The sequence below is a fragment of the Pseudophryne corroboree genome, chromosome 6 (assembly GCF_028390025.1).
Source record: "Pseudophryne corroboree isolate aPseCor3 chromosome 6, aPseCor3.hap2, whole genome shotgun sequence".
In the NCBI taxonomy this organism is placed as follows: Eukaryota; Metazoa; Chordata; class Amphibia; order Anura; family Myobatrachidae; genus Pseudophryne; species Pseudophryne corroboree.
Window position 1 is genome coordinate 321,053,123 of NC_086449.1, and position 288,358 is coordinate 321,341,480.

The 288,358-nt window shown below is 43.4% G+C and overlaps 3 protein-coding genes, 1 non-coding gene and 1 pseudogene across 8 annotated transcripts; all 5 read left to right on the forward strand.

Moving 5' to 3' along the window:
- The first annotated feature begins 2,061 nt into the window (after positions 1–2,061).
- LOC134932152 (proto-oncogene Mas-like) lies at positions 2,062–243,023 on the forward strand. Of its 5 annotated transcripts, none has more exons than XM_063926292.1 (6): positions 2,062–2,219; positions 3,988–4,348; positions 161,442–161,666; positions 168,687–168,911; positions 227,000–227,163; positions 241,541–243,023. In XM_063926292.1, the coding sequence occupies exon 6, from the start codon at positions 241,840–241,842 to the stop codon at positions 242,851–242,853; it is 1,014 nt and encodes a 337-aa protein (XP_063782362.1). In that variant the 5' UTR covers positions 2,062–2,219; positions 3,988–4,348; positions 161,442–161,666; positions 168,687–168,911; positions 227,000–227,163; positions 241,541–241,839; the 3' UTR covers positions 242,854–243,023. The 5 variants fall into 5 exon arrangements, with proteins under 5 accessions (XP_063782362.1, XP_063782361.1, XP_063782360.1 ...); XM_063926291.1 differs by lacking the exons at positions 2,062–2,219; positions 3,988–4,348 and adding exons at positions 153,469–153,612; positions 219,964–220,162; XM_063926290.1 differs by lacking the exons at positions 2,062–2,219; positions 3,988–4,348 and adding an exon at positions 153,469–153,612.
- LOC134934555 (olfactory receptor 5I1-like) lies at positions 93,135–93,985 on the forward strand (annotated as a pseudogene).
- LOC134934556 (olfactory receptor 5AR1-like) lies at positions 126,541–127,485 on the forward strand. The gene has a single exon (XM_063929973.1). It carries the CDS (start codon positions 126,541–126,543, stop codon positions 127,483–127,485), a length of 945 nt encoding a protein of 314 aa, XP_063786043.1.
- LOC134934558 (olfactory receptor 5AR1-like) lies at positions 175,021–175,965 on the forward strand. Its single transcript, XM_063929974.1, has one exon. The coding sequence runs from the start codon at positions 175,021–175,023 to the stop codon at positions 175,963–175,965; it is 945 nt and encodes a 314-aa protein (XP_063786044.1).
- Positions 243,024–258,374: 15,351 nt separating the features above from the next.
- Positions 258,375–258,479, forward strand: LOC134938811 (U6 spliceosomal RNA). The gene has a single exon (XR_010181274.1). It is a non-coding gene; the product is annotated as a U6 spliceosomal RNA (small nuclear RNA).
- Positions 258,480–288,358: the final 29,879 nt, after the last annotated feature.

Genomic DNA, 288,358 nt, shown 5'->3' on the forward strand with positions numbered 1-288,358 from the left:
AGCATTCGTGTATCTGGCACTGTGGGGCATCGTGTATCTGGCACTGTGGGGCAACGTGTATCTGGCACTGTGGGGGTCATATATGTATCTGCTCCTCCCCCATATGTGTATCACGCCCACATTTTCATTGACCACGCCCCATATGGTATTTGGCCACACCCACTTTTTGGCGCGCGCGCCTTCGGCGTGCTCACAGTACCTGTAAGACATTTTTTCTACTTGCACCACTGCACAAGGGTGAAGTGAAATAGGAATAGTGTGGGATTAGAGCTGAAGACTTATTTGTATGCAGTGTTTTGTTGATGTACTATAGGCATACTGGACTGAGACATATTACTGTTTAAGGAAATTTGCTGCTAAAAGTGTGTTCTGTCCAATCTTGTCTACGGCAGCAGGTGACACAGCTGTATGACTTTTGAGTAATTTATTTTTCCAGGTACCATACTGTCTGTGACAACAGGTGATGAAGCTGTAGGGGCTTTGATTGATGTGACCACCACTTTGGAAAACAGTTGGAACCAATCATGTGCATTCTTATTCAAGGTAACTTCCTTAATAACATGGAACATGCTCATTTTGTTCTGGATTTGATATATTACCAAAGTCATCAGCTCCAACTAAGTGCACTGGGGCTAAGGGAACACTATATATGCATTATCTTTGTAGAGTGTGTTTGATATTTGTCATGTATACTGTAATTTATGCAGAGTGGCTCTAGAATCTAGATACTGTAGTTATGTAATTTAGAAATACAATGAAGCCTGTGTGTGTGTGTGTGTGTGTGTGTGTGTGTGTGTTTCAGGAACATATAGCTATCATTCTATTGATTAGTGTTTACAGAAATGAAAGTCTGTTATTGTTCCTATGTGCTATTGTGTGTTGCACTCCTTATCTTTACCTGCAGCAAGTCATATTCCAATTATATGAAAATGATTAAAACAGCTGCAAAGGGAGGGTTTCAGCCTCCAAGCCCAAACATATAACAATCAAGGAAGACAATCAAGGAAAACAGCTTTAAGAAGTATTTGGTAAAACTGTATGAATAAACATAAAATAATGCATATAGCTTGCTTCACACATGCACATTTGCTGCTAAGAAGTTGAGGGGCAATAACTCAGCAAAACGCGTCAATGGATTCCTGGCTATTTGTGATGCTATTACTGCTACCTTCATTCATATTTTGGACCATTCCCATTTCTTCATTCATATTTTGGACAACTTGCAAACAGTTGTAAGGAGAGGTCTTCTTGCTAAAGGACTGAGTGGACACTTGTCACCACCAAATGGTAATATACCTTTATCCCTGACTGCAATATCTAGATTGACTTTTCAGCTCACTTCTATACTCAAAGCCGACACACCTGAGACTTTAATTTCAACTTTATAATGGCTCAACCCTCTTATTAGGGACAATATATTTGGTTGCGATCCAGGCAGTCCAGCTGCATAAACCAAGTGCACACTGTATGTTTATTCTCCATTTTTTATGATTGCTGATTTATATTGTTATTAATTAAGTATATGTGATCAGTTGTATCCACAAGCCATATGCATTATTTAACGTTTATTTGTAGATTTATACCAAATACATATTAGCACTGTTTTTATTGTTTGTAGATTCCATCTCTTTATTTACTGTTTGAGCAAGTCATCCCATCTCTGTAATAAATGTACCATTGTGGCTTCTGCTGCAGCTTTGTGTGATCTACAGTAATCTGTTACAATTTTTTGCTCAAATAGTAGTAGTGCAAGAGGCTCCTTTCATGGCAAAATTTGGGTGGTAGCACCAAAATCACGTGAGAAGATGAGAACCTTTTCACATCTCCACATTTGTTTACCAAAGATGTGCATTCAGGGGAGGCAGAGAATCTTCCATCATAGGGGGACATTTACTAAGCAGTCATAAGAGCCAGTGGAGAAGTGCCCATGGCAACCAATCAGCACTGAAGTCAGTGGCGCACGCAGGGGGGGGGGGGGGATTCTGAGTACCTGGAAACCCCCCGTGATGAATTTTTTTTTTTTTTTGAGACGGAGACAGCAGTGTCTCCGTCTCAGTAAAAGGCGCGACCGCTTACTGAAGCTGCTGCAGCAGCATAGAGCAGAGAACCATGAGTGTCCGGGGGAAAGCTGCTGGCTGTACATGCTATGCCACAGCCGCTCCCTCCGTCCTCACACACACTGCCGTCCATCTGCTCCTGCTTCCTAGTCCCAGCCTCTGGTATGTATAAAATATACAGTACTGTATGTACTGTATATGAAATTTGTGTGTGTGTGTGTGTGTGTGTGTGTGTGTGTGTCTGTGTGTGTCTGTGTTTGTGTGTATGTGTGTCTGTGTTTGTGTGTATGTGTGTTTGTATGTATAAATTAATATGTGTGCTCTATGTAAGTATATATACCCATTAGATATATATATATATATATATATATATATATTGTATATATATACATACATACATACACTGTACATATATATAGTAGATTGCAATCGCAGCGGCACTCACAGTCATAAAAGAAACATAATTTTAAATGCTAAATTTACATATTGTCACATACATTCACATTTACGGTAAAACCTTTTTATTGTTTGGATTCCTGAAGATAGTTTTTTAATAAAACCAAAACGTAGAAGCATTTAATATCACGTTTCCTGTATGACCTTGAGTGCCATCGTCGTTGCAATCTACTTTAAATTTACCACAGAAGGCAACGGGCAATTTAATATATATATATGTATGTGTGTGTGTGTATATATATATATATGTTATATGCACACACTACACGTGGAAACCCCCCTTACTAAATCCTGCGTTTGCCCCTGGAAGTAACATCTATAATTTGCACACTATACAATTATACAGAGCTGCTGATTGGTTGATGGGGCAACTTCTCCACTGGCTCATTTCTCTGCTCTTATCACTGTTTAGTAAATGTCCCCCATACTCCAGTATGGGGGACAGAAGTAGTCTTCACTATAAAAATTATTAGAATACTACGAATAAGCTATTTCTGACTTATAAATATCATGTAGGTATAATTCTAATCATCTTTATAGTCAAATCTCCCCAAACTTGCAGTGCTCCGCTGGACAAACAGGACTGTTAGGGAAAGGCCAGAGGTGAGGCAGCTCAGATACTAGCCAGTGCCTCCCCAGCCATTGACCTCACCGCATGTCTCTGTTGTTTATACACCATCATCCGCAAGACCCAGATAAACTAGCTTTACATTTCCACTCCGGTTCACTTGTTAATCTACACAGCAATCTTATTAGTCTGAGTAATTACAATAAACAGCAATAACATAATGTGAAATCTGTTTGGAGAAAAAACCCTTTGAATAAGATGAAAAGACCAGTTTTACACAAATATCGGTAACCAACTTATAGATAGTATAAATGCTTAATACTGTATGTTATATATTTAGAGAGATTTCTTGGAAGAAAGTTGCAAAATTCCATTTAAATACAAGCATAAAAGCTGTTTAAGTGCAGATCACCAGTTCTTCTTTTCTCTAAAAGCTGTGTTGACCTAAAGAATAAAAATACTCCCCAGAGACCATTAAAATGTAAGGGCTTTAATAACATTAGCTGCTGATGAGGAGCAGATGAGCTTGATGTGTATCAGCACTGATTCACACATAACAAAAAGGGGAAAAAATATATTAAAATGATCAAAAACTGCATGAACTGATGATCTGTAGAAAAACAGGTAAGCCTAAAGAATACTGTATGCTTCTAAAGTCTGTCTATAAGAAGTAGTAATATTCAGTTTATATACAGACTTTCCTATCCCCACACGTTACTCACTATGATGAAAATAAGCTTCTCTGCATTAATGACAACAAGTAGTTAACTTTCGCATTCTGTCTTCAATTTTAGCTCAGTGTACTGTACAGTATGCATGTTTTTTCTGCTTGTCTCATTGGAGTAGCTGCTGATTTTGATGAATTTCAGTCTACAGAACGATAATATTTATCTCTCTTTTTCTCAGTGTTTACATGTACACATTACACACCGTAAACCATTTCTGTATATGAGAACTAGATCATTTCTTTTTCCCTATTTAACAAGACTGGGACATCAGCAGACAAGGAATGTTTTATTTTCTGCATGGCTTTTTCTCACTGATAACATATTCAGAAGCGCATCAAAGAACATTCGCTCTCCTTACATTTTTTGCTGCTGTGTGAAGACTTTAAAAAAAATTATTTTGATTGAGGAAATCTGTAACCAAATAATGCAACTGTTTATACAGAAGGTGATGAGACTTGCTCCTGATGTATGATGCAACAAAAGATAGCATAGTCTACAAAGGGCTGGAGAGCATATTGCTGGCTACACAGATAAACAAGGTAAGTGCCTGTTTGCACTGATGTATTGATACTATGATGATGATTAAGTAGTGGTGCTGACAATAATAGCTAGCTTATGTCACTTTTGTGTTCCTGCTTACAGCAAATAATAGCTTACAGATAATATGAGCATCATAAACCATTCACAGAACCTCTCATCATTTGCCACTGTTATATGTCTTTAAACTCAACTATAGTGCTTCAAAAGACATTATGCAAGACGCTTCCGAATACACATACAGTATGCATCATTGCAAATTATTGATTTATTGCGTTATCATAGTTAGTATGTTGACAATATACTTTACCAGTATATTAGTAAATACTATCTCTTAAAGTAGAACTTTCTATTTTAATGCTTTAAAGTATAGGCAAGTGTATTTTGTTAGTATTTTAATGATTAAATTGCAATCTAACATTTTTCTCCCTGTTTTATTGATTTGGAATGATTACTCTACTTGTGTACTGTATTAGGTATATGCTATTTGTTGCTCCATTAGTTCATGTAATTGGATTCAGGCAATCTAGTTTATAGCTCAAGTGCCCTTATGCCAAATTTCAAGTATATACATTTAATCCAATTTATGTGTTACTTGAATATACTGTGATTAAAATTAGCTATTTTAACTAAATGTACCAATATTAATTCCTTATACTATGAGTCTTTTCTTTCGGGTCTGGTAACCTGTTAGCAATCCCCCAAAAGTCTGAATTGAACACATTTGAAATGGATTGATTTTATTTATTTATTCTTTTTTTTTTTTGTGTGTGTGGGTAGGGGGGGGGGGGATTGTCCAATTAATTCTTTCATTTATTTATTTATGACATTTACAATTTCAGAACATTTACATTTCATTTTCTAGTTATACTCTATGCTGTAAATTGAAGCAAAAGTGTGTTTATAGTCATGAGTAGAATTAAAAACATATAATTGATAAAAAAAGAAAAAGAAAAATCCTTTTAAGTTTACCGAGTGCATTTTAAAAATTACTAATTAAAATAGAAGAGACTGTAATTGCAAATAAACCGGTGTTAATGGCCAATTAAATAAACATAGAGTTTTCAGTTTCACAGTGGCCGATGGAAAGTCAGAACTAAGTAAACCACATGAACTGTTCCTGAAATGTGCGACCTAACGAAAAATATGACAATTAGTAACTCATAGAAATGATTCTGAATGTTTCCAAAGGTATTTTGGTACAAAGCATCACAAACTTGTATAACTATATTATACATTATTTTTAGAAAAGCATGGATTATAAATTTGTAACAGGATATTCTATTGCTTTATGTTTTATGGGCACCATGATGGCACAATATGCAATTGATTGTTGCAACAGGGAGCGTCCATTGTTTTTTGCGCTGAACGCATCCAAAAGTACTGGGTTTAGCCCAGAAAAATGGTTAGACCTGACTAAAGTATTGGACGGGACAGGGAAACTGTACAAAAATCAGGTCTTTTCACATTTCTGCTCACCCCCCAGAAGGAGCAAGCAGATAAAATGGCACCTGTGGTATGCGTTTCCAAATGTAGCAACAATTGAATTGCTCCATCAGGTGCAGGGCACCGTTAAAACATTTTAATTCCCACCAACTTATCTGCTCTAGCACAGAAAGCAAACATTTTTATTGATGTCAGTTAAAGTGGGACAGACCTGGAGAAAACATTTTTGTCCCTTTCTATCCTGTTAGCAACTGTGTATGCTACAGCTGATTAATAACAGCCAGTATCACAAGAAAAACAAGTTACTATCATAAGTTTTTATAATCACTATATATAAGTATTTGCACAAAGTGAATGGAGTACTATGGGGGTCATTCCAAGTTGATCCTCGCTGTGCTAAATTTAGCACAGCTACGATCATCTTCCCTGACATGCGGGGGGACGCCCAGCACAGGGCTAGTCCGCCCCGCATGTCAGTCCGCCCCCCCCCCCCACGCACAAATACAAAAGCATCGCACAGCTGCGATGCCTTTGTATTTGAGGAGTAACTCCCGGCCAGCGCAGCTCCTGTGGCAGGCTGGGAGTTAATTGTCACTGCCGCTGGCCGCAGCGGCTGCATGAGACAATGGTGCGGCCACGCCTGCGTTGGCCGGACCGCTCCCCCTAAATGGCGGCTTAAGCCGCCATTCAGCCCCATCCCGCCCAGCAACCGCCTCTGTCTCAGAGGCGATCGCTAGGCAATGAAAGCTGCCATGTGCCGATGCACTGTGGCGCCGGCACATGCGCAGTTCCGACCCAATCGCTGCGCTGCGACAAACTGACCCCCTATGTACAGAACAAAATACATCCTTGCATTTCTAGGAGCAGTTTGCGCAATAGAAAAGCAGGGTCAAAAACACAAAGGTAACAGGTAATAAGGAAAGTGCCACTGTCCACTCACCCTCTTGATTAACTTATGCCACAGTTTAGAATAAATGGCCCTGTATTTTAGTAAACAAATGGTTTAGTTTAAGACAAGGACTGGTTCTAAAGTAGCAAAATGGTGCACTTTAATGTGGCATTTGTACAATGTATCTATTTATATTTACATACCACCCTTAAAACAGAGCCGGATTAAGCCTTTGGGGGGCCCGGGGCATTTAAAACAGGGGGGGCCCTAAAGTCTTCCCCACAAACTAATCATACACACGTGTGAACATACATAATTGAATCACTGTGTCATGTCTCTGGGAATAAAGTGGGATAGAGGTCAGACAGAGAATGGAGGCTGGACAGAAGATGGGATGGTGGAGGCAGCGCCGTCCCTACCGGTGGGTGAGCCGTACGATCGCATGGGGCGACTGCCGTGACACCTGCTGGCTGCTATTACCTGCTCTCCCTCCTCCTGCCCATAGTACTCCGCTCAGTGGGTGGAGTTTCGCAAAATGACACTGTTGCATTGCGACATCACAACGCAACCATGTAATTTCGGGAAACTCCACCCAGCGAGCTGTGTACTATGGGCGGGAGGAGCCGGAGCAGGTAATAGCAGTGCTGTCGCCAATGAGCATTACACCCTTGGCATGGAACCCCTGGCAACAAGCAGGTAACTTACTCTGTATACTCTGAAGATGGAATTAAAGGTTCCGAAATGTTAGTACTGCATACATGGTGGGTGCAGTGTCTTAATATCATTTAGTAGTCTGCTGAGTGCAGCCTCCATTTGCAAGTTGTCTCACTGCTATGAAAGGGACCGGGGCATTTATGTGAAATATCTGAGTGGCGGGTCCCACAGATGTTGCATATATATATATATATATATATATATATATATATATTAGAGAGAAGCAGATGCAGTGTCCAGAGTGCCTGTGTGTGTGTGTGTGTGTGTGTGTGTGTGTATATATATATATATATATATACATACACGCATATTATATATATATATACACACACACAAATATATATATATATATATATATATATATGTAATTGATGACAAAAATGCTGGCTTACTTTTCTAGGTCGAAGTTACTGGCTCCATACACTGCACTGACTGCAGCATGCTCCTCCACACACAATCACATATGCCGGTTCAATCACGTGTGGCTCGGGCTCGGCTGCCCGCCGTCTCCTCTCCTCCCCCTGGCCGGCTCCTTCCTGCAAGCCGCGCGGAAGGTCAGAGAGCCGGCGCAAGCTTGAAATCCGGGCGGTTACGGAAAGCACAGCACATAGCAGGTGCGGCGCTGTCAGTGTGACGGCTGCTAGCGCCTGCTGTTGAGGCACTGCAGATCGGTGTTTAAGGTCCGATCTGTGGTGCGCGATGGGGGGCCCTTTTAGATGGGGGGCCCGGGGTACTTACCCCCTGTGACCCCCCCTTAATCCGGCTCTGCCTTAAAACCTAGGTGCATTTCTACTGTAAGCAATCACCATGAAATGCTCTTTGGAAATCACCTAGCTGCATCAGTGCAAACCCAAATGTGATCCAATGTGCATCCAGTTCACTTCATAAGTGAGATCCAGTGACCTCAGTAGGAACACTGGATAGTCATATCTGTGTGTATAACAAAATCACCAAGTAGATACAATCATTTCATTTGCCTTTTCAACTAAGTTTCTAGGTCCAGTAAGAGATCCCATATCTTTTTAGTAAAGTTCCAATAACTTTGAGAGAGCTCTCCATGGCTTCAACAAAAGCTTAGTTTGTAACCCAGTATACAGAATAGTGACAGTATACAGAATATTGACAATGTAACACATTGGCCTACCTGGACTAGAGGAGGATGGAAAATTTCACAGTTATGGTTAGAATCAACATTTCGCAAATGCAGGGTCTCCATCTAAGTTATGTATCTTTTTGGGGTTACAGATCTTGGCAAATTCTAGCAGGTATTGACTTGGAAAACCCCAGCACAAATGTGATTGTACAATAATGCAATTTGGTTGCAGAGGATTAACTGAAGAATAATACCGCTTTCACATTGCAAAACCAGGTCACAACCGGGACTTGTACACAGGTTCTTCCTGGGTACAACCCAGTTGAGACCCATTTTAGACTGGCAGCAACAACCCAGCAAATTGCTGGGTCGGTCACGTCAGCGGTGACGTGTGAGGAGGTGGCGCCTGGAGATCAGGTCATCTCCAAGCACCGCCTGTCCCTCTAATGCCGCCTCTCCCTGTACTGTGAATGGGCCCCGGGTCGCATCAGTCTGGCAAAACATTTACACTGCACCTGACCCGGTAATAACCCAGGAATAACCCTGCTTTATTTCCGGGTTGTAATACTGGGTCAGGTGACTCAGGAATTCAGGACTTACCCCATCACACGGCACATCGACCTGCGTCGACCCAACAATATACCGGGTTATTTGTGTGGTGTGAAAGGGGTACAGCACAATAATATAACCTTTAGTCACGGCATTCAGTATAGTCAATTGGTCAACACATTTGATAGAAGAACCAGAAAAACAATACTCAAAATGTCTTAAAATCAGCAGTGAAAGTGATAACCAATTAGATCACATTGCATGGTCATTAGAAGCAGCTGTATCGTATGAAGTGGGTGATTGGGGGGGGGCTCTTTATATTTTCACTCTATAGATATTTACATATGATGCTTGGTTATTGCTGTTTATTTCACTATTCACTATTTGTTAGTCCAATTCTCACTTCAGGTCATGCTGCAAAACAACTACAATAAGAACACACAGTGTTCATCTTTATTACAAAAAAAAAGTGTTTATTTTACCTTATAAACTAGAAACATGAGCAGAGAAGTTTTAGGGAGAAGTTTCCCACAAATACTGTACCTCACCCTAAAGCAGACACATGTGAAAGGTACATATGCTGTTTCAGGTTATTTCTGGGCTTTTTGTATAGTGCATGTGTGACTTCCAGGGATGGTGCTACCTGCTGTGCATGACATGATGGTACGGGTGTGGTAAGCGCTGACCGCCAGTCAGCATACCAACGCCGAGATCCTGGCAGCAGAATTCCGGCGGGGTGAGTGCAGCAAGCCTACGCCACAGGTTCTGTTCCCACTCTATGGGTGTCATGGACACCCAAGTGTGGGAAAGGTCCCTGTTGGTCAGCATGCTGACGGTCTATATTGTGAGGGGATGGGATGTAGGGGGAGGTTATGTGACTGTCGATCTCCTGACCGCCGGTCACATGACTACATCCTGCTGGTACAGTAGGTTAATTGGCTTTTTTTTTTATTAACCCCAGTCCTAGTGTGTATGTGTAGGGAATATAGACTGCACTGGGGCATGGACTGATGTGAGCAACTGAAATAATCTTCATATTTAAAGTGCTTCATAATATGGGTATGCTAGAAAAAGAAATGAATTACCAGGGATTTCTTAGAAATATTTGGTATAAATCTTGCAGCCAGGAATATGCAATGCTGATGTTCATGTAGCGGAACAATTATTTTCTATTGCTCATGTGCAATTTTTTTTAGAAAAACACCTATGACGCATGCGTTACCATGAGGGTATGAAAAAACCCACTGTTGAATATGTCTGGGCAGCTATGAGAACTGGAAAGGCAAAGTGATGGCATTCCTGGGCAGTGACTGGGAAGTGGTCTGACGTGAAAACAGTCCCTGGGCATGATATGTGAGTGTCATGGGTGTGTCAGTGAAAGCTGCTGAGCTCTAAGATGCACATTCACAGCCATAGAACGCCATACTTAGATGGAGACACTGTACCAATGGGCAGGTGCAAGTATCGATGGTGCGCCGATGGTGGCATCTAAAAAATCATCATCAGTGTTACAGTGTGCAAAGATGCCATAATTTGCCTAATACTTAATGTTTTTTCCTAAATATGTTATACTAGGTGATTCATCGCGCCCTACGGGCGCTCTTCACACCGTCGTAAGGGGCTACGCCCCCTTAACCCTTGCACACCCTTGTGGCGTGCAATATTTTTATTATATGGAGTATTACATCCAATCAAAATTGTGTGAGTGAATAAATATTGCACGGACAAAGGGCGTGCAATGGTTAAGGGGTCGAAGCCCCTTGCAACGGCATGATCAGTGCACGCAGAGCCTGATGAATCACCTAGTAGGTGCTTTGGTTGGGGGAGTGGCGGGTGCGGGGAAGATGCAGATGGGACCCTGGGGTGCCGCGGGAGGAGTGGTTTCGGTGGTGCTGCAGGTGGGGGAGGGGCTGGTGCGGTTGTGCCACAGGTGGTAGAGGGTGCGTGAGTGCCACGGGTGGTGGTCCGGAGCCACTGCGGGTGGAGGAGGAGCAGTTGCGGGGGTGCCCCGGGTGGGGGAGGGGTGGATGCGGTGATGCGGCGGAAGGGGCGGGTGTGGGGTTGCTGCGGGTGGGGGAGGGGTCCGGAGCTACCGCAGGTGCTGGAGGGGATGTGTGGGGGTGCCACGGATGGGGCCCGGAGGTACTGTGAGTGGGGGAGGGGTGAGTAATGCTTATCCTGCTTCTCCTCCTGTCGGCAGCTAAGCTGCTTTCCTCCCTTTGGCAGTGGCTCTCCCGGAGACTCGCACAGCAGCCAGTCACTATTCTTAGCGCCGGTGTCCCAACGCGCCGCATTACAGGGAAGAAGATGCACTCAATAAACTACAGCTCCCAGCAGCCCTAAGGGCCGGAATGCTTCGGGGCTAAGAGCTGCTGGGAGCTGTAGTTTATTTAGTGTGTCTACTTCCCTGTAATATGGCACGTTGGGACACTGGTGCTAACAATAGTGACTGGCTGGCAGAACTGAATGACTGACTGAATCAATGTAAAAGGTGAGAGTGCTGTGCAGTGTCAGTGACACTGCACACAGGCCCGGTGCTAGCCGCTCAGCAAAGGGATGCAGTGCAGGGAGGCACCAGGAAGAAGAGACATTCTCCCTGCTCTGCATCCCTGTGCTGAGCTTCTGCTGCTATCCCTGCTGCTGCCGGCTGCTGTCACACATGCAGTGGCGCCGGCAGCACAAAGCCTCCTCTCCCCCTCAGCGCCGGCAGCACAAAACCTCCTCTCCCCCCTCCCCTCCCCTGTGTGACATTCAGTGGCCGGGAAGGAGCCAAAGGGGGTGGGGCTAGATGGGAGTAAGGGGCGGAGCTACACGGGACCATGCTGCAGCAGGAGGATGAGCTGCTACAGCTTCGGCTAGCCAGACTTCATTAGATAAGTGTCTGGAAAGGACGTGAATGTGTGTGTGTATATACAGTGTCTGTGTATATTGTATATATATGTGTGACTGTGTATGTGTGTAATGTATGTACAGGATGTATGTGTGTGTGTTTGTATATATATATGTGTCTGTTGTGTGTGTATGTGTGACTGCTGCATAATGTGTGTAAGCGTCACTGGTACAGGGGGCGTTACGTGTGTAAGCGGCATTGGTACAGGGGGGCGTTACATGTGTAAGCGTTACGTGTGTAAGCCTTACTGCTACAGGGGGCGTTACGTGTGTAAGTGGCACTGGTACAGGGGGCGTTACGTGTGTAAGCAGTACTGGTAGAGGGGGCATTATGTCTGTAAGCGTCACTGGTACAGGGGGGTTACGTGTGTAAGCGGCATTGGTACAGGGGGGCGTTACATGTGTAAGCGTCACTGGTACAGGGGGCGTTACACGTGTAAGCGGCACTGGTACACGGGGACGTTACATGTGTAAGCGTCACTGGTACAGGGGGGCATTACGTGTGTAAGCGTCACTGGTACGGGGTGCGTTACGTGTGTAAGCATCACTGGTACAGGGGGCGTTACGTGTGTAAGCGTCACTGGTACAGGAGGCATTACGTGTGTAAGCGTCACTGCTACAGGGGGTGTTACGTGTGTAAGCGTCACCGGTACAGGAGGCGTTACGTGTGTAAGCGTCACTGCTACAGGGGGTGTTACTTGTGTAAGTGTCACTGGTACAGGGGGTGTGTGACATGTGTAAGCGTAACTGGTACAGGGGGCATTACATGTGTAAGTGTCTCTACTACAGGGGTCATTATGTGCGCTGTGCCTTTGTAAAGTATGCAAGGGTGCAAATTTATAGTTTGCAGGGGGGCGCCGAACACTCTAGCAACAGCCCTGAGTGCACACCCACTGCACTGCACAGCACTGTCACCTTTACATTGATTCAGCATCCATACATTACCCTCCGCGTTATCACCCTCTCTATCCGCTACATTAGCCATCTCGGGGCTTCCAGGCTGGCAGGCCAGGTGCTGTGTTGCGGAGTCAGGGCCTCTGGGGATCTAGGCACGGCTGTGGCGGGGAGGCACTTCTGTGACATCACACGCAGAGCAGGCTCCGGGGCTCAGAGAGTATGTGGCGCAGGGAGGGCTATGAAAGCCTTCCGCTGTGTCGCTTTCATACACATCTATGCCGGTGGCCGCAGCAGCTTTTGTTCCACCTGCGGCGCGGCTAGGGAGTTGGGATTGTTGATGCCGGAGGGGGCAGGTGGACTGGCAGCAAGACATTGGTGGTCATTCCGAGTTGATCGCTCGCTAGCAGTTTTTAGCAGCCATGCAAACGTTATGCCGCCGGCCACTGGGAGTGTATTTTAGCTTAGCAGAAGTGCGAACGAAGGGATCGCAGAGCGGGTACAAAAAAATGTTGTGCAGTTTCAGAGTAGCTTCAGACCTACTCAGCGCTTGCGATCACTTCAGACCATTCAGTTCCTGATTTGACGCCAGGAACACGCCCTGCGTTCGCCCAACCACGCCTGCGTTTTTCCGAACACTCCCTGAAAACGGTCAGTTGACACCCAGAAACGCCCACTTCCTATCAATCACTCTGCGGATGCCTGTGCGACTGAAAAGCATCGGTAGACCCTGTGTAAAACTACATCATTCATTGTAATAGTACGCCGCACGTGCGCATTGCGCTGCATACGCATGCGCAGAAGTGCCGAGTTTTTGCCTGATTGCTGCACAGCGAGCGAATGCAGCTAGCGATCAACTTGGAATGACCCCCATAGGGCGCTGCAGTAAAAGGATGTTTTTTCCCCTATCTTCAGCGCAGAGACTTACTGCAGATGCAGTGGCATACCCTCCAGCTGCACCTTTTTGGCAGGTGCAGTACCTTTTTTTTATGGTCTGTACCGTTTTTTGACTATCCAAGCTTCCATTGAAAGTATAGGAAAAGGGGCGTGGCCACGCTGCTGTACCCGTGGCCACGCCCCCTTTTCGAATTTGTATCAATGTTTATGTGTACATTGTTGGAGAGTATGTTGCTGTAGATGCAGGGGGCCTATTTTGGGGTGTGGGGCTGGAGCTGTAGCTCCATCAGTCCCATTGCTAGTCGTGCTCTGTGAAAACACAGCAGCCAAAGGGCAGAGCCTCCCACTGGATGTAACCTGTGTGGGAGGGTGTTTCTCGCCCAATCAGCTGTGGATTGGGTGTGAAGACCTGCTACTAACCCAATGAGAGCTCCTAGCCACGCCCAGCGTTAGAGGCCCAGGCACAGAGTCACAGGGCTATTATATAGGAGATTGGTTTCTATTACAAACGTCAGTATCAGCTGCTTGTCTTGTTTCACTACCTACTGTTGGCAAGCTGGTGATATGGGTGGAAGGGGAGAAGGTGCTTTTGATAAGAAAATGTTCTCATTTATAGAGTATAAAACTCACTTTCTGGATGCATTAACCAAAAAACAGCTTATAATCAGGGTGCTTAAACATTACTTTTTCTTCTCAATGAGCACCACCAGTGTGCTGGGGAACCAGAGTTAGACACAGTCATCTGTCATTCCTTAGTAGTTTGGTTGATTCCCTCAGGTAGGGCTCCCCAATAACTGTATAGTTCAGCTTTAACAACACTTCATGACCAAAATTTTGCCCTTCAATATTAAAATGAGACCAGTGAATTGCCTGAAAAAATCCTAGTGTGCAAACTAAGGGCCTACTGTAATTCAGATCTGATCGCAGCAGCAAATTTGTTAGCTAATGGGCAAAACCATGTGCACTGCAGGGGGGGCAGATATAACATGTGCAGAGAGAGTTACATTTGGGTGGGTTATTTTGTTTCTGTGCAGGGTAAATACTGGCTGCTTTATTTTTACACTGCAATTTAGATTTCAGTTTGAACACACTCCACCCAAATCTAACTCTCTCTGCACATGTTATATCTGCCCCCCCTGCAGTACACATGGTTTTGCCCATTAGCTAACAAATTTGCTGCTGCGATCAGATCTGAATTAGGCCCTAAATGCAACTGAGATCACCTTCCCCCTCCTGCACACATATAATAGATCTGTCTGCCAGCATATTCAGTTTGGCCATCCCAATGTACAGAGGGGGTCATTCCGAGTTGATCGTAGCTGTGCTAAATTTAGCACAGCTATGATCATCTTCCCTGACATGCGGGGGGACGCCCAGCACAGGGCTAGTCCGCCCCGCATATCAGTCCGGCCCCCCCCTCCCCTCACAAATACAAAAGCATTGCACAGCGGCGATGCCTTTGTATTTGAGGAGTAACTCCCGGGCAGCACAGCTCCTGCGGCTGGCCTGGAGTGGTTTGTCGCTGCCACTGGCCGCAGCGGCTGCGTGACGTCTCACCCCCAGCGGTCCGGCCACGCCTGCGTTGGCCGGACCGCGCCTCCTAAACCAAGCCCCCTCCTGCCCAGCGACCACCTCTGTCTCAGAGGCAATCGCTAGGCAGCGACGACTGCCATGCGCCGGCGCACTGCGGCGCTGGCGCATGCGCGGTTCTGACCAGATCGCTGCGCTGCAACAAACTGCAGCAAGCGATCGGGTTGGAATGACTCCCAATATACAGTGTGTTCCACAGTCAAAATCCTCAAGCCCTGGAGCCCTGCCACTTTGGTTTTGAGTTCTGTGCTTGGCTACATGTACTGAGCTGATTATGTATGTTTCTCCCATGCGCATTCACCTTCCGAGATGTCTGCACGCCTGCTAATTCTAAGCAAAATGCCTAAAATCATTCAAATGCTTAAATCTTCTGTGGAGTTTAGGCGTCCTCCATACTCCTGGCCATTAACTTCAGATTTAAATTCCACAACTGTATATGTGTGTACACATTGTTATTCCTCAATGTTGTCTGTTTTTCCTTGTTCTTGCGTTTTCCTAATTTGTTTGCTTTATCAGTGTTTGTTTACTTGAATTCCTATAAAATAATTGAGAATTTTAAGGAACAGTTTTCAAAGGGCACCATTTTTTTTTTATTTGCCCTTGGCTCCATCAACCCTAGTTATGCCTCTGATAGTAAGGGAAAGTACCTATGTCACGGCATTCTTGCTAATACTGAGAAGGGAGGTTGGCTAAGTGGAGTGTAAGAGCAGAATGGTGATCACTGAAAGGTTAATGAGAGCTTTACTGTATGTGATGGTACAAGACTCAGCGAGAGCAACTGTCTGTCCCATGTCAGACTACTAAAGCTTTATGAGACTTCAGAAACCAGGCTCCTAGGCAACCACAGCTCATCCTGTACTGACATGATCTATGGAGGAGCGGGAATAATAAGTGTGAGCAATCCATCTAAAGTTTCATAACTTACTAAACACCATATCAGATGTTACACGCATGCATGCTATAAATATATATTAATATACTGAAGATTAATGTGCTTCTAAGTTGCTGGTGAAATTAAAAGAAAAGGGATGTTTTCAATATTTAAACAATCTACAATACCTCAAGGGGGGGCCCAGACATATTTTTGCACCTGGGTATAGCTCTTGCTAATTCCGCCACTGGCCTCAGCCAAGGGGACCTAGTCAGGCACAGATCAAAGCACTGTAAAAGTAGTGATGAGCACCGGAAATTTTTCGGGTTTTGTGTTTTGGTTTTGGGTTCGGTTCCGCGGCCGTGTTTTGGGTTCGAACGCGTTTTGGCAAAACCTCACCGAATTTTTTTTGTCGGATTCGGGTGTGTTTTGGATTCGGGTGTTTTTTTCAAAAAACCCTAAAAAACAGCTTAAATCATAGAATTTGGGGGTCATTTTGATCCCAAAGTATTATTAACCTCAATAACCATAATTTCCACTCATTTTCAGTCTATTCTGAACACCTCACACCTCACAATATTATTTTTAGTCCTAAAATTTGCACCGAGGTCGCTGGATGGCTAAGCTAAGCGACCCAAGTGGCCGACACAAACACCTGGCCCATCTAGGAGTGGCACTGCAGTGTCACGCAGGATGGCCCTTCCAAAAAACACTCCCCAAACAGCACATGACGCAAAGAAAAAAAGAGGCGCAATGAGGTAGCTGTGTGAGTAAGCTAAGCGACCCTAGTGGCCGACACAAACACCTGGCCCATCTAGGAGTGGCACTGCAGTGTCACGCAGGATGGCCCTTCCAAAAAACACTCCCGAAACAGCACATGACGCAAAGAAAAAAAGAGGCGCAATGAGGTAGCTGTGTGAGTAAGCTAAGCGACCCTAGTGGCCGACACAAACACCTGGCCCATCTAGGAGTGGCACTGCAGTGTCACGCAGGATGGCCCTTCCAAAAAACACTCCCCAAACAGCACATGACGCAAAGAAAAAAAGAGGCGCAATGAGGTAGCTGTGTGAGTAAGCTAAGCGACCCTAGTGGCCGACACAAACACCTGGCCCATCTAGGAGTGTCACTGCAGTGTCACGCAGGATGGCCCTTCCAAAAAACACTCCCCAAACAGCACATGACGCAAAGAAAAAAAGAGGCGCAATGAGGTAGCTGTGTGAGTAAGCTAAGCGACCCTAGTGGCCGACACAAACACCTGGCCCATCTAGGAGTGGCACTGCAGTGTCACGCAGGATGGCCCTTCCAAAAAACACCCCCCAAACAGCACATGACGCAAAGAAAAATGAAAGAAAAAAGAGGTGCAAGATGGAATTTTCCTTGGGCCCTCCCACCCACCCTTATGTTGTATAAACAGGACATGCACACTTTAACCAACCCATCATTTCAGTGACAGGGTCTGCCACACGACTGTGACTGAAATGACGGGTTGGTTTGGACCCCCACCAAAAAAGAAGCAATTAATCTCTCCTTGCACAAACTGGCTCTACAGAGGCAAGATGTCCACCTCATCATCATCCTCTGATATATCACCGTGTACATCCCCCTCCTCACAGATTATCAATTCGTCCCCACTGGAATCCACCATCTCAGCTCCCTGTGTACTTTGTGGAGGCAATTGCTGCTGGTCAATGTCTCCACGGAGGAATTGATTATAATTCATTTTAATGAACATCATCTTCTCCACATTTTCTGGATGTAACCTCGTACGCCGATTGCTGACAAGGTGAGCGGCGGCACTAAACACTCTTTCGGAGTACACACTTGTGGGAGGGCAACTTAGGTAGAATAAAGCCAGTTTGTGCAAGGGCCTCCAAATTGCCTCTTTTTCCTGCCAGTATAAGTACGGACTGTCTGACGTGCCTACTTGGATGCGGTCACTCATATAATCCTCCACCATTCTTTCAATGGGGAGAGAATCATATGCAGTGACAGTAGACGACATGTCCGTAATCGTTGTCAGGTCCTTCAGTCCGGACCAGATGTCAGCATCAGCAGTCGCTCCAGACTGCCCTGCATCACCGCCAGCGGGTGGGCTCGGAATTCTGAGCCTTTTCCTCGCACCCCCAGTTGCGGGAGAATGTGAAGGAGGAGATGTTGACAGGTCGCGTTCCGCTTGACTTGACAATTTTGTCACCAGCAGTTCTTTGAACCCCAGCAGACTTGTGTCTGCCGGAAAGAGAGATCCAAGGTAGGTTTTAAATCTAGGATCGAGCACGGTGGCCAAAATGTAGTGCTCTGATTTCAACAGATTGACCACCCGTGAATCCTTGTTAAGCGAATTAAGGGCTCCATCCACAAGTCCCACATGCCTAGCGGAATCGCTCTGTGTTAGCTCCTCCTTCAATGTCTCCAGCTTCTTCTGCAAAAGCCTGATGAGGGGAATGACCTGACTCAGGCTGGCAATGTCTGAACTGACTTCACGTGTGGCAAGTTCAAAAGGTTGCAGAACCTTGCACAACGTTGAAATCATTCTCCACTGCGCTTGAGACAGGTGCATTCCACCTCCTATATCGTGCTCAGTTGTATAGGCTTGAATGGCCTTTTGCTGCTCCTCCAACCTCTGAAGCATATAGAGGGTTGAATTCCACCTCGTTACCACTTCTTGCTTCAGATGATGGCAGGGCAGGTTCAGGCTTTTTTGGTGGTGCTACAGTCTTCTGTACGTGGTGCCTGTACGCCGAAAGTGTCCCGCAATTCTTCTGGCCACCGACAGCATCTCTTGCACGCCCCTCTCGTTTTTTAAATAATTCTGCACCACCAAATTCAAGGTATGTGCAAAACATGGGACGTGCTGGAATTTGCCCAGATTTAATGCACACACAATATTGCTGGCGTTGTCCGATGCCACAAATCCACAGGAGAGTTCAATTGGGGTAAGCCATTCTGCGATGATCTTCCTCAGTTGCCGTAAGAGGTTTTTAGCTGTGTGCGTATTCTGGAAAGCGGTGATACAAAGCGTAGCCTGCCTAGGAAAGAGTTGGCGTTTGCGAGATGCTGCTACTGGTGCTGCCGCTGCTGTTCTTGCGGCGGGAGTCCATACATCTACCCAGTGGGCTGTCACAGTCATATAGTCTTGAGCCTGCCCTGCTCCACTTGTCCACATGTCCGTGGTTAAGTGGACATTGGGTACAACTGCATTTTTTAGGACACTGGTGAGTCTTTTTCTGAGGTCTGTGTACATTTTCGGTATCGCCTGCCTAGAGAAATGGAACCTAGATGGTATTTGGTACCGGGGACACAGTACCTCCAACAAGTCTCTAGTTGCCTCTGCAGTAATGATGGATACCGGAACCATGTTTCTCACCGCCCAGGTTGCCAAGGCCTCAGTTATCCGCTTTGCAGCAGGATGACTGCTGTGATATTTCATCTTCCTCGCAAAGGACTGTTGGACAGTCAATTGCTTGGTGGAAGTAGTAAAAGTGGTCTTACGAGTACGACTTCCCCTCTGGGATGACCATCGACTCCCAGCAGCAACAACAGCAGCGCCAGCAGCAGTAGGCGTTACACGCAAGGATGCATCGGAGGAATCCCAGGCAGGAGAGGACTCGTCAGAATTGCCAGTGACATGGCCTGCAGGACTATTGGCATTCCTGGGGAAGGAGGAAATTGACACTGAGGGAGTTGGTGGGGTGGTTTGCGTGAGCTTGGTTACAAGAGGAAGGGATTTACTGGTCAGTGGACTGCTTCCGCTGTCGCCCAAAGTTTTTGAACTTGTCACTGACTTATGATGAATGCGCTGCAGGTGACGTATAAGGGAGGATGTTCCGAGGTGGTTAACGTCCTTACCCCTACTTATTACAGCTTGACAAAGGCAACACACGGCTTGACAAATGTTGTCCGCATTTCTGTTGAAATACTTCCACACCGAAGAGCTGATTTTTTTGGTATTTTCACCAGGCATGTCAATGGCCCTATTCCTCCCACGGACAACAGGTGTCTCCCCGGGTGCCTGACTTAAACAAACCACCTCACCATCAGAATCCTCCTGGTCAATTTCCTCCCCAGCGCCAGCAACACCCATATCCTCCTCATCCTGGTGTACTTCAACACTGACATCTTCAATCTGACTATCAGGAACTGGACTGCGGGTGCTCCTTCCAGCACTTGCAGGGGGCGTGCAAATGGTGGAAGGCGCATGCTCTTCACGTCCAGTGTTGGGAAGGTCAGGCATCGCAAACGACACAATTGGACTCTCCTTGTGGATTTGTGATTTCGAAGAACGCACAGTTCTTTGCTGTGCTTTTGCCAGCTTGAGTCTTTTCATTTTTCTAGCGAGAGGCTGAGTACTTCCATCCTCATGTGAAGCTGAACCACTAGCCATGAACATAGACCAGGGCCTCAGCCGTTCCTTGCCACTCCGTGTGGTAAATGGCATATTGGCAAGTTTACGCTTCTCCTCTGACAATTTTATTTTAGATTTTTGAGTCCTTTTTTTACTGATATTTGGTGTTTTGGATTTTACATGCTCTGTACTATGACATTGGGCATCGGCCTTGGCAGACGACGTTGCTGGCATTTCATCATCTCGGCCATGACTAGTGGCAGCAGCTTCAGCACGAGGTGGAAGTCGATCTTGATCTTTCCCTATTTTTGGAACCTCAACATTTTTGTTCTCCATATTTTAATAGGCACAACTAAAAGGCACCTCAGGTAAACAATGGAGATGGATGGATACTAGTATACTTATGGATGGACGAGCGACTGCCGACACAGAGGTAGCTACAGCCGTGGACTACCGTACTGCGTCTGCTGCTAATATAGACTGGATGATAATGATATAAAAAATATATATATATCACTACTGCAGCCGGACAGGTATATATTATATAATGACGGACCTGCTGGACACTGTCAGCACTGCAGACTCCTAAAGTAAGCTACTAGTATCAAGAAGATAGAAAAAAAAAAACACCACAGGTAGGTGGTATACAATTATGGATGGACGAGCGACTGCCGACACAGAGGTAGCTACAGCCGTGGACTACCGTACTGCGTCTGCTGCTAATATAGACTGGATGATAATGATATAAAAAATATATATATATATCACTACTGCAGCCGGACAGGTATATATTATATAATGACGGACCTGCTGGACACTGTCAGCTCAGCACTGCAGACTCCTAAAGTAAGCTACTAGTATCAAGAAGATAGAAAAAAAAAAAACACCACGGGTAGGTGGTATACAATTATGGATGGACGAGCGACTGCCGACACAGAGGTAGCTACAGCCATGGACTACCGTACTGCGTCTGCTGCTAATATAGACTGGATGATAATGAGATATAAAATATATATATATCACTACTGCAGCCGGACAGGTATATATTATATAATGACGGACCTGCTGGACACTGTCAGCTCAGCACTGCAGACTCCTAAAGTAAGCTACTAGTAGTATCAAGAAGATAGAAGAAAAAAAAAACACCACAGGTAGGTGGTATACAATTATGGATGGACGAGCGACTGCCGACACAGAGGTAGCTACAGCCGTGGACTACCGTACTGCGTCTGCTGCTAATATAGACTGGATGATAATGATATAAAAAATATATATATATCACTACTGCAGCCGGACAGGTATATATTATATAATGACGGACCTGCTGGACACTGTCAGCTCAGCACTGCAGACTCCTAAAGTAAGCTACTAGTATCAAGAAGATAGAAAAAAAAAACACCACGGGTAGGTGGTATACAATTATGGATGGACGAGCGACTGCCGACACAGAGGTAGCTACAGCCGTGGACTACCGTACTGCGTCTGCTGCTAATATAGACTGGATGATAATGAGATATAAAATATATATATATATCACTACTGCAGCCGGACAGGTATATATTATATAATGACGGACCTGCTGGACACTGTCAGCTCAGCACTGCAGACTCCTAAAGTAAGCTACTAGTATCAAGAAGATAAAAAAAAAAAAAAAAACACCACGGGTAGGTGGTATACAATTATGGATGGACGAGCGACTGCCGACACAGAGGTAGCTACAGCCGTGGACTACCGTACTGCGTCTGCTGCAGTGCTAATATAGACTGGATGATAATGATATAAAAAATATATATATATCACTACTGCAGCCGGACAGGTATATATTATATAATGACGGACCTGCTGGACACTGTCAGCAGAATGCGTTTATAGAATAAAAACACCACACGACGAGTGTTTAACTTTTTCAGGCAGACAATCACAATATACTGGTGGTCAGTGGTCACTGGTCAATCACACTGGCAGTGGCACTCTGGCAGCAAAAGTGTGCACTGTTAAAATATGTACTCCTGCTATAACTGCTCCCCAGTCTCCCCCACAATTAAGCTGTGTGAGCAGTGAGCACTCAGCACAGTCAGATATACAGTATTACATAGATGATGCAGCACACTGAGGCTGAGCACAGATATGGTATGTGACTGTGTCACACTGTGTATCGTTTTTTTTCAGGCAGAGAACGGATTAATTAAACTGGTGGTCACTGGTCACACTATCAGCAAGTAGTACTCCTAATATGCTCCCCAAAATTAGTAAATCAAGTGTCTCTACTACTCTCTAGTCTACTCTAAACGGAGAGGACGCCAGCCACGTCCTCTCCCTATCAATCTCAATGCACGTGTGAAAATGGCGGCGACGCGCGGCTCCTTATATAGAATCCGAGTCTCGCGATAGAATCCGAGCCTCGCGAGAATCCGACAGCGGGATGATGACGTTCGGGCGCGCTCGGGTTAACCGAGCAAGGCGGGAAGATCCGAGTCTGCCTCGGACCCGTGTAAAAAGCGTGAAGTTCGGGGGGGTTCGGTTTCCGAGAAACCGAACCCGCTCATCACTATGTAAAAGCTTAACATTATTCCTAGGAAAACTACAAAATCACAGATATGATCCATTTTCAGATTAGCCACATGTACACAGATGGAGCCTTGCTCATCGAGGCTTCTCTGCTGTGCCTAGGTGCACCAAGGCTTATTAGCATAAGCCTTTCCTCTATTGTTCTCAGCTGCAATACAATATAGAGAGAACAATACAGCAGGGTATTAAGTCTGACTGCCCTGGCTCAGTTAATCCTATTAAAGGGATAGATGAGGGGGGCTCCATCTGTATATACAGTAATTGTAATCAGCAAAGTGTTCCACACATTATACAGTAGATCCATTTAAACTGTCTATTATTGAAAAAAGCCAGATGATGACTTATTACTCATATTAAGGCGCCCATTTATCAACGAGTGATAAAACTAGTTGTGAATGATAAAACCCGTTGCAGATAATAAATGGTGCTCCATCCAACCAGCTCTAAAGGCCCGTACACACTGGTCGATATATCGGCCGTTCTCCTGAATGGCCGATATATCGCGGGACCGTCGGCCAGTGTGTACGGCCGATATGTCTGTGAACTCCGTCGTTCACAGACGTATCGCGTCGGCCGCGCAGCACAGCCGACGGCCAATATATCTACCGATATATTGGTGCGTCGCTGTGTGTGTACGGGGCGGTCGGCCGACCGCCCGTACACATGCTGCGGCGGCCGGCGGTGATTGACAGCTGAACTGGGCGGGCGTGTGTACACGCCCGCCCAGTTCATGACGTCAGTCCCCGACGGATCGAGCAGTGTGTATTAGAGATGAGCGGGTTCGGTTTCTCTGAATCCGAACCCGCACGAACTTCATGTTTTTTTTCACGGGTCCGAGCGACTCGGATCTTCCCGCCTTGCTCGGTTAACCCGAGCGCGCCCGAACGTCATCATGACGCTGTCAGATTCTCGCGAGGCTCGGATTCTATCGCGAGACTCGGATTCTATATAAGGAGCCGCGCGTCGCCGCCATTTTCACACGTGCATTGAGATTGATAGGGAGAGGACGTGGCTGGCGTCCTCTCCGTTTAGAATAGATTAGAGAGACACTTGATTTACTAATTTTGGGGAGCATTAGGAGTACTCAGTACAGTGCAGAGTTTTGCTGATAGTGACCACCAGTTTTATTTATAATCCGTTCTCTGCCTGAAAAAAGCGATACACAGCACACAGTGACTCAGTCACATACCATATCTGTGTGCACTGCTCAGGCTCAGGCCAGTGTGCTGCATCATCTATTATCTATATATAATATTATATATATCTGTCTGACTGCTCAGCTCACACAGCTTATAATTGTGGGGGAGACTGGGGAGCACTACTGCAGTGCCAGTTATAGGTTATAGCAGGAGCCAGGAGTACATAATATATTATATAGTGAGTGACCACCAGACACACAGTGCAGTTTATTTAATATATCCGTTCTCTGCCTGAAAAAAGCGATACACACAGTGACTCAGTCAGTCACATACCATATCTGTGTGCACTGCTCAGGCTCAGGCCAGTGTGCTGCATCATCTATATATATTATATATCTGTCTGACTGCTCAGCTCACACAGCTTATAATTGTGGGGGAGACTGGGGAGCACTACTGCAGTGCCAGTTATAGGTTATAGCAGGAGCCAGGAGTACATAATATTATATTAAAACAGTGCACACTTTTGCTGCAGGAGTGCCACTGCCAGTGTGACTAGTGACCAGTGACCTGACCACCAGTATATATAATATTAGTAGTATACTATCTCTTTATCAACCAGTCTATATTAGCAGCAGACACAGTACAGTGCGGTAGTTCACGGCTGTGGCTACCTCTGTGTCGGCACTCGGCAGCCCGTCCATAATTGTATATACCACCTAACCGTGGTTTTTTTTTTCTTTCTTTATACATACATACTAGTTACGAGTATACTATCTCTTTATCAACCAGTCTATATATTAGCAGCAGACACAGTACAGTGCGGTAGTTCACGGCTGTGGCTACCTCTGTGTCGGCACTCGGCAGCCCGTCCATAATTGTATACTAGTATCCAATCCATCCATCTCCATTGTTTACCTGAGGTGCCTTTTAGTTGTGCCTATTAAAATATGGAGAACAAAAATGTTGAGGTTCCAAAATTAGGGAAAGATCAAGATCCACTTCCACCTCGTGCTGAAGCTGCTGCCACTAGTCATGGCCGAGACGATGAAATGCCAGCAACGTCGTCTGCCAAGGCCGATGCCCAATGTCATAGTACAGAGCATGTCAAATCCAAAACACCAAATATCAGTAAAAAGCCTCTTTTTTTCTTTGCGTCATGTGCTGTTTGGGGAGGGTTTTTTGGAAGGGACATCCTGCGTGACACTGCAGTGCCACTCCTAGATGGGCCCGGTGTTTGTGTCGGCCACTAGGGTCGCTAATCTTACTCACACAGCTACCTCATTGCGCCTCTTTTTTTCTTTGCGTCATGTGCTGTTTGGGGAGGGTTTTTTGGAAGGGCCATCCTGCGTGACACTGCAGTGCCACTCCTAGATGGGCCCGGTGTTTGTGTCGGCCACTAGGGTCGCTAATCTTACTCACACAGCTACCTCATTGCGCCTCTTTTTTTCTTTGCGTCATGTGCTGTTTGGGGAGGGTTTTTTGGAAGGGACATCCTGCGTGACACTGCAGTGCCACTCCTAGATGGGCCCGGTGTTTGTGTCGGCCACTAGGGTCGCTTATCTTACTCACACAGCGACCTCGGTGCAAATTTTAGGACTAAAAATAATATTGTGAGGTGTGAGGTATTCAGAATAGACTGAAAATGAGTGTAAATTATGGTTTTTGAGGTTAATAATACTTTGGGATCAAAATGACCCCCAAATTCTATGATTTAAGCTGTTTTTTAGTGTTTTTTGAAAAAAACACCCGAATCCAAAACACACCCGAATCCGACAAAAAAAATTCGGTGAGGTTTTGCCAAAACGCGTTCGAACCCAAAACACGGCCGCGGAACCGAACCCAAAACCAAAACACAAAACCCGAAAAATTTCAGGCGCTCATCTCTAGTGTGTATGCTGAACACACTGCTCGATCCGTCCATAGATATATCTGCAGATCAATTGATCTGCAGATATATCTGTTAGTGTGTACCCACCTTAACTGTCATTTTTCAAACAGATGACATGAGCTAAACACATGGTAGTTAGGAGCTGATTGGCTGGAGTACCATGTATCATTCGCATTGAGTTTTTTCACTTGTGGATAAATGAGCACCTAAATATCAGAAGTGTGTGATATATATAGAATGGTAAATTGATGCCAATTCAAGATTATTATTATTATTATTATTATTATTATTATTATGATTATCATGATTTTTATTATTATGTTTCAGCGAGACTCAGATCCAGAGACATGTAATATAAAATTAGTTTTCTCCTTTTTATTTTAAACTGTAGTATCACAACTTATTACATATCACATTGTAACATATTTTTGTAAATGAAATCATATATGTGATAAGTCATGTTCTTATACTCTAATGAATTAATTAGCGTTTGAATGAAAAAATTGGTTGTTTGGCCATGTTAACTATTCAATATAAGATTGCAGAGTAGTTAGCCCATTGAGTGTTAGCATGCAAATTAACACTTTTATTTACATAGTGTACTGAGTGTGCGAATTAATGAGAACACAAACTTATTTCTGACCTTGATAATAGTAATTGGTGGCAATCAGGGCCAGTCTGCCCATCTGGCACATATGACAAATGCCAGGATGATCTGGTCTGGCCACGCAGAGAGACTGGGGCTGGTCTAGTACTCTGCTCAGCTCACATAGACAGGACCTGGCAGCTCTTCCTCTCGGTGCTATGCACAGCCACCCAAGAAACAGAGACACTGCAGCCTGCCATGAGACCAGGCCAGTGTCGGACTGGGGTTTGAAGGGCCCACCGGGGGAATGCAGTGGTAGGGGCCCATGTTTAGGAGCGCGGCCAGTCTCTAGTTGGGGTGCATGGTGGGGCCTCATGATAAATATATATTGTAAATACTGCTAGTGCATGCAGGATAATGTAGCAGATTAAGTTTAGAAATCCACTGTAGAAAATATACCATAGCCCTCTGCAGTATAAGGTAACATATGTATAAAGTATAATTCAAGTGCAATTCAACTACACAGTCTGGAACCTGATCCCTAAAGGAGGAGCTGGGCCCCCAGGCATTAGGGCCCATCGGTGGCTGCCCCTGTACCCTTGTGGGTCAGTCCGACCCTGGACCAGGCCCCAGTCACTCGCAGCCTGTCCCTGTGAGTCATGACCATGCCCCCATTTTGCGTAGGCACAAGTGCACAGTAAAGTGCCTGGGCTGTTAGACAGCTCCAGTCCATCCCTTACGGCAGTTACTGTGACTTCCAAGCTTTGCAGATGTCATATGCTGCTTTGGAGAGTGAATAAGCTAATCAGTAATCTATGGATAGGTTTATGCGAGACTGAGTGTGATTACTTGCAGTATCATTACCATAGCATCCCACATCAGGTGCTATGTGCTCACAGTGGTGAGACAGAATAGCTTCTTATAACCATCCATGATAGTAGTCGTGCTGTGCTTTTACATTTATGCGGGACAGTTATGTATAAGAGAAGATGCTGTGCACTCTGCCATCATGTATACGATAGAAACATGCCATTAGAGTTACAGCACTATGGGCCTGACTCAGATGTATGCAAAAGCCTTCACAGCTGTCATCCCATACGCAGAGGATGTGGGAGAATATGCAAATGCTGCCGCCATTGTGATTTGTACTGAGGAGCTCACTGGAGGCGTCTGATATCCGGCGCTTGTATTCGAAGACACAACCATCGTATGCACATCGGTGATCATCGATTTAAGTAGCCCTATGGTCTGGCAGCATGGCAGTTGGAAGTAAGACGCCGGAGCCATGGTAACTGCGTATGGGATTGCATTCTCTCCTGAGATGGTCCCGGCACACCTGCATTTGGTGCACCACTCCTGTGTTACCATACCGAAATGCTCCCTTACTGTCAGGAGATGATGGGGAATATGTTACAGGGGTCGGTGAGCAGAAGAGGTAAGAGTGACATTGGAAATAAATAGGTGAGAGAGAATGTGGTCATACAGATGTAATGAATGTACTATGGAGCTGATTCAGCACGCAACACAGGTCTGATTCAGTCATAATTATCTGATGTGTTCGAGACTGCGCACGTGCTTGAGCCACATTGTGCATGACCTCTGATGGTGCTGTGGCTTCAGTCACAGTACCCTGTTAGCTGCAACCTGATTAGCAGGCTACAGGCATTTAGGGCCAGTGACATAAAGCGTTCCAGAAAACTGGGGCATGTTGACCACATGTTCTGGGCATACTGAAGCAAGTGGCTGCATCCTCGAACACAGTGTCACTGGCCCTGGCAGCGTAGGTTGACCAGACATCCCGAGTAATCTGAGGTTACTCAGAGGTCTTATGCTGCAATTGCTGGTTCTGATGTTGATTTGATGTTGTGTCTTCGGACAAAAGCAGCTGATCACAGAAGAAAGCAGTGCCTCCTGTGGCTTTTGCATATTTTTGCACAGCTGCTAAGTACAAATACAGCAGCACCAACATTTGTGTCCACCTATGAATCAGGCCCTGTATTACTACATAGGCAATTGCTGAATATGTTACACCTAAACTGAATGGTTTTACCTTGTTTCTAGAGGTGAGAGGAAATGTGTTACTACAGAGGTGAGGGGAAATGTGTTACTACAGAGGTGAGGGGAAATGTGTTACTACAAAGGTGAGGGGAAATGTGTTACTACAATGGTGAGAGGGGGGATGTGTTACTACAGAGGTGAGGGGAAATGTGTTACTGCAATGGTGAGAGGGGGGATGTGTTGCTACAGAGGTGAGAGGAAATGTGTTACTACAGAGGTGAGGGGAAATGTGTTACTACAGAGGTGAGGGGAAATGTGTTACTACAAAGGTGAGGGGAAATGTGTTACTACAGAGGTGAGAGGGGGGATGTGTTACTACAGAAGTGAGAGGAAATGTGTTAATACAAGAGATGAGCGAGTTCGGTTCTCAGAGAACCAAACACTACCGGACTTTGCATTCCGAGTTCTATTCCGAGCCCGGCTCGGGTTTTCCCGCCTGACTCGGAAACCCGAACGTGGCAAAACGTCATCATCCCACTGTCGGATTCTCGCGGGATTTGGATTCCATATAAGGAGCCGCACGTCGCGGCCATTTTCACTCCATTCTCGGAGAGTGTATTGAGAGGACGTGTCCTCAGTGTTCAGTGTCTGTGTGGGGGCGGGAAAGTGGGGTGGCGAGTCTTGTGCTGTGTTGTGCTGCTCAGTCCAGTCCAGTGTAGTCAGTGTATTGTGCTGCATCAGTCCAGCCAGTCACAGTGTTGGTGTCCTCTGCTGCCATATATCCAGTGTAGCTGTATAAAGTGGTGCTGTGTTGTGCTGTCCAGTCCAGTGTAGTCAGTGTATTGTGCTGCATCAGTCCAGCCAGTCACAGTGTTGGTGTTCTCTGCTGCCATATATCCAGTGTAGCTGTATAAAGTGTTGTTGTGTTGTGCTGCATCAGACTAGTGGTAGTGTCCTGTTCATCAGTAATTCCAGTGACGATATACGCTGCTGCTATATGTCCACTGCTGCCGTAAAAAAATAATAATAACAACAACCACGAGTCCTTTACAGTGTTGTTGTGTTGTGCTGCATCAGACCACTGGTAGTGTCCTGTTCATCAGTCATTCCAGTGATGATATACGCTGCTGCTATATGTCCACTGCTGCCGTATAATAATTATAACAACAACCACAAGTCCCTTACAGTGTTGTTGTGTTGTGCTGCATCAGACCAGTGGTAGTGTCCACTGTCCTGTTCATCAGTCATTCCAGTGACGATATACGCTGCTGCTATATGTCCACTGCTGCCGTATAATAATTATAACAACAACCACAAGTCCCTTACAGTGTTGTTGTGTTGTGCTGCATCAGACCACTGGTAGTGTCCTGTTCATCAGTCATTCCAGTGACGATATACGCTGCTGCTATATGTCCACTGCTGCCGTATAATAATTATAACAACAACCACAAGTCCCTTACAGTGTTGTTGTGTTGTGCAGCATCAGACCAGTGGTAGTGTCCTGTCTCATCAGTCATTCCAGTGACGATATACGCTGCTGCTATATGTCCACTGCTGCCGTGTAATAATAATAACAACCACAAGTCCCTTACAGTGTTGTTGTGTTGTGCTGCATCAGACCAGTGGTAGTGTCCTGTCCATCAGTCATTCCTGTGCCACATATTGTTGGTCATTCCGAGTTGTTCGCTCTGTAATTTTCTTCGCATCGCAGCGATTTTCCGCTAATTGCGCATGCGCAATGTTCGCACTGCGACTGCGCAAAGTAAATTTGCTAAGAAGTTTGGTATTTTACTCATGGCATTACAAGGTTTTTTTCTTCGTTCTGGTGATTGTAATGTGATTGACAGGTAGTGGGTGTTTCTGGGCGGAAACTGGCCGTTTTATGGGTGTGTGTGAAAAAACGCTACCGTTTCTGGGAAAAACGCGGGAGTGGCTGGAGAAACGGAGGAGTGTCTGGGCGAACGCTGGGTGTGTTTGTGACGTCAAACCAGGAACGAAACTGACTGAACTGATCGCAGTGGCAGAGTAAGTCCCGAGCTACTCAGAAACTGCAAAGAAATTTCTATTCGCAATTTTGAGAACCTTTCGTTCGCAATTTTGCTAAGCTAAGATTCACTCCCAGTAGGCGGCGGCTTAGTGTGTGAAATGCTGCTAAAAGCAGCTTGCGAGCGAACAACTCGGAATGAGGGCCATTGTTTCATATAACTCCCAAAAAATAATGGAGAACAAAAATTTTGAGGCTAAAATAGAAAAAGATCAAGAAGAACCACTTCCTTCTAGTGCTGAAACTGCTGCCACTAGCCTCGACATAGACAATGAAATGCCATCAACGTTGTCTGACAAGGCCGATGCCCAATGTGATAGTAGAGGGCTTGTAAAATCCAAAAAGCCAAAGTTCAGTAAAAAGAACCAAAAAAAGACATTTAAATCGTCTGAGGAGATACGTAAACTTGCCAATGTGCCATTTACGACACGGAGTGGCAAGGAACGGCTGAGGCCCTGGCCTATGTTCATGGCTAGTGGTTCAGCTTCACATGACGATGGAAGCACTCATCCTCCCGCTAGAAAAATTAAAAGAGTTAAGCTGGAGAGAGCACAAAAAAGAACTGTGCGTTCTGAGATGGTATCACAAATCCCCAAGGAGAGTCCAAGTAAGTCGGCAGTTGCGATGCCTGACCTTCCCAACACTGGATGGGAAGAGGTAGCTCCTTCCACCATTTGCACGCCCCCTGCAAGTGCTTGAAGGAGCACCCGCAGTCCAGTTCCTGATATTCAAATTGAAGATGTCACTGTTGAAGTACACCAGGATGAGGATATAGGTGTTGCTGGCGCTGAGGAGGAAGTTGACAATGAGGATTCTGATGGTGATGTGGTTTGTTTAAGTCAGGCACCGGGGGAGACACCTGTTGTCCGTGGGATGAAGAAGCCCATTGTGATGCCTGGGCAAACTACCAAAAAAGCCAACTCTTCGGTGTGTAATTATTTCTCCACAAATCCGGACAACAGGTGTCAAGCCATCTGTTGCCTCTGTCAATCTGTAATAAGTAGGGGTAAGGATGTTAACCAGCTGGGAACTTCCTTATACGTCACCTGCTGTGCATTCATCAGAAGTCAGTGTCAAGTTGTGAAACTTTGGGTAAGAGCGTAAGCAGTCCACTGACACCTAAATCCCTTCTTCCTCCTGTACCCAAGCTCCTGCAAGCCACACCACCAACTCCCTGAACGTCAACTTCCTCCTCAGTCAGGAACATCAGTTGTCCTTAGTCCTTTGTGAGGAAGATGAAATATGACAGCAGTCTTCCTTTTGCAAAGCGGATAACTGAGGCCTTGACAGCTATGTTGGTGTTAGACGTGCGTCCGGTATCCGCCATTAGTTCAGTGGGACTTAGAGAATTGTTTGAGGTACTGTGTCGCCGGTATAAAATCACATCTAGGTTCCACTTCACTAGGCAGGCAATACCAAGAATGTACAGAGACATCAGCAAAAGTGTACTCAGTGTCCTAAAAAATGCAGTTGTACCCACTATCCACTTAACCATGGACATGTGGACAAGTGAAACAGGGCAGACTAAGGACTATATGACTGTGACAGCCCACTGGGTAGATGTATGGCCTTCCGCAGCAACAACAGCAGTGGCACCAGTAGCAGCATCTCGCAAACGCCAACTTGCTCCTAGGCAGGCTACGCTATGTATCACCACTTTCCGTAAGAGGCACACCGCTGACAACCTCTTACGGAAACTGAGGGACATCATTGCACAATGGCTTAACCTAATTAGACTCTCCTGGGCAAATTCCAGCACATCCCATGTTTTGCACACACAATTAATTTGGTGGTACAGAATTTTTAAAAAAATGACAGGGGCGTGCAGGAGATGCTGTCGGTGGCCCGAAAAATTGTGGGCCACTTTTGGCATTTAGCCACTGCGTGCCAAAGACTGGAGCGCCAGCAAACACTCCTGAACCTGCCCTGCCATCACTTGAAGCAAGAGGTGGTATCGAGATGAAATTCAACACTCTATATGCTTCAGAGGATGGAGGAGCCGCAAAAGGCCATTCAAGCCTATACATCCACCTACGATATAGGCAAAAGAGGGGGAATGCACCTGACTCCAGCGCAGTGGAGAATGGTTTCCATCTTGTGCAAGATTCTCTATCCCTTCAAACTTGCCACACGTGAAGTCAGGTCAGACACTGCCAGCTTGAGTCTGGTCATTCCCCTCATCAGGCTTTTGCAGAAGCAGCTGGAGAAATTGAAGGAGGAGCTAAGACGGAGCAATTCCGCAAAGTATGTGGGACTTGTGGATGGAGCCCTTCATTGGCTTTGCCAGGATTCAAGGGTGGTCAATCTGTTGAAATCAGAGCACTACATTTTGGCCACTGTGCTCGATCCTAAGTTTAAAGCATACGTTATATCACTGTTTCCAGCAGACACAAGTCTGCAGAGGTTCAAAGACTTGCTGGTGAGAAAATTGTCAACTCAAGCGGAACGTGACTTGTCAACAGCTCCTCCTTCATTATCTCCCGCAACTTTGGCTACGAGGAAAAGGATAAGATTTCCTAGCTAACCCGCTACCAGTGAACAAGCCCATTAAGTGGTGAAACGGTCTATTTGGTCAGTGTGGGTATCAGGCATTGCACAGCCCTTACCCACTGAGGGGAAACCCGGGTCAGGTAAGCGCCCACCTGGGCTTAAATTTTTCTCATACTGTGTTCATTTTTTACACTGTCATTTTGTATGCAGGCATTTGTCATATTATTAACACTTCGGTAATTGATTTCCCCTTAGGGCTTAGAATTTTTGTATACTGTGTTCATCTTTATAATATTATTCTGCATGCAGGCAATTTTCATATTATTGGTACTTAGGTAATGGATTAATACTTAAAATCTGAGGTCAGTATTTTTGCTTTAAACTCTACCTATATCGTTTATTGGTTGAACCCAGAAAAGGGACTACTTGTATTAAATGCTTTGGTAAATTGGAGCTACTATATAGGAGGATTGCATTAAGGTACCCCTTTTATCATTGCATCCCTGATAGGGATATCATTCTTTATACGCATTGTGTTACTGGATGCCCTTGCATAGCAATCGGCACTCATATACAGTAATTTCTTTTTTCAATAATTACCATTTGTTACTAATACCATATATATGTAACAACTATGGGGTATATGCAATTGCAGTCGAATTCCCTGAAAATGTTGAAAAACGGGACATTTTCGCCCCCCAAAAAAATTCGACAATGCAATTAAGTACTTTCCGTAAAAAAAAACGGACTTTCCAAATTCGACTTTTTGAAATTCGACATTTGTCAAATTCGACATTTCTGCAATGGTACAAATGCGGCAATTCGCCAAAAGTATATTCAATTGAAGTTTGGAAATTCGACAACAGTGCTTTTAGACAGTAAATTCGTCATTTTCAATCCGCCACACTTTGGTGGCGGAATCTAATAATTTTTTTTAAAAACATGTATTTTTTGGTGTTTTTTTTATTGGTCATAGCATATCTATTTATATTAGAAGGGATTAGGTACTTGGTTTGTCTATTTTGGAGGCACAAGTATTATTTATATATTTTTAAAAATATATATATTTTTTTATTATTATTTTTTAAATGGAATGGTAAAAATCAGAAAAAAAATTGCGTGGGGTCCCCCCTCCTAAGCATAACCAGCCTCGGGCTCTTCGAGCCGGTCCTGGTTCTAAAAATCTGGGGGGAAATGACAGGGGATCCCCCGTATTTTTAAAACCAGCACCGGGCTCTGCGCCTGGTGCTGGTGCAAAAAATACGGGGGACAAAAAGAGTAGGGGTCCCCCTGTATTTTTTACACCAGCATCGGGCTCCACTAGCTGGACAAATAATGCCACAGCCGGGGGTCACTTTTATACAGCGCCCTGCGGCCGTGGCATTAAATATCCAACTAGTCAACCCTGGCCGGGGTACCCTGGGGGAGTGGGGACCCCTTCAATCAAGGGGTCCCAGCCACCCAAGGGCCAGGGGTGAAGCCCGAGGCTGTCCCCCCATCCAAGGGCTGCGGATGGGGGGCTGATAGCCTTGAGAAAATTGAAAGAATATTGTTTTTTCCAGTAGTACTACAAGTCCCAGCAAGCCTCCCCTGCAAGCTGGTACTTGGAGAACCACAAGTACCAGCATGCGGGAGAAAAACGGGCCCGCTGGTACCTGTAGTTCTACTGGAAAAAAAATACCAAAATAAAAACAGGACACGCACACCGTGAGAGTAAAACTTTATTTCACACATGTCGACACACACACATACTTACCTATGTTCACACGCCGACCTCTGTCCACTTGTCCAAGTAGAATCCACGTGTACCTGTGAGTAAAATTATACTCACCTGATCCAGTGTCCAGATTATAATCCACGTACTTGGCAAAAAAAAAAAACGAACACCCGGACCAAACAGACTGAAAGGGGTCCCATATTTACACATGGGACCCCTTTCCCCGAATGCAGACACCCCCCCGTGACTGCTGTCACAGAAAGGTCTCTTCAGCCAATCAGCGAGCGCAATGTCCTGGCACTCTGCTGATTGGCTATGCGCGTCTGAGCTGTCAGACAGCGCATCACAAAGCCTCTCCATTATATTCAATGGTGGGAAGTTTGCGGTCAGCGGTGAGGTCACCCGCGGTCAGCGGCTGACCGCGGGTAACCCCACCGCTGACCGCAAAGTTCCCACCATTGAAACTAATGGAGGGAGCTGTGCGATGCGCTGTCTGCCAGCAGACGCACATTAAGCCAATCAGGAGAGTGCCACGAAGTAGCGCTTCCTGATTGGCTTAAGAGACCTTTCTGTGACAGCAGTCACGGGGGGGTCTCTGCATTCGGGGAAAGGGGTCCCATGTGTAAACATGGGACTCCTTTCAGTCCGTTTGGTCCGGGTGTTCGTTTTGTTGTTTTGCCAAGTACGAGGATTATTTTAAAAGATCCGGACACTGGATTGAGGTGAGTATAATTTTATTCACAGGTACACCGTGGATTCTACTTGGACAAGTGGACCGAACGTCGTGTCAACATAGGTAAGTATGTGTGTGTGTCGACATATATGTAATAAAGTTGTACTTTCAAGGTGTGCGTGTCCTGTTTTTATTTGGGTATTTTTTCCCAGTAGAACTACAGGTACCAGCGGGCCCGTTTTTCTCCTGCATGCTGGTACTTGTGGTTCTCCAAGTACCAGCTTGTGGGGGAGGCTTGCTGGGACTTGTAGTACTACTGGAAAAAACAATATTCTTTCAATTTTCTCAAGGCTATCAGCCCCCCATCCGCAGCCCTTGGATGGGGGGGACAGTCTCGGGCTTCACCCCTGGCCCTTGGGTGGCTGGGGGGGACACCCCTTGATTGAAGGGGCCCCCACTCCCCCAGGGTACCCCGACCAGGGGTGACTAGTTGGATATTTAATGCCACAGCCACAGGGCGCTGTATAAAAGTGACCCCCAGCTGTGGCATTATCTGTCCAGCTAGTGGAGCCCGATGCTGGTGTAAAAGATACGGGGGACCCCTACTCTTTTTGTCCCCCGTATTTTTTGCACCAGCACCAGGTGCAGAGCCCGGTGCTGGTTTTAAAAATACGGGGGATCCCCTGTCATTTTCCCCCCGGATTTTTAGAACCAGGACCGGCTCGAAGAGCCCGAGGCTGGTTATGCTTTGGAGGGGGGACCCCACGCAATTTTTTTCCGGGTTTTTTACCGTTTTTTCTGGGGGGTTTTAAATCGGATCAAAATCCGTCAAATCGGCCGTTTTTCGACAGCGGGACTGTCGAATCCATTTTTTATTGAATATGTTGAATTCCGGCACCCACTTGCCGGAATTCGACGGTCGAATTGTGTCGAATTAAAAAACGGCCGAAAAATTGCCGCGATTCGCCGGTCATTGCATATACCCCTATATCCTTTGTTTAGAGGTGTAAACATCTATGAACATCTCTGCCTGGCGTTGAGATACAACAGCTAATTTGACTCACCAGTTAATTCACTTCTGCAGACTCTACTGCACATTCACCTATCCTTTTTACTTTTTCACAACTGTGCTTAAACCCTTTCTTATCTATTGATGTGCTCTCTCATCCAGATCTAGTTCCTATGGAACTAAAGACTTTAAATTTAATTATCTTCCCTGGACAGCAGAAGCACATTTTCCTTTCCCAGATACCAGTACTCTCTCATTCAGCAGATTACTGCCATACTCCATAGGGTACGCCCAATCCCGTCTTATCTTGGAAGCAATTCAGTGGTAGGCCTGGTTAGTAATTGTTTGGGAGACTATCAATGAATACCAGGTGCAGCAAACATAGGAGCTGAAAAGCAGAAGGAAGTTATCTCTTTATTACTGATTATTTACCTACTTTTTTCCTGTTATAACAAAAAAAAATTCTCTGACAACAAATTTCTGTATCTTATACTACTAATACTCCCTCCCTGTGGTCTGGCCATAACTGAGTCATCACAGGTCTGCTAAATTAAGTATATAATAACTAAAATAAGCTTTAAACAAAATACTATTAGATAGCTGTGAATTCTGTCTTCTTTTTATGTTTTATCAGCCAAAGCAAAATGCCTTATGGTAACACCATTGCCTGTCACTATAGCAGAGGGTGTTTTAACCCATATAGGCAACAATTTAACTATTTACTATCCTCCTGCTCAAATATAGATAGTAAATATGATACACAGTATTAAGGACTTTCAATAGGGCACCCCCTGGGGTGATTATAACCAGTCAGACAATATATTTATGACAGACAGGTTTTTCACACACTATATTGAACCATTGATTATATTTTCACCAAGGCTTCAAGCAACTGATTTTCTATGCATCATAATAAAAATATATGTACGTATTGACAAATAATTACAGTTGCTTCATTGTAGTTTTTTAAGTCACATTAATTTTATTAATCTATTAAACGTTAAGTTTTATTGTCTACTAATTTTCAGATAAGAGTGCCCCAACACAGAGTCTTTCTTTTTTCTCTCTTTTACAAGTGATGTAGGGCAGTCAGGAGCGAGTGCTGACATCTGGTCCGGACTGAAGAACCAGCCAACTATTACTGACATGTCTACTCTCACAGCTTATGATTCTGTCACCATTGAAAGAATGGTGGACGATTATATGAGTGACAGCATCCAAGTAGGCATGTCAGACAGTCCGTACATATACTGGCAGGAAAAAGTGGCAATTTGGATGCCCGTGCACAAACTGGCTTTATTTTACCAAAGTTGCCCCCCCCCCTCCATTGTGTACTCCGAAAAAGTGTTTAGTGCAGCCGATAAACTTGTCAGTGATCGGCATAGGAGGTTACTTCCACTAAATGTGGAGAAGGTCCACATCTTGCCTCTGAAGAGCCAGTTTGTGCAAGGAGAGATTGATTGGGACCCCATCAAAAAAGAAGCAAACAAACCAATCGTTATAGCCACAGTCGTGTGGCAGACCCTTGTGCTGAAATGGGTTTGTTAAAGTGTGCATGTCCGGTTTATACAACATAAGGGTGGGTGGGAGGGCCCAAGGACAATTCCATCTTGCACCTCTTTTTCTTATTTGCATCATGTGCTGTTTGGGGCTTAGTTTTTTTAAAGTGCCATCCTGTCTGCCACTGCAGTGGCACTCCTAGAATGGGCTAGGTGTTTGTGCCGCACACTTGTGTCGCTTAGCTTAGTCATACAGCTACCTCATTGCATCTCTTTTACTTCTTTGCATCATGTGCTGTTTGGGTCCTAGTTTTTTTAAGTGCCATCCTGTCTGCCATTGCAGTGCCACTCCTAAATGGGCCAGGTGTTTGTGCCGCACACTTGTGTCACTTAGCTTAGCCATCCAGCTACCTCATTGCACCTCTTTTTCTTCTCTGCATCATGTGCTGTTTGGGCCCTATTTTTTTAAATCTGCCATCCTGTCTGCCACTGCCGTGCCACTCCTAGATGGGCCAGGTGTTTTTGCCGCACACTTGTGTCGCTTAGCTTAGTCATACAGCCACCTTGATGCAACCTTTTGGGCTAAAAACAATATTTTGGCCTTTTGGCCTGAAAACAATATTGTTCAGAATAGACTGGAAATGAGTGGAAATGAATGTTATTGAGGTTAATAATATAGTAGGATCAAAATTTCCCCCAAATTCTGTGATTTGAGCTGTTTTTATGTTTTTTTCAAAAATCATCCAGATCCAAAACCAAAGCACGAAAGGGTGGTTTTTGCAAAACCAATCCAAAACCAAAACACGAGCGGGGAATTAGAACAAGAACCAAAACCAAAACACGAAAAGTGTCCGCCGCACATCTCTACATCCATTGTTTATTTCTTTACAAATGGGATGGAAATCATCTTTCCTGCAGTAGTCTTTATGGAAATTAGATTTTACAAGTAATGTGAATGACATCGCAGCTGCTGATTAATTCATTGGTCTATATAGCCATAATGCTACTGAATTAAGCAATCTCTAAGTGTATTAGGCATGAGGTCAAACTTCAAACAGCCATTCACCAGAAGCAGCTGCAGTCATCTTCATCATTGCCTATATTCTCACCAGCCCTCCAGCAGCCACAAATGACAAATTGATCTCCCAAAAATACTACCATTACTATGGAGGTTACCCCACCATTTTGGATGCCAAAAATCTGCTGGCAGACAAATTTTGAACTTTTAAATATATTTTAAATGCTATGTGCGCCTCATTCCAAGGCCAATAGAACAATGTAGTTCTTCAGCCCAAATTTAAATTACATGACAGCTTCCATTAAAACTACACACAGAATTGTTCTAACACTGCTATTATTATTATTATTATTATTATTATTATTATTATTATGTTATATTGGGTCGCAGTACATTACATGGTACATAAACAGAAGCAGCATAAACAAAACAAAAACCATACAGTACAAAACAATGCAGAACATGGTCTAGGTTTATAAACATTGTTGCTGGAACAGTTATAATACCCAAATGAAAAGTGGGGCGACCTATCCCAAATGTTTGGTGTTGTTTGCAGTGGAAAGGAGATGAGGTACACGTGAGGGAAGGGAGGAAAGCACCAGAGTAGAATTGGACAATTCTGTGCACACTGCACCTATGTACAGTACTCATGGCCAGTAAAATTAAGCTAAATTATTATTATATTACATTGTTGCACATATAGGAAGCCAAAATGTTATTTCCTATATACTATTCTTTCCAAACAATTATACCTGTCTTAACCATACACATAACTGAAAAACAATTACAGGATAGTGATTGAAGGTTTGTATTTTTGAGATAAAACAAACATCTTATCAGTTATGGATTGTTTGTCTCTGTTCTCTGAATATTTAAGTTCCTGTTACCGAGGACCATGTTTCTATAATGACAGTAAGTTGCAGATAAACAAATTGTGATATAATGACAATTGAAAGAAAATGCAGTGTAAAGATTGGAAGGAAAGACACATATCGTGTATTCTAATGCTATTACTGGTAGGATATGCATTTAAAAAATACTTCTAATATTTATAATGTGCATGATCATCGGACTTTGAGCCTTATTCAGACCTGATCGCTGCTATGCGTTTTTGCACAGCAGCCATCAGGTCTGAACTGCGCATGCACCGGCGCTGCAGTGCACTGGCGTATGCCAGACAGCTGACGGCCGTCTCAGCCCGCAGAGGCGGTCACTGGGCAGGAGGGGGCGAGCCGGTGGTGTCTGGCCGCTGTTTTAGGGGCGCGGTCCGTGCAGTGCCCGGACCGTGTGGGGGGGAGGAGCAGGGAGGGGGAGGAGGGAGGTGCAGCAGCGCTATGTAATTGATAGCAGCACCGCTGCAGCTTTCCCTTTCCTTCCACATAGGCTGGCCGCTGCTGCTCTGAATGCTGGGATGCGCTTCCTTCATCCAAGCATTCACAGCGGCGGCGTCCAGCCAATGCGGAAGGAGAGGGACAGCTGCAGCGGCGCCGCTACCAATTACAGTGCATTGCTGTGGCTCCCGAGTCCCCCTCCCTCCTCCTTCTCCCCTGCCTTCGGAGCTGCCAGCATCGAGGAGCCTGACTGCCTGAGCCAGCGGAGAGATGGTATCATCTATTCTATCTATCTATCTATCTATCTATCTATCTATCTATCTATCTATCCATCCTGTCTATCTAATGTGTAAAAGGGGAACTGGCTGCCGTAATGTGTAATAAAGGGATGCTGTCTGCCGTAATGTGTAAAAAGGGGATGCTGTCTGCCGTAATGTGTAAAAAGGGGGGCGCTGTCTGCCGTAATGTGTAAACAGAGGACGCTGTCTGCCGTAATGTGTAAAAAGAGGACGCTGTCTGCCGTAATGTGTAAAATGGGGATGCTGTCTGCCGTAATGTGTAAAAAGGAGATGCTGTCTGCCGTAATGTGTAAAAAGGGGACTCTGACATAATGTGTAAAAAGGGGACTCTCTCTGCCGTAATGTGTAATAAAGGGATGCTGTCTGCCGTAATGTGTAAAAAGGGGGATGCTGTCTGCCGTAATGTGTAAAAAGGGGGATGCTGTCTGCCATAATGTGTAAAAAGGGGACGCTGTCTACCGTACTGTCTAAAAAGGGGGACGCTGTCTGCCGTAATGTGTAAAAGGGGGACGCTGTAGGCCGTAATGTGTAAAAAGGGACTCTGTCTGCCATAATGTGTAAGAAGGGAACACTGTCTGCCATAATGTATAAAAAGGAACACTGTCTGCCGTAATGTGTAAAAAGGGGACACTGTCTACCGTAATGTCTAAAAAGGGGGACGCTGTCTGCCGTAATGTGTAAAAGGGGGACGCTGTATGCCGTAATGTGTAAAACGGGGACGCTGTAGGCCGTAATGTGTAAAAGGGGGACGCTGTCTGCCGTAATGTTTAAAAAGTGGACTCTGTCTGCCATAATGTGTAAAAAGGGAACACTGTCTGCCGTAATGTGTAAAAAGGAGAATCTGTCCGCCTTAATGTGTACAAGGGGCTCTACATGGTGTAGTGGCGCTACTGTGTGGTGTCATTTGAATAATGGAGACTGCTGTGCACCGTAATATGAATAGGTATTATTTTGTGGCCACAACCCTTCCCCATGAATCCACACCCCTATATTGTTTCTGCACGCCTAGTGCGTGCACTGCCCTTATATTACATAGGGGGGGGTGTTGATGCCGTTTTTTGCACACAACGCTAAAATGTCTAGTTACGGCACTGGCAGCTGCTATGGGGCCCATAGTGGAGAGGGGCCCACCTTCCCTGTCACAGTTACATGTGTTATATACATTTTCCACCATTGGGTGATGCAAAGGGACCCTTATAAGCTTTTTCTTTAGGGCCTGCAAAATTTCTAGGTATGCCCCTGGACCTGCTCATTGCAATGTGGTATAAAATGAAATGATGGGTATTATAATGTTACATAATACTTGGGCAGTGTGATGTGTCAGAATATGAGGAGACACTGTACCGTAGGTCATAAATCATAATGTGAATATGGGGTACTCTGTGGCATAATGTGTACTTGCAGCACTACAATGTGACATAATGTGAACTAGGGCACAACTATGATTCATAAAATGAACTAGGGCACTACTATGGGGCATAACATTAAATAAGGCTCTACTGTGGTTCAGGAGTTGAGACATTAAATTATCACAATTACTCCTATACTTATCAACCATTAATATGCAGTTCTTTGTTGCCCTTGCTAAGGAACGCTTTGTGCCTAGCTCACAAAACAATTCTTTTGGCACCAAAAACTCAAAAGTGCATGTGTATAAAGTTCCAGGCCTCTTCTCATTGTTTCTGTACCAGAGTGTATTAGGTGGAGCACACATTAATAGAGCTCTGTATTGCCTTAGGGGGTCATTCAGACCTGATCGCTCGCTAGGGTTTTTTTGCACTGCTGCGAGCAGATAGTCACCGCCCATAGGGTACTGTATTTTTGCTTTGCAAGTGTGCAAACACATGTGCAGCCAACCAGTACAAAAAAGTTTTATGCAGTTTCTGAGTAGCCCGTTACTCAGCCGCTGCGATCACTTCAGCCTGTCCGGGACCGGAATTGATGTCAGACACCCGTCCTGCAAACACATGGACACGACTGCATTTTTCCTGCCACTCCCAGAAAATGGTCAGAAACGCCTTCTTCCTGTCAATCTCCTTGCGATCGGCTGTGCGAATGGATTCTTCGTACAATCCATCACCCAGCAACGATCCGCTTTGTAGTTGTACAACGCACCTGCGCATTGTGGTGCATCCGCATGCGTAGTTCTGACCTGATCGCAGCGCAGCAAAAAATCCTACCGTGCAATCAGGTCTGAATGACCCCCTTAGTGCCTTCAGCATAAGCTCTAAACTGAAAACGTTATGCCTACAATGCTGACCATGTCTGTGTTTCACCAAAATAAAATAGGCTCTAAAGTAGACCAAACACGAGTGGCAATGTATGGTTATGTTTACTACAATCTTACATAGGGACTTCTATAATGTTTCCTATTTTGATATTATTCTGGACTAATGTTTTTATCTTTGGAAATCAGACTTTACAATACTTTAGTTTTTAAACAGTGGTATCTCCATAACTAACGACAAGAGATTCACCCCATGTTTTATAATTTTTTCTCCAATGCCATTCTTGCATTTTAGCAGAAACCATTTTGTTGTTTTTTTTCCCCTTTTTGGTATCATTTTTTTTGTGTTTTGTTTTTTTAACTCTAGGGGTGCACCACCGGCACAGGCGTGCGCAGAGACTGACTGGCGGGTGCCGCTCCGGACTTCCCCCCCCCCTCCACGGCATTACAGTGTTCTCTCACCTCCCCTGTCCTGGATATAGACTGCTCACCTGGTCCGCTCACCTGGGCCGCCCAGGTGAGCAGTTTATATCCAGGACAGGGGAGGTGAGAGAACACTATAATGCCGTGGAGGGGGGGAAGTCCGGAGCGGCACCCGCCAGTCAGTCTCTGCGCACGCCTGTGACCACCGGTAGCTTGTTTCTAAACAGCAGAACTGTCACTTTCCTACATTACTGGGCATATTTATTTTTCATGCAACCTGTGCAGAATCTGCCCCAAGATGATAATAAAAATCTTTGAAAATCATATGATCTTGAGCTGTTTTGAATCCTTTGTTAGCATTATATATACATACCCTCCAACATGACCCGCCCCACTAGGTACAAATTTGCTCTGTTTCTGGACTTCCCTCTTAATTTATTATTGCCATCACCTGTGAAGAAACAGCTTTCTTATCATTTAACTAGTTCAACACAGGTGATGGAAATCCTAAATTAAGAGGGAAGTCCAGAAACAGCATTTTGTACCTAGTGGGGCGAGTCATGTTGGAGGGTCTGTATATAGTTTACATTTCATTGCACTAATTTACAGTCTGTCTTATAATGAGCACCTAGCAATTAAAAACATTGGAGCTCATACTGAGTTGAACATAGTTAACTAAAAAAAGAAACGAGAAAACCCCCCTGAAAGCTGAACATAAAATAAGGTATTTATAATCATAGAGTCAGAGGCATCTTACAGCCAATCAGTACTTTTCCAGCTGCATATGTGTCTGATTTATGTCAGGTGTACTAATGCCAAGATACAATAACACCTAACCAGGTCATAAGCACACGCCATTTGTTATCATCTATTTTAATATCGGAAGAATTATCTGTTGTAATGTTTGCTTTAAATAGAAAAAAATATCAAAAAATGTCTCAATTTCATATACTGATGCTCCTCACTTGACGACCAAGTTCCCTTCCTACGATTAGGTGTTAAACAAATTGGTTGTTAAGTGAGGAGCCGCATACTTAATACAGATAATCGTTTTTATTTACATTGAATAAAGGAAAGATCTACAGCGGTGTTTGAAAGTTTGTGAACCCTTCAGAATTTTCTATATTTCTGCTGACATTTACCATAAAACTACTTCAGATTTTCACTCAAGTCCTAAAAGTAGATAAAGAGAACCACATCAAATCAAATAAATGACGTGCTAATTTTTTTATTGAGGAAAATGTCCAATACCACATATTTGTGAGTGCAAAAGTATGTGATCCTTTAGGCTTAGCAGATATTTTGAAGGTGAATTTAGAGTCAGGTATTTTAAATTTGTGTGATGACAATCAGGTGTGCGTGGACAACCTGTCTTTTTTTTATCACTTTTTATTGTATTTCCAAATAAGAAGACATTTGAGATACATTAAATGGGAATTACTCCCTATACAGAGGTCGAAGCTTTCAGAGAAAAAATACAAGACAAAGAACAAGCATAAGAAAGAGAGCAGTTCAATACAGTACAATGCAATACGATACAAGACAATACAAGACACAGGATACAAACAGAGGGTGAAGAAGTGAGGTATGGATTAAGCAAAGAGTAGGTGGAGGGGGGGAGGAGCGAGAAAGAAGCAAGAGATAGGATACCAGAGCACAATATAAGTCGGCATATATATAATATAATAGTAGACAATGCTTAATGGTAGAGATATAAGGGTATCTAAGTTTCACAAAGAAGTATGGCAAACATGTAAAGGTCAATGAATACAGGAATTACCAGCAAACTCTCTTCATTCAATAGGGTGAGCAACAATATGTAAGCATCAGGTTTAATCAAGTAACTGGGTCTATATTAGCGACATGACACAAGGTGTGAAATTACAGTTCCAGATAGGTCTGTGCTCTAATCCAGTCTTGGTTTCCAAAGTATAGGGAAAATGCTTGTCTTGATTTTTCATCCAGGGATCGTATGAAAAGGCTCCATTTATTGTTGAAAGAGGTATCGGATTGAGACTCACTGAGAAGTAAAGAGCGCATGTCGAAATACAAAAATTGCAGAAGTCTATACTTTAACTCTTGAAGTGTAGGTGCTGTTTTCCTGTTCCAGTGAATTAATATCAACTTTTTTGGCCAATGTTAGGATTATGACAAGGAAGGGTAGACGAGTAGAAGGATGTGGCCTTAGATCCCAATTGCTAAACCAAAGTAGTAAACATGCTTCAGGTGTAGGGGACAGCGATACATTAAGAACCCTGTTTACATAACATATCAATTTACACCAAAACCTAAGAATTTTAGAGCATTCCCAATAACAATGAAAAAACTTGGCATTAAACATTTCGTACAATTACCTGATTCATTAATGGACATGTATTTTCTCTGGGCGGGAGTTATGTAGGCCCTATGAATGAACCTAAGGTGAGATTCCTGAAGGTAGGCTGATTGGAAATGTTTAGAGTATTTACAGTACCGAAATAGCACAAGGTCCAGGTGAGAAGTAAGAGAGGGGATATCTGACACCCAATTGGTAAGTAATTTCTGACAGAAAAGGGTAAGATTGGACTTGGCTTCTATTAGGTGAGGATATAGATGTTGAAGTCTATAAACTTTAGTGGACCTAGATTGCAAAATTTTAAGAATGATATGTGTATCAGGTGTTAAGGATGTAGGGCGAGGAAGCGTCTGCACATAATGTCGGACCTGAAGAAATGATTATTGGGGAGTGTGAAGTGTTGCTGTAAGTCAGCAAAGGAGAGTAAATTACCACCTGGATCAAAAACCTTGTTCACAAGAGCTACACTCTTCTGTCTCCAGACCCGAAAAGATGGGTTGCTTAGAGAAGGAGAAAAATCAGGATCTCCCCAATAGGGAAGGTAATGGGGAAAATCAAAAGTCCCTCTTCAATTTTTTATGTAGGCTTATCCAGTAAATGTATGTATCGTGGAAAATGATATTAGAATACACTGAATGTGGGATGGCGGAGGATTTGAGATGTAATAGAGCAGAAGGGGGGTAGGGAGAAAAGATAGCGTTATCAAGTGCAATATCTGTATAGGTAGATTTGTCTAGTAACCAATCCCCAGCGTAACGGAAAAATACAGATATGTTGTATGATTTGAAATCTGGGATTCCCAGACCTCCCAAATTTTTAGGGAGCATTATTTTCGAGAGAGCAATCCTAGGGCATTTCCCACTCCACAGGAAAGAGGAGATAGATGAGTTAATGGTTAAAATATCGCTATTGGTAAGAGTAACAGGTAGCATTTGAACAGTATAGAATACCGTATATACTCGAGTATAAGCCGAGTTTTTCAGCACATTTTTTGTGCTGAAAAAGTCCCCCCTCGGCTTATACTCGAGTGATGCTCCAGGACCACAATGAAAAGTACCTGCTTGAGGTGGCCGGCAGCAGCAGTGTGAGGTATCCCCGGGGTACGCTGCCCTGTCTGATTCCACTGCGCTGGTGACCTGCTCAGCTCTGTATGCTACCGGGTGAGCGGCGCCCGCAAACCCCCGCCCACCCCTGTGGAGACATTTGCTCTGTCTGCTTATGGGTGAGCTAGGTGAGCGCGCCCGCAACCCCCCCCCCCCCCCCCCCCCGTGACCCGTGCACCAGAGCAGTTAGCGGCGAGGGGTGCTGATGAGAAGCCGAGATGCCCTCACTAGTTGCAATGCGCACATCCTGACAGTGGGGTCACTGTTATCAGAGCAGCATAACTGCTGGGTACTGCTGCTTCTAATGAATGTGCTTGGGTCCCAGCTAAATGTATAAAAGTAAAGTAGAGTAAAAAAAAAAAAAGAAGATGAACATAATAAAGTGCATAAAATACTAGATGTAAATAACCCTCAGCTGCAGTAGCTCCATTACATACAGTGTTTGCAGAGTAAAGGTCCATACACACTGGGCGATTATGCCCAGCATGTATGGACAGCATTTCCCACCCTAGGCTTATACTCGAGTCAATAAGTTTTCCCTGGTTTTTGTGGTAAAATTAGGTGCCTCGGCTTATATTCGGGTCGACTTATACTCGAGTATATACGGTACTTTCGGGAAAATCACTGTCTTTACAGCTGCTGCCCTACCCAGTAAGGATAAGGAAAGAGAGTTCCAGGACAACATTAATGTAGATACCTTTTGAACAATGGGGGTAATTCCAAGTTGATCGCAGCAGGAATTTTATTAGCAGTTGGGCAAAACCATGTGCACTGCAGGGGAGGCAGATATAACATGTGCAGAAAGAGTTAGATTTGGGTGGGTTATTTTGTTTCTGTGCATGGTAAATACTGGCTGCTTTATTTTTACACTGCAAATTATTGATTGCAGATTGAACACACCATTTTTACACTGCAAATTATTGATTGCAGATTGAACACACCACACCCAAATCTAACTCTCTCTGCACATGTTAAATCTGCCTCCCCTGCAGTGCACATGGTTTTGCCCAACTGCTAGCAAAATTCCTGCTGCGATCAACTTGGAATTACCCCCAATATTCGGGAAAATCACTGTCTTTACAGCTGCTGCCCTGCCCAGTAAGGATAAGGGAAGAGAGATCCAGGAGTTCCAGGACAACATTAATGTAGATACCTTTTGACCAATGGGGGTAATTCCAAGTTGATCGCAGCAGGAATTTTGTTAGCAGTTGGGCAAAACCATGTGCACTGCAGGGGAGGCAGATATAACATGTGCAGAAAGAGTTAGATTTGGGTGGGTTATTTTGTTTCTGTGCATGGTAAATACTGGCTGCTTTATTTTTACACTGCAAATTAGATTGCAGATTGAACACACCACACCCAAATCTAACTCTCTCTGCACATGTTAAATCTGCCTCCCCTGCAGTGCACATGGGGGGTCATTCCGAGTTGTTCGCTCGCAAGCTGCTTTTAGCAACTTTGCACACGCTAAGCCGCCGCCTACTGGGAGTGAATCTTAGCTTATCAAAATTGCGAACGAAAGATTAGCAAAATAGCGAATAGACACTTCTTAGCAGTTTCTGAGTAGCTCCACACTTACTCGGCATCTGCGATCAGTTCAGTGCTTGTCATTCCTGGTTTGACGTCACAAACACACCCAGCGTTCGCCCAGACACTCCTCCGTTTCTCCAGCCACTCCCGCGTTTTCCCCAGAAACGGTAGCATTTTTTCGCACACACCCATGAAGCGGCCTGTTTCCGCCCAGAAACACCCACTTCCTGTCAATCACATTACGATCACCAGAACGAAGAAAAAACCTCGTAATGCCGTGAGTAAAATACCTAACTGCATAGCAAAATTACTTGGCGCAGTCGCACTGCGGACATTGCGCATGCGCATTAGCGACTAATCGCTCCGTTGCGAGAAAAAAATAACGAGCGAACAACTCGGAATGACCCCCATGGTTTTGCCCAACTGCTAGCAAAATTCCTGCTGCGATCAACTTGGAATAACCCCCATATTCGGGAAAATCACTGTCTTTACAGCTGCTGCCCTACCCAGTAAGGATAAGGGAAGAGAGTTCCAGGACAACATTAATGTAGATACCTTTTGAACAATGGGGGTAATTCCAAGTTGATCGCAGCAGGAATTTTGTTAGCAGTTGGGCAAAACCATTTGCACTGCAGGGGAGGCAGATATAGCATGTGCAGAAAGAGTAAGATTTGGGTGGGTTATTTTGTTTCTGTGCATGGTAAATACTGGCTGCTTTATTTTTACACTGCAAATTAGATTGCAGATTGAACACACCACACCCAAATCTAACTCTCTCTGCACATGTTAAATCTGCCTCCCCTGCAGTGCACATGGGCCCTCATTCCGAGTTGTTCGCTCGCAAGCTGCTTTTAGCAGCTTTGCACACGCTAAGCCGCCGCCTACTGGGAGTGAATCTTAGCATCTTAAAATTGCGAACGAAAGATTCGCAATATTGCGATAAGACATCTCTGTGCAGTTTCTGAGTAACTCGAGACTTACTCGGCATCTGCGATCAGTTCAGTGCTTGTCGTTCCTGGTTTGACGTCACAAACACACCCAGCGTTCGCCCAGACACTCCTCCGTTTCTCCGGCCACTCCCGCGTTTTTCCCAGAAACGGTAGCGTTTTTTCACACACTCCCATAAAACGGTCAGTTTCAGCCCAGAAACACCCACTTCCTGTCAATCACATTACGATCACCAGAACGATGAAAAAGCCGTGAGTAAAATTCCTAACTGCATAGCAAATTTACTTGGCGCAGTCGCAGTGCGAACATTGCGCATGCGCACTAAGCGGAAAAACGCTGCGATGCGAAGAAATTTACCGAGCGAACAACTCGGAATGACCCCCATAGTTTTGCCCAACTGCTAGCAAAATTCCTGCTGCGATCAACTTGGAATTACCCCCAATATGGGAGAAGTTCACCTTATATAGTTTTTCTACCTTGTTGGTGATGTATACCCCAAGGTATTTTATCTGGGAGGTATTAATTTTTGAAACGTGAGAAAATTGGGGAAGAGGCCAGATCCATAGAGTAAGAGCCAACTGGTAGTATTTCTGATTTTTCTACATTGACTTTGTATCCCGATTCCTTGCCAAAGGCTTCAATCAATGACATAATATTGAGAATGGAGGTCAATGGATCGGTGACAAAAAGCAGCATATCGTCTGCAAATAGGGAAACTTTTAACTCATGCGTGGAGATTTTTATTCCTTTAAATCCTGGCAAGTCATGAAGTAAAATTGCAAGGGGCTCTATGGCAATGGCAAAAAAAGGGGCAAAAGTGGGCAGCCCTGACGTGTACCTCTATAAAGTGGAAAATAGTCAGAGATTTGGCCATTGCAGATTATCTGTGAAATAGGATTAGTGTATTGCAGTTTAATATATGATATAAAAACTGGAGGGAATCCAAAACGAGTCATAGTAATGTATAAATGAGGCCATAGCACAAGGTCAAAGGCCTTTTCTGCGTCTAGTGACATAATGACACCTGAGGGGGAGAAGTCGGAGGTGTGTTGAAGGCGTTGGATAGCTGATATGACCTTTCTCACGTTCAGGACTGAATGTCTACCGGAAATAAATCCGGTTTGATCCAGGTGAATAATTGAGGGCAGAACCTTTTTGAGTTTTCAGACAATATCTTTGCTAGGATCTTATAATCCAAATTCAACAATGATATCAGTTTATAAGAACCGGGCAAAGTCAAATCACGACCTGGTTTAGGCAAAACCTTAATATAAGCTGCATTGAAGTAAAGAGGATCATGTCCAGATTGTAGCATGTGATCAAAGACATGAACCAGAATGTAAGGAAGCATCAGTTTGTAAAAGCTGCTACCGAACCCATCAGGGCCTGGGGCCTTGCCATGTCTTAGGGATTTAATAACACTTGAAACTTCAGTAGGGGTGATAGGAGCAACCAACTCTCTCTCCATTTCAGGGTTTAGTTTGGGGAAGGCAGCAGAAGACCCAAAAAATGGTTGAGTGGGAGTGGTTGAAGTGATGTTGTCTAAGTCAGAAGGAATCGGGGAGTAGAGAACCTCATAAAAGTCTTTCAAGACAGATACAATCTGTGTATTCGAAGAGATGAGAGAACCATCTGGGCCTTTGAGGGGGTGAACAAGCGATGAGGACCTAGTGCCATTTAACATATTAGTCAGTAGTTTGCCTGTTTTGTTCCCAAAGCGGTGATATCAGTAGTTTACAGCGTATAAAGATTTATTCCCTCTGCTACTTAAGTATTCATTGAAAGGAGTTCTAGCTGTGAGATAATCCTGCTTATTAATCATATTTGGGTTTTGGCAGTAAGCTGAATAGGCAGTAGAAAGAGCATGCTGCAATTTAATGTAAGAGGTAGCATAGGATTTATTGAGCTGCGCCACATATGACAAAATATTGCCTCGTAACACCGATTTAGCTGTCTGCCAAAACAAAGGAGGGTCACTGTCAGCATGAAATTTATTATTGATATAAAAATCCACTCAGCTAGTTTGTGACAATTTTTTAAATCCAGGGGAAACCAAAAGGTGAGATGGGAAACGCCATATGATTTTATTAGGGGGTTCGTCAGAGACATGCAAAGTGAACCACTGCAAATAGTGATCTAAAACAGATATCTGTTCAATCTCAACGGCAGAAACTCTTGTGAATAAGGTTAGTGGGAGCAGTAGGTAGACTATTCGAGATAGGTTATGGTAGGCGGCAGATAGACAGGTATATACTTTGACAGTGAGATTAGTGACTCTCCAAATATCCACTAGGGACAATTGTAAAGCAAAGTGGGGAATTCTGAATTTAGGTAGGGAGAAGGATTTTTTTTTTGGGGGGGAGAGGATCTATCTAAGTATTTATCAGAAATAAGATTGAAGTCCCCACAGACCATTAAAGCCCCATCCATATAAGGCGTCAGTTCAGTAATCAACTTCATAAAGAAGCATTTCTTATACACTGTCGATGCATATACATTACATAAGGTGTACTGTTTTGAGTGCAATATAACTTGTGCAATAACAAATCTACCTTCAATATCAGGAATTACTTTGATGAGTTCACATGGGATCTTACATTTGATTAAAATGGCAACTCCATGTGCTTTGGAGTTATAGGATGCACTGGCCAGTAATTTCCACCCCAGCATTTGAAGTTTTAGTATTTCTGAGGGAACTAAGTGAGCTTCCTGGATAAAGACAATGTCTAAATGTAACCTATTACAGTATACCAGTACTTTCCTTCTTTTTGCAGGGGAATTGAAGCCCCCTACATTAAAGGATCCAATTTTGATCTCTGCCATGTTGCAAACCAGTGGATACGAACATAAGCGCCGTGGTAACCATTAAACAATAGTAAACAGAAGAGAAAGATTGTAATAGAGGGGGAGGAGAGAACAAAAAGGGTGAGGCGGGAGGGGGGGGGGACGGACGGACACAAAGACAAAAAATAAGACATGAAATAACATGCTCAGCATGTTTAGAGATGATAGTACAAATTCACATAACTTCCAGAAGCCAGCAAAAAACAGGAGTACCAAAAGGTACTGAAACCAGAAAACCATGAACCCGGAGTATAACTCCTTCCATGTCTGGCAAACGGAAAAGCACAATCCTCTTATCAAAGTTGAAGGATAAGTAGTGAATTAAAGGTACTGTTAGGGTCTCCTGCTCTGTGCTGCCACGTCGTCATGGCAACCGGGAGACAAGTGCTAGCGGAGTAACCTGAGCGTAGCTGATACTCCGGTTCGGGTCTTTTGCTGTGCAGTGGTTACAGGCTCTGTGCACGGCAGGGGATCCGGTGCTGGTTTTTGTGCTCACAGTCTGTGAGGTCTGAGTGGGGCGTGGACAGCACCTGCTATATAAACCCTCTTCTCAGGTTAGGCAGATGCTGCTGAATCTTTGTTGGTTAGTCAGTTCCTGAAAGCTAGCTAGTACTGTGTAAACTTTGTATTTGTTTGTTGCTTACTGCAAATAGGCCTTGGGATTTGGTATTACACTCTGCCAATCCAGACCTAGCAGTAAGACTGGAGTCAGTCGTTTAACCTGCTGGGGTTCTTTTGCTACTCTGTGAACCTAGCAAGTTTGCGGCTGTATTCTCAGACTTGCCTGCCAAAATCCTTTCTCACTGTGCAAGGTGTTCAGGTGTCAGTTTAGTGGCAGTAAGCTGAACCAGTGCACTGCAAGTGAGGACTATGATTGTGGAGACTCTCCTTGTGTCTATTATTCCATCTCTGACCAAGGAGTTTACTGCCACACCCGTTGGTAACCCTTTAGGGTTTTGCTGTTGCCCTTAGCAACAGCATTTCGGGTTCTCTACGTATTAAATCACAACATCTCACTTCTTTCCATCTGAGCATTCCTAATACTAGGGAGACACCCAGTTTCTTAGCCTTTGGGCTTCTCTGTTTACTTTGTGTTTATTTTGTTACCCTATCACCTTCTATGTATGTAATGTCATATTCCCCAGTCTGTCTGTGAGTTCATTTGTTTTGCATCCCTCTCCGTTCAGACACCAGTACATTCCTGCTGGCACTGGTGTGCATAACATATTCAGCAGCCTAATACTCCTGTTGAAATTTTGTGGGAATATGGAGCATACCCCTCAAAATACTTTGCAACAGGTGGTCGATCAGGTGCAGGTCCTGACTCGACAATTTAATGATTTGTCCATTAAAATGCACACCTCGCAGGCCGCTGGCGGAGCTCCCGCAGCAGCAGTGCCTTCAGGGGTTAAGGAGCCGAAAGTAAATCTACCGGATCATTTTTTTGGGAGATCGCTCGCAGTTCTTTTGTTTCAAGGAGAGCTGCAAGCTATATTTCCAGCTTAGGCCTCAGTCTTCTAGGTCGGAGATTCAGCGGGTGGGCATAGTGATTTCCTTGCTACAAGGAGACCCACAGGTCTGGGCATATGGGTTGCAGCCTGACTGTCCGTCGCTTAAAAGTGTTGATGCTTTTTTTACGGCACTGGGCATGTTGTATGATGACCCTGACAAGACGGCCTCAGCCGAGGCTCAGATTTCGATTCTTAAGCAAGGGCGAAGGCCAGTTGAGGTTTATTGTACGGAGTTTCGGAGGTTGGCCCATGATACCCAGTGGAATGACCCAGCCCTGAGACACCAGTACCGAAGAGGTCTTTTTAACCAGTTAAAAGACCAACTGGTACAATATCCCTTGCCTGATAGCTTGGATCAGCTCATGCAGTTATCCATTCGGGTGGATAGACGGCTGAGAGAGCGCAGGCTTGAAAGGGAGACCGAGGTTTCCTTCTTTCCCAAGGGAACCTCAGACTCTGAGGAATTTTCCGAGGAGCCTATGCAGATTGGGGCTACCCGCCTCTCCTCGCGTGAGAAGACGCGGAGGAGACAGCAGGGGTTATGTTTGTACTGTGGGAATAAAGGTCATGTGGTAGTATCATGCCCAGAAAAGCCAGAAAACTTCAGGGCCTGAGGGTGATGGGAAATATCCTGTCAGGCCAGAAGTCAGAATTTCCCAAGAAGACTTTTATCATTCCGGTGACCTTGAAGATCCTCGGTCAAACTGTCAAGACTGAGGCCTTTGTGGACAGTGGGGCCGACGGGGTTTTTATGGACCGCCAATTCACCCTGAAACACTCTGTTCCCTTAGTAACCTTGGCATCGGAAATTGAGATTTGTGGGTTAAACGGGGAACCATTATCCCAGGGTAAAATTACCTCTTGCACTAGCCAGATTTCTTTGTTTATTGGAGCCACACACTCTGAAAAATTGTCCTTTTATGTGACTGTCTGTACTTTTGCCCCATTGGTGTTGGGGTTACCCTGGTTAAGGGCCCACAATCCTCAATTTGACTGGGTCTCTGGGGAGATTCTTAGTTGGGGTACTGATTGTTTCAGGAGTTGCTTGAGCCTTCCAGTCAGGCTTTCGCAGCTAAGTTTGCCAGGATTACCAGGATGTTATGCAGATTTTGCGGACGTGTTCTCCAAAAGAGTTGCAGAGGTACTACCTCCCCATCGCCCCTATGACTGTGCCATTGATTTGTTGCCGATTGCTAAGCTTCCCAAGAGCAGGTTGTACTCCCTGTCACGTCCTGAGACTCAGGCTATGGCAGAGTACATTCAGGAGAACTTGGCTAAGGGATTTATCAGACCTTCACAGTCTCCAGTTGGGTCGGGGTTCTTCTTCGTGGGTAAAAAGGACGGTTCGTTGCGACCCTGCATCGACTTCAGGGAATTGAACCGTATCACGATTAAAAACTCATACCCACTGCCAGGGCCGGTGCTAGGGTGTTCGGCGCCCCCCTGCAAACTATAAAATTGCGCCCTCCCATATTCCGTTGGCGTGCGCCGGGAAAAGGGGTGTGGTCTCACAAGTAAGGGGCATGGCCACACAATAGTACCCCCATTTAAAATTACGCCACAATGTAGCACAATCTTATTAATCTTATACGTAATGCCCCACCCGTAGTAGTAGCGTCCTTATATGTAATGCACCCCAGTAGTAGTAGCATCCTTATACATAATGCACTCACAGTAGTAGTAGCATCCTTATACATAATGCCCCCCAGTAGTAGTAGCATCCTTATACGTAGTGCCCCCCCAGTAGTAGTAGCATCCTTATACGTAATGCCCCCCCAGTAGTAGTAGCATCCTTATACATAATGCACCCAGAGTAGTAGTAGCATCCTTATACGTAGTGCACCCCCAGTAGTAGACGCGTCCTTATATACGTAATGCCCCCCCCCAGTAGTAGAAGCGTCCTTATACGTAGTGCACCCCCAGTAGTAGACGCGTCCTTATATACGTAATGCCCCCCCCAGTAGTAGAAGCGTCCTTATACGTAGTGCACCCCCAGTAGTAGAAGCGTCCTTGTACGTAATTCCCCCCTAGTAGTAGTAGCGTCCTTATACGTAATGCCCCCCCCACAGTACTAGTAGCGTCCTTATACGTAATGGCCCCCCCAGTAGTAGCATCTTTACATGTAATGCCCCCCCCCCCTGTAGTAGTAGCGTCCTTATGCATAATGCCCCCCCAGTAGTAGCATCCTTATACGTAATGCCCCTCTAGTAGTGGTAGCATTGTTATACGTAATGCTCCCCGAGTAATAGTAGCGTCCTTATATATAATGCCCCCAAGTAGTAGTAGTAGCGTTCTTATACGTAATGCTCCCCCCAGCAGTAGTAGCGTCCTTATACGTAGTGCACCCCCAGTAGTAAAAGCGTCCTTATACGTAATTCCCCATAATAGTAGTATCGTCCATATACGTAATGCCCCACAGTAGTAGTAGCGTCCTTATACATAATGCACCCCCAGTAGAAGCCTCCTTATATGCAATTCCCCCGTAGTACTAGTAGCGTCCTTATAAGTAATGCCCCCCCCAGCAGTAGTAGCGTTGTTACGCGTAATGCCCCCCCTGTAGTAGCGTCCTTATACGTAATGCACCCTCCCAGTAGTAGTAGCGTCCTTGCATGTAATGGCCTCCCCCAGTAGTAGCGTCATTATACGTAATGCCCCCCCCAGTACTAGCGTCCATAAAGTGCGCGTACGCAGACATACCTCACACACACAATTCACACATATATACACACACATACACACCCACCCACCATATGCACACACACACACACACACACACACACACACACACACGCACCACTTACCTAAGCCAGTCTCCCTCTGTACAGCAGCCTGGTCAGTGTAGCTCCGCCCCTTCTGTCCCATTTAGCCCCGCCCCCTTTCGGCCCGTTTAGCTCCGCCCCCTTCTGTCCCGTACTCAGCCGCTGTCACACGGGGAGGGGAGGCAGGAAGTTTTTGATTCTGCAGGCGCTGCTGCCAGTGACTGTCATACAGTGACAGACACAGCAGCAGCAGGGGGGACAGGACGGCGCAGCAGTGAAGGGATTCAGAGCAGGGAAAGCGCCTCTCTGTCCCAGCGCCTCCCTGCACTGCATCCCTTCGCTGAGCGGGTAGCGCCGGGCCTGCCACTGCCTCTCATTTCGGTCTTGTTTGACCAGCTTCGTACTGCCACCATTTTTTCTAAGATTGACCTACGCGGTGCGTACAATCTAATCCGAATAAGAGAGGGGGATGAATGGAAGACTGCCTTTAATACCCACTCAGGGCATTATGAATATTTGGTGATGCCTTTTGGGCTCTGTAATGCCCCGGCAGTCTTCCATGACTTCATGAACGATGTGCTCAGGGAATATTTGGATAGATTCTTAGTTGTATACTTAGATGACATCCTAATCTTCTCCCATTCCCTGGAGGAACATCGGAAGCATGTACGCTTAGTCCTCCAGAAACTCAGAGACCACCGGCTTGGGGCGAAGCTGGAGAAGTGCGAATTTGAAGTTCAGCAAATCGCATTTTTAGGATATATTATCTCCCCAGAAGGTTTCCAAATGGAGGGTTCCAAGGTACAGGCAGTCCTGGATTGGGTGCAGCCCACTAGTTTGAAGGCGCTTCAGCGTTTTCTGGGCTTTGCGAATTTTTATAGACGATTTATCGCTGGATTTTCGTCTATAGTGGCGCCCTTGGTGGCACTCACTAAGAAAGGGGCTGATGTTGCTCACTGGTCTTGTGAGGCCAAAGCGGCTTTTGCCCGTCTCAAAAGGGCATTTGTCTCGGCCAAGGTGCTGCGACACCCAGATCCAGAGCGTCCTTTTGTGGTTGAGGTGGATGCCTCTGAGATGGGTATTGGGGCAGTGCTCTCTCAGATGGGGGTGTCTGATAATCGCCTTCATCCCTGTGCTTACTTTTCCCGTAAATTTTCGCCTGCCGAGATGAATTATGACGTGGGTAACCGGGAATTGTTGGCTATTAAGGATGCACTCGAGGAGTGGAGACACTGGCTTGAGGGGGCTAAGTTTGTGGTCTCAATTCTCACCGACCATAATAATTTGGCATATTTAGAGTCAGCGAAGCACCTCAATGCCAGGCAGGCACGATGGGCTTTGTTTTTTGCTCGCTTTAATTTTTTGATAACATATCGCCCTGGGTCAAAAAACATCAAGGCTGATGCGCTCTCGCGGAGTTTTGCTCCAATCCAGGAGACCACCGAGGAGCCATTGCCCATTGTGTCCCCATCATGTATTAAAGTGGGCATTACCCAGGACCTCTTGTCATTAGTCCTTAGAGCATAGGAGCAGGCTCCTCCAGACCTTCCGGTAGGTCTTTTGTTTGTGCCTCCTAGGTTAAGACAGCGAGTGTTCCTGGAATTCCATGCCAAGAAGTCGGCAGGTCACCCGGGTATTGCCAGAACTCGGGAGTTGCTATCTAGGGCGGTGTGGTGGCCCTCGGTGGCTAGGGATGTGGATCAGTGGGTTCGGGCATGTGACATCTGTGCCCGAAATAAGACTCCTAGAGGGGTTCCTGTTGGCCCATTACATCCACTCTCTATTCCATCTAAGCCATGGACCCACATTTCAATGGATTTTGTGGTGGACTTGCCCAAATCCTCGGGGATGACAGCCATCTGGGTTGTCGTTGACAGGTTCTCGAAGATGGCGCACTTCGTTCCATTGATTGGGCTGCCATCGGCCAGACGCCTGTCTGAATTATTTATGCTGCATGTTGTGCGCCTCCACGGGTTGCCACTTGATGTGGTCTCTGACCGCGGATCCCAGTTTGTGGCCAAATTCTGGAGGGCATTTTGTTCCGATCTCCAGATTTCTGTCAGCTTGTCGTCAGGCTACCATCCGCAGTCTAATGGGCAGACTGAAAGGGTGAACCAGTCCTTGGAGCAGTTCCTCAGGTGTTATGTCTCCAAGTGTCAGACTGACTGGGTTGCTCATCTGTCCATGGCGGAGTTTGCCTATAACAACGCGGCTCACTCTGCTACAGGGATCTCTCCCTTCCTTTGTGTGTATGGGCATCATCCTAAGGCCAATTCTTTTGACCCCAGGACTCCATGCCTGGTGGTTCCTCTGTGGTTTCGGTCCTTAGAGGTATTTGGAGGAAAGTGAAGAAAGCCCTTGTGTCTGTGTCATTAGTGACCAAAAGGGTTTTTGATAAGCGGAAAAGACCCTGCAGCTTCAAATTAGGTGACTTCGTCTGGTTGTCTACCAAGAATTTGAAGTTGAGACAGCCATCTCATAAGTTAGGCCCCCGGTTCATCTGTCCTTATAAGATCACTAGGGTTATCAATCCGGTGGCATTTCAGTTAGATCTACCCCGTTCTTTGGGTATCAATAAAACATTTCATTGTTCCCTTTTAAAACGGGCGATTAGTAATCCTTCTTCCAGTGGAAGACCTTCCCCTCTTCTGATACGTGGCCAGAGGGAGTTTGTTGTTGAAAGGATTCTTGACTCCAAGATGGTTCGGGGTCGGCTGTCATTTTTGGTGCACTGGAAGGGGTATGGCCCGGAGGAGCGGTCGTGGGTGCGCAGTTGTGATCTTCATGCCCCCAGACTGTTACGCTCTTTCTTCTCGCAGTTCCCTGATAAACCCGGTGGTAGGGGTTCTTTGACCCCTCGTCAGAGGGGGGGTACTGTTAGGGTCTCCTGCTCTGTGCTGCCACGTCGTCATGGCAACCGGGAGACAAGTGCTAGCGGAGTAACCTGAGCGTAGCTGATACTCCGGTTCGGGTCTTTTGCTGTGCAGTGGTTACAGGCTCTGTGCACGGCAGGGGATCCGGTGCTGGTTTTTGTGCTCACAGTCTGTGAGGTCTGAGTGGGGCGTGGACAGCACCTGCTATATAAACCCTCTTCTCAGGTTAGGCAGATGCTGCTGAATCTTTGTTGGTTAGTCAGTTCCTGAAAGCTAGCTAGTACTGTGTAAGCTTTGTATTTGTTTGTTGCTTACTGCAAATAGGCCTTGGGATTTGGTATTACACTCTGCCAATCCAGACCTAGCAGTAAGACTGGAGTCAGTCGTTTAACCTGCTGGGGTTCTTTTGCTACTCTGTGAACCTAGCAAGTTTGCGGCTGTATTCTCAGACTTGCCTGCCAAAATCCTTTCTCACTGTGCAAGGTGTTCAGGTGTCAGTTTAGTGGCAGTAAGCTGAACCAGTGCACTGCAAGTGAGGACTAGGATTGTGGAGACTCTCCTTGTGTCTATTATTCCATCTCTGACCAAGGAGTTTACTGCCACACCCGTTGGTAACCCTGTAGGGTTTTGCTGTTGCCCTTAGCAACAGCATTTCGGGTTCTCTACGTATTAAATCACAACATCTCGCTTCTTTCCATCTGAGCATTCCTAATACTAGGGAGACACCCAGTTTCTTAGCCTTTGGGCTTCTCTGTTTACTTTGTGTTTATTTTGTTACCCTATCACCTTCTATGTATGTAATGTCATATTCCCCAGTCTGTCTGTGAGTTCATTTGTTTTGCATCCCTCTCCGTTCAGACACCAGTACATTCCTGCTGGCACTGGTGTGCATAACAGGTACATCTTGATAACATGAAAAACCTCCAAGACGACGTGAACGAGTAAAAGTAGTGTAACATTAAAGCATGCAAACAGTCAACAATAATTCTGTGCTGGTAGAGAAAAGGAGTAGAGCAGGCAATATCAGTTAGGATCTGAAATATCTGTTTCAGAACGTGGAAATCCTTCACGTAAAATTCAGCGGCATCATCCAGGGAAACTAAGTCATAGTGCCTATCCTTATTGAAAATATGCAGCTTGGCGGGGTAAATGAATGCAAATTTCCGCTTTTCAGTAATCAGGCGTGTGCAGATAGGGGAAAATGCCCTACAGGCTTTTGTCAATTCAGCTGAAAAGTTTTGAAAAAGTCTCAAATTCTTGCCCTCCCAATTAAAGACATGCTGCTTTCTGGAGGCTCGCCATATCTCTAGCTAATGTGTATAGCTCAGACATTTGAAGATGGTCACTCTTGGGCGGGAGTCGTTAGGGCGAGGAGGCGGCCCAATATCGTGAACTCTTTCTATGACCATGTCTTTACAAAGGTCTTGAATGCCGAGTAGGTTGGGCAGAGTGTGATTAACAAAATATTCCAAAGAGGGCCCTTTCAAGGACTCAGGCAGCCCCACTATCCTAATATTGTTACGTCTGGAGTGATTTTAGATTTCCTCCAGTTTATTAATAATAACATAATTGTCTTTTTCAAGACGCTTAATTTCACACTTCACAACTGCTAGATAATAGGCTAAAGAGCCGATCCTGTTCTCAGCCGTGGAGACGCATGCGTTTAGCTGCTGCAGCTGCATAGTAATGTCACTCACCGCCTTGGTCAGCAGCAGGCCCATAGTGGAGGTAATGGCATCCACTAAATCCCCGTATAGAAGCGGGCTGTCACGATGCCTGGGGAGGAGGTAGATTCAGAGTTTTGTGTGTCCGCCACAGACTTCTTGGATGCCAGAGTAACAGTGAGTGTATGCCCGTCCGGCGCCATGACAGGGTCCGCACCTCTCTTCACTTGCCGCAGCGCCTGCTGCTGGGAACGCGGCGGCTGCGTGGAGGTCGCAAATTTTTCCATTACGGATGATCGTGACTGGGGAGAGCAAGGATGGGGAGGAATGGAGGCTGATATAGCCGTGTAAAATATCACTGCAGCCAGGCACGGAGCGGAGCGTGAGACAGAGCTGCTCACTCCATGCACCCAGAACCGGAAGTGGACAACCTGTCTTTATAAAAGAACAGAGATCTATCAAAGTCCAATGTTCACAACATATTTGTGCCATGAGTGTAGGAGATTTCTGAGGACCTCAGAAAAGTTGTTTACTTTCATCAGGCTGAAAAAAATTACAAAACCATCTCTAAAAAGTTTGGACTTCACCAATCAACAGTCAGACAGATTGTTTACAAATGGAGGAAATTCCAGATCATTATTACGCTCCCTAGGAGTGGTCGACCAACAAAGATCACACCAAGAGCACAGCGTCTAATAGTTCCCAAGGTCACAAAGGTACCCAAGGTAACCTCTAAGCAACTGAAGGGCTTTTTCACATTAGCTAATGTTAATGTTCATGAGTCCACCATCAGGAAGACACTGAACAACAATGGTGTGCATGGCAGGATTGCAAGGAGAAAGCTGCTGCTCTCCAAAAAGAACATTTCTGCCAATCTGCAATTTGCTAAAACTTACCTGGACAAACCAGAAGAAGGCTATTGGAACAATCGTTTTGTGGACAAATGAATCCAAAATAAGGCTTTTTGATGTAAATGAGAAGCGTTATGTTTGGAGAAAGGAGAACACTACATTCCAGAATAAATAAAAACCTCATACCATCTGTGAACCATGGTGGTGGGATCATGGTTTTGGCCTGTTTTGCTGCATCTGGTCCAGGACGACTGCCATCATTGATGGGACAATTAATTTTAAATTATACCAGAGTATTGTAATGGAAAATATCAGGACATCTGTTCATGAGCTGCAACTCAAGAAAACGTAGATCACGCAGCAAGACAATGACCCAAAGCACACAAGTCATTCGACCAAAGAATGGTTAAAGAAGAATAAATGTAAAGTTTTGGAATGACCAAGTCAAAGTCCTGACCTTAATCCAATTAAAATGTTGAAGCGAGCAGCTCATGGGAAGAAACCTACCAACATAACAGAGTTGAAGCTATTTTGTATGGAGGAATTAGGGTAAAATTCCTCCAAGCACAAGGAGGCCATACTAGATACTGAAAGCAAAGGTTCACATACTTTTGCCACTTACAGATATGTGATATTGGATCATTTTCCTCAATAAAAAAAAATGATCACATCTATGGTATTTGTCTAATTTTTTTGATTCTTTTTATCTACTTTTTGAGTTTGTGTGAAAATCTGATGTAGTTTTAGGGCAAATTTCAGCAGAAATATAGAACATTCTGAAGTGTTCACAAACTTTCAAGCATCACACATAGGCCCTCATTCCGAGTTGATCGGTCGCAAGGCGAATTTAGCAGAGTTACACACGCTAAGCCGCCGCCTACTGGGAGTGAATCTTAGCTTCTTAAAATTGCGACCGATGTATTCGCAATATTGCGATTACTAACTACTTAGCAGTTTCAGAGTAGCTTCAGACTTACTCTGCCTGTGCGATCAGTTCAGTGCTTGTCGTTCCTGGTTGACGTCACAAACACACCCAGCGTTCGCCCAGGCACTCCCACCGTTTCTCCGGCCACTCCTGCGTTTTTTCCGGAAACGGTAGCGTTTTCAGCCACACGCCCCTGAAACGCCGTGTTTCCGCCCAGTAACACCCATTTCCTGTCAATCACATTACGATCGCCGGAGCGATGAAAAAGCCGTGAGTAAAATTACTTTCTACATAGCAAAGTTACTTGGCGCAGTCGCAGTGCGAACATTGCGCATGCGTACTAAGCGGATTTTCATTGCATAACTATCACATACTGTACAGTATTACAGAACATACGTAAAAATACAATGAGCGAAAATATATATATAAAAATGATGTACCAAAAAATTAAAAAAGTCATTTCCAGCTGGTTGTAAGTCCGGGCGGTTGTTAAGCAGATAGGTCATTAAGTGAGGAGCATCTGTGCTGTAATGAGCACTGAAAAAAGCTTGAACGGCGACTCTGTAACCAGTCATTCAGAAGCAGACAGCCAGTGCTAGTGTACATTTTTACAGCCCTCAGGCACTCAATTTGTACAGCTATAGAAACATAATGTAGCTGAGTCTCCATGCAGATCTATCTCACATTCAACCATGAAAATACCCAAATAACGTAACCAATGGCAACTCCAGAGGTAGGGCTGCAGAACAGTCCAAAATTTAAATAGGGGAGCTACACCAACTGCCACCCAAAACGCCAGACTTCTCTAGCCGGAACTCACTGGCAGTTGGTGTGACTCAAAAAGAAAAACAGGGTGAGGGTTTAGCCCAGGAATGCCCTTTGGTTGGTGTGACTCCCCTATTTTAATTTTGGACTGTGCTGCAGCCCTACCTCTGGAGCTGCCACCGAATGCAACTGTGATCAGTCTACTTTTAAACTCTTCTTCTCTAAACTGTTCCATCTCTCCAAGTGTAATGAAGCACAAGTCTACGCTACTGTTTGTGTATTTTTCACTAAGCAATAGGTCAAATTCACAGATCAATGGGAGCCATGTTTGAAGGATCCAGTTAGTTGGCAATCTGAACATGTTGTATAATCTGAATATTACATTGATTCATAGTATGTTAATGGAAAAACAAGTCTGTGCTTAGCATTACACATATTTGACACATGTTATTATTTGCTTTTGTTTTTTTTAATCGTCCAAATATCAGTAGTTGGGGAACTTAAAGTCAGGAAATGATGACTGCACAGGAGTGCAAGAGACTTCCAGAAGGATCCCAGATGGAGTCACAGGAACACCTGAACAAAGTCATACCAGGTGCCAGAGATATGCTGGCCAAGCAGGTTATATGAAGTCCCTGTAATGGGGAAGTGTATTACAGCAGTTTAAATAGCCCTCCTAAAGAGGGATAAGATAGGATTGACTGACAGCACTCAAAGGGGCAATAGATTCAGGGACACAAAACAGCCACTGGCAAATGATGGCAGGAGAGATGTCAGCATGGCAGACAAGATGGTAACAGACCAATGAGACCTGCTAAGCAGGAGGCATAGTCCAGCAGTTTGTGACAGTAACCCCCTTTTAAAGGTGGCCTTAGGACACCTTTCTTGTGTTTAATGAAGACACTGCAGATGGAATTTCTCGGTTAGAGCAGAAGCATGTATGTTTTAGCTTCCACCCAAGTCCTTTCTTTTGGGCTATTTCTTGTCCAGTCAAATTAATTACTGAAGGCCCCTCCTTGAAAAATCTGGAATCCAGGATTTTCTTCACTAAAAGTCCTCCTCAAATTGAGATTGTATCTCTGCAGGTCTTGAATCCAGAGTGGAAAATCTGTTAATGACCAATGGTTTGAGAAGAGAGATGTGGAAGAAGTTGGGTAATTGGCGAAATGGAGGTAACTTGCATTTGTGGGAGACTAGAATGATTTATCCAGGAGGCGTGGCTTGGTGCCTGGAGAGGACAGTCGCATTCCCACCGAAGTCTGGCTTTGGAGCTGCTAGTACCATCCATAGCAGCGGCGCCTACCTCCACACCTGCCCGGAAAATACATTAGCAACCACCAAGAACGCAGTGACCCATTCAGAGGTGATCACTGACTTTGCGGGCTCTCCCCTGCACACCGTCCACAGCTGTGGCCTAGACGCCATCCTCCGGGCCTCCCTGCAGTGCCCACTTACACCTGGGAGATGCGGATTCACCGCCTGTAGAGGGAGTGGGACTCCAGGATGGGGCTTGGCGTCAGTCTACATTACAGACCTCTCCCCATTGCAGCAGGCGGAGATACAGCTCCAAAACGCAGCTCACAACCTCACATACAGCCGGATCACTGGAGCTACGTGACTGCATGTAACAGCACACTGCTGCCACAGAGATCAGCACTAACAGGTTTGGCTGTCTTTGGGCTCCCCTGCCCTTTGGTTTCAGGATTATAGCTGCCTCCTATACTACAGTCAATTATTACCAATTAGGGGGTCCAGAGGCAGATCCCAATAATTGCCACACAAATTTGCACTAGATCTCTCAACATCTCTATCTCTGGAGGAACTCACTGCATTGTTTACTTAATGCTAGGGCCTCCTGCCCTATTAAGACTTTTTTTTACTCCCCTTTGTGCCTTTTTCTTCCAATTTCTACACAGAAATGGGATCAGCAATGATCACTTTTAACCTGTACCTTTGGCAGGGGGGCACTCCATCCTCTAACGCAACACTATAGTCTTGTATAGCACCATGCACACTGACATTGGCATGGGACCTGCCAATTTATTATCTTGCTTATTTTTTTCTATTTTTTCATACTCATAAGGAAGTTCTATATTTACGGGTGACTTACATTAATCGACAACTGGGGTTTTTCTTACTGTCCATACTATCATTATTGCTCTGCTGCTGCCACCTAGTGTCTGAGTAAATCTCCTAAAATCCTCACTCCAGCTTCTTTTACATGCTCCCATTCAGGGAAACAGGGGAAACCATGGTACTCAAAAACACTCTGGTACATCCTTGTTGTCTATTTCTGTTTGCCCATCATCCTCTCATGGCCTAATACCCGGCTCAACTATGGCACTTACTTATGAGGATGTATTTTGCGCTGTAAAGGATAGTGTCACCCCTATTGTGGAAGCTCATGCCAATAAATTCTCCCAGCTATCAAAGAACTGAAAGAACAACTGGATTCTACCAAGTTGCAAGTGGGTGATAAACCAAACAAAAACTGAGACGCATGATCAGGCCTTTTATGACTTACATCAGGAATTGAATCAAGTGCGAAATACTAATTATCAACTTCTTAACAAGGTCGATGATTTGGAAAATCGCTCGAGATGTAATATCTTGCGCATCATGGGTCTCCCGAAACACCTTAAAGCCCGGAATTGTACGACTTTATTGGCAAAGACTTTTTACAACTCTTGGATTTATCCTCAGATCTACAGAACTTTGTAGCAGAAAGGGCGTACAGGCTTGGTCCCCTCCATGATTCTCGAAAACCATGCAGTTATATTCCGATGCATCAATTCAGCTCGTAAATTGTGCATTTGGTTGGCAGCTCGTAAGAAAAGCAATACTGTATGGCAACAGCATTGTTTTCTAGTATTTTAGGACTATTCTGCGGAAGATTCAAGGGCTCAAAAGGAGATGACACCTGTTTGTTCTCTTAGTGATTAAGATACAGTATATGATATACAATATACATGATACGTTCACTGTACTTGGAACTCAAGAGGCTGAGTGGATAAGCCCCAAGCACAGGAATGTGATGCTGTAGTTGGCACGAAGTTCGGCAGCAACCCCTACGGAACCCTGATTCCGTTGTCTCACCCACGTGGTCAGTCTACGCCTGCAAGACTATGTTTGCTTGGGCCCACGGCAGCCGCGTTTGAAGGGCGGATTAGGTCTGCCCAACTCCGATGCCCCCCGGTCTTAGTTGGAGACAAGGCGTAAACTGAGACGGGGTGAGAACAAGGGGAACATCTAACTAAAAACAGAAACACAGAGTTAGGGGCTACTACAGAACTCTAACAAAAAGTATGTGCGGCGCGGCCGCCAATACAAATTGCAACAAAAGCGACGCTGTCCACACGCCAACATGACACCGTCGTATTCTGGCAAGGACAGCTAAAGCGGAGACCTCCGCAGAAAACACCAAAGCAAAAATAAAGAGAATGATACGGCCAAGGCCGTAAGGTGCGGCAAAGCCGCTACTCACAACACCGTTGTAGATACACGCAGGTGAACAGGGACCTCGGGGCCGCAGGCACAGGCTCACAGGACTGGAAGCTGGAAAGATTCCAATAACAGGCTCCGGACACCAGGACTCAGGACTACTGGATCAAGGGTTGACAGGATGAGAGGATCACAGAACAGGAACGCTCCAGGGCAGGAAGCAGCACACAAGAAGCTATCACCGGTGTCTGTGTCAGGCACTGAAGGAGAATATAACAGGGATCTCCCACAATCCCTGCAGAGAACATAATTGGTGATGTCTTGCAGCTGCCCTGCTGCACGACCCAGAACTGCCAGGTGGATTAGAGATTGCATGGCAACAGGGAACGCTGTCCGCCTCTGGCGTCCCAATTGCCAAAGACCCGGCGGCTCTCTGAGCGCAGCGTCCTCCCGTTGCCAGGCGCTGTGCAGGGACCAGCAGGAGGCGTGGCGGACGTGACGTGCCGGCCCCGTTGCCTAGCAACGGCTGGGCACCGGCGAGACCCGCTGCGCCTACCAGTACACCCCCCTTGAGGAGGGGTTAAGGAACCCCTACACCCGGGTTTATGGGGAAATTCCTGAAAGATCAACTTCTTTAGTCTAGGGGCATGCAAATCCTTGTCCCGGACCCAAGATCTCTCCTCTGGGCCATACCCCTTCCAATGGACCAGAAAATACAGCAGACCATGAGAAAATTTAGAATCCAACACCTTCTCCACTAGGAATTCTTGTTGGCCCTGAACATCCATCGGAGGTCTACCCCGGAAAATGTACCGAGGAAATTTCCTGGAAAGAACATATGGCTTAAACAGAGAACAATGAAAGGTGCTGGAGATTTTAAGTGATTTTGGCAACTGTAGCCAAAAAGCCACTGGATTGATCTTTTCGATAATAAGAAATGGTTTGATAAATCTAGGTCCCAATCTAGCCGAAGGTTGTCGGAGCTTGATGTTGCGGGTTGACAACGACACCTTATCTCCTACCTTACAGGTGCATGGGCGTCGGAACCTATTCGAAAAAAAATTCTCCCAGAAGGCAGCTTTCTTAAGAGCAAGGTGTACCTTCTTTCAAATAGCTCTGAGACGGGAGGTTAAGGCCAAGGAAGAAGATGGATAATTAGGAGTAAAGGAATTGGATCTAGGATGAAAGCCCAGATCCGAATAGAACGGAGACACCTTGGTGGATGAATGACAGGCGTTCTTGTAAGCAAACTCGGCCAGGGGAAGATAATCTGACCAATCGTTCTGAAGCTTGGCAGTATAAAGACATAGATATTGCTTCAGTGATTTATTCACACGCACGGTCTGCCCGTTGGACTGTGGATGGTCTCCTGAGGTTAAACTGAGTTTCATGTTTAACGAGGCACAAAAAAGCTTCCAAAAACGGGCAATAAACTGCGGTCCCCGGTCTGAGACAATATCCACGGGTAATCCATGAAGCTTGAAAACATGGAGGAGGAACAAGACTGCCAAAACTTGAGCAGACGGTAATCGGGGTAAAGCAATGAAGTGAGCCATCTTGCTAAAACGGTCCACGACTACCCAGATCACCTGAAACCCAGATGTAAGAGGAAGATCCACCACGAAATCCATGGAAATGTGTGACCATGGCCTGAGTGGAATAGCTAGAGGCATGAGCTGCCCGACGGGCAGGGACCGGGAAACTTTGTGCCTAGCACAATCTTGACAGGAGAGAACAAATTCTCTAACATCCTTAGAAAGATTAGGCCACCACACCGAGCGAGAGATTAACTCCAAGGTTTTAGCAACACCAGGATGGCCAACAACCTTATTATCATGAAACTCTGTGAGGACACTGCCTCTCAAGAACTCAGGATCAAAGAGACGACCAACAGGCGTATTACTGGGAGCCTGCTGCTGAACCTGGACTAGCTGGGTGAGCAAATCCTGTGCGAGGCCAGCCTGGATAAAGGATGTTGGAATAATGGGAGTTGTGGAAAAGTGGTTATTGTGAGCAGGAACAAAACAGCGGGACAGGGCATCGGCCTTGGTGTTCTTAGAACCGGGCCTGTAGGTGATGATGAACTTGAACCGTGTAAATAACAGCGTCCAGCGCGCCTGCCGGGAATTAAGCCATTTTGCTGACTGAATATACTGTAAATTCTTGTGGTCAGTGAATACTGTAATGGTATGCTTAGCTCCCTCAAGCCAGTGCCTCCACTCCTCAAAGGCCCATTTGACTGCCAACAATTCCCGATTACCAACATCATAGTTGGATTCTGCAGAAGAGAATTTCTTGGACATGAAAGCACAAGGGTGTAGCACCAGAGACTTGGGGTCTTCTTGAGAAAGGATGGCTCCCACTCCAACCTCAGAGGTGTCTACCTCAATGATAAAAGGAAGATCAGGGTTGGGGTGTCTGAGGACAGGAGCCGAGACAAAGGCCTGTTTCATAGCCTGGAAGGCAGACTTGGCTTGAGGCGACCAGTTAGAAGGATCAGCACCATTTCTTGTTAATGCCACAATAGGAGTAACAAATTCGGAAAAGGCATGAATAAATAGTCTATAATAATTCGCAAAACCCAAAAATCTCTGAATAGCCTTCAAGTTAGTGGATTGAGCCCAACTTAAGATACCCTGGAGCTTCTTAGGTTCCATAAAAAACCCGTCTGGAGAAATAACATATCCTAAAAAGGGACACTTCAGTAATGTTGAAATCACATTTCTCCAATTTGGCGAACAAATGGTTCTCCCATAACTTTTGAAGCACTTGCCGCACATGGACAACATGCTGTTCCGGAGACTCAGAATAAATTAAAATGTCATCCAAATAAACAACCACAAACTTTCCTAGAAAGTCGCGGAGGACATCGTTTATTAGATCCTGAAACACAGCAGGAGCGTTAGATAGACCGAACGGCATCACAAGATACTCGTAATGTCCGGACTGAGTTTTAAAAGCCGTCTTCCACTCATCCCCAGATCTAATTCGGATGAGGTTATACACTCCTCTAAGATCGATCTTAGAAAAAATGACCGCGGTACGGAGTTGATCAAACAATACCAAAATTAAAGGTAAAGGGTAAATGTTTTTAATAGAAATTTTATTCAGGGCCCGGTAGTCTATGCACGGCCTAAGTGATCCGTCTTTCTTTTCAACAAAAAAGAACCCTGCACTCAAAGGGGATTTCGAGGGCCTAATAAACCCCTTTTTTAGGCTTTCCTGCACAAAATCATCCATGGCCTTAGTCTCGGGGCCAGATAGTGCATAAAGTCTCCCTTTTGGCAGAGTGGCACCAGGAACGAGGTCAATGGTGCAGTCATAAGACCGGTGGGGTGGAAGGCTATCAGCATTACCCTTGGAGAACACATCTGCTTAGTCCTGGTATACCGAAGGTATGAGTTCCGAAGTGGCGGCCGCGACTCGGACCGGACGAGAAATACATCCCATAGCACAGTTGGAACCCCACCGTAAAATTTCCCCAGTCTGCCAATCTATGGTTGGGTTATGGAGGGCGAGCCAGGGGTGACCTAAGACTACAGGCACGGCCGGACAACGGGTAAGAAGGAATTCAATCCTCTCGGAATGTAACGCCCCCACTGTCAATTGTACTGGAGGGGTCTGATGGGTAATTACCCCATTAGAGAGTGGGCCACCATCTAGTCTGCACATAGTAATCGGTCTATCAAGATGAAGCTGCGGAACTCCCAGAGCCTGAGCCCAAGCAAGATCCATAAAATTCCCGGCAGCTCCGCTATCAATAAATGCTAAAACAATAGAACTCCGAGTACCTGAAGAAATCTCGGCGGGAATTAACAAAGAATCATGTGAGGAGACTAACTGCAGACCATAGTGAACCCCCTCACAATTCACTTGGTCAGCGCGTTTGCCTGTTTATTTGGGCAGCTGCGCGCAACATGTCCCTTGCCGCTACAGTATAAGCAGAGTTCTAAATTTAGCCTTCTGGTTCTCTCCTCAGGGGACAGCCAGAAAAGACCCACTTGCATGGGCTCCTCGATGTCCTCAGAGAAGGCATACACACACGAATTAGGCCTGAAACTAACCCCTCTTTCAGTCCTCCTCTCTCGGAGATCGATCTTGATAGCAAGCTCCATGAGCTTGTCCAAAGTCTCCAGAGCCGGATACTGAATGAGACTATCCTTGATTACTTCTGACAGACCAAGGCGAAACTGACTGCGCAGGGCAGGATCATTCCAGCCACAGTCATTCGACCAACGGCGAAACTCAGTATAATACGCCTAAGCGGAATTTTTACCCTGTTTTAGTGCACATAAATGGCTGTCAGCAGATGCTTCCCTGCCAGGATCGTCATACAAAAGACCTAATGACTTAAAAAAGGCATCCACAGTGAGTAAGGCTGCGTCATCGAGTTTTAGCCCAAAGGCCCAAGTTTGTGGATCCCCTTGAAGTAAGGACATCACTATACCCACCCGCTGGGACTCTGTACCTGAAGACCGGGGCCTTAAACGAAAATAAAGTTTACAGCCCTCCGAATGTTAAAGACATTTTTTTGGTTAAAGCGAAAAGCGATCAGGAAGGTTCATCTTAGGTTCTGTGGTCACGTTCGGGGAGGCTCGTAAAATTTCCTCCTGAGACCTCACCCGGAGGTTAAGGTCCTGCACCATCTGAGTGAGTTCCTGGATCTGATTGGCCAATACCTGGATAGGATTTTGTCCTAGTACTGACGGATTCATCAGGACAGAATTTCAAGGCCATCATGGTTGTAATATCTGTTTTTTTTTGGCCGGTGATAATGTTACGTTCACTGTACTTGGAACTCAAGAGGCTGAGTGGATAAGCCCCAAGCACAGGAATGTGACGCTGTAGTTGGCACGAAGCTCAGCAGCAACCCCTATAGAACCCTGACTCCGATGTCTCACCCACGTGGTCAGTCTACGCCTGCGAGACTATGTTTGCTTGGGCCCATGGCAGCCGCGTTTGAAGGGCAGATTAGGTCTGCCCAACTCCGATGCCCCCGGTCTTAGTTGGAGACAAGGCATAAACTGAGACGGGGTGAGAACAAGGGGAACCTCTAACTAAAAACAGAAACACTGAGTTAGGGGCTACTACAGAACTCTAACAAAAAGTATGTGTGGTGCGACCGCCAAGACAAATTGCAACAAAAACGACGCTGTCCACATGCCAACACGACGCCGTCGTATTCCGGCAAGGACAGCTAAAGCGGAGACCTCCGCAGAAAACACCAAAGCAAAAATAAAGAGAATGATACGGCCAAGGCCGTAAGGTGCAGCAAAGCCGCTACTCACAACACCGGTGTAGATACACGCAGGTGAACAGGGACCTCGAGGCCGCAGGTACAGGCTCATAGGACTGGAAGCTGGAAAGATACCAATAACAGGCTCCGGACACCAGGACTCAGGACTACTGGATCAAGGGTTGACAGGTTGACAGGATCACAGAACAGGAATGCTCCAGGGCAGGAAGCAGCTCACAAGAAGCTATCACTGGCGTCTGTGTCAGGCACTGAAGGAGAATATAACAGGGATCTCCCCCAATCCCTGCAGAGAAGAGGAGATTCCGCACAATATAGCGTAAAGGCTTTTTTACGGTAAGGACGATACGTTTTTGGAATTCCCTGCCTGAGGGAGTTGTAATGGCTGACTCAGTCAACACCTTTAAGAATGGGTTAGATAAATTCCTAATGGATAATGATATCCAGGGTTATGGGGCATAGTCACGCACTATGGTTATTAGAAAAAAGGGGTAAAACATAACGGCAGTCATCAACATCAGTCAAAATTTTATACAAAATAATCCTGCATAGGAGACCACAAATAGGTTGAACTCGATGGACAATTGTCTCTATTCAACCTTAGATACTATGTTACTATGAGAACATTATTGGTGATGTCGTGCAGCTGCCCTGCTGCACGACCCAGAACTGCCAGGTGGATTAGAGATTGCATCCTCTGGCGTCCCCGTTGCCAAGGACCCGGCGGCTCTCTGAGCGCAGCGTCCTCCCATTGCCATTTTTGAAGCATTAATTTTATAGCAAGCAAAGGAATTAAATAATGTGATCAATTGTAAAATTGTCAAAATCGAATCACTGAGTTGCGAGATAAATAGCAGTAAATCATCCGCAAACAAGGAGAGCTTAAGTTCTATAGGGTCTATATGAATGCCATGAAAATGAGGATGCGCGCACACAAGGCTATCGCCAATGGTTCCAATACTAGCGCAAAAAGGAGGGGAAACAGAGGGCAACCCTTTCTGGTTTCCCGTTGGACCAATATTTTGTAAGAAGAAGTGGAATTAAGGGTACGTATGAGTTCTATAAACTAGTGGGGGACATCAAATATATGGAGCGTCTCATACAGTTGATCCCATACCACAAGATCGAACGCCTTTTCAGCGTCAAGTGAAATGAGATGAAGGTAATCCCTATGCACCTCACCTGAATGTTGCAAAAGCACTAAGACCTTGCGAATACTGGAGACAGCACTATGTCCCCAGATAAACCCTGTTTGATCCTCATGGACCACTAATGGTAGAATGTGTTTCATTCTATTCGCCATCATTTTGTAAACATTTTATAGTCCACATTTAATAATGAAATTGTATGATAAGAGGAAGGTAATAGAAGATCTTTGACCAGTTTTGGGAGAAGTTTTATAATAGCATAATTAAAATAAGGCAGCAGGGATCACCTGTAAGAAGCGAATAAAAAAAAGAGGTAAGTGTAGGAACTATTGTGACTTGAAGGCATTTGTAAAACTTCCTGTTAAATCCATCTGGGCCAGGTGATTTTTCAGGCTTAAGACCCTTAAGCACTGTAAGAACTTCCAATTGTGAAATAAGGACTAATAGCGCAGATGTGTGAGTCTCCAATAAGTGAGGATGTGTAAGTGTTTCCCCGAATTCCTGTTTGTGGGTTAAGTTGATGGGTTCCTGTGTGTAGAGGTTAGTATAAAAGGAATGCAAAATATCCATTTTCTCATGACCTGAGATGTGTGGGGTGCCTGAATCATCCTTCAAAGCCAGGATGGTGGAACTAGACCTATCTCAAAAGGTAAAAAAGTAATTTGCTGTTCTTATTACCATGAATATGGAATTGGTGCTTATTGTTATTTATGTACCTGTCTCCAGATTGTTGGACCTATCTCAAAAGGTTAAACAACAGGTACTAAAGAGGGGTCCAGGGACTGAGATAAGGAATTCACTTTGAGGTTTCTTGATCTTGTATACTATGCCAATAGCTATCAATATTGATCTTCCCCTCAATTGATACTACTTTTGTGCATGCTCAGCTTTGGAATTGGGAAAATTGTGCATGTGCAGTTAAAAAAGAAATAGTTAAAAGCCAACACAAATGTGCAGTCAAGTAGCAGACACCAGTGATGTTGGGAAAAGGGTGCGAATATTGCTGCTGCAGTATATAGTATTGTGATTTTTGGATCAATTCTATTAATACATTTCTAGAATTGATCTGAAAATCATGATGTAAGAGAAAGGGATCAATCTTTTCCAAAGATTGGCTATCGATCCCTAGTTCCTTCTAACATCTAGCAGTATAGGTGGTAGCTTCTGTAAAGATCAAAAAGACAGTGAAAATAGGCACCAACTAGGTTAAAATCAAAAGGAAAACTCATTGATTCCACAGTTTATGCACATTTCTGCACATTAACGTCTGATTTTTGGCACAGGGAAAAGGCTTTTTAATTGAATAGCCTTTCCTTGCACAACATGGTAAATAGCCATGGTTAATTGAATATGCCCCTAAGTATCTAATAAAGTAAAGTGAATTAAGTTGGACTTTATCTACTGTTTCTAATGATGTAATGTTAAATAAGCTAGCTACAGTATACTGATTGTAACTATAATGTACTGTGTCTATTTACTGTAATTGTGACTCCAGGCACAACATAACAACCAAAATTGGCCCCTAAGAAATTATTCATTAGAATTAATCCTTATGGGGCTGTAGTAATACAACATTTTAAAGCTCAAAAGACTGTAGAAAGGATTGCTATATAAAGGCGCATTGATAGAGATTATTCTTTTACAGCAGCCTGGCATCAATACAAATAAGGTAATCATGTATATATAATTTTTTAGTCTTGTCTTAATTTACAGTAGGTACCATACAATACATTAAAAAGATGGGTTATTAAGATATATGGTGCTGTTATCTGCATTGAAGATGAAGATCAATGCTTTTTGAGCTCAACTGTGGGGTGTATTCAATTGTTGCCGGTATTTTTGACAGTCGTAATTACCGGCACTTTTCGACAGTAATAGGTCCAATTTGCATTCGACCTATTCAATGCAAGTGCCGTTTTTCCGACTGTCGGAAAAACCGACACTTGTCGAAAACCACGTGGATCAGTGAGTTACTCGACGATCCACGTGTTTCTGTCGGAAGCACGGCTGTTTCCGACAGTTTAAGGGTAATGTAGATTCGACTTGTTAACAAGTCGAATCTGCATTGTCGGAATGCTGCCCGTTTCCGTCCAGCATTGGTTACTGAACTGTTGGAACCTCCAATTGAATACAGCCCTATGACTACAATATTTTATTATACATTTTGGACCCAAATGAAATTATTCAAATCAGATTTCAATGCATGCATCAAGTCAACTTATTAAATATAGTGTAATGCTTATGCCTAAAAAGAATATAGACCTATGCATAGAACCAGTGGCATAATCAGATCACTGTGGGCCCAATAACAACATTTTGAAGGGGACCCTGTGCCAGTGTTTTTAGAGAGACACCTCCCTGCAACAATTGTTCATTGTATGCCCCATAATAGTGTCCTAGTTTATTTAATGAACCATAGTTCATTAAATAAACCCCAATTCACATGATGTCACACTGTAGAGCTGCCAGTACACATTATGCAACACAATACCCCAATTCACATTATGACATACATTGTCTCCAGTTCATATTGTTCCACATTACAGTGCACCCAGTTCATATATTGCCAAACTACAGTGCCTTCACTCAGGGCCGTAACTACGTGTGTGCCAAGTGGGCTTGGCACACAGCGCAGTTGCCCTGAGGGCGCACGGCCAGCGGCATGTAATGAGTCAAATTGACTCATTACATGCCGCCTCTGCTGTGTGCGCCGTGCGCCGCGCTGGAGGGAGAAGAGACCAGCGCCGGGCAGCGGAGGAGGAGGGAGGGGGAGCAGGGAGCCGCAGCAGCGCTATTTCATTGGTAGTAAGCGCCGCTGCAGCATCCCCCTCTCCTTCTGTATTGGCTGCCCGGCGCTGCTATGGATGCTGGGATGCGGTTCCTTCATCCCAGCATCCACAGCAGCGCCAGGCAGCCAACACGGAAGAAGAGGGGGATGCTGCAGCGGCGCTTACTACCAATGAAATAGCGCTGCTGCGGCTCCCTGCTCCCCCTCCCTCCTCCTCCTTCTCACCTCACTGCCTGCACCGAGAGGGAGATGCCAGCACGAGGAGCCTGTCAGCGGGGAGAAGGTAAGTATATCCCTCTCTCTCTTTCTCTCTCTCTCTCTCTCTCTCTCTCTCTCAGGGGGACACCGTCTGCCGCAATGTGTAAAAAGGGGGCCTGGCTGCCGCAATGTGTAAAAAGGGGTCCTGGCTGCCGCAATGTTTAAAAAGGGGTCCTGGCTGCCGCAATGTGTAAAAAGGGGTCCTGGCTGCCGCAATGTGTAAAAAGGGGGACTGGCTGCCGCAATGTGTAAAAAAAAAAAAGGGGTCCTGTCTGCCGCAATGTGTAAAAAGGGGGCCTGGCTGCCGCAATGTGTAAAAAGGGGTCCTGGCTGCCGCAATGTGTAAAAAGGGGTCCTGGCTGCCGCAATGTGTAAAAAGGGGTCCTGGCTGTCGCAATGTGTAAAAAAGGGGACTGGCTGCCGCAATGTGTAAAAAAAAAAAAAAAGGGGTCCTGGCTGCCGCAATGGGGTAAATTTACTAAGAATCGTATTTTCCCGTTTGAGGTCAAAGTTCAATCACGAATGACATCGAAAGTGTAAATATGCAACTTTTTGAATTGATTACGACTAATTTACTAAGCTGCCGTATTCTGCATTTTCGGTTTTTCCGATGTCGATGTCATTCGTTTTTTTAGGCAGTGTTTTACGTGAGTGACTTGTAAAACACTGCCGACTTTAATACAATGGGGTATATTTACTAAGGTCCCGATTTTGACCGAGATGCCGTTTTTTCTTCAAAGTGTCATCTCGGTAATTTACTAAGCAAAAATCACAGCAGTGATGAGTACATTCGTATTTTTTTGGAAGTTCAAGTTTAAAAATACGAATGAATACACCATCGGTCAAAACGCAGCTGTTTAGATATGAATCTCGGTCATTTACTAACCATTCGTATTTGTAATGTCTACCGTGAAAATGCATTTGAGGCCGTGAAAAAATACATTTCATAAAAAAGTCCTAAAAAAAACAGACCTGCTTTTGAGAAGCGTGTTTACATGTGTAGTCAATTATCCATTACTCACACCTGAATGTTTGGCCCTATAAAAGGTTCCCAGGCACATTTTGAATATCTCTCACTCTGAAATGGCTGCTGTGGTGTGTGCAACAGATTTTTTGTTTGCTGGGGGATACCTGAGAGTGCTCCATGACTCTTCAAGAAATCTGGCCCAGGTAAGTGTACATGGTCAGCAGGTTGAACAGGTTCCGCGGAGGCTGCGCCAGCCACGTTTGTTTAGGGGACGTTTAAACTTAAATGCATTGTCTGATGATAGGGTCATACAGATGTTTCCCCTAAAAACATCCAACATTTGCCGTCTGTATGACCTTGTCAAGCTGGAACTATATCCTGAGACAGCACGCTCACGCTCTGTCTCAGGCTTGCACAAACTCCTGGCTGTGTAGCACTTCATGGCTACTGGCAGCTTCCAGGCTGTGACAGGCAACGTCATTGTTATTTCCCAGCCAACCTTTTCAAAATTTTTGAAACAGGTGTGTTGAAAAATACATACACGTCTATGTCTAAGTGTTGCGTCTGGTAGGTCTTAGAACACAGTATTGTTTGTTCTTTATACTGTTGTGTAATTTTGTATTTTAATTTTGTATTAAAACATTGACACTCATTACCCCATTAAACCATACACACATAGCGTGTTTAACAATGTTTGACACGGACACAGGATTTTTGGTGAAGACAATATTTAAATTTTTATTGTGTTACACAAATGTCATGTCAGATTTATTTATTTTTCTTTTGTGTGCTGGGTGCCGAGGTTTGAGCAGGGTCGCTGGCCCGTGTTCTGGATGATCGTCGAATAGGGGAGGTAACTGGGGTCTGGCTAGGGGTAGTCGTTCCTGAGCTGGAGCTGAGATGTTGTGCTGACATCAGAGTGATGCTTTGGCTCAAGTTATGTATACTGGCATTCAGTTGATTATTACTGGCAGTGTGGCTGGCCACAATCCTAGACAAAGTCTCATTTACTACCTGATTGTGTTGGATCACTTGTATCAGGGCTTGTTGATGCCGCTGTTGCTCATCGATGATGCGCGTCAAATTTGCCAGCATTTGCGTGTTGTCCGCCCTGATTTGTTCCATCGATGTCGCAATTCTGCCTACCTGAACAATCAGTCTGCCCGAGTTCCGACTAATGCGCGGAAGATGATGGGGCAGGCTGGCAAGGTGTTGTGTGTGTGTGTTCAGGCAGGCAGTGTTTTGGGTCTGTTGCGTTGCCCAACTGGACCAAAAGTCAGCGGACATTTGTTGCTGGGGTGGAGGTGGTATCAATTGTGGACTTAAGGAGGCTTGGGGCATATCCTGCGGCTGGGTTGGCTGGGTAGGATCAACGGCCGTAAGTTGCAGTGTATAGGTTGCCTGCTGGTCTGGTTCCTGCTGGTCATCGTCTCCCATGAAGGTTGGTTCTGTATGGGGTGGCCAACAGGCACTGTTTAGTTATAATTAAATTTCTTTGCTTGTCCTAAACATTCCATACTTATTATTTTTAATTTAAATTTTTATTTTGAGGGTTTTTTTTTAAAACTAGGAATCTTTCCTTTACAAACACATATGTGCCATAACAGGCGTGCGCAGAGACTGACTGGCGGCTTCCGCACCGAACTTCCCCCCCTCCACAGCATTATAGTGTTCTCTCACCTCCCCTGTCCTGGATATAGACTTCTCACCTGGACGGACCAGAGGAGCGCATCAGGTAAGCAGTCTACATCCCGGACAGGGGAGGTGTGAGAAGACTATAATGCTGTGGAAGGGGGGGGGGGGGGGTTAAGTCCGGTGAGAAACCCGCTATTCATTTTCTGTGCACGTCTGTGGCCTCAATTTAGTAAGGTGGGTGTTCTATTTAAAATGTGATGTGGCCCATAGCAACCAATAAGACTTTAATTCACATTCCTCTATCGTCCTAGTGGATGCTGGGGTTCCTGAAAGGACCATGGGGAATAGCGGCTCCGCAGGAGACAGGGCACAAAAAGTAAAGCTTTTCCAGATCAGGTGGTGTGCACTGGCTCCTCCCCCTATGACCCTCCTCCAGACTCCAGTTAGATTTTTGTGCCCGGCCGAGAAGGGTGCAATTCTAGGTGGCTCTCATAAAGAGCTGCTTAGAGAAAGTTTAGCTTAGGTTTTTTATTTTACAGTGATTCCTGCTGGCAACAGGAACACTGCAACGAGGGACAGAGGGGAGAAGAAGTGAACTCACCTGCGTGCAGGATGGATTGGCTTCTTGGCTACTGGACATCAGCTCCAGAGGGACGATCACAGGTACAGCCTGGATGGTCACCGGAGCCGCGCCGCCGGCCCCCTTGCAGATGCTGAAGTAAGAAGAGGTCCAGAATCGGCGGCTGAAGACTCCTGCAGTCTTCTAAAGGTAGCGCACAGCACTGCAGCTGTGCGCCATTTTCCTCTCAGCACACTTCACACGCAGTCACTGAGGGTGCAGGGCGCTGGGGGGGGGGCGCCCTGGGAGGCAAATGTAAACCTATATAAAGGCTAAAAATACCTCACATATAGCCCCAGAGGCTATATGGAGATATTTAACCCCTGCCTGTATTCACAAAATAGCGGGAGACGAGCCCGCTGAAAAAGGGGCGGGGCCTATCTCCTCAGCACACGGCGCCATTTCCTCTCACAGCTCCGCTGGTCAGGACGGCTCCCAGGTCTCTCCCCTGCACTGCACTACAGAAACAGGGTAAAACAGAGAGGGGGGGCAAATTTAATGGCAATATCTTGATATATATAAAGCAGCTATAAGGGAGCACTTATTATAAGGCTATCCCTGTCATATATAGCGCTTTTTGGTGTGTGCTGGCAGACTCTCCCTCTGTCTCCCCAAAGGGCTAGTGGGTCCTGTCTTCGTTTAGAGCATTCCCTGTGTGTCTGCTGTGTGTCGGTACGTGTGTGTCGACATGTATGAGGACGATATTGGTGTGGAGGCGGAGCAATTGCCAAATATGGGGATGTCACCTCCTAGGGGGTCGACACCAGAATGGATGCCTTTATTTATGGAATTACGGGATAGTGTCAACACGCTAAAGCAGTCGTTTGACGACATGAGGCGGCCGGACAATCAATTAGTGCCTGTCCAGGCGCCTCAAACACCGTCAGGGGCTGTAAAACGCCCTTTGCCTCAGTCGGTCGACACAGACCCAGACACAGGCACTGATTCCAGTGGTGACGGTGACGAATCAACCGTATTTTCCAGTAGGGCCACACGTTATATGATTTTGGCAATGAAGGAGGCGTTACATTTAGCTGATACTACAGGTACCACTAAACAGGGTATTATGTGGGGTGTGAAAAAACTACCTATAGTTTTTCCTGAATCAGAAGAATTAAATGACGTGTGTGATGAAGCGTGGGTTGCCCCTGATAAAAAGCTGATAATTTCAAAGAAATTATTGGCATTATACCCTTTCCCGCCAGAGGTTAGGGAGCGCTGGGAAACACCTCCTAGGGTGGACAAGGCGCTAACACGCTTATCAAAACAAGTGGCGTTACCTTCTCCTGAGACGGCCGCACTTAAAGATCCATCAGATAGGAGGATGGAAAATATCCAAAAAAGTATATACACACATGCAGGTGTTATACTACGACCAGCTATAGCGACTGCCTGGATGTGCAGTGCTGGGGTAGTTTGGTCAGAGTCCCTGATTGAAAATATTGATACCCTGGACAGGGACAATATTTTACTGTCGTTAGAACAAATAAAGGATGCATTTCTTTATATGCGTGATGCACAGAGGGATATCTGCACACTGGCATCACGGGTAAGTGCTATGTCCATTTCGGCCAGAAGAGCTTTATGGACGCGACAGTGGACAGGCGATGCGGATTCAAAACGGCATATGAAAGTTTTGCCGTATAAAGGGGAGGAGTTATTTGGAGTCGGTCTATCAGATTTGGTGGCCACGGCTACAGCCGGGAAATCCACCTTTCTACCTCAAGTCACTCCCCAACAGAAAAAGGCACCGACTTTTCAACCGCAGCCCTTTCGTTCCTTTAAAAATAAGAGAGCAAAGGGCTATTCATATCTGCCACGAGGCAGAGGTCGAGGGAAGAAACAGCAACAGGCAGCTCCTTCCCAGGAACAGAAGCCCTCCCCGGCTTCTACAAAAGCCTCAGCATGACGCTGGGGCTTCTCAAGCGGACTCGGGGACGGTGGGAGGTCGTCTCAAAAATTACAGCGCGCAGTGGGCTCACTCGCAGGTAGATCCCTGGATCCTGCAGATAATATCTCAGGGGTACAGGTTGGAATTAGAGACAGATCCACCTCGCCGTTTCCTGAAGTCGGCTTTACCAACGTCCCCTTCCGAAAGGGAGACGGTTTTGGAAGCCATTCACAAGCTGTACTCTCAGCAGGTGATAGTCAAGGTACCTCTTCTACAACAAGGGAAGGGGTATTATTCCACTCTATTTGTGGTACCGAAGCCGGATGGCTCGGTAAGGCCTATTCTAAATCTGAAGTCCTTGAACCTGTACATAAAGAAGTTCAAGTTCAAGATGGAGTCACTCAGAGCAGTGATAGCGAACCTGGAAGAAGGGGACTTTATGGTATCCTTGGACATCAAGGATGCGTATCTCCACGTTCCAATTTACCCCTCACACCAGGGGTACCTCAGGTTCGTTGTACAAAACTGTCACTATCAGTTTCAGACGCTGCCGTTTGGTTTGTCCACGGCACCTCGGGTCTTTACAAAGGTAATGGCCGAGATGATGATTCTTCTTCGAAGAAAAGGCGTATTAATTATCCCATACTTGGACGATCTCCTAATAAGGGCAAGGTCCAGAGAACAGCTAGAGATGGGATTAGCAATATCTCAAGAGGTGCTAAAGCAGCACGGATGGATTCTGAATATTCCAAAATCCCAATTAATGCCGACAACTCGTCTGCTGTTCCTAGGGATGATTCTGGACACGGTTCAGAAAAAGGTTTTTCTTCCCGAGGAAAAAGCCAAGGAGTTATCCGACCTGGTCAGGAATCTCCTAAAACCAGGAAAGGTGTCTGTACATCAATGCACGCATCTTCAGATGCACCTGCGGATAACCCTGTCTCCAAGGACAAGGGTATCTCTTCTGTGGTGGTTGCAGAGGGCTCATCTATTGGAGGGCCGCAGATTCGGCATACAGGATTGGATCCTGGTGACCACGGACGCCAGCCTGAGAGGCTGGGGAGCAGTCACACAAGGAAGAAACTTCCAGGGAGTGTGGTCGAGCCTGGAAAAGTCTCTTCACATAAACATTCTGGAACTAAGAGCAATCTACAATGCTCTAAGCCAGGCGGAACCTCTGCTTCAAGAAAGACCGGTGTTGATCCAGTCGGACAACATCACGGCAGTCGCCCATGTAAACAGACAGGGCGGCACAAGAAGCAGGAGTGCAATGGCAGAAGCTGCCAGGATCCTTCGCTGGGCGGAGAATCACGTGATAGCACTGTCAGCAGTGTTCATCCCGGGAGTGGACAACTGGGAAGCAGACTTCCTCAGCAGACACGATCTTCACCCGGGAGAGTGGGGACTTCATCCAGAAGTTTTCCACATGCTAATAAACCGTTGGGAAAGACCAATGGTGGACATGATGGCGTCTCGCCTCAACAAAAAACTGGACAGGTATTGCGCCAGGTCAAGAGATCCGCAGGCAATAGCTGTGGACGCGCTGGTAACACCTTGGGTGTACCAGTCGGTGTATGTGTTTCCTCCTCTGCCTCTCATACCAAAGGTATTGAGAATCATACGGCAAAGCGGAGTAAGAACGATACTAGTGGCTCCGGATTGGCCAAGAAGGTCTTGGTACCCGGAACTTCAAGAGATGGTCACGGACGATCCGTGGCCTCTACCTCTAAGACAGGACCTGCTTCAGCAGGGACCGTGTCTATTCCAAGACTTACCGCGGCTGCGTTTGACGGCATGGCGGTTGAACGCCAGATCCTAAAAGGAAAAGGCATTCCAGAAGAAGTCATACCTACCTTGATTAAGGCAAGAAAGGAAGTCACCGCGAAGCATTATCACCGCATTTGGCGGAAATATGTTGCGTGGTGCGAGGATCGGAGTGCTCCGACGGAGGAATTTCAACTGGGTCGTTTCCTACATTTCCTGCAATCAGGATTGTCTATGGGTCTCAAATTGGGATCTATTAAGGTTCAAATTTCGGCCCTGTCAATATTCTTCCAAAAAGAATTGGCCTCAGTTCCTGAGGTCCAGACTTTTGTCAAAGGAGTACTGCATATACAGCCTCCTGTGGTGCCTCCGGTGGCACCGTGGGATCTAAATGTAGTTTTAGATTTCCTCAAATCCCATTGTTTTGAACCACTAAAAAATGTGGATTTGAAATATCTCACATGGAAAGTGACTATGTTACTGGCCCTGGCGTCCGCCAGGAGAGTATCTGAACTGGCGGCTTTATCTTATAAAAGCCCTTATTTAATTTTCCATTCGGATAGGGCAGAGCTGCGGACGCGTCCGCATTTTCTCCCTAAGGTGGTATCAGCGTTTCACCTGAACCAGCCTATTGTAGTGCCTGCGGCTACAAGCGACTTGGAGGACTCCAAGTTGTTGGACGTTGTCAGAGCTTTAAAAATATACATTTCAAGGACGGCTGGAGTCAGAAAATCTGACTCGCTGTTTATACTGTATGCACCCAACAAGTTGGGTGCGCCTGCTTCTAAGCAGTCGATTGCTCGTTGGATTTGTAACACAATTCAACTTGCACATTCTGTGGCAGGCCTGCCACAGCCTAAATCTGTTAAGGCCCATTCCACAAGGAAGGTGGGCTCATCTTGGGCGGCTGCCCGAGGGGTCTCGGCATTACAACTCTGCCGAGCAGCTACGTGGTCAGGGGAGAACACGTTTGTAAAATTCTACAAATTTGATACCCTGGCAAAGGAGGACCTGGAGTTCTCTCATTCGGTGCTGCAGAGTCATCCGCACTCTCCCGCCCGTTTGGGAGCTTTGGTATAATCCCCATGGTCCTTTCAGGAACCCCAGCATCCACTAGGACGATAGAGAAAATAAGAATTTACTTACCGATAATTCTATTTCTCGGAGTCCGTAGTGGATGCTGGGCGCCCATCCCAAGTGCGGATTATCTGCAATACTTGTACATAGTTATTGTTAACTAATTCGGGTTATTGTTTAGGGAGCCATCTTTCAGAGGCTCCTCTGTTATCATACTGTTAACTGGGTTTAGATCACAAGTTGTACGGTGTGATTGGTGTGGCTAGTATGAGTCTTACCCGGGATTCAAAATCCTCCCTTATTGTGTACGCTCGTCCGGGCACAGTACCTAACTGGAGTCTGGAGGAGGGTCATAGGGGGAGGAGCCAGTGCACACCACCTGATCTGGAAAAGCTTTACTTTTTGTGCCCTGTCTCCTGCGGAGCCGCTATTCCCCATGGTCCTTTCAGGAACCCCAGCATCCACTACGGACTCCGAGAAATAGAATTATCGGTAAGTAAATTCTTATTTTATTTGGCACCTTCAAGAAGATAATACCTGGAATCTGAATGGTTGCTACGGGAAACATGCCATCTCACATTGAGCTCACATCATAGTAAATGTACTGTGTCAAAATGTTTGAATGTATTTCTTTTAAATTTTTACTCACCAGACAGCTGTGGTGATCGTGGCTCATCACTTTGGGGACTAGCCAAAATTGCCTGTGGTGGCTGGGGCAAGACTGCCGAGATGCGCCGCCTGGGTGGTGAAGAAGGAGGCGCAGATTCCGACTCCACACGCCGCGTCTTAGTGGGCCTCCTAGTTAAAGTCACAGAGCCCTGTGATGGCCGCCTTAGAGGAGGGCGGCTTGCAGAAGAAGAACCTATGTGAAAATAGCAACATTAATATTTTGTGGTTCTATGTGTTTGCAGAATATGTGACTACACTGATTTCTTACCTGCATTCCCTGCAGCTTCATCAGTTGGCTGTGGCCTGTCTGTGGCGCGTCTCTGGCGTACTGTTGAAAAATTACACAAAACATTATGACCATACTTTTAAAACTCATTGTTATCTGAAAATCATTATTGTAATGTAAACATCTCGCACCTAATGTTAAGTTAACTATTTTATGTTTAAGCTATTCTGGATTAATTAATTGGGTGTGTATTCTTAAATTAAGATGATGTTGCACTAAATAATCCAGAAACATAGTTTAATTCGACACAATATATTGCAGATAATTTTAATATAAAATTTCACACAAACAACATAAAAACCATAATAAAAAATCCAACAATTTATTGAAAAAGTAAAAAAAAAAAAAAAGGCCATTTGAAAACACAGATAGGGACAAGCAAAATCTAGGATTATGTATTATAACTACACATACCAGCATGCACTGCAACAGATTTCACATTCAATAATAGCAAAACTCTGGCAATGCATGATGGGCCTTGTAGTTTTGAAACACATTTACAGCTACAGGTTGCACAGGCCTGCACGACATTACCAACACAATGTTTGCATATTTACAAACACCGTAACAATTAGCAGCATTATCATTGTAAAAATAACAAGAGCCAAAAATATTTAAAATACAACTCACCATCCTGCCTTGGACGGTCCGAATCCCGGACATGAGTCGCTGACACCACTTCTGCAGGAATAAGTGACCGCACAGGCTCCTCCCAATCACGAAAAGTGGCACGGAAAGGGTGTCCACCCCCGGTTTGGCGGGCTGATTTGGCCTCCTTGGCCATCTTGGCCTTGACACGGCGCTTGATATCATAAAACCTTTTTCTACACGTGTCCTCAGTCCGCCTCACCACACCCTCACTATTGACTGCAGCAATAACTTTTCCCCACAGGACCGACTTCCTACGTGAGGACACCTTGGCAGCATCCTGCCCAAACAATTGGCGATGATGCCTCATCAGCTCCCGCACCAAAGCCATGTTTTCAGCATAGCTGAACTTCACATTGCGCCCAGTCTTGGTAGTGGTGCGTGGCTGCGGAGCCACAGCACCATCACTATCACTGGAGAACGCTGCAACAGGCACCCCCTCCTCCTCCTCCTCACTAACCTCCTCCCTCTCACTAACCTCCTCCACCTCACTCACCTCCTCCCTCTCACTAACCTCCTCCACCACACTGACCTCTGACTGAGACATAATCCCCACAAACTACACAAAACACTGAGAAAAAAAAACAGAAAACACACTCCTCCACTACCACTACACACCACACACACAACACACACACACACACTCACTCACAAACAATGACAATAGACTTGAAAAAAAAAACAATGACAAAAAAGTAGACAAACTTCGAAAAAACTACACAAGTATGACAAGACTACTTACACACACAGTACAGCACTCAACAATCGCAAAACTCCGCTCCAAATCCCCCAAAAACTCCTCCAAACTCACCAACTCCTAATACACCTTCCTCTCTCCTCTCCACTAGCTAAACCCACGAGGTGCGGACGGTTTGGGGCGTTTTTATAGTAATGTGCACAGACACTCCTCCATCACGAATACAACCAATCACGGACGAGTGACAAAAACAAAACTTAGTAAAAAAACGCGGCCGGAAACGGAAAAACACTGCCGTAACAGACATGTGACGCAGTCGTAAAAAAACACTAAGAACACGGCCGCAAAACAACAAAATCGGCCGCATTACACATCAAAAAAACACGAATGACATCGACATCGGACAACACTAAAAATACAATTACGACAGCTTAGTAAATTAGTCGTAATCAATTCAAAAAGTTGCAGTTTTACACTTTCGATGCCATTCGTGATGATTCGCTCTCCAAATCGGTAACAATACGAATCTTAGTAAATTTACCCCAATGAATCTCGGCCGGATCTGAGAGATCCGTGCTGGGCTTCATTGTGCACCTTGGAAAAAAAAAAAAAATGTTTAAACTTAAAAAAAAAATGCGTGGGGTCCCCCCTCCTAAACCAAACCAGCCTCGGGCTCTTTGAACTGGCCCTGGTTGCAAAAATATGGGGAAAAAATTTGCACTTTTTAGTAAATTCCCGATTTCTACCAAATTGCAGGCGTATTTGACTGATGGTGTATTGATTCGTGATTTTTTACGAGGACTTCCAAAATATTACGAATGCCCTCATCACTGCCATGATTTTTGCTTAGTAAATTACCGAGATGACACTTTGAAGAAAAAACGGCATCTCGGTCAAAATCGGGACCTTAGTAAATATACCCCAATGTGTAAAAAGGGGGACTGGCTGCAGCAATGTGTAAAAAGGGGTCTTGGCTACCGCAATGGGTAAACAGGGGTCCTGGCTGCCGCAATGTGTAAAAAGGGGTCCTGGCTGCCGCAATGTGTAAACAGGGGGACTGGCTGCCATATGTGTAAAAAGGGGGACTGGCTGCCGCAATGTGTAAAAAGGGGGCCTGGCTGCCGCAATGTGTAAAAAGGGGGACTGTCTGCTGTAATGTGTAAAAAGGGGGACGCTGTCTGCTGTAATGTATAAAAGGGGCTCTACCTGGTGTAGTGGCACTACTGTGCAGCGTAATTTGAATAATGTAGACTACTGTGCACCGTAGTATGAATTGCTATTATTTTGTGGCCACGCCCCTTCCCCGTGAAGCCACGCCCCTATAAATTTTTTCGCGCCTACGGCGCGCACTGCCCCTATCTTACATGGGGGGGGGGGGCGCCACTGTCGTTTCTTGCACACAGTGCTAAAATGCCTAGTTACGGCACTGCCTTCACTATACTGTATACTGTGACACAGTACAGTGCATACTTCCTATTATGTAACAGTATAGTGCCTTCATGTTCATATAATGCCAAACTATAGTGCCTTCACTTTATACTGTGCCACATTACAGTGCCCAATTTCATATTACGTATGTAACACTATAGTGCCCTCCTGTTCATTTTATATTCACATAAAAATCCCACCTCCACCAGTTATGACATCTGCTTTTATTATAATTATTTTAATGCAGGTAAAATCATTATTTATTTAGTAACTGTAGACTAATATCTATTATAAGCACAGATATGCCCATTAAAAAAAATGTTACTTGATACTGATATTTACTAACCTACACATGGCTCATAACAGTGGGCCTAATTCTGAGTTGATCACAGCATCAAATTTGTTAGCAGTTGGGCAAAACCATGTGCACTGCAGGGGGGGCAGATATAACATGTGCAGAGAGAGTTAGATTTGGGTGTGGCGTGTTCAAACTGAAATCTAAATTGCAGTGTAAAAATAAAGCAGCCAGTATTTACCCTGCACAGAAACAAAATAACCCACCCAAATCTAACTCTCTCTGCAAATGTTACATCTGCCCCCCCCTGCAGTGCACATGGTTTTGCCCAATTGCTAACAAACTTGCTGCTGCGATCAACTCAGAATTACCCTCTGTATCCCAAACATATATAGTGTTCAGCTAGGTATACACCTATACAATCGTACAATTCCCAAACCATTCATGAGATATCTTAAGAGTGTGTATGCATACATGATCATGTTTTTTTCAGACGAAAACTGATTGCCTCTAAAGATCTGGTTTTATGGGCATTCCTGATATTTATAAGATGTCATAGTACAATGTCGGACAAACCAGAAGTATGTATGCATTAAAGAACATTTTGCCCAGTACATCTGCTGCTGCTCCTGCAGTCATGACCTAATCAGCAGATGGTTTCAAGAGATGAGTAACACAGATCTCATGGTAGATTGCAATAGCGTGTACGCATCAATCTGCCTATGCATCTGGACTTTTAATCGGAAGTGTTATTGTAAAAAGAATTGCATCTCAAGTATGGCTGTATAAGTGTGTACCTAGCATTAGCTGCTTGGTGAGTACTGTTGAAAGGTACAACATTTTCATCCATCTTTTGTCCTTGTTCATTTTAGGTATTGAATAGGTGTCTGTCACCGCCAGCTGGTTGCTTATACTATATATGATCTGCTTTGGAGACATGATTTAACATTTGAGGGGCATTAATATACTGTATACTCTCGTAGTACTTTAAAAGTGACTTTCTTCAGCAGTATATAGCATGTGGCGTTCCACAGGGATGCCTCTTGTTGCCATTACTATTTATTTAGCAATTAAACCTTTGTCTTGGCAATTAGATGGAGCCAAAAGTTTTTCAGTAGCATCTTCTGAGATGCAGAATATAGTACTTCAAAGATCTGGCCCTCACTTTTTTTATTTGTTTCTGTAACATATCAGGCCTGAAAGGTGATTAGCCAATTGCCAATGTTCCGGATGGATCCAGTATGTATTACAGATGGGATGCCGGCTGTCAGTATACGGACAGCGGTATCCCATCTGTCAAAATACCAGCAGCGATTCTCCTTGCAGGCTCGCTGCACTTGCCATGTGGAGAGCTTTGCTCACCATAGATTTTACTCCCACTCGGTTGGTGGTGTGGACCAAGTGGGAATTATGGGCGGGTGTCGGTATTCCACCCATTGGTAAAATGCCAGCTGTCAGGATTCTGGCGTCAGTCTCCTGAACACCGGAATCCTGACAGCTGGAATTTTGACTGCATCCCTTCTGGATATCTATCTTCCTCTGGGATTGTTTACTCTACTTTTCCTTTTGGCTTAAAAAATAGAGCGCTTTGCTACTTAGAAATGCAAATATCTGCTACTTAGCTAGTCTTATATCAGACATTATATATTGCCCAAAGTTTTTGAATCTTGATCAACATTATTGTAAGAAAAGTCCTACTTACTCATGCATTGTGTTTCTTCAGTCTGGCCTGATAGGATAAAAAAAAAAGACATAAATAGGATTCAGTGTCTAGTTTTACAGTTCATTAGGTGGGGATGCGGTCGGGATGCCGGTAGTAAAAATCCCGGCATTGGAATCCAGACATGTGGACACAAGACCGGCGTTGGAATCCAGACATCTGTTTGAAATGTCGACACTGGAATCCCAACAGCCAGCATTCCGATCATAAGTATGTTGGGGACCATTATGGTTAGGTCGCACGGGGGTGTGTGTGTGTCAGCTTTAGACACTATGGGGATTAGGGTTAGGCTGCGGGGAGTGGGGGGGGGTTAGGGTTAGGCTACAGGGAGGGAGGGTTGGTGGGAAGGGTAAGTATACTTAATGAACCCATTGGGATTCTCACCATTGGGATGCCGCTGTCGGTCTTCTGACCACCAGCATCTGGAACGCCGGTCTCGTGTATGTATTCCATTAGGGAGCATCACTCACATAACATTAACAAAGTCACATTTTGCAATACACAGAATTAATTCAATCAATATGGACACATTAAGAGATCCCAATTATCAAAGTAACAATGTCGCTATTCCTCTTGGTAGATCCTTGCCAGAGAGGACCTTCAAATAAACAAAACTACACCAAGAGAGCGCTGATAGTGTGGTATTTTGTACTAAATGAAGTAAATATCACACACTACAGTAAATCTGCTTATTGAAGAAGGCTTTAGAATTTGCTTATCTGATAAACCTTGGCACGTCTGTCAGAAATCATCACTGGGAACGCTCTCCTCCGGGGGTGCATTGCAAACTGAAATTACACCATCTATTTCTGTTTTCGATTAACAACCCAGACAGAGGCCAACATGTAATGGACTCCAATTTGCTGGTCCTGGCACAATTGCAGCAATTTAGCTGCTAGATTTAATGAGGCAATTATACAATAAAGACATTAAAGTCTTCTGGCGCCTTCTCTTGTTATCACACTATTATTTTTTCCTTATGTGCATGTAAAGAGAGGAGGGAATGTAATATAACATAGTAACTTCAATGAAAAAATGAAGCACCATTAGTGACTGCACACAGAGATCCTTTAGAAGTGGGAGCTATGACCTCCTCCAATATGAAAGGATATACAATAAGTTCCCAAATTCCCAACAGAATCAGAGAAAAAAAATGTGACTTCTTATTTTTCTGCATTGGTAATATCCATGCATGTGCACAGGAGACTGGTATTGTATTACATTGTATTAAATTATAAGATTTTTACAGAGTAATCTCCACCTCTATGCTGATCAAATTGGTGATTTTCTAATATTGTTGCGGTCTGTAGGTTTTTTTACAGACCGCAACACCATGTTGAGACATGATAGCTTTCATCCCCCAGCAACAGTTAAAGGCCTCCCTTATTCCCAGTTCCTACGCGTATGTAGAGTAAATAGTGATAGGAACGAGATGTTAATACAGTTGGATGAGATGGAACAGAGATTCCTCCAGAGAGGATATCCCTTGAGATTGTTGAGAGCAGCCAGAGCGAAAGCTGTAGACAAAAATAGAGAGGACCTATTACAACTAGCCAAGGTAAGGGACATGTCCAAAGTTATTCCATGGGTCAATGAGGTTTCAACAAGAAGTGAGGGCATTAAACAGAAGGTGAGAAAATTATGGCCAATGGTCACTTCTGACCCGGATTTAAAAATTTTCCAGGACAAAAGACTAAAAGACTAAAGGCGCTGGCGGGGAGACCGAAAGGAGGAGGGGGGTAAGTGTGTATTTAAGTTTCACTGTTGCACTGTGTATTTGTCCTGAAGATGGGGAGGTGGTCCCCGAAACGTTGACCTCACGAATATAAGTTTTTCACTGATTTCAAAGCCTCTGAGTGCCGCCTTTCATTTTTTCAAGTTGTGTGTGTATATATATATATATATATATATATATATATTTATATATTTTTTTGTTTGCTGTCAAATTACTCTCTGTGACTGCAGATACTTGAGGACCCCCATAAAAGGGGATTTATATCAAATTGTCTCTGTGATTTCTGACCCAGAAATACAGATGTGTCCTCTTACATCTTTGCTCTGTGCGCTACAAATCACATTACATATAACGCATGAGTGCCGTGTGACTTGGTACCGTCGAACGTATTTTGGCATTTTTTTCTGTGAAAATGCATCTTAGGGGTATATTCAATTGAAGTCGGATCCTCTCCCACGGAATTATTCAATGCCGGCCGTTTCCAACCAGCATTCCGACAATGCAGATTCGACTTACAAGTTGAATCTGTATCAGCGGCAACCTGTTGAAAACAGCCACGTTTTCAGCAAAAACACGTGGATCGGCGAGTAACTCACCGATCCACTTGTTTTCAACAGTCAAAAATGTCACTTTCATTGAATAGGTCGGATGCATATTCAACCTAAAAACTGTTGAAAAGTGACATTTTTCTGACTGTCGAATAAAACCCGCACCAATTGAATACCCCTCTTAGATGCAAAGTAATGTACTAGGACACACAAGCTGCTTCTGCTGATTAAAATTATAGGCAGCATGCCTATATTGTGTGACTGCAACTGTATTTGCATACAAAATGCTATGCTACAATGCTTTCATGGAAAACACTGTAATATGGCATTTCAGATGCAGATAGAGCCAATCTGTCTCCACTCATAGTTCACATCTTGTATTTTACTTCTTCCTTTTTCATCTTTATGGATACTGCTGCCAAGATGCAGAAAAATAGACCTATTTGTTGACTAACAGAATCAGGATATAATATCACTATTCTTTTATCTTCAGTCTGCAGTTTGGTGGATGTTGAAGATGACAAAATTTTCATTGGACATTGTATCAAACGTTGTGCAGGATATGTTTACCATATTGTATATGCTCGTTGTTGCAAGAATGATCATGAGTAAATGATAATCTTCATTAAAATTTGGTGGTCAAATGATACATTATATATATATATATATATATATATATATATATATATATATATATATATATAGTTTCCTGCCACTGAACATCACACAATGAAGCCTAGGGACACAACACTTGTAACAGAATTTGTTCTTTCTGGTCGTTCCTCTGACCCAAACCTTAAGCTTCCTCTCTTTCTCCTCTGTTTATCAGTGTACTTGGTAACATTGTTGGGTAATCTTATGATCATTGTGATAATCAGAGTGACTCCAGGCCTGCAAACACCAATGTACTTTTTCCTCATGAATTTATCCTTTGTAGACATATTCTATTCATCAACTATTACACCCAACATTATGGCCAACATTCTCTCTGTAAACAAGACAATTTCCATCACTGACTGCTTGTGCAACACAAATGTTTTTTTTTCATTGACTTGGCAAGCTCCGAAGGGATATTACTTGCTGTGATGGCCTGTGACCGATACACAGCCATATGTAAGCCTTTGTATTATACAACACTTATCAGCAAAGCAAGATGTTTTCAACTCGTTTGCTCAGTTTACACTGCAGGATTTCTCAACTCATTAATACATACATATTTTGCATTTACCTTACCATTCTGTGGGTCAAATCATATAAATCATTTCTATATTTCCCCATCTTAAAGCTGTCCTGCAAAGATACATTCCTTAATGAGCTTTTCGCATTTGTTTTTGCTGGCTCTATTTTAGTGGGCTCTTTCTTATGTATACTGATATCATATGCCCATATTTTATTACCATTAGTTAGGATTGGCTCTTCTAGAGGTTGGCACAAATCTCTTTCCACCTGTAGCTCTCACTTTACTTGTGTAGCCTTGCTATACAGTGATCACACCAATGTTGAATCCCATGATCTTCAGCCTGAGAAACCAAGATGTAAAACAAGCTGTGTCAAAGCTGAGATTCACTAGTATTTGTTGATTTTTAAATGCATTTTTATTTAGTTTGTCACAAAAAATAAGCACTAAAAAAGTTAAAAAAAAAAAGTAAATGTAGTCAAGCCACAAACAGGTGAAGCCATCAATTACAATTATTGTATGGAAGAGACTCATCTGAAAAATTTCTACTTAGATTACAGTGAAAGCTCTACCTGTAGAAAGATGTGAGATGGAGAAGTGGGAGGGGAAGGAATGGAGTTGTCACAACAGGCAGGCCAATTTCACAGATACAATAACTAAATCTGAAAATTGCCACCAGTGACTTATGGTTACCTCAGCACGTGTGGTTAATGAAAACCCGGTTACTGCCATCAGCAGAGGAACCCCAAAACATCAATGTATGGACACCAGACAGTCCTCTGCAGCTTTCTGCATCCAAAAATGTTAATGGCAAACTCACTTAAGGTATGTAGCTTGGGCTGCACAGGCTCACAGATTCATCAAGAGACACAGATAATATGTTAGAATAAATTACATTTTAATTTGAACAAAATCATCCAAGGTATGGTTATAAAATGACAAATATGGAGAGACATAAAGTTCATAAATCTCTGAAAAATAATAGGAGATATTAATTCAGAAGCCTAACGCACTTGAACTTAGGATCCTGATGTTGGGAATTGCACAGTTTATCTTATCGATTCACCTTCAGCCGCAGCTTAACCCCATGAGAATGAACACTGACCCTTGAGTGAGAAGAGTCTATAAACTTTCAAAGCTGTCCTCCTCCCACCACCTTTGTGTGTTTTAATCAGCTCAATGCTGGACACTGGACATGTCAGGGATCATGGGCTTTCTCAATATAGCTGTCTTGCAATAGATTGGGGAGGGCGGGACAGAAATGACATTCTCCTTATGGTGAAATTGTATTATTTTATTACTACTTCTAGCTCTTGTGACCTGGCCTGGTTTGTGGAGGAAGGATGCACTTTCGCACCCCCAAACATTTATGACTGGTACATTTCTCCTCCCATTTTATTGCTGGGGACTGGATAAGAGACCCTTTATCTAATTTGCTGGCTCCAAGAGCCATCAATTCTTTTCCCAGGTTTGTGCATACCTAAGGTCATTTATAGGACACATGCTATTGATTAATCTAGGTGAAATTAAACCATTTCTTTACATGTTCTGATACAAGATACAATTCTCATATTGCTGCCTGCATGTAAATGTCACATCTCAGTCACAGAAGTGTTAGTTTATGATAGAGAAATAGGTGAAAGGAAACTGCTAGTGTCAAGTGTAAGAAAATTATTTAATTCTCCTACAGGTTTAGCATGAGGCCTCATTCTGTGAAATTAAGGGAGAGCAAACTATATGTTGAAAAAATTGTTGTGGCATTCATGAAGACTACAGGTGATGTACTCAAAGTGATACATTATGTCTGCCAAATAAAATTACTCAGAATGGTGGACAAGGGAGGTTCTGGGAAAATCTGAAGTAATGTATTGACATTTACAGAACATCTCTAATATTTAATTTCAGCAACTTTTGAAATTGTTCAATGAAAAAAAAATAAACTAATATGTCACATAAGGATGCACTAAGATGTCTAAATATTCATGTTAATATTATCACTTGCTCAATATCAGTATTTTTGGTCATGCACTAATATGTACAGTAGCAAACAATTACAGTAAATAAATTGCTAACATTTCTGTAAACCGAGAGGAATGTATTAGATGTTCATAGTAATGACAATATGTGTTTTTAGTAAAAATGTTATTGCACCTCTAAGAAGGTAATGAACGAAAGTGTTCACAGACAACTATGGAAATGGTCAAGGATATTATGGAAAATCAGTTTATAAGTTGCCTAAAACTGAATTTACCAATTATATTTTTTCTAGTTTCAAATATTTTATTGAAACAATATTGTTTACACTGTGTTATATAGAAAGTAAAATAGCAGAAACATAGTATTAATATTGTGCAAAAACTCGACTTGAGCAAATGGTTAGCACCAATGGCAGCTGCAAGGTAGGGCTACAGCCCAGTCCAAAACTAAAACAGGGGAATCAGACAATACAACATTCCCGAAAACTGCCCAACATCGATGGGAGTAAGCCAGGTGCTCCACAGTCATGGCTCACCTCTTTTAGTTTTGAACTGTGCTGCAGCCAAACCATTGCAACTGCCAGTGGTTAGCACACACTTTCTTTAACAAAGTGCAGCCCCCCCCCTCGCCCGTAAAATCTGTCACACCTTATATGTCTCCTAGTTGGAGACTGTGGTGTACATACAGTAAGTAGTTTCTCATGGTAGGCACTATCTCTGCTAATCAGACACAGGTCAGGATGTCCCAGGGGCTGGTGCTTCTGCACCCAGCTACTGCCAACTGGGCCACAGTTAACAGAGAGAGTTCTTTCAGTGGAAAGTCACTCCTTTATCTTGCCATCTACCTCCGGCTTCTCTGGCCTGCAGCTCAGGGCCGCCATCAGGGGGATACTGGGGGCACAGTTGTCTCGGGCCCAGCTCTCTGACAGAGGGTGGAGGGCCTGGGCTGCTCATGCCACTATCCACCTGCCTCCTTACCCCTGCCACTGTTTGTCCCTGTCGGTACACGTCGGTCCCCATCCGCCAGCAGCAATCTATTGAAAATGTCCCTCCCAGAATGGTCGCCACCTCAGAGGAGATAGTTATTAAAGATACTAGAGGAGGCCTGCTATAGTATCATTGATAACTGTCTCCTCTGAGGTGGTGCCCATTTTGGGAGGGATTTTTTTAATAGTCTAGAGCAGGCAGGGGTGAACAGTGGCCCCCGCCGGAATGGAAGAACCACTCGGTGGTGGCAGCAGTGATCTGGGGGTGGACCCCTTACAACAAACAGAACCCCCGACAAAAAGCAGGTACTGGGTTTATATGTGTGTGCATACTATGGTGAAAAGGGCATTACTGTGCGGTGCATAACTGTGGGGGCATAATAGGGTGTTAGGTGCATTACTGGGGGACTTAATCTGGTGTTGCTCCATATGTGCATTTTAAAAAAAATATATATTTATTTTTATTTCATTATATATATATATATATATATATATATATATAGAAGTAATTCCAGTTTCCTGGGGGGCACTCTCCTTTAAACATCATCACATGAAGCTTCTTTAATCCATAAAGGCTTTATTTGGTCACATAATTGGCTTTATTCAGTCGACGTTTCGGCTCTACAAGTGGAGCCTTTCTCAAGACAAGCCTTATAAATAATTCTATGTTGAAAATAGTCACAACTAGAGTAAATATAACTCAAAAAAATAGCAACAATATAGCACTGAGGATGGATCCGTGGTTACTCCAATATAGTTAACTTCACACAATAGAAATATCCTGGATGACTATCCAAATAGTGGCACTTTGCACAGTGGAGCCTCCCTAAGGATCACGAATCAACATCCAGTCAGTATGGCTGCCTCATGTTGCTATTTTTTTGAGTTATATTTACTCTAGTTGTGACTATTTTCAACATAGAATTATTTATAAGGCTTGTCTTGAGAAAGGCTCCACTTGTAGAGCCGAAACGTCGACTGAATAAAGCCAATTATGTGACCAAATAAAGCCTTTATGGATTAAAGAAGCTTCATGTGATGATGTTTAAAGGAGAGTGCCCCCCAGGAAACTGGAATTACTTCTATATACGTTGATCTACCAAGATTGTGTGGATTCTACTGGGTGCACCCCACAGCTGATTATTTACGGACGCGAGTGCAGGACCTCCATGGATATATATATATATATATATATATATATATATACAGGTCGAGTCTCCCTTATCCAAAATGCTTGGGACCAGAGGTATTTTGGATATCGGATTTTTCCTAAATCTAAGCACAGAATGCATTTATGTTTCATATACACCTTATACACACAGCCTGAAGCTCATTTTAGCCAATATTTTTTATAACTTTGTACATTAAACAAAGTGTGTCTACATTCACACAATTCATTTATGTTTCATATACACCTTATAAACACAGCCTGAAGGTCATTTAATACAATATTTTTAATAACTTTGTGTATTAAACAAAGTTTGTGTACATTAAGTCATCAAAAAACAAAGGTTTCACTATCTCACTCTCACTCAAAAAAGTCTGTATTTCGGAATATTCCGTATTTCGGAATATTTGGATATGGGATACTCAACCTGTATATATATATTTATTTATATAGTTTTTTTTTAAATATTTATTTGTTTGTTTGTTTGTTTGAGGGGGGCTGCCTATTTTTTCAGTCCCAGGCCCCACAATTTCTGATGGCAGCCCTGGTACAGCTGATGTAGTCTTTAGAAGCAGATGTTTATGCACATGCACACGTCTTTTCATCTTTATGCACATGTGCTGGTCCCAGTGCCTAGCATATCCATTTCTCATGCGCAGTGGATCTGGCAGGTACTGCAGCACAGGCACCTCCATCAGTACTGCACCACCAGCAGCGCTATTGACCATCTGATTGGCAGCACATACAGCCCCCTCATTAAAAAGGTAAGAAGTTACCACTGTTTGTTACTGTCTTAGTAACATCTATAATTGCACTATAGTATTTAAAAATAATAATAGTAATAATAATAATAATAAAATTATATATGTAAGGTAATGTTTATTAAACAGATCACAAAGTAAAAACATCTGAACTACAAAATGTAAGCACATGCAGACACTACTAATAAACAAATATTAACAAGAGAAGTGTTCCAATTTTGTAAGAAGAAAATTAAACAGTATGACAACACTCTCAATAGCAACAACAATACTAACCATCTGAGAAGAAAAAAAGGGAGAAAAGACCAAAATAATGTAGAACTGAGGGGAAGGACCTCAGGTAGTGATAACAACAATAGGGCCAATTCAGGGAGTCAGCTGTGAAACGGGGTTAAAGCATTCTGGGTGGACAGCCAGGGGCCCCAAATTTTACTGAATGACTTAGAGGAATTATTAATTATACCAGACATTTATTCCATTTTGTGGATGTACCATATCCATGATAGGGTAGACAGCATAGGTGATGGTGTAGGCTTTTTAGTCGACAGTGATCTGGCACGTCATGGCTGAGCCAACATGCCGTAACAGCTTATTTTAGTATCTAGAAAGGGTGGGAAGGTTTAGAGGAAAAAGGAAAAATTTAGGATCACAAGGGATGGCCACATAGAATAGGTACGAGAGAAGGATGGTAACTCTGACATAATGCCGAGATCTGTGGGCAAGTCCAACATATATGTAAGGTACCTTCCTCAGAGCATCATCTCCAACACCTATCCGAAGTGTCAGGAAACATGGTTTTTAACTGAGAAGGTACCTAATACCAATGGTATAGAAGTGTACATACATTTTCTTTAATTTTGACACAAATCAAGCTAGAAACAACATTGTCCCAGATTTCTGACCACTCCTCAGGGTCAAAACTGAATCCCAAGTCTGATTCCCATGCTAGCTTATGGGAACCCCGTGTTTGGGTTGTTTCCTCAAGCAGCATATATCCAATTATAAATGTGAAAGCCCTCACTCACTGACTAACTGACTGACTCATCACTAATATTATCTTACTTACCAATATGTTAGGAAGCAGAAATGTAACATAGGCATTCTTCAGGTGGGAAATAGGAAAAGTACATATTCGAATTTTAATAAACCTCCCCTAAGGGGATGAAAAGGGAATTTAAATAATTATGTTATTACCAATGTGTGGCTTGCGGTGCATGAACGATAACACCCAAATGGACAATCGGATCAAAACTTGGATTGCACCTCCAGTGGGTAGAATTTCATAAACTACAAAAATGGTCCTGTCACTTTTTACTACATCTGCTATGGGTGCTCCTCTGGTAATGCCAAGAACCATGGATTAAGTTTTACTTTGATTAAGATATCTGAAATTTTTAACACTAATTTATATTTACAATCGTGACAATCAGAAACTCCTGTGCCAAGAACGGGTAGAACAGATAGTATCCTATAAATTAAGCCTCGGGTTGAGGTTCATCTACAACAAATATATTCAAAGGAAGATAAAGGCTGCCCTATTAATACAGGTTTGATCCTGTAGGGAAGGTGCTGAATTTGCAAAAAACAAAAAAATTCTATTGGTGGGATTGCTCTTTCTCCTGATTGTCCAAAAATTGGAGGAAATTAACATCGGCAGTGATATCATTTAAATACAAAATATTCCCTGCCCTCCAAGTATTGAAAAATTATTTACACATACCCCACAATGTAATGCAATAGGACGCACAAGCAGCTTCTGTTGATTAAAATAATATGCAGCATCCCTATATTCTGTGTGTGAATATGAATGTATTTGTATACAAAATGCTATGCAACATTTCATTTCGGATGTAGATAGAGCCGCTATTACACATATAATATAGGCATGCTGCATATAATTTTAATCAGCAGAGGCTACTAATGCGTCCTGTTGCATTACATTGCATCTATGATGCATTTTTGCGGCAAAAGATACAAAAAAAGATGCTTTGTGCTACTGAGTCCCACCACAGCATGGCGTGACTTGAATGGCTGTTTAGTGTGACTGCAGCTAGGATATAAGAGGACACATCTGTATGTGAAAGATTGAGAAAGTAATAATCCAACCCCACCTCCTTTACAGTTACCAGGCCTTGAGGTGTGTCTGAAGTTGAGACCACCATGTGACAGTGTGTAGGGGAGGCCGTGTCCAATTGTGTGAGCCATGTTTCTGTTATAGTCAGCAGATTGACGTTGTTAGATATGAAGAGGTCATGTATGGATGTTAATTTATTACAAACAGCGTGCATTCCATAAGGCACATTTTAATGTTTTGGAGAGTACTGAGAGACATGTGATGTTTAAGAGGTTGGATGGATTTCTTTATTGCTGCAAATCAGGTGGATGTGAGTGGGGTAAGTGGTTGGGCCCCGGATTTGGTGAAATGTCACCAGCTACTTGTAACCCTGGGTCACTTTCACTTAACTGTGATTCTTCCTAGGCCAGGGGGATATCCTGATAGTATTGGTATCCTAGCAATTGTGCTTCCACCCAAGCCTCAGATGAATGTGGACTCACTGAAGTGAACTTTAGAACACTTCACAAGATGAATGTCAACTTTAATTACTTATACCACCTTTTCCTAATATGGTATTCTGATCTTCTAACTTTCCAGTTCACATTTATTCAGCATATTGAATATACAGTATAGTCAACAATTGAAACAAAGGATCATATTTTTATTAGGCTGGAACTCAGCTTTTCCTCAGATCCTGGAATTACCTTTCTCACAGAAAGAGGGCGACAGTGTTTCCAGATGTTACTTACACAACTTTACGTTTCACACCAAGAAGGTTACTAATTTTTAATAACTGAGATATTGATCTTTAAAACAGTGACAATGTTGCGAACTTGCCATAGGGAATGCTTTTTTAAAAGAAGAGGAAATGTGACTATTTAGCAAATAAACCCTTTAAAGTATACTCCTTACAAGTATCACAGGAACCTATTAAGGTCTGCCTTAATAATCAGGACCCACCTTAGTATCCTTCTCTAAAGTAGGTGATTATTCCATAATATTATATATTTATTCCATTATTATACCAACTTAGATCACACACCACTACTTCAAATTTAACATAAATATACTTGTGTACTATGTAAAATGTTCCTTAAACAGTACAGATACTGATAAGATACATTTTACCTCACAACTATGATGACAATGGAGGTAACATACTGTATATAACCATTAGTCAGGTTGAGTGCACTCAAATGACAATTACAAGCCCGGGCTTGGTTCTATTGCTTTCAATAGATAATAAATGATTGCAGTTCCGGTGTCCAATATACTTTAACTATTAAAGTTTACTGCAACTAAAGATGGCAGAGGAAGAGTAGTATGACTAAGAAATTGATGGTAGAAGGATCCAGTTGTGGTTAGAGTTACTGATATCCTGCTGACATTGAATCAGTTATCTGTTACTGTCCCAAATAAATCTATAATTACTCCACTGGTGAATTAGAAAATATTACAGGTGGTGTGCTTATTGCAATTATCACAGATGTTATGTGCAGACTATGCTTCAGGGCTATTATAGGTGCTAAAAGTCGAATAGTGGTCTTCCAGTTAGTAGTTGAGGAACTACACTGTTTCAGGGTGGTGCAGGGGTTCCTCAGGAATGAAAAGAATAAAGCTCACTGGCACCTCTGTCCTGTATAGTCTTTTTCCCCTCTTTCAATATAGGTCTATAAGATATGGTTGGGGTAGCTGTGCAGCTGGGTATTGAAATGCTGCAGGTATGTGCTCTATGTGGGTCATTCAGATCTGATTGCTGGGCTGCATTTTTTGCTGTCTTGTATTCAGATAGTCACTGCCTACAGGGTGAGTGTATTTTCGCTTTGCGAGTGTGTGATCGCATGTGTAGCTGAGCTGCTACAAATCAGTTTGTGCAGTCTCTGCGCAGCCCAGGACTTACTCTTCCAGTGCGATTGAATCCTGCTGATCGGGGCCAGAGCGGACATCAGACACCCTGCCTGAAAACACTTGAGCTCGCCTGTGTTGTTTTCCGGACACTATCTGAAAATGGTCATTTGCCACCCATAAATGGCCTCTTCCTGTTAATCGCCTTGCGTACGCCCATGCAAATTGATCCTTCGCACCATCCCGTCGCTCACCGTCGATGCCTGTTGTAGCTGTCCGACGCGCCTGCGCATTGTGGTGCATATGCATGTGCAGTTATTATCTGATCACCCGCTGTGTGAAAACACATAGCAGCGATCAGATCTGAATGACCCCCTATATCTCCTCTGATAGCTCTCCCTGGTTTGCAGCTTTAACTCAAGGGATAATGCCGTTACTACTGTGACACACTGTGGGTGCTTCAGGCATGATGCCCTGTCACAATGGTCAGTACCTGCTTTCCTTAGCGAGTCCCTCCTGGCTCCCCCAACTCTGGGCATCTGTCAGATGCCGCATACCTCCTCTATGATGACCTCTGTCCTCTCACACATATCTCTCTCACCAAACCTGTGGATGCTCCTTCACCTCAGGTCATTACCTCAGGAGCTGCCCCCCCCCTTTCCCCTCAAAAGATGTAGGGGAGCCAGCAGGACTCTGCTAGTCCAGTCAGTTATCTCACACTCCACTGTTCCTGTCCATGACTCAGTGCTATGTATATGGAATTCCTCAGATCACCCCAAAGTCAGCTGCAGAATAGACACATGATCCTTTCACTGATCATTAAGACTGCATTAACTCTAAATACATCTTTACACACACAATTATTATTTACAAAATTAAAATCTATTTTACAGAAACCAACGATAATTACTGCCAAAAGGGCGTTACAAAATAGAGGCAGGAGAGAGATAAATACAGTTGTTGGAGGCTTGTGAATGTTTTTTTTTATGGTAACCGGTTGTGGATGTTATTGTCAAAGTAGACAGATAAGTAAAAATCTCATGAGTGTTAATAAGATATATATATATATCAGAAGGGTCTGGAATAAATCTAAAAGTATGTTCGTCAACAATAAGTTTATTCTACCTAGCCGAGGTATAAAGTGACCTGACCACTCATGAAGGTTTTAATTTGGTCCAGGATGCTGGGGAAGTTGGCTTGAAATAATTGATGGTGCTAATGAGTTATGCTGCACCCGGAGAGTATTCACAGCGCTTCACTTTTTCCACATTTTATTAAGTTACAGCGTTATTCCAAAATGGAATAAATACATTTTTCCCCTCGCAATTATATACACACTGGGGGTCATTCCGAGTTGATCGCTAGCTGCCGTTGTTCGCAGCGTAGCAATCAGGCTAAAAATCGGCATTTTTGCGCATGCGTATGGGCCGCAGTGCGCACGTGCAACATACTTTCACAAAAAACTATGCAGTTTCACACAAGGTCTAGCGACGGTTTTCAGTCGCACTGCTGATCGTTGAATGATTGACAGGAAGTGGGTGTTTCTGGATGGTAACTGGCCGTTTTCCGGGAGTGTGCTAAAAAACGCAAGCGTATCAGGTAAAAATGCAGGCGTGCCTGGGGAAACAGGGGAGTGGCTGGTCGAACGCAGGGCGTGTTTGTGACGTCAAAGCAGGAATTAAACAGACTGAAGTGATCGCAAGGAAGGAGTAGGTCTGCATTACTTTGAAACTGCTTGAAAAATATCAGCACTAATCTGCTAACCTTTCGTTCGCACTTCTGCTAAGCTACACTCCCAGAGGGCGGCGGTTTAGCGTTTGCACTGCTGCTAAAAGCAGCTAGCGAGCGATCAACTCGGAATGAGGGCCAATATCTCATAATGACAACGTGAAAATTTTTTTTTGTGATTTTTGCAATTTTTTTAAAAATAAATAACTAAGAAATCACATAAGTACATAAGTATTCACAGCCTGTGCCATGAATCTCAAAAATGAGCTCAGGTGCATCCTGTTTCCACTGATCATACTTGAGATGTTCCTACAGCTTAATTGAAGTCCACCTATGGTAAATTCAGTTGATTGGACATATGTCTATATAAGGTCCCACACTTGACAGTGTATGTCTAAGCATAAACCAAGCATGAAGTCAAAGGAATTGTCTATAGACCTCCGAGACAGGATTGTCTGGAGGCACAAATCTGGGGAAGGGTACAGAAAAATATCTGCAGCTTTGAAGGTCCCAATGAGCACAGTGGCCTCTAACATCCCTAAATGGAAGAAGTTCAGAACCAGCAGGACTCTTCCTAGAGCTGGCCGGCAATATTAACTGAGTGATCAGGGGAGAAGGGCCCTGGTCAGGGAGATGACCATGTACCCGATGGTCACTCTGTCAGAGCTACATCATTGCTCTGTGGAGAGAGGAGAATCTTCCAGAAGGACAACCATCTTTGCAGCTATCCACCAATCAGGCTTGTATGGTAGAGTAGCCAGACGGAAGCCACTCCTTAGTAAAAAACACATGGCAGCCCGTCTGGATTTTGCCAAAATGCACCTGAAGGACTCTCAGACCATGAGAAACAAAATAATCTGGTCTGATTAGACAAAGATAGAACTCTTTGGCGTGAATGCCAGGCATCATGTTTGGAGGAAACCAGGCACCGCTCATCACCAGGCCAATACCATCCCTACAGTGAAGCATGGTGGTGGCAGGAATATGCTGTGGGGATGATTTTCAGTGGAAGTAACTGGGAGACTAATCAGGATAGAGGGAAAGATGAATGCAGCAATGTATAGAGACATCCTTGATGAAAACCTGCTCCAAAGCACTCTTGACCCTAGACTGGAGCAACAGTTCATCTCTCAGCAGGACAACGACCCCACTCTTGTTCCATTTCTATACTTTTGTTCTGCTCTTAGTGTTCCCACTTTTTTTGCTAATCTTCTACTCTTTCCGTTTGTGCATTTTTGCAAAGGCAGGTTGTCGTTATATATGTGGGGGACTATTTATGTAATGTAGCAGCAAGAAGGAATGATTAATTTAATATTTAGTCTGTTTTAATTAAAGGTGAGAGCTAATAATGTAATGTGGACCTGATAGGGACTATTGAAAATTTTTTGCTGCTCATAATGTAAAATGGGTCTGTATTTAATGTGGAGGTAATTTAATGGCATGTCAAATTGGGGGAAAGGAAACAAATATGAGTGCTATTGCTTTTATGTCTGCCGGGCCTGGTTGTGGATAGGAATTCCTATAATGTTAACTCCATCACTGCAAAGGACGAATGGAGCTCATCCTCCAGATATACAGCTAGACTGAGAGATTAGCCCCACTCACCCTTTATAGCTAAAGGGGCTAAATGTAAAAATAAAAACTTTTTTCCGTTGCCCAACTGGTAGCCGTGTGGTGGGGTTTTTGGAAGCTGCCAGCCTGAATATTCAGAGGTATCAGCGCATGTATACACACCAATGTCACTTTTCTAACAGAAAGAAAAATGAGTGAATGAAAAATATGGGCAGAGGGATTCTATGTCCCTCTTTCTCCCCAACCCCACCACTCCTTGTATAAAAAAGGAGAGTCCACTCTTTCAAACTATGTACCCCCATGGAGATTATTGCCTATGGAGATATCATTAGTCCAGGGATGGGTGCAGGTCTCCCCACAACTAGTATCAATAAAATTAGGGGCACCCATTTCAGAAAGAGAAGGGGGTTCTTTGAAATCATGGATCCCCTTAGTACTTTTTGACTGGTGATCACCTATAACAATGTTACCATGGATTAATGAAAATGTATGTGTTCTGTTTGTGTGCCCTCTCATCTAATAGTGACACTGGCAATTTTGTGATTACTCATATTTGAAAGAGGTGACTCCCCTATTTCATATTATGTAGGCTGCTTAGCTGCGTTTGATGGTGATCACCAGACACTATAGCCCAGCACTACAGAAAAAAAGCGTTTTCATAGATGGGGAAGGGCACATTTTTACCTGTCTCCCCATACACTTGCTCACACACAGTGTGCCGCGAGATGGGGGAGCGGGTGCTCTTTACCCGGCCAGGGCATGTTGGAGGTGCCTGCTGTGTGCAGTGCTGGGGAGAGAGGCAGCAGTCAGCCAGTCCTCTCTCCCCTTATGTTATTGCACTTGGCGCCGCCGATTCCTCCTCCGCCACTGCCGCCCACCATTCACTGCCCACCGCATAGGAGACTGCTCCCCCCCCCCACAAAATGAGGGCGATTCCCCCCCCCCCCACAGTCTCACTGCTTGCCTTCCACAGATGGGGGGGGGGGGGGGGATCGCCCTCATTTTGTGTCAAATAAAACAATTGTCTCTTATAAGGGCCTGATTCATTAAGCATTGCAAAATGCAAAGTTGCTCATAGTAGCTTTGCAGTTGCAGTCCTTAGCATTCCACATGCAGAAGGAGGTGCATACTACCTTCTGCTTTCTCAGCCTTGCTGAGACAGTGCGGCTTCCCAGGCCAAGGTAACTGCATCTTGCGATGCAGGTCATGGTCTCGCCACTCCCGGAAATGCAGTAAGGATCGCATTAGCGATCCTTTCTAAATTAGCACCTTCATGCAGTATGGTAAACTTTGTTGGGGTACTATATTCTTCTTGCACATAGAAAGCCTTTAAATGAAAACCGCAAAAAAGGAATAAAAAAAAATAATTTCATTTTATTTTCATTTTATTTCAAGTGCAGATATTTTGATCAAAGCCTACACATAGGGGCAAATTTAGTAAGGTGGGAGATTTTTAGAGCTGGTGATGTGTCTCGTAGCAACCAGATTCTATTATCTTCTAGAAGCATCTAGATAACTGTTATGCTGAATATGATTGATTGCCATGGCAACATCCCCAGTTCTAAAAAAAACTCCCACCTCAGTAAATTTACCCGATAGAATCCTGCTTTTTATTATTTTGGAAAGGAGTATAGTTGTTGAAACAAGAATCACAAAGTACATTATTTCTGGTGTTTATAAGACAAAATAAATTATGTTTGCTTTTGATTCCCTTTCTTTACATTTCAATAAAAAAACTTGTGTGGCCATTTGGGTTCATTATCTATTTGACATGTTAGAATTAGTAAAAGACTCAAAATACAAAGGGGTTATCATATTAGCCGCAAAAACTTTGGAACATGAAAAATGTTTTTTTGTTTTGTTTTGTTTTCTACAGATAGTTTTTGCCGATTTATTAGGGGGATAGCCAAATAAACCCTATTTTTTCCATCTTAAAAATTGTTTTTTTTTTCCAAAAACTCAAATTATATACGAAAAGTTGCTGACCTTTCCGCAATCGGGGGGGAAAAGGGCTTCTTATAGTGGAAACAAAATCCCCAATAAGTGCCAGCATCGGGGCTAATAGGATAGCCACCGGCAAGGTAATTAGCTACAGTAATTTAACATGGCTAATAGGATACCACCCAAAGTCTTCTGAAAAAAAACATGGTATAATTTGTGTGGGTACCACATATAATAAAATCTTTAATATTGATGCTGAAATGTAATGAGAGCTAATGGCTGAAATGGCCTCCGCACAATGGTGAGAAAACATTCACCAGCAAAGGGATTAAATCATTACTTGGCTTTATAGTAGCACTAGAAGAATACCTATTTATTTTCCATAAAGGGCTTTCACATTACAGAACAGTTTTTAACACCAGCAGCAGCCAATAGTGAAAATTAACAGATAATACAAAGAAGTCAACTGCACTGGTTCTTGTGGAACAATCACGATTTTGGAGACCTACCCCTCAAAGCAGGTTATTTTCTGGACTGCAGAAATAGTCAGGAGATATTTTCTGCTTCAAACTAAACTCCCAATCCACCCTTTGGGTCAGATGTAATGGCTTGCGAGATGGCCAGAGCTCTGAGACTTCAACCGAACTCGTATGTTTCTTTAAAGCAGCAAATGTCTATAAGGCAAAACTAACCAGGTTTTGCCTTGTAAACGTTTGCTGCTTTAAAAAAAATTATGAGTTCGGCTAAAGCAGGGCCGAAACTAGGATTTTTGACACCCGGGGCAAGACAGTAATTTGGACACACACACACACGCACGCACGCACGCACGCACGCACGCACACACACACACACACACACACACACACACACACTTTGGAACCATGTCAAAAACACAGGAATCAACAGTTGTCAAAGTGACAACCAGCATCGTCAGGGTGCATCCAGTACACATTCTCTAGGAAAATGGATAGGAACACAAGAAAACTAACATGCACCTCAGATACAGTATTATGGGGGACTCTGACTGTCCAGCTGCTGTAGGACTACAAAGCCCAGTATGCCAGTAATGACCTACAACCAATTAGAGAGGAGAAGTACCAACCTTCTGGGGAGGAACACACACAATGTGGGTTATTCTGGCTGCAGAGAGGAGTCCCTAGGACGGGCTGTGTTATATACCTGATATAAGCCATGCAGTCACTGTATTACACACCCTGGGGGGGGGGTGACTATAACTGCTGTAGGACTACAAAGCCCTGCATGCAGGTTGGGACCTAGGACCACACTTTGGGAGGCAGCAGCTGTCCTGGCGTATAGAGACCTCACTTCAGTGCCCAGACTAATTGTTGGCTGCTACTGCTTCCTCTCGCCATGTCCCCCTCTGGTGGAGCTGCCATGCAGCAAAGGGTGCAGACACAGTTTACAGAAGTACAGGAGTGTGTGTATTGCCAACCCCACCCCATTCATAATTGTTCTAGTTGACGGGTGTCTGGGGGGGGGGTTGGTTTCCCAGGAGTCCACATTGGTGGTATTGGGGAGTGGGGACCTGCAGTGAGGGTACTAGGACCCTGCAGTAAATAGTTTCTTAGGACCCTGTCCTCCTCTGCTGGAAGAGGGAGGAGCTGGGGAACAGGCCTGGGGGAAGACATCACTTATACAGGCACATGAGTGTGTGAGCGGCCATGGACCAGCACTTGGGAAATGAGAGGGGATTGGAGAGTCCTTGGTCACCACCCCTGCCTCATTCATTAGCGTTCTACTTGCAGGAAAGGGGGCGTTTCGTTGGTGGTGCTGGGGAGCGGGTAACTACAGTGAGAGTTCTTGGACCCGGCAGAAGGTAGCCCCTTAGGGCTGAGAGGAAGGAGTGGAGGCAGAGTACCCTACTCTGCACCCTTTCAGATTCTGCACCCGGGGCGCATGCCCCCTTAGCCCCTCCCTAGTTGCGGCCATGGCTAGAGTCTCAGAGCTCCGGCTGTCAATCCATTGCAAGCCATTACATCCGGCCCTTAGTGTCTGATAGAGGAGTCAGAACATACTGTAGTTGCCTACCCTCCTTGATCCTGCATTTGAGTCCCATTTGAAACTCTTATCTCCTGCTGCACTGCAGTATAAATCAAATTTCCCAATTCTTTGCTGCAGCCAAGGGCATACTACCATAGGTGCTGGCAGTGCAGCTGCTATAGGGCCCAAGGCTGAGAGGGGCCCACCCTCCCTGTCAAAGTTACGTTTGTTATATACATTTTTCACTATTGGGTGGTACATAGGGGTCCTTTCAAACTTTTTCCTTGGGGCTTGCAATATATCTAGGTATGCCCCCGGACCTGCTGATTGTAGTGTGGTATAAAATGAACTGGAGGGCACTTTAATGTTCTATACTATGAACCAGGGCACTGTAATGAGGCACAATATGAACAGGGAATACTATATATCATAATATGAATTGGGGGTACAGTGCGGCATGATGTGTACTGGCAGCTCTGAAATGTGACATAGGGTGAACTTAAGCCCTACTGAGATTCATAAAATAAACTAGGGCACTACTTTGGGGCATAACATTAAATAAGGCTCTACTAGGCTTCAGAAAAGGAACTAGGGCACTATTATAGAGCATTAAATTAGCAACTGCTGCAGAGAAGTGTCTCTCTAGAAACATTGCGACGGGGGCCTCTTCAAAATGTTTCTATGTGGCCCACAAAGTTCTGGCTATGCCCCTGACTGCAGCCCAGGTTCCACTAAATTAATATCTGGACAATGATAGTGATTTGCTGCAGTCACTAGCCTGACTTCTGTCCAGGCTCATCAGACTCTGCTGTCTGACTCTCTCTAATCTTTGTCTTCTTATCTCAGGGTCTGCTGCTGCTAGTGTGTGCGTGAGTTGCGGAATGTTTTATTAGTCACAGACAGAAAAATCTGGCACTTATAAGTATAATTTCTATCAGAACCTATACAAATGAGTGACATAGTCTCCCAAATATAAAATGTATGAGATAAATAGCAGCATTAGAATCTAGAGAGAACAAAATGTATCACCTACTCACTCACTTGGTAACAGTTTTAACAATTTATTAAATAATGTAACTGGTGAAAACCACATTAGTCAGGAAAATAATGATATATAATTGCAGTCCTCTCCTTCAGTGAAAAGAATTAAGAGCTGCAATAGTTTATATGCCGATAGTAAATGTATAATACCTCAGAATTGAAAACACAGTTGATAGTCAGCAGGAGACTCAGATTTTACCTTCATGGAGAAGGGGTATGCTCCTGAATAGATGGAATGTACTTGAACAGCAGCAATAGAATCTCAGAAATGAAACATTTGGAAGTCAGCAGGAAACCCAGATTGCACCTTGATGGAGAAAAGGTATGTTCTGAATGAATGTAATGTTCCTGAATAGATGGAATGAATGTATGTTCCGTTATGCCTCCAGCAATTGTTAAGTACAGGAGCCATGCTATTATTTGCCTGACAAATTTGCTGCTTAAAGAGAATACAACGTATGTTTTTAATTTGGTTTTCACCAGTTACATTGTTTAAAAAATTGTTGCACATTTTACCAAGCGAGTAAATGATACATTTTGTTCTCTCTAGATTCTATTGCTACTATTTATTCTGAAAGTTTTATTAGTGATTTTTAGTTAAACACACAAAAAGGACAATACAAAAAAAGTTTTAAAATTAGTTGTTTTTTAACCAAAGGATGATCAATAAAGTAAGAATTCACTCAAGGCCAAATGAAATTTGACATTTATTTCATAGGCATCACATTTATCATGTATATTGTGCTGTGTGAGAAGAAAATAATATCATAGCGAATAGATGCAAATGAGAATCCATAATTGCAGGCAGCAACGTTAGTATCAATAATTGCAGAATTTCTCAAAATATATTGCCACTGATATTATGCAGAAATATTTAGCAACAAACATTTAAGCTTAGGCATGTCCATGTGTGGAGCTACAGTTCATACGACATTTGAGTGGAGCATGACAAGCCCCTTCAATGGCATTCCATGCTTTATGCACCACATTCTACTACAGACTATAATCTCCCTGAAACTAGTTTTCAAAAGTAGGCAAGTATGAGTCATAATGTGACACAACAGCAGCTTGCATTGCTCTCTATGATGTGAGTGGTCTGATTAGATCATCAGTGGGAGTCACTCACACTTAACACAAAGTTTCTTCCAGAGGCAGCCAATCAGAAGTACTGTATTATTCTTTTATAAAAGTTTCTTCCAGATAAAGCCAATCAGAAGTACTGTATTATTCTTTTATATTGATACAGAATCGCCATGTCTGCATTTAATAATGAAAATAATTAATATCGATCTTCCCTGAGATAGATATTAGTTTTTGCACATGCTCATCTAAGGAGCTTGAGAAAATTGTGCATGTGCAGTTAAAAAAAGAAAATAGTTAAAAGCCAACAAATGATTCAATTTAGTCTTCACATGTCATGTATGTGGGTAGGTATTCTTCCCTTGTCATGTATGTTGGTGCCTCATCACTATTTTTACATACAGACCCTCTACGTAAGTGTCCTTTTGTATACAACAACACTGTGGATTATTAATGATGATGTAAATATGATTTCTATACAGAGTTTGGGGGAGATGTATAAAAGCTTGCAGATATATAAAGTGGAGAGAGAGATAGAGGCAGAGCCGGCCTTAGCTATAGGCAGGCTAGGCATTTGCCTAGGGCATTCAAGCATGTCTAGGGGCATCCAAGCATGTCCCTGCAGCATCTCATGCTGAGAGGGACAGTCCGCAAACTAACTGTTACTTTCCAAATGTATTCAATCAGTACTTGTATACACTGCTGTTTACATTTGTCAAAAAAAATGCACACTGTGCCTTAAACTTCCTCTGACATGCTTGAATGCCCCTGACTTGTGAGACCTCAGACAGACAGCAGAAGCCCAGTAAATGCAATTCCTGGACCTGTGACATTTTTACTGACTATATAAGGTTATTACTGGATGGCTTCTTATGATAACACATGTGTATTTTGGAAGACTGCTTCACAGAAACCTGACATCACCTATACTGCTTGTGCACATGGGGGAGGGGGACCCTGCCATCCTGTGTGTGTCCCTTATCCCTGTGCAAACCCCAGGTGTCTGCAGGGACATAACATGGGCAGTGTTCTCCCCACACTTTATTTCCTAGTCAGTCCATACCGTAAAATTCTCCTGCCATCTAGCACTGTAACGTGGTCAGTAAGTTGCGTTGTGCTTTTTCTATATGAAACATCAGTGCAGCGTGACTTTTGGACACATCAGACTGGAGGGCAGAGCATTTAGCTCCCACAGTATAAAGTAAAGTGCATGCAGTTAACGGGAGTAACAGACACCAGCAAACACACTGAATAGTGAAGAGAATGGACAGTTTCTACATGTTTGATACTGATCTTTTTGTATAACCAGCAAGTGTGGCAGTATATGTGTATTATGGGCATTACTAATGTGGGGCATATGTGTAAGGTGCATTACTGTGTGGCATTATGTGTATTATGGGCATTACTAATGTGGGGCATACGTGTAAGGTTCCTTTACTGTGTGGAATTATATGTATTATGGTCATTACTGTGTGGCATTGTGCAGAGTTGAACTGGCCCACAGGGTAACCCCCCGGTGGACCCCACTACCTGAGCGTTGCAGGTACAGATGCAGATCTAGCGGCGGAGCTAGGGGGCACCAGACAAAATTTTGCCTAGGGCATCAAATTGGCTAGGGCCGGCTCTGGATAGAGGGACATGTACTAAGCAGTGATAAAAGTGGAGAAGTGAGCAAGTGGAAAAGTTCCCCATGGCAGCCAATCAGCTGTTCTGTATACTTTAATAGTATGCAAATTATTAATGTTATGTCAATGCTGATTGGTTGCCATGGGCAACTTCTCTACTGGCTCACTTCTCCATTTTTATCACTGCTTAGTACAAGTCTCCCAAAGTACCAGCCAATCTGCTTCTAACTGTCATGTTTCAGGTGCTATTTATAAAATGACAGGTAAGAGCTTACTGGGTGGTTGGTACATTGTCCACTTTATCTCTCTCCAAGGCTTAATACAGTACATCCGGAAGTATTCACATCGCTTAACTTTTTCCACATTTTGTTATGTTACAACTTTATTCCAAAATGCAATAAATTCATTTTCTCCCTCACAATTCTACACACAATACCCCATAATGACAATGTGAAAAAAGTTTTTTAAAGATTTTTGCTAATTTATTAAAAATAAAAAACTAAGAAATCACATGTACATAAGTATGCACAGCCTTTGCCATGAAGCTCAAAATTGAGCTCAGGTGCATCCTGTTTCCACTAATCATCCTTGAGATGTTCCTACAGCTTAATTGGAGTCCACCTGTGGTAAATTCAGTTGATTGGACATGATGTGGAAAGGCACACACCTGTCTATATAAGGTCCCACACTTGACAGTGCATGTCTGAGCACAAACCAAGCATGAAGTCAAAGGAATTGTCTGTAGACCTCCGAGAAAGTGAAACACTGTGAATACTTTCCGGATGCACTGTACATCTGCCCATGTTGGTTGGTACTTCTTCTCCCTCCAAGTTATCTCTCTCTGAGGTTTAACAGGTCATATATACATACACAGATGTGTCCACATAAACCTAACCTCAATACACCATGCACCTGGAGATGCCTGGAGTAGGGTGAGCCTGCAGCTTCTGGGCAAAAGGGGCAGTCTGCTACAAATGAACCAGGTGTAAGTCCAGGGAAGTCATGCATTTGAAGGATACAATGCATGTTTTACCTGCTTATTGATTTCCATGTGTCTCTCCCTGCAGCCTGGCAACCTGACTGATCAAATCAGAACACCTGTAAAGAGCTTCCTTTTAAAGGCAAGGTGGGAGTGTAGTTTGCCTGTCAGTCTGTGAGGGGGAGGAGTAATCTAGGGTATATAAGGCCTTGACAAAAATCCCTAGAGGATCGAAACGCATAGGTGGGGGTACCTGTGCCACAGAAGGGACATCATCTGGCGAGGAGAGGACTCTGGGATTGCTTAAATGGGGCCCCGTTCTTTGCATTTACCATCAAATCCCTGGACAAATCTCCAATCTGGGTATGCTCCCTTGAGTTTTTAAGAAATTACTGTTGTTTTAAAATAAAGTGTTTTTATACTTTACAAAACCGGTATATTATTTCACTTTACTTCGAGGATTTATCCTAAGAGTTGAATGTGGATTCTTAAAGAAGAGTAAAGACCCACCTACTCTGCATTATACACAAGGTTCAGTTTGTGAGTGTCTTTTTGAAGGGGGCATCCCCTGTTTATTTTTCTCATTTGATGGAGCTATGAGACTGAATTACTCTATATGCCTGCATGCAAGTTCTAACTTGTGAGTTTATTATTGAAGGGGGCATCCCCTGAAATTTATGGTGACGGCACCTTTATTGATGGATTATTAATGCTACTTTCCTTATTCACTATTGTGAGTGGTTGGATTTAGGGGTTAAAACCCCAATATAATTCACATATCACTATCAGTGTGGTGACATAACTCTATTTTGAATGTGCAATTATACTTAAACAGTATTACACGAGGATCTCTGTGTTTTGTGCTTTCCTTTATGTTTAAACATCATTCTCAAAGACAAGTGGAACTTCAAAGAGAATTGTATTAAACCAGGGGAGTACATTCATTCCTTTATCACCTGCTACAAGTTTTATTTTAATATCTGGGCGCACATATGAGCTAGAGATAAATTGTTGTTTTGTGTATCATTGTTGGGGGTCATCGGTGTGATCCCATATCTTCTAGTTCATTAGAGCTGTCCATTTGTGCGCACGGAAAACAGTACCATTACAAATTTGCTTCTATATAAGGCCTGTTCGGATGACCAATGCCAGTTAGTGGCCAGTGACTAGGGAGTAGGTATTTGTTAGTAAATGACAGGGGTGTGATTGTTTACTCTTTTGAAAGTTACTGGTTTGCGATCATCCTGACTAAACAAAACAGTGGTGAAGATGTTTAGAGTCAGTGTGTGCCTCCACTACACAGCAACTTTATCACAAGTGGTGTCAGCATGTGGGATGCTAAAGGAAAGTAGTTTCTGCTTCCCATCCCACAAAGAAGCCAAAATGGGGGAAATACTGAAACTGTTTGTGAGCAGACATCAACAGAGTTCAACAGCAGCAGCAGAAATTTCAGCAGCAGCTGATGCTGATGTAACAGCAGTAAGAATTGCAGTATGAACAGCTGCTGCTGCAATGGCAACCATAACAGTTGGGTCCTAAGGAAGAGCCCAAGTTTCAGAAAATGCCAGCTGATGATTACATAGAAGCTTACCTCGCCACTTTAGAAAGAATGGCGAATAGTGCAAAATGGCCTTGGGAAGTCTGGGTGGAGAAGCTAGTGCCATACTTGTCTGGTGAGGCCCAGTGAGTTTATATGGACCTCGATTAGAGTGTGGCATTGGTGCACTTGACCTTAAAGACTGAGCTACTGTCTCATGTCTGCATTACCAGACCAGGTCAAGCTCAGCGCTTCCATGAGTGGCGTTTCTCCAAGCAAATTCCAGTCATAACTCAGCTGGCCACTTTAATCAAAATATTGAAGAAGTGGATGACTGGAAGAAAACTCACCCCATCAGATGGTGGAACTGCTGGCAATTGACCACTGTGTCTAGACTTTAGACCGGGGTCTGCAAAAGTGGGTGATGAAGGCAGAAACCCAAACCCTTGGAAAACTCACCATGCGGGTGGAGAGATTTGGGGAATTGCAGCAAATGGCCAAGACTCTTGGCTTTGTACCAAAACCTATGCCAAGACAAAAACAAACTGGGGTTGGCTAGGAACTGCACAGGCACAATGAAGAAAACCTGTGGATAGAAATGTAAACCCGAGGTTGGCTAAGCTAACATGATTTTGAATGCGGAGAAACCGGACACACTTGGATGGAGTGCCTATCACTGCAGGAGTCTATGGAGTTCTCCTTAGCCCACTAGGCGAGGCCAATGTACTCGAGCCAATAAAACCTAAGAACGAGTCTCTCCCAGGTCTTGTCCGCACCTAGCTGAGGACAATACCTGGGAGAGAGTCCTGCTTAGGTTTTATTGGCTGGAGGTGCATATGCCCTTGAAAAAGTATTGCCAGGCTTGCTCCATTTGCCAGAGAACCTGCCTTAAACCTTCATATGTGGCCCCACTTGTTCCAGTACCACTGATACAGATCCCTTTTGAACAAATTATTATGAATTTGGGTGGGCACTTAGATAAGTCGGATTTAGGCCATCAGTATGTATTGGTGGGGCTAGATTGGTGGTGCTAGACTATGCAACATGCTATCTGGAGGCAATAACTTTAAAAAGTCTAGCACAATAGCTATGAAGCAGGTTCACTTGCATGCCTGATTGGAAATCCCTAAGGAAATTCTAACCAATCAGGATATGCCATACATGTCCAGGATAACGAGGCATATGTGTCAGTTGCTTGGGGTGAAAACCCTTTGCACCCTTTGCACTTCTGTTTACCATCCACAAATGGATGGACTAGTGGAGAGGTTTAACCCTGAAGCATATGATCAGAAAAGCAGTGCAGGAAAAGAAGGATTGGGAAACCTTTCTTTTTACCTGCTGTTCACTGTCAGAGAGGTACTACAAGCCTGTATGTATGTATGTATGTATGTATGTATGTATGTATGTATGTATGTATGTATGAGAGATTAGGGAAGATAATCCTTTTGGTGCACCAACATGTAGAAGATGCACAAGGTCAATAGAAGAAAAATTATGATATTACTGAGATAACCCGGTTCCTCTGTCCTGGGGATAAGGTCTTGGTTCTTGTTCCAAGCCAAGAGAGTAAGCTCTTCACTGATTGCCAGGGGCCAATGTAGTGTCCTAGCGGCTAGGAGTTGGAAGGAAGAACAGATAATTAATGTAAAATTATTGAAACTGTGACATGATGAGGATTTGGTGCCAGGGATGTCGAGTACAGTAATGGAAAAGTCCTTGATTACCATAGAACTTACCATGTCAGCAGAGCAAAAGCATCAGGTACAGAAGAGGGCACAATGGAACAAGGCTGTATTCTCTTCCCTACCATGGCTCCCGGGGTAGTAGTGAAACAAAAGCCTTACCAGATCTCTGAGACTAGGTGAAGCGCAGGTAGAAAGGATTGTGCTGGTTACAAAACCCAATGGCAGCTTGCGGTTCTGTATGGACTTAAGAAAGTTAAACAGTGTGTCCCAGTTTGATGCCTACCCTATTGCCTACCCCATGGCACGGGTGGACAAACTGTTGGAATGTCTGGCTAGCAACAAATTTTTAACTACTCACAAAGGGCTATTGTCAGATCTCTCTTATGCCTGTGGCCAAGGAAAAGACAGCTTTTTCTACCCCTGGATTCCTTTTCTAGTACAAGGTCCTACCCTTTGGTTTGCATGGAGCAACAGCAACTTTTCAAAGGATGGTGAACAATGTATTGAAGCCCCATACTGTCTATGCAGCCACCTATCTAGATGACATTGTTATACACTCTAGTGACAGTGTCCGTGAACTAGTCTGTTGGGTGAAACACGTGTAGGACCAGGACACCCACTGTGTGCACACAGTGATTTCCCTATTACACAGCCATTGCATTTGAGCATCAGGTATCTTTTGCAGTACCAATCATTTCCCTTTCTTCACTACTCTCTTTTCTACAGGTAGTGAGGCAGTGTCTCACCATGGGAATCCTTACCCTATACCTGTCAGTGAACTGAGTAGCTTTCAAAGTCTCCAAGTATTGTATTTAGGGGGTAATTCTGAGTTGATCGCAGCAGCAAGTTTGTTAGCAGTTGGGCAAAACCATGTGCACTGCAGGTGCGGCAGATATAACATTTGCAGAGAGAGTTAGATTTGGGTGGGTTATTTTGTTTCTGTGCAGGGTAAATACTGGCTGCTTTATTTTTACACTGCAATTTAGATTTCAGTTTGAATACACCCCACCCAAATCTAACTCTCTCTGCACATGTTATATCTGTCCTCCTGCAGTGCACATGGTTTTGCCCAACTGCTAACAAATTTGCTGCTGCGATCAACTCAGAATTAGGCCCTTAGTGATTAATGTGAGGCATTTGATGCATTCTGGCACATGCTCTATATATTTTATTTATTGTATAAGAAAGAATACTCTTCAATATTCGTACACTACTTTACTTACATAATTTAAGATACCTACCTAGACTATATCTTACATGGCTATGTCATATGTATATGTATATATACACTCTCTTTATAAACTACGAAAAGAGTGGCCACACTCACAGTGCATTCAAATCAAATAAACATATACAGGAGTCAAACCCGATCTCTGGGATATTTTAATTTGAATGTGCGATGAGTGCCGCGACTCTGTTTATAGTTTACAAGTTCTTTTGAATGGCACCCAGCATTATGTTCTTTAGAAAGAAGAGGGCTGAATAACTTTCTTGTGATATATATGAAGTTTTTACATAATCAGGACTACATCCATTTATTATTATCTTAAATATTTGTCACCCAGACACTGTGGCTTTATAGACACATAACATGTTGTTCATGCAATTGCAAGGCATAATGTAAATATATATGTTCCCTAAACCTTATGTCCAGACCATCTGTACTTTCTGTACTCTCATTGGCTTCTACTTTCTGGAGCCAACAGCAGATACGGAAATCTATCTAACACAGGCATTTAGCCCAAAACTCTCATTGGTCATTCACTGCCGATGGGCACATGATCAAAAGTAGATTTTTTATTACATGCAAGTGCTTTTCTAATCTCAGAAGAACACAGAAATATCACAAGGAAGTGCATATATGAATTAAATTTTATCTAACATTAAAAAAATTTTTATTCAATTAATTAATTATACACTGCTCAAAAAAATAAAGGGAACACTAAAGAACAAAGTATTTAATAAGAATATTTCATTCATTCAGATCTAGGATGTGTTATTTTAGTGTTCCCTTTATTTTTTTGAGCAGTGTATAATAATGCACAGCACAATATATTCTAAAAACTTTAAAACACACCAATATCAATACTGCACACTGGGAACGTTTTTAGATACTTTTGATACATTCCTCTGGCTTATGGATACAAAGTAACAACGTGATTAATCACAAATTAACCAGTCCTATACCGGGAGTTATAAAAATAGCACTATGTGTGCTTAAAGAACATCCTTAAGTGGAGCTCCAGCGGTACATGTATATCTTTGGACGGTAATCGCAATAATTTTGTCTACTGGACTTTTATACTGCAGTATTGATATTGGTGTGTTTTAAAGTTTTTAGCATATATTGTGCCGTGCATTATTATATAATTAATTAATTGAATAACTTTTTTTTTAATGTTAGATAAAATTTAATTCATATATGCGCTTCCTTGTGATATTTCTGTGTTCTTGTTGTATATAACCATTGAGTATTGTAGAATACTCTATTGGGAGCTGCATAATATACATATTTGTTAGGTTCCAATCTGTGGAAATTTGGTCTGAGTGCGCTTGATATTGACACAGGTTTGACAGTTGAAACCGGTAGAGATTTAATAGTTAAAACTGTGTGAATTTTGTTGTTTGCTTTTCTAATCTCTACTATACTCTACTCCTGGTAACAAGCATATATTCAAGATCAAAAGATTATATACTGTACATGCACTACAAAACTGCTATACCTTATGCACAATTCTCAGATGAACATTGTTGATGGTGGGAGGTAATTACCATCCAGTCTGGTTTCTTGTCTTAGCTTTGATATATGGCAAATGTATGGTGTTATATGAGTAAAACATACTACATGTTATCTCTTACTGTATTCCTGTTGATTTATGACCAACACAGCAGTTACAGTCTGCCATGAATTTATATTGCATATCAAAAATGACAGTGAAAAAAAAAACAACTCAAATGGTTTTGGTAATTTCATATGATATATGTATTTGATGTAAATAACCTAGGTGTTTTTTGAAACAATACTGCTCAAATAGGCAGCTATCTTTTGCTTTTCCAAGTCACAGTTGAGAACCTTTGTGGACTTGGTAGGTTACTATAGGTGGTTTATCAGGCACTTTGTGACCAAAGCAGCTCTATTGACAGACTTGCTTAAAAAATATTTACTGATCGCCTGGAGTAACATAGAAACATAGAAACATAGAATTTGACGGCAGATAAGAACCACTTGGCCCATCTAGTCTGCCCCCCTTTTTTTATCCTTAAGGTAATCTCAACCCTTTTTGAACCTTAATCCTTTGTAAGGATACTAGAGTAGACTAGTCTTGGTGAGGCAACATGGGCAGATTTTTGGCTGGCCCTGTGTACCTCTCCAGTATTGCATGCACCTGATTTTACCCGCAGGTGTTTCCTACAGAAAGATGCTTCTGATGTTTTAGGTGCAGTCCTGTCCCAGGAAACTGAAGGGGTAGAGCATCCTGTATTGTACTTGAGCAGGAAGTTGTTGCTGAGGGAACAAAAATACACTATGGTACAGAAGCATATAAAGTAAGCCATGGAGGCAATTTGCTACTATATTCTGGGGAGATAGTTCTCCTTAATCATGGACCATGCTCCATTACTATTGATGTAGAGAAACCAAGTGGTGAACTTCAAGTTAACCAGGTCGTTCCTGTAACTACAGCCTTTTCGGTTTACAGTGGAGTATAGGCCTGGGGTCTCACACAAAAATGTAGATACCCTGTCCAAGAAATGTTCATTCCTTGTGAGATACATGTCGCCAAACTTGTCAACGCTAGTGGAGGCATATGTGGCAATAGGAGCAGTGTGCTACAAAGGAATCAAGGGTATTTAGCTAGGAAGCCCAGGGAAGTCATGCATTTGAAGGATAAAATGTGAATTTTACCTGCTTGTTGATTTCCAAGTGTCTCTCCCTGCAGCCTTACTGATCAAATCAGAACACCTGTGAAGAGCTTACTCTTAAAGCAAGGTGGGAGTATGGTTTGCCTATAAGACTGGGAGGGGAGGAGGAATCGAAGGGAATATAAGGCCTGTTTAGGTCATTTGTCTGGATGACCAAGAGGGGCATAGAGAGATATGGTGAGCCCAGGTACTTTGGTGGGGCATGGCCTAATTGTGGGAGGTGTGGCAACACACCAGTTTAAAAAAAATAAAAAAAGTTACGCTAAGCACAGAACAGGAAGACGCCATTGTGCCTCTCAGCCAGTGGCGTCATCTTTTTTAATTGTAGCTGATGTCTAATGCACACCCCAAAAACAGCCTTGTGTCGAAGTCGGAAAATATTACAAACCTGCACTACACATACAGACACCATTCAGAGTGGCTTCTGTGCGGTTGCGTATTAGCCGTGCGTGCGCAGACCCGGACACTGCATACATTGGCTCGTGAAGCCCTGCGTATTAGCGTGGGGTATGGGTAAATACGGTGACATACGCAAACGCATAGAAAGGCCCCCAAAGCCATGTTCCATATTCTATCCTTATAGTACAGAATTTGTACAGACTGTGTAATCTTCAAGGGCAAGTTACTGTTCACACACAAGCTAATCAAACCACACATACACATTCTTCTAAAACAATGTCTTGAATATATCAAGACATGTCTTGTTTACGCAAAGGTTTGTGATCATGAAACAGGCACCCTGATCTGTGAGGAAAGTAAATATCTCTAGTTATCCTTATTGTTTCAGAGTGTATACTGAAGACAACCAAAACCAGACTGTCATTGTTTAATAGAAACCAGGACAATAGGAGACAAATATACTATACAAAGAACACAAGCCTTGCTGATACAAATCACTAACAGCTGACAACTTACATTTATATAGATCAGAGGTATAACATTTATAGTCAAAACTCTTGGAATTATATATATATATATATATTTGTGTGTATCTTGAGAATGGTTGGTCATTTCATGTGTAGGATCATGTTGCCTGGAGATAACATAACAAAGTAACCTAATGAACATGGAAATATCTGTCACACATTACATATTTCCCAAACTTAGTACACACATTACACATAGTCTCCCCTTTCCCCTCATGCAACTTTTACTTATTTACAAGGCACAACAAGGGAATTATACACCTTTACAGTATGCGAGGGGACAGTAAATTATCAGAGCATCATGCAAGGTATCTACGTGTTCGGATAATTATGAGTAATAATCCGGTGTTGGTTTGGAGAAGATCGCATGTCGTTGCGAATAGTTATTCACAAAGGCAGATTAAAGGTGTATTTGTGTTTATTATGTACTTGGTATGCGGTGGGAATCCAGAGCTGACCAGCAGTACACACCCCTGGATCAAGGTATCGCCCATCTCTTCAAATCGACCAATGACCTCTCCTGTACTGTAAACGACCATCCCTCCAACCAATCGGTGGAGAGCATACAACCCCATTGTATTGTATTTTGGGCAAGGGTATATAAACCTTGCACCTGGGCCGGTCACTCTCTCTCCCTTGCTCTAAGGTCATCTTGCCAGATCGACTAGAGGACCGGATCCGGGTTGCGCAGGCGAACAAACGTACGTATCATTGGGTGTGACTCTCTCTCTGTGATTGAATTGTATTGTGTTATACCATTTATATTTTAACTTATTGTAATCCCCTTTTACAAATATATTATTACTTGTTGCTGCTTTGGACCACAACATACAATCAAATACTGGTGTCGCATTCAGTTTCTGTTGAGCGTTTGTATAGTGTGATTGCCGCACCTAGAGCTGCGTCGTGCTCTCAGCGTGTCGGTCTGTGTGTATGCACTGAGTGTAAGCTGCACGGCTATTCCGGCGTGTGTACCAGGGACGTGCGGTGAGCTAAATGGCTGAGGAGGCACTGACTAGCACCAGAGCCAGATTTAAACGCAGTATATAAGCTAAAGGGTACATCTGGGCATTATACACAGGTGCAGCTGTATAAACTCCTGGAAATTTGGTGAGTTTTGATCTGAGAAGTGCAGAAAAGGTCAGCAGGTGAGGCACTGCCTCACCTGCCATAGACTTTTTACTCCAGAGTTTTGGCTATAAAAATGATTAGACTAATGCAAAGAAGATATTTCAAACCTATTCTTTGTATTTTTCATATACTTTATACAATCAAAACTCTGGTACAAACGTTCGTATGACAGGAAAGGCAATGCCTCACCTGCCTCACCCCACCACACGTCACTGGTGTGTACGCAAAGTGCGTGCACAGTACGGGACTGTGTACGTTAACTGGGGACAGAGTACGTAGGTAAAGGATTTATTACAGCGGCCGCAGCGGCTTCAGTTACAGTGTGCAATAGGGGTTAGTGGCTGCTTTCCAAGAAGTCTATCAAACTTCTCACTTGACATGCCTGTGTTTTTCCATCCACTACCCACAAATGCCATGTAACCTCACACAAATGATCATTTTTTGTCAATCGCTAAGTGGTCGGACTTTGCTGGTCATTTTGTCCTTCATGCATACGCGATGCAGATGCAGCAAATGCGCAGTTGTATGCTATTTGGCAAAATTGTGAATTTGCAATTTTGCAACTGAAGCTGAATAAGGCTCTATGTCTTTTAACTGTAATTGTTACAACACAGAACACAATAACCATAATTGGTCCCTTAGAAATTATTAATTAGAATTAATCCTCATGGGGCTGCAGTATTACATTGTGTGTAGAAAATTGCCATATAAAGGCGCAGTGATCAGTTGGAGGTAATTTATTTACAGCAGCCTGGTATCAATGCAAATAAGGTAATCATGTATGTCTTAATTTTCATTATTGCCTTCCTTTAGGTAACATACAGTACACTAAAAATGTAAGTAATTCTGATACAGTATATTGTGCTATTATCCTTATCACGCCAAAATCAATATTTATTTAGTAACTACTGTATATATCCATATGTATTATACATACAGAAATGCCTAAAAAAAATAAAAATGATACTTGTCACTGAATTTTATTAATCTACATATGGCTAATAACGGTATCCCAGACATCTGTAGTGTTAGGTGTTTGGTGAGTATTGTACATAGAGACAACATTGTAGTCCATTCTTCATCAGCAATATATAGCCTGATGGGACACCACTGGGGTGCCTCTTGTCATTATTATTTAATTTAGCTATGGAACCTTTTGTCTTGGAAATTAGATGGAGACAAAATGTTTCCAATTTTTTTTAGAAGGGTCTTCTGAGATGTTGAACACTGGCCTTTACTAACTTGTTTTCTTTGTTTGTTGTTTCTGTAACATATCAGGCCTGAAAAAAAAATTGCCAATTGCCAATGTTGTGGATATTTGTCTTCCTGTAGAATCACTTTCTCAACTACTTTTCATTTTATCTTAAAAACTATAGTTACTTGCTACTTAGGTATGAAAATATCTGCCACTTATCCAGTCGTATATCAGAAAATGACCCAATCTTATTTTGTACATTGTCCAGTCTTTGCATCTTGAGCAGAGCATTCTATATTTTGGCTTGGTCATATAGCAGCATTCAGAATAGTCCTATTTACTTATCCATTGAGTCTGGCCTGATAGGATTCCAAATAAAGACATAAATAGGATTCAGTGTCTGTTCTTACAGTTTATTAGTGGGCATCACTCACATAACGATAACAAAGTCACATTTTGCAATACACAGACTTAATTGACAGAATATGGACACATTAAAAAGATTCCAATTAGCAAAGTAACAATGTCGCTGTTCCTCTTGGTAGATCCTTGCCAGAGTGGACCTACAAATAAACAAATACAGAAATACACCAAGAGAGCGCTGATAGTGTGGTATTTTCTACTAAATAGAGTAAAGATCACACACTACAGTAAATCTGCTTATTTAAAAAGACTTTAGGATGTACTTATCTTATAAACCTTGGTACTTGAATGTCTCAAAAATCCTCACTGGGAATTCTTTCTTCCAGGGGTGCACTGCACACTAAAATTACACCTTCTATTTCCAATTAGCAACCCAGAAACAGGGGTGGATTAAAGGGTCAGGGCGCCCCTAGGCACAACAATAACGGCTGCCCCTCTGCCTAATTTTGTACTTCCATTAATTAGTTTTAATTCCTCATTTGATAATTGCCAATTTAAAAGAAATAAAGCCATGAACAATGACATTTAGTTTTCCTTTCAAATATGTATACATGTTTACTAGGTAGGACAGTTTACAGGGGTAGTTTGTGCATGTCCTACCCATTTACACTCAACTCATAATGGCGTATGGTACAATTTGCAGTTACTGGTAAATGTTAGGCAGTAACAGCACAAGCATCCAAGTGCCACCTCCATAACGTAATAGGCTCCAATTTGCTGGTCCTTGTACAATTGCAGCAATTTATCTGCAAGATTTAAAGTGGCAATACATTTTAGGGCAAAAACAACTTGTTTTTGCCTTAACACCAATTGCTACTTTAAATCTAGTAGCTATATTGCTGGAATCACTCTGGTTGTATTTGGCCAGAATGAGATTTTGTAGATAAGGAACTGTCTGATATGTACTGTACATGGATGTGCTGAGGATATTTGCCTGTGAGCTGTTTATTGTAAAGGGTAAAGGAAAGTCTCCATTCACAGTCCACATCTTGTAATTGTCTTCTTCCTTTTTCCTCATAGATTGTAAGCATTCAACAGCAGGGCCTCTTTATAACTGCTACTGACAAAGATGCAGAAACATAGACACTACTTGTTGACCAACAGAATCAGGAAATAAAATGTCACTATTCTTCCATTTTCAGTCTGCATGTTGTTCAATGTTGGAGTTGGCAAATCTACTGTGTCAGTGGACATTGCATCATATATTAAGCAGAATATTTTTTTCATATTGTATATGCTATTTGCTGCAAGAATCATTAAATGAAAATTATAATGTTCATTACAAGTGGGTAGTCAAATTACTGTATATATAAATGTTAAATAAATTGCAATATATATTTACATATGGTTTCCTGCAAAATATGCCATTGGACATCACACAATGAAGCCAAAGGACACAACACTTGTAACAGAATTTGTTCTCTCTGGTCTTTCCCCTGACCCAAACCTTCAGCTTCCTCTCTTTCTCCTCTGCTTATCAGTGTACCTGGTAACATTATTGGGTAATCTTATGATCATTGTGATAATTAAAGTGACTCCAGGCCTGCAAACACCAATGTACTTTTTCCTCATGAATTTATCCTTTATAGACATGTTCTATTCATCAACTATTACACCCAACATTATGGCCAACATTCTCTCTGTAAACAAGACAATTTCCATCACTGCTTGTGCTACACAAATGTTTCTCTTCATTGACTTAGTTGGCTCTGAAGGGATATTACTTGCTATAATGGCCTATGACCGATACGCAGCCATATGTAAGCCTTTGTATTATACCACACTTATCAGCAATGCAAGATGTTTTCAACTTGTTTGCTCAGCATATACTGCAGGATTTCTTACCTCATTAATACACACATATTTTGCATTTATCTTACCATTCTGTGGGGCAAATCATATAAATCATTTCTACTGCGATATCAACCCCATCTTAAAGCTGTCATGCAAAGATACATTACTTAATGAGATTTTCTTATATATTTTTGCTGGTTCTATTGAAGTGGGAGCTTTCTTATTTATACTAATATCATATGCCCATATTTTATTGCCATTAGTTAGGATTGGCTCTTCTAGAGGTTGGCACAAATCTCTTTCCACCTGTAGCTCTCACTTTACTTGCGTAGCCTTGTTCTATTGCCCAGCTCTCTTCATGTATTTACGTCCAACTTCTGCATTTGCAGTGGACCAGGACTGGGTGCTGTCTCTGTTCTATACAGTGATCATACCAATGTTGAATCCCATCATCTACAGCCTGAGAAACCAAGATGTAAAACAAGCTGTGTCAAAGCTGAGATTCACCAGTATTTTGTTGAATTTTAAATAATTTTTGTTGAGTTTTTTTTTACAAACAACAAAAATAACGGCAAAAAGGAGTAGATCAAGACGTCATCTATGACAACAATTGTATGCAAGAGATTCAACTGAAATGTGTTTACTTATTCTAGGGTCAACGCTGTACTTGTAGAGGCAGGGAGATGAAGAAGGGGGGAAGGAGAAGGAAGGGGGTATATGTTTAGTGTGAAGAAATAGGGGTGAGGAAACTGCGGCTGTCCAAGGTGACAAATTATTTAATTTTCCTACAGGTTTAGCCTGAAACCTCATTGTGTGAAATCTATGGAGATTATAGTGCGTGTTGCAAAATAGGCTGGGGCATTCATGGAGAATACTGGTGATGTATTCAAAGTGGTGTGTCTGCCAAATGGTGTTGCACAGGATGGTGGACATAGAAGATTCTGGTAAAATCCACAGTCGTGGATTAACTCTTGCTGAACATCGATAGGATTTCTTGCAGTCATTTTGTCACATAAAGATAAACTAATTATGCAATAAGATTTCCAACTATTTGTGGTAGTATTAACACTTATTCAATATCATTATTTTTGTTGTCATGCATTAATACCTGTAAGTGAGGTAGAACCATTGGTACACGTGCCCACAAGTATGCCCAGTAGAGGACCAGTCAGACACCAAAGTAAGTAGGGAAGCCCAAGCTCAGCTGACTGCATGCTTGCTGTATACAACTCAAAACTGTCATTCATACAAATTGGTTAAATCCGTGATTTTACAAATTTGTCTGAATGACAGGTTTTGCCCATTTTCCTGTGCTTGGCAGGAAATGGTCATTGTCATTTACTCTCATATATTACCAGATTTTCATTCCAACCAGCCAGATCTGAGAGATGATCTTCCAGATAATTGTATATAGTGTATGACCAGCTTTAGTACAGCAGAGACACAAAGGACAGCTGTTAAGTCTGCTGTGCTAGTGAGCTATCCACAGCAGCACCTAGCTCCAGCACATTGGACTGGCTACTAAGAAAGTTTTAAGCATTTATTCTATACATGCTGCAGCATATTGAACAAGCGTGCACTGATTTATTGGTTGCTAAGAAAGTTAGGAGTATAAACATGTTTTTTTATGCCATTTTTTATTTTTATTTTACACTAGCTGTTCTACTCATTCTTCTCACGGGAGTTTCTGATTTTCACGGTTGTAAATATAAATGAGTGTTTAAAATTTGGTAAATCTATAGAAATGTAAATCTCAGACGTCTTAATGTAAGTAAATATTAAACCATGGTTCTTGTCGTTACTCAAGGAGCATCCGTAGCAGATATGGTAAAAAGTGACAGGACCATTTTTGTAGTTTATGAAATACTACACACTGGAGGTGCCATCCAAATTTTGATCCAATTGTCCATTTTGGCGTTATCGTTCATGCAACGCAAGCCACGTATCAGTAATGACGTCATTATATCAATCCCTTGTTCATCCCCTTAGGGGAGGTTTATTAAAATCCTAATTACAGTATGTAGTTTTCCTATTTCCCACCTGAAGAATGCCTATGTTAAATTTCAGCTTCCTAACATATGTTGAAGTAAGAGAATTAGTGATGAGTCAGTGAGTGAGTGAGTGAGTGAGTGAGTGAGGCCTTTTGCATTTATATATATAGATAAATTTATTAAAGCTCAAAGGGTGGGATGTACTAAAAAAACATTGCCGCCCATCGTCGCGATGCTAATCACATATGTACTTACATATGTGATTAGCATTGCGTAGGACAGCTCTTTCCGATAAGAGCTATCCTTCGCGAACTCTGGCGGCTACCTGACTTCTTGGTTTTGGTCCCAGGAGTCATTCTGTGCATGCAGAATGCAAGTGACAAGGGCGGCCGCGGAGCATGCGATCCGATCGGATCCCTCACACCAGCGCTGTGGAGAGAAGCCCATAGACTTCTATGGGACATCACCAGCAAAAGCTGTCAATCCCCTCCGCGGCACTGTCCTGGCTTCCGGGGATTAGTGCATTTGGAAAATGTGGTAAACGGGGGTTTACTGCATTTTCTGTTTAGTACATCCTGGCCAAAGAGAGATTAAATTGTGTGAAATAAAGTACTAGCTAATCAGCTTCTGCCGTATGTTTTACAGGCTGTATTTAACAAATAACAGTTAGGAGTTGACTGGTTGGTACTGTCCCACATTGCAGACTGTTAACTAAACTTGAAAGCATGGGATTGGATTCTAAGATGGTTGAATATATAAGATCTTGGTTGCAGGACAGAAAACAGAGAGTTGTAGTAAATGGAGGAAGTTGTTACAAGTGGAGTACCCCAAGGATATGTACTTGGATCAGTGATTTTTAATATCTTTATTTGTGACATTACAAATGATATTGAAGGGAAAGTACTGTATGCCTTTTTGCAAATGATACAAAGATATGCAATAGGGTAGACACACCAGGAGGGGTAAAACAAATGATTGAGGCTCTAGGTAGACTATGGGAATGGTCAAGAGTGTGGCAATTACAGTTTAATGCCAAAGAATACAAGTCATGCACTTTGTTTAAAAAAACCCAAAGGCTAAATATAGTTTGGCACAATATTGGAAACGTCTGAGGAAGAAAGGGATCTAGGAGTCACTATTTCAGGTGACTTAAAGGCAGGTAAGCAATGTAACAAAGCAATGAGGACAGCAAGTCAGATGCTTGGTTGCATAGGGAGAGTAATCAGCAGCAGAAAGAAAGAATAAAAAATGCCACTGTATAGGTCATTGGTACAGCCTCATCTAGAATACTGTATCTAGTTCTGGAGGCCTTATCTTCAGAAAGAGTTTGGAGCAGAGAAGAGAAAGGGCAGGGACATGATAGAAACTTTCAGAGATATCAAGGGTTTAAAATAAGTGACAGGAGGGAGACATTTTTTCAATGGAAGAGAAGTATTAGAACACAAGGACATACAATGAAACTAGAGGGAGATCGGTTCAGGGGAGATGTAAGGAATAATGACTTCACAGAAAGGGTAGTGGACAAGTGGAATAGCCTCCAATCAGAGGTGGTAGAGGCTAAAGGTGTGTACACACAGTGAGATAAATCTGTAAGATTTTGATTATATAGTCAAAATGTTATGGAAAGTTAGTGCATATCTCAAGGTGTTAGGCAGCTTGCGATACAGATTCGATCCCGATGGGATCGGTATCATAAGGCTAGATAGACTGTGCAGGCAAGTCAATCTTGACTATCTAATGTACTATCTAGTACAAAGTAGAGATGAGCAGTTTTGGTTTTACTCGGATTTACTCGGTTCACAAAACGGCATCTTATTGGCTCACGGATGTCACGTGTTTTGGATAGCCAATAGAAAAAATCCGGATAAAACCGAACTGGCGTTAATTCTGGCGTTACATCCGAACCCGCTCATCTCTAGTACAAAGTATAGTCAGAATTGGCACTTAGTCAAAATCGTACATAGACAAAATCTCATGTATAGATAGTAAAAATCTGTACTATCTGTGCTATCTGGGCTCTGGGGGAGTTCAAGGGAAATCGCATAGTTAAAATCGGCCATAGCAAGGATCTCACTGTATGTACACACCTTTAGACAGTAGAGCAATTTAAACATGGATGGGCTGGGCATAAGGATAGTTACAAAGAAATAAGGATCAAATAGGGTTTGAGGTAACAATATGGTTAAAAAAGGGGCAGACTAGTTGGGCCAAGTCATTCTAATCTGCCGTCAAATGCTATGTTTCTGTTACTTTATCTCTCAAAATGTTATCACTCTCCAAGCTTTGATAAATACCCCCCTTAGCAACCACTATGCATGCATAGGACTCTACTATTCTATATATGTTATACCAATTTAAAAATAAAAAAAATCTCTGATCCTAATTCATACATATTTATACTGATAATTAAAACTTTGTGCACCAAGGAATACAAATTCTAACAATTCTAAACAGCTAGGCAGATAATGTGCTCTCTGCCATTGGGCCTAATTCAGACCTGATCGCTAGAGTGCATTTTTTGCATCCCTGCGATCAGGTAGTCGCCGCCCACAGGGGGAGGGGGAAATCGCTGTGCAGGGGTGCGATCGCATGTGCAGAGAGCTGCACAACCAAAGTGTGTGCAGTCTCTGCACAGCCCAGGACTTACTCAGCCTCTGCGATGATTGGTGCCGGAGCTGACGTCGGGAATCCTCCCTCCAAACGCCTGGATCCTCCTGCGTTTTTCCAGACACTCCTCTAAAATGGCCAGTTGCCACCCACAAATGGCCTCTTCCTGTCAGTCACCTTGCGATCGCCCATTCGATCACTTTGTTCGCACCATCCCGATGCTGCCCGGCGCTCCCCGTCACTGCGGACCGACGTGCCTACGCATTGCGGTGCATACGTATGTGCAATTCAGACCCGATCGCCCGCTGTGCGAAAACGCACAGCATCGAACGGGTCTTAATTAGGCCCATTATCCGTAGATGCAGCAAAGCAGTTAGTACATTACATACAGGAGAAGCACAGGTATTTACACGTTAAATTAATTGTAAAATATGGCAATCATTTATGTTAATTAATAGGCACTTTGAAAGCTTAGTTCGCTGAAATGCATTGGAAGTTGATAGTAATGACAAGTGCTTTTAGTAAAATATTTATTGCACCTTTTTGGACGTTAAGAACATACTGTAATTGTTCACAGACTACTATGAAAATGGCCAGGGACTAACATTATGCAAAACAAGTGCATGAGTTGCCAAACACTGCATTTACCAATTATTTATTTTCTAGCTTAAAATATTTTATTGAAACAATATTGTTTTTGCAGTGTTATAGAAATAAAAATAGCAAAAAAATAGTATTAATACAAAAACTCTGGTAAATGGAGCAACTGGTTAGTACAAACTTTATTTAATAAACTGATTTCCCAGCCCCTTCAAATTCATGTCAACAAAGGTCTACTGTATAAACACCACTTTATAGCTGTTTATAACTTGTCTTTAATCTCTTTGATGGCATCTTGAAGAATCCAGTGACATGGTTGATGAAAGTGTTAGGGTTCTTCAGTTAGCTCATGAAAGATGCTATTGCATGACGACCCAGCATCATTTTCAACAAATTGGTATACTTTTTTTTAACTGTTATTATGAATTCTTTCTCAGTACATCAACACTGGGTGTGTGTGTGTGTGTGTGTGTGTGTGTGTGTGTGTGTGTGTGTGTGTGTGTGTGTGTGTGTGTGTGTGTGTGGCTGTGTGTTTGGGTGTTATTTAATAACCAGCAGTGTCCATATGCAATGTTCGGCAAAGCACATTTCTAGGAATTATGGTGCAGCAACAGTGTACATACAGTAGGGCCTTATTCAGCTTCAATTGCAGTTTTGCTAATTTAGCAAAACTGCAACTGCTGACAATCGCATGCTGGGGGCTGCCCAGAAGAGGCATGCTAATGGCCACCAGCGATGCAATCACAATTCAATTGCGATCGCATTGCTGTACCTGCAAAATAAGTGATGCCCCATGCCCGAGCAGCCTGGCTGCAAAGGCAGGCACAGCACGGCCATCTTACCTTTTTGCGCCGGCTGCGTGTGATGTAACATGGCCGCCCTGAAAATGGTCCAGACATGCCTCTGTTCCCATCACCACACCCCCAGAATGATGCATCACCGCCCACGGCCTCCTCGCAAACGCCTCTGCCTGTCAATCAGGCAGAGGCATTCGCATCAGTGCGATGCAATCACATTGGTCGGCCCGTGCACGTGCAAAATGGGCCCTGTGTGTGCACACTGGGCAAAAAAATCAGCCACATGCTATCGCATCACTAAAGCGATGCAAGCTGCGTAAGGCCTTTATTCCTTTGCACTTGCATAGGGTTTAAGGAAAAATTTGTAACGTTGGAGTTTGAAAGATTCCAAAATTCCGGACATGGGCGCGAATAGAAGTGTTCATGAAGAGCTCGTAATAAACCAATAACTGTAGATTTTTCAGTGCACAGAATACCACTTCTTAGGGTGAATAACCTTATATTGATAGAATTATGGGGGTAATTCCAAGTTGATCGCAGCAGGATTTTTGATAGCAATTGGGCAAAACCATGTGCACTGCAGGGGAGGCAGATATAACATGTGCAGAAAGAGTTAGATTTGGGTGGGTTATTTTATTTCTGTGCAGGGTAAATACTGGCTGCTTTATTTTTACACTGCAAATTAGATTGCAGATTTAACACACCACACCCAAATCTAACTCTCTCTGCACATGTTATATCTGCCTCCCCTGCAGTGCACATGGTTTTGCCCAATTGCTAAGAAAAATCCTGCTGCGATCAACTTGGAATTACCCCCTATGTTTCAATCTTTCCTTTTTGCATGAACAACAATGGTTAGAGGGGACAGAACACGTGGGTATGCTTCATGACTGGAAGAGTGGGCTCTAGGATGTGGAAAGACAACACTTTTCCCATTTCTTATTTCTATCTGTTGTTGACTGGCAAGCTCATGCTGCAGGTTTTCTAAGTTTGTCTTTTTCTCTAAAAGCAGTCCTCATATATTCAGCCATGCATCCAAGATACAGAAGGCACCGCACAAATACTTTTTTTTTTTTTGCTGAGTTTTTTCCCATTTTTACAACCTGCTATGCATTATTTTTTTACCTGTGTCAAAATAAGAATAAATTATAACATAACTTAAAAAAATACTTTACACTGTTTTAATAATGTATATAATCGCATTACAGTATATTAAAATTAGAGATGTGCACCGGAAATTTTTCGGGTTTTGTGTTATGGTTTTGGATTCGGTTCCGCGGCCGTGTTTTGGATTCGGACGCGTTTTGGCAAAACCTCCCTGAAAATTTTTTGTCGGATTCGGGTGTGTTTTGGATTCGGGTGTTTTTTTACAAAAAACCCTCAAAAACAGCTTAAATCATAGAATTTGGGGGTCATTTTGATCCCATAGTATTATTAACCTCAATAACCATAATTCCCACTCATTTCCAGTCTATTCTGAACACCTCACACCTCACAATATTATTTTTAGTCCTAAAAGTTGCACCGAGGTTGCTGTATGACTAAGCTAAGCGACCCAAGTGGCCGGCACAAACACCTGGCCCATCTAGAAGTGGCACTGCAGTGTCAGACAGGATGGCACTTCAAAAAATAGTCCCCAAACAGCACATGATGCAAAGAAAAAAAGAGGTGCAATGAGGTAGCTGTGTGACTAAGCTAAGCGACCCAAGTGGCCGACACAAACACCTGGCCCATCTAGGAGTGGCACTGTAGTGTCAGACAGGATGGCAGATTTAAAAAATAGTCCCCAAACAGCACATGATGCAAAGAAAAAAAGAGGTGCAATGAGGTAGCTGTGTGACTAAGCTAAGCAACCCAAGTGGCCAACACAAACACCTGGCTCATCTAGGAGTGGCACTGCAGTGTCAGACAGGATGGCAGATTTAAAAAATAGTCCCCAAACAGCACATGATGCAAAAAAAAAAAAAAAAGAGGTGCAATGAGGTAGCTGTGTGACTAAGCTAAGCAACCCAAGTGGCCGACACAAACACCTGGCCCATCTAGGAGTGGCACTGTAGTGTCAGACAGGATGGCAGATTTAAAAAATAGTCCCCAAACAGCACATGATGCAAAGAAAAAAAGAGGTGCAATGAGGTAGCTGTGTGACTAAGCTAAGCGACCCAAGTGGCCGACACAAACACCTGGCCCATCTAGGAGTGGCACTGCAGTGTCAGACAGGTTGGCAGATTTAAAAAATAGTCCCCAAATAGCACATGCAGCACACATATGGATAGAATACTTGACGACACCGATGTAGAGCAATGGACTACTGTACCGTACTGCTATATATATACTGGTGGTCAGCAAAATTATGCACTGTCCTCCTACTATATACTGCGCACAACTAAAATGCAGCACAGGTATGGATGGATAGTATACTTGATGACACAGAGGTAGAGCAATGGACTACTGTACCGTACTGCTATATATATACTGGTGGTCAGCAAAATTCTGCACTGTCCTCCAACTATATACTGCGCACAACTAAAATGCACAGGTATGGATGTATAGTATACTTGACGACACAGAGGTAGAGCAATGGACTACTGTACCGTACTGCTATATATATACTGGAGGTCAGCAAAATTCTGCACTGTCCTCCTACTATATACTGCGCACAACTAAAATGCAGCACAGGTATGGATGGAAGGTATACTTGACGACACAGAGGTAGAGCAATGGACTACTGTATCGTACTGCTATATATATATACTGGTGGTCAGCAAAATTCTGCACTGTCCTCCTACTATATACTGCGCACAACTAAAATGCAGCACAGGTATGGATGGATAGTATACTTGACGACACAGAGGTAGAGCAATGGACTACTGTACCGTACTGCTATATATATACTGGTGGTCAGCAAAATTCTGCACTGTCCTCCTACTATATACTGCGCACAACTAAAATGCAGCACAGGTATGAATGGATAGTATACTTGACGACACAGAGGTAGAGCAATGGACTACTGTACCATACTGCTATATATATATATACTGGTGGTCAGCAAAATTCTGCACTGTCCTCCTACTATATACTGCGCACAACTAAAATGCAGCACAGGTATGGATGGATAGTATACTTGACGACACAGAAGTAGAGCAATGGACTACTGTACGGTACTGTTAGGAAAGATTTTTAGGATAGGCCCTAGATGGCGCAAATAATCAATGGTACAAAAATTTACCCGTGTGGGTTAAAGTCCGTTCTTTTTTTCATACAGGAGAGTTCATACGAAAGTACGTTGTCCAGGAGATAATGTATGAAAAAAAACACAATGCAAACACAAATGTTCAATAACACTCCTTGTAGAAGCTCAAAGGGTAAATTATCCACCCAGGCTCCTTCAGCTTTTCCAATATTTGGGATGTGCAATTCTATTTGTAAGGTTCACCTCAGTGATTCACATAGAAGTGCTGATCACATGTGTGCTTACTTCTAAAAAGTTGGAATAACTCCCATCAAGGTTCTTTCACCCTTATAAAAGTGGTATCCAAGGACCATATACAGTCATACACCCATATTCATATCTCTAGATGTACAGGATGCTCACATATAAGCTTACTTCAGATTGCAGTGTACTTTCATATAACCTCCACCAAAATGTATTGTGTCCAATGTTGCCAACTTCTGTATCTACACAACGAGGCTGAAGTTAGCTTCTTATTCGGCCAGCTTCTTAGAAGCTGGCCGAATAAGAAGCTAACTTCAGCCTCATTGTGTCTTTGTACTTCATGACATAGATCAGTTCTCTACATTCAGCTTACTAGATACAGAAGTTGGCAACATTGGACACAACACATTTTGGTGGAGGTGACGAGTTGCAGGAGAGGAGGTGACGGTGACCGGCAGTGAGTAAACTGAAGGAATAAAAGAGGCCCACATTTGGACACGTTGAAAGAAACCGTTATATGAAAGTACACTGCATCCTGAAGTAAGCTTATATTTGAGCATCCTGTACATCTAGAGATTTGAATATGGGTGTATGACTGTATATGGTCCTTGGATACCACTTTTATAAGGGTGAAAGAAACCTTGATGGGAGTTATTCCAACTTTTTAGAAGTAAGCACACATGTGAGCAGCACTTCTATGTGAATCACTGAGGTGAAGCTTACAAATAGAATTGCACATCCCAAATATTGGAATAGCCAAAGGAGCCTGGGTGGATATTTTACCCTTTGAGCCTCTACAAGGAGTGTTATTGAACATTTGTGTTTGCATTGTTTTGTTTTTTTTTTCCATACATTATCTCCTGGACAACGGACTTTCGTATGAACTCTCCTGTATGAAAAAAAGAACGGACTTTAACCCACACCGGTAAATTTTTTATACCATTGATTATTTGCGCCATCTAGTGCCTATCCTAAAAATCTTTCCTAACATTTATTCACAGTGTGTAAGGTGACACACCTGGGTAAACCTTGGGTTGGCTGCATTTGTGCGCAGGGATATATCTTAAATTTTTGTTCTACTGTACCGTACTGCTATATATATACTGGTGGTCAGCAAAATTCTGCAGTGTCCTCCTACTATATACTACAATGCAGCACAGACATGGAGCGTTTTTCAGGCAGAGAACGTAGATATTTGCAGCACACTGAGCACAGATATTTGCAGCACACTGAGCACAGATATTTGCAGCACACTGAACACAGAAACTGAGAGAACGCTGCACGTCCTCTCGCTATCATCTCCAATGCACGAGTGAAAATGGTGGCGATACGCGGCTCCTTATATAGAATACGAATCTCGCGAGAATCCGACAGTGGGATGATGATGTTCGGGCGCGCTCGGGTTAACCGAGCAAGGCGGGAAGATTCGAGTCTGCCTCGAAACTGTGTAAAATGGGTGAAGTTCGGTGGGGTTCGGATCCCGAGGAACCGAACCCGCTCATCTCTAATTAAAACTATTATTAGTAATACAAAACTGTATTTAGTAAACTAATTTTAATAAATATTGGCTATGAACAATTCAATGCCTACGAGAGTCAGTGTCCATATTAGTCCATGACCATCCATTTTAATAACTGCATTATTGTTTTGTCTATCTCTATATAATGTATTTCTGGGATGCGGTCAATTTACCTACAATCAAAATCCCTACAACCATTGACCTACGGTCAAAATCCCGACAAGGTCAAAATCCTGACATGGTCAAAATACCAACATTTAAAATACAGACAAGGTCAAAATACCGACATTTAAAATGTCAACAGGTCAAAAAGTTGACATGAGTTTTTCATAAGTTTTTTATTGAAACCGACTTTTTCATACATTACCATCCCAGTGTACCTGGAGGGGGAATATAATAGTGTTCCGAGCGCAGTGAGTCACCGTGCCCAAAGCATGGCGAGCGCAGTGAGCCATGCGAGGGGACGCAGTACACTTATTCATTGTCCATGTCAACCTATGTCGACATACACACCAAAAAACAATGAAAAACTTTTTTCCTTTTTTTTGACCTTTTTTTTGACCTGTCGACATTTTAAATGTTGGTATTTTGACCTTGTCTGTATTTTAAATGTTGGTATTTTGACCTTGTCTGTTTTTTGATCGTTGGTCAATTATTGTCTGGATATTGATCGTCGGGATTTTGATTGTAGGTATTTCATACTGGTCCCGTATTTCTGTAGACCCATAACAGCATTAAAGAAAATACCAACTATCAACTTTCTGTTCATCATAACTTATTGGTCACTGACTACCTGAAAATATCAAACCAAATTCTAAATTAACATACTGTACGTCGTTATTTTCCTTATACATTAAAACAACATTGCATGTTTCTTCAAGACAGCAGTAGTTTGAAAAATGCAGTGCAGGGTTGCCTCTTCGTTATATTAAAATAAATATACAGCAAGATGTGTTGTACTGCAAAAAACCTGGGTGGGGATTTAAATACGAATAATGTTTTACGTTTAGCAGATAGACCAGATATATAGGTGTATTCAATTAGTGTCGGATCCTCTCCGACGGGTATGGGTCATTAGGTCGACAAGATTTAGGTCGACAGTCATTAGGTCGACCACTATTGGTCAACACACACTAGGTCGACGTGGTAATTAGGTCGACATGGTCGTTATGTTGACATGAATAAGGTTGACATGGAAAAAGGTTGACATGAGTATATTTACTTTTTTTGGTGTCATTTTCTTCATAAAGTAATGGGGAACCCCAATTAGTGCACCATTTCCCCTCGCATGGCTTGCTTCGCTCGCCATGTTTCGGGCAAGGTGCTTTGCTCTGCTACCGCTGTGCTTGGCTCAGGTAACTGTTCCCAATTGTAGTCCACGTGGATCGTAAAGTATGAAAAAGTTCAAAAATGAAAAAAAATGTGAAAAACTCATGTCAAACCTTTTCCATGTTGACCTTGTTCATGTCAACCTAATGACCATGTCGACATATTGACCATGTCGACCTAGTGAATGTTGACCAATAGTGGTCGACCTAATGACTGTCGACCTAAGTCTTGTCGACCTAATGACTGCAAACCTCTCCGACAAAGACGATCCGACCCTTCAGTATTCAATTTTGCGGGCATTTCCGACATTTCCGGGCATTTTTTTTAAAGTTGAATCGGCATTGTCGAAAACGGTCCAATAACCTTTAGAAAACGCCCACAAACTCGACAAAACACGTGGATACGTGGCTAATCCGCCGATCCACGTATTTTCCCACAAGTCGGAAAAGCGATACTTGACTTGAATAGGCCGAATCTAGAGTCGACCTAAATAAATCGGAAACTGCCATTTTTCTGACAAGTCGGGAATTCCGACAGTAATTGAATAGATGGCATAAACTGCTTTCAAGAAATCTAATAGAAAATCTGTTTAAAAAATGTATACTGTAATACATATATTTTATTTTCATATTTGATAATAAAAACATCCCGCCTATTATGGAATCGCCTTCATGTGCCACATTTAGTAAGTGATCAACAATTATGTATGTCAGTATGAATAGTGTTTTGTGTTATTTAGATTAAGCTAATCATATCAGTAAATAGGCAACGTTAGCATAAAAGGAAATGACAGCATGATTTCTTCATTGTGAGAGGCCACAAGACAATAGAAACTGCAAATACTAAAAATAAATCATAATCCATAATGACTATAATGGTCAATATTGCTTTTAATTGGTCAATGCTTTTATCCACATGCATTTTGAATTACATTAAAAACAATATGGACTCTACCAGAAGGGGAATGCATTTTGGATCCTCAGCGGCAAACTTAACTTCAAATTTCTAGATATTCTATTGAAACATTCTGGTCAGTAACAGTGGAAGGGTTGTCTGAAGTTTTCTTCTCAATCATTGTAAATAGCGGCAAAGTTGAGCATTACCTCAGCAGTGCTTGCTGGACTCATGCATTGTACAAAATGGGGTACAACACTACGGGGATGAGGCCTGTAGCTGCAAATTCAACTGGATTGGAAGACAATCAAGACTCTAAAGCTAGGTACACACCTAAACGATGGTGCGTCCCAGCAATGCAATGTAACAATATATCACATCATCATATACTGTACACTAAACGATCCATTGTACAATAACATTTTTCAATACATTTCCTAATGTTACAAAAGTGCATTGTTTGTGGAATCGTCCCATCTGACATGCAATGAATGACGTGTTTAAAACAATCGATTGGGTGTACACACTGTATGATACTTGTGCAGATTGTCCAAAAGTACCAAGATTGCACAATATATTGTATAGTTTGTACCCACCTTTAATCGGAAGCAAGAGTCTTCTTTATCATTGCAGTTGGGCCTTTAATAAGCTGAGGACATACTTCGAGAGGGCACTGTATTTTTTTAAATATTAAGGGAAAGCTTGTGCTGGAGCTGTACTCAAGTTTCTTAAGACACAACCTGTACCCTATGCAACACGATGTAAAGCAGAAATCGATCTACTGTAGACCATCTCAATAGTGAAGGGATCTTGTCTACAGTGGATTGGAGTCACTGGGCAATGCTGGTAGTTCCAATTGTAAAGAAGAGTTGCTCAGGAATACTGTGTGGAGATTATAGGGCACCTGTAAATCCAGTGTTAAAAAATAGATTAATATTCCAATTGTAAAGTGCAACTAGATTTGCTGTGCTATATAAGAAACTATTAATAAATAATCATCAAAACCCTTTACCATACAAACATAGCAGATAAAGGATATCTTTGCAAACCTGGCAGCTGGGGCAACTATTCTGTAAAACTGACCTTGCTGATGCCTATTTACACATGGTCATGGTGGGTTACAGTGTTGCTAATGATCAACAAACAGAAGGCACTAAGGGGGTAATTCAGATCTGATCGCAGCAGCAAATGTGTTAGCTAATGGACAAAACCATGTGCACTGCGGGAGGGGCAGATATAACATTCGCAGAGAGAGTTAGATTTGGGTGGGTTATATTGTTTCTGGCTGCTTTATTTTTACACTGCAATTCAGATTTCAGTTTGAACACACCCCACCCAAATCTAACTCTCTCTGCACATGTCATATCTGCCCCCCCCCCCTGCAGTGCACATGGTTTTGCCCATTAGCTAACAAATTTGCTGCTGCAATCAGATCTGAACTAGGCCCTAAATCATTATAAGAGGTTGGTGTTTGGCATCGCCTATGCCCCTCCACTCAGTTTATTTATTTATTAACAAACAACAATGATAAAACAAAACTGGGTAATAAACAGTCATAGAGGTAGGAAGGCCCTGTTCACAAGCTTACAATCTATAGGGAAATAGACATTGATACACAAGGATAGGTGCTATCTATTTCATAATTGTCCATCAGATTACAAAGGTTCTTGGTGGGCTGTATGATATGGCCACACAGCAATGATGAACTGGGGTCAGGAGAAAGGGTAAGTAAAGAAAGAGAAAATATGTGAGAATCAGAGGTGGAACTAGCGCCAGTGCAGGCAGTGCCTTGCACTGGGGCCCGCCTCTGTCAAGGGGCCCAAAGCCAGAGCGGCATGTAATGAGTCAAACTGCCGCTGTGTGCCGCCACCGAGGAGAGGATGCGCACCGGCTACGGAGGGTGAGGAGGAGGGGGGGGTGGAGGAGGGAGCCGCAGCAGCGCTGTGTCATTGGTAGAAGCGCTGCTGCTGCTGGCCCTCTCCTTTACCATAGGCTGCCCTCCGCAGCTGTGAATGCTGGGATGCGCATCGCATCTATCTATCTATCTATCTATCTATCTATCTATCTATCTATCTATCTGTCTGTCTGTCTATCTATCCTGTTTGCCATAATTTGTAAAAAAATGGGATGCTGTCTGCCGTAATGTGCAAAAAATGGGACGCTGTCTGCCGTAATGTGCAAAAAATGGGACGCTGTCTGCTGTAATGTGTAATAAATGGGACGTTGTCTGCTGTAATGTGTAATAAATGGGACGTTGTCTGCCGTAATGTGCAAAAAATGGGACACTGTCTGCCATAATGTGCAAAAAATGGGACGCTGTCTACCGTAATGTGCAAAAAATGGGACGCTGTCTGCCGTAATGTGTAATAAATGGGACGTTGTCTGCCGTAATGTGCAACTAATGGGACGCTGTCTGCTGTAATGTGTAATAAATGGGACGTTGTCTGCTGTAATGTGTAATAAATGGGACGTTGTCTGCCATAATGTGCAACTAATGGGACGCTGTCTGCCGTAATGTGTAATAAATGGGAAGTTGTCTGCCGTAATGTGCAAAAAATGGGACGCTGTCTGCCGTAATGTGCAAAAAATGGGACGCTGTCTGCCGTAATGTGTAATAAATGAGACGTTGTCTGCCGTAATGTGCAAAAAATGGGACGCTGTCTGCTGTAATGTTCAAAAAATGGGACGCTGTCTGCCGTAATGTGCAAAAAATGGGACGCTGCCTGCCGTAATATGTAATAAATGGGACGTTGTCTGCCATAATGTGCAAAAAATGGGATGCTGTCTGCCGTAATGTGTAATAAATGGGAAGTTGTCTGCCGTAATGTGCAAAAAATGGGTCGCTGTCTGCTGTAATGTGCAAAAAATGGGACGCTGTCTGCCGTAATGTGTAATAAATGGGACGTTGTCTGCCGTAATGTGCAAAAAATGGGACGCTGTCTGCCGTAATGTGTAATAAATGGGACGTTGTCTGCCATAAAGTGCAAAAAATGGGACGCTGTCTGACGTAATGTGTAATAAATGGGAAGTTGTCTGCAGTAATGTGCAAAAAATGGGACGCTGTCTGCCGTAATGTGTAATAAATGGGACGTTGTCTGCCGTAATGTGCAAAAAATGGGACGCTGTCTGCCGTAATGTGTAATAAATGGGACGTTGTCTGCCATAAAGTGCAAAAAATGGGACGCTGTCTGACGTAATGTGTAATAAATGGGAAGTTGTCTGCCGTAATGTGCAAAAAATGGGACGCTGTCTGCTGTAATGTGCAAAAAATGGGACGCTGTCTGCCGTAATGTGTAATAAATGGGACGTTGTCTGCCGTAATGTGCAAAAAATGGGACGCTGTCTGCCGTAATGTGCAAAAAATGGGACGCTGTCTGCCGTAATGTGTAAAAAGGGGACGCTGTCTGCTGTAATATGTAAAAAAGGGACGCTGTCTGCCGTAATGTGTTAAAAGGGGACGCTGTCTGCCGTAATGTGTAAAAAAGGGGACGCTGTCTGTCGTAATGTGTAAAAAGGGCACGCTGTCTGCCGTAATGTGTAAAAAGGGGACACTGTCTGCCGTAATATGTAAAAAGGGGGGCGCTGTCTGCCGTAATGTGTAAAAAAGGGGAAGCTGTCCGCCATAATGTGTAAAAGGGTCTCTACCTGGTGTAGTGGTAGTACCGTGCGGCGTAATTTGAATAATGAAGACTACTGTGCACCGTTATATGAATTGGTATTATTTTGTGGCCACACCCCTTCCCCACAAAGTCACGCCCCTATTTTTTTTGCGCGTCTGTGGCGCGCACTGCCCCTGTTTTACATAGAGGAGCAGGGCTCCGATGCCGTTTCTTGCACACAGCACTAAAATGACTAATTACGGCACTGTTGCTAGGTATCCATTTCCCTGGCCCTGAGCAGGTCCCCCTCACCAGATCCTCTCCAGGGGTGAGTCGGTGGACTTAGATGGGGGGGGGGCCCAAAGCATTTTGTCGCACATGGGCCCACCGCTCGCTAGTTCCGCCACTGGTGAGAATATGTGTGGACTTTGCAGGGTGGTTATAATTGGATAGGAAAACTTACAGTATGAAGGATATGTGATCGGTTCCAGAATTTGATAAGCTTGCCTAAAGAGATGAGTTTTCAGAGAACGCCTGAAGGTTTGGAGACTAGATGAGAGTCTTATTGTGCATGGGAGGGTATTCCACAGAGTGGGTGCAGCCCGCTTCCATGGAACAGGTTTTTTCAAGGGATTCTTGGGACACAATGTTATCCAGATGATATTATTGCGACAGATGCATCAGATATGTAGTATCTAAACAACCTGGCACTGGTCTTCCTGTGTTTGGAATAATATGGGCTGCAAGTTAAATGAGACTAATGTGTTCATTGCAGCCTCATTACAAACTGAGGGCACACAATCAACGTGGAAGAGCTACACAAAGGACAAAAATGGCTGCAGTGATCAATGCTATCCCACCCGTGGGCATTTCCCAATTACATCCCTTATTGGTATTTGTGAACTATTGCAATGAATTTATGGAAAACCTGGTGACAGTCCTGCTTCCACTGCATCAATTATTACAGCAAGGTCACAAAGTGTCAGTAGCTGACAAGCTGTGAACATGCTCTGGGAAAGCAAAAGAACTGATAACATCAGATACTATATTAACACACTTTGACCCTTCGCTACCAGTTAAATTAACTTGTGATGCCTCTGTTTGAAATTAGCGCTGTCTTATCCATCGTCATGGCTGGTGGAAAAGAGCACCCAATATCTTTTACACCAAGGTTATTGTCAAAGGCTGAACACAACTATGTTCAGATAGACTGTTAAGCTGTAAGTATGGTGTGGGGTATAAAGTTGTTTAATCAGTTACTTTATGGAAAAAAAAATCATATTGATGCTAGACCACAAACTGCTGCTGTCCCTCTCCCACCCTCGGAAGTCATTTCTGTGACTGCTGCTAAAAGGATTCAACACTGGGCCCTACCTCTAGGTGGCCATTGCTACAACATTAAATTTAAATGGACATTCCATGCCAATGTGGATAGGTTGTCTCATTTATTTATGGAGTACTCCCAACAGTGGGAAGAAAACGCAGCCATTTGGGATATTATCATGATAACTCAAGTGAAAAGCTTTCCCACCACAACTCATCTTTTACAATGTGAAACTGCAAGATACCCAATATTGGTTCAAGTACTCACCATCACAAAAAAGGAGTAGGCCAGACCAGGCTACCATAATATGACTGAAGACAGGAACGAACTATTGATTAAGGCTGTCTTCTGTGGGCACTAAGAATTATTGTGCCTGCTCAACTGAGCGAGAGACCAATGCCAAAATATGCAAAATCATGCAATTGGGCCTTAAAAATCCAAAGGATAAATATAATATTGATGGCACTGTAATGGCAACTACTGAGGAGGAAAGGAGTCACTAGGAGTCACTATTTCAGGTTATTAGAGACTGCACAAAGAAGGGCAACTAAAATTATGCATGTCCTACACCACAAAACTTACCAGGTAAGACTAGATCTTAACATATAAACTGTAGTTTGGAGCAGAGTAGAGAAAGGGGGGAAATTACAGAAACTTTCAAATATATCAAGGGTTTTAATAAGGTACAAGAGAGAGACAGTCTTCAAAGGAAATTAAATATTAAAACACAAGGACACATGCTGAAACTGGAAGGAGGTAGGTAGGTTCAAAGGAAACTTGAGGAAAAATGACTTTACAGAAAGTGTAGTGGATAGGTGGAATAGCCTCCCTACAGAAGTTTAAGAGGCTAAGACAATAGAATAATGGGTTAGACATAAGTATATCTTTACAAAGGACTAAAGTTTAAATATTGTGGAGGTTACCAAAAGGTTATAAAGGGGAAGACTAAATGGGCCAAGTGGTTCTTATCTGTCATCAGATTCTATATTTCTATGACTTTTGAAGGAGTGACATGTATTCCATCTAGGAGCCCTAGGTTTGGATCAGCAGCTGGAAGACTTCACCAAAGCATGCCTTGGCTTCCAGAACATGTCTGCATCTGCACTCATACATCCATGGAACCGGTTGTCTTCTCCTTTGCAATGGGTAAATGTGGGCTATGCCGGGTTATTCATGGGAGACATGTTTGTTGGTGATGGTGGATACATGTTTGAAATGGTATTCATCATCACGCCCATGACTGCAGATCACAGTACTGAAGTGTACAGGAACATGCTTGCTAGAACTGAAGTTCCAAAACAGATTTTTTATGATTATAGGCCACAGTTCATTGCAGAGGACTTTATGATATACATAAATAAAAATAGCATACATCACATCTAGGGGCTGGCTAGCAACTTTTAGCCTGGAGGACAAGTGCAATCAAGTGGTCCCGGCTTTTCAACCAGCCCTCCTTGCACATCTCCCTGATGTCTCATAAGGACCTACCTGCATATATCCCTGATTGCCCCTCCATAGCTGTCTTCCATTACCCACTCCATAGCTCTCTCTCACTCACAGTTTTTTCCATAAAACACGGAGCACAGCACACACTGCCCCCTTCATATCTCACTCACTGAACCCTTGGATCATTCACTGGCCCCTCACTACCATCTAAAAGAACTCGCAGCACTCACTGCCCCTTTAACTAACCCCTTACTTCACTGATCCAGTCACAGCTCACACGCTGCCCCCTATAGCACACACTGGTCTGCCTGCCTAACAGGAAACTGACCACCCTTGACCTTACAGCACTCTTTTCTCTTTCACTGTCCACATCATGGCCAGGGCCATTTTTTAGTGCTGGACGAACAGTGCAACTGCATAGGGCACCTGCAGGCTAATGTCTGCACAGTGTTACATCCAGTCTGGACAACCAAATGGAATACTGTTAAAAAAATGTCCCTCGCAAAATGTCCACCACCTCAGAGAAGAAAGGTTTAAAGGATGCTAGAAGAGGCAGTGGCCATTTTTGGAGGGACATTTACTAGAATAGGCTTCAGGAAAGGAGGCAGGAGCGAGCAGCAATCCCGGAAGTGCCAGGACTAATGTCCCGCAGTCAGGGGGGTTCGGACGCGTGACTGTCATGCTGCAGCTGGTAGTGGCAGGATGAAATGATCTCAACCCCTGACAACAAGTAGGTAGTGTGGCATTGGCCTTATTTTACAGTATAAATTGTCATTGGCATTACTATGTGAGGAATATAGTGTCAGGGCATTACTGTGTAGGGCATAATATGGTATCAGGGGCATTACTGTAAGGGGTGTAAGGTAGGCTTTTCCTGCAAGGCAACGCCCATTGCATTGAGTCCACACCCTTTTTTGGAGCATGTGCAAATTCTTTATTTTTAAAATTGGAATGGGGTCGCATTTTTAACTGTTCGCACTAGAAGCCAAATTGTATAGAAACGGCCCTGTTTGTTTTACTAAAATGCACATTTTGTAGCCTGTTCGCGCATGTGCAGTAGCACCCCATAGGAAATGGAAGAGGTCAGGGAGGCGGAGTTTCCTGGCTGCACAGTGAGAGCAGCTGGGGAACAGCAAGCAGCTACCATTCATCCTACCTCCTGCAGCCAGCCAATGCTGAGCATGGCTACGGGCCGCCTTTAAGCAACTAAAAATGTACCATCCCGGGGTGTAGATGGCACCCTGCAACCTGGCCCAGCATGCCACTGATCACATCACCTCTGCACCCTATCACCTGGCATCAAACCAGTTAGCTGAATGTTTTTATGTAGACACTCAAGCAAGCTTGTCATGCTATGGCCAGCGAACATTGCAGCAGAAATTGGAATAAGGATTTCCTACTGAAATACCATGTAAGCTACTACAAATTAAACTATAACAATGTTGTTCCTTGGAAAGAATATGAGATCAGGACCGGGCTTGCTTAAACCAATTCTGAGTAGATTACAGTAGTTTGATATCAGTAATTGAAACAAGCAGAGAATCAGCGCAATGCCACATTCTGGACATCATATGTTGGTCAGACTGTGTTGGCATAGGACTACCTGGGAGACCAGAAATGGACTAATACAAAGGTGATGGATGAAGCTGCTGCAGGTATTGCTATGTCGATATCAATTCCAGTGCTTGTGGATGATCCTCACGATAGGGAACCTGTTCGAACCATACATTAAGCTGGACATACACTATACAATTGTCTGGCAGACGAACCCATGCAAATCAATCGATCTCGGCTGTCCCTGGAAGTACGACAGCGCCGTCGTGACGGTAAACTCTGCCTCTACTGTGGAGCCGCGGATCACTTTATCAAATTCTGCAAGTCCCGTCCGGGAAACGGGCAGTCCTAGCTTGTTCCGGAGGAGTCGAGTTAGGGGTTACATCTAAATCTTCTCCGACAGTGGATTGTTTACTCTCCGTGTCTCTGTTTTCTGAGTCTATAGCCAAACCTGTTAAAGCCCTGCTGGACTCTGGGGCTGCAGGGAATTTTGTTTCTCTTTCTTGTGTTCAGAGTCTGGGGTTACAGTTACAGTCTGTCAAACGACCTATTACGTTGACTGCCATCAATGGTACAAAAATATCTAATGGTCTTATTACAAGTCGCACAGAGCCAATCAAGCTGTAGGTCGGAGCTCTGCATGAAGAACACCTGGAGTTCCTAGTAATTCCGGAGATGCCTCACGATCTTGTTCTTGGTCTACCTTGGCTTAAAATTCACAACCCTCACATCGACTGGAAGTCGTCACAAATAATGTCCTGGAGTTCGTTTTGTCACTCTAATTGTCTCACTCCTGTTTACCCGCTCCGTGCATCTTCCAAGTCGGATGAGGAGCTCATTCCGGAGGCCTATCGGGAGTTCACGGACGTGTTTTCGGAACAGGCGGCCGATCAGTTACCACCCCATAGACCTTGGGACTGTACCATTGAGCTTATCCCAGGGAAAATGTTACCCCGGGGACGCACATATCCCTAGTCATTACCCGAGACCCAAGCTATGTCGGACTATATCAAGTCTAATCGGTTGAAAGGATTCATTCGCCCCTCTACCTCCCCGGCTGGAGCAGGTTTCTTTTTCGTAAAGAAGAAGGACGGAGGGTTAAGACCATGTATTGATTATCGTGGCTTAAACGATATCACCGTTAAGAACAAATACCCTTTGCCGCTAATCACGGAGCTATTTGATAGGGTTCGTGGAGCCCACGTTTTCACTAAGCTCGACTTAAGAGGAGCCTATAATTTGATACGTATCCGACAGGGGGACGAATGGAAGACGGCCTTCAATACCAGGGACGGGCATTACGAATATCTGGTAATGCCCTTTGGCCTCAGCAATGCCCCTGCCATTTTTCGGGGATTTGTAAATGAAATCTTCCGAGATATGTTATACCAAAGCCAAAAAGGGGTCTGACCCAAGTCACTGGTCTTCAGAAGCTGTAGTAGCATTTGCCCGGTTGAAATCAGCCTTTATGTCTGCTCCGGTACTCCAACAACCGAATTTTTCAAAACCATTCTTCTTGGAAGTCGATGCTTCCTCAGTAGGCATCGGTGCCATTCTTTCACAGTACTCCTCTGATGGGAAGTTACATCCATGTGGTTTCCATTCTTGTAAGTTCTCTCCTGCTGAACGAAACTACACCATTGGAGATCAGGAACTTCTAGCAATAAAATCTACCCTAGAAGAATGGAGGTACTTATTGGAAGGTGCTAAACACCTAATTACGATTTACACCGATCACAAGAACTTGTTGTATATCAAGACGGCCCAGTGCTTGAATCCTTGTCAAGCTAGATGGGCGCTCTTCTTCACTCGATTCTCGTTCATTATTAAGTACCGGGCCGGGACTCTTAACGCTAAGGCTGATGCTTTGTCTCGTTCTTTAACGGCCTCGGATGAGGAGAATTCCTTTGAAAAGAGTTTGATTCTCAGTCCAGTCTCTATTTCAGCAGCTCCCACCGCTCTAGGTCCTCCTCCTTGGAGAATGTCTGTACCAGCTGAATTCTGACCAAAGTTGCTGCAGTGGGCTCATATCTCCAAGTTTTCCGGTCATCCTGGAGTTCAAAAAATGTGTGAATTTCTACGAAGGTCATATTGGTGGGACACCATGAAGAAGGATATACAAGATTTTGTCAATTCATGTCCTCAATGTGCTCAGCACAAAACTCTTCGTCTGCCTCCTGCGGGGTTGCTTCGTCCACTGTCCATTCCTAAGAAACCCTGGACCCATATTTCTATGGACTTTGTTACCGAATTACCCCTCTCCAAGGGTTATAATACCATCTGGGTGATTATTGACAGCTTTTCTAAAATGGCACATTTTGTTCCGTTGACCGGGTTACCAACGGCTCCCAAGTTGGCTTTACTATTTATTCGTGAACACTTCCGCCTGCACGGGTTACCTCGGGAGATAGTCTCTGATCGAGGGGTACAGTTCACTGCAAGATTTTGGAGGGCTCTCTGTTCAGCCTTACAAATAAAACTCAAGTTCTCATCTGCTTACCATCCTCAAACCAATGGGCAAACTGAACGCGTCAATCAAGATTTAGAGACTTTTCTCCGCGTTTATCTCTCTCCTTCGCAAGACGATTGGGTGGAACTGTTACCCTGGGCCGAGTTTGCCCATAATCATCTGTACCATTCGTCCACTGGTGAGTCCCCATTCTTCATTAATTATGGATTCCATCCACAAGTTCCAGAATGACCCATCTTTCTTTTGGAGGATGTCCCTGCTGCAGCTTCTACTCTCCAGCACTTCAGTCAAATCTGGAGTAGGGTTCATGCTAATCTCAAGAAAATCTCTGGCCGCTACAAATTCTTTGTGGATAGAAAATGGCGGGCAGCTCCTCAATACAAAGTTGGTGACAGGGTATGGCTCTCTACCCGCAATCTTCGTTTAGCCCGCTATGAAGTTTGCTCCGAGGTTCATTGGTCCTTACCCCGTTTTGCAAGTCCTGAACCCGGTTGTCTGCAAATTGGGATTGCCTTCGCACTTTCGGGTACCAAATTCTTTCCATGTTTCTCTCCTTCGTCCCCTCATTTTAAATCGGTTCCATTCGGAGTCTCCTAGGCCGACCTCGGTAGAGACTGAAGCTGGAACAGAATTTGAAATCAAAGCTATTCTTGACTCTCGTTATCTTCACAAGAATTTACAGTATCTGGTAGAATGGAAAGGTTATGGTCCTGAGGAGAGGAGCTGGGTCAAAGCTTCTGAAGTCACTGCTCCCCGACTAGTCCGGATCTTTAATTCTAAGCATCCCACGAAACCAGGAAAGTGTCCAGGGGCCACTCCTAGAGGAGGGGGTACTGTCACACTCGCGGCGCTGCGGCTGCCGCGCTTACCGCTCTGGGTGCGCTGGGTCTCCCGGCGGTCATCGCCCCCGGTGGGCTCCGGGTTGTCGCGTCTTGCTGGCGCTGCCTCCGGTGGGTTCCCAGGCTGTGGGCGCCGCCATTGCAACGTCCACGGGAGCGTGGTGGGCGGGTGACGTCATCGGCCCCTTCCGCCACTCGGGAGAGAGCGGGAAGTTCAAAGGAAGACACCGTACAGAGCCCCGGCGCCTGAGTATCGTCTCTTCAATGATCACCAGTGCTAGCAGCGTTCAGTATGTTCTCAAGCTGAACGTCTCCTGTGTTCCAGCGTTTCCAAGTATCTTTCAGTGGGACATTCCCTGTGCTACCAGCGTTGCAGAGTATCTTTCAGTGGGACATTCCCTGTGCTACCAGCGTTACAGTGTATCACTCAGTGGAACACTCACTGTGCTACCAGCGTTACAGTGTATCACTCAGTGGAACATTCACTGTGCTGCCAGCGTTACAGTGTATCACTCAGTGGAACATTCACTGTGCTACCAGTGTTACAGTGTGTCACTCAGTGGAACATTCACTGTGCTACCAGCGTTATAGTGTATCACTCAGTGGAACCTTCCCCGTGCTACCAGCGTTATAGTGTATCACTCAGTGGAACATTCACTGTGCTATCAGCGTTATAGTGTATCACTCCGTGGGACATTCTCTGTGTTACAGTGTATCTCTTAGTGGGACACCTCCTGTGCTTCCAGTGTTACATGATATCCCTAAGTGAAATGCCTCCCATACTTCCAGAGTTACACTGAATCCTAAATCCTCATTTATTTCTTCAACATCACTCTCAAGTTCTTTATTCTTCTGTGTGCCTCACCATCGTTCTCAAATCCTCATTCAAACATCGCTCTCAAGTTCTTCATTCTTCTGTGTGCCTCACCATCATTCTCAAATCCTCATTCAAACATCGCTCACAAGTTCTTCATTCTTCTGTGTGCTTCACCATCGTTATCAAATCCTCTTTTATTTCTTCAGCATCGCTCACAAGTTCTTCATTCTTCTGTGTGCTTCACCATCATTCTCAAATCCTCATTCATTTCTTTAAACATCGCTCACAAGTTCTTCATTCTTCTGTGTACTTCAACATCGTTCTCAAATTCTCATTTATTTCTTCAACATCGCTCACAAGTTCTTCATTCTTCTGTGTGCTACAACAGCGTTCTCAAATCTTCATTCATTTCTTCAGCATCGCCCCCAAGCCTTGGCCACAACTAATTCTTTAGCATTACACACCAGTTACTACGGCTAGTTCTGCATGAAGAAAACCTACATCCGGCCATCCCTGCTCCGGCCCAGCTGTGGTTCCTCTTTTCGATCATCGGAAGAACCCCCGAGTTCTCAACACTCCCAACCCAGGTCAGTGACAGTGTGTGCATGTGCCCACTGACTCCTCCAGCAACATTGCTAATAAATACGGGTAGCGGGAGCATAGCTTCCCGCTACCCACTTAAAACATGCTTCTCACTTCCCCTCTATGTTTATGGGCATCAGGAGCATCATTCCCCGCTGCCCGGGCAAGCTGTGTCCTTTAGCGTCTTGTACCGAGCGCACCACATACTATACGATATGCCGCTCTACATAGCCCACAATGCGAATGCATCATGGGCAAAGGCACACAAGGACACATCTGTACAGTATGTATTGAGATAAAGTTTATCAAACAGACAAGTGCTGGTGTTGCCCATATCAGCCAATCAGATTCTAGCTATCATTTCTCTATTACATTCTATAAAATGATCGAATCTGTTATGGATCAGGAAATATTAGACAACATGTAACGCTTTACGTTTGTTAAATGTATTTTTTTTTTTTAATTACCAGAATGGTGACCTGGGAATTATCTTTTGATATGTACTAGCTGCAGGGTTAATTATTTGTCTGAGAAGATCCCATGCAATCCAACAGACAGATTATGGTCAAATTATGTGGCATGCTATTTTTAGCAGCATTAGGTTGGCATGAGGAGTATCACACCACCCCTTTTCCCCCATCCCCCCACCCCATACCTTATTGACAGCATGTTATGGATAAAAATAACCTTAAGACCTCTCTAGCATTGACTCAAGCCAGTGAGCCAACAGAAGAGGGGCTGTGTGAAAGCCCAGCCAGGCATAAAATTCCATGTAGAATTCTGTCACTGTGTACAATTCTTGGGAGCAATCTGACATTGGGAATTAGTCCATCTTCTTGTGTCTCCACACAGATTCATGTAAGTGAGACTGCTCATTTTTTAACTCTTTTTATTTCTAATAAAATGGTTTGCCTAAGACAGTCTTTGTATGATAATGATATTCGTATTAATTGTTTTTGTATATGCATTATGCATTGTATCTTTCTCATATTAAACTATATATAATAAAATTGGTCTAAGTAATTCTTTTTGGTTCCATTTTGCCTGTAAATTCAGATAATCCATGATACTACAGGTCTATGTACTGTCGGTTATTATTTGGGTAATGATAACTGGGACTTCATTGCAGTTGAAAGTATGATATGAAACTTGCTATTTGGTGTAAGTAGCTCCTGAAAACGCACTTAGCCACTTGACTGGCTAAGTCACATATAATGCGACCAGAGCCAGAAGTACCTGGCCAGATCGCCTCACATGTGACATGCCGCTCTGCTGTCTCCTCGTCATGTAGATGAAAAGATCCATTATGCACAAGTGGGGTGGGTGGGGAACCCAGGGTGGGATCAATAACAATTGGGGGTGAGGGAGGAGGAATATAAATCATGATGGCAAGGGGGGAATGGGGGATAAAATAATAATAAAATAATACATTGGTCACAGTTTATAAAGCATGGATTTTTTTAATACTAAGGTGGATCGGGGGTACCATTATTAGGATTTAAGACCTCTGGGGGTACTATTGCCAAAGAGGGGTGGAGAGTTATTTTATAATAAGAGTAACAATAGGATATAGCGAACTGCTGCGCCCTATGTGGCTACAGTGGGGGTACACAAAGGGTGTCACTCCACACCCCAAAACAAGATACATTTCAAACAAAATAAGTGTAACTCTACCGCGCACAGCCATACCAACTTAATTAAGATATATAAAACCCAAAAGATATAATGGTGTAAAGGGTATATTCATAATAAAAGTACAAGTGGGCCCTTAGTCCTTCTTAGTCTCTCACTATGTTCCTCTAGGACGGTACGGTATATAGTCCTCACAAGCTCCAACGTCCCTCAAAAGAAAAAATTAAACAGCAAAATCGTGTAATGTGTTTCCACTCTTTTTTTCCACTTTAGTGAGTTCTTTGTGGGCAAGAAAAATGTTTGTACCATACTCACATCTTAACGTGTCATTCTCCTCATATTAAGGTATCTTTGCATCTCAGGTAATTGCGACAAGATGAATGATCACATGAAATGACCCACAGCTCACAGGATATCATAGAGGGGGGAAAAAAGCAACCAATCATATAGTGGAACCCATAAGGAGTCGATTCCCTTTTCTATAGTCCCTTCTATAGTGGGTGTGAATTAGCGTACACACATCCGTAAGTACTTTTGGAATAACATAAAGGTATCTTTAGTTGGTTCCTCAATTATACACGTGTAATGCATCAAAAACTGGAAACACTCAGAGACAAAGAAACACTGTAAAAAGATGGGCGTACCCTACTTACAGTATTCCATGTGTGAATGTTCTTAATTACAACAGATTGTTCCTCCCAATTCAATGTAGGAGATGGAACACCGGTTACTTCACTTAGTGCAATGTAGACTCAGATTCCTGAGGAACAATCTGCTGTAATTAAGGACATACAGTAAGAGTGTTTTCAGTTTTTGATAGGATGGGTGAAATGGCCCAAAAATAGGTGTGCCAAGCTTGTGACATCATATTCAAAAATATTCAAATTCAAAAAGACTTGAGGCTTTCACCTTGTCACTATGGGGTAGTGTGTGTAGAATTGTGTGGGGAAAAATACATTTATTCCATTGTGAAATAAGGCTGTAACATAACAAAATATGGAAAAAGTGAAGCGCTGTGAATACTTTCCAGATATATATATATATATATTTATTTATATAAACACTGAGATAAATACATCCAAAATAAAGAAAAAAAATCCACTGCTTTGCACTGTCTGACAATGATTCACTTTTAAAATCAGCACATTTACAGATCTTGATAAAGGTAAATCTTGTTATGGCATCCTTAAATAAAGCGTAAGTAGACATAGGTGAGTATTGCACTTATAATAGACTCCTTTTAGAAAATCAGGAATGTTGTTGAGCAGTTTTTGGAGCAATATTCTTTGCAGTAGGCACCATCTGGAAGAAGGAGAATCAAGATTTATTTGGGTCCTTAATCAATTTTAATCACCAGAAAGGAAATAAAATAATAAAGGCTTCTCCTGTGTTAACTACGTTATTTTTTTTGTCATAAAGATGTTGAAAACTGTATGTATGTACTAATTGGTGATGGTAGTAAGCAGAGTAAATAGCATATACCAGTGGATCCACCAAAGTCAACAAACAGCCCAGTATTGTACTGATAGTATGGTTTATTGAGCAGTAGAATGTGTGTACAGCCCTACTATCAGTTACATACACTCAATATCCGGACAGTGCAGAACTTGAGTTGAACATAAAGAGCACCAGTCAGTGATGTATGTGGGTAAGAGTGCATGTACAAGTGGTAGAATTGTGCTGTGGTAGGTTGTATCTCTGGAATATTGCAGGGTCACTGGGAGCTAAGTGGAACATGTCCTGCTGTGGTACTCTAACACAGCAGCAGGATGTGCTAGGGCAGTAAACAGACTGGTGGCCATCTTGGAGAGGATTGATGCCTCCCTAAAGGATCACCATGGAGACTGTGCAGTAACACACTCCATATTTTATTACCTCCCTCACTGCAAGTTTCTCCATGTTGCACAAACATTTCTTATTTTCAGCATTGTTGCAACCTGTAAATGAATTAGGATTACACACACAGGAATAAATCAACATTTCAAATAATTTGAGTCCACATTTCTTGGTAAGGACATCAGCAAGACTCTTCTCACTAACTGTGTCTAACTGTGTTAATCATATTGACAGTTCCCTTCTTCACAAATTCATGACTACTGTTATTCTCAGTGTTGATTGTGTCTTCCTTGTCTATGAAATGCAACTCATACAAAGTCTCTTTGCCTTTTTCCACTCACACCAGACATTTCTTGGCATTGCCTCTTGGATATCTTAAGGTTCACAGAATGTAATATTTAAGAATTTCTCACATTCCTGTGAATTATAACTTAGATATATCTCTGATAAAGTACACATAACCCCTGTGAAGTCATCTAGAAATGTCACAAAGTTGTCACAAACAACAGACTAGGATGCTCATATTCTGTCCAGTGGTGCTTCTATATGGTAGGTTATGCTGTTCTAGGATGAAGTCTTCACTGTCCTGTGTGCAGCAATGATGGATCTTATCAGCTGATTGCTTTTATCCAGTCACTGCCCACCTGCCCTGCTCACATAACTGCTCTCTCCTATCCCCTGCAAGAGCACCCTATTTAAAACTACACCTATTACTAGCATACTGTTGGAACAATGTGGAACATAACTCCTCTGTATGCTCACTCTCTACTGTGTACTTTATGTCTCTTACCTGCTTCCTGAAGCTCTGCTTCTGTTTCTTGGAACTGTGCAAGCTGCATCTACATTGATGTCTGAGAGTCTGTCCGATCCACTCTATAGTGTTATTGCTATTGATAGAATCCAGCCTACAGTATATATACAAGTCTGTGTTGTGGCATCCTCTGGTTCCAGTCCAGTGCAAGCCCTGGTTCAAGCCTTGTTTCTTCAGGTTTCAGTCTGTTTTATGTATGCTATATTGATCCGGTTCTAATGTATTTCAAGCCTGCTATTTACTCCAGTTTAAGTCCGGTTCAAGTTTGCTATCTCCTCCAGTCCATGTCTAGTTCCAGCTTGCGGTTTTCCCCAGATTCAGACCAGTTCCAGCTTGCTGTCTCCACTGGTCCCAGTCCATTTCCAACTTGCTGTCTCCTCCGTTTCCAGTCCATTTCAAGCTTGCTGTCACCTCCGGTCACAGTCTGGTTCCAGCTTGCTGTCCCCTCTGGTTCCAGTCTGGTTCATGTCTGCTCTTCTCCTAGAGTTCCAGTCCAGTTCAGGCCTGCTATAATCCTTTGTTTCCAGTACAGTTCATGTCTTCTATTCTTCTTTGGTTCCAGTCCAGCTCAAGTCTGATGTCTCATCGGTCCTAGTTTGGTTCAGCCTGCTAGCTACATCACAGTTCCAGTCAGTTTCAGTCTGCTATCTACATTCTTGTCCCAGTCTGGTTGCAGCTTGAGTTATTTCTGCTAGTCTGAAATATCCATTTATTATTATTGACTGTAATAGTGCTTCTAAGTGCCAAGCCTTTAGTCTACTATCCTTTGTGACTTCATGCAAGTCGTCTGATTACAACTCACCTGCTAATTGTGGGTTCAAGTAGATTGTTCCTGTAGTAGATACTTCAGCCTGTATTGCTGCCTCCTGTGTGCCACATCTTTCCACTGTCCTCAGCACCACAGCTATGTTTATTGTACCATCAGTGTGATCATCAATGGTGGTTGTGTCTTGAAGGCCCTCTTTCTGAGTGTTGAGGTGTGTGCTGGTTTGGTCAATTCCGGGTGCTGGGGACTAGGTACTGGATCTATGTCCCTCTCTGGGGGTTTAGGCTCCAGGCCCTAGCTCAGCTATCTGGGTTGTACTGTTTTCAGAAGATTCTGGGCAGCCTATTTATCTGTTTTACCTTATTTTGCTCCTCAGTTCTCAAGTATTGATTTTGGCTTAATTGTCCTGAGGTTCAGGGTTGGGGCTGAGCTCCCCACAATTTGTTCCAGAAGCAGGCTCTGGGTTTTCCTGTGGCCAAAGACTTCTCTGATTACACTAGGTTACTTCCCATACTTATTGCTGATTCATGAAAACATTTCTAATATGTTTACCATGTTTCCAGTCTCACTTGTCAGTTTAGTCCATAGGATTTGACTCATATATGAAACCCAAAACCGTGGCATAAGAATCTGTACCCTTTAGTAATCTTTGCTTACATTGAACCACACAGAATTGAATGTCCTTTCTCAAGTGATTGTGGGTCTGTTTGTTGATTTTTGGACATGACTGATGACTTTGTTTCCCCACAATACAAATCTCACATACAGATATGTCTGTGTTAGTCACCAACATTCCTGTGATCATCCTATTTTGTAGCTTGTGAACACCATTGCATCCAATGTCACCAAATCTTCCATGCCAGAGTTCCAGTGACTGCAACTCACTTGTTATTATTGAATAACAGTGCTCTGTATCATGGATTTACAATTATTGACATCTTGTGCCTGTAGCGATGATGATCCATTTTCTGTTTCAAACAATGTATATTACTTTAGTGAAGTGAACTCTGTGGCCTCTCAGTTCTAGGACACTGCTGGCAATAAAATTTGTTCTCATCACTGGTACAAAAAAGCATGTCTTGCATTTCTGTGATTTTTGTTACAGTTCCAATTTTTAAGCAGGTTTATTTGTTTCAACTTTCGTAGCTGTAAGCACTTGGTTTGACTTCTTTAATAGTGGTGGGGTCACATCTGGCTAACTTGGTGAACCATTCCTCATTGCATCTGAAATGCCTTGTTGTACCTGAATCAATTTACCAACCATCTTTTCAGTGACTACCCATAACACTCAGGCCTAAATAATCTCTGCCATTGCATTTCTTGCATTGCACATGCTTCACATTATTTTGTCTACACTCATTTTCTATGTGACTTATCTTGTAGCAGCAATAAAACTCTCATTTTCAGAATTATTTTTATATGCAATGCAGTAGTCTCAGCATTTGACTCACAGGGTACACATTCTTGGATTTGTATTAACTTTGTTCCGACTGTGTTTGTAGATAATTTTACTGTGTTTGCTTCCAATGCCATAACTAAGAAGTGAAACTCAGTTTTTATTTATGTAAAGTTGCTGTAGCAATCTCTTCTTCATCTACTTGCACTCCAACAGTTTTTAGTTACTAAAATATTAAAAAGCTGGATTCTATGGGGTAAATGGGGTAAATTTACTAAGGTCCATGTTTGCCTCAGTTTGCAAAGTCGGATGTGTTGCATGGAATAGAACTTAAAAACATGGGAGATCTTGCTAATATGATCAAATACATCATCAGCCAAACTCAGAAATACTTTCCATAGACATCACTGATGTGCCTATATACACTAATAAGCTGGTGAGCTGTATGATACCTTATTCCACTGAAGCTCCATGAGAACCAGTGTGTAACAGTGAGTACATCTGTACCTGCTATTTATCAATAAACCAACACCACTGGTTAAGTAACTGTGCTGTACTTAGTTTTGAGTCATCAGCTGGTGTGTGCCTATATAACTCTGCAATATCAACACCTGCATATACATCAATTCCAACACCTATTACTTTTACAAACAGGGCCCTGAAATTTCACAATACAGACAAGGAGAAAAAGAGTGTTTATCAGCACCAGCAGATAGTGAAGCTGCAAAACAGTTAAGAGAAAAAAGCATGCCCTGGCTCTGGTGGGGCAATCATGATTTTGAGGAACTGGCCAGGAGATATGTCCTGTTTACACTGAAATCCCAATCCCAACCTTCCAGTAACTTCTACTCAGTTATACTGTCTAATAGAGGAGTCAGAATGCTACATACTGCTTTCTGTGATGTGAGTGGTCTGTTTAGGGCATCCATGATTTCATCAGTGGGAGTCACCCACACTCAGGAAAGTTCCTTCTAGAGATTGCCAATCGGCAATTCCGGGTTGATCTTTTGGATCAATATGGAGTTGCCATATCTGTATTTAATGCAGAAAATAATTAATATTGATCTTTCCCAAGATCAATATTACTTTTTGCGCATGTTCAGCTAAGGAGTTCAGGAATATTGTTCATGTGCAGAAGTGACATGCGGTGAGGTGAATGGCTGGGGAGGCACACTTGGGGATGGGTCTAAGTGCTGGGAACCTGTCTCACCAACTACTCACTGTAACTCTCCCTTCACTACATTAAGCTACAGTGTCCATTGAGTCTCCTACCTGCATCCCTTTGTTTACTCTTGCTGCTGCTAACTGAGAGCCAACTACATTGCATTTCCTGGTCACATGACACATCCAAGTGTCCACAGTGCACAAGGCCCACCCCCACACTCAGATGCATGCCTCTATTAGATCCCTTTCTGTGCAGCATCACTGCCTATGGTGTGTCCCTGCCACCAACTCTGCAAAGCAGTGTCTGACAGCAAAACCGAGGCAGAGCTGTTGCTGCCTCATCTCTTGCCTACTGGAAGCACCAGGGATATTCACAAAGTTGGTGAGTGTTAGCTATAAAAAGGATTTCAATAACCAAAGAAGATGTTTATGTTATAAATATCTTCTTTGTATTATTCTAATCGTTTTTATATAAATCTCAGGAAATTGATAGGGAGTATGTCAGAGGAGGTTCTTCCCTGACTGCACGTCCCTGCGCAGTGGAGTGGAAGACACATGGGCAGTGGAATGGGAGACCCCATGCTGTGGAAGAGGTAAGACTACCACTGTTTTGGATTGATTCTATTCATACAGCCCCAGAATTGATCTAAAAATCATGATGTACCAGGCAAGAAAATATTTTTTTGTAAAGATCGGCTATAGGTGTCCATCTCTAGAGGGGAGAGCTGCTGTGAAGACCAAATTACTCTCCTACGGCACAGTGCAGTGGGTATTGACACTTGAAAATCCTCACATATGTCCTCTTCACTCAACCCTTGCCACGTACTGTACGTTGCACCATCATTCTTGTCATGAATGTGGGTACCTCATCACTATTTTTGCACACAGACCCTCTATCTCAGTTTTGTTTTTGTATACACAAATACTGTGGACTGTGGATGTGTGATAATCTGAATGAGTGAAATTGTTTGTTGTAGTAGTTTATTGGTAGTGTTTAGGGGATAAGGTAAGTATAAGACTCTTTTTGTGTCTTTTTATTGTATCTAATTAATGTTACCTGTTGGTCTTTTGTTTATTTCCAGCCCTCTACTTTTTCTGGAGCATGCCACGTGGACCACCACGGATCCTAGTATAATATGTACTATGAGAGAAATTCTCAATTCAACTCTATGAGAATAACTGTAAGATGAAAGTGATTTAACAATAGAATATATCAGACAACTTACTCCATTGGAAGGCATCAAATACCGAACGATTTTATTTAACTGGATTCTTCGATGGTTGTCACTATTCACTCCTAAACAAAGGTTAGTATTTTCAATCATGCATACCGTAGATAAATTACAGTTACATTAAAATCATATAACATCGCTTATACTTATATAATGACCGATATAACATCGCTTATACTTATATAATGACCCTCCCGCCGTACTGTAATTTACTGTAATTTTAACCCCTTTTTTAATCTACAGTTCAGCTGAATTTCGTACGTTGGTGCACATATGTCAAATAGTCAGTGGTTCTTTTTACTTAAGGAAAGATTGCAAATAGATCCGTAATATATCACCTCTGAGCAAGAATTACTTTTCCTTTTATTTTGTAATCCTCTGAAAGAAATAGCTGGTACAATGTTTCCTGTAAGAAAGGAACTTTCCCTTTGAAATGATAACAATATCCTATATCCTTACTGTGTCTTCCTGCCGTCTATGCCGGTATAACCATCGGGGTTAGCAGACTGCGTTTTAGTTATGCTTTCCTTTTCACTGACGGTCATAGATAACGCACTGACCTCTATGTCGTATTTGGTTTGAATCTGAGGTCTATTTAGTAATACTGTAAATTAATTATCCGTATTTGCCGGTCAAACACTGTAGCTCTGTATCACCTCAGGTAAGGGCGGATAGGTATATCTGTGTAGACTACTGCAGTACTGATTAAGGCACTTATAAAACCCTGCTGACTGACAGGCTGTTGTCTGGGAGAGTCACTCGGAGGGGAAGAGTTATCAAATTAGCTGCTGCTCTTATCTTTTTATTTATATGCAGAGCTAAGTCCTGACGGATTTTATAGAGGTGTCTCTCTTTTCTGCGCTGTGCTGGTATGAGACTTTAGTAGCTAAAAGTCTATGGCTAATTAAGATGATGTGAGGACCTCCCTAGACAGTTTCCTCTTATTTGCTGCTAACCACTGTATTTGTCTAATTTAAGTGACTTTGAGTGTCCTGACACCTCCTTTCCTTATATGGGGTTATGCCTCCGCCTCCTGCCGTCCTACCGACTGCTTCTACGGGCTGCAACTATTATGTCTCCGCCTTTTCCCCTGTCACACGGCCCGTCACTAACTCTGATTCCGTATCCTTCATGGGGGTCAGCGCGATCCTCGGAAGACGTCAACCGCCAGCCCCGCTGCTCTCCGCTCCGCTCGGTCCCGGCTCAGTCTCCTCTCTGGGTGATCGCGATGTAACGGTGGAGAGCGGTGAGTCTTGTTAACGAGTCCCCTGCGGCTTCGCTCTCTGGACCCGGCGGTTGGCTCCGTCTCTCCCGCTGCAGCCGCGCTGTCACTCCCGTCGCCTCTTCTCCTCACAGCCATTTTCCGTGCTCGAGCCTCCTCTCCTTTTTATCTCCCTTCAGTCAGGTGCCCGTATCTGTCCCGCCAGCGGCGCGGGCCAAGTCAGTTCTCCCTTGCACAGTCTCCGATAGGTCCTAGTGGCCCCCAGATTCCCCAATTATGTACACCATAAAGGTCATCCTCACAATCAACAGGTTTATAGTGGCCCCGAGTTCAGTTAATAACCCCCAGTGATACCACCTTGAATTAAATCAGTTCAGTCTCTAGTCCTGGGTATCACATATCTCCCCGGTAATTTGATGCGAATCCTTATGCATCTAAGAACCTTGTGCCCTACTTGAATAACAATTTCTGTTAACAACTATAAGAGTATTATACAAACATCTCTATACTCTACATAACTACTTTACCATTATTTATACTAGACATCTCCATCTATTTTCAGACTTAAATCATGTTACCACCAGAAGTTTTCCCTAATAACTAGTTCTGGATTATAAGTGCAATATGAGAATTCTATGACTGGTATCTAGCGGGCAACTTCCCTTTTGTGCTCCTTTCGGAGCTTCTTAACACAGGAAGATCTGAATGTACAGGATCTGTATAATCTTCATTTACGGTTTCAGTCACTTCCGGGAAAGTTACAGCTCCGAAGGTGCCAAGAATTGGCCAACAGAGACTCAGCATAGCCTCCGGGGATAGAGATTCGGTTGGAGCTTCTTCTGGAAATGGAGATGTGCTGTTTTCCAACTCTGGCCATGTTGGACACCGTTTAAGTTGATATCGATGGACTAGACTTGGTCGCCCTCCATCTTCGTGACCAATACGGTATACCGCTATTTCGGGATTTGGTTTGGCTAGTATTTGATATGGGATTGACTCCCATCGAGAGTCTAATTTACTTCGTCATTGATTGTTCTTTCTTAAGACTAAGCACCCAACCGGCAAGGGCCCAGCTTGCGCCGTAAGGTTATAATTGTGCTCTTGCCGTTTTTGCAACATTTCTCTCTGTTGTTCAACCAGATCATGAGCTGCCTTTAATCGCCGTTGATGCTCTGTTACCCAATCTGTTTCTAAAAAATGGTTCGGGAGTGCTTCTCACCTGAAGAGTAACATCCACGGGTAATTTTCCTTGTCTACCAAATAATAAGTAGTACGGCGTATACCCTGTGGAACTATGGGTGGTATTATTGTAGATGAACATGAATTCCGTTAATAATAGCGGCCATTCTTGTCTTGTCTGGAAAGGAAGGGCCCGTAACATTTGAATCAGTGTTTGATTAGTTCTTTCACACAGGCCATTCCCCTGCGGGTAAAAGGCTGTGGTTTGTAATTTTTTTACATCCATATAGGAGGCACAATTCTTGAAAGAGTCGGGATGTGAATGCCAGCCCTTGGTCCGTCAAGATTTTCTCAGGGAAACCATAAGGTCGTATGAAGGCCCTCCAGAAGATTTCAGCAGTAGTCTTTGCCGTCATATCTTTTACTGGTAAAGCAATTGCGAACTTAGTGTAGTGGTCTACTATCATGAGAGCGTATTCGTATCCCAACTTGCTTCTTTCTAGTTTTACATGATCAATGGTGACCAATTCTAAAGGCTGGCTGCTGACAATGGGATGAAGTGGGGCCTTGTCTGTACAAAGGGCAGGTTTCCGTAAACTACAAGCAAGACAGTTTCTGCACCACTCTTCTACATTCTTTCGTAACCCGACCCAATAGAAATGCTGTCTGAGATTCGCTCCCATCTTCTGATGTCCGAAATGGCCTGATTGATCATGATAAGCCTGTAAGAGAATTGGTGCTTTGTTTATAGGGACCAGTACTTGGGTAACGGCCAGGTGAGTTTTAGGATTAACACTCCTCCGAACTATCAGATTTTGCTGTATTTCAAGCCGATCCCGCTGTCTCCATAGCTTTACCAACTCAAGCGCGGAGGTTTGTCTTTCGGATTTGGTTAAGCCTTTCTTTTGCAGTAATAATCTCTTTAGCTTCCGAAACAGTGGATATTGTTCCTGCCACTCCTGCCATTTCCCTAACCTGTCTTCTTCTACTGGAGAATAGGATTGGCTCGTCTTGGAGGCTGTGTTATTCTGTACCACTGTTCGCCTAAGAGCTTGGAAGGGAGGTAATTCTACCGACTCCCTGGGGTCCTCAACTTCGGATTCTTCCTGATCAGCTAACCGGGAGAGCGCATCCGCATTACTATTATTCTTTCCAGGCCGATAGTGTATGGTGAATTGATAATTACTCTAACGGGCATACCAACGTTGCTCCAATGCTCCCAACTTGGCAGTAGCCAAGTGGGCCAATGGATTACAGTCAGTGTAGGCGACAAACGGGGTGGCGGTAAGATAATCTTTACATTTTTCAGTAATGGCCCAGACCAGTGCTAGGAATTCTAATTTGAAAGCACTATAATTGGCATCGTTCCGTTCAGTCTTCCGAAGACCTCGGCTAGTGTACGCTATTACTTTTTCTTTGCCGTCCTGTAACTGTGCGAGAACCGCACCGAGGCCTTGCTTACTTGCGTCCATATATAGGATAAAGGGTTTCCTGTAGTCTGGGTATGCCAAGAGGGGCGCTTGTATCAAAACTTTCTTTAAATGTTCGAATGCAGATTGTTGCCGAGACATCCAGGTGACCAATAAACGTCTGCTTTGACTCTCTTGAGGTATATCTCGAAGCACTTCATGTAAAGGGGCTGCTACCATGGCGAAATCCTTGACAAAGCGCCTATAATACCCCACGAATCCAAGAAATCGTCTTACATCTTTAACTGTTCGTGGAACAGACCAATCTTGTACTGCTCGAATTTTTTCGGGATCTGGGGCTACTCCTTCAGAACTCACCAAATGTCCCAGATAATGAACCCTAGGTTTTAACAGGTGACATTTTGCGGGGTTGACTTTTAGTCCGTACCTAGCCAACTGCTGGAAGACTTCCTGTAGATGTTGAAGGTGGTCTTGATAGGGCTTAGAAAAGATGATTATATCGTCCAAATACAATAACACCATTTCAAAATTCTTAGATCTCAGGCAATGCTCCATCACTCTTTGAAATGTTGCCGGCGCATTACACAATCCGAATGGCATTCGATTAAATTCATGGAGTCCCATAGGCGTAGTGAAGGCGGTTTTCTCCTTATCTTCTGGCGCCATCATAATCTGCCAATATCCACTAGTTAAATCTAGTGATGAGAAATATTTGGCCGATTTCAAGGCTGCAAGTGATTCCTCAATCCTAGGTAGCGGATATGCGTCTTTATGGGTAATCTGATTAAATTTCCGGTAGTCGACACAAAAACGCAACTGTCCATTCTTTTTTTTTTAACTAGCACCATTGGAGCTGCCCACGGGCTATGGCTTTCTTGAATGACGCCCGTGAACTTCATATCTTCGAGCATTTTCCTCACTGGTTGATACTGGGCAGGAGCTAAAGGTCTATGCTTTTCTTTGATAGGGATAGCATTACCGGTCATAATGCGATGTCTTACAGTTGTAACTGTCCCAAAATCTAATGGTCCTTGACTAAAGGTTCGAGGATTCTCGTTCACTATTTGTAGTGCACCTTGTCTATGTTCAGGAGGGGTGTCTTCATCGCCGATATGGATATCATTCCACCACTCTACCGGGTTGGTATTTTCCTCTTTCTCGACATGATTGCTCTGTTGGTGAGCTTCTGTTTGTACCGGCATCACGTCCTGAAAACTAGTCCAGGAAAGTATAGCAATCGGTCGTTGTCGGTATAGTTTGATCATATGATTATGAGGATTCAGGATCCGGACGGGAACCCTCCCTTTAGTAACGGTCACCAAATAATGGGCCACAACGATCTCATTCCCCTCACTCAAGTCACAAGGTTCAATAAGGGCCTCATAGTTGGTTCCTCTAGGACCACATCGGGTTTTGCCCCAGACAATTACCTCGGAGTTAGGAGGTACTTTGATGGGCTTGCTGTCTGTAATCCGGACCTTCCCAATATATTCGTTGCAATGCACAAATGCCTGATGGCTTTGCAAAGTTTTAATAGTTTTCTGGAGGGCATCCTGATGGGTGGTCACAGTCTTAGGTAATTCTTGTTTCAAAATCGAAATCAATTCTTCAGGACAACTCTGTAATATATTCATCCCGAGAATCATAGGGATCGCATTGGGGATCACTGGCGTGTGTAATCAAGCATCCTTGTCGTGGGATCTTTACATCGGCTTCCCAGTAACCCACGCATGATATATTTGATCCATTACTGGCGATCAGTTGTAACCACGTTGGTGGGGGTGTCAAAACTTGATGTTCTCCCCAATTTTGTAGAAAAGTAGAATGCTGAATAGTGGTTATCTGTGATCCAGTGTCTATCATTGCCATAATTTCCACTCCGTTGATGGATATTGGAATATGGGGGCATCGTCCTACGTACTGAGACCACCATTCTAAAGATTTCTGATTTACTGCGGCATTTCCCCCCGAGGCTCGGTGTCCGGCCTCGGGGCATTGGAGTTTAAAGCCTCCTCTTGATCACAATTACGTGCGATGTGCCCAGGTTTTTTACATTGACGGCAAATCAGTCTGCCTTGCGGATCAAACTGATCAGTCGTTCTTCTTCCACCCGTCCGAAGTGGGGTCCACCAATCGTTTCTGGCTCTCCTGCGCTCTCTTGGCCACCTGGTCTTGGTGAAATGGGCACCTTGCCTTTCAGAAAACTTCTGTACCTCTTTACACATTGTTGTCATTCCCGCTACAAGTTCTTCCATTTGATCCGTTAGAGCTCGCATTTGGTCTGTTGCGGGTATCTGAAAACTCTGACCGACGGTGTCTCTACTCCTCGGGTTGTCAACAAGATCCAGGGAGCTATTTCTGTTAGATAACCGACTCTCCTGGTATCCGGGCATCTCCGGGAAACTAATTTCTGGGGCCACCTCGATCCCAACCACCTTAATTGCGGCCTCTTTAAAATCTAGGAAGGTATGATCGGGTTTCTGCAATCTTAGCAGCCTCAGTTGGGCTCTTACCGCTTCTCTATTTGCCCCTTCTATAAACTGGGAAACTAACGCTTCGTCGCTGTTCTCAATTTCTTTCTCATCCACTGTCCGAATCGCTTTTAATGCCTCTTGAAGGCTCAGGGCGTAATCTCTAAGCATTTCTCCCGGACGCTGCTTTCTAGCGTAGAATTTAATTTTTAGTTCTGAGATTGTATGAAGTTCAAACGTAGTAGCTAGACATTGTAATATCTGTTCAATATTTTTCCTCTTTTCTGCCGGCCAGGAAATAACTTCCCGTTGTGCAGATCCTTTCAGTTGTCCAATAAAAATCTCGACTTGTTGTCGCTCGCTTAATGGGTAGAGACGGAACATGGACTTCATTTTGTTTTTTAAGTCAGTCAAAGTATTTCCTTCGGCCTTCTGTCTATATCCAAAGTAGGTTGGAAGCCATGGGGCCCCAAAATAGTATGGCAGGGTAATTGGGTTTATTTGCGCCATGCTAGGCGTTTCCGGTGTCGATTTGCTAGGCTCTCCGCTGAATGCTCCAGCCATCGTAGACTGCTCCTTGGACATTTTCTGTGGATATAGAGTTCCTCGCTTTACTTTATCGATCCTGTTCGTGGACGCCAATTAAAACCCTTGTGGTAATCTGAATGAGTGAAATTGTTTGTTGTAGTAGTTTATTTGTAGTGTTTAGGGGATAAGGTAAGTATAAGACTCTTTTTGTGTCTTTTTATTGTATCTAATTAATATTACCTGTTGGTCTTTTGTTTATTTCCAGCCCTCTACTTTTTCCGGAACATGCCACGTGGACCACCACGGATCCTAGTATAATATGTACTATGAGAGAAATTCTCAATTCAACTCTATGAGAATAACTGTAAGATGAAAGTGATTTAACAATAGAATATATCAGACAACTTACTCCATTGGAAGGCATCAAATACCGAACGATTTTATTTAACTGGATTCTTCGATGGTTGTCGCTATTCACTCCTAAACAAAGGTTAGTATTTTCGATCATGCATACCGTAGATAAATTACAGTTACATTAAAATCATATAACATCGCTTATACTTATATAATGACCGATATAACATCGCTTATACTTATATAATGACCCTCCCGCCATACTGTAATTTACTGTAATTTTAACCCCTTTTTTAATCTACAGTTCAGCTGAATTTCGTACGTTGGTGCACATATGTCAAATAGTCAGTGGTTCTTTTTACTTAAGGAAAGATTGCAAATAGATCCGTAATATATCACCTCTGAGCAAGAATTACTTTTCCTTTTATTTTGTAATCCTCTGAAAGAAATAGCTGGTACAATGTTTCCTGTAAGAAAGGAACTTTCCCTTTGAAATGGTAACAATATCCTATATCCTTACTGTGTCTTCCTGCCGTCTATGCCGGTATAACCATCGGGGTTAGCAGACTGCGTTTTAGTTATGCTTTCCTTTTCACTGACGGTCATAGATAACGCACTGACCTCTATGTCGTATTTGGTTTGAATCTGAGGTCTATTTAGTAATACTGTAAATTAATTATCCGTATTTGCCGGTCAAACACTGTAGCTCTGTATCACCTCAGGTAAGGGCGGATAGGTATATCTGTGTAGACTACTGCAGTACTGATTAAGGTACTTATAAAACCCTGCTGACTGACAGGCTGTTGTCTGGGAGAGTCACTCGGAGGGGAAGAGTTATCAAATTAGCTGCTGCTCTTATCTTTTTATTTATATGCAGAGCTAAGTCCTGACGGATTTTATAGAGGTGTCTCTCTTTTCTGCGCTGTGCTGGTATGAGACTTTAGTAGCTAAAAGTCTGTGGCTAATTAAGACGATGTGAGGACCTCCCTAAACAGTTTCCTCTTATTTGCTGCTAACCACTGTATTTGTCTAATTTAAGTGACTTTAAGTGTCCTGACACCTCCTTTCCTTATATGGGGCTATGCCTCCGCCTCCTGCCGTCCTACCGACTGCTTCTACGGGCTGCAACTATAATGTCTCCGCCTTTTCCCCTGTCACACGGCCCGTCACTCACTCTGATTCCGTCTCCTTCATGGGGGTCAGCGCGATCCTCGGAAGATGTCAACCGCCAGCCCCGCTGCTCTCCGCTCCGCTCGGTCCTGGCTCAGTCTCCTCTCTGGGTGATCGCGATGTAACAGTGGAGAGCGGTGAGTCTTGTTAACGAGTCCCCTGCGGCTTTGCTCTCTGGACCCGGCGGTTGGCTCCGTCTCTCCCGCTGCAGCCGCGCTGTCACTCCCGTCGCCTCTTCTCCTCACAGCCATTTTCCGCGCTCGAGCCTCCTCTCCTTTTTATCTCCCTTCAGTCAGGTGCCCATATCTGTCCCGCCAGCGGCGCGGGCCAAGTCAGTTCTCCCTTGCACAGTCTCCGATAGGTCCTAGTGGCCCTCAGATTCCCCAATTATGTACACCATAAAGGCCATCCTCACAATCAACAGGTTTATAGTGGCCCCGAGTTCAGTTAATAACCCCCAGTGATACCACCCTGAATTAAATCAGTTCAGTCTCTAGTCCTGGGTATCACAGATGCATGGTAAAGCAGGGTTACTATATAGATTATATATAAACTATCTGCAACAGAACTTCATGCAGAAACAGAGGAACTGTATTAAGCAGTTGGTCAATACTGAAAATAGGGACATTTCAACAGACACAAAATTCAAAGAACATATCTTTAAATCCTGGAACTCTCTATGGAAATTAGTGCCAACTGGTAAGTATTTACTAAAGTCTAAAGTGGGATTTATCCTGTGGCTTCTGATTATGAAATGTAAATTTAGCTAGCTATTCAGATTGTACCTATAATGTACTGTGTCTATTTACTGCAATTGTGACAACAGCCAACACAATAAACATAATTGGCCCCTTAGACATTATTAATTAGAATTAATCCTTATGGGGCTGATGTCATACAATAGTTTAAAGCTCAGAAGACTGTGTGTAGACAGAATTGCCCTATAAAGTGGCAGTGATAAATTACAGGTAATTCATTTACAGCAGCCTGGCATCAATACGAATCAGGTAATCATCTATACAGTATATTATTTTTCAATCTTGCCTTCATTTAGGAAAAATACTATTATCTGCATTGCTTTTTGAGCTAAACTATGACTATAACATTAGATTATAAATTCTGGCACATAATAGAGAAATAGTTTACACTCTTGTAGTACAATACTATGGAGTTTAATGGAACTGCTGATAAAGTACATAGGGGTCTATTTACTAAGCTTTGAACTGAGATAAAGTGAATGGAGATAAAGTACCAGCCAATCAGCTCCTAACTACTATGTCACAGGCTGGGTTTGAAAAATGACAGGAGGTGATTGGCTGGCACTTTATCTCTGTGCACTTTATCTCCATCTAAGGCTTAGTAAATAGACCCCATAGTCTACTTTGAAAACATGTTCTGTTTAAAATTAAGACAAATGTAAAATTCTATACTTCAAAGTAAAAGCAGAAGAGTTTCAATTGACTATGGGGTATGGCGTATAATTATGAAGACGCAGCTTCTTATAAAGTAAGACTTCAAAATTAAAACAGCGCTACAGAATGACCAAGCCCTGCATGTTTTGCAAGAAGTGGGGACCTGGAAAAATTGCTGCTGCATAAATATGCCCCTACTCTGGTAACCCTTTAGGAGTCATGTTTGTGGTTTGCTCTTTCTTACATAATGATTTGCTTAATGCCCATAAGATGCCTATAAGATGCCTATTAGAGCTGGGTTGCAGTATCTTGTTGCAAAATATGTACATAATTGTGTAGCAATGAAATCTATAGCTAAATATGTAGATAAGGTACAATATGTTATATGAAATTAGTCTAGGACTTTTAGTGGTAATCAACAAGCATCTAAATAGGCAAAAAAAAAAGGGGGGGGGGAGAATTTACATAAAAATCCACAGATTATGATATCTGTATTACAATTATCCTTAATGCAGCCAAAATAATTATTTATTCATTAACTACTGTATAGAACCATGGATGTATTAAGCATGGATAAGTCATAAAGAAGTGATAAGTGGAAGGATATGGCCCATTATTACGGGTTTGAAAAATGGCAGTTGGACTGGCTGTTGCGTTATTACCTTCTACTTATCATTTCTTTATCACTTCTCCAGGCTTAATACATTTGCCGCTCTCTCTGTTATAAGTATAGATATTCCTTTTCAAAATGTTTTTACTTGTCACTGAGTTTTATTAATGTACAGTACAGTACACACAGCTTATAACAGCATCCCAGACATACTGTATATAGTATTAAGCTAGGTACGCACCTACACAATTCTTTGACATTTCTTCCAATTCTCAACCTGTTCATGAGATACAATCTTAATAGGATGTACATGCCTATAATAATGTTTTATCAGAAGGTTACTGATTGAATTTAAAGATCTGGTTTTATGGGCATCCTAATATTTATCAAATTGCATGGTCAGACAAACCTTGAAGTGTGTATGCACTAACAACCATTCTATCCAATACATCTTCTGCTGCTTCTGCAATCACGACCAAATCAGCAGATGGTTTCAAACTATGAGGATCACAGATCTCATGGTAGATTCCCATAGCGTGTACACATCAATCTGTATGTTCTTCTGGACTTTTATTCATCTTATTGTAAGAAGAATCACATCTTCTCAAGTCTAATTGTATAAGTGCGTACCTAGCATAAACTACTTGGTGAGTATTGTGCATAGAGACAACATTCTCATCCATCCTTTGTCCTTGTTAATTGTTACTATTGAAAAGGTGTATGTCACCGCCAGCTGGTTGATCTTATTTGTAGAATATATTTAACATTTAAGGGGCATTAATATATATTCTCATAATACTTTATAATATACTTACTGCAAGAATAAAGTTATTTCCTTCAGCAGCAATATATTACTACAGTGGTGCCTCTTGTTGTCATTATTATTTATTTAGCAATGAAACGTTTGTCTTGGCAGTTGTTTCTAGCTGTACAACATCATACCTCCCAACATGACCCTCCCCAGGAGGGACAGAATGCTTTGCTCCTGGACTTACCTCTTAATTTATGATTGCCATCACCTGTGCTGAAACACCTTTCTCATCTATTAACCCATTCAACACAGGTGCCGGCAATCATAAATTGGGAGAAAAGTCCAGAAGCAGAGTATTGTGTCCCTCCTGGAGAGGGTCATGTTGGGAGGTATGCAATAGGATCTTCAGAGGGAATACATATGATATCCCGACATATGGGATGCCGACTGTCACTATACTGACAGCGGCATCCCATCTGCCAGTATCCCAGCTGTGAGGCAGCTAGTCTCCTCACGGGCTCGCTACACTCTCCACGCATCGGGCCCAGTGACTTGCTTCTGTCACCACAGGTTCTATTCCCACTCGATTGGTAGTGTGGACCCACCAACCGAGTGGAAATACCCAGCGTGTGTTGGGTAACTGTATTTCACCGGCTGTCGGGATTCTGGCATCAGACTCCTGAACGCCGGGATCCCGACAGATGATATATTGGCTGCATCCCCTTCAGAGATGTAGAACACTGATTTCCTCTACTAACTTGTTTGCTTTATGAATTGTTTCTGTATGAGATCAGGCCTGAAAGGTGATTTTTCAATTGCAAATGTTCTGGATATTTGTCTTCCTCTGGAATCACTTTCTCAACTACTTTTATTTATTTATTATTTATTAACGGTTTCTTATATAGCGCAGTGAATTCCGTTGCACTTTACAATTGGAAATAACAATGATATAACAAAACTGGGTAATAAATAACAAACAGTCATAGAGGTAGGAAGGCCCTGCTCGCATGCTTACAATATTTCCTTTTACATTAAAAGCTAGAGCTCTTTGTTACATACAGTAGAAATAAAAAATATCTGCTACTTATCCAGTCTTATATATAAAAACAAAAAAAAACCATCTTGTTTTGTACATTGTCCAGTATTTGTATCTTGAGCAAAGCATTTTATATCTTGGCTTGGTCATATAGCAGCATTCAGAATAGTCCTTCTTGCTCATCCGTTGTGTGTCTTAAGAATCTGGCCTGATAGGATTCCAAATAAAGACATAAATAGGATTCAGTGTCTATTCTTACAGTTTATTAGTGGGCATCACTCACATAACGATAACAAAGTCACGTTTTGTAATACACAGAATTAATTCAAAGAATATGGGCACATTAAAAGGTCGCAATTAGCAAAATAAAAATGTTGCTGCTCCTTGCCAGTGTGAATCTACAAATACAGAATTACACCAAGAAAGCGCTGGTAGTGTGGCATTTTCTACTAAATGGAGTAAAAATCATAAACTACTGTACCTTCACAAATCTACCAATTTAAAGAGACTTTAAAATTTGCTTCTTTAATAAACCTTGGTATTTGAATTCTCTCACAAATTCTCACCGAGGACTCTCCAAGGGTGCGTTACAAACTAAAATTACACTCTCTATTAACAACCCAGAGACCAAGATGTAATAGCCTCCAATTTGCTGGTCCTGGTGCAATTGCAGCAATTTAGCTACTTGATTTAAAGTGGCAATTAATTTTAGGACAAAAACAACTTTTTTCTTCTTCTTTAATATCAATTGGTACTTAAATCTAGTGGCTATATCACTGGAATCACTCTGGCTACATTTGGCCAGAATGTGATATTTTAGATACTGTAAATGCGTTTTCTGAGGATATCTGCATGCAGGTGATTTGTTTATTGTACAAGATTTAAGTCCCAAATCTGTCTCCAGTCAGAATCCATATCTTGTAATTTATGTCTTCCATTTCCTCATAGATTGTAATCCTTCATCAGGGGGAACCTCTTGATGGCTGCTACTGTCAAAGCCATAAAAATCTAGAGCCTACTTGTTGACTAACAGAATCAGGAAATATAATGTCACTATTCTTTCATTTTCAGTCGGAATGTTGGTTGATGTTGGAGTTGGCTAAGCTATCATTGGACATTGTATCAAATATGTTTTTCATATTGTATATGCTCTTTGCTGCAAGAATCATGAAGAGTAAATGGAGTTTATTGGAAATGGTGACCAATAAATGACAATATATATTAATAAATTAGTTTCATACAGATTGCGCCACTAAACATCACACAATGAAGCCAAAGGACACAACACTTGTAGCAGAATTTGTTCTCTCTGGTCTTTCCTCTGACCCAAACCTTCAGCTTCCTCTCTTTCTCCTCTGCTTATCAGTGTACTTGGTAACATTGCTGGGTAATCTTATGATCATTGTGATAATTAGAGTGACTCCAGGCCTGCAAACACCAATGTACTTTTTTCTCATGAATTTATCCTTTATAGACATGTTGTATTCATCAACTATTACACCCAACATTATGGCCAACATTCTCTCTGTAAACAAGACAATTTCCATCACTGCTTGTGCTACACAAATGTTTCTTTTCATTGACTTGGTGAGCTCTGAAGCAATGCTACTTGCTGTGATGGCCTATGACCGATACACAGCCATATGTAAGCCTTTGTATTATACCACACTTATCAGCAAAGGTCGGTGTTTTCAACTTGTTTGCTCAGTTTACACAGCAGGATTTCTTAACTCATTAATACACACATATTTTGCATTTATCTTACCATTCTGTGGGGAAAATCATATAAATCATTTCTACTGCGATATCAACCCCATCTTAAAGCTGTCATGCAAAGATACATTTCTTAATGAGATTTTCTTATTTGCTGTTGCTGGCTCTATTGAAGTGGGCTCTTTCTCGTGTATACTGATATCATATGCCTATATTTTATTACCATTATTTAGGATTGGCTCTTCTAGGGGTCGGAGCAAGTCTCTTTCCACCTGTATCTCTCACTTTACCTGTGTAGCCTTGTTCTATTGCCCAGCTCTCTTCATGTATTTACGACCAACTTCTGCATTTGCAGTGGACCAGGACTGGGTGCTGTCTCTGTTCTATACAGTGATCATACCAATGTTGAATCCCATGATCTACAGCCTGAGAAACCAAGATGTAAAACGAGCTGTGTCAAAGCTGAGATTCACTAGTATTTTGTTGCTTTTTAAATAAATATTTGTTAAGTGTGTCAAAAAAACACAGAAAAAAAAATTGTTCTTCTTTGTTAAGATATATTATAGTAATATAGGGGTTACGTTGGGAAAAGTATATGTTTGTCCAGTCTTGAGAAAGGGGGTGGGCTGTTTGAATAAAACCATTGATGTCCATGTTTGTAGATAGTACTATGTTTGTGAATTTTATTATTAGAAGTCAATAGAAAAACATTTTCTGCAACTGTAACTATGGGCCTAATTCAAAGTTGATTTCAAAACAACATTTTCCTATAATGGGCATGTGCACTGCAGTAGGGGCAGATATAACATGTGCAGAGAGAGTTAGATTTGGGTGGGGTTTGTTCAAACTGAAATCTAAATTGCAGTGTAAAAATGAAGCAGCCAGTATTTACCCTGCACAGAAACAATATAACCCACCCAAATCTAACTCTCTCTGCACAAAAATCCTGTGAAGATCTGTCCTCTTCGATCCATGTAGGAATCCCAGGGGTTAAAATAAAAACATGCATTCACCCGGACCCACAAACCACAAGGTCATTTGCTGCTGACCCTAGCGGTTACATCAATTAAGCGTCACACAGCCTAGTAATGAATGGATAGCGTCTCCTCATTACACTGGGGAAGCCGCTATTGGCTGTACCCTAGCAACATAGAGCCAATCATGAAGCTGCTGCTGCGGCAGCGGCTCCTGATTGGCTGGCAGGACCCTCTATTGATATTAATATGGTTAGAGGGTCCTCATACGCGTAGTAGAAGTGTATGTTTCCACATACATTTCTACATGTTTGTTGTTCCGGTGAATGCGTTTTTTTTAATTTTAACCCCTGGGATGCCTATATGGATCGAAGAGGACAGATCTTCACAGGATTTTTGGAGAGTATATTATTTTTTTTAAAAAGGTACACAAAGGGATTCTACTTGGACAAGGGGACGTGAATGGAGGCATGGGATGTAGGTAAGTACGTGTGAGTGTGTAAGTGTGTAAATAAATTTTTACTTTTAAGGTGTGTGTGTGTCTTTACTTTTTGGGGTTATTTCTTTTGTTGTGGAACTACAGGTACCAGCGGGCCCTTTAATTCCCAGCATGCTGGTACTTGTGGTTCTCCAGGTAAGAGCATGTGGGGGAGGCTTGCTGGGACTTATAGTTCCACAACAAAAGACAATATTCTTTTTAACACTTTCAAGACTATCAGCCCTCCATCCACAGCCCACGGATGGAGGGGACAGCCCCGGCTTCATCCCTGGCCTTTGGGTAACTGGGGGGAAAGCCCTTCATTTAAGGGGTCCCCACTCCCCCAGGGAACCCTGGCCATCGGTGACTAGTTGGGGGGGTTTGTGATGCTTTGGCCACAGGGACCTATATAAAAGTGTCCCCCAGCTGTGGCATTACCTACCTGGCTAGTGGAACCCGGTGCATGGTTTCAAAAATACAGAGGAGAGTCCAGCGCTGGTTGTTTAAATACGGGGAACCCCAGTCAATTTTTCCCCTGTATTTTTTAAATCAGGATCGGCTCAAAGAGCCCGAGGCTGGTTATGATTTTGGTTAGAGATGAGCGGGTTCGGTTCTCAGAGAACCAAACCTCCTCCCCCCCAGAACTTCACTACCTGAGCCCGGATCTGAGTCAGGCTCAGGTTTTCCTGCCTGACTTGGGAACCAGAACGAGGCAAAACGTAATCATCCTACTGTCGGATTCTTGCAGGGTTTGTGTCACGATCCGGGTATCTGGACGCCATTTCTTACCCATCAGATGCCTCCTAAGGCTGGCTCAGCGCTCCAGGACCGGATCCCATCTGTTATCCTGATGTGTACATTCCTGTATCCTCTCCTGTCACTCTGGGACGCTGTCACAGTAAACGCCATATTACACCTGGCATGGCGTCTCCCGCGGCCTCCGCCGCCGTCCCTGAACTTCTGCATGCAGAGTGTCTGAGTGGCGATTACGTCAGCCGCGGCCTCCGCTGTGTCCGCGTGGTTGGATGTGCATCTGTCAGCCTGGCGCCTCCTGTCTCCGGTGGCCGGCGCCGCCATTACTGTTTTCATTACCACATGGATTACAAACCAAACTTCCCTCCAAGTGTCTGCATGGGCGCAGCCATCTTGGATTCTGTCAGCTGATCATTTCCACCAATCTGTTCTCAGTATTGATAATCTGCATAATTGCCTAGCCAATCCCTTCCTTGCTGCAGGTATAAATACACTGTGCCTGAGCAAGGAAGGCGTCAGTGCTTTGGTTGTCAAACCTAGTTCCTGTTTGTCTCTCTCCTGTGATTGTCTTCCAGGTTCCAGCTCCTGTCTCAAGACTTCCACCATAGAGACCCGCACCAGCATTCCACCTGCGGTGTAGCCTGACTCTCCAATCCATTGTGGATTCATCTGTTTCCAGCTACAACATTACCTGCTTCCAGCTCAGCTTCCAGCAGAGTACAGCTTCCCTTAAAGGGCCGGTGTCCTTTCTACACTTTACCACTCTCCACCGGTATTATTATTTCTCCGCTCTCAAGTTCTACATTTCAGTTCATATTTCATCGCTCCCAAGTTCATTTATTATTTAACTGGTTCCAGCCAGTATCCACTCCGTGCTAACAACAGTCTGGTTCCAGCCAGTATCCACAGCAGCTGTTTTACCTTCAGCAACCCAGCTTTTCCTGGAACACCAGCTGGCACAATCCTGGGTTATCTCCATTGCTACAGTCGGGCCTGGTAAGGACTTTCCATCTAGAAGATCATAAGAACTATCTCACACTACCAGTGCCCTGTGGCTCCTGCCATCCTGTAGTACCCAGGAACTGTATTTATTATTTGCTGACTTTTACGTTTTCTTTTACTGCTGCTGTGTTGCGGAGTTGTCATAATAAACATCATTGACTTTTATCCAAGTTGTCGTGGTCACGCCTTCGGGCAGTTATTATTCATGTTACTTACATGTCCAGGGGTCTGATACAACCTCCCAGGTTCCGGTACATCTCAGCCCCTACAACTGAGGCTGCCTCCCGTCAGCTCAGGCCCTCAGTTGTGACAGTAAGCACTGACCTAATGAATCCAGCCGGAGACCAGGATCAAGCGGCCAGGCCGATGCAAGAACTGGCAGCCCGACTAGAACATCAGGAGGCTGCACAGGGCCACATAATCCGCTGTCTCCAGGATCTCTCTACTCGGCTGGATGGGATTCAGACAACTCTCCGTGGATCAGGCGCATCTGGTGCGTCAACCACAGTGACTCCAGCTATAACCCCACCCACCTTACCCATTTCTGCTCCACGTCTTCATCTTCCAACGCCAGCAAAATTTGACGGATCTCCAAGATTCTGCAGGGGATTTCTCAACCAGTGTGAGATTCAGTTTGAGCTACAACCTGGCAATTTTCCCAGTGACCGTACAAAAATTGCCTACATCATCTCTCTTCTCAGTGGCTCCGCCCTTGACTGGGCATCACCGTTATGGGAGAGGTCCGACACCCTGCTATCTTCTTACACTGCATTCGTGTCAACATTCAGGCGCATCTTCGACGAGCCAGGCCGGGTAACCTCAGCTTCATCCGAGATTCTCCGTTTACGCCAGGGGTCACGTACTGTAGGACAATATCTGATACAGTTCCAGATCCTGGCATCCGAACTGGCATGGAACGACGAGGCCCTGTATGCTGCATTCTGGCATGGCTTATCTGAGCTTATTAAAGATGAGTTAGCTACCAGAGACTTACCTTCTAAGTTAGATGAGCTAATCTCACTCTGCACGAAAGTTGATTTACGTTTCAGAGAGAGAGCAACTGAGCGTGGAAGATCATCTGCTCCAAAATCTTCTGCTCCTCCTCCTCGTCAACTGTCACCATCTAAAGATGAGCCCATGCAAATTGGCCGTTCCCGTTTAACTCCTGCTGAGCGCCGAAGACGTCTCTCTGAGTCTCTTTGTCTTTACTGTGCAGCTCCGTCTCACACCATCAATGCCTGTCCCGAACGTCCGGGAAAACTCCAAACCCTAGCTCGCCCAGGAGAGGGCCGGCTAGGAGTAATGATCTCCTCTCCATCTCCTCATGATTGTAATCTCCCTGTCTCGCTTCAAGTTGCTCAACGTTATCGGAACGTCATTGCCCTCCTTGATTCCGGAGCAGCTGGGAACTTTATTACTGAAGCCTATGTTAAACGGTGGTCCCTACCCACCGAGAGACTTCCTTCCTCCTTTTCCTTAACTGCCGTGGATGGCAGTAAAATTTTTGATACTGTTATTGCTCTAAGGACTCTACCAGTTCGTCTGAGAGTGGGAGTTCTTCATTCCGAACTTATTTCACTTTTAGTGATTCCAAGAGCCACACATCCTGTGGTCCTGGGCCTTCCATGGCTCCGTCTTCACAATCCTACAATTGATTGGACGACTACGCAAATCCTGGCATGGGGTTCCTCCTGTGCAGAGACATGTTTGTTTAAAGTATTGCCTGTCTGTTCTTCCTCCCCCAGGTCGTCTGATGTTCCACCTCCTCCATATCAAGATTTCACGGATGTGTTCAGTAAAGCTTCTGCTGATATCCTTCCTCCTCATAGAGAATGGGACTGCCCGATTGATCTCGTTCCAGGGAAGGTTCCACCTCGAGGCCGAACTTATCCGTTGTCTCTGCCTGAGACGCATTCTATGGAGGAATACATTAAAGAGAACCTAGCAAAGGGGTTCATTCGACCTTCTTCTTCCCCAGCCGGCGCAGGCTTCTTTTTTGTAAAAAAGAAAGATGGTGGTCTGCGGCCGTGCATCGACTACAGAGGTTTGAACGACATTACCATCAAGAACCGTTATCCTTTACCCCTGATTACTGAGCTCTTTGACAGAGTTAGCGGAGCTACCATCTTTACAAAGCTGGACTTGCGAGGTGCATACAATCTCATCCGGATCCGTGAGGGTGACGAGTGGAAGACCGCCTTTAACACCCGTGACGGACATTATGAGTACCTCGTCATGCCCTTCGGATTGAGCAATGCCCCAGCTGTCTTCCAGCATTTTGTCAATGAGATCTTCAGAGACATTCTATACCGTCATGTCGTGGTCTATCTAGACGATATCCTCATTTTTGCCAACGATTTAGAGGAACATCGTTTTTGGGTTAAAGAGGTTCTGTCCCGTCTCCGTGTCAATCATCTCTATTGCAAATTAGAAAAATGCGTCTTTGAAGTCAAGTCCATTCCGTTTCTAGGGTACATTGTGTCTGGTTCCGGACTAGAGATGGATCCTGAGAAACTACAAGCAATCCAAAATTGGCCGGTACCCTTAACCCTCAAAGGGGTCCAGAGGTTCTTAGGGTTCGCCAACTATTACCGAAAGTTTATACGAGACTTTTCCACCATTGTGGCACCTATTACTGCTTTCACTAAGAAGGGTGCTAACCCGTCCAAGTGGTCTGAAGAAGCCATGCAAGCATTTCATCTTTTAAAACAAAGGTTCATCTCTGCGCCTGTTCTGAAACAGCCTGACATCGACTCTCCTTTCATCTTAGAGGTGGATGCCTCCTCCGTTGGAGTAGGAGCGGTGTTATCTCAGAGGGCTAAAGATGGCCATTTACACCCTTGCAGTTTCTTCTCCCGGAAGTTCTCCCCAGCTGAGCGCAACTATGCCATTGGCGACCAGGAGTTGCTAGCCATCAAGCTCGCTCTAGAAGAGTGGAGGTATCTGTTGGAGGGAGCTTCTCATTCAATCACCATACTTACAGACCACAAGAACCTTTTATACCTGAAGGGCGCACAATGTCTCAACCCTCGTCAGGCCAGATGGGCACTTTTCTTTTCCAGGTTCGACTTTAAACTCCAGTTCTGTCCGGGCTCTCAGAATCGCAAGGCCGATGCCCTTTCCCGCTCATGGGAGCAAGAAAATGAGTCAGAGTCTTCAGACAAGCATCCTATTATAAATCCGTTGGCATTCTCCACGGTAGGGATGGACTCTACGCCCCCATCAGGGAAAAGTTTTGTGAAGCCGATGCTAAGGAAGAAGCTCATGCATTGGGCCCATGCTTCCCGTTTTGCCGGACATACAGGTATCCAAAAAACCCTGGAGTTTATCTCTAGGTCCTATTGGTGGCCAACTCTGAAAAAGGACGTCTTGGAGTTTATTGCATCTTACCCAAAGTGTGCCCAACATAAAGTATCCCGCCAGTCGCCTGCGGGGCAACTGGTTCCACTATCCGTTCCCCGTCGACCATGGACCCACTTGTCGATGGATTTCATTACAGACTTACCCATGTGCAACAAGTTCAATACCATCTGGGTGGTAGTTGACCGGTTCACCAAGATGGCACACTTCATTCCTCTCACCGGTCTTCCGTCAGCTTCCAAGTTGGCTCAAGTATTCATACAAGAGATCTTCCGACTCCACGGTCTTCCTGAAGAAATTATCTCAGATCGAGGAGTTCAATTCACAGCCAAATTCTGGCGAAGTTTATGTCAAGTCCTCCAAGTCAAGCTAAAGTTTTCCACGGCTTACCATCCTCAGACCAATGGTCAAACCGAGAGGGTGAATCAGGACTTGGAGGCCTTCCTCCGCATCTATGTGTCCTCCTCTCAAGATGACTGGGTTCAATTACTTCCCTGGGCCGAGTTCTGTCATAACAACCAGTATCATTCTTCATCTGCTTCAACACCATTCTTCACTAACTTTGGATTCCACCCTAAAGTCCCTGAGTTCCAACCGCTTCCAGCAACTTCTGTTCCCGCAGTGGATATCACCTTGCATCAGTTTGCCAATATCTGGAAGAGCGTACGATCAGCTCTGCTCAAGGCATCGTTCAGATACAAGAAGTTTGCGGATAAGAAGCGTCGAGCAGTTCCTGCTCTCAAGGTGGGTGATCGGGTATGGTTATCCACGAAGAATTTGAGGTTAAGAGTTCCCAGTATGAAGTTTGCACCTCGCTATATCGGTCCTTTCAAGATTGAACAAGTCATCAATCCTGTTGCTTACAGACTCCAGTTGCCTCCCTTCTTAAAAATACCCAGGACATTCCATGTTTCCCTGTTGAAACCGCTGATCTTGAATCGGTTTCATTCCTCACTTCCTCCAACTCCGAAAGTCCAAACTCAACGAGGCGTTGAGTATGAAGTGGCCAAGATCCTGGACTCACGTCACCGTTACGGTCAACTACAATATCTTATTGACTGGAAGGGTTATGGTCCTGAGGAACGTTCATGGACCAATGCTTCTGATGTCCATGCTCCTGCCTTGGTCCGGAGATTCCATTCCAAGTTTCCTCAAAAGCCAAAGAAGTGTCCTGGGGCCACTCCTAAAGGGGGGGGTGCTGTCACGATCCGGGTATCTGGACGCCATTTCTTACCCATCAGATGCCTCCTAAGGCTGGCTCAGCGCTCCAGGACCGGATCCCATCTGTTATCCTGATGTGTACATTCCTGTATCCTCTCCTGTCACTCTGGGACGCTGTCACAGTAAACGCCATATTACACCTGGCATGGCGTCTCCCGCGGCCTCCGCCGCCGTCCCTGAACTTCTGCATGCAGAGTGTCTGAGTGGCGATTACGTCAGCCGCGGCCTCCGCTGTGTCCGCGTGGTTGGATGTGCATCTGTCAGCCTGGCGCCTCCTGTCTCCGGTGGCCGGCGCCGCCATTACTGTTTTCATTACCACATGGATTACAAACCAAACTTCCCTCCAAGTGTCTGCATGGGCGCAGCCATCTTGGATTCTGTCAGCTGATCATTTCCACCAATCTGTTCTCAGTATTGATAATCTGCATAATTGCCTAGCCAATCCCTTCCTTGCTGCAGGTATAAATACACTGTGCCTGAGCAAGGAAGGCGTCAGTGCTTTGGTTGTCAAACCTAGTTCCTGTTTGTCTCTCTCCTGTGATTGTCTTCCAGGTTCCAGCTCCTGTCTCAAGACTTCCACCATAGAGACCCGCACCAGCATTCCACCTGCGGTGTAGCCTGACTCTCCAATCCATTGTGGATTCATCTGTTTCCAGCTACAACATTACCTGCTTCCAGCTCAGCTTCCAGCAGAGTACAGCTTCCCTTAAAGGGCCGGTGTCCTTTCTACACTTTACCACTCTCCACCGGTATTATTATTTCTCCGCTCTCAAGTTCTACATTTCAGTTCATATTTCATTGCTCCCAAGTTCATTTATTATTTAACTGGTTCCAGCCAGTATCCACTCCGTGCTAACAACAGTCTGGTTCCAGCCAGTATCCACAGCAGCTGTTTTACCTTCAGCAACCCAGCTTTTCCTGGAACACCAGCTGGCACAATCCTGGGTTATCTCCATTGCTACAGTCGGGCCTGGTAAGGACTTTCCATCTAGAAGATCATAAGAACTATCTCACACTACCAGTGCCCTGTGGCTCCTGCCATCCTGTAGTACCCAGGAACTGTATTTATTATTTGCTGACTTTTACGTTTTCTTTTACTGCTGCTGTGTTGCGGAGTTGTCATAATAAACATCATTGACTTTTATCCAAGTTGTCGTGGTCACGCCTTCGGGCAGTTATTATTCATGTTACTTACATGTCCAGGGGTCTGATACAACCTCCCAGGTTCCGGTACATCTCAGCCCCTACAACTGAGGCTGCCTCCCGTCAGCTCAGGCCCTCAGTTGTGACAGTTTGGATTCCATATAAGGAGCCGTGCGTCCCCGCCATTTTCACTCCGGCATTGGAGAGTGTAGAGAGAGGATGTGTCTCCATCCTCAGTGTCCTGCATCAGTTCAGTGTTAGTGTCTTGTGCTGCATGAGTCCAGTCACAGTGGTTGTGTCCTCTGCTGCCATATGTCCAGTGCTGCTGTATAAGTCCAGTCCAGTGGTGCGGTCTTGTGCTGCATCAGTTCAGTGGTGTATTGTGCTGCATCAGTCCAGTCACAGTGGTTGTGTCCTCTGCTGCCATATGTCCAGTGCTGCTGTATAAGTCCAGTCCAGTGGTGCGGTCTTGTGCTGGATCAGTTCAGTGGTGTATTGTGCTGCATCAGTCCAGTCACAGTGGTGGTGTACTCTGCTGCCATATGTCCAGTGCTGCTGTATAAGTCCAGTCCATTGTAGTGGAGCTGTGTTGTCCTGCATCAGTCCAATGGTAGTGTCCCTGTGCTGCTGTATATGTCCAGTGGTATGGCCGTATATGTCCAGTGATACTGCTGTATATGTACAGTGATACTGCTGTATATGTCCATTGATACTGCCGTATATGTCCGGTGATACTGCCGTATATGTCCATAGATACTGCCGTATATGTCCATTGATACTGCTGTATATGTCCAGCGGTACTGCCGTATAATTCCAGTGATCCTGCTGTATAATTCCAGTGATCCTGCCGTATAATTTGAGTGATCCTGCCGTATAATTCCAGTGGTACTGGCGTATAAGTCCAGTCCAGTGATACTGCCGTATATGTCTAGTGATAATGCCATATATGTCCAGCGGTACTGCCGTATATGTCCAGTGATCCTGCCATATAATTCAAGTGGTACTGGCGTATAAGTCCAGTCCAGTGATACTACCGTATATGTCGAGTGATACTGCCGTATATGTCCATTGATACTGCCATATATGTCCAGCGGTACTGCCGTATATCCCAGTGATCCTGCCGTATAAGTCCAGTGATCCTGCCGTATAATTCCAGTGATCCTGCCGTATAATTTCAGTGGTACCAGCGTATAAGTCCAGTGATTCTGCCACATAATTCCAGTGGTACTGGTGTATGATTCCAGTGATACTGCCATACATGTCCAGTGGTACTGGCATATAATTCCAGTGATACTGCTGCATATGTGTATATATACCCTGTTGCAAAGCGGATTTCTGAGGCCATAACAACTATGCTAGTGCTAGACGTGCCTCTGGTATCCGTCATTAGTGCAGAGGGACTGCAATGTTAACCCTAGAAGGGCCAGGTGTTTGTGCCGCACTTTGTGTCGCTTAGCTTAGTCATACAGCTACCACATTGCGCCTCTTTTACATCTTTGCATGATGTGCTGTTTGGGGACTATTTTTTTTTTAAGCGCCATCCTGTCTGCCACTCCAAGATGGACCAATTGTTTGTGTCGCTTAGCTTAGTCATACAGCTACCTCATTGCACCTCTTTTACATCTTTGCATAATGTGGTGTTTGGGGCCTTTTTTTAATATCTGCCCTCCTGTCTGACACTGCAGTACCACTCCTTGATGGGCCAGGTGTTTGTGCCGCACACTTGTGTTGCTTAGCTTAGTCATACAGCAACCTTGGTGCACCTCTTTTTCATCTTTGCATCATGTGCTGTTTGGGGCCTATTTTTTAAATATGCCATCCTGTCTGACACTGCCGTGCCACTCCTAGATGGGCCAGGTGTTTGTGCTGCACACTTGTGTCACTTAGCTTAGTCATACAGCCACCTTGGCCTTTAAACAATATTGTGAGGAATGAGGTGTTCAGAATAGACTGGAAATGAGTGGAAATGAGTGGAAATGAATATTATTGCGGTTAATAATACCATAGGATCAAAATTACCTCCAATTTCTTTGATTTTAGCCATTTTTATGGGGGGGTTTTCAAAAATCATCAAAATCCAAAACCAAAACACGAAAGGGTGGTCTTGGCAAAACCAATCCAAAACCAAAACACGAGCGGGGAATTTAAACCAAAACACAAAACATGAAAAGTGCCCGCCGCACTTCTCTACTTTTGGGGGGACCTGCACGTCATGCTTCTGACTAAGTCTTAAAAACATGATCAAAAGCCGCATGTTTTTATTACTAAAAATCGCATGTTTCCCGTACCAAAAATCGCCAAAAATCGTGTACAATTTCCGTTTTAACCTTAAAATTCGCACCCTATTACATGTGTGATTTTTAGTAAAAAATCGCAAGTTACAAACGTGCGATTTGGTGCGATTTTTTAGACACCTAAAAAATCGCACCCTATTACATCTAGCCCCCAGTGTCCATATAGTATCTGCCGGTAGCAGTAGCCCACATTATGAAGCCTCCGAGTTTCATACACTCTCCTGCCATAGTAGCCTGCCCCAGGGGACAAAAACCCAGTGACATGACACTATGTTATCACAGTGATATTGTTGTGTTCAAAATAAATATTGACATGTAGTGGGACCATTTAAAAAACAAGGTCTAAAGCTTATGCATGCAGCTATCACATCTCTGCACATAGAAACTGACAGCTTATACAGGCAGTTGCTACCTCTATTCACACTAGCATTGTGTACTACTTGTGGATCATTGGTTCAGAGTTAGCTATGTGTAAACAGTTTATGGTATCTTCTTTGCAGCATTACAGTACTATCTTTGTCCAGTTTCAACTATTCAGTACTGATTTATGACTCTTTGTCTAAGCGAAGTGTCATAATACCTTCCATTTTTTATGTTTCCCACTTATCAAATATTAAAATCCACCTTGCATAACCTCACCTAAGAGTAGCAGCTCAGGTTTCTTATTTATATCAATCTGTGGGAGCGAGTGAGGAATATACTGCTAGCAGTTTATTATAGCAAAGATATCTAACCTCCAACTATGGGGCCCCTAGTTGCATTATCTTCAAAGGAGATTTATATGCATCAACAAGTTTAGAGGCCAAAGACTAAGGTTATAGTTTTTCTGCATCGCACTACATATTATCTGTAGATACTCGTATCATTTATTAAAATCAGTAGATGCTAAAGGTAATTGTGTGAGTGTGGGGAGGGAAGAAGGCCACGAATAGTGGAAGGTTCTAAATACTGTCGTCTTGACAGAGATAGAGAGTGGAAGAGAGGTCAGTACAATCTTATTGACAAGACTAAATACAGGTGTAAATACAGTAGTATGCACTATTAGATTAGATGGAATGGGGGAGATTATACCGACACAGATGTTACATTGGTAAATACAATTCCTATGTGAGTTTAGTAAATTTGTTACCATTGAATTATTACAATTGCTATTTTAATATTTAATATTGTCTTATAACTCTAGAGCAGCTAATGCTTATTACCTGGTACCAATATTCATGAAAAAGATTTGGTGAAGACAACATTCCAATTAAAAAAAACCCTCCCATTTTCTTTTATTTTGGTTGAGTGTAAATATCTAGTGGTTGTAACCTTTTTACTAAATCCAATGTACAGGTGAGCAACCATTACACTTTTGGAGGTACCACTGGGATCTCGGTCCTAACTCAGGTCTCCTGTTGTGTGTATAGAAGAAACATGGGGGATCTCAGTGAAGATGTATATGACTGGTGTACGAGGAAACAAGTAGACCAAAAGTTGTGTATGGCCATTTGCAGAATTTTGGATGATATTGCTGAAGTGGAGATTGAGTTTGTTCTTAAACCATTATTTGAAGTATTGAAAAGCATGGTTGTTGATCAGTGGTAAGGAACATTAAGGGGGAATTCAATTGTGTTATTGGGAGCCCAAAGTAATGGCGCCATTGGAGCAATTCAATTGTTGCTCTGGTTGGGAGCCCATTAGAACAATTGAACAGATGCTGGTGGGTGTTTTCTACTGGCAGGGGTCCCAAACAACAATTGAATTGCTCTCTAATCATAGTATGTGCAGTAATAGTACTCGCTCTACATTTATTGGATACAGACATTATCCTTTTAGCCCTGCCAGCAATTAGTACACCAGGATGGAAGTGGAACATAGTTTGGCCTCTAGCATGGGAAGAAATGGAAGCTGAGCACTTTTCTGACAATAAAATGGAATGTGGTGAATAGGTTTCATAAATACCTGTATAGAGCTCAATTTGAGGTTTATCCTACATAATGAAAGGCTAAAGCTGCTCGTCACCTCTATTGGGGTATTTAAGTATTTTTTGTGCAGGCAGCCACTAGATGGCGCCTGATGGAGCAATTCAAGTTTTGCTCTATTCAGACGCGCACAACCGTCAGCACTGATATTGCTATTATGTTGTGCCATCATTTTGATGGGCTGGTAACTAGTACTGATAATAATCCCTTGACCTATGTTCAAACCACTGCCAAACTGGATGCCACAGGGAACCTTGAATTAACCGCACTAGCCATTTACAATTTCTGTGTCAAGTATCGACCTGGGCAAATCAATGTAGATGCTGATTGTTTGTCCAGAATGCCAAACTTGTTATGCCATTTGCAAGTAGAGGACTGGATAGAAGTCCCATCTTCAGATATTTGAAACCTGTGTCATGTTGGGACTGTATCCTTGTCCCCAAGATAATGGTGGTGTTCCAGCACTGGGAGCAACTGGGAGGCTTCCCATTGGCCTCTTGTTGCCTCTCCAATTTACAAATTGGGGATCTGCAGAGACTAAGCTGCCATCATATTATATCTAACAAAATGTCTGATCCCTAGATTAGGGCTATACATCAGGGAGTGTGGGAGGGTAAATATTTATCCTTTTGACACATAAAAGATGACAAAAAGCAAAGTTGTTGTTTAAGTGGCTAATGGTGCAGAATAGACTATTGATCCAATGTATAAAGTCTTCACATGGTAAAAAGAAAACTCAATTACTTCTTCCACAAAAATACAGACCCATGGTATTGAAAGCAGTCCACAATAATCGTGGGCACCTGGGGTTTAATGAAATATTTATATGCAGTACAGGAATCCATCTAAGCACAGTGGGACGCAGGGGATCAATCTGGCACTTGCTGCCATGCATTTTGAAGTCCATTTTTTATGCCAATCATGGGGGAAGGGGTGTCTGAGTGGGGAGGAGGAGAAGTGAATGGTGCGAGCAGGGCAAAGGGGCCACAACCAGATGTGAGGTTTGAACAGTGCAGTCACAAGTAAGTTGCAAGTTGGGGGGTTGTAATGCTGGAGTTACCATACATTGAGATGCATGGGAGGGTCTTGCATCTGCCACACTAGCAACTGTCTCAAAGCTGGAGATGAAGAGTCATGTACAGCTAGCTGAGTTCAGGATGTGCAGTATTCCTGTAACTTATATTCAGCATGTATCTCACCCTCAATTTCCCCACCATTCATCCTCAGTGTCCCTATACTCATCCTTCTTTGGTCACATACAGGGTCCATATATCCGCAATCTCTAAAACATACACATAAGGGCCCTACACATATAAAGATCCGCTGCCGAGCTGCCCGACGGCGGATACGGGCGACCCGGCGGCGGGGGGGGGGGGGGGTTAGTGACGGTGGGAGTGAAGTTTCTTCACTCCCCCCGTCACCCGGCTCCATTGAAGTGCAGGTAAATATGGACGAGATTGTCCACATTAGCCTGCATGTACAGCCGACGGGGCACCAGCAATTAACGAGCGCGGGGCCCCGCATCGTTCATCGCTGGTGACTCCACACTTAAAGATATGGATGGTATCTCGTTCAATAATGAACGAGATCGTTTATATCTTTAAGGAATGTCGACCAGTGTGTAGGGCCTATTAGTATTCATGCAATTCATATTCAGTTGTCACTCCTGACCCTCATTGGTTCAATCACTCATTCAAACTGACCCTCAGTATCACTCGCACAGACCATCAATGTCGCTATACCCATTATTTTCAGAATTCACTCACCCTGGCTAAGCTTCACACAATCACCCATAATGTTCCTTATTCACCCCATAGCCCACATACACACCACTCTCATTTAGAGACTCCACCACCTTAGTCTGTCACTCAAATGTGCCTCTATCACCCTAAATCAGGGATAATCAACCTCAATCCCCGAGTACCACCAACAGGGCATGTTTATTGGTATTCTGTCTGTGAAACAGGTGAGATAATCACTGACCCAGAAAAACAGATTAACTCACCTGTGCATGTTTAAAGAAATACATAAAAAATAAACATTTTGTGTATACCTGAGGATTAGATTTTGGAACCCTTGCTTCAAATAATTTTTATCACTGTCATACTACACACATGCATGCACACATACACCATTTCAGTGTCCTGCCACATTTATACTCACTCATGCTCACAAGTACATGACAATCACAGGAGAGGGTATATTCCTTTACACCAGAGGTTCTCAAACTCGGTCCTCGGGGGCACACACAGTGCATGTTTTGCAGGTCTCCTCACAGAATCACAAGTGAAATAATTAGCTCCACCTGTGGACCTTTTAAAATGTGTCAGTGAGTAATTAATACACCTGTGCACCTGCTGGGTTACCTGCAAAACATGCACTGTGTGTGCCCCCGAGGACCGAGTTTGAGAACCTCTGCTTTACACCATACTTGCCTACCTGACCCTCTCCATGAGGGAGAAAATGCTCTGTTCCTGGACTTTCCTGGTAATGTATGATTGCCATCACCTGTGGTGAAACACCTTTCTTATCAATTAACTAGCTCACCACAGGTGATGGCAATCATACATTACCAGTAAAGTCCAGGAATAGAGCATTTTCTCCCTCATGGAGAGGGTCAGGTAGGCAAGTATGCTTTACACTTAGCATCACAGCAAGGAAGACACAATAATAAGAGAGAGAGAGAGAGAGAGTTCTGTATAGGAGGGTATTAAAAAGAGAGGGAGAGGGAGAAGTATGAAATCTTTGAGAGATAAAGTGGTGAAGTTGCCCATAGCAACTAATCAGCTACTAACTGTTATTTATTGACTGTGCTAGATAAATGATAGGTTGAAGCTGATCGGCAGCTATGGGCAACTTCTGCATTTCAATCTCACTCAAAGGTTTGATACATCTCCCCCAGATATAGAAGAGGAAAGAGAGATGAAGTAAATGCAGTGACAAATAGGTGGGGAGCATTACATCCAAGTACTTTAAAGATCAATATTGATGGGACAAAGTTGGCTTAAAAAGGTAATCTGTTTATTTAGAAAATTAAGATAACCATTTAATGCCCCCATAGATTAATTAATAATATAACTCAATTATAGAGTTACTAATTTAATTAGATTACAAGATAACTTTCACCAAAACTACAGTAGATAAAGATTAGATAATGTAAAAGAAATCATAAACACCACAGGCTTGAAGTCCTAAATGCCAGATTGTGCAAGTTGCTGATTCACTATGGGTTTGACCCTGAAATTTCCCGGTGTGGTATAAAAGATGTACAGTTATTAGATAGACCAGTGGTTCTCAAACTGTGTGCCGTGTCTCCCTGGGCTGTCTCGGGACACTTACAGGGGTGCCTTGGATTGGTGGTCCAGAACCAATTTAAATTATTTATGGTCAATATAAAAGGCAAAACCAGTGCTGGTGGCTGCCAGTCATAAACTATGTAGACAAACAGAAGCAAATCCTGCACCTCAGAACACAAGTGAACATATAAACACACTTTACTTAATTTAATATTTCTTTCTAAATTTCTCAGTAAGAAACCTTTGTCCTAGGGGTGCTGTGAAAAATTTCTTATACTCTAGTGCGCCGTGATTCAAGAACCACTAAAATAGACAGTATATAGGTCAGAACAATATAGGGTCGACATGCATTAGCTCGACAGGGCCAAAAAGTTAACAGGTAACAGGTAGAGAGTACAAATGGTCAACAGGTTTAAATGGTTCCATGGTACGGTTTATGGATGAATTTGACCTGGCACCCCTGGATTGTTAAATATAAGTGGGTGCGATATGCTGCTGGACAATATACTATGGGGTATATGCAATTGCGGTCGAATTGCCGCAAATGTCGAAAAACGGGGCATTTTCGGCACAAAAAAATATTCGACAATGCAATACAGTACTTTTCGACAAAAAAACGGACTTTTCAGATTCGACTTTTTCAAATTCGACAGTTGTCAAATTCGACATGTCTGCAATGGTAAAAATGCGGCTTTTCGACAAAAGTATATTCAATTGAAGAATGTCGATTTGACAACAGTGCTTTTCGACAGTAATTTAGTCAATTTCATTCCGCCTCACTTGCTGGCGGAATCTAATAAAAAAAATATAAAAACATGTTTTTTTTGTGTTTTTTTTTATTGCCAATAGCATATCTATTTATATTAGAAGGGATTAGGTACTTGGTTTGTCTATTAGGAGACACAACTATTATTTATATATTTTTTAAAATATATATATTTTTTTAACTGACTAAAATAGAGAGAGCATGGTTTTCAGTGGGAAGGGGTGGGAATGGGTTAAAATCAAGAAAAAAATTGTGTGGGGTCCCCCCTCCTAAGCATAGCCAGCCTCGGGCTGTTTGAGCCGGTCCTGGTTGTAAAAATACGGGGGAAAAATGGACAGGGGATCCCCCGTATTTTTAGAACCAGCACCGGGCTCTGCGTCCGGTCCTGGTGCATAAAATACGGGGGACAAAAAGCGTAGGGGTCCCCCGTATTTTTTACACCAGCACCGGGCTCTACTAGCTGGAGAGATAATGCCACAGCCGGGGGACACTTTTATACCAGTCCCTGCGGCCGTGGCATTACCCCCCCAACTAGTCACCCCTGGCTGATGTACCCTGGAGGAGTGCGGACCCCTTAAATCAAGGGGTCCCCCCCTCCAGCCACCCAAGGGCCAGGGGTGAAGCCGATGCTGTCCCCCCCATCCAAGGGCTGCGGATGGGGGGCTGATAGCCATGTGTAAAAATAAAAGAATATTGTTTTTTGCAGAAGAACTACAAGTCCCAGCAAGCCTCCCCCGCAAGCTGGTACTTGGAGAACCACAAGTACCAGCATGCGGGGGGGAAACGGGCCCGCTGCTAACTGTAGTTCTACTGCATAAAAATATCCAAACAAAAACAGGACACAGACACCGTTAAAGTAAAACTTTATTACATACATGCCGACACACACTTACCTATGTTCACACGCCGATCTCTGTCCACTTCTCCAAGTAGAATCCATGGTATACCTGAAATTAAAATTATACTCACCTAAATCCAGTGTGTCCTGTCCTTTTTTTGTAATCCACGTACTTGGCAAAAAAACAAACCGCATTTACCCAATCCACGGACTGAAAGGGGTCCCATGTTTACACATGGGACCCCTTTACCCGAATGCAGAGACCCCCCGTGACTCCTGTCACAGAGGGTCCCTTCAGCCAATCAGGGAGCGCCACGTCGTGGCACTCTCCTGATTGCCTATGCGTGTCTGAGCTTTCAGACAGCGCATCGCACAGCCTCTCAATTATCTTCAATGGTGGGAACTTTGCGGTCAGCGGCTGACCACGGGTAACCTCACCTCTAACCGTAAAGTTCCCACCATAGAAGATAATTGAGAGGCTGTGCGATGCGCTGTCTGCCAGCTCAGACGCGCATAGCCAATCAGGAGAGTGCCACGACGTGGCACTCCCTGATTGGCTGAAGGGACCCTCTGTGACAGGAGTCACGGGGGGTCTCTGCATTCGGGGAAAGGGGTCCCATGTGTAAACATGGGACCCCTTTCAGTCCGTGGTCCGGGTATGTGGTTTTTTTTTTTTGCCAAGTACGTGGATTTAAAAAAAAGAACATGACACTGGATTTAGGTGAGTATAATTTTATTTTCAGGTACCCCGGATTCATCTTGGAGACGTGGACAGAGGTCGGCGTGTGAACATAGGTAAGTATGTGTGTCAGCATATATGTAATAAAGTTTTACTTTCACGGTGTCTGTGTCCTGTTTTTATTTGGGTATTTTTTTTGCAGTAGAACTACAGGTACCAGCGGGCCTGTTTCCCCCCCGCATGCTGGTACTTGTGGTTCTCCAAGTACCAGCTTGCGGGGAGGCTTGCTGGGACTTGTAGTTCTGCTGCAAAAAACAATATTCTTTTATTTTTACACATGGCTATCAGCCCCCCATCTGCAGCCCTTGGATGGGGGGGACAGCCTCGGGCTTCACCCCTGGCCCTTAGGTGGCTGGAGGGGGGACCCTTTGATTTAAGGGGTCCCCACTCCTCCAGGGTACCCTGCCCAGGGGTGACTAGTTGGGGGGGTAATGCCACGGCCGCAGGGACCGATATAAAAGTGTCCCCGGCTGTGGCATTATCTCTCCAGCTAGTAGAGCCCGGTACTGGTGTAAAAAATACGGGGGATCCCTACGTCTTTTGTCCCCCGTATTTTTTGCACCAGGACCGGACGCAGAGCCCGGTGCTGGTTCTAAAAATACGGGGGATCCCCTGTCAATTTTCCCCCCGTATTTTTACAACCAGGACCGGCTCAAAGAGCCCGAGGCTGGTTATGCTTAGGAGGGGGGACCCCACGCAATTTTTTTGTTTTTCTTTATAGTGATGAGCGGGTTTGGTTCCTCGGAATCCGAACCCCCCCGAACTTCAGCCTTTTTACACGGGTCCGAGGCAGACTCGGATCTTCCCGCCTTGCTCGGTTAACCCGAGCGCGCCCGAACGTCATCATCCCGCTGTCGGATTCTCGCGAGGCTCGGATTCTATCGCGAGACTCGGATTCTATATAAGGAGCTGCGCGTCGCCGCCATTTTCACACGTGCATTGAGATTGATAGGGAGAGGACGTGGCTGGCGTCCTCTCCGTTTAGAATAGAAATAGATAGAGAGTGAGAGTGAGACACTTGATTTACTGGAGCTTAGGAGTACTCAGAGAGTGCAGAGTTTACTAGTGACTGACCAGTGACCACCAGTGCAGTTTTATTATTATTTAATATAATCCGTTCTCTGCCTGAAAAAAAACGATACACAGTGACACAGTATACCATATCTGTGCTCAGCCTCAGTGTGCTGCATCATCTATGTATATCTGACTGTGCTGAGTGCTCACTGCTCACACAGCTTAATTGTGGGGGAGACTGGGGAGCAGTTATAGCAGGAGTACATTAACAGTGCACACTTTTGCTGCCAGAGTGCCACTGCCAGTGTGACTGACCAGTGACCACTGACCACCAGTATATTGTGATTGTCTGCCTGAAAAAGTTAAACACTCGTCGTGTGGTGTTTTTATTCTATAAACGCATTCTGCTGACAGTGTCCAGCAGGTCCGTCATTATATAATATATACCTGTCCTGCAGTAGTGATATATATATATATATATATATTTTATATCATTATCATCCAGTCTATATTAGCAGCAGACGCAGTACGGTAGTCCACGGCTGTAGCTACCTCTGTGTCGGCAGTCGCTCGTCCATCCATAATTGTATACCACCTACCTGTGGTGTTTTTTTTTTTCCCTATCTTCTTGATACTAGTAGCTTACTTTAGGAGTCTGCAGTGCTGACAGTGTCCAGCAGGTCCGTCATTATATATTATATACCTGTCCGGCTGCAGTAGTGATATATATATATTTTTTATATCATTATCATCCAGTCTATATTAGCAGCAGACGCAGTACGGTAGTCCACGGCTGTAGCTACCTCTGTGTCGGCAGTCGCTCGTCCATCCATAATTGTATACCACCTACCTGTTGTGTTTTTTTTTTTCTATCTTCTTGATACTAGTAGCTTACTTTAGGAGTCTGCAGTGCTGACAGTGTCCAGCAGGTCCGTCATTATATAATATATACCTGTCCGGCTGCAGTAGTGATATATATATATTTTTTATATCATTATCATCCAGTCTATATTAGCAGCAGACGCAGTACGGTAGTCCACGGCTGTAGCTACCTCTGTGTCGGCAGTCGCTCGTCCATCCATAATTGTATACCACCTACCTGTGGTGTTTTTTTTTTTTCTATCTTCTTGATACTAGTAGCTTACTTTAGGAGTCTGCAGTGCTGACAGTGTCCAGCAGGTCCGTCATTATATAATATATACCTGTCCGGCTGCAGTAGTGATATATATATATTTTTTATATCATTATCATCCAGTCTATATTAGCAGCAGACGCAGTACGGTAGTCCACGGCTGTAGCTACCTCTGTGTCGGCAGTCGCTCGTCCATCCATAATTGTATACCACCTACCTGTTGTGTTTTTTTTTTCTATCTTCTTGATACTAGTAGCTTACTTTAGGAGTCTGCAGTGCTGACAGTGTCCAGCAGGTCCGTCATTATATAATATATACCTGTCCGGCTGCAGTAGTGATATATATATATTTTTTATATCATTATCATCCAGTCTATATTAGCAGCAGACGCAGTATGGTTGTCCACGGCTGTAGCTACCTCTGTGTCGGCAGTCGCTCGTCCATCCATAATTGTATACCACCTACCTGTGGTGTTTTTTTTTTTTCTATCTTCTTGATACTAGTAGCTTACTTTAGGAGTCTGCAGTGCTGACAGTGTCCAGCAGGTCCGTCATTATATAATATATACCTGTCCGGCTCCAGTAGTGATATATATATATATTTTATATCATTATCATACAGTCTATATTAGCAGCAGACGCAGTACGGTAGTCCATGGCTGTAGCTACCTCTGTGTCGGCAGTCGCTCGTCCATCCATAATTGTATACCACCTACCTGTTGTGTTTTTTTTTTCTATCTTCTTGATACTAGTAGCTTACTTTAGGAGTCTGCAGTGCTGACAGTGTCCAGCAGGTCCGTCATTATATAATATATACCTGTCCGGCTGCAGTAGTGATATATATATATTTTTTATATCATTATCATCCAGTCTATATTAGCAGCAGACGCAGTACGGTAGTCCACGGCTGTAGCTACCTCTGTGTCGGCAGTCGCTCGTCCATCCATAAGTATACTAGTATCCATCCATCTCCATTGTTTACCTGAGGTGCCTTTTAGTTGTGCCTATTAAAATATGGAGAACAAAAATGTTGAGGTTCCAAAAATAGGGAAAGATCAAGATCGACTTCCACCTCGTGCTGAAGCTGCTGCCACTAGTCATGGCCGAGACGATGAAATGCCATCAACGTCGTCTGCCAAGGCCGATGCCCAATGTCATAGTACAGAGCATGTAAAATCCAAAACACCAAATATCAGTAAAAAAAGGACTCAAAAATCTAAAATAAAATTGTCGGAGGAGAAGCGTAAACTTGCCAATATGCCATTTACCACATGGAGTGGCAAGGAACGGCTGAGGCCCTGGCCTATGTTCATGGCTAGTGGTTCAGCTTCACATGAGGATGGAAGCACTCAGCCTCTCGCTAGAAAAATGAAAAGACTCAAGCTGGCAAAAGCACAGCAAAGAACTGTGCGTTCTTCGAAATCACAAATCCACAAGGAGAGTCCAATTGTGTCGTTTGCGATGCCTGACCTTCCCAACACTGGACGTGAAGAGCATGCGCCTTCCACCATTTGCACGCCCCCTGCAAGTGCTGGAAGGAGCACCCGCAGTCCAGTTCCTGATAGTCAGATTGAAGATGTCAGTGTTGAAGTACACCAGGATGAGGAGGATATGGGTGTTGCTGGCGCTGGGGAGGAAATTGACCAGGAGGATTCTGATGGTGAGGTGGTTTGTTTAAGTCAGGCACCCGGGGAGACACCTGTTGTCCGTGGGAGGAATAGGGCCATTGACATGCCTGGTGAAAATACCAAAAAAATCAGCTTTTCGGTGTGGAAGTATTTCAACAGAAATGCGGACAACATTTGTCAAGCCGTGTGTTGCCTTTGTCAAGCTGTAATAAGTAGGGGTAAGGACGTTAACCACCTCGGAACATCCTCCCTTATACGTCACCTGCAGCGCATTCATCATAAGTCAGTGACAAGTTCAAAAACTTTGGGCGACAGCGGAAGCAGTCCACTGACCAGTAAATCCCTTCCTCTTGTAACCAAGCTCACGCAAACCACCCCACCAACTCCCTCAGTGTCAATTTCCTCCTTCCCCAGGAATGCCAATAGTCCTGCAGGCCATGTCACTGGCAATTCTGACGAGTCCTCTCCTGCCTGGGATTCCTCCGATGCATCCTTGCGTGTAACGCCTACTGCTGCTGGCGCTGCTGTTGTTGCTGCTGGGAGTCGATGGTCATCCCAGAGGGGAAGTCATAAGACCACTTTTACTACTTCCACCAAGCAATTGACTGTCCAACAGTCCTTTGCGAGGAAGATGAAATATCACAGCAGTCATCCTGCTGCAAAGCGGATAACTGAGGCCTTGGCATCCTGGGCGGTGAGAAACGTGGTTCCGGTATCCATCATTACTGCAGAGCCAACTACAGACTTGTTGGAGGTACTGTGTCCCCGGTACCAAATACCATCTTGGTTCCATTTCTCTAGGCAGGCGATACCGAAAATGTACACAGACCTCAGAAAAAGACTCACCAGTGTCCTAAAAAATGCAGTTGTACCCAATGTCCACTTAACCACGGACATGTGGACAAGTGGAGCAGGGCAGGCTCAGGACTATATGACTGTGACAGCCCACTGGGTAGATGTATGGACTCCCGCCGCAAGAACAGCAGCGGCGGCACCAGTAGCAGCATCTCGCAAACGCCAACTCTTTCCTAGGCAGGCTACGCTTTGTATCACCGCTTTCCAGAATACGCACACAGCTGAAAACCTCTTACGGCAACTGCGGAAGATCATTGCGGAATGGCTTACCCCAATTGGACTCTCCTGTGGATTTGTGGCATCGGACAACGCCAGCAATATTGTGTGTGCATTAAATATGGGCAAATTCCAGCACGTCCCATGTTTTGCACATACCTTGAATTTGGTGGTGCAGAATTATTTAAAAAATGAGAGGGGCGTGCAAGAGATGCTGTCGGTGGCCAGATGAATTGCGGGACACTTTCGGCGTACAGGCACCACGTACAGAAGACTGGAGCACCACCAAAAACGCCTGAACCTGCCCTGCCATCATCTGAAGCAAGAAGTGGTAACGAGGTGGAATTCAACCCTCTATATGCTTCAGAGGTTGGAGGAGCAGCAAAAGGCCATTCAAGCCTATACAACTGAGCACGATATAGGAGGTGGAATGCACCTGTCTCAAGCGCAGTGGAGAATGATTTCAACGTTGTGCAAGGTTCTGCAACCTTTTGAACTTGCCACACGTGAAGTCAGTTCAGACACTGCCAGCCTGAGTCAGGTCATTCCCCTCATCAGGCTTTTGCAGAAGAAGCTGGAGACATTGAAGGAGGAGCTAAAACAGAGCGATTACGCTAGGCATGTGGGACTTGTGGATGGAGCCCTTAATTCGCTTAACAAGGATTCACGGGTGGTCAATCTGTTGAAATCAGAGCACTACATTTTGGCCACCGTGCTCGATCCTAGATTTAAAACCTACCTTGGATCTCTCTTTCCGGCAGACACAAGTCTGCTGGGGTTCAAAGAACTGCTGGTGACAAAATTGTCAAGTCAAGCGGAACGCGACCTGTCAACATCTCCTCCTTCACATTCTCCCGCAACTGGGGGTGCGAGGAAAAGGCTCAGAATTCCGAGCCCACCCGCTGGCGGTGATGCAGGGCAGTCTGGAGCGACTGCTGATGCTGACATCTGGTCCGGACTGAAGGACCTGACAACGATTACGGACATGTCGTCTACTGTCACTGCATATGATTCTCTCCCCATTGAAAGAATGGTGGAGGATTATATGAGTGACCGCATCCAAGTAGGCACGTCAGACAGTCCGTACTTATACTGGCAGGAAAAAGAGGCAATTTGGAGGCCCTTGCACAAACTGGCTTTATTCTACCTAAGTTGCCCTCCCACAAGTGTGTACTCCGAAAGAGTGTTTAGTGCCGCCGCTCACCTTGTCAGCAATCGGCGTACGAGGTTACATCCAGAAAATGTGGAGAAGATGATGTTCATTAAAATGAATTATAATCAATTCCTTCGTGGAGACATTCACCAGCAGCAATTGCCTCCACAAAGTACACAGGGAGCTGAGATGGTGGATTCCAGTGGGGACGAATTGATAATCTGTGAGGAGGGGGATGTACACGGTGATATATCGGAGGATGATGATGAGGTGGACATCTTGCCTCTGTAGAGCCAGTTTGTGCAAGGAGAGATTAATTGCTTCTTTTTTGGTGGGGTTCCAAACCAACCCGTCATTTCAGTCACAGTCGTGTGGCAGACCCTGTCACTGAAATGATGGGTTGGTTAAAGTGTGCATGTCCTGTTTATACAACATAAGGGTGGGTGGGAGGGCCCAAGGACAATTCCATCTTGCACCTCTTTTTTCTTTCATTTTTCTTTGCGTCATGTGCTGTTTGGGGAGTAGTTTTTGGAAGGGCCATCCTGCGTGACACTGCAGTGCCACTCCTAGATGGGCCAGGTGTTTGTGTCGGCCACTTGGGTCGCTTATCTTAGTCACACAGCTACCTCATTGCGCCTCTTTTTTTCTTTGCGTCATGTGCTGTTTGGGGGGTGTTTTTTGGAAGGGCCATCCTGCGTGACACTGCAGTGCCACTCCTAGATGGGCCAGGTGTTTGTGTCGGCCACTTGGGTCGCTTATCTTAGTCACACAGCTACCTCATTGCGCCTCTTTTTTTCTTTGCGTCATGTGCTGTTTGGGGAGTAGTTTTTTGAAGGGCCATCCTGCGTGACACTGCAGTGCCACTCCTAGATGGGCCAGGTGTTTGTGTCGGCCACTTGGGTCGCTGAGCTTAGTCATCCAGCGACCTCGGTGCAAATTTTAGGACTAAAAATAATATTGTGAGGTGTGAGGTGTTCAGAATAGACTGAAAATGAGTGGAAATTATGGTTATTGAGGTTAATAATACTTTGGGATCAAAATGACCCCCAAATTCTATGATTTAAGCTGTTTTTTTAGGGTTTTTTGAAAAAAACACCCGAATCCAAAACACACCCGAATCCGACAAAAAAAATTCGGTGAGGTTTTGCCAAAACGCGTTCGAACCCAAAACACGGCCGCGGAACCGAACCCAAAACCAAAACACAAAACCCGAAAAATTTCCGGTGCTCATCACTAGTTTTTTAACCATTTTTGTGCCGTCTGAAAAGTCAAATCCAGGACGCACTTATCCGTCAATTGGTCCGTTTTTCGACAGCGGGACTGTCGAATCCGTTTTTTTTCGAATATGCCGAATTCCGGCACCCGCCGGCAGGGATTCGACGGTCGAATTGTGTTGAATTTAAAAATGGGCGAAAAAAAGCCGCAATTCGCCCGGAATTGCATATACCCCTATATATATATATATTACAATTTCCCTTTTAATATATATATATATATATATATATATAGTTCCCCCTTCTTGTCCTATTAAAACTTGGCACTGGGGGGGCATGTTTGGCACTGAAGGTTTGTACCTGGCACTGGGGGGGGCATGTTTGGCACTGGAGGTTTGTACCTAGCACCTTGGGGGCATGTTTGGCACTGGGGGTTTGTACCTGGCACTGGGGGGCATGTTTGGCACTGGGGGTTTGTACCTTGCACTGGGGGGGCATGTTTGGCATGGGGGTATATGTGTACCTGGCAGTAGGGGGGCATGTTTGGCATTGGGGGTATGTGTACCTGGCACTGGGGGGCATGTTTGGCACTGGGGGGTTGTACCTGGCACTGGGGGGGCATGTTTGGCATGGGGGTATATGTGTACCTGGCAGTGGGGGGGCATGTTTGGCACTGGGGGTATATGTGTACCTGGCACTGGGGGGCATGTTTGGCACTGGGGGGGGCATGTTTGGCACTGGGGGTATATGTGTACCTGGCAGTGGGGGGGCATGTTTGGCACTGGGGGTATGTGTGTACCTGGCACTGGGGGGCATATTTGGCACTGGGGGTATATGTGTACCAGGCACTGGGGGTATGTGTGTAGCTTGCACTGGGGAGGGGGCATATGGGGCACTGGGGGCATATGTGTATCTGGCACTGTGGGGGAATATCTGGCACTAGGGGCATATGTGGCACTGGGGGCACAGGCCTAGCAACAAGTATTACCCCCTGGTTACAAGCACAACACCCAGCTCATGAAATCCCTGACAACAAGCATTACCCCCTAGCAACAAGCATGACACCCAGTGCATGAAACCCCTGGCAACGAATAATACCCCCTGGCAACAAGCTTGAAACCCATGTCAACTGATCATGAACATCTCTCAGTTCCTTAGTATAATGACAAGAATGCTGTTTGAATCTATTCACTATATCTGAAAATCCCTTCAATTATCCAATCATATATGAAAATAAATTGTTGTTGAAATGGTGATAGAGTAGTGACACAAAAGTCAATGAATAAATGCCCCGTGATATAGTATATCACACACTGTCATGCATGTGACACATTATGACACACACAGCAATGGGGGTAATTCTGAGTTGATCGCAGCAGCAAGTTTGGGCAAAACCATGTGCACTGCAGGGAGGGCAGATATAACATTTGCAGAGAGAGTTAGATTTGGGTGGGTTATTTTGTTTCTGTGCAGGGTAAATACTGGCTGCTTTATTTTTACACTGCAATTTAGATTTCAGTTTGAATACACCCCACCCAAATCTAACTCTCTCTGCAAATGTTATATCTGACCCCCCTGCAGTGCACATGGTTTTGCCCAATTGCTAACAAACTTGCTGCTGCGATCAACTCAGAATTAGGCCCAATGTCCGTTCATGCATTGTATGTACATCACATAAAAAAACAGATGACAAAAATTGAGGAATTTACCTCAAATGCCACAAAAAAGGTGTTCAAGATAAATGAGTTCATGACTTGCAACAGCTCTAATTGCATATACCTTATAGAATGCAGTTGTGGACTCCAGTATATTGGCAAGACCTCCCGTAGATTAAGGGAACGTTGGTCTGAACACCTTAGGAACATCAAAAAGGGATTCACTAACCATTCTTTGTCTAATCACTTTCCACTAAAGCATCAATGCTCTATTATTGATATTAAAAACATTATAGGAATTTAAAAAAATAGAAGGGAATTGGCGTACGAAAAGTATAGAAACATTATTAGCAAAAGCCGAAATGGAATCTATTCATGAAATATAAGGCGCCCATAATTTTATTGCGATTGACATAAACACTTCTTTAACACTTCTTTTCTTATCACTAAAATAACGACACACTAAAATAACGACACGGACACGGTTAGCTGTAGTTAAAGGTCAGACGATATTTATTGATCGCTGACCTGTTCTTTAAACTATAATTGTAATTGAATTGATTTTATATTGGAGGATGGCAAAGGACAAGTCGCTACCAGACACCAGCTCCAGTCATTTAGATTGAAACACAAAAACTGAGGAGGGGACTAAACCACAACTCCGCCTCCTCCCTGCATAACCCGCATTGTGCAGGACTCACCACTCTTTTCTCTGGCAAATGTTCGGTTCCCGCAGGGGAACGTCTAAATGTCCAACCGCAAGGTAAGGACACACCTGCCGTCCTTCTAAAGAGGGTGCCCCACAATGACCACTTATGCCCATCTGACCGCTGGTTGGTAGCGACTTCCCGCCAATCTGGCTGTCAAGAGCCCACCGAGAAAGACAAGATGCAGGAAAAAATATAGTCAGGGCGGGCGGGAGGGCATTCCAAAATGGCAAGAGGAAGTCTGAGGCACATGACTATGGCTTATATATTATTCCAAGACCAACCCCTAAACCCTTGATGGACAGCCCTATAATCCTATAGGAAAAATACCCAAGAAAACACTGATCTGCCTAGCAACTGCTTAGTCATAAACAACCAATCACAAAAAATTGGGCTCTTATATGGCCTCAGGCTTATGCAGCCTTCAGCTTATCTAAGGCGCCCATAATTTTATTGCAATTGACATAAACACTTCTTTAAGCTAGCTTATCACTAAAATAACGACACACTAAAATAACGACACGGACACGGTTAGCTGTAGTTAAAGGTCAGACGATATTTATTGATCGCTGACCTGTTCTTTAAACTATAATTGTAATTGAATTGATTTTATATTGGAGGATGGCAAAGGACAAGTCGCTACCAGACACCAGCTCCAGTCATTTAGATTGAAACACAAAAACTGAGGAGGGTACTAAACCACAACTCCGCCTCCTCCCTGCATAACCCGCATTGTGCAGGACTCACCACTCTTTTCTCTGGCAAACGTTCGGTTCCCGCAGGGGAACGTCTAAATGTCCAACAGCAAGGTAAGGACACACCTGCCGTCCTTCTAAAAAGGGTGCCCCACAATGACCACTTATGCCCATCTGACCGCTGGTTGGTAGCGACTTCCCGCCAATCTGGCTGTCAAGAGCCCACCGAGAAAGACAAGATGCAGGAAAAAATATAGTCAGGGCGGGCGGGAGGGCATTCCAAAATGGCAAGAGGAAGTCTGAGGCACATGACTATGGCTTATATATTATTCCAAGACCAACCCCTAAACCCTTGATGGACAGCCCTATAATCCTATAGGAAAAATACCCAAGAAAACACTGATCTGCCTAGCAACTGCTTAGTCATAAACAACCAATCACAAAAAATTGGGCTCTTATATGGCCTCAGGCTTATGCAGCCTTCAGCTTATCTAAGGTGCCCATAATTTTATTGCGATTGACATAAACACTTCTTTAACACTTCTTTTCTTATCACTAAAATAACGACACACTAAAATAACGACACGGACACGGTTAGCTGTAGTTAAAGGTCAGACGATATTTATTGATCGCTGACCTGTTCTTTAAACTATAATTGTAATTGAATTGATTTTATATTGGAGGATGGCAAAGGACAAGTCGCTACCAGACACCAGCTCCAGTCATTTAGATTGAAACACAAAAACTGAGGAGGGGACTAAACCACAACTCCGCCTCCTCCCTGCATAACCCGCATTGTGCAGGACTCACCACTCTTTTCTCTGGCCAACGTTCGGTTCCCGCAGGGGAACGTCTAAATGTCCAACCGCAAGGTAAGGACACACCTGCCATCCTTCTAAAGAGGGTGCCCCACAATGACCACTTATGCCCATCTGACCGTTGGTTGGTAGCGACTTCCCACCACAAAGGTTTAACAAACCGCCCCGCCATCCGAACCAATAAAAACCAGGAAAAACCAGATAGCTAACTGAACGGACCCAAACCCCAACTAAGAAAAACCTGCAAACTCCAGCCGGAGAAAGACAAGCCCCATCCTCCTTGTCGAACTGCCGCTGACGCAGCACAAGCAGAGGGTGCCTACAACCATTCCCCTTAGAAGCTGTAACAAACAACGAAACAGCAGCATTACCATCTTGCGGGCTGTCTCAATAGCTGAGAAACGCACCGCCCCCTTCCAATGAAAAACGCTGGACTAATTGACCATCCAAACGGATCTCCGGCCAGTGACAACGTGGCCCACGAAATAGCCTAACGAACAAATTGAGGTAGATGCCGTAGGAGCGACCCCTATCAGCGCCGCCCAAATGCAGGACAATACTACCTGGACGATCCCCACTATGCTCGCGGTGGCAAAGGAGCTGTACAAATACCCCTCAGTATCCCTTACCATGGACCCCAACCAACAAACCACCCTGGAACCAAAACATCAGCTGTCCTACTCACCAAGGGATGCCCCGCCGCCCAAAAATTGTAAGAGCGGCCAACCAGCTACGCCTGTTCAAACCATCAACGGCTGCAAAAGAAAACACCCTAACATCATCACACTAACATAAATCACATAGGAAAACCAAGTGACAGAGAACAGAAATAACCCAAGTGAAGGAGAAAACTCAAAAACCTCCCGTGGACCTTTGATGAGCCAATTGTAATTAGGCCCCCGCGGAGGAAAATTTAAAAATTCGCTTCACACCCTCGATTCCTGAACGCTACCCGTTCAAAAACCGACGGGTAAACCAAGTTTTTGGGTTAGCGCAACAGGCGCAACTAAACATTATCCACATGCACTAGAATTATAATAAGCATACCTCCAACGAACCACCACCGGAATAGCTTCCGTGGAGGACCCTGCGGCTGCCGCACGGTAGCCACCCCCGTCCGCAAGGAATAGGACCTAAGAAGTATACCTTCAATGGACCACCTCCTGAATAGTAGCCGTGGAGGACCCCGTGGCTGCCGCATGGTACCCACCCCCATCCGCAAGGAATAGGACCCTATCCCCAATACCCAATCCGCAAGGAACAGGATCTACGAAGCATACCTCCAATGGACCCGCTCCCGAATAGCTGACGTGGCGGACCCTGTAGCTGCTGCATGGCCAGCCGCCCCAGTCCGCAAGGAATAGGACCTATCAGAAGCATACCCCCAACAGCCCCGCTCCTGAACAGCTGCCGAGGAGGACCCTGTGGCTGCCGCATGGCAGCCACCATAATCCGCAAGGAATAGGCCCTAAGAAGCACATCTCTAACGGCCCAGCTCCTGAATAGCTGCCGTGGAAGCCCCTGTGGCTGCCGCATGGCGGCCTCCCCAATCCGCAAGGAATAGGACCTAAGAAGTATACCGCCAACGGGCCAGCTCCTGAACAGCAGCCGTGGCGGACCCTGTGGCTGCCGCATGGTCAGCCGCCCCATTCCGCAAGGAATGTGTACCGAACCCAAACACCGCAGCAAAACTGTACATTAGTGAGAGGACCAGCGAGCGCCTGCATCAGCAACTGGTCGCCCCCCCGGAGGCCCATCCATACTCATGCGCCAGGCACAGCGGGCAGACACCCACCACCTCCTGGGCCTCCAAGGACAACCAGCGACCCCCAGCTGCTTGATCCGATTTGGAGCACACCATCCTGCAGAGCCACCGACCATCCTGCAACCCAGAAAAAGGCCCCGGGATCCCGCAATGCCTGCTGCTCGCCCCTACTCACTTACCCGCAAAACCCAGAAGAAAGCTAAAGCAAAGGCTAATCTAAAACAGGGACCACCACAACACCGATTTGGTGACAGGAGGCAGCCCCACCCAGCAATTATGCCAAAAGTTGCCACGTAGCAGGCCTACGGGTATCCGCAGGCGCGGGGCGCACCCTAGCCCAACCCTTAAGCGCTCATGAAAGGGGGCGAAAGACCAGGCGGGGTCCACCAGCTCGCGCAGCCCAGAACAGAAGGAAATGCCCGCAAGGGCAGGATACCTGGCTGCCTTGGACCTACCTCCCAGAGAACGCTCGAACACAAAAACCATCAACCGTCTACCAGGGACACACCCGCTGTAGCCAACCTACTGAAAAAACACCCGGACGCAGCTAACGCCCCAAACGAGGAAGGAGCCACGCGTGCCTAGTCCGAGTAGCCACCCGTACAATCCGCCCGACAGAAGACGGGCATGAGAAAACCTATGTCGCCCCCCCCCGGAACCACTCACGGCACTTATCAAACTGAAATGAGATAAAGCATCCGCAAACCCATTCCAACTCCGGCCGCGCAATGGTAAAACTGTACCGCCATCAGACAAACAGATGTCGCAACAGTCGCAAAGCCTGGGGGGACTGGAGGGTACAAGGAGGAGGAGGCCCGAAAAACCTCCCCGTAACAAGACTATAGGAATAAAGACCACAACCACGAAAACATGTCTGATCTCGCGGGAAGGGAAACTGCGTGATGCTACCTGGCCAACCCCGCAGCGGCCCGCAGTTTTACTGCAAACTATGCCACCCATGGGGATGAACCTGCTCGCAAAAAGGGGAGGAGCTGAAGGACGTCCGCAACCGCTAAAACCAAACGTCGCGTCGCCCCAAGCAGTGGTTAATAAAAACCAAAAAGCAACGGTAACCTGACAGCGGGGAGGCGACAGCAACCCCCATTGTGCCCAGTGCCAACCCCTGAAAACTCAGGCAACCGGTAGGGCCCGAGCGGCGCACCGGGGCAACGGGAACACCCAGGACCCTGAACCAGACCTGGCAACCTACAGAAGGATAGCTGCAAACCGAAATGCCTCCCCGACCCATGAAGAGAAAATAGTCCCGCTAGCGAGCAACACCAAGGGGGGGACCGGAGACGGAAATAATGCACCAACGCAAGAAAGTACCGCACTTCTCAAAGAGGCCCATGAGACAGAAACCCAGGGACACGCACCCGTCCGCAGAAAACAGGCACCTAATCGAGCCCCAAAAAATTGCAGGGGATGGGGGCGCGGGGGAAGGCGAAAAACACGACCCCACGTAGAAGTTATCCAAAAGGAGGTACCCCGCCCATATTCACGACACAAAACGCAGAGTCCCTAAAAGACTAATACTCGCCCCGTGCACGTCCTAGGAAACAGGGCATGAAAAGAAAACCCACGAGGATAAGACAAATGCAGGAAAAGGCGAAACTGGCCCAGGGTCCTCGGGCACCAACCCCACAGGGAATACAAGTCGTGAAGAAAGGAAAAAACGGCATAAAGCCCAAACGAGCCCCAAGCCGGTCCTGCGTTCCCCTACCGCCGGATCTGATGCGGGACAGCGTGAGCGGACCTAAAACGCCGGTGCGCCACCACGGGCAGGTTACCCGCTCGTGGCTGGGGCACCGTCACTGGACGGGTGACCGGCCTCACCATTTTGCATGAGTGACGAAAAAACGGGCGTGGACGCCTGTGGTGTACTTGTCCCTGCCAAAAGCGAAAAAAAACCACCCCTACCAAGGAGCGCAAAACAGAAGCGCGAGGGACCTGCGACCTGGGACCCTACTGTGTGGTCCGGGCTGCCGGGTGACCCCCAACCACAACCCAAGGAAAAAACGACGTTCCCACCCCGATCACGATGGACTCCACGTCGTAATTTCCGCAAGCGGAAACCTAGGATTAAAATTGCGAGCGCTGACACAAAACTGCACCAAGTGGGGATATGCGGCAGGTCGCGGCCCGGTGTAACAAGCTGTAAAAAATCCAAAAACCGTAACCACAGATGAAAAGTACGTATACCCGTCTCCCAATCCCCCCTACCGTCCGCCGTCTCCGCAAACCGCAGGGTGCAGAGGGAACCCTAGCCGCCGGCGCCCTGCCCTTCCGAGATGCCTAACGTTACGCGCCGCACAATGAGCCTAGCCAACTAGCGCGGGCGCCCAGGAGAACTAGTAAAACACTACAAGAAGGTACAAGAACTGTAAAGAATGATAAACAACAGCATGCTCACCGGTGTCTGGAGGACGTGGAATACCATCCGCCGGCTCCACCGCCACCGACCTCGCCGTTGCGTCATCCACTGTCGTCGCAGCCGCATCCCTACTCGGTCATCGATCCCTCCGCGATGAATCCACCGACTCCCCCGGACTTGCAGACACCTGCGCAGACGAAACAGAGGGGACAACAAGCGCAGGAAGCGCCTGCGCATAAACACAGAAACAGGAGGCACAAGCGGGGACACAACAAATGCCGCAACCCTGGGACAGCGGGTCGAGGCGAGGGAAAACACCCGGATGGGAGGGAGGAACGCGCGGCAGGAGGGGAAGCACGGCTAAAAGGGATGACCCAATGGTGTAGGCCGGAAGCCAGGAGGGCCAAAAACCGGGCAAGCGGGGCCGCAGCCGCCGGGGAATTACCGAGATATGCACCCGACAAGGACGGGGGGGAGATCCGAGGCCCCCTGAAGTAACACGCGGGAAAGGACCCCGGACGCAGAAACCGCTGCACATGGCGCAAATTGTGGGAAGGAGGCAACAGACAGACCCGGTTGCCGTGCCCCGGGGGACACCAGTGAACTGTACCACGTGGGGGACAATGAACTAAACAGCCCCCATTGAGCAGGGGCCCGCAGGCGAGCCCCCGGCTTGAGACCCGCGGCAGGCGCCCCGAAGAGACGTCGCCAACACCACGTGGCCCTGGAGGAAAAAACGTGGACCCCCGTCCACGTCCACCCCCCGCATGGGGGAGCAGAAAAACCTTAACCCGGGCATCGGCTACCAGGGAGGCAGGGAGCGGCTGCTACCCACGCGCCGCTCCAGCCTCCACAAGCCGCCGGCTGTTACCCCCCGCATGCGGCCAGGGCCGCCAGGCCCCACGTGTGCGCCGGAGCCGTTAGCGGTGAGGAGAGAGAGGCGCGCTCGAAAACGCCGAGCGGGGAGAGGGGAATCCGCAGCGTCGCGGGCGCCGGGGAAACCACCCGCGCCAGTACCACGCAAGCGGCAGCCGCGGCCGGGGCGCCCGACCCGCCTACAGACCGGCCAGACGGAGAGGAGGCGCGGACCGCGGTATCGCGACCCTGCCGGGGACCCGCTGTCAAGGCGGGACACAGGGGCAGGGGAGAAAACAGCCGAGAGCGTGGCCGCCGAAAGCGGCGGCTTCGGCCCTAACGCTGGAGGAGGGGGGGAAGCAGGCCCGGAGGGACGCAGCATGGGCGAGGGGATAACAGCACTAAAGGGAAACCATGGGGAGTCATGAAAAAACAGCACAGTATAAAATAAACACAGCACAGTATAAAATAAAAACAGCACAGTATAAAATAAATACACAAAAGAAAGAAGGAAAGGGCTATATTGTCGGTGCACAAAAGGAAGATTAGATCTGGTTATCACATCTGCCTGTATTTAATTAAAATTTAACTTTTATTGGTATCTGTTTAAAAATCATGTACATTACTTACACATAACCATGAGTATAAGCGAAACATAGAGGTTAAAATTATGACATAGACAAAACATACATAGTGCAAATGAAATAAAGGTGATTTAAAGATTTAAAATGTGTGTCCACGTGTCTTATTCCAATGTCCAAAAATATATGATCTATTATTCCATAGTGGGATTAGAATTCATTTGTATGTTTCAGTCATTATTAGGCTCTTAGATGAGGCATTTAGGGAATAGAGATGTTAGTTATAACATCAATAATAAGCTATTGGTACCAACTTATATGTGACAGAACAGCTGTCGCACTGTCTAATTGAATCAGATGTGTAATGGAGTGTAAAATACACAGGTGATGCTATAAATTCAATATAGATATATGATATACTCTGGGGGAATAAATATCTTCCTCAGTTATTTATGATCAATAACATATATGATAATGTATAGGAGTGTATCTTTGTTCATACTAAACTCCACATGTTATGATCCATTGTATGTTCATATTAATATGTCCTCAGAAGGAAAGCTTCTTCATTTGTTAAGGGCTGTGTCGCTGATAATATAATATATGTCAATCAGCTACAACAGTTAGATATTCAAAGTGTTGTTATCTCTAAGAAGAGAACACCTTATTTATTAGGAATTAGTGACACCTTACTCAGATGTCAGTGTACAGCTTCCCAGATTATGCATCACCATTAAGCATCTGATATAATTATGATTATTAAGCAAGAAAAGCCTTCATTAAATGTATATAGGTAGCAACGTATTGAATAAAGATTTTATTATCCTGATATATGTCACCTGATAGAGCTAGATTTCCCAACCAGCATTAAACATTAGTGTTAACACATTGTTTTATTCACAGCTGCCACATTGACTTGGAGAGTTCATTTAGAAACATTTGTTGCAATTGCGTCTGCTCAGTTGTATTACATTTAGCACAAAGAGATAAAATGTATCTATTTGAGCTTGAAGCAATGTCTTCAGCTCACTGTGTATGTTAAAGGATTTTAACAGCCACTGCTGCGCTGTTCATTAATTAATTATATTGTTATCTAATCAGCAAATATAGATTATCTACATTTCAGTAATCATCTATTCGTTGTCTCTTAATAATGGTTGTAATAGTCACTGCATATGGTGACTGAGTAGCGCTGATTAGTCATTAATTTATGAACATTTGTTGTAATTGTATCACAGGTGCTTAATAACACTGACACATCTAACATATAAACCTGGTAGGTTTATCTTAACTTGGAGCAGTGCTTGTAACTTCCTATATATTTTCAACTGAGTCTAACAGCTAATGCTGCATTCTTTATGTTTTAATAGTTTTTGCTATCCACTGAACAAAAATGTAACTCTTCAAGACTCAGTATTCATGTATCCGAATAAATATGATAGCTAATACTGCATTGCTTGTTATCCACTAAACACGAATATAACTGTCTAAGATTCAATATTCATATACTCGCTGCCTCATACTAATAATCTAAACATCATAGTTAAATAGAGCTGACTAAACATTGATGTAACATGGACATGGAAACACGTGGAGACACGCTGCCCACACGCGTGTTCCGCCGTTACTCTGACAGCTTCGTCAGGGCTGAAAAACCAGTATAAAATAAAAACAGCACCGTATAAAAGCCACATGAAAAACAGCACAGTATTAACTACAGCATGTGTACTCAGCCTTCCATCATTCCAAAATGGCAAGAGGAAGTCTGAGGCACATGACTATGGCTTATATATTATTCCAAGACCAACCCCTAAACCCTTGATGGACAGCCCTATAATCCTATAGGAAAAATACCCAAGAAAACACTGATCTGCCTAGCAACTGCTTAGTCATAAACAACCAATCACAAAAAATTGGGCTCTTATATGGCCTCAGGCTTATGCAGCCGTCAGCTTATCAAAACTTTAGATCCATGGGGACTCAATATGGATTTTGAGTTAAAATGGTTTTTGTAATTGTGCCTTTCTTATTTGTTATGACTTCTGGTATATGCTTTATGTCAATGTGAAGTAGTTTTTTGTTCTCTACTATATGGAGCTAGTATAAGAAATTATCCGGATAGTGGAATATATATTTTTATTTATTTATATATTATTTACAATACATCTCTCTTTAAAGATAGAATAGTCACTTCCTGGCATCCATTAGCCGTGGAACGCACTAACACTTCCGGCGGAACCGGAAACCACATGCCGTGGAATCCACTGCGGGTGTGGGGATTTACTACCGGAATATTAATTCCGACTCTACTAATATAATAAATATCCGGGTAGTGGTTAAAATCTATCACTACAATTGGTAATATACCACACCACACAGATTTAAACAGTTAAGCTCTAGCGCTCATCAGCTGTGGTGCACGACGTCACTTCCGGCAGAAGTGTACATCACACGCTGCGGAACCGGAGATGACGCTGAGCGTTCCACATGCTGTGGAACACATTATAAATGCGGGAGTTTAGCGCTGGAATATCATTTCCGGCAGAACCGGAAATTATGCAGAGTGTTCCACATGTGGAACGCAAAGCGGGAAAAACACTTTTTTCATGTAAAGAAAAGCTTTTTAAGTATACTCCAATGCTCCATATGGCCTAGAACCAATAGGCTTTTTATTAAGTTATATTAAGTCAATTAATTAAAAGTTTTTATCTTGATTTTTATATTTATGTTCTGAACACACCCCTAATAACAGGAAGTGGGTCTGTCCAACGGGTAGTCACTATAAATATCCGTTCCTTCTGTTTCTGTTTTACACCTTGAAAAAGACCACATCTTGGTTGAAACGCGTTGGTGTTCAGACTGCCTGATACCGGTGACTGGAAGGAGGTACAGCTTAGTAGGGGAAGCTTTATAATATACCCCTATATGCTTTGTTCTGTGCCTTCCCTAGAAGGTTTTATTCGGTACGCATGTTATATGAGATTTTAACTTTTTAAGAAATAAATGTGTTATGATGTACACTATGGTCTCCCCACCTTTCTTGTTTTGCATAAAATTCACCCAAGGAGGTCGATAAGGCAAAGGTAGAGGAGGCGGACCTAGTGAATACACTATCTGAACTGAAGGAACCGGAGATTATACTGGGAAAAAAGTGACTTTTACTTTGGACTTTTTTTTTTATTCATTGACTTTTGTGTCACTACTCTATCACCATTTCAACAACAATTTCTTTTCATATATGATTGTATAATTGAAGGGATTTTCAGATATAGTGAATAGATTCTAACAGCATTCTTGTCATTATACTAAGGAACTGAGAGATGTTCATGATCAGTTGATATATATTTCTCATGTCATTGTACCTTTAAAAAAGTGTGCAGGAATCTGTATAGTATTGTTTAATCTGTTTGTGGGATTGGTGAAATCCCTTCTTTGAATCCTGCAGCCTTTTTTCTACAGTAAGGTGCGATAGTGGATTATTGTTATTAAGCTTAAAACCAAGCACATGATACCTCTGGCAACAAGCATAACACCTACCGCATGAAAACCCCTGGCAACGAGCATGACACCATGAGCATGAAACCCCTGGCAATGAGCAGGTGATTTAAAAGTAATTAGAAGCCTTACTGTAGGACTTCATGTGTAATGGGCATTGCGGTGTGTGGCATAATGTATCACAGGCATTGTGGTATGTGGTATAATGTCTCAAGGTCATTGCAGTGTATGGCATAATGTATCACGGACATTGCGGTGTGTGTCATAATGTGTCACAGGCATGACAGTGTGTGATATTCTATATCACGGGCATTGTGGTATGTGGTATAATGTCTCAGGGGCATTGCAGTGTGTGGCATAATGTATAACGGGCATTGCGGGGTGTGGCATAATGTATACTGGGCATTACTATAAGGAGGAAAAATGACAAATAATGGCCCTCATTCCGAGTTGTTCGCTCGCAAGCTGCTTTTAGCAGCTTTGTAAACGCTAAGCCGCCGCCTACTGGGAGTGAATCTTAGCTTATCAAAATTGCGAACGAAAGATTCGCAATATTGCGAAAAGACTTCTCTGTGCAGTTTCTGAGTAGCTCGAGACTTACTCTTCCAGTGCGATCAGTTCAGTGCTTGTCGTTCCTGGTTTGACGTCACAAACACACCCAGCGTTCGCCCAGACACTCCCCCGTTTCTTCAGACACTCCCGCGTTTTTCCCAGAAACGGTAACGTTTTTACACACACTCCCATAAAACGGCCTGTTTCCGCCCAGAAACACCCACTTCCTGTCAATCACATTACGATCACCAGAACGAAGAAAAAACCTCGTAATGCCGTGAGTAAAATACCTAACTGCATAGCAAATTTACTTGGCGCAGTCGCAGTGCGAACATTGCGCATGCGCAATTAGTGGAAAATCGCTGCGATGCGAAGAAAATTACAGAGCGAACAACTCGGAATGACCACCAATGTAAGGGGCATGAATCAGGATTATTTTTTTTTCCTGTGGTGACCAACGTCTGGGCGTGCAGGTTGCAAAACTGGGGTATAAGGTAGTCTTTTCCTGCAATGTCACGCCCCTTTATGCAAAGCCACGCCCATTTCGGTAAGGCCACACCTCTTTTTGTGGCATGCACAAATTCATCACTTTGCTAGTGCCAAGTATGGGGGGGGGGGGGGGGGGGGGGGGCAGAAAATGTTTGCGGGAGAAAAATGTTTAGTTAAGCCACTGCATGTAATTGGTAACTAGTACTATCTTCAGTATGTTTCCTCATTCTGCACTTTGTATTTGGTGCTAAAACTGCCAGGAAGCATTGTAACATGGGTATGAAAACAGTTAAAATTATATTTTTATCACTCCTGATACAGTATAGTAATACGCTGTTACAAGAACCACAATTATACAGAATTACAGTCCAAAAGTCAATGAACGTATGTCCAAATGATTCAAATCTTCCCAAGTTCCCTATGAAAAAGGAAAATAAACTTCATAAAGTACAGTATAGCATAATACAGGGGCATTTTTACAGAGGAGGAGGCCCGTGTGCAAACTTCAGGTGGTCCCCCTCCCTTTCATGGTGCTGAAGACTCTCGCATGCGCAGTCACCAAATATATTGCGCCCACCATGTTTCGGAGATGAACTTCTACTGCGCATGCAGGGTGGCCATTTTGCCGGCAATTTTTACAGTGACTGGAGCTCCGACACGGGACTCCGGAAGGTTAAGTAATAAAACATAGGTGCAATGTGTGGGTACCCTGGATGGGACTTTCTCAAGGTGCACCTTGAGAAATACTATACTAAAGTCAAACGCGTTGGTGAGCATGTGAGAGCCAGTGAGATACTGCATATAAGTGACCCACAGTCTTATGGTGAGATATCCCAAGACTTTTTTAATCTTTCTCTCATATGGTTTGTTTTGACATCTGCAACATTGGTACGGGTGTTGAGAACACAGAAAAGCTTTGAAACATTGTTTTATATATTGTTTATGTATTTAATGGATTAAATTGTATGAAAATTTTTTCCACCAATCTTCTTATTTTTCTGCTTAATACCAAGCCGAAATTAACAACAGAGAAATTTGTGGGAGGAGCTCTTGGCAATAAAGAAACTGCTACGTGAACATACAGCTCATTTACAAGTGAGCGTTTATGTAAGCATCCACACATCTTGAGCCTACTTGTGAGTGCATGGTCCCCCAGACATCGTCTGATTGAGTTTTGGCATAGGAGTAAAATAAACCTTTATAGCTGTGATTCGGTATATGCGAATGTAAGCATACATGTGAGCAGGAATTAGCACATCTTCATAAAGGAGACCCCCTACGGATAAATCATTCATGTCCCAGTATATTCGTGGAGGAGTTTACCATATTGACTATTAGAAACTGAGTTAATGAGAAGAGAAGGATAGATAGTAATTCCATCATTTCTATTTGTTTTCTATGCACTTCGTTGAGAACATACTCTGCTGATACATTTTCTCGCAAGACCGTTGGACTCCGATTGGTAGTATTCTGACTCCGCTTTGGCTACTGAGCGCTGCGGTGGAGTCACAACCCACATTTATGTAATACAGTAACTGCTTAATAACCCATTGCCCTCTATATAAATTATAATACAGTGAACTGTAAAAGTGTATCCTCCTCTGCATTTTAATTATGCATTTTAGTCATGTCGGCATTATAAAGTTAAGCATGATGCTTTAAAATAAAAATGATTAAACTAGCAATGTAACCATATTAGCATAATGCTACTGACATTTTCCCATCAGCATATTCATTGTCCACATATTGATTATCAGTAAAAGGTACAGTAGGTATTCCTGCTTACACTCTCCTTCAACAAGACATGTTTATGCCCAAATTTATCAATCCTTGGAGAGTGATAAATTGCACAATGATAAAGTACCAGCCAATCAGCTCCTAACTGTCATGTTGCAGGCTGGGTTTGAGAAATGGCAGCTAGGAGCTGGTTGGCTGGTACTTTATCACCATGCAATTTATCACCCTCCAAGGCTTGATAATGTGCGGAATTCAAGTTATGAATTGTTGTTTGTGTGATCAAATATTTTGAACTGAGAGGCTTTTTACTTTGTATTTGACATTGCTCATGTTCCGTAATCCTCAACTTGAGAATACGTTTGGATTTACTCAAATATTTATACAAGTACATTCCACTGAGTATATAACTGATGTAGTTGTACAATTGATACATTGTTTTATTGAAATCTTTCTGGAATTATGATGGCTGAAAAAAGATTTTCTTTTAGAGTTTAAATATTTGCACGTTACAGTGACCATATTTGAGGCATTTTACAGATTTGTTGTTGTAGGAATTACCGTTGCAAATTTCTGGTACCCTGAGCATTATGTTATTATATACTATGTGAATTAATATTCAGTAAACTCAAGTTATAATCACTTAAGGTTAAGATATTCCATAAATGTATTAAAAGAGTCAACATCCACATTCTGAATAATGATAATATACTCTATACATCATTTATATGGACCAATAAAATGTTAATAGGGCTGTTGCTGAAAATAAAATTGCTCTCCTAGTTTACTATCACCAAATTAGCATAATTAGGAGCAAATAACATGCCCATCACTTTTTCATATATAAAAATTGTATATAAAATTGTATATAAAAATTGTTAACAAAATTAAAATGGTTGTAGGTTGTGGTAAAAGATATCGATTAACAGGTAAGGTATAATCCTTATTCTGTATTGTCAGAGAATTATCCTTTATGGTGTAATATAGAGATACAGCATAAAGACTTTGTACATTGGTCATTGCTCACATGTAATTATCTTGTCACTCTATGGGCCATATTCAAATAATATCACAACCGCTATCTCCCATCTAAAGTAAAGGGAGATAGCGGGGCGATATTCAAATATGCCCTGCTATCGCCCTGATCACACTCATTCCAGTCTGGTTTAGGCGCGTCAAGCACCTAAACCCGACTAAAGTGATGGGCACAATCGTTAAGAGACCCGTTTGGGCGCCCAAACGGGTCTCTTTACACACATTTAAGCTCACTACTTTCGGAGGTAGCAAGCTGAAATGGAGTTGTCACGCCCGATCATAGTAACATTAAAATACTGCCGGCGGGTGCGATAGGGGGTGGGAGGAAGGATGAAACATTTGAATCTGGCCCTTTATTTTGTATAACCCCTTTAGTATATTAGTGGTATCTTTAAAGTAGATTGCAGTTCCTTGACATATTTATAATATATTTCCACCATATTCTGAAGGATATGATGGAAGCAACACTTACAATAATGGATCTTCCAGGGGGATGGGGTGCAATGACTTGTGGATTTTATTAGACATATAGTTTGACATCCAACATATACAAACAAAGAACATATCTCGCATCAGAAACATATGTCGGGTAGCTATAATATTATTATTGTCCTCTGTCAGATTTCCTCAGTATGGGCTGGGGATTGCCCACCGAAATATATAAGGCTTCTTATGAGGTGCTACAAACTGCTTAATATGAACATCACAATATAACAAAAGAAGAAAGTAATACCCCTTTCACACCACCTGATATTGATATTAGACATTTAGGGAAATATATTATAGCGGCACGCATCATGCCTCTATAACACTTCCATCAGCAAGATGTATTTACATCTTGTCTGCCAAAGCGGTTGAGCGAAAACTCACCCCTCCGGCAATGTCCCCCTGAGCTCAGAGCGTATCAGCTCAGTGCTGACGTGCTGTATCACCTTCCTGGCCGGCTCCTCTGCACATGCATCGGATCTCGCTACTCAACCGATATCCCCTCTGCACTCCGGAGCCGCAACCGCCACAGGCATAAACAGCTCTGTCCCTGCCGTGGTGAATGGGCATCGAAACCTGCAGCTGTCGAAACTGACAGCTGCAGGTGTCGGAACGGTCAGCGATTCTGACCGTTCATACATTGCCCGCGCTTATCGGCTCGCTATCTTTTAGTGCTCCTGTCACCTGCAGACACTGCTGCCATCATACATGGGGAGAAGCGGTATGGCGCACATAGCATGCTCTGATATCGCTTCTCCCCCATATCTACACATAATTCATTTACTCCAATGAGAGATACAGTGTGTGATAATAGAACAATTTAAATACTGTAAGAGTGTGTGTATGAATCTGTCACACCAGAACTAATTGCAACAAATGTTACCCCATATGCAAACTGAAGAACATTATTAGGCATATGGCCTTAGTGGAATATGAGAGCAACAAGATCATTTGTGAGATACTGTAATAACCACTGTGCTCGCATTGAAATGATTTAAAAACACCAATAGACAACAGTTAATGTTGGGTAGTTTTATTGCACAGACACTTTCTCTGCTTTTTCACGATCCTTTAAATTACATTTCACAGTTTTAACAATTAAATATTCAGATATTTTAATGCATACCAATAAAGTGATAAACTTTTAATAACAATTATTTGAGTCCGAGTGCACCATGGTAAACTACTTACTTTATTCTTTTGTTATATTATATAGGACTAGTTAAAAGCCCATAAAAATGATGGACACCCGGGCGGGATTATAGAGGGGAAGGTCACCACTCACACAGGAGCTGCCAGGTTTCTGGAAGTTCTGAATCAGAATCAGAATCAGAATCAGCTTTATTGGCCAGGTATACTTACGTATACTAGGAATTTGTCTTCGGTTTGCTATACAACAGCCAAGTAGGTAACAGGTAAGCAGGTGTGTGTGTGTGTGTGTGTGTGTGTGTGTGTGCGTGTGTGTGTGTGTGTGTGTGTGTGTGGGGGGGGGGGGGGCAAGTAAAGTTACACAGATCGGTATACCGTAGGGACACAAGTTAGTTACATGTACGTCTAGTCAGTCAATGTTCAGGAGTTCAGCAGGCGGACAGCTTGGGGAAAGAAACTACTTACTTTATTCTTTTGTTATATTATATAGGACTAGTTAAAAGCCCATAAAAATGATGGACACCCGGGCTGGATTATAGAGGGGAAGGTCACCACTCACACAGGAGCTGCCAGGTTTCTGGAAGTTCTGCTGCTGGGAGCTGGGGCTCTGTCATGCTGAGGGTGTAGCATTAGCCTTATATATAAGGAATTATTTATATTTTGGAAGGAAGAAGCACACACAAGGACAGATCCCTCCTATTGAAAAGTTTTTGATTCCCTGAAATACTTCCGTATGGATTGAGATTCATTAACTCAATATTAAGAGTTTTACCAGTGTATGGGAAGAAGTTTTTGATATTCCATAGTAGCGGGAGTATATAACAACAGATTCCATGCTAGGAACTGGAACTACTATCTCTAGGTGGTTTATCCACCTGTGTCAATATTTGGAGTTTTAAAGGGCTAATCCCTGAATCACGTGCGTTTGATCACCGTTTTGGATATTGATATCGGAAGTCCACACCCCTGATGAAGTCCGTTGAGGATAAAACGAGTTGGGATATATGAAGGTCACCATCCAAAATAGATTGAACTGTATGATGGTTGATGTGGAATTGTTTTTAAAGAATTCTGTTTTATGACAATTTTATTAAATAATTAGTTCTTGAGATTTGCCTTCTGTTGGTCAAAAATCTTGGTAAATATTCACATTTGTGAGCCCTCATAATATTGGTTTTCCTAATATATATATATATATATATATATATATATATATATATATACACACTGCTCAAAAAAATAAAGGGAACACTTAAACAACACATCCTAGATCTGAATGAATTAAATATTCTTATTAAATACTTTGTTCTTTACATAGTTGAATGTGCTGACACCAAAATCACACAAAAATTATCAATGGAAATCAAATTTATTAACCCATGGAGGTCTGGATTTGGAGTCACACTCAAAATTAAAGTGGAAAACACACTACAGTCTTATCCAACTTTGATGTAATGTCCTTAAAACAAGTCAAAATGAGGCTCAGTAGTGTGTGTGGCCTCCACGTGCCTGTATGACCTCCCTACAACGCCTGGGCATGCTCCTGATGAGGTAACGGATAGTCTCCTGAGGGATCTCCTCCGCCAACTCCTGGAAAGTCTGTGGTGCAATGTGGCGTTGGTGGATGGCGCGAGACATGATGTCCCAGATGTGCTCAATTGGATTCAGGTCTGGGGAACGGGCGGGCCAGTCCATAGCATCAATGCCTTCATCTTGCAGGAACTGCTGACACACTCCAGCCACATGAGGTCTAGCATTGTCTTGCATTAGGAGGAACCCAGGGCCAACCGCACCAGCATATGGTCTCACAAGGGGTCTGAGGATCTCATCTCGGTACCTAATGGCAGTCAGGCTACCTCTGGTGAGCGCATAGAGGGCTGTGCAGCCCCCCAAAGAAATGCCACCCCACACCATTACTGACCCACTGCCAAACCGGTCATGCTGGAGGATGTTGCAGGCAGCAGAACGTTCTCCTTGGCGTCTCCAGACTCTGTCACGTCTGTCACATGTGCTCAGTGAGAAGCTGCTTTCATCTGTGAAGAGCACAGGGCGCTAGTGGCGAATTTGCCAATCTTAGTGTTCTCTGGCAAATGCCAAACGTCCTGCACGGTGTTGGGCTGTAAGCACAACCCCCACCTGTGGACGTCGTGCCCTCATACCACCCTCATGGAGTCTGTTTCTGATCGTTTGAGTGGACACATGCACATTTCTGGCTTGCTGGAGGTCATTTGCTGGGCTCTGGCAGTGCTCCTCCTGTTCCTCCTTGCACAAAGGCGGAGGTAGCGGTCCTGCTGCTGGGTTGTTGCCATCCTACGGCCTCCTCCACGTCTCCTGATGTACTGGCCTGTCTCCTGGTAGCGCCTCCATGCTCTGGACACTACGCTGACAGACACAGCAAACCTTCTTGCCACAGCTCGCATTGATGTGCCATCCTGGATGAGCTGCACTACCTGAGCCACTTGAGTGGGTTGTAGACTCCGTCTCATGCTACCACTAGAGTGAAAGCACCGCCAGCTTTCAAAAGTGACCAAAACATCAGCCAGAAAGCATAGGAGCTGAGAAGTGGTCTGTGGTCACCACCTGCAGAACAGCTCCTTTATTGGGGGTGTCTTGCTAATTGCCTATAATTCCCACCTGTTGTCTATTCCATTTGCACAACAGCATGTGAAATTGATTGTCAATCAGTGTTGCTTCCTAAGTGGACAGTTTGATTTCACAGAAGTGTGATCGACTTGGGGTTACATTGTGTTGTTTAAGTGTTCCCTTTATTTTTTTGAGCAGTGTATATATATATATATATCTCGAAGCTGTATTTCTGTAATGGCAGGCTATAATGATGTTGCACTATATACACCAGTACTGGCACATGAAAGTTCACCAGTCACCGTACAGCTCTTGCTCAGTCTGGGGGTAGAGGACACCAGTAGCCGTCCGGAGGTGGCTTGTGTTGGGTATGGGAGAAGCAAACACAGGACCCTGGCCCTCCACCGGTGTGCAGTATATATAAGGCAGTTGAGCTGATTATCTGCCTCCTCACCCGCATCATCTGCAGCTCCAGGACCGACCTCTCCTCCTCCTGGTCACTGCACTGCTCACCCCACACAGGATCTCACCCTTTCCTGCCGGACTGATTTTCCCTTCTCCCCGGTGCCTCCATTCTGAGTGCTGCAGGACCGTCTTGTGGTTCTGGCATCCATTTCCTGGTTACTGCTGCTACTTGTTGCCGAGTCCCGGGATGGCAAGTACAGCATAGTATATGGAGGAGGGTGTGAAAAGTATTAGTTATATGGGGTAAGCTGTATATGGAGGAGGGATGTGCCCTGTATATAGGGGACACTATATGGAGGGGTAAGAGGGTGCAGTGTGTATATAGAGGCAGTATATGCATACCCTCCAACTGTACCTTTTTGGCCAGTACAGTACCGGGTTTTGGCATCTCCCAATCCTATTCATTCCTATGGGAGTGTTGCAGGGCTACACCCACTTTACCAGTGGCCACATACCCTTTCCAAATGTGTACCGGTTTTTGGCACAGCCATCTTGGATCGTATGTATATGGTGGGGGGTGCAGTGTACATAGGGTGTGTGTATGTGCGTCGTTGTCCCTCCGGCGGCTGCCACGGGCACCACAGAGGTGAGGAGCAGATTAATGTAACCATAAGTTGAAATTGAACAAAAGGTTAGAAAATCCAGTCAATTTTGAATATGAAAGGTTGTTATAAACGGCAATTGCTACACCAAAACTACTACTACACCTCTACTTCAACTCTCTCTCTCCAGCACCCTCTCTCCATATTCAGCAAGTGTGAAACAGTCAGATCAGTGTTTATATGTAATTAGCAGCAGGCTGTAACATCTGCCTGCGTGATCACTTTCATTTTCATGGTCTGTGTGGCGGCCTCCAGTGGCCACCAGTGCACATAACAGAGGTGAAGACCAGTTAGCCATTTATTATATAGGATGATATAGCCTCTTTTATAGGAAAAGGAAAAGAGTGGGAAATACCACACAGGATCACTCCTTGCCCTAGTCCCCCTTGAGAAAGAGGGAGTAATGTTACACAGCTTGTAATAGCACAAGGAGATAGGATAGGAATAATATATAACCAAATTCCTTTATTTAAAAGCTGATATCACAACATCTCAGTCAATCATTTAAGGGTTGGTGGTGCTCCCCAGAGTCAGACACCATAGATTTGTCTGGAAAAAAAAGAAAACTCTTTGATGGGGTATTCTTACATAAACTATATAGATATCCAGGAAAAATATGTCAGTATTAATCTAAAATATAACTTTTATTACATATGAATTAAAATGTCAGGTTTGAATTACATGACAAAAGACATAGGACAGAATACAGGCACACATAAAACATATAGAGGTATCACAAAAGTTGATAAATTACAAGTTAAAGAAAATTAGTTTTCATAGATAGTGAAATAATGCCTTAAATCAATAGATTCCTGAAATTGAACCTAAAATAGGTATCAATTAATAATAGAAGGATTTGCCGCACCAAGGTAAATTTTAATAGCACTGTACTAATTCTTATTAGGTGAGTTAGTCACCTGTACTTACTATGAAAGAGAGATACGCACTCCTGTAATGTATACCTTATATATATGTTTACTGAGCAATCAGAGACATACTACTCATCCATATCAGCATGCACCGATATGGAGCTGGGTGATGGGGGAAGTGAAGAAACTTCACTCCCCCCGTCACTCATCCCCCGCCGCCGGGTCACCCGCCAGCCGTATTGGCCGTCCGGCACCTCGGCGGCACATCGCCGTGTGTGTAGGGCCCTTAACCGTTACATAGTATGCTCTTAGCTAAATACCACTGTAGATTACCTTCATTTGTCAGATCACCATCCAGTTTGGCAACAGTGTATTTCTCTAGTCTAAACGCCACGGTTACACATTGACTCTTATTTTACCATGCCCGGATGATAAATTCCCGTTTAATTGGGTAATATTTACATACCAAAAGCGATGCATCATGTACAGCATCCAGTTATATAGTGTGCATCAGAACAACATATTGCATAGTTTTCAAGCACTACAATTGGTTAAATATTAACCTTATTCTAACATGTGTAACCCTCAACTTGTAATAAACAGCGGAGCAGTAAATTTCCTCCCTTAACCACAGTGTCTCATGGAACATCACACAATACAATTATATGACGTGCATGAACAAAATCATGTGTGCATCTTTTTAGGTTTCCAAAGGAAAATAAATATCGACACCCTGCAATGTCAATGATAACAGGGTGTCAGCTACGTTCTAATGGAAACAGAAGAAAGGTTACTATACTTTCCTTTCATGCCAGCAGATGTCCTACCAATACTCTCATCCACCCTCCGCTGATATAACCTAAATTCTCAGGTGGTCAAGAAGGTGAGACAGCAGATATTGGCAGTGACATAATCAGATGGACTGTCTACATATACTAATTTTTTTATTCTTTTTCCCTTGGGAACCCAAAAAGATGCACACATTACATTGTTCATGCACATCTTTAAATTGTATTGTGTGGTGTTCTGACCAGATCGCTGCACTGCGATAAACTGCAGTGAGCGATGGGGTCGGAATGACCCCCAAGGTTAATATTTAACCAATTGTGGTGCTTGAAAACTATGCAATATCTTACTCTGACGCATACTATATAATTGGACGCTGTACATGATACACTTTTGGCATCTAAATATTACCCAATTAAACGGGAATTTATTATCCGGGCATGGTATAATAAGAGTTAATGTGTAACTGTGGTGTTTAGACTAGAGAAATACACTGTTGCCAAACTGGATGGTGATCTGATAAATGAAGGTAATCTACAGTCGTATTTAACTAAAAGCATACTATGTAACGGTTACACTCAGATTGGATAAACAAAATGTTGCCAAGTTGGTTGGTTATTTGACAGACAGTAGAAAGTTACGGTGATACTAATCTAGTGCTGTTGAACTAGTAAGGGACAGCCTAATTAGCAGTGCATGCACCGCACAGACCACTGAGCTCATTTTGATTAGCCAATTCTCTACCCTGTGAGTAAAAACTATTTATTATTTATTATTATCCTTAGACAATAAATGTATGTGATGCTATGCAGCCGGGGTATGTAGGCTTGTCGAGTACACTGTTGTTACGGTGTTATATTATCAATCGACAGGTGTAGGATGCAAGTGTTCAGTGGTAATAGATTATTTTAAGAGGCCTATACATCTGTGTTGTCCATTTAACAAGGGACGGTGTAACTGTAGTGTGTCTCTGATTGCTCAGTAAACATATTAATAAGGTATACATTACAGGAGTGCGTATCTCTCTTTTATAGTAGGTACAGGTGACTAACTCACCTAATAAGAATGACTTCAGTGCTATAAAAATTTACCTTAGTCCGGCAAATCCTTCTATTATTAATTAATACATATTTTAAGTTCAATTTCAGGAATTTATTGATTTAAGGCATTATTTCGCTAATTATGAAAATTAATTTTCTTTAAGTTGTAATTTATCAACTTGTGTAATACCTATATATGTTTTATGTGTGTCTGTATTCTGTTCTATGTCTTTTGTCATGCAATTCAAACCTGACATTTTAATTCATAATAATAGTTATATTTTAGATTAATACTGACATATTTTTTATGGATATCTATATAGTTTATGTAAGAGGGCCTCCAACAAACAGTCTTCTTTTTTCTCCAGACATAGCCACTTTTATCTAAGTAAGATTTTATATCTTTGTTTTTTTATTACTTCAGCATCCTTTATGTACTATGTGATGCATTGGAAAATACCACATAAGGTATGTAATGAATAAACCTGTATGCCTACTGTTTGTAAATATGTACTCCTGTTGCTAGACTGATGATTATGGCAACATCTTTCTGCTGCCAAATAACTGCTACCGTGACAAGGTAAAAGAAGCATACAGATTGTTCTGATTGTGGAAGTGGCTATAGTGTTATATACAGTAGACAACAATCATGGCATATTCAAATTGACAGGGGCATTTTCAGGTGACTACTCAGTATGGTGATGTACTAACAGTATAGTTATTTTCTGTATCACATATTTTTCCTTTTTTTCCAACAGAAAATAGTTTCAACCAGCAATGCTATATAATGTGAGAAGAAGCAAGTGGATACTTTTATGAAATGTTGTGCTCCACCATGAGAGCTACAAGATCCCCCCAGCCACATGGAATCATTGGTTGGCCAACAACTGAAGTCAAGCTTGCAACAGGGTCACTTTTTCAGGTGCAAATATATTAATAACATACAGTATGTATAAAAAGTGTATTTTTTGTAACTTGCAAAACAATATGCCTATAATTTCATTATTACAGCAATATTTAGCAATTTTTTGGAATTTTGCCATTTCATTGGAATGTGACATTGTGATGATTATATATGGGACAAGGGCAGTTTTTCCCTAAACGTTCTTTTTTGACAAGTTAAACATCAAAATAAGTTAAATGTATGAACAGAAAGATTTGGGCTTTGTTGTGTTCTAGTTTTACCATGTACTAACTAAAAAAATAAGTAACTATTGCTCAGATTGTAATAAAACACAACTTCTTCATGACTGGAATGTGTGCCCCCTCATTACCACTAATAACTCAGCTTATTTTTCAGCTTGGGGTGAGTTGATTTTGTTGGAAATATTTTCCAAATTTCAATTTGCTATTAATGTCCATGAAAAAGATAGCACTTTTTTTGGCAGCATTTTGGAATTTTGAGAATAATACAACTGACAAACTGAAAACAAATTATGTAAATCGCTCTCACAGTCTGGATTAAACAACGATATCTCACCCAAAGTACATGCATGTTTTATGAGTATGTAAGCTACAGTCATTAAATAATGTAGCGTTAACAAATTATGTGTATTTTCCTCATTCAAGCGCTCTCCTGGATTGCATGAGACATTTAATAGGAAATGGTTATTCACAAATCCTTTTCACTGGTCAAATCTGTACACCAGTATGTTTGTCTCCACCTCCTTCTCCTTTACCAGAGGATGTCCTTCCCTAAATCCTTCACTCATATATAATGGGATCAGAAAAATACATAGAAAACAAAACAAACAAGACTAGAAGTACAGAGATTCTTTAAAACAAAAGGTTATTTAATAATAAAAACCATTCACATGATAAAAATATATACACCGCATATCGAGCAACCCATTAGCTCTACTGTGATGTTGATACTCCTACCAGAAGTTTAAGGTTAAATGACCAGTAGATTCCCAGACACAGAGACAGTTCTTTGATAGGGTCAGCAGATGTCTGGATTCACAGAAGGACTCCAAGTGTGTCCATAAAATAGCCCCACTTGACACATTTTGGAGTGACCTTATTTTTTAAAAGCAAATGTGGCTATGAGTCCAGGAAGGCCTTTTATACCCCTCGCAATGATGATTTATCAATGATACAGTATCTTTGGAAAGAAAGTAAAGAGAGTTTACATTATTTTTGGGAGAATCTTAACAGGAATGATCTTTCACATTGTGCCGGACACCGGTGCTATCTTACCGGTAGGACCATAACTAGGTGTGGGCGGATGGTGCTTAGCAAACAGCGCAGTTACTCTGTGGGCCCACCATCCGCATCCACACTGATAGGACGCCACCAACTGCAGCGCTGCCCACTGTACTGTATAGTATATTAGTAGCATTGCTGGAGTCACCGCTGCTAATATACATTACATGCAGAGCAGGCAGCGCTGGGCTGTCTGTGAATCTCTCTCTCTCTCCCCCATGTGCTCTGCTCCGCCCCCCCCGCCCCCCCTGCTCTCCTGCATTGTACATACACAGACTTCCGGGTACTGCTGGAGAGGACTCGGAGACGACTGCTGCTGTTGCTCCACACAAGTGAATTCTCTCTCTTCCTCCTCTCCTTTCCCTCCCCTTGTGCACACTCTAATACAACTGCTTCTTATCATGTAGGTATGTGCTTGAAGACGCATTAACAATCCTGATTATTATGTAGATTCCTTACCAATATACTGTAATACCATGAAAATAAAGAAGTTCTAAGTCTGCATTAAGAATATCCTGATGAGCCATGTGCTTGAAGTAAATGAGTCTGCAGGGGTGTTAAGTATATTCAAAGTGTACAAATTAATTAAATAAGTATCATCATAAATGTATTTGGCATATAAAAGTAAATATTGTGCCTTGTTAGAAATTTACTGAATTTGTTGGTTTATCATGATGAAGTTTATAAGTAAATCTGATGGACGTTACTGTGCTGTGTAATGTGACTGACGGATGCTACCGTGCTGCATTATGTGACTGCTGGACGCTACCGTGCTGTGTAATGTGACTGACGGATGCTACCGTGCTGTGTAATGTAACAGATAGACGCTACTATGCAGTGTAATTTGACTGACAGATGCTACCATGCTGCATAATGTGACTGACGGGCGTTACTGTGCGGTGTAATGTGACTGACGGACGCTACCATGATGCGTAATGTGACTGACGCTACTGTGCAATGTATTGTGACTGACGGACACTACAGCGCTGCGTAATGTGACTGACGGACACTACAGCGCTGCGTAATGTGACTGATGGACGCTACCGTGCTGCATAATGTGATTAATGGACGCTATTGTGCTGTGTAATGTAACTAACAGGCACTACTGTGCTGTGTAATGTGACTAACTGAAGCTACTGCACGGTGTAATGTGACTAACTGAAGCTACTGCACGGTGTAATGTGACTAACTGACACTACTGCGTGGTGTAATGTGACTAACTGACGATACTGCGCGGTGTAATGTGACTAAGGGGCACTACTGTGCAGTTTAACTTGAGTAGCGGGTACTACTGTGTGGTGTAATGTGACTAACAGACGCTCCATGAAGCCACATCCCTATTTTTTGGTGTGTGTAACTAGCGGTGTGTGATTGATGGGGAGGGGGGGGGGGGGTGATGCTGTTTCTTGCACACAGCGCTAAAATATCTAGTTACGGCACTGTTTACTGGGTTCGGTAGCGCAAGTCTCCTGGTTTTCAGCAGGGCAGCAGGCAGGGAGTCCCTGGCACCTGCTGCTGAAATATCTGGCTCCCTCTTTGCTGTCTTCTGGCTGCAGTTCTCTCCATGCAGCTGTGGCACCCATAGGGACATTATCGTTGCTTAGCACAAGATTGAAAGGGCCAGACTTCACATCAGATTGAATGTCCCTCCTACGAAAGGCTGTCTCTGAGCACTATTCAGTACTGGAGTATAGGCTCCCAAACAATCCTCCAGCCTCAGCCTTGTGCTATCCGTGCAACTATGTTCCTGATTCCTGTTCCCTGAGCCGTCCCGGATTCCTGTTTATGCACTTGTTCTTGGTTTCTGTTCCATTCCTGGTATCCGACTTCCTGTGTTTCCCTCTGTGGTACTGCTAACTGGCTTCACTACAGTCTGCTGCTCCATTACCTGCACGTCATTCTGTGTACTCCAGTGTATGCTTCAGTACATACCAGCCCCATACCTTGGAACCAGGATTGAGTACTGCGAACTGTATGTCGGGTGAAGCTAAGTCCAAACCTCCATGTGGGGGTCTCTTGTGAAAACCATTGGCATGTTAGACTCCACGCCTCTGTTCAAGGCCTCTGCCAATCCCATAGTATGGTTTTGCATGTACTATACATCAATGATCTTGTGACATGATCATTATATCTAACTTACTTACTCTGTTAGTAAAGAGGATATTGTTTCCTATATTTGAATATATATGTGTTAGGTTCCTGGTGCTCAGAACAAGGGAGATGTTATGAAGTGAGTCCAGAGCACCAGGACGTAACGCTGGGAAAGGGGAATGGGAAGGTAATAGCCCCTGGCGCCCTATCTCCGTTGTCTCGCCCGTACTGTCAGTACACTCTTGCGAGACTATGGTTGCTTGAGCCCATGGCAGCCGCGTTTGAAGGGCGGATTACGTCTGCCCAACTTCAATGCCCCCTCAGGTCTTAATGAGAGGCAAAGAGTGTACCGAGACAGGGTGATAACAAGGGGCCCTCTTACTGAAACAACCAAAGCCAGGGGCTACTAACTAGCCTAAAACTAAATGTATGTGCGGCTTGCCGCCAAAGGAAAAGAACAACAAAGGAAATGCTGACCACACGCCGACACAATACTTTTGTGTACCGGCGGTGACAGCATAAGCAGAACCCTCTGCAAAACACCAGTGACAGAAATAATAATGGAATACAGCGGCCTAGGCCGACGGACGCGGCAGAGCCGCTACTCACGGAACCGGTACGAATACTGGCAAACGGACAGAAACTCCCAATGCTGCTGACACAGACTCTCAGAACTGGATGACAGGCAGAATCCCAAACGACAGACCGGTGGACACCATGAAGCCAGAAACTTGACCAGGCACAGGCAAAGCCACTGGACCTCAGGACAGGAACGCCTCACGGCAGGACACGGGATCAGACACAGGAATCGACACAGGGACTGACACAGGAATCGACACAGGAAGCAGCTTGACTGACACTGCTACACAGGAACTAGCAGGAACCAAGCTCAGAATTCAAGCAGACTGGAAACCTAGAAATATCACCAGCGTCTGTGAATTGCACTGAGCCAGCCTATAGCAGAGAGGCCTAATTAATAATATAATGCAGCTGCCCTGTTGCATGACTCCAAACTGACAAGATGCAATTAGCAGCCAGGTGAGGCTGAACACATGGGAACAAGCTGCAATTTCATAGACTCACCAGCTGCAGCAACCAAGAGTATTCTTAAACATAGCAACGGGAAATCCTGGCCTGCAAGACAACTTATAAACATAAAATACCTAACCGACATGCAAAACAGGAATGAGCCACAGCCGTGGCTCATAACATTACCCCCCCTTGAGGAGGGGTCAAAGGACCCCAAAATACAGACTATCCAAAACAAGGGATACAAAAAAAAAAAACCTGACACACTGGTCTAACAGTCAAGAAAACAGAAACAAGCTGCAACCACAGCTTGTAACAGTGCCCTCCCCCTGACGGTGGCCACTGGACACAAGACAAGGAAAAAAAAATATTTTTAATCAAGGCAAGAGTCAAAAATTATTTCTTTTTCTTCTTCTTCTTTTTACAAAGCTCTTTAGGTCTGACCAAGGTAATTCCCCAAACATTGTCTGAACTGATGGTACCACCCAGCAAGGCTGCGTTCAAATCAGAGACAGGTTTCTTACCCTTGGGAGCTGAACTTTCTGGCAAAGTACTCCTATTAGAAGAAGAATTAGTCAGAAAAGCACATCCTGCAGTCAAAACAACGGGCTGGGACTCTTGTGCCGAGTTTACAGTATTTGGTGGACTCTCAGCAGACAAGACGGGTGACTTAGAGGAACCTGAACCAATTTCTTTGGAACCATATCTTTTAATAATTGCATCACTGAATGCTGGGGGATCCTGAAGAATGGGATCTTCAGCTTTCATTAGGCTGGTCGCCCACTCAAAAGGCTCTCCTCTAAAAGAATAAATCAGATAAAGCACAATGTTCTCTGAAGTGATGCCCAGAAATGGTTTAGACAACATAATAATGTAATAGTGTTTGTAAAGCGCCAGAAATTGGGCTAAGTCCCCATCAAAGATTATGGATGTTGAGATATCAGAGTCAGGATCTGTTTCCTTCCCATCTGACTGACTGGAGTGCTTTGCTAGGACCTGGTCACTATTGACCTTACTCGAGGCTGAGACTCTCTGAACCCCACCCGGGGCAGTGACTTTCTGAACCCCACCCGGGGCAGTGACTTTCTGAACCCCACCCGGGGCAGTGACTTTCTGAACCCCACCCGCGGCAGTGACTTTCGGGAACCCCGCTGGGGCAGTGGCCTCCGGGAACCCCACTGGGTCAGTGGCCTCCGGGAACCCCGCTGGGGCAGTGGCCTCCGGGAACCCCGCTGGGGTCAGCACCTCGGATTCTTTTACTGGGACCGAGCCGCCGGCCTCCCCCACTGGGACCGAGCCATCGGCCTCTCTGAGTCGATAATTATCAAAACTTCTCCTGGGACTTTGACTTCCGGGACTTTTGCTGAAGCTATAACCTTCAGCACCTCCACTAATGCTACGCCTCTTAAGTTCTTTCCTGGGGAAGCGACCTCTAGACCCTTCTTAGAGGCTGCGTCTCTCGAGACCCCACTTGGGGATATTACTTCAAATATCCCTTCTGGGGTTTTGCTTCTCGAGTTCCCTTCTAGAACTATGGTTTTAGATACCCTTTCTGGGGTTGCGCTCTTCAAGTCCCTACCTGGGGTAACAGCTTCTGAGACCCCTTCTGGTATGGAAACCTGAGCTATAATATTTGATGTCCCTCTATAAGCTACAGCATCGGGTACCGCTCCAGCGCTCTGGGCATCAGGTACCGTTCCAGCACTCTGGGCATCGGGCACCGCTCCAGCACTCTGAGCATCGGGCACCGCTCCAGCACTCTGGGCATCGGGCACCGCTCCAGCACTCTGGGCATCGGGTACCGCACCAAGATCCTGAGCATCGGGCACCTCTCCAGGACCCTGGGCAACGGGCACCACTCCAGGACCCTGGGCAACGGGCACCACTCCAGGACCCTGGGCAACGGGCACCACTCCAGGACCCTGGGCAATGGGCACCACTCCAGGACCCTGGGCAACGGGCACCACTCCAGGACCATGGGCATCGGGCACCACTCCAGGAACCTGGGCATCGGGCACCACTCCAGGGGCTTGCAACGCTGCTTCAACAGGAACCTCAAGAGAGGAGAGAAACATTCTCTTTTGATTCCTGAATCTATAATGGGGCTCCCTTGCCCAAGGACCCCAATTATAGGACAGAGAGCTTTTTAGTGTGGGTTGTGTGACAAGTACCTCTGCCACAGTAGAGACAGGAGTAGGTCTTGTATCCTGACTCAACTTGGCCAGAGGGCAAGACTCGTCACCACACTTTGGCTTGCGCAACTCACAGGTCTGCAGATAGTGGCCTAAACCCCCACAATATAGGCATAAGTTTAAGTTTCTGCAACGCAGACGCTCCTCTTCTGAGAGCCTGGGCCGCAGAAAACTTTTAAACCTTTTCTCTTCAATTAAACCAGAGGATTCTCTTGTCACCATACTGTGAACAAGAGTCTCTTTAGAGATAGATGTACTCTCAACGACTTCTGGCAAGATGAGCAAGATTTTAGTCAGAAGGTTTTGCAGTTGCTTTAAGGATTGCTGCAAAACTTCTAGTCGCTCTGGTCTCAAAGCACTGAAAGCAGAGTTCAGGGCTGAGAGAGATGCCTGCAGGGCTTGCATAGTAGACATAGGAGGATTTAAAACTAGACAAGACAAGACTAGACAAGGCAAGACTAGACAAGGCAAGATTAGACAAGGCAGGACTAGACAAGGCAGGACAAAATTTTTGCTAAACAAAACAAAACTGTTTTTTTTTAAACACCGGACTGGATTCTAAACACCGGACTGGATTCTGCACACTGAATTCTAGACAGGACTGGATTCTAAACACCGGATTGGATTCTGCACACTGAATTCTAGACAAGACTGGATTCTAAACACCGGATTGGATTCTGCACACTGAGTTCTAGACAGGACTGGATTCTAGACTAGACACTGGACTGGGCCAAAAAAGAAAAAAAGTTTTATTTCTTTTTTGTGGTATGGCTGGTGATAATGTTAGGTTCCTGGTGCTCAGAACAAGGGAGATGTTATGAAATGAGTCCAGAGCACCAGGACGTAACGCTGGGAAAGGGGAATGGAAAGGGAATAGCCTCTGGTGCCCTATCTCCGTTGTCTCGCCCGTGCTTTCAGTACACTCTTGCGAGACTATGGTTGCTTGAGCCCATGGCAGCCGCGTTTGAAGGGCGGATTACGTCTGCCCAACTTCGATGCCCCCTCAGGTCTTAATGAGAGACAAAGAGTGTACCGAGACAGGGTGATAACAAGGGTCCCTCTTACTGAAACAACCAAAGCCAGGGGCTACTAACTAGCCTAAAACTAAATGTATGTGCGGCTTGCCGCCAAAGGAAAAGAACAACAAAGGAAATGCTGACCACACGCCGACACAATACTTTTGTGTACCGGCGGTGACAGCATAAGCAGAACCCTCTGCAAAACACCAGTGACAGAAATAATAATGGAATACAGCGGCCTAGGCCGACGGACGCGGCAGAGCCGCTACTCACGGAACCGGTACGAATACTGGCAAACGGACAGAAACTCCCAATGCTGCGGACACAGACTCTCAGAACTGGATGACAGGCAGAATCCCAAACGACAGACCGGTGGACAGGAACGCCTCACGGCAGGACACGGGATCAGACACAGGAATCGACACAGGGACTGACAGAGGAATCGACACAGGAAGCAGCTCGACTGACACTGCTACACAGGAACTAGCAGGAACCAAGCTCAGAACTCAAGCAGACTGGAAACCTAGAAATATCACCAGCGTCTGTGAATTGCACTGAGCCAGCCTATAACAGAGAGGCCTAATTAATAACATAATGCAGCTGCCCTGTTGCATGACTCCAAACTGACAAGATGCAATTAGCAGCCAGGTGAGGCTGAACACATGGGAACAAGCTGCAATTACACAGACTCACCAGCGGCAGCAACCAAGAGTATTCTTAAACAGAGCAACGGGAAATCCTGGCCTGCAAGACAACTTATAAGCATAAAATACCTAACCGACATGCAAAACAGGAATGAGCCACAGCCGTGGCTCATAACAATATGTTAAGAATGATTGGCTAGAAACTAAAATCCATAGAAAACCTACAGACTCAAATTCGTATATAGAGAGTATATAGAGTCAACATCATGCCAATTGGCTGGATGGGGTTCCATATAGTCAGATAGGCACAACTGCTCGGAAAAACATGTGTGTGATGAGTAGATCTTAGAAATGTCCAAACAATTTGAAGTGAAAGGCTTTACGCAAAAAAAAATTAAATAAGGCAAGAGAGAAAACCACTAAGTTGGATAGGAGTAAACTGTTGAAAGAGAAAGGTCAAAAGGAACTCATTCAAAAATTGGTGTGAGCCTTTATCTCAGAGTATGACCCATTATATAAAGAGATAGAGGCCCTTATTTAATTTTTTTTTTAAATTCTAGAACAAGATACAGTCTTAAGAGTAAACCTACCCCAAAAACAGCTTTTATATACAGAAGATCTAAAACATTGAAAGATAAGTTCATTAAAAGCTCACAGGATGAAGAGAACTAGTATTAGGAATAAAGGCTTTTATAGATGCAGTACCTGTCTCATGTGTAAAACTGTCAAATCTGTGACTAATAAGTATAAAGAAATTACAGTAAATGGTACAAAATATAATATCAATCTGTTTATAACCCGTAACTCTAAAAATGTAATATACTTGATGGAGTGTAAATGTTTGTTGTATTAGTAACATAGAAGTTGACGACAGATAAGAACCACTTGGCCCATCTAGTCTGCCCTTTTTTTTTTAGCATATTTTTATCTCAACCTTATTTGATCCTTATTTCTTTGTAAGGGTATCCTTATGTCTATCCCATGCATGTTTATATTGCTCTACTATCTTAGCCTCTACCACCTCTGATGGGAGGCTATTCCACTTGTCCACTACCCTTTCTGTGAAGTAATCTTTCTTGAAATTTCCACTGAACCAACCTCCCTCCAGTCTCAGTGCATGTCCTTGTGTCCTAATGATTCTCTTGATTTGAAGAATGTTTCCCTCCTGGACTTTGTTAAAACTCTTGATATATTTAAAAGTTTCTGTCATGTCCCCCTTTCCCTTCTCTGCTCCAAACTATACATATTGAGATTTTTTTGTCTTTCTTGGTATGTTTTGTGATGTAGGCCATGCACCATTTTAGTTGCCCTTCTTTGCACAGCCGCTAATGTATTAATATCCTTTTTGAAGATATGGCCTCCAGAATTGAACACAGTATTCTAGATGAGTCTGAAACAATTACCTATACCAGGTATTCCCAACCACGGTCCTCAAGGCACACCAACAGTGCAGGTTTTAGTGATATCCAGGCTGCAGCACAGATGGTTAAATCAAAATAACTGAGCTGCTAATTAAGGCACCTGTGCTGCAGCCTGGATATCACTAAAACATGCACTGTTGGTGTGCCTTGAGGACCGTGGTTGGGAATGCCTGACCTATACAGTGGCATTATTACTTCTTTCTTTCTGCTGCTGATTTCTTTCCCAATGCAGCCAAGCATCTGACTAGCCTTCCTCATTGCTTTGTTACATTGCTTACCCACCTTTAGGTCACCTGAAATAGGGACTCCTAGATCCCTTTCCTCCTCAGTAGTTTCCAGTATACGTAGTACCATTGATACTATATTAAGCCTTTTGATTTTTGAGATCCAGGTGCATGATTTTTCTCACCAAAAGTACATTAATATACCAATTTATAGACTTTCATATGCCCATTCATTCCGTACAACAACAAAAAATTATAGACAATGCTTTTTTCACCCAATGCGTTTCATCTATGGTGACTTCTTCAGGGGTGTTATTTTAAAAACCAACTGATTCAAATTTAGGTGTTAGAAATGGTATTCATTCATTGATGGTTGGTAATAATATTGCACCGAAAGCATATAGCAAATGAGTGTGCTCTAAAAATATATAGAGGGATCTTATTTGGTTTCTTCAGAATGATGAATTTATATCTGAATTCATACTCATTTGGGACTAACTTTATTTTCATATAATTAAATGTGAAGATCTATTGGTACTTTGTCCCAGTATTCTATATACAACAGTAGTGTTCTGTCAGCTCTGTTCAGTCTGTAATTCAGGTGTGGAATCCAGAGCTGACAGAACACTACTGTTGTATATAGAATATTGGGACAAAGTACCAATAGATATTCACATTTAATTATATGAAAATAAAGTTAGTCCCAAATAAGTATGAATTCAGATATAAATTCATCATTCTGAAGAAATTTTTAGAGCACACTCATTTGCTATATGCTTTCGGTGCAATATTATTACCAGCCATCAATGAATGAATACCATTTCTAACACCTAAATTTGAACATCAGTTGGTTTTGAAAATAACACCCCTGAAGAAGTCGCCATAGATGAAACGCGTTGGTTAAAAAAAGCATTGTCTATCATTTTTTTGCTGTATGAAATGAATGGGCATATGAAAGTCTGTAAATTGGTATATTAATGTACTTCTGGTGAGAAGTTGTCTGTAAAAATGAATTTTTAATAGTATGTTATTTCAATAAAATTTTAATAAAGAAAAATGTTATTTGGTAAAATATTGGATGTATTTATATATAAGGTAGTATCATGTCATCCTCGGTTCATATATGTTCAGATTTAATTCTTAAGGTCAAAAGAATACGCCTGAGGAAATTCTAATAGAGCGCTCCTCAAAAAAATCCTTATTGATAATATTCTTGTGGGCCAATATTGGCAAGGGGCTTACCTTTGAGGAAGCAGCATAAGAGTTTTAATTAAGTAAATGGATATTTAGCGAGTGGCTGTGATCTAAACTTTTCACAGTCCATTTTAGATTAAAAATATTGTGGTCATATCAATTATATATTTAATAGCGCATTAAGGAACTTTGTATGTGTATATATATATATATATATATATTTATTTATTTATATATCCCTGTATTCAAGTATTGAAAGAGCAGTCTTGGAGAGTTACATTATATAATGTCTGGTATATAAACATTATTTATGGATATTTGAGATTGAGTACTGGCATATTGGACTTGTGGAACACCAATGGAATGCAAGCAGAAAACAAGTTGCTTCTATGAAAACCTAATTCTGATGTAAACAGCACTATATACTACTACAGTACTTCTGGTTTTCGGGTCAGTGGAACGCAAATGGAATGCAAACTGGAAGTTAGGAAGCTATACTGGATTCTGTTTTCACAATTAAAGCATTAAATACCGCCACTTCCTGTTCTTGGCTCAGTGGAACACAAATGAAATGGAATCTGGAAGTAAGTAACTTCCTGGACTCAAAGCCAAATTCGCTTTTGAAAAAGGTGACTCTGAAATGCATCAAGCGGGGGCTATTTTATGGACACCCTGGGACTCCTGTAAATCCTGACATCTGCTGATCTTACCTAAGAACTGGCTCTGTGTCTGGGACTCTGCTTGTCTCTTAACCTTAAACTTCTGGTAGGAGTATCAACATCACAGTGAAGCTAATGGGTTGCTCGATATGCTGTGTATATGTTTTTAACATGTGAGTGCAGTGTATTAGTTAATAACTTTTGTTTTTAAAGGATCCCTGAATCATTGGTCATGTTTGTTTTGTCTTCTCTGTATTTTTCCTGATCCCATTATTAATGAGGGAAGGATTTAGGGAAGGACATCCTCTAGTAAATGAGAAGGAGGTGGAGACAAGTATTCTGGTGTACAGATTTGACCAGTGAGAGGATTTGTGAATAACTATTTCCTAATAAATAGCTCATGCAATTCAGGAGAGCGCCTCAGTGGAGAAAATACACACCATTTGTTATAGATATATTTTTAGGGAAGTAAGGTGTAGGCTGTAGCTTCCATATTTTTCTCTGCTGGCTGATTTGTTGGATTTATTGTGCATCCATTGTTTGTTTTTTATTAAATAATGTAGCAACATGGGAGATATAGATGTGTCCTCATACAGTAATCCTTTTTGCGCCATAACGAGACACCTGGCATGACTTAGATGCTTCAACTGGGGTAGAGATTCCTGTATTTTAAATACTTTTCCCTGAATTTTAGATCTTATTAACATTATATCTACAAACAAAGTCACTTACATGGCACCAGGCACACTAGATTAGTACTTTTCTCACAAAGGAATTGTATGAAGTTGCATATAAAGCATAATGATGCATTGTGTAAGGCAGGGGTGGGGAACCTTTTTTTCTACCAAGGGCCATTTGGATATTTATAAAAATCCTTTGAGGACCATACAAAAATGATCAACTTAAAAATGATCCTGCCCTCAGTAGATAGGCCCCCAGTAGTTATGCCCCAAGTCAGTAGTTATGCCTCCAGTCAGTAGTTATGCCCCCAGTAGATATACCTACAGTCAGTTGTTATGTCCCAGTAGATATGCCCCCAGTACATACTGAATGCCCCCAGTCACTTGTTATGCCCCATTAGATATGGCCCCAGTCAGTTGTTATGCCCTATTAGATATGCCCCCTAGTAGCGCCGCTTACACACACACACACACACATTAAAAGAAAAAAAACCTACAATACTCAACAGCCCTGCTCCTGCTTCTGGACTGTTTCCCTCCACCTGGCCACCTGCTCCTCAGAACTATGGGAGAGATGTCATGAAATCTCGCCCACAGCACTGCACAGCCGCACATGCACACTGCCAGAGCCGGAAGCCGGAGCTCAGGAGTGAGCTCCTGCCTCCGTCTGCTGCTGAGGGGAAGAAGCTGGGCGCCCACTAGTAACAAAATCTCAGTGGGCGCTCAGCATCTCCCTCGTTAGGTGAGCCTGGCCGGGCTGGATTAAGTGGCTCTGCGGGCCTTATACGGCCCACGGGCCTGAGGTTCCCCACCCTTGGTGTAAGGCATGGCATGGACCACTTGTATCAAACCTCAGGGCTGTTCACTGCATTTTGAGAGACGCATTCCTGGTGCTTGGAAACAATGTAATCTCCAAGCACCGGAAGAGGTAAGCCCTGGCAAAATCCTGGGTCCAACCTGTGGTTTGTATTGTATGAGTTTCAATCTGCTGCAACGCGGCTTACAACTCATGTTCAGTGACTCGGCCTGGAGCGGGGAATGCTGTCTGAACGGGATATAAGTCACATAAAGAAGCTGCATGAAATGCCATTGTCAGTATTCACGTTACCCTTGCATTGCACTTTTGTCACATTAGTGTATCAAATAAGATATTTTGTTAAAAAGTCTCTGGTGGGATGCTTGGTGTGGCTAACTTGTAATGTTTGTAGGTCACCAAATGGGACTGTTTGGCCCAATGTGAGGATAGTTGTTTGTGGACACATTGGTATCAGAGCTATGTCCTGTGTACAGTGAAGATCCAATGTGCAATGTATTCCTCATACACTAGCATGGGCACATAGCAATTATACTACTCACCAAACACCGCTCTTTACTATGGAAGGAGGGTCCAGTTTGCAGGAAGGTATCCATTAAGGACCCATCGCCTCCTCCGATCCTTGCATGACACAAGGGCAGGCATGCGCAGTAACACTGCTGAGATGGACTCTGTCAATATAAACTTTTGCTGCTACTATTACCAGCAATGTGGTAGTGGTTGGGTTTGTGGAACAGCTGCTTTTTAGAGAAACTGTGTGACACTGGGGCAAAGATGAATTGATCTGTTAGATTTAGGTAGAGGTAGATAATTCATTTGCACTAAGCCATTGAGTTCAATGATGAATAGACCCCTTGTGAGATACTGTAGCTGATAACACTTACCTGCTGCCGGTCCATCTGACACCATCATCTGCCACCTTCACCTGTTAGTGTATTTATTTTATTAAGGCCATCAAGGTTTTGCAAGGAATCTTTTCAATAAGATACTTTGGTTGACTGTACTAAATACCTGTATACAAATGTATAGATATTGGACCAGCATCCAATCTGACTCTTTGCCAGTGCTGTTGATGTTTACTTAATTCAATTACAGACTAACATTATTATATCAATTTTCATTTATAGAAACTGAACAATGATGGTGAGAAAGAATGCACTAGAAGATCAGCTACCTTATCATCTAAACAATATTATTTGGTTCCCATTGGCAAATCAAGATAAACAGTTCAAGAAAGAGGAAAACATATTGGTAGCACACGTGATAGTGCTCACAATGACTGTTCTTTGTATGTGCAATCAATAGTAAGAGTACGCATCTTGTAGCATTGTGTCTTCCACTCTCCTGTGTCCCCTTGTTTCTACTCTGTGTCTCATTGTGTGAAATGTTTAAATTATTGATATGATTTTTACTTCTTGAGTAAAGCATGGAAGAAAATAACATGACAATGCCACCCTCTGTAACAGAGACACTCTATTGGAATAACCATACCATGCTGTTTAAACCAGTGTACAATATTGTAATCTCACCGATAACTATGATATTGTCAATCTTCGGTATGACTGGAAATAGTCTTGTTGTATGGTATCTATCATTTAAAATTAAGAGGACTACTTCCACCATCTATATTTTTAATCTTGCTGTAGCTGATAATGGGTTTCTGCTCTTTGTGTTTGTTTTGCATATTCTTTCTATGGTTTTTGTAATGATACCACACTTGGAATCCCAGTATGAAGATGAGCATGTTATTAATGTCATAGGTGCTCTTACCCTAGCCTGCCTGTTTGGCTACAATACTAGCCTATGTCTACTTACAGCTATCAGTATAGAAAGATGTCTGTCCGTCCTTTTTCCTATATGGTATCACTGCAACAGACCCAGACACCTGTCTTCTATTGTATGCACTCTAATATGGATCATTTCTTGCACACTTAGTGCTCTTGAGATGTCTTTCTGTTACAGTGTAATCTATAATAGCAAAGGCCTAATTGAGGAATCCGGTAATGAATGTAAAGTCGTTTTTATCTTAATATGTTGTTTTAGTTTCCTGATTTTCATTCCGTGTATGATTATGTCAAGTCTGGTTCTGCTCATCAAGCTGCAAACAAGTTCTCACCAACGACAGCCTAAGAAGCTTTATATAGTAATCACAGTGACAGTCCTTTTCTTTCTAGTGTTTGGAATGCCCATGAGATTTTTATTGTTGGTATGGTACAAACGCCACATTATGCCACCCTTTCCCCTCATGGATATATTTTCTCTATTTTGCTCCTTTAACAGTAGCATAAATCCATTTATCTATTTCCTTGTTGGTCGCCAAGGTAGCCGCAGTGGGAAAATCACACTTCTGGCTATTTTTCAAGCTGTTTTTCGAGATGAAGGAAACTACATGAAGAGAGAGCAAAAAAGATCAGTGCAAGCAGATGAAACAACAATGTGAAAATGTGACGTAGATTGTACTGTATGTGTATATGTGTCACCTAAATTGTTAAGCAGTATATAACTACTGTATATGTTACCAGGCTTTTATATAACCATACATTTTTGTTTGCCTGTTACTAAAAGAACACTATCATAATATATGAAAAATATAATATATCAAAAATATTTTGACTTTGAATAAAGTAACTGAAAACGAAATCAAGTCTCCCAGTAGTCGCCATCAGTGCATGTATGAGGTAATCGCCAGACTCAGAAGGGATAAATGACTGCGGATGGCCCACTTTCCACTGCATTAAGATTATTCAAAGGCTGAATTCCATAAGAGAGGCTAAATACCATAAGAGAGGCTGAATACCATAAGAGCTATGTGATTTGGCCTTCACATATGTAGGCAATTTGGCCCACATGTCCTTATTTTACAACTATATATTAGTGTGAAACAGGTGAAACTGATAAATGTATGTTTTATTCTGATTTATACAGTGGTGCAAGTAGAAATATTTTCCTAGTGGTACTGAGTGTGCTGGAAACTAGGCGTGGTCACGTGTCATGAGGGGGCATGACCACATGACACTAGGGGGAGTGGCTACATTACACTAGGGGTGTGGCCATACAGCATAGTCCCTTTTCTTTGCACTGTGGAGGCAAGGCTAGAAATATATAGGGCTTGGATATGGCTTACCGGTGCTGGGGATCCCGGCGGTCAGCATACCGACCGCGGGATCCCAGCAGCTCAATGCCGGTGGGGTGGCGAGCGCAACAAAGCCCCTTGCGAGTGGGAATAGTCCCTGCTATTCAGCATGCCGACTGTCAGGATTTAGAGGGGATCAGGATGTAGCCATCGGTATTGTGACAAGCTGTCTCCTGACTGCCGGTCACATACCTACATCCCATATATAGTACTGCCTCCAGTATAATACAAAAATATATTAATAACCCCAGTATAATAGAAATATATTGTAATGCCCCCACTATAATAGAAATATATTGTAATGCCCCAATTTAATAAAAATACATAGAAATGACACCATTATAACAGGAATATATACTGTAGTAGTGACACTGGTATAATAGAAACATATAGTAGTGTCCACATTACAATATAAATATAAAGTAATACCCCCATAATAATAGTGATGAGCGGGTTCGGTTCCTCGGAATCCGAACCCCCCCGAACTTCAGCCTTTTTACACGGGTCCGAGGCAGACTCGGATCTTCCCGCCTTGCTCGGTTAACCCGAGCGCGCCCGAACGTCATCATCCCGCTGTCGGATTCTCGCGAGGCTCGGATTATATCGCGAGACTCTGATTCTATATAAGGAGCCGCGCGTCGCCGCCATTTTCACACGTGCATTGAGATTGATAGGGAGAGGACGTGGCTGGCGTCCTCTCCGTTTAGAATAGAAATAGAGAGTGAGAGTGAGACACTTGATTTACTGGAGCTTAGGAGTACTCAGAGAGTGCAGAGTTTACTAGTGACTGACCAGTGACCACCAGTGCAGTTTTATTATTATTTAATATAATCCGTTCTCTGCCTGAAAAAAAACGATACACAGTGACACAGTATACCATATCTGTGCTCAGCCTCAGTGTGCTGCATCATCTATGTATATCTGACTGTGCTGAGTGCTCACTGCTCACACAGCTTAATTGTGGGGGAGACTGGGGAGCAGTTATAGCAGGAGTACATTAACAGTGCACACTTTTGCTGCCAGAGTGCCACTGCCAGTGTGACTGACCAGTGACCACTGACCACCAGTATATTGTGATTGTCTGCCTGAAAAAGTTAAACACTCGTCGTGTGGTGTTTTTATTCTATAAACGCATTCTGCTGACAGTGTCCAGCAGGTCCGTCATTATATAATATATACCTGTCCTGCAGTAGTGATATATATATATTTTTTATATCATTATCATCCAGTCTATATTAGCAGCAGACGCAGTACGGTAGTCCACGGCTGTAGCTACCTCTGTGTCGGCAGTCGCTCGTCCATCCATAATTGTATACCACCTACCTGTGGTGTTTTTTTTTTTTTTTTCTATCTTCTTGATACTAGTAGCTTACTTTAGGAGTCTGCAGTGCTGACAGTGTCCAGCAGGTCCGTCATTATATAATATATACCTGTCCGGCTGCAGTAGTGATATATATATATTTTTTATATCATTATCATCCAGTCTATATTAGCAGCAGACGCAGTACGGTAGTCCACGGCTGTAGCTACCTCTGTGTCGGCAGTCGCTGGTCCATCCATAATTGTATACCACCTACCTGTTGTGGTTTTTTTTTCTATCTTCTTGATACTAGTAGCTTACTTTAGGAGTCTGCAGTGCTGACAGTGTCCAGCAGGTCCGTCATTATATAATATATACCTGTCCGGCTGCAGTAGTGATATATATATATTTTTTATATCATTATCATCCAGTCTATATTAGCAGCAGACGCAGTACAGTAGTCCACGGCTGTAGCTACCTCTGTGTCGGCAGTCGCTCGTCCATCCATAATTGTATACCACCTACCTGTTGTGTTTTTTTTTTCTATCTTCTTGATACTAGTAGCTTACTTTAGGAGTCTGCAGTGCTGACAGTGTCCAGCAGGTCCGTCATTATATAATATATACCTGTCCGGCTGCAGTAGTGATATATATATATTTTTTATATCATTATCATCCAGTCTATATTAGCAGCAGACACAGTACGGTAATCCACGGCTGTAGCTACCTCTGTGTCGGCAGTCGCTCGTCCATCCATAATTGTATACCACCTACCTGTTGTGTTTTTTTTTTTTCTATCTTCTTGATACTAGTAGCTTACTTTAGGAGTCTGCAGTGCTGACAGTGTCCAGCAGGTCCGTCATTATATAATATATACCTGTCCTGCAGTAGTGATATATATATATATTTTTTATATCATTATCATCCAGTCTATATTAGCAGCAGACGCAGTACGGTAGTCCACGGCTGTAGCTACCTCTGTGTCGGCAGTCGCTCGTCCATCCATAATTGTATACCACCTACCTGTTGTGTTTTTTTTTTCTATCTTCTTGATACTAGTAGCTTACTTTAGGAGTCTGCAGTGCTGACAGTATCCAGCAGGTCCGTCATTATATAATATATACCTGTCCGGCTGCAGTAGTGATATATATATATTTTTTATATCATTATCATCCAGTCTATATTAGCAGCAGACGCAGTACGGTAGTCCACGGCTGTAGCTACCTCTGTCTCGGCAGTCGCTCGTCCATCCATAATTGTATACCACCTACCTGTTGTGGTTTTTTTTTTCTATCTTCTTGATACTAGTAGCTTACTTTAGGAGTCTGCAGTGCTGACAGTGTCCAGCAGGTCCGTCATTATATAATATATACCTGTCCGGCTGCAGTAGTGATATATATATATTTTTTTATATCATTATCATCCAGTCTATATTAGCAGCAGACGCAGTACGGTAGTCCACGGCTGTAGCTACCTCTGTGTCGGCAGTCGCTCATCCATCCATAAGTATACTAGTATCCATCCATCTCCATTGTTTACCTGAGGTGCCTTTTAGTTGTGCCTATTAAAATATGGAGAACAAAAATGTTGAGGTTCCAAAAATAGGGAAAGATCAAGATCGACTTCCACCTCGTGCTGAAGCTGCTGCCACTAGTCATGGCCGAGATGATGAAATGCCATCAACGTCGTCTTCCAAGGCCGATGCCCAATGTCATAGTACAGAGCATGTAAAATCCAAAACACCAAATATCAGTAAAAAAAGGACTCAAAAATCTAAAATAAAATTGTCGGAGGAGAAGCGTAAACTTGCCAATATGCCATTTACCACACGGAGTGGCAAGGAACGGCTGAGGCCCTGGCCTATGTTCATGGCTAGTGGTTCAGCTTCACATGAGGATGGAAGCACTCAGCCTCTCACTAGAAAAATGAAAAGACTCAAGCTGGCAAAAGCACAGCAAAGAACTGTGCATTCTTCGAAATCACAAATCCACAAGGAGAGTCCAATGGTGTCGTTTGCGATGCCTGACCTTCCCAACACTGGACGTGAAGAGCATGCGCCTTCCACCATTTGCACGCCCCCTGCAAGTGCTGGAAGGAGCACCCGCAGTCCAGTTCCTGATAGTCAGATTGAAGATGTCAGTGTTGAAGTACACCAGGATGAGGAGGATATGGGTGTTGCTGGCGCTGGGGAGGAAATTGACCAGGAGGATTCTGATGGTGAGGTGGTTTGTTTAAGTCAGGCACCCGGGGAGACACCTGTTGTCCGTGGGAGGAATAGGGCCATTGACATGCCTGGTGAAAATACCAAAAAAATCAGCTCTTCGGTGTGGAAGTATTTCAACAGAAATGCGGACAACATTTGTCAAGCCGTGTGTTGCCTTTGTCAAGCTGTAATAAGTAGGGGTAAGGACGTTAACCACCTCGGAACATCCTCCCTTATACGTCACCTGCAGCGCATTCATCATAAGTCAGTGACAAGTTCAAAAACTTTGGGCGACAGCGGAAGCAGTCCACTGACCAGTAAATCCCTTCCTCTTGTAACCAAGCTCACGCAAACCACCCCACCAACTCCCTCAGTGTCAATTTCCTCCTTCCCCAGGAATGCCAATAGTCCTGCAGGCCATGTCACTGGCAATTCTGACGAGTCCTCTCCTGCCTGGGATTCCTCCGATGCATACTTGCGTGTAACGCCTACTGCTGCTGGCGCTGCTGTTGTTGCTGCTGGGAGTCGATGGTCATCCCAGAGGGGAAGTCGTAAGACCACTTTTACTACTTCCACCAAGCAATTGACTGTCCAACAGTCCTTTGCGAGGAAGATGAAATATCACAGCAGTCATCCTGCTGCAAAGCGGATAACTGAGGCCTTGGCATCCTGGGCGGTGAGAAACGTGGTTCCGGTATCCATCATTACTGCAGAGCCAACTAGAGACTTGTTGGAGGTACTGTGTCCCCGGTACCAAATATCATCTAGGTTCCATTTCTCTAGGCAGGCGATACCGAAAATGTACACAGACCTCAGAAAAAGACTCACCAGTGTCCTAAAAAAATGCAGTTGTACCCAATGTCCACTTAACCACGGACATGTGGACAAGTGGAGCAGGGCAGGCTCAGGACTATATGACTGTGACAGCCCACTGGGTAGATGTATGGACTCCCGCCGCAAGAACAGCAGCGGCGGCACCAGTAGCAGCATCTCGCAAACGCCAACTCTTTCCTAGGCAGGCTACGCTTTGTATCACCGCTTTCCAGAATACGCACACAGCTGAAAACCTCTTACGGCAACTGAGGAAGATCATCGCGGAATGGCTTACCCCAATTGGACTCTCCTGTGGATTTGTGGCATCGGACAACGCCAGCAATATTGTGTGTGCATTAAATCTGGGCAAATTCCAGCACGTCCCATGTTTTGCACATAACTTGAATTTGGTGGTGCAGAATTATTTAAAAAATGAGAGGGGCGTGCAAGAGATGCTGTCGGTGGCCAGAAGAATTGCGGGACACTTTCGGCGTACAGGCACCACGTACAGAAGACTGGAGCACCACCAAAAACGCCTGAACCTGCCCTGCCATCATCTGAAGCAAGAAGTGGTAACGAGGTGGAATTCAACCCTCTATATGCTTCAGAGGTTGGAGGAGCAGCAAAAGGCCATTCAAGCCTATACAACTGAGCACGATATAGGAGGTGGAATGCACCTGTCTCAAGCGCAGTGGAGAATGATTTCAACGTTGTGCAAGGTTCTGCAACCTTTTGAACTTGCCACATGTGAAGTCAGTTCAGACACTGCCAGCCTGAGTCAGGTCATTCCCCTCATCAGGCTTTTGCAGAAGAAGCTGGAGACATTGAAGGAGGAGCTAACACAGAGCGATTCCGCTAGGCATGTGGGACTTGTGGATGGAGCCCTTAATTCGCTTAACAAGGATTCACGGGTGGTCAATCTGTTGAAATCAGAGCACTACATTTTGGCCACCGTGCTCGATCCTAGATTTAAAACCTACCTTGGATCTCTCTTTCCGGCAGACACAAGTCTGCTGGGGTTCAAAGAATTGCTGGTGACAAAATTGTCAAGTCAAGCGGAACGCGACCTGTCAACATCTCCTCTTTCACATTCTCCCGCAACTGGGGGTGCGAGGAAAAGGCTCAGAATTCCGAGCCCACCCGCTGGCGGTGATGCAGGGCAGTCTGGAGCGACTGCTGATGCTGACATCTGGTCCGGACTGAAGGACCTGACAACGATTACGGACATGTCGTCTACTGTCACTGCATATGATTCTCTCCCCATTGAAAGAATGGTGGAGGATTATATGAGTGACCGCATCCAAGTAGGCACGTCAGACAGTCCGTACTTATACTGGCAGGAAAAAGAGGCAATTTGGAGGCCCTTGCACAAACTGGCTTTATTCTACCTAAGTTGCCCTCCCACAAGTGTGTACTCCGAAAGAGTGTTTAGTGCCGCCGCTCACCTTGTCAGCAATCGGCGTATGAGGTTACATCCAGAAAATGTGGAGAAGATGATGTTCATTAAAATGAATTATAATCAATTCCTCCGTGGAGACATTCACCAGCAGCAATTGCCTCCACAAAGTACACAGGGAGCTGAGATGGTGGATTCCAGTGGGGACGAATTGATAATCTGTGAGGAGGGGGATGTACACGGTGATATATCGGAGGATGATGATGAGGTGGACATCTTGCCTCTGTAGAGCCAGTTTGTGCAAGGAGAGATTAATTGCTTCTTTTTTGGTGGGGGTCCAAACCAACCCGTCATTTCAGTCACAGTCGTGTGGCAGACCCTGTCACTGAAATGATGGGTTGGTTAAAGTGTGCATGTCCTATTTATACAACATAAGGGTGGGTGGGAGGGCCCAAGGACAATTCCATCTTGCACCTCTTTTTTCTTTCATTTTTCTTTGCGTCATGTGCTGTTTGGGGAGTAGTTTTTGGAAGGGCCATCCTGCGTGACACTGCAGTGCCACTCCTAGATGGGCCAGGTGTTTGTGTCGGCCACTTGGGTCGCTTATCTTAGTCACACAGCTACCTCATTGCGCATCTTTTTTTTCTTCTTTGCGTCATGTGCTGTTTGGGGAGTAGTTTTTTGAAGGGCCATCCTGCGTGACACTGCAGTGCCACTCCTAGATGGGCCAGGTGTTTGTGTCGGCCACTGGGGTCGCTTAGCTTAGTCACACAGCTACCTCATTGCGTCTCTTTTTTTCTTTGCGTCATGTGCTGTTTGGGGGGTGTTTTTTGGAAGGGCCATCCTGCGTGACACTGCAGTGCCACTCCTAGATGGGCCAGGTGTTTGTGTCGGCCACTAGGGTCGCTTATCTTAGTCACACAGCTACCTCTTTGCGCATCTTTTTTTTCTTCTTTGCGTCATGTGCTGTTTGGGGAGTAGTTTTTTGAAGGGCCATCCTGCGTGACACTGCAGTGCCACTCCTAGATGGGCCAGGTGTTTGTGTCGGCCACTAGGGTCGCTTAGCTTAGTCACACAGCTACCTCATTGCGCCTCTTTTTTTCTTTGCATCATGTGCTGTTTGGGGGGTGTTTTTTGGAAGGGCCATCCTGCGTGACACTGCAGTGCCACTCCTAGATGGGCCAGGTGTTTGTGTCGGCCACTAGGGTCGCTTAGCTTACTCACACAGCTACCTCATTGCGCCTATTTTTTTTCTTCTTTGCGTCATGTGCTGTTTGGGGAGTAGTTTTTTGAAGGGCCATCCTGCGTGACACTGCAGTGCCACTCCTAGATGGGCCAGGTGTTTGTGTCGGCCACTTGGGTCGCTGAGCTTAGTCATCCAGCGACCTCGGTGCAAATTTTAGGACTAAAAATAATATTGTGAGGTGTGAGGTGTTCAGAATAGACTGAAAATGAGTGGAAATTATGGTTATTGAGGTTAATAATACTTTGGGATCAAAATGACCCCCAAATTCTATGATTTAAGCTGTTTTTTAGGGTTTTTTGAAAAAAACACCCGAATCCAAAACACACCCGAATCCGACAAAAAAAATTCGGTGAGGTTTTGCCAAAACGCGTTCGAACCCAAAACACGGCCGCGGAACCGAACCCAAAACCAAAACACAAAACCCGAAAAATTTCCGGTGCTCATCACTACATAATAATAGACATATATAGTAGTGTCCACATTATAATAGAAATATATAGTAATGCCCCATAATAACAGACATATATAGTAGTGTCCAGGGGCGTAGCCAGAACTCTGTGGGCCCCATAGCAACATTTTGAAGGGGCCCCTGTCCCAATGTTTCTAGAGGGACTTCTCTCCACAACAGTCGTTAATTTTATGCCCCATAATAGTGTCCTAATTTGTTTTATGAACCATAGTAGTGTCTTAGTTTTAATGTTATGCCCCATAGTAGTGCCTATGGTAATGTTATGCCTCATAACAGTGCACTAGTTTGATGAACCCTAGTTCACATTATGTGACATTGTAGGGCTGCCAGTACACATTATGCAACACAGTACCGCAATTCACATGATGACATATAGGCCCTCATTCCGAGTTGATCTCTCACTAGCTACTTTTTGCAGCCGTGCAAATGCATAGTCGCTGCCCACGGGGGAGTGTATTTTTGCTTTGCAAGTGTGCGATCACATGTGCAGCCGAGCGGTACAAAAAAGTTTTTTGCAGTTTCTGAGTAGTCTGAACTTACCCAGCCCTTGCGATCACTTCAGCCTGTCCAGTCCCGGAATTGACGTCAGACACCCGCCCTGCAAATGCCTGGACATGCCTGCGTTTTCCCTACCACTCCCAGAAAACGGTCAATTGACACCCATAAACGCCCTCTTCCTGTCAATCTCCTTGCAATCGGTTGTGCGAATGGATTCTTTGCTATAAGCATTGCACAGCAACAATGCTGTTTGTACTCGTAAGACATGCGTGCGCATTGCGGTGCATACACATGCGCAGTTTTGCTGTTTTTTTAACTGATTGCTGCTCTGTGAAAATCGTCAGTGAGCGATCAACTTGGAATGACCCCCATAGTGTCTCCAGTTTGTATTATGCCACATTGCAGTGCCCCCAGTTCATATTATGCCACACTATATAGTGCTTCCACTTCATATTGTGCCACATTACAGTGCCCCAGTTCATATTATGTAACATTATAATGCCCCCAGTTCATTTTATACCACATTACAATAAGAAGATCCAGGGCATAATTAGATATATTGTAGGCCCCAAGGCAAAAGTTTGTAAGGACCCCTATGTTTCTACTAGAGATGTGCGGTTTGGTTCTCTAGAAATCTGAACCCGCCCAAATTCTGTGGATTAAAAACCTGGTTTGGATCTCCTGAGGAAATCCGATCTGAACAGAGTCCTGGTTCGTATCTTCCTACAGTTCAGAAATCAAATTTGAAATCTGAATTTTGGGTTTTGGAATGCAAACATTATATGATTTTTAGCTGTTTTTATCCATTTTAAAGAAATCCAAAACCCCAAATTTGGATTTTAAATCTGAATTCCAAATCAAAACACTTGAGGGTGGATTTGCAAAACCAAAACACGACAATTGAATTAGAACCAAAACCAAAACAGACTCCATGTACATCTCTAAAAATTATATAACACATGTATCTTTGACAGGAAAGGTGGGCCCCTTTCAGCTCTGGGCCCCATAGCAGCTGCACTCCCTGCACCTATGGTAGCTATGCCCTTGGTAGTGTCACACATTACAATATAAATATATAGTAATGCCCCATAATAATAGAAATATATAGTAGTGTCCACATTACAATAGAAATATATAGTAATGCCCCTATAATAATAGATATATATGGTAGTGTCCCACATTATAATAGAAATATAAATATATATATATATATATATATATATATATATATATATATAGTAATGCCCCATAATAACAGACATATATAGTAGTGTCCCACATTACAATAGAAATATATAGTAATGCCCCATAATGATAGAAATATATAGTAGTGTCCACATTACAATAGAAATATATAGTAATCTCCCATAATAATAGAAATATATAGTAGTGTCCCACATTACAATAGAAATATATAGTAATGCCCCCAATAATAAACATATATAGTAGTGTCCCACATTACAATAGAAATATATAGTAATGCCCCAATAATAGACATATATAGTAGTGTCCCACATTACAATAGAAATATATAGTAATGCCCCATAATAATAAAAATATATAGTAGTGTCCACATTACTATAAAAATATATAGTAATGCCCCATAATAATAGACATATATAGTAGTGTCCACATTATAATAGAAATATATAGTAATGCCCCATAATAATAGAAATATATGGTAGTGTCCACATTACAATAGAAATATATAGTAATGCCCTATAATAATTGAAATATATAGTAGTGTCCACATTACAATAGAAATATATAGTAATCCCCCATAATAATAGAAATATATAGTAGTGTCCCACATTATAACAGAAATATATAGTAATGCCCCCAATAACAGATATGTATAGTAGTGTTTCGCATTACAATAGAAATATATAGTGATGCCCCATAATAATAGAAATATATAGTAGTGTGCACATTACAATAGAAATGTATAGTAATGCCCCATAATAATAGAAATATATAGTAGTGTCCACATTACAACAGAAATATATAGTAATCCCCCATAATAATAGAAATATATAGTAGTGTCCCACATTACAATAGAAATATATAGTAATGCCCCCAATAACAGACATATATAGTAGTGTCTCACATTACAATAGAAATATATAGTAATGCCCCCAATAATAGACATATATAGTAGTGTCCCACATTACAATAGAAATATATAGTAATGCCCCCATAATAATAGACATATATAGTAGTGTCCCACATTACAATAGAAATATATAGTAATGCCCCATAATAATAGAAATATATAGTAGTGTCCCATAATAATAGAAATGTATAGTAACACCCCTATAATAATAGAAATATATCATAGTGTCCCATAATAATAGAAATATATAGAAATGTCCCTATAGTAATAGAAATATTTAGTAATGTCCCATAATAATAGAAATATATAGTAATGCCCCATAATAATAGACATATATAATAGTGTCCAGATTACAATAGAAATATATAGTAATGCCCCATTATAATAGAAATATATAGTAGTGTCCACAATACAATCGAAATATATAGTAATGCCCCCATAATAATAGAAATATATAGTAATGCCTCATAATAATAGAAATATATAGTAATCCCCCCATAATAGTAGAAATATATAGTAATGCCCCTATAATAATAGAAATATATAGTAATTTCCCCATAATAATAGAAATATATAGTAATGCCCCTATAATAATAGACATATATAGTAGTGTCCACATTATATAAAAAAATGATTGACCCCACATAGTGAAGCCAGAGACATGTCCAGCAGCCCAGCCTGTGAAGAACCAAAGCCGCTCAGTTCTGATGCGTCACTTGAGCCAAGTGAAGGGAAACAGCTGGACACTGCGGGAAAAGGCACCCAGCCCAGTCCCCAGCCTCCACTCTTCATGCCAGCAGCAGCCGTTAGGAGAGGAAGTGTGATGTGATCTCATGACGTCACCGTCGCTCTCCCTGTAGCCATGACAAAGTGGAAGGCACCATCATGCTGCGGAACACCATGGTCTTGTTGCTCGGCAGCGCATTATAACTGCAGTCGGTAATGGCAGTCACAGGTTCAAAGTGTGCAGTGGTTGGTACTGCGTACCTGCTGCCAAACTCTTAAGGGTACTCCGTACCCGATCGTACCTGCATACTTGCACCACTGGATTTTTATCAATTCAGCAATCTAAGCCTTTGCTAACAGTTATATTTTTTAACTAAAGGGGGGTACACACATAGCGATTTTTGCTTAATTTCTAAGCAATCTGACCAGATTGCTTAGAAATGAAGCACCCATCGCTCCGTGTGTATCAGGGACGTGCAGTCAGGGGAGGCAGGGGAGGCAGTGCCTCCCCTGCCATTAGTGATTCCGTTAATGATTAAAATAATATAAAGAAGATACTTATGACACATTCTGTGTCATAAGTATCTGCTTCATAGTATTTAAAGCAATTTGGCTTGTACATTGACTTTGGGAGGCACCGATAGTGGTGCCTCCAGCAGTCAATGGCACAGGGGACAAAGCGGGGGGCGGGGCCATGCTGCGGGCTGAAGAAGCTCGTATGAAATCAATGAAGAAGCGGCACCATTAGAAGTGCCGCTGTGATACAGGGGCGTGCTTTCACCCATGAAAGCACGCCCCTGTCAGTGAGGAGAGATGTGATTGGCAAGCGGCTCCGTCACTGGAGCCGCTGTCAATCATCACAGGGTGGTTGCGGGGCGGGCATATGCGGAGGCGGTGCGGGCATAGTGGCGGTCAGGCCGAACAGTGTCACCTCACCTCACTGTGTAATCAGTTAATTGAGTGCGCTGTGGCCAGCGGCAGCTGTTGGGAGAGACGCTCAGTACATCAGAGACCCCCGGCTGCGACCACCAAACCCCCCCCCCCACCCGTGCGGCCGCGACCACCCACCCCCTTTTAAGCCGCTCCCGCGGCACTGTGCGCTCGTCATGCCGGCACAGTGGAAGGCTGACTCACTAGCCTTGGCTTGCCTGCACCACATATATAGTGTGATCTGTGATGTCAGGACGTGTGACATCACTGGAGCGCCACCCCGGCACCCATGCGTCCCGAACTGAAGGAAGCCATACAGAACAGTGACAGCAGCACCTGAGGTGAGGAGAGTCCTGCTGGCTGCTGATCCACTGTGATGATATGGTACTATGATTCACATGGCTACTCACACATCTATATATATATATATATATATATATATATATACACTAGCTCACAGCCGCCCACCGATCACCACCTTCAGCCGCCCACCACCCGCTGCTCACCGCCGCCAGCCGCTCACCGCCTCCAGCCACCCACCGCTCACCGCCGCCAGCCACCCACCGCCATCTGCAACAAATGTCAGTCACCGTCAGCGGGACCTCACCGCCGCTGCCCATGGGTGCCTCCGGTGACCACAGTCAGGTAATGTTCCACTGCTGTCACCCTCTCTCCCTGTCGTTACTGTCTCTGTCCCTACTGTCACTCTCTCTCCCTGCTGTGACTCTTGTCACTCTCTCCCTGCTGTCACTCTCGTCACTCTGTCCCTGCTGTCACTCTCGTCACTCTTTCCCTGCTGTCACTCTCGTCACTCTCTCTCCCTGTCGTTACTCTCTCCCTGATGTCACTGTCGTAACTCTCTCTCTCCCTGTCGTCACTCTCTCTCCCTGTCGTTACTCTCTCTCTCTCTCTCCTTGTTGTCACTCTGGCTGTCCCTGGTGTCACAATTTCAGCTCATTAAGTGTGCTAGAATGTGAATGTCGGCTCATTCAGTGTGCTACAATGTGAATTTCGGCTCAGTCAGTGTGCAACAATGTGAATTTCGGCTCAGTCAGTGTGCTACAATGTGAGTTTCGGCTCAGTCAGTGTGCTACAATGTGAATTTCGGCTCAGTCAGTGTGCAACTATGTGAATTTCGGCTCAGTCAGTGTGCTACAATGTGAATTTCGGCTTATTAAGTGTGGTATAATGTGAATGTCAGCTCACTCAGTGTGCTACAATGTGAATTTCGGCTCACTCAGTGTGCTACAATGTGAATTTCGGCTCAGTCAGTGTGCTACAATGTGAATTTCGGCTTATTAAGTGTGGTATAATGTGAATGTCAGCACACTCAGTGTGCTACAATGTGAATTTCGGCTCATTCAGTGTGCAATAATGTGAATGTCAGCTCACTCAGTGTGCTACAATGTGAATTTCGGCTCACTCAGTGTGCTACAATGTGAATTTCGGCTCATTCAGTGTGCTACAATGTGAATTTCGGCTCATTCAGTGTGCTAGAATGTGAATGTCGGCTCATTCAGTGTGCTAGAATGTGAATGTCGGCTCATTCAGTGTGCTACAAGGTGTATTTCGGCTCATTCAGTGTGCTAGAATGTGAATGTCGGCTCATTCAGTGTGCTACAAGGTGTATTTCGGCTCATTCAGTGTGCTAGAATGTGAATGTCGGCTCATTCAGTGTGCTACAAGGTGTATTTCGGCTCATTCAGTGTGCTAGAATGTGAATGTCGGCTCATTCAGTGTGCTACAAGGTGTATTTCGGCTCATTCAGTGTGCTACAATGTGACTTTCGGCTCATTCAGTGTGCTAGAATGTGAATTTCGGCTCATTCAGTGTGCTACAATGTGAATTTCGGCTCATTCAGTGTGCTACAATGTGAATTTCGGCTCATTCAGTGTGCTACAATGTGAATTTCGGCTCATTCAGTGTGCTACAATGTGAATTTTGGCTCATTCAGTGTGCTACAATGTGAATTTTGGCTCATTCAGTGTGCTATAATGTGAATGTCGGCTCATTCAGTGTGCTATAATGTGAATGTCGGCTCATTCGGTGTGCTACAATGTGAATTTCGGATCATTCAGTGTGCTATAATGTGAATGTCGGCTCATTCAGTGTGCTACAAGGTGAATTTCGGATCATTCAGTGTTGTACAATTGAATTTCGGCTCACTCTGTGTGCTATAATGTGTGTATACACACACATATACATATATATATATATATATTATATAATATATATATATATATATATATATATAAAATATGTGCCTCCCCAGCCAATGACCTCACCGCACGTCACTGGTGTGTATGCCCCATAGTGATAGCAATGTGTGGCCCCGCATGTCGCTATCACCGGTTCTAGATATGCCTGCATGCAGTCACAATCTAGTCAGATCACTCACTTCACCGCTGGGCAAAGTGAGAAGCCCCCCACCCCCCCACCCCCACCCTCGCTCAGCACACATTGCGCTGTGTGCTGAGCAGGGGGAGAGATGTGTGCTGAGCGGTCTGTGATAGAACTCTCAGCACACATCTCCCCTTAAGATGTTTAATAGAATCTTACAGTAGTCAATGAAAAACTTCTAAAACGATTTTCTGATTAAGACAAGTTGTTATTATATATAAGGAAAGGTAGTGTGACTCATTCTCCTGTAACATAAGCCAAACCATGTCTTCAGGTATCATCCCACTATAGCAAAGATTTTTAAACTTATACATCTCGTGGCACACTGAACAAGATTTAAATATTGCCAAGGCACACTCAAATAATAGTGATTCATGGTGCACTTGCGTGTCCTAGGATATCATGTTACAGCATCTCCATATGTAACGCCTGAGCCACATCTGAGAAAGCCAGAAGAGCCCATCACTGCCCGGGCCCAAAATTAGAACTGGCTCTGCAACCACTAAACCCACCAGTATTAATCATTCCAGGGCCTCAGTAGCGGCAAAACTCTGACGGGCCTGGCTGTGTTTCTATAGCGGCACACCTGGAGACTGCTCAGGGCACACTAGTGTGCCATGGCACAGTGGTTGAAAAACACTGCACTATGGAGAGGGCTATTTATTTTTAATTCTTCATTCTCACAATACAGTGGGTATGTGCAAAAAACTGTTGCTAGTTTTAGGCTGATAAATTTAGCTTTTGGCAGCATATTTACTAAAATTGGAATAATACAGAGAAGATTAGCATGGCTCCTGCGCAAGGATTCACACGCATATTTGTGAAACGTTCCATATTTTATGGGTGGTGTAATGATTAGTATTACTGCCTCACAGCACTGAGGTAATTGTTTTAATTCCCACCATGATCCTAACTGTGTGGAGTTTGTATTTTCTACCCATGCTTGCGTAGGTTTACTACGAGTACTCTGAATTCCTCCTACAATCCAAAAATATACTGGTGGGTAAATTTGCTTCTGACAAAAATTAACCGTAGTGTGTGTACATGAGTTTAGGGTTGACTACAGATGTGTCACTTACATCTAGCCTCCTTTCACGTTAAACAGCCCTTCTATGGATACAAATAGGATGCACAGGCAGCTTTTGCTGATTAAAATGATATGTGGCATGCCTATATTCTGTGTGCGACCATGGCTGTATCTGTATACGAAATGCTACGTTACAGTGGTTTCCTAGTTTTTTTTCTAGTGTTTTCCTAGAAGAGCATTTCATATGCAGATACAGGTGCAATTGCAAATAGAATATACTGAAGGCATGCCACATTTCATTTTAATCAGCATGCTTGTGCATCAAAACAGACACCGGACACTATAAGATTTGCACAGGACCTGTCAGCTTACTTACGCCAGGCATCTCCGGCTGTGTGGCGCGTTGAAGTAAGATCTGTGAGGAAACATCTTTAGATGGGCCAAGTGTTTCTTATCTTCCATCAAATTCTATGTTTCTATGTTTAAGTTGACAGTGATTTTTCCATTCAGGGAAATAACTAGAAATTACCTGTATTTATGTATCAGCAGTATGTACTAATAGCCTAACGCAGAAGAATTCACAGATCAGAACGGCGCATGCGTATGCACCGCAATGCGCAGGCACGTCGCACGGGTACAAAGCAGATCGTTGCTGTGCAATGGATTGTACAAAGAATCCATTCGCACGGGTAATCGCAAGGAGATTGACAGGAAGAAGGCGTTTGTGGGTGTCAACTGACCATTTTCTGGGAGTGGTTGGAAAAACGCAGGCATGTCCAAGCGTTTGCAGGGCGGGTGTCTGACGTCAATTCCTTGACCAGACAGGCTGAAGTGATCGCAGCGGCTGAGTAAGTTCTGGGCAACTCAGAAACTGCACATAACTTTTTTGTAGCGCTCGGCTGCACATGCGATCGCACACTTGTAAAGCAAAAATACACTCCCCTATGGACGGCGACTATCTGCTTGCAGCAGTTCAAAAAAACCCCAGCGATCAATCAGGTCTGAATGCAGTGCAGGTGGGGCAGATATAACATGTGCAGAGGGCCTAATTCAGACCTGATCGCTCGCTAGGGGTTTTTTGCACTGCTGCAAGCAAATAGTCGCCGTCCGTAGGGGAGTGTATTTTTGCTTTACAAGTGTGCGATTGCATGTGCAGCCGAGCAATACAAAAAAGTTTTGTGCAGTTTCTGAGTTGCCCAGAACTTACTCAGCTGCTGCGATCACTTCAATCTGTCCGATCCCGGTTAATATGAACATACCGTATTTCATGAGTATATTACACAGGGGACAGTATTGCAGTTATTTGTACTTAGGTTAAAAGTTACATGGGTGTAAATTACATGTTCCCTGGGTTAATTGATAAGCAAGCCAGTCATAAGGGACTAGGCCATGACATCACTATGAAGTGGGGGGAGCTGATAAAAAGTATGGCAGCCTTTTGTTCTACTGTATGTCAGACTTGGGGGATCAATTTTAAGTTGAAGTCTGGACCTGCAGTTTCATGCCGTGCATCCTGCCCTAAAAAACAAGTAATTCTGTGTAAGTTTTCCTTTTTATTTTGAAATTGCACATGCTTGTCTATATAATCTGTAATCCTTTTTATTTATAGAATTTCAGTAGATAAGTTTTATCATTTATTTTGCAAATAAAGTGTTCCTTTATTAGTTTATATCATATATGCTCCAGAAGGGTGTAGTAGCGTATGTCGGCGGCCGGGCTCCTGGCGGCCAGAATACCTGCGCCGGAATCCCGACCGCTGACATACCGACAGCTGGGTGTGCGCAAATGAGCTACACGCACCACGCTATCTATTCTCCTCCAGGGGTATCTTGGACCCCCAAGAGGGAGAAAAGGTGTCGGTATGCTGGCTGTCGGGATTCCGGTGCCAGTATACTGTGCGCCGGGATCCCGTCAGCCGGCAAACTGAAGACCACCCCTCCAGAACCCAGTCTCTGAGGAAGCTATTAAATTGCTAAGGTTAAGCTACAACTATTATTTATTGCTGGAATCAGGAGGAGACCAACTAACTGAGTGGTAATTTGTGTCGCTGGAGCCTGCAGAATTGTGATAGAATGTTCAGGGACCTGTGGCCTTTCCATGTATTTTCCAAGGGTGGTGATAATAAAGACACATGTATGATATAATGGGCAGATGATAGAATATTCAATGTGAGTATTATATTAGTCTCTGCCCTTATTACATCAGGTCTTGGGGATCTGCACAATCTCAGTCTTGATGCTAGTTTAGTACAAATTAGGGTAATGCAGTAATTGGCTCTGACCATAGTAAGACTCTAGGATACCTACTGGGGTCCCTTACAATATCATTTATCATCCTCCATGCTGACACATTAAAGTGAATGACGTAAGCTCATCCTTTGTCACATGAAAGTAATTATGCTGAACACCGCATACACATTTTTTTGAGGTTAAATGTTCTTATGTGACAGAGGATACGTGTTCCATATTCTCTTCAAGTTTTGAATAATTTAAGAGCTTAGTGATTCACTCTAGTGATTTTTGAGCTGCAGCAATGCTGGCATTTATAGTACCCCTTGCAGCCTTAAGGGGAAAAACAGGACTAAATGTTGCATAATCGGTTAAGTACAAGGGTGGTCATTCCGAGTTGTTCGCTCGCTAGCTGCGTTTAGCATTGCACACGCTAGGCCGCCGCCCCCTGGAAGTGTATCTTAGCTTAGCAGAATAGTGAACGAAAGATTAGCAGAACTGCTACTAAATAATTCCTTGCCGTTTCTGAGTAGCTCCAGACCTACTCGTAGATTGCGATCACCTCAGTCCGTTTAGTTCCTGGTTTGACGTCACAAACACGCCCTGCGTTCGGCCAGCCACTCCCCTGTTTCTCCGGCCACTCCTGCTTTTTTACCTGGCACGCCTGCGTTTTTTAGCACACTCCCTGAAAACGGCCAGTTTCCGCCCAGAAACACCCACTTCCTGTCAATCATACTACGATCACTCGAGCAATGAAAAAACGTTGCTGGAGCTTGTGCAAATCTCCAAAGTTTTGTGTTAAATTACTGAACGCATGCGCGCTGCGTACCATGCGCATGCGCATTTTCCACCTAATCGCTCCTTTGTGAAAAACGACAACGAGCGAACAACTCGGAATGACCACCAAGGTCAGATCTATAAATATATTTAATACCCATGTTTACTGTATATTTCACCACACGAACAATCATAATAATGAAATATTAGTGAAACCTGGCTCTGTTTGTACAAAATGTCCCTTCACAACCTTCACAAAGAGCAGAGAACAGTTTATACAGTATATTTCTGAAAACAGATGGAGAAGCAGATAGGACAACTTGCCAAAACCAACAACAAACAAGAGACTGTTGACTATGGCATGGGTCACTACATATTTCCTGAGCAAATCAATAACATTAAAAGACAATGAAACATGATTTCCCAAGAGAAATATAGTCTGCTTGTGAATCATAAAATGCCAGTATATGAGGCTTTTGTGTGTTTAGTCTACAAATAGGTATCAAAGCTGTATCTTTAAACCCATAATAAATAAACTCGTTTTCTCAATTGCTTTTAATCTACTATTTATTTTTCTGATTGTGTTTTTATTATGGTTGTTAAACACAGACACACCTACAATGCAAATTTAGTATGTGTCTTAAGTATAATTAAACAGCTTTTTTGTATTTGCTTTTTAGAAACTAACAAAAAAGAAATGGACTTAACACAGGAAACATTGGCTGCTGCTAATTGGATAATTATTTGCTAATAATTGAGAATACATTTAAATTTAATTACAGCAAAAACTTGTTGTTGTTATTATTATTATTATTATTATTATTATTTTATAATTAAAGAAAAATAATTTTTACATTTGAATGTCCATAGGCAAGGTAACATTGGTGCTTGTGCCTACAGTACTACTACCCCTACCAAAGTGTGTGTGGGGGGGGGGGGTTAAATGAAATAGGAGGATTTAAATTTTGAAGAAAAAAAATATATATTAAACTACAGTTTATAAAGAAATGAGCAGAATTTGGTGAAACTCTGATTTCCGGGTGTAACAAGAAAGACAGGATGGGTTTTTCCCCATATAGGGCCTAATTCAGCATGGATCGCAAAAGCAAAATCTTTCTCTGATGGGCAAAACCATGGGGGTGATTCAGATCTGATCGCTGGGCTGCTAATTTTGCTGTACTGTGTTCAGATAGTCGTCGCCTCCTAGGGGAAGTGTATATTTGCAAGTGTGTAAGTTGCTAAAATCCACTTTGTGCAGTCTCTGCGCAGCACAGGACTTACGCCTACAGTGGGATCACATCAGGCTGATCGGGGCCGGAGTCAGAGCCGGATTAAGGGTGGGACTCCGGGGGTAAGTACCCCTGGGCCCCTCAGTCTGAGAGGGCCCCCCTGCCACCAGCCACAGATCGGATCTCTGTTATAGATCCGATCCGCAGCTATGAGATTCCCTGCAGGCACTGATTGCCGTCACTGCTGCCGGCGCCGCAGACCTTTGCTGGGTGAGCACCGGAAATTTTTCGGGTTTTGTGTTTTGGTTTTGGGTTCGGTTCCGCGGCCGTGTTTTGGGTTCGAACGCGTTTTGGCAAAACCTCACCGAATTTTTTTTGTCGGATTCGGGTGTGTTTTGGATTCGGGTGTTTTTTTCAAAAAACCCTAAAAATCAGCTTAAATCATAGAATTTGGGGGTAATTTTGATCCCAAAGTATTATTAACCTCAATAAGCATAATTTCCACTCATTTTCAGTCTATTCTGAACACCACGCACCTCATAATATTATTTTTAGTCCTAAAATTTGCACCGAGGTCGCTGGATGACTAAGCTCAGCGACCCAAGTGGCCGACACAAACACCTGGCCCATCTAGGAGTGGCACTGCAGTGTCACGCAGGATGGCCCTTCAAAAAACTACTCCCCAAACAGCACATGACGCAAAGAAGAAAAAAAAGAGGCGCAATGAGGTAGCTGTGTGACTAAGATAAGCGACCCTAGTGGCCGACACAAACACCTGGCCCATCTAGGAGTGGCACTGCAGTGTCACGCAGGATGGCCCTTCCAAAAAACACCCCCCAAACAGCACATGACGCAAAGAAAAAAAGAGGTGCAATGAGGTAGCTGTGTGACTAAGATAAGCGACCCAAGTGGCCGACACAAACACCTGGCCCATCTAGGAGTGGCACTGCAGTGTCACGCAGGATGGCCCTTCCAAAAAACACCCCCCAAACAGCACATGACGCAAAGAAAAAAAGAGGCGCAATGAGGTAGCTGTGTGACTAAGATAAGCGACCCAAGTGGCCGACACAAACACCTGGCCCATCTAGGAGTGGCACTGCAGTGTCACGCAGGATGGCCCTTCCAAAAAACACCCCCCAAACAGCACATGACGCAAAGAAAAAAAGAGGCGCAATGAGGTAGCTGTGTGACTAAGATAAGCGACCCAAGTGGCCGACACAAACACCTGGCCCATCTAGGAGTGGCACTGCAGTGTCACGCAGGATGGCCCTTCCAAAAACTACTCCCCAAACAGCACATGACGCAAAGAAAAATTAAAGAAAAAAGAGGTGCAAGATGGAATTGTCCTTGGGCCCTCCCACCCACCCTTATGTTGTATAAACAGGACATGCACACTTTAACCAACCCATCATTTCAGTGACAGGGTCTGCCACACGACTGTGACTGAAATGACGGGTTGGTTTGGACCCCCACCAAAAAAGAAGCAATTAATCTCTCCTTGCACAAACTGGCTCTACAGAGGCAAGATGTCCACCTCATCATCATCCTCCGATATATCACCGTGTACATCCCCCTCCTCACAGATTATCAATTCGTCCCCACTGGAATCCACCATCTCAGCTCCCTGTGTACTTTGTGGAGGCAATTGCTGCTGGTCAATGTCTCCACGGAGGAATTGATTATAATTCATTTTAATGAACATCATCTTCTCCACATTTTCTGGATGTAACCTCGTACGCCGATTGCTGACAAGGTGAGCGGCGGCACTAAACACTCTTTCGGAGTACACACTTGTGGGAGGGCAACTTAGGTAGAATAAAGCCAGTTTGTGCAAGGGCCTCCAAATTAGCTCTTTTTCCTGCCAGTATAAGTACGGACTGTCTGACGTGCCTACTTGGATGCGGTCACTCATATAATCCTCCACCATTCTTTCAATGGGGAGAGAATCATATGCAGTGACAGTAGACGACATGTCCGTAATTGTTGTCAGGTCCTTCAGTCCGGACCAGATGTCAGCATCAGCAGTCGCTCCAGACTGCCCTGCATCACCGCCAGCGGGTGGGCTCGGAATTCTGAGCCTTTTCCTCGCACCCCCAGTTGCGGGAGAATGTGAAGGAGGAGATGTTGACAGGTCGCGTTCCGCTTGACTTGACAATTTTGTCACCAGCAGTTCTTTGAACCCCAGCAGACTTGTGTCTGCCGGAAAGAGAGATCCAAGGTAGGTTTTAAATCTAGGATCGAGCACGGTGGCCAAAATGTAGTGCTCTGATTTCAACAGATTGACCACCCGTGAATCCTTGTTAAGCGAATTAAGGGCTCCATCCACAAGTCCCACATGCCTAGCGGAATCGCTCTGTGTTAGCTCCTCCTTCAATGTCTCCAGCTTCTTCTGCAAAAGCCTGATGAGGGGAATGACCTGACTCAAGGTGGCAGTGTCTGAACTGACTTCACGTGTGGCAAGTTCAAAAGGTTGCAGAACCTTGCACAACGTTGAAATCATTCTCCACTGCGCTTGAGACAGGTGCATTCCACCTCCTATATCGTGCTCAGTTGTATAGGCTTGAATGGCCTTTTGCTGCTCCTCCAACCTCTGAAGCATATAGAGGGTTGAATTCCACCTCGTTACCACTTCTTGCTTCAGATGATGGCAGGGCAGGTTCAGGCATTTTTGGTGGTGCTCCAGTCTTCTGTACGTGGTGCCTGTACGCCGAAAGTGTCCCGCAATTCTTCTGGCCACCGACAGCATCTCTTGCACGCCCCTCTCGTTTTTTAAATAATTCTGCACCACCAAATTCAAGGTATGTGCAAAACATGGGACGTGCTGGAATTTGCCCAGATTTAATGCACACACAATATTGCTGGCGTTGTCCGATGCCACAAATCCACAGGAGAGTCCAATTGGGGTAAGCCATTCTGCGATGATCTTCCTCAGTTGCCGTAAGAGGTTTCTAGCTGTGTGCGTATTCTGGAAAGCGGTGATACAAAGCGTAGCCTGCCTAGGAAAGAGTTGGCGTTTGCGAGATGCTGCTACTGGTGCCGCTGCTGCTGTTCTTGCGGCGGGAGTCCATACATCTACCCAGTGGGCTGTCACAGTCATATAGTCCTGAGCCTGCCCTGCTCCACTTGTCCACATGTCCGTGGTTAAGTGGACATTGGGTACAACTGCATTTTTTAGGACACTGGTGAGTCTTTTTCTGAGGTCTGTGTACATTTTCGGTATCGCCTGCCTAGAGAAATGGAACCTAGATGGTATTTGGTACCGGGGACACAGTACCTCCAACAAGTCTCTAGTTGGCTCTGCAGTAATGATGGATACCGGAACCACGTTTCTCACCGCCCAGGATGCCAAGGCCTCAGTTATCCGCTTTGCAGCAGGATGACTGCTGTGATATTTCATCTTCCTCGCAAAGGACTGTTGGACAGTCAATTGCTTGGTGGAAGTAGTAAAAGTGGTCTTACGAGTACGACTTCCCCTCTGGGATGACCATCGACTACCAGCAGCAACAACAGCAGCGCCAGCAGCAGTAGGCGTTACACGCAAGGATGCATCGGAGGAATCCCAGGCAGGAGAGGACTCGTCAGAATTGCCAGTGACATGGCCTGCAGGACTATTGGCATTCCTGGGGAAGGAGGAAATTGACACTGAGGGAGTTGGTGGGGTGGTTTGCGTGAGCTTGGTTACAAGAGGAAGGGATTTACTGGTCAGTGGACTGCTTCCGCTGTCGCCCAAAGTTTTTGAACTTGTCACTGACTTATGATGAATGCTCTGCAGGTGACGTATAAGGGAGGATGTTCCGAGGTGGTTAACGTCCTTACCCCTACTTATTACAGCTTGACAAAGGCAACACACGGCTTGACAAATGTTGTCCGCATTTCTGTTGAAATACTTCCACACCGAAGAGCTGATTTTTTTGGTATTTTCACCAGGCATGTCAATGGCCCTATTCCTCCCACGGACAACAGGTGTCTCCCCGGGTGCCTGACTTAAACAAACCACCTCACCATCAGAATCCTCCTGGTCAATTTCCTCCCCAGCGCCAGCAACACCCATATCCTCCTCATCCTGGTGTACTTCAACACTGACATCTTCAATCTGACTATCAGGAACTGGACTGCTGGTGCTCCTTCCAGCACTTGGGGCGTGCAAATGGTGGAAGGCGCATGCTCTTCACGTCCAGTGTTGGGAAGGTCAGGCATCGCAAACGACACAATTGGACTCTCCTTGTGGATTTGTGATTTCGAAGAACGCACAGTTCTTTGCTGTGCTTTTGCCAGCTTGAGTCTTTTCATTTTTCTAGCGAGAGGCTGAGTGCTTCCATCCTCATGTGAAGCTGAACCACTAGCCATGAACATAGGCCAGGGCCTCAGCCGTTCCTTGCCACTCCATGTGGTAAATGGCATATTGGCAAGTTTACGCTTCTCCGACGACAATTTTATTTTAGATTTTTGAGTCCTTTTTTTACTGATATTTGGTGTTTTGGATTTTACATGCTCTGTACTATGACATTGGGCATCGGCCTTGGCAGACGACGTTGCTGGCATTTCATCGTCTCGGCCATGACTGGTGGCAGCAGCTTCAGCACGAGGTGGAAGTCGATCTTGATCTTTCCCTATTTTTGGAACCTCAACATTTTTGTTCTCCATATTTTAATAGGCACAACTAAAAGGCACCTCAGGTAAACAATGGAGATGGATGGATACTAGTATACTTATGGATGGACGAGCGACTGCCGACACAGAGGTAGCTACAGCCGTGGACTACCGTACTGCGTCTGCTGCTAATATAGACTGGATGATAATGATATAAAAAATATATATATATCACTACTGCAGCCGGACAGGTATATATTATATAATGACGGACCTGCTGGACACTGTCAGCACTGCAGACTCCTAAAGTAAGCTACTAGTATCAAGAAGATAGAAAAAAAAAACACTACAGGTAGGTGGTATACAATTATGGATGGACGAGCGACTGCCGACACAGAGGTAGCTACAGCCGTGGACTACCGTACTGCGTCTGCTGCTAATATAGACTGGATGATAATGATATAAAAAATATATATATATATCACTACTGCAGCCGGATAGGTATATATTATATAATGACGGACCTGCTGGACACTGTCAGCACTGCAGACTCCTAAAGTAAGCTACTAGTATCAAGAAGATAGAAAAAAAAAACACCACAGGTAGGTGGTATACAATTATGGATGGACGAGCGACTGCCGACACAGAGGTAGCTACAGCCGTGGACTACCGTACTGCGTCTGCTGCTAATATAGACTGGATGATAATGATATAAAAAATATATATATATCACTACTGCAGGACAGGTATATATTATATAATGACGGACCTGCTGGACACTGTCAGCAGAATGCGTTTATAGAATAAAAACACCACACGACGAGTGTTTAACTTTTTCAGGCAGACAATCACAATATACTGGTGGTCACTGGTCACTGGTCAGTCACACTGGCAGTGGCACTCTGGCAGCAAAAGTGTGCACTGTTAAATATATGTACTCCTGCTATAACTGCTCCCCAGTCTCCCCCACAATTAAGCTGTGTGAGCAGTGAGCACTCAGCACAGTCAGATATACATAGATGATGCAGCACACTGAGGCTGAGCACAGATATGGTATACTGTGTGACTGTGTATCGTTTTTTTTCAGGCAGAGAACGGATTATATTAAATAATAATAAAACTGCACTGGTGGTCACTGGTCAGTCACTAGTAAACTCTGCACTCTCTGAGTACTCCTAAGCTCCAGTAAATCAAGTGTCTCACTCTCACTATCTATTTCTATTCTAAGCGGAGAGGACGCCAGCCACGTCCTCTCCCTATCAATCTCAATGCACGTGTGAAAATGGCGGCGACGCGCGGCTCCTTATATAGAATCCGAGTCTCGCGATAGAATCCGAGCCTCGCGAGAATCCGACAGCGGGATGATGACGTTCGGGCGCGCTCGGGTTAACCGAGCAAGGCGGGAAGATCCGAGTCTGCCTCGGACCCGTGTAAAAAGCGTGAAGTTTGGGGGGGTTTGGTTTCCGAGAAACCGAACCCGCTCATCACTAGTTGCTAGGTGACGGCTCAGCTAACCAATGGGCTGTACAGCTGCAGCCTGCGTCTCATTTACTGGCTGGAGCGCAGGCTGAAGTGGAAACGGAGCAGCATGTGGACTCGTGGAGCAGGGAAGATGTGCTCCGAGGAGAGCAGAGGATCTCTCCCTCTGCTCCTGTACTGTGTCTCTCGCAGCCTGTCTTTATCAGCAGCAAGACAAGTAAGACAGGCTGCATTGAATTTTTTCTTTGCTGTTAAGAATTAAATTTGAGTTAAGGCTCTGGGTCATATATATGCATGTATTATTATTATTATTTTTATGGTTTTAATTTTAGACCTGAGAGGGCCCCCCTGTCTTAAGTACCCCGGGCCCTCCGAAGTCTTAATCCGCCTCTGGCCGGAGTTGATGTCAGACACCCTCCTAAAAGCGCTTGGGCACGCCTGCATTTTTCCTGCCACTGCCCGTAAATGGTCAGTTACCACCCACAAATGGCTTCCTTCTGTCAATCACCTTGCGAACGCACATGCAAACTGATTTGTTGCACCATCCCGTCGCTGACCAGCAATGCTCTTTGTTGCTGTCCGACGCGAGTGCGCATTGTGGTGCATACGCATGCGCAGTTAAAACCTGATCGGCCGCTGTTCGAAAATGCACAGCAGCGATCCGTTCTGATCGCAAAACACCATTTTCCTCTAATGGGCAAAACCATGTGCACTGCAGGGGGGGGGGGGGGGCAGATATAACATGTGCAGAGAGTTAGATTTGGGTGGGGCGTGTTCAACCTGAAATATAAATTACAGTGTAGAAATTAAGCAGCCAGTATTTACCCTGCACAGAAATAAAATAACCCACCCAAACCTAACTCTACCTGTAGATGTTATTTGATACCTGCCCTACAGTGAAACATGGTTTTGCCCATTAGAGAAAGATTTTGCTTTTGCGATCCATACTGAATTAGGCCCATAATTCTTAAAGCCAGTTTACACTAAAAAAAAATGTGCAAGCTTCTGCAGCTAAATCAAGTTAATATTCTGCAGAACAGCTTTGCAAATTTCTTACATCTGAAATAGAAATTAATAAGTTAAGGAGGTGGGTTTACCAGTGGCACAGTTCCAAAATAGGGTATGGACTTGATGCAATGGCGTGGAACTGGATGAAAGGGGCATGGTCTTGCAGGAAAATAATACTTTATACCCCAGTTTTGCAACTTGCATGCCCAAACATTGGCCACCACGGAAAAAAAAATCCTGATTCATGCCCCTTACATTTGATGCCACACACCTTAATGCCCCTTCCACAATATGCCACACACCGTAATGGTTATTACACATGGGGGGTAATTCCAAGTTGATCGCAGCAGGAAATTTTTTAGCAGTTGGGCAAAACCGTGTGCACTGCAGCGGAGGCAGATATAACATGTGCAGAGAGAGATAGATATGAGTGTGGTGAGTTCAATCTGCAATCTAAATTGCAGTGTAAAAATAAAGCAGCCAGTATTTACCCTGCACAGAAACAAAATAACTCACCTAAATCTAACTCTCTCTGCAAATGTTATATCTGCCCCCCCCCCCCCCTGCTGTGCACATGGTTTTGCCCAACTGCTAAAAAATTTCCTGCTGCTATCAACTTGGAATTACCCCCATTATTCCACAAACCATAATGCCCATTACACATTATGCCACACATCGTAATGTCCACTACACATTATGCCACACACCATAATGCCCATTACACAATGTTCTACATACCGTAGTGCCCATTACACAGTATTCCACACACCACAATGCCCATTACACATTATTCCACATCCACACACCGTAATGCTTATTGCACATTATTCCACATACCATAATGCCCATTACACATTGCTGCAAAACAGAAGATCAATAAAGTCCACATCACAATTTTTGTGTTTTTTTTTAGAATTATCAATCAATTGATCATTCTTTTACCTGACTTGCACTGTATTCTCCAACTCCATTTTCCTCTACTTCCCTCGGGTCTCTGAGCTAGTTCTTGATTAATGAAAACATTCTTTGTTACTTTTTAAGGGGCTGTATAGTTTGTTAAACTGTCATCCTGTCTGACACTGCAGTGCCACTCTGGGGTAGATTTATTAAGCTTGGTGAAGTGATAAATTGGAAGGTGATAAAGGACCAGCCAGTCAGCTCCTAACTGTCATTTTTAAAACCCAGCCTGTGACATGGTAGTTAGGATCTGATTGGCTGGTCCTTTATCACCTTCCACTTTATCACTTCACCGAGCTTAATAAATCTTGCCCTCTGTTTCCTAGATGTGCCCTGTTTTAATTTAAACTGCCACATGTTTTTGCCGCCCACTGCTGTCACTTAGTTTAGTCAGCCAGCTAGCTTGGTGCAAACTTTTGGCCTAAACTGGATAAAAAACAATATTGTGAGGTGTGAGGTGGCCAAAATTGACTGGAAATGACTGGAAAGTAACGTTATTTAGGTTAATAATACTGTAGGAACACAAAGCCCAGATTATATTATTTTATCTGTTTTTATCAATTTTTTTAAAGAAAATACTTATCAAAAACCAAAACACACGAGGGTGGTTTTGGCAAAACCAAAAAACTAATTTAATAGACATCCCTAATTATAATTATGATGTTGAGTAAATTAATTAATCCATTTGGTTTTGGTTAGAATAGTTAACTAAAACATACCCACACCCTCCTATCCTGCCACATGAACAGATGAAATTAGGTATTAATGACTTTCATGTATTTTTATGGGAGAATAACAAGCAGAGATTGTAATAAATATTAAAGAGGAGGAGGAGTTATCATCTACATGAGGTTTGCTCTCCCCAAATACAATGGTGATTCCAACCTCTCAGTGATATTCCTAATAGTCTGAATTATATTTAACGCATTTAAATTTGCATGATACCCAAATGATCAAAATGAGAAGCCAGGGAAAATAAGAAGAAATTAGAGAAAATCCTTGTGAGGGAATAGATCGGTTTAACTTGTATACTGTACATTAGCCACCAGCCAGAGATGTTGCTTTAATGCCACTTTTTATCCAATATCAGAGGCAAAGCATCTCTGGAGACACTGTGTAAAGAAGCAAATATTTGACAATATTTACCTCTTTTCCTTCTATTCAGATCCCCTGAAATTCATTATTTAGTAAAATATGCAAAATAGACAAAAGAGGATCAAGGGCAAGGTTAACAATTGGAGGAGGGGCACCCCTGGTGAGCCCCTTTACCCAACACAATTTTATTAACCCTGAGAAAATTCAATAGCAGCGATGCAGTGAGATTGGTGTAGAAGAAGCAGACAAGAAGAATAAACTCAGGGACAAACTCTTGTCACTCCACAACAGCAAATAATGCAGCAAAGCTGTATGTGTATCAAAACATACTCTTGAGTAGAGGAATTCCTCTGCCGCTGGCACCATTCAAATGTCCCTGATTGATGCACTGTGACAAATCCCAACTGAAGGTTGTTCAACAGGCCTGTATTTTGCAATCTATGGACCAAAAATGTTTAGAGAATTTTGAAATCAATATTCAACAATGTTATGGGTCTATATTAGTCAAGCAATATTGGGTCCTCAACAGGCTTAGGCAACTGTATGGCACTCATTGTCAAAGCTGTTTGTAGGAGTGCAAGTGGATATACTATATGTTGCAAATTATCAAGTCACCCCAGTGCTTGCTGTAGTCATCCAAAAAGTGCCCTAAAGTCCTCCAAGTGGACAATTGGAAAGCACCATAATCAATCCATATACAGTAGGTGAGAAGTAGGAAATGTCAGGGTTACGGAAAAAGTCTTGCAGTTAAAACATCCAAAAACTAGAATTTAATTGATGTGTGACAAGGCTGTGTGTACCGCTGAATGGTGTACGACCTGTTGGAAGGGTTCAGGAGCAGCAAGTGGTCACTCTAATGAAGGTCAATCGTGATAGCAGGAATATTTATTTATTATTTATTTATTACCAGTTATTTATATAGCGCACACATATTCCGCAGCGCTTTACAGAGAATATTTGGCCAATCACATCAGTCCCTGCCCCAGTGGAGCTTACACTCTATATTCCCTATCACATGTACACACAGACACATTCACACTAGGGTTAATTTTTGTTGGAAGACAATTAACCTAACAGTATATTTTTGGATTGTGGGAGGAAACCGGAGAACCCGGAGGAAACCCACGCAAGTACGGGGAGAATATACAAACTCCACACAGTTAGGGCCATGGTAGGAATCGAACCCATAACCTCAGTGCTGTGAGGCAGTAATGCTAACCATTACACCATCCGTACTGCCCGGAATATGATTCCAAAAAGAAAAATAAGAAGGTCTGGGGCTGGAGGTGATTAATCTATGAAGGGGCAAGGACTGTTTTAAATTCATCATCCAACAAAATGAGTCAACAAGTGAAAAAAGCCCTGTGACTCTGAATTAGGGACATATATACAAAATAAAGTTTAGCAAGAGTGAAGTAAAGTATAGCAAAAGTGAATTGAAAAAAGCCCTGTGAATCTGAATTGGGGGCATATATACAAAATAAAGTATAGCAAGAGTGAAGGATTTCACCATGTAGAATGAGAATTCTGCCCTATATAAGACTTGATGTAAAATAGTAACAGAATCTGGCTATATGTTGGACTTGCAGCCCAAAGGTCAGCCTTGTCCCCTGATCGCCAATGGGTTTTTCTTGGAGACAATATATATTGGGATGCAATTAATTAAGTTGACAAAGGACTTTTTCATTTTGATAGGTGATTTCCAATAAGGAACATACAGCAGGGCAGGATGCATTAATTATGTCAAAGGTGACATTGTTTACAATGTTACTATCGGCAGCATTATGCTGATACCACAATATCAATGAGATTAAAATGGTTAAAAAGTATCATATAAACTATGTAGACATTATATTGTCAGCAAAATGTTTGTTGTCATGTTGCATGTACTCCAGCATAAATATATAATATAAAATAGATATGCTATATATATATATATTCACTCTGCACGTGTATATATATATATATATATATATATATATAAAACTGGTGAGGTCGGCACTCACTTAAATTAACAGCTGCCTTGGTGTCATCCTAAAGTCCAATAGAAATTGATGCCGTTCTTATAGCGAGGGGTATGCTCCATCCACTCCTACTATAAAAAAAGAACAGGCGGCACTCCAAGGTCTTGGTGAAAGAAAAAAGTGTATTGAAAAATCAATGATATAAGTGGCACATAACGCCAACGTTTCAGCGCCGCGCAGGGCGCTTTTGTCAAGGCTGTGTGCAAAGACTGCAGTCTTTGCACACAGCCTTGACAAAAGCGCCCTGCGCGGCGCTGAAACGTTGGCGTTATGTGCCACTTATATCATTGATTTTTCAATACACTTTTTTCTTTCACCAAGACCTTGGAGTGCCGCCTGTTCTTTTTTATAGTAGGAGTGGATGGAGCATACCCCTCGCTATAAGAACTGCATCAATTTCTATATATATATATATATATATATATACTGTGTATATATATATATATAGATGCTGCGGTCCGGCACTCCCTGTAAGCCTTATCAGATAGCCGTCGCTGGTGCCATCACGGTGTAAATCCCATAGCATTTCAAAGGTGCGGCACTCGTGCTTATCTCATAAAGAAACGGACATCCGTCCAATTTACTTCTGCAAGAATTAAATAGGACGGATGTCCGTTTCTTTATGAGATAAGCATGAGTGCTGCACCTTTGAAATGCTATATATATATATATATATATATAGACAGATAGACATACATACACAATATATACATACGGTATATATATATATAGTCTCAAAGACTAATGAGGGCACTCACCATTTCTTTGTCAAGACAAGGCACCACTATACATACCAAGTAAACAGAAGACCCTTCGGGGCCAAAACATTGACTTTGATTATGGTGGAATATTATAACTTCTACTGCAATTCTGCAGTAGTGAGTGCCCTCATTAGGTTTTGATGCTATAGGAGCCTGATGGTCTCTTTAGTGGAGGACCTCATGTGATTTCTATTCTGCATGTGCATGTGGATACCTGCAAGCACAATAGATAGATAGATAGATAGAAAACTGTTACAGTGTACAACTGTTAGCAGAGGTTATACTTAAAACCAGGTTACAGACCTTTAAGTCAAATAGTTAAATGTGCCAACTGCCAAGTGGCTTATTCTCTTTTGCCAGTGTAAGTGACAAGTGAAGGGTGTTTCCTGATTCATTCCTTGATCTGCTACCCCAAAGAATGTGGGAGCATTGTTTGAAAATTTGAAAAAGTAACTAACTGAGAGGTTTACAATCTCCCTCCCCATCAGGTGCAATGAGACGTACAGCAGCCCAAGGGCTCTAAAGAAACATAATGACTAATATCTATGCCCTGCCCAGATATTCTCCTCATACAGATGAATTCTGTGCATGTTTGTAAAGACACCATTTTCTAATGAATAGATACCATGTATTTCCCCACTGTTTATACATAAGCAAACCTTCCTTCTCTCTTCCAGCATTGGTACAAACTTTGTCTCCTATATGGTTCAGGAAAATGCAAAACTGACAGATTTGCTGTACTTACAGTATGTTGTGGCTATAGGGAATTGCACCTTTGTGCAACCTTTTACTAGGCAGTAAGGCAGCATGAAAAAATCACACTGTAGCTTATTTAAAATCTGTTTTTGTTTTTAAAAAAAAAAATCTTTTTATTAAACAGCAAAATATTGCAGATAATACAAGCTAAGAATTGTAAAAATCATTAGAGAGATACAGCAAAAACATAATATGTTTACAATTCTGGTACAAAGAGCGCCAGAGAATAGATGGAGTTTTCAAAAGTATTTTTTGTATACAACACATATAGGTTCAAAATACTGTAAGTGTAAGTGGTTTATAATGCTTTGTAAACAGCACCCTAAATAATTCTATAACACAAAATCTAGACTAAGAAAGAAAGAAAGAAAGAAAGAAAGAAAGAAAGAAAGAAAGAAAGAAAGAAAGAAAGAAAGAAAGAAAAGAAAGGGAATAGAAAAAGAAATAAACATATAGATTAGGACACAAAAAGAGACAATTTTCAGGGAAATGTTACAGTTTAGGTGAAACAGTAGTCCCCCCCCTAAATCAAGCCCTGAACTCATATGTAATTTGGAGCAACAGGAACCATGCTGTGCTTTCAAAAACCTTCCATATGTACTCCTTTGTGGTAGGGTGTAGTTAAAATGGACAATTTTAGAAATAAAAATGCATGGGTATGGAAAATGTTGTACTCCATGGTAGTAAATCATTGATGAAGGTTTGTCGTCCTATGTCAATATCTTCAGTTCCTATAATTGCCTCAAAGTTATGAAATTTGGTCCGTATAGGCAATGTCGAAACACCCGTACTGCGGGACTCGCAGGTTCCGCTATGCCGCACATCTTGTCTCACACAGAATGGAAAGCATTTCCAGAAACTAAAACATTACGCATTTGACGTTGCTACGAAAGTAAAAACTCAAAAAAAATCACATCAATTTGACTATAATTTTGTGGATTTCTGGTAATATTGGCATGCATGAAAACATTAGCACAAAGTATCACAGACAGATTATTGCAAATGAGCATATTTCACTCGTTCTGTATCCTGTAAGAAAATACATTGAGCACAGTATAGTCACTGGAATCCTCACTCACCTTAAAGATGAAGGGCAAGGAAGAATTCTTGACAATGTGCATGTCATCGGAAGCAATGGCCCAAACTCAAATACTTGCTGTCTGAGAGGTGTCCACACACTGATTGAAAATTGCTTGCAGAGAAATTTTCAATGGGCAATTTGCCTTGTTTATTTCAATGAATTGCCACTTTGTCACTTATTCACATTGCTTGATGAGCAAACAACTGGTTCTGAAAAAAAATCAGATCCTATAGGACAGAAGTTTTCTGACTGTGAAAAAAAGCCAGTTGTTAGATTTCGCAAAATAGATACAGAACTTCCAGATATTGACATAAGTGACCTAAATAATTACCAAAAGTACCTCCTAGAGATGTGCAGAGCTTTTTCTGCTGTCTCCGTAAGAGCTTGCTAACAGAGACCCGGGGCCACTACATCATTTCAGATGGCTGACAGCTGGGAATAGCACTCTTCACTTGTACATTGCCACGTCACGCCCTTCACTAAATCTGGTAACAATTACAAATGACATTATGAAGGTATATGCCAGGCTTTGGTTCTCTATAGAGAGAGACTGACAAATAAGATATTCAAGCATACATATCTGGAACGCTATACAATACTTACGATTAGAGATGTGTGCAGACCCCCGTGTCTTGGTTTTGGTGTTGGATCTGCATCGCCCTCGTGTTTTGGATCTGTACTTAATTTTGCCAAAACTGCCTTTGTTTGTTTTGGTTTTGGATCTGTACTTTTGGCAGAAAATCATAAAAACAGCTAAAATCACAGAATTTGGGCCTGTTTTTGTTCCTACAGTATAATTAACCTCAATAACATTAATTTCCTGTCATTTACAATCAATTTTGACCACCTCACACCTCAGAATATTGTTTTCATCCATTTTAGGCCAAAGGCTGCAGCGAGCCTGCTGGTTACTAACCGACACAGCAGCAGCACAAACACGTGGCAGTTTATAGCACTATGAAACTTGCATGGCGCAAGATGGAATTGTCCTTTTGCCCTCCCTCCCACCCTTATGTTGGATATTAAAAAGGACATGCACAGTTTAACAAACTAAGCACTTCAGTGACAGGGAGTCTCACTTTTGTGGCTGAAGTGCTTGCTTTGTTTGGGCCCCCACAAAACAGTTTTTTTGGAAGGACTACCTCGCTAATGAGGAGGTTGATGATTAGGGTGTTAATTATATTATAATCTTGTACAATAAATTTCCCCAATTCACCTCAAATGACATAACTTGGAGGAGTTGCCTAGATGGCTAACGTCCCTACCTCTACTAACTTTGGCATCACAAATGGAGCAGGTCCCTTCACAAATATTATCAAGATCTTTACTTGTACTGCTTCTCACATGTGCAAATGGTGCAGGAATGGTGGAAGGAGGTGAAAAAGGCTTCTCTATGAGGACAGTGTGAGAAATGTCAGACTCACACATAGCTGAAGTGGACACCCCTAAACGTTCCTCAGGAATGTGTTAAGGTTCTAAACACACACTTTGTTCTACTGCCTTAGTGGTTTTCATGTTTTTGACACACTTTCTAGACATGGGATGAAAAGTTCTGGCATCGTCATGAGATGCAGCAGAAGTTGCCTCATTGACAGTTGCAGAACCATCACTTAAAGGCCAAGGCCTGAGTCTATCTTTGCTACTTTCATGTTTCTCTGCAGCTAACTTTCCTTTTGATGTTTTTACTTTACCACTGAAAAATTAAATTGCTTCTTTGATTTTACATGCTGTGACTTAAGCTCAATATGCACTTGGGCATCAGCCTTAGTAGATAACATTGACGGACTTATATTATCATGACTGGTGGCAGCACCTGCAGCACTAGTATGTGCTCTCCTCTCCGTTGTTCGTCCTCCATATCTTTCAACAAACACAAACCAAGTGGGGTACAGCACACACCACAATTTGTACAAAAAAAGCACCCCCTACAGTGTCACACAATATGTGTATGAGTCAAAAATGGTAATCGAACACTGCGGTTTAATTTCACCAACAGTGTCCCACAATATGTGTATGAGTAACAAATAGTAATCAAACACTGCGGTTTAATTTCACCAACAGTGACCCACAATATGTGTGTGAGTAACAAATAGTAATCAAACACTGCGGTTTAATTTCACCAACAGTGTCGCACAATATGTGTATGAGAACAAAATAAAATATTTTACTGTGGTACCACCTTCACCCAGTGTAACACAATATGTGTATAAGTCATAATTAGTAATCAAAAACTGCAGTTTAATTTCACCAACAGTGTCGCACAATACGTGTATGAGTATTACTGTGGTACTACCTTCACCCACAGTGTCACACAATACATGTATGGGTCAGGAATAATAATTGAACACTGCAGTTTAATTTCACCAGCAGTGTCACACAATATGTGCATGAGATTATACACTGCGGTCTGACCAGCAGTGTCACAGAAAAATAATAGTATAGTATACTGGGGTTTAGCACCCAAAAAAAATTTATATTTGAAATGATATATTATTTAGCTACAACTGGTGCAGAGTACCCCTAGATCAGCAGAGGACAACAAAGAACTGACCACCTACAGTGTCATAATACGTGTATGACTACACTATGGTCTGACCCGCAGTGTCATTGAAAATATTAAATAAAAGTATAATACATTGGGGTTTGGCACCAAAAAATATATATATATATATATATTTTTTTAAATGATATATTATTTACCTGGTGCACAGCACAGAGGACCCCTTTATGTACAACAAAGCAGTGAATCCCTACAGTGTTGCTCACAATACATGTATGATATATGATTATAGTACATTGTATGAGTACACTGACTATTCAGCAGCCCCTTTATGGATGGAGAAAGTACTACTGAACACAGCAGCCCAGGACACATGTACCCCTTTAGCAGCCCCAGACCCTTGATGGACAAAAACAAAGCACCCCTGGATGGACACAGCAGTGACACGTCCATTCACTACAACCTCCACAGCCGTTGTAAAATGGCAGATCACCGGGAGCATTATATAGAATCCAAAACACGCAATAATTTGACAGAGGGAGGATGAAATTTTGCCTCGATTTAGTATCCGAGTAAAGTGGGAAAGCCAGATATGGCATGAACAGAAATATCAAATTTCAAAACTTTGAGGCAATCATGAGAGCTGAAGATATTGACCTAGGATGATGAAAGTTAAGCAATGAATTACTACCATAGGGTAGAACATTTTCCATACCCAAGAATTTTCTATTCTAAAATCGGCATATTTCACTACACCCTACTGTGTGGATGGTGTATAAACCCCATTTTTTGGAAAAATTACACCACTTTTTTAATATGAAAAGTAGCCATTCAGCATTTGTGATATAAAACTTCTAACAGGGATACTTTCCATTCATCCAAAGTAGGGGCTGTTGGGGTGAACCAGTGTCTCCAAGGGGAGAAACTGCACAAAGCAGGGGACTGGCATACCTTGGCAAGCGTACACGGAAAGACTGATATAAATGATTATGAAGCTTATACCAAAATGTTCTAATTTTCCTGCAGGTCCAAAAGTTGTGTGAAATGGTGGCATTAGGAGCCTTACATTTAAGGCAAGTGCCTGTTTCCATAGTGACAAAATGTTTCATTTTGGGGGGGTGGGAATATACATTTTATTAAGCACTCAGATATGTATTTCCTTTAGCCTCATGGACTTCAGGGTAGGTAGAGTGGTCATGGTGTAAGGAAGGACATTTGTAATTTCAGGAAGGTCTGAGATCTCAGTTCTCCATGTTTGGGAGATAGTAGACCAAGAAGGTGTGGTAGCTTCCACTAATTCTGAATATAGAGATTGGATTTTAAAAGTGTGTGTATGGCTAATGGCAAGTGTACTCCTAATACGAGGTCAGATTGCCTGAGGCTAAGAGGATCTGTTAACAATTGAATATAATGATGTACTTGGAGAAACATTAAAAAAAAGTGTATGCAGTAAAGAAAATCATTCCTGCAAATGTGAATCTGTTCACCAGGGTCAAAGACTCCCAAATAGTGCTGATTCCCTTACAGTGCCAGTAATAAAAGGCCAGATTATCAAAAAAGGGAGGAAGACTTGGATTGCCCAGAATGGAATATATGGGGTAATAAATGGGTCACTTTTAAGACATTTGTGTACTGCAGTCCAAGATCTATAAGTACTCCAAAATAAAATATTACTTTGATATTCTTTTGAATTCTTAGCCAGCGAGGTATGGAGTAGAGCTGTCGGAGAATAAGGTGAAAAAAGGGCTTCCTCTAAGCAGTGCCAGATTAAGGTTCTCATGGGCCTGGAGCTGAAACTTATGAAGGGCCTATTGTGTGCTGGTGCAGCGGGTGTGGGGTGTGACCAGCACGGTGTGCGATGGAGAGCGGGAGGCTACTGAAATGTGTGTGTGACCAGTGCCATATTTGCATTATATTTATGTGTGTAGACATGTTTGAAAAACATAAAAATCTATCCATAAATCAATATTGATATATCTATATATATCAGGGCTCAACAAATCCCAGGGGCCAGGTCGCTATGGCCCCCTAGATTTTGCTGCGTCGCTACCAGATTATGCAGGAAGGGAGGAAGCATATTCTCTTCAGCCCCAGCAGAGATTAGTGGGCGTGTATGTATTGCAGTGGCCTTTTCATGCACAGATGTGCAGGAGCTGAGTGTCAGTCCCAGCCTGCGCTGACTTCTCATGTCCATCGCAGCCTGCTCTGTCTGCTGTCTCCAAATTCCAGCTGCATAGTGCTCTCCGATAAGAAGGTCTGTGCGTGGCCAGGGATTGCGGCTTCAGAGGGGGTAGCGATGCAGGGATATTTTTTTTTTGGTGGGGGTAAGGGGTGGCCTGGCACCTACACTTTCAGCCTGGCCACTAGATTTTAGAAAAATATGTCTAGCCCTGAAATATATACTGTATATTTCAAGAAGGATAGATATAGAGAATATAGATAGATTTGTAAAGTCCTGTTATATTGTATACGTCTACTTTGGATATGCAATAGGAGGGCACCAGGATGCAGCTAATCATTTTTCAAAGGAGTACCGGCCAGAACAAAGATAGATAGATAGATAGATAGATAGATAGATAGATAGATAGATAGATAGATAGATAGATAGATAGATAATATAGACAAAAATATATAGTGGCACTCGTAGGACTTAGATCCGAAGATAAAAATACTGTGTCTAGTACCAACAAGTCTATCGGTGCTAGACACCGTATTTTTATTTTACAGATCTAAGTCCTACGAGTGCCGCTATATATTTTTGGCTACATAGGGGGTCATTATGAGTTGATCGCTAGCTGAAAATGTTCGCTGCGCTGCGATTAGGTAAAAAGCCGGCACTTCTGTGTATGCGGCGCAGTGCGCACGTGCAACGTACTTTCACAACGGCCGATGTATTTTTACACAGGGTCTAGCAAAGCTTTTCAGTCGCACTACTGGCTGCAGAGTGATTGACATGAAGGGGGCGTTTCTGGGTGTCAACTGACTGTTTTCAGGGAGTGTTCGGAAAAACGGAGGCGTGCCAGGAAAAACGCAGGTGTGGCTGGACATAATTCAACCTCCACACTGGCATACATTATATAGTTTGAAGGTGAAATTATTGGCAAGAGTGCTGCTGTACTGTGAATTATATGCTGTGGTTTACATGGCTGCACCTGGTCAAATTGCATTAATAGAGGGAGATCCGTACACATATATATATATATATATATATATATATATATATATATATATTTATATATATATTTATATATATGTCCATTTAGCTACCAATGTAGAAATACTATCATCAAAATGGACATGTTATTACCTGGCAGGTACATCGCCAGTGGAGCACATGGTGCAGTGTATTTGGATGCAATCCAATAAAACAAGATAGCAATAACTGACTATGGTACTAATCTATTGCATGTGAAACTTATAACTGCAATACAGTAAATGTTATCTTGTATATTTAACTTACATAGCAATTAGCTAGTTGCATTTACAGTATATACTGTAGCAGGTAGAAAAGCATCTAACTCAAAAAACGACTGGTCAATTACAGTACATTAAAAGCGAGTACATCATGACATTCTATGCAGCGCAGAGTAGCAGCCTGCATGACACCTCACCAAAGTAGCCTGCTAAAAGTCCCAGACAGTCTTCATGGTCCTGCTCCCTGTCTGCCTCTGATCCTGCCGGTTCCGATGCCTCCTTCAGGGCATGCCGCGCGGCCGCGGTCACGCATTCTGACGTCACTCGGCGCATCCTCTAATCGTATGCGGCAGGGGAGTGAAGCCTTTCACTGTGCCGCAAAGTTTAGCAAGTTTATGCCTGCGGCCGCGGCGGGTGTTTAGTCAGGCGGCGCCGCAGGAGGAGTGGTCAGTGGTCACTGCTCTCTTCCGGGGGTGAGGGGAGATTTCGTACAGACAGTGCCAGGCTGCTGTAGCAGGAAAACATTTTTCCTGTCTGCAGCAGCAGCACAGCTTCTACTGTGGGCCTATTTTGATGGGGGGCTTGGAGCTGCAGCTCCATCCGCCCCATTGTTAATCCGGCCCTGCCTCTAAGAAGATACAGGTTGAGTATCCCATATCCAAAATGATTGGGACCAGAAGTATTTTGGATATCGGATTTTTCCGTATTTTGGAAAAATTGCATACCATAATAAGATATTATGGTGATGGGACCCAAGTCTAAGCACAGAATGCATTTATGTTTCATATACACCTTATACACACAGCTTGAAGGTAATTTTAGCCAATATTTTTAATAACTTTGTGCATTAAACAAAGTTTGTGTACATACACAATTAATTTATGTGTCTTATACACACAACCTGAAGGTTCAATACAATATTTTTAATAACTTTGCATATTAAACAAAGTTTGTGTACTTTGAGCCATCAGAAAACAAAAGTTTCACTATCTCAGTCTCACTCAATAAATTCCATATTTCAGAATATTCCATATTTCAGAATATTTGGATATGGGATGCTCAACCTGTATTTGTAAAATTATTAAAATGGAGAAGCCAATCTGAAACAAACCTAAAAAGAACCGATCTAGCAAAAGCTAAGCATACTTAAACAACCTTGTTTTTTCGTAATATAGGTTAGAGATCAGGGCATACAAGGTTTACCTTTTCACCAAATAAACCTAGAAAACAATTGCGAGCACTGAAGGATATCCCTCTTAGTAATCATATTTGAAGCAAATATGCCAATTTAGGATATAGTACCAATTTCACTACAGCAATCCTGCCAAACAGAGAGAGTTTGAGGTCCATCCAAGCATCTACTTGGGTTTTATTTTTATGAATGACAGGGGTAAAATTAATTAAATTAGGGGGTAAGTTAAGAAGGAATGTATATTCCCAGATATTTCAGCTTGTCCTTGGTAAGAGTAAACATTGAGAACAAATGGGAGTATTGTGAGGAACCCCCATGCAATTAAGGGGGAGTAATAGGAGATCAAAGGTTTGGTGACTGTTAAACAAAAGCATATTATCCGCAAAGAGGCATAATTTGGATTTGACCTCTTACACAAAAATTCCAGAAAAAGTCTGATCTTGTTGTAAAGCTATGGCAAGTGGTTCTAAAGTGTCCACAAATAACAGGAGTGATAATGGGTGGCCTTGCTGTGTGCCTCTATGGATTACAAAGAGAAGAGAGAGAAATCTATTGGTGAATAGGGACTGGAGTATGGTCAAAACTTTACGGACATTAGTTAAAGAATGTCTACCCCATATGAATCCAGTTTGATTTGGGTGTATTATCCCTGGTAAAAGGATTTTCATCCTATCCACTAACATTTTGGTAAATAATTTGTAGTCAACATTAAGTAACAATATAGGCCTATATGACGATGGAAGTAATGGGTCCTTCCCAGGCTTCAATAATACCTTTATTAGGGCTGAATTGAATTGTAAGGGAATAGACTTTGGCTGAAAAATAAAATTATAAAAGGTTAGTGAGTGATTATATAATTTTAGGAGAAAGGAGTTTAAAAAAAATCACCTGAAAGGCCATCTGGACTGGGTTTTTTCATGGCTCTAAGGGCTTTAATGGCATCTGAGACTTCTCCATTGGTAAACTGAGTGACAAGAAGGTCTGGCTGTTCCGGAGAGATCTGCAGCAATGAGATCTTTTGCCAAAATATTTGCTTACTTTCCAGGTTAATGGGTTCTTGGGAATATAAGTGTTGGTAACAGTCATGTAAAATATCAGCAATCAATTTCCCATCACAGTGAATAACTGAATTGATATCCTTCAGTGCCACAATGTGGTAGTGGCCCCTATCAGCTCTAAGTAAATTAGATAGTAAAAGGCTGGATTTATTTCCACATTGGAAGAAATTATGTTTTCCAGCAGTCAAGAAATTTTCCATCAATACCTGATCAAAATTTAATTTTGCTTCCTTGAATTTCTGTTTATTAACTGGATTAAGGGATGACTTGAAAGCTAGAAAAGTGAAGGCTAGAGTAGACTGGTGTAACATATACAGTATAACGGAGTCTTTAAATCACAGTTTTTAATACATTCCTAGTTATCTATTCCTCATCTCCTTTTAGTTCTTGAGCTCCCGCTAATACAAAATCCTTCCCTCCTTTTTTGCCTTGAAAATCCTTGAAAGATGTAGTAATCATTTCATCATAATTTGCTCTCAGTCTTCCAACAACACACTTGACTGATTGTAATTTGACTTCCCGGCACTCAAATCCACTAGAATAGTCTGACTAATGGTTTACTAACAGCCATATCTAGCAGTCTCATCTCAATTGCAGTCACTTTTGGCATAGATTACATCCTTTCCCACTTTTTAACGTCTCTTAGCTCCCTCAAGGTGATAATGTCAGTTTAGTATTTGTGATGTCAAAACTTGATGTTTGAATTATCCCTTTTACTTGAATGAAAACATTTATGTGTGCCTTACTTTGAGTTTGGATAGTAATCTTTTTCCTTTAGCAAATATTGATGTGGATCAGCAATTGGCTGGGGGAACAACACAGATCCATCTTAAGAGTGTAACAGGCAATAAACTCTCAGGAGAAGTATTAGGAAATAATAAAACCTTGGGTCTATTACAGCAATCAATAAATAAATACATATATTTGCTCATATTTAAAAATCCAAATAGAAAATCCTGAAATCAAATTATGGAACTTAAAACCGATTATCGATAACAGCGCCTTGACATGTGCAATGATTCTGCCTAGTAGGTAACAGTATCTGCTCCTAATTGTCACACTTTTCAGCAATTTGTACCGGCCTACTCCTCATCTGTGTATGAGAAAGAGCAAATTATTAATGGGTACATTTACTGAGATGGTAGTTCTATTTAAGATGGGATGTTGCCCTTAGCAACCAATTAGATTCTACTTATCATTTATTTAGCACTTTCTAGATGATAGTACCTGGAATCTGATTGGTTGCTATGGGCAATATCCCATCTTAAATAGAACTTAGTAAATTTACCCCCAAGTGTAACAATTTCCCACCATTTATTATACATTTATTAAGATTACATGGTATAAATACAGTTTTTCTGGCAACATTTCCCCAGATCCTGTATATTGTAACATATATGAGCTGATTCAAAGTATGGAGCACTACAAAAAAATTAAAAGGCGTATATACGCGTTTCACTGCGTATCACAGCTGGTATGCAGTGAAATGCGTTGGTGGAGAGCTGGGCAAACTATTGGATTCATCTATACAATTGGAGATAAGCCTAGAAGTCCAAACAGGGAATATTGCCACTAAGTGGACATTTGCAGTGGACCGGAGCTTTCACTAGGACAAAGTGGAGTCCATAATCAAGCCATCAGAGGTCTCACATCTTCCAATACAGCTGGTAATATAATCTTCGCACTTTCTTTATTTCCCAGGACTGTGACTGCACTCCTAAGATGAACTACAAGTCCCAGCTCATATGTTCATGATTTTAATCAATCAAATATAAGCAGTGCTCTGATATGCCCTTATCATCATTTTTTTAGATATTTGTTTCAACAATCAATTGTGTGGAATATGTAATAAATGTATGTAATTTAAAACATATCCAGTTTATTAGCGCTAATTTATTTCAGTTTTTATATTGATTTACCTATAGCCCTAGTACAAGCTAAGCATATATTTTTTTATGTGTTAGACAATACACACATAGTTATGTTCTAGAAACTGAAGTAATGAAAGAAAAACAAAAAACCATAAGGTGTGGTAATGGGAATTTATCAAGAAGTAATAAATTGTAAGTCATTTTATGTGGTATAATATTAATTAGGACACTGTTTTGCAGGCATAATATGAATAGTGGGGCCCAAATAACATGAGGGTACCAAGCCCCAAGATTTCTCTTGTCAGGCCTGTCTTAAGTTACCTATATATACACTTCTTTTAATTGTGCATGCTGTACAATAGTGCCATGCATCCAACATGTGAGATTTACATAATGTATTATAATAAATACAGCATACTTATGAGATAGAGATGAATGGTTCAGATTTGAAGAACCAAATTTTGAAGTACCGAGTAGGGGTTGGGTATGATTTGCCAGCAGTCAGAATGCCGGCTGGTCAGGATACCGTCCACGGCATCCCGATGTTCAGTATCCCGACAGGGGAAGGTTAGTATTCTTACCTTACCCCCCTGGTCCACTAACCCCAACCCCCACTTCCTGCAGCCTAAACCTAACCCTCCCCCCCCCCCCTCCCCAGCCTAACCACTATTAACCCCTTCAATGGTTTGCCAGGAAATCTTCCGGGGTAGCCAGCACTGACAGCGCTGGCCACCCCGGAAGATTTCCGGGCTACTGACTGATTCCCCTGGGTGTGTCTTTAAATTGAAAATTTGCCACTGAAGAGGTTCATTGACACATAAAATATCATTGCCCCAAGGGGGCACAGGGTTGGAGGCAGTGGCCAACAAAATCAGGCCCAAATGACATGATTTTAGCAGTTTTTAGTTTGCTTTTTAATACAGATCCAAAACCAAAGCCAAAATATGTGAGGGCGATTTTGATGAGACCAAAACCAAAACACAAAGTTAATACAATCCAAATCCACATCTCTAATACTAACTGAGAGATTCAGCAGAGAACTCAGTTGTGTTTTGGTTGATTATCCAGGCAGTACAGCCTAAAGCTACAATGTTACTTTAGTCTGGCCATTAACAATTTGTCACAGTGGCAGCAATGTAACTTAGAGATTCCATCAGAACATTATATTATAATATTGTTTTAAGAATCATTAGTGAAGCTTCCCAAGACAACAGGAACTTATCACAGCTACTAATTCCATTTCCTTCTGCGTATTGCTTCCTACTTATTACAGGGAAAAGTAAACAACATTTGTATACCACGATTCCATAAGTTTTATTAAGTAATTTATACTGCAGTATAAAATATTATATTTAATGATAATTTGGTTCCTGCAAAGAGACTTGATGTTGTTTCTGTTTGTAAATTGTTCACTGTAAACAAAAGTGAATGTTATGAAAGTCATGTTCTAAGTTGTCGGTAAAATGGAGAGTTTGCAATTCTAGGAACTAAGAAAGTTATGTTGTTTTTGTCAAATTCTAAACTTTTAAAAGTCTAACCCAGAAACTATTGACGTGTTCCAGCATAATACAGTTTTCAATCATTTTATTCACTGTTTTGGGTTTTGGGGACCACCTGCCTCTCTGCTGTGGGCGTGGTAAGGATGACTCACCAGGAATTACCAGAAATGTGA

What these genes read in the sequence shown, in the direction of transcription:
- LOC134934556 (XM_063929973.1), top strand. Translation starts at nt 126,541, where the DNA reads ATGAAGCCAAAGGACACAACACTTGTAACAGAATTTGTTCTCTCTGGT.
- LOC134934558 (XM_063929974.1), top strand. Translation starts at nt 175,021, where the DNA reads ATGAAGCCAAAGGACACAACACTTGTAGCAGAATTTGTTCTCTCTGGT.
- LOC134932152 (XM_063926292.1), top strand. Translation starts at nt 241,840, where the DNA reads ATGGAAGAAAATAACATGACAATGCCACCCTCTGTAACAGAGACACTC.